The sequence below is a fragment of the Haliotis rufescens genome, unplaced genomic scaffold (genome assembly GCF_023055435.1).
Source record: "Haliotis rufescens isolate VD_foot unplaced genomic scaffold, xgHalRufe1.0.p SCAF_39, whole genome shotgun sequence".
Classification (NCBI taxonomy): Eukaryota; Metazoa; Mollusca; class Gastropoda; order Lepetellida; family Haliotidae; genus Haliotis; species Haliotis rufescens.
Genome location: NW_025964101.1, coordinates 1,458,912 through 1,747,269, shown reverse-complemented (window position 1 = coordinate 1,747,269; position 288,358 = coordinate 1,458,912). Strand labels below are relative to the sequence as shown.

Here is a 288,358-nt window from a genome sequence, read left to right as displayed (position 1 = left end):
AATTTTCGTAGAAAGACCATGTTCGATTGTACCTCAAAGGTTGTGAAAAAACCAAAGGCTGGCGCTTCTGGAATATTGCTCTAAAAAAGGACTGTTAACTTTTGGAAAACTGAAGTCTTCTCCCATGTGAGACATCCTTGTGTAGAGTTGTTTGTGATTTTTTCTGAGATTGCAAAATGTATGTGTCTCTGGTTTGATATCAGTTTGACCATTTGTACAATGTAAAGATCAATTGAATGTCTTTTTCATTGAATAAATGTACTTTACTTGACTCAGTTCGTGTTAACACGACACAGTATAACGCTAATTATCACAATATAAACTGTGGCCCAATATAAGTAATGATACATGGTTGTGCATCGTGAACCATTTCGTAAGGTCCATAATTGTAGTGTAAAGAAACATTTTCTATTTATTATTCAACGAGAGACTGGTATACCATCACTAACAGGGTTTGCCTCTGTTGTCTGTCTAAAGGACAGATAGAGTAACTGATTCTCCCATCAACTGCTGTCTCTATTCCTGTTCAATACTATTTGTCCCACATCACCTTTATTAAAAAGCATGATATAACGGGTACTGATAAACGAAAAATTGAGTAGTCTAGATTAAACAGACATCTGATATTAGCCTCAGGCAGACGGTGTTCACAATAGTTGGCACAACATCGTTGTACTGTCTCATACTCTTCAGTCATATTCGGTCTATTTTCGTTCAGGTGATACTATTATTTTCGTGTTGTGTTTTGCCTTCATTTGGTTTTTGTATGTAAATATATAATTACGGGATATATAAAGGTGAATAGAAATCTTAGCATTTATTGTGAGACACAGCTGTCCACTCTCACCAATTCAGATCCATGTAGAAAAAACGTATCCTGTATCTCCAGCGAATGAACATGGGTTTCTGAACAGCAGAACAGAAATTTCTTAAAGAGCCTACCATGATGATTTGCTTCATCGCCCTAGAGATTCTATCAAAGAAGATGCTGGAGTTCTACTACTTCATGACATTCATTCTTTTCACACCTCTCGACTTTCAAAGGCTGCTGTGCGACAATGTGGGTTCGAAGAGCTTCCTCGCCCTCCATACTTGCCAGACCTGGCACCAAGTGATTTTCCAACTGTTTCCTAAACTGAAAGAACACCTTTATGGAAAGTGCTTTGACAACGATGACCTCAAAGCTGCCGTGAATGAGTTTTTCAGGGTGGTTTCAGAAAACGTCTTCGTGACCTAAATTGAAAAGCTTCACTATCGATATGAGACGTGTATTGAAAAGCGGGGAGATAATGTTGAAAATATATATTAAAAACACTTTCACAATTGTTGGTTTTGCTTGTTAGGCTAAGAATGTTTTTATTAGCCCCCGTAAACAAACCTGATGAGACAGTGGTTTGCTGTAAGGGATTCATTGTCTCTTAAGAATAAGTGCACTATAAAACGTCATATGTGAATCAATACATAAATAAGGAAGTAGATACAAATATATCAAACATCTATAATAACATATTATGTGTATATTAAGTAATTTGCACATAAATGACACTGTCATTAAAGACTGAACAGAACTGAAACATGTTATTTTTCAAAGTAACAATATTCCCCTGCTCTTTTAGACTCACAAGACTAAACTGAACAAAAATCCGTGGAGGTGAAATGCATAAAATTGCTTCTTTTGCGTCACATGTGTTGGTTAGTTTAAATTCGCTGGAATTACTCTTTATACTGTTTTGTGCCAGTTATAATCGCAGTTTTTATATATATTTCTTCAATGTATTTAATTAATGCATGACAACCAACAGTGTCAAATATTACTTACGCCCCCGCAGCCCAAGATAGACGTCATGAATTTGAATGTGCTACACGGCGTATTTACATCAGTCAGAGGTGGCAGTACGAATGAATCAATACATGGTTGAATGATTAAATGTGATCTATGGATAATGTTTGAATTGTGCAATGGTCAATTTTTTGTGTGATGTAAAAACATGGTGATTTTGTCAATAAGCGATTGTTTTCCCTATATGTTTTTGCTTGTGTATATCCTAACATATATACATGTACATGGTGTCAAATCGGGGGAACGGGTGGCCCAGTCGTCTAAGGCGCCGCGATTCGCTGTGCAGAGTTGCGTCCCTTGGGCACGCCAGAAACCTATGATTGTGGGTTCGAATCCCGGTTCGCCCCGATTATGTTTCTAGGTTTGTCAGCACCATACCCGTGCTCGTGGGTTTCACCGAAGTGGTAAACGTCTGAGACCTGCATCACTTCGGGCTTTCCTCCCACATTAAGCTGACACGCCGTGATATAACTGGAATACTGTTAAAAGCGGCGTTAAACCCAACTCACTCACTCACTGGTGTCAAATCCGACAACGATTTCTTGGGTCAATCAAATTTGGTGCCGATTGGATGCGATGCCGTTTTAGCCTGACATTGTGCATACACTTTGGAAGAATTTATCTTCAATACAAGGAAATTAAAACTCATCCAAAATGTTGTATTTTCTGAAAGCCGTTTTATTGTTGTTTTATTCATGTTAAACTACGGCATGGTATCTCAGTGGGCTAGCACTATTAATCGGCATCAATCAAGACTAGTACAAGCAATCGTGGACGCAACGTTAAACCCCATTTCACCTCACTCACTAATGACACAAATTAAACATGCACATTATTCCCCCCCCCCCCCCCCCCCCCAAGGCGATGGCATTGTTCTTGTATTTGAATTTTTCACGCCAGACTCCATGAACAGTTGTTTAGTCCAATACATATGTACTGACCGAGTAGATTACTTGATGAGAGTGGGGTCCAAAACCCGTTTTGTAACATTACATAGCCTACTAACAGCTTTCCCCAGTAGACGTTTGTTAGTACCCTTTTTAATAAAGGTGATGTGGGACAAAAAGTATTGAACAACAACAGAGACAGCAGTTGTTTAGTGAATCAGTCACTCTATCTGACCTTCTGCCAGACAATAGAGGCAAACCGTGTTAGTGCTGGGATACCAGTCTATCAATACCCGTTAACATGAACTAAGTCTTATGTAGTGAATAAAAAAGCAATTCTATTAACCTTGCTACCAAATACAAATGGCTCATCTGATATTAAACCAGAGACAAATGTAGTCACCTATCTTATAGCTCTTTTATAGTTCTTCTTGTAAATCAGTTCTACATACACATTTAAAACCATTGTTATCTACAGTCTGCATATAATCACATCAGGCCTTGGGCATCTTAATTGTTATCTTTCGAATACGTTGGTTGTGTTGTCAACTTTTGAGAGCATGGTCTTTCTACGAAGATTTGAGGGAGCGTCATTGGACTCTTTCTCAAAGTTGTTTTATCAAGGTTACAATACAAGCTCAGTGAAGACTGCAAAACGATTGATGGAAGACATGTGGAGGACATTTCCAAATTTGATGCATCAGTGACCAAAATGATGTCCCGTGCAATTCCCTTTTTTAAAATCTGTTTATCCAAGTGAATAATTAACTTGCGCTTCCATGTATATCTGACGGGTGTGCGCCAACGGTGGGGAGGATATGCGCACGTTTTTTGCGATCTTAGCGCTACGCATATTGTAAGTCTATGTTAAAGTATCTGAGTTACGATCATCTTAGCAATAAGATCCTTTTGTGCAAGTGGGCCCTGGTATCATCACTGGTGGAGAAATCTTATGATTATGGAAATGTTTTTGTTGCTTTTACATTTGACGAAAGCAACCAGACAAATGTACCTATTTCAGTCACATACATCAGATCATATTACGAGTTACACTTGTGAACATAATTGAAACTAAATTGTCATGCAACAATCATTGGGAATGTTATTATTTTTCAATAAAATCTGGTTATTCAATACAGCGCTAAACTAGACATGTAATACAAAGTCTAGACATAGTTTCAGATCTCCTGAGATTGATAATAATTATTGTCAATTGTTATTCTTGACTGCCATTGTCAGAAGGACGAACATGAATCGATAAGGAACCCTTTTACTGTCAGATATTAGTAAAGTTTCCTTTGTTTTCAATCCTTTGAAGTTATAAGATGCTTCTACTCAGGTGAATTGTTACCAGCACAGATTTGCAAAACAAGCCATAAGGTGATATTGTCAGTCTCGAGAATCAATTATTGAACGAAATTAATACACGTGTGTCATATTTGTACGTGAGATCGTTGACGCGTCAAATAAGCTATTACCGTGGGAAATTTGTTTGCCATTTCAAATATACATAATACGAACGTCAAACATGCTGACCAGTATTCATGCAAACAATCTGTAGCAGGTCACATACGTTTTTAAAAGCAGGGAATTCGAAAACATGATGGATAACTACTCTCTACTCATTCAAAAATGACTTTGTTGCCTGCGGTTCAGGATATGATTTTGTAGATCCAGTTCCTCCCGGTATGATATACCGATCTTGCTGATAAGTTGAATAACAGACAGACAGAAATCCTAATCATTAGACACCGGGGTCCAACACGGCATTTTCGAGAGGGACTTATACGTTACTGATGTATGTGTGGCTGGCCCTCTCTGAATAGCGACTTAAAATCAGACCCGCTTGTAGGGGTTTGGTTATCTGAAAGGTAACAGACAACACAATTAATAGCTTGTATCGTAGACGGACGCTCTAGAAAGGAAAACAATTAAACGATTTAGAGATTAGCAAAGATAGTCACACGTGCATATTCAATACGTAAGTGAATTACAGTAAACTACGGTTATAACGAACTCAAAAGGACAACAAGTTTTAGTTCGTTATAACCGTAGTTTGTTGTAAAGAAATCTACAGCATATATACAGCAAATGGACGGGACCAAAAAACAACCCTTTACATTGGTCAGTTCTTTATAAGCGTGACCTTACATGTGGACGTTAATCAATTCCTGTCAAACTAAGGTTTTCATAATAGTAGCACTGAATAAGACGAGTCAAGACATAACGGTTCAACAGCTCTATCTGTACTCTGACAGACAAGAGAGGCAATCTTTGTTAGGGTTGACCTGAAGGCGACTCGTTGAATAATGAAAAGTACATATGTCTTAAATCAACTGCTATAGACTTTCCGAAGCATGGTCCTGATCCTGATCTGAAACTATCAAATGTTTTGATAACTAGATGAAAAACAAACAATTTCATTCCTTAAGTTATATAACGCAAAGAACACAGTCATCTGACAAAGTATTAACTACGTGAAAGTTTACAGAAACTGTTAATTTTTAATGGTGATATTTTAACCTCGATGCTCAATGTTCCAAATAAACAAAAAAAAACCATAGACTAAAACGATTAATATATTCGTTTTGATTTGTTGAAAAACGAATGTAAATATTTCTTATTACTACTATTCTAATCCTGAATATGTGTGTAAAGATGTACGACAGTTTTCAAATAGATTAGCTCTATTTTGTTGAAAAGAACCTAAAGACGCCATTCATCTCGTTTACATAAACAATCTAACTGACATGAATTAAAGATGCATGTGTATATTTTATTGAACATAAAAACAAACATCCGTTCATCTGGTTTCCATATAAAGAAGGTCTAAAACAAAATCTACAAAAGCAGGACAAACAAATGGATTGTTAGAAAAAAATGTCACTATAACGGGACCCAGGGGACTTGCAATAAATTAACTCCACTCACCAATGTTCAATAGAGAAAAGAATGGAAATTAGGAAAGACACCAATGAATATGTGTGTGAAGATTGACGACAGATTTCAAATAGATTAGCTCTATTTTGTTGAAAAGAACCTAAAGACGCCATTCATCTCGTTTACATAAACAATCTAACTGACATGAAATAAAATGCATGTGTCTATTTTATTGAACATAAAAACAAACATCCGTTCATCTGGTTTCCATATAAAGAAGGTCTAAAACAAAATCTACAAAAGCAGGACAAAAAAATGGATTGTTAGAAAAAAATGTCACTATAACGGGACCCAGGGGACTTGCAATAGATTAACTCCACTCACCAATGTTCAATAGAGAAAAGAATGGAAATTAAGAAAGACACCAATTTATCATCCTATTATACATCTACAGCTGTTTTAAGTATTCCCTGTGGCCCCATGTGAGCGATTAGATCTTGACTGTTTCGTCATATAAAAAGTGTCAGTGAAATTCATGTTTCATTCTGAACAGCGGTACTAATCTTGTGCAGGCAAAATCGATCCAATAGACGAGAGTCTTCGTTCATGTGATGCAGACCCAACATATTGTGATTTCAATTCCATGGAGCCGAAGTTAGGTATAGATTTATTTAAAAAAAGAACCTCGATACATATCGCCAAGAGACAACTGAATTCAGCTAGCTCAGCGCAGAGACGGGAAAAACGCCACGGGATGCTGTTTTCTGCAGGATAGAAACATGGTGGAAATTGCCTACTAGAAATTGGTATACAAAAATGTCTTCCGTCTTGACAGTGACATCCTTTAGGCATTCTGTAAAAGATAATTTTAGTATTTGTAAGTTCTGACAAAATGGAATTATTACAAAAACGCTTGGCATAAATGAGACAAATTGAAGAAAAGGCTCCCCCATTTCGTTAACCCATTTGTTCAAAAGAATGTGTAAGATTGATAGATTCAAAAGAATGCTATTTTTCAACGCAGGGCCTCAGTTTAAAGCAACACACTATAAAATATTCGGGCAACAATAATATTGAAATACACCCGTGTCAATTCAATTAAAATCTCCGTTCTGCTATTGACATCGTAATCATTGATGGTATAGAAGACATGTAGGCATGTGTTACACTGCCGCGTTAAAACAGCGTTGCATTGAGGCTTTCACAATTACAAGTATTTAAACCATATTGGCACCTGTCGTTCAAATTTTACATAAAACCTCACAAGTAGCGAAAGTCGTTACTTGTGTATATTGATATAAACTGTGTGCTGTTTTGGTTGAGTACGTGTGTGTTTTTTTCACTTTTAATGATACATAAATATCATCTGCAAGAAAAGAAACGCAAAGTGATTTTAGATTATATTCTATATATCATAAAAATTATCAACAGATAGTTATTGATTGTTCAGAACTGGAACACATCATTGTCATTGACCCAGGTTCCATATGACACACATGGAACAGTAGTTATCAAGGTGGAGGTCATCTGTTCTCAATTTTTGTATGACTACCTATTGAGTCTAAACCTGACTGGCATCGTCGTTCCATGGAAGCAATCAGATCCAGAATTGTGGCCTGGGGAATGTTCACTTACTCTAACAGCAGTGCCAGTTGGATGTTCAGTGGTTGTTGCTGACGTGCTCGCACTCGTTGATCCATCTGGAGACAAGGAGGGTCATGGCAAGACCTGGATGTTGTGATGCCTGAGAAAGGCTGTTGTCAGTCTTGCTATGTGAGGTCAGGCGTTGTCTTGTTGCAAAATGACGTTCACCTATTGCATAATGGGAAGGATGTGTGGCCGAAGAATCTCACCCGTGTCATCCTTTATTCTACCAATGTTTGGGATGGCTGCCCACATCATTACACTACCACCACCAAACTTGTTGTCTCTCTGTATGCAGTTTCGTGCACATCGTTCCCCGCGTTGCCTGTGAAAACGACGTCTACCATCCGCGCGGCGGAGCATCTAACTCGTGACTCGTCACTAAATAAACTCGTTTCCATCGCAGGTGTGACCATACTAAGGTCCATCAAAATGACATCTCGAACTGGTCGTTAAGCGCCAATACCTCCAGCGTGTAAACGGTTTCTCACTGTGTGGGCTGATATCCTACGCAATCCTGGTATTCAAGTAGTTGTAGAGGTGGCCGTGGTGGTTCTTTCACGTAAGTGACGTAGCCGTATGAATCTGTCCTGTGCTCTGGTAGTCATACGTGGTCTACCGGATCTGGTCCCGTGTCCCCGGTGTCCCGTGTCCCGTGTTTCTGATAAGGGTTCCCAGTTTTGTAATAGTGCTTGATACTACATGAAAAAACCCTGGCTACAGCTGAAGATGATTCTCCTGTTTGCAGTCTGCTGATGGCTTTGTTGCGTTGGGCTTCCATCAGTGGTGGCATGTTTTTCCTGATCACTTGCTGCAAGCTTGTGATGGTATGCAAATGAAAACCCAACGTTTTTATAGCCAAACAAGTGACGTTGCAAGTGCATGTCACGTTGGTGTGTTTTGCGGTTTTTCCATCTTTTCAACAAATCTCTGCGGTACCTCATTCTATCACACAAAACAATCCTAATCCATGCAGACATGACAAATTCATTTTGGATATTACTTTTGCATAGATGTCGGCATCACTTATTAGGATAAGTCTACATTTGCGTTTCATTTTTTGCAGAGTATACTGTAAAAACAACAGAAAGTATACACATGAAAAGTGAATTTGACCAAACCATAACAAACGTTAATATCAAAACGTTACCAGGATGAAAACAGTCGCTGAAAAACTGCACAATTAAGGTCCAAAACACAGCTATGATAACCGTATCAAATACATCTCTTTCGAACACTCATTTCTTGTTTGTCTCATTTTTAGCCACCCATCCAACAGAGGCAGACAGACAGACTGAGAGAGGGAGGAGCGAAGAATACTGTCATATACATCAACAGAAATACATACAAAACTAAATGTGTCAAGTAAAAGCGCAGCACGGTAGAGCTACGGTGACCCCAGGAACACAATAAGATCATCTCCTTTCAGTTTCTTTTGATCTACGTGACCTTACCTCCTTCACCTACTTTACTTTATGTGTAGGATGTGCACCTTGTCATACTCCTCCAAGTTGTCTATTTGTATGTAGATTATGGAAAGGTCAACAAAGAGAAATGACCAGTGGAACATATCAAAATGAGATATACTTGAAGCATTATACAGACAGAATATGAGATCTGACATAACTTCAAGCCAAACCTATTCCTTCATCCTAGACATTGCATGGCTGAAAGAGCTAGGATCAAAGACGAGCAAAACCACAAACCCTCTTAGACATGTCTTGTCTACTTGCACAGATGGACATTGGCTTCTTCAGTGTCCAAATGTAGAGCTGACTCCAGATCCAGTCATGCACAACAAATGGTCCCTGTCTGTAGCCTGGCCTAACGTTACTCCATCCTCAGGGTCGCCGTGAATCGTTGTCTGTCAGTTCCCGGTTCTATTTGCCATGATGTAATGAAAAATAGAGTCAATAGCGTTAATATTTCATTACAAATCGTACTTCAAAGGTCACTTTTACATTGACCTTCATAGTACTCCCAGATCAATAGTGTTATCATGCATTGTCTAATGTTTCTTTTTTTCAAAGCAACGAATATGACTTCACAAAAAAAAAGAATTTTGTTGCTGCTTAAAAGCGGGGCCGTGATCTCTGGGCTATAATTATGTATATTGTTGCCTTCACCAACAACTAAGATGACAATGTCTTTACATGGTAAGGAGTTATCCCAGTACACACTAATAAAAACGGATCGTTTTGTAAATCATCACGGACTGTGCGTTTTGTGAGGGATAAATAGGATTAGTGAGACGTACGCAAGGCAAGTCGAGTTTATGGTGATACTTACCTCGAGGAATATGAAGTATGGTAAAACGGTTGGTGCATTAACGTGAACATCATATTCTGTCTGTACATACAAATATAAAACAAATAAACCCAGCAAGATATTTATGATGCCCCGTTCCCCTCCCGAGGAGTCCAAGTATATGACAGGTCCCAAGAATGCTTCTGGTAAGAGGGGTCCAAATGATTTAGGTGGTTACTTCATTGTTGTGTCATCGTACCCCGACGGCGTTGAAGGTTGCTCACATTATCAATCACTGGTTTGTAAGGCCCACACTCGAAAATTTCCAGGCCGCCGAACAACATCAAATAAACAAACATGAAAGTGTAAACATAAAATGTTATAGATGTTTCGTCAGTTATTGATTCGTGACTGTCAAGCCCCAGTACGTCAGTAGCAAGTCGAAACATCTGAGGTCAAATAAGATGAGGTTAGATTACAGCTTCCTGGCTGTGCCTTGACTTTTAATCGTTCAGTGCATCCTGTAGAAACATGGTGTGTATGTTCTCCTAATACATGGCTGAACTGTTTCTTTGTTGCAAGCGATTGTAAAAACTCAAGAGATTTGTCAAATAATTTCTACAACAGCTGACGATAACAACTAAACAACCACACAATTTCCGTTTCTCTTTCGTCGTCTCGAGCCGTATGATTACTGCGGATCCGCTCATGACATCAATACAAGCTTTCTCCTTACACATACGATGAGTTTCTGTTTTAATTACGTTAAATAAAAGTAGGTTTAGTTCGTATATTAAGGATCAGTTTGCTGGACTCTCGACGTTCGTTTGTGCACACATTTAACAATGACAGTATCTCTCCCGACCTGCCCTTTTAACAAATTCTCTGTAGCCATGGTTAACTGTGCTAGATTCCTGTGATCTTCCCTGTTCTGGGAGCTTTTTAATAAAGGTGATGTGGGACAAAGAGCATTGAACAGGAATAGAGACAGGAGTAGTTGTGTGAATCAGTCACTTTATGTGGCCGTCTGACAGACAATAGAGGCAAACCTTGTTAGGGCTGGTATACCAGTCTCTCGTTGAATAATGAATAGAAAATGTTTCTTTACACTGCAATTATATGTCTTAAAATATGCGTCACGATGCACGACCATGCATAATAATTTGATTTTCGAAGAACATTTTAAACAGAATCTCTCACTCCAAATTCTTTTGGGCCAAAGTTATTATTACAGCTACCAATATACTGTTTTATGTTAGCATGAACTTTATTGACTAAAATAAGCAATTTATTGCAATCTTTATACAGATGGCCTAACTGATATTAAGTCATACAGTCGCCTTTTTAAAAATCTTCACGAGTTCATGAGTTTGTGATGATGAGGTCTTGATACACATGTCCATTTGAAGTCCAAACGTAAACACCAGAGAATAATCAGTCTGCATTATCTGCCGAAACAGATACCATTGAGAGTAAAAGGCAATGAAGTGATGACAATTATTTGAATAGACCATTGAACATTAGTGATGACACAAGGTCAACATGGTAAACAAAAGAAATCTAGAATGTATAATTAAGACAATGTCATGAGCATGTGCCAATGAATCACTGTCAAATAGTTATGAAAAGGCCAACGTATTCTGTCGTACAGGTGGACACATGTCACAAACACATGCAAATGCAAGCCAAGTGTTTACCTGAAACAACACGGCAACGAATGGTACCAGTCAAAATAGGAATAGCTTCGAACATCATTTCTGTCACTGATGCGTCAGATTTGAGTCAGATTTTGTTTAGTCCTCCACATGTCCAAACGTTTTGGGCATGCTCGATTGGACCTCAAAGTTGTAAAATGTAGACACAAAAAAGTGGATTTGCTCGACATAAATGTATGCTCGGTAAAGTCGACAATTGGAAAGTATTTGAAAAAAAGGCGACATAACCTTTTCCATATTCATAAGAAATATCTGTCAAAAGCAGAGCCAATTGTATGATTTTTGTGTGTTAATGAATCACTATCAAATAGTGATGACACCAGGTAACCCCGCCCTACCGGTGGTATCAGTCACAAATACATGCAAGGCCAGTGAAAGAAAATGTAAGCACGTCCTGCTCTACCGCCACTACTTCTTCTGACACAGTTTTCATTGAAAAGGTAACTGAAAGTAGAAAGAAGTGACAACTAAAGAGCCATGAAACAATCATTGGAAATGAAATCGCTTTTCAATAATATCTGAGTAATTAATACAACGCCTAATACAAAGTCTAGACATAGTTTCACATCTCGAGCAATTCATCATATTTATTGTCAAAACACTTCTTGACTGCCATTGTCAGAAGGACGAACAAGAATCGATAAGGAACCCTTTTACTGCCAGAGAGTAGTAAAGTTTCCTTTGTATTCAATCCTTTGAAGTAATGCGATGCTTCTACTTAACTGAATTGTTACCAGCACAGATTTGCGATGCAAGCCTTGAGATGATATTGTCAATCTTGAGAATCAATTATTGAACCAAAGTGTTACAAATGGTGTATCAGATTTGTTCAGGAGATCGTTAAATAAGATTTTACGCATAATATTATTTTGAAGAATGCCACTCAGAAATGATACAAAATATGTTTGAGGGGATGAGTGAGTTGTGTCTGTAAACAGCATATATCAGTTGCATCAACTAGTCTCACTCGCTGTTTAGTTGTGGGACAAAAGCCACAGTGTTTGAGTGAGTGAGTTGGGTTTGACGTCACTATAGCATTATTCCAGTTACATCATGGCGTGTCAGCTTCATGTGGGAGGAAAGCCACAGGGAAAGTGATGCAGGTCTCAGACGTTTACCACTTCGGTGAAACCCACGAGCACGGGTATGGTGCTGACAAACCCAGGAAATATTGAACCGAACTCACGATCATACGGGGCAAAAGCCAGAAATGAAAGTGACGTTTAATCCATTTGGATTCGAAATAATCGTAAAATTACTTTCATTGTAAACATTCAAAATGACTTTGTTGCCAGGACTTTTTCTTGTTGAAATGAAAACTAGTGTTAAAAGTTACAAACAGGTTTGTCCCCCATCTACACGTCCTCCCAGTGCGATATACCAATCTTGCTGATCTGTAAAATAACAGACAGAAAGAAATTCTAAACTGAGATACTAGAGTCAGAAACGCCACTTAATGCATAGCATTTCGAGAGGGACATATACGTTACTGATGTATGTGTGGCTGGCCCGATCTGAATAGCGACTTAACATTACACCTATCCGTTGAGGTTTGGTAATCTGAAGGTTGCAGACAACAAATAGCTTGTAACACAGACTAACGCTATTAAACGGAATACTTATTGAAATAAAAGATTTTGAAGATGGGGACGAAGACAGCCACACTAGCAGCTTGAATAAAGTGCGTGAATGACTTAGGTTTAACATTGCCTTGGAACGTATTTCAGTCGTATCACAGAATGTCAGTTTCATGTGGGGGCAACTGTACAAAGTGATGCAGGTTGAAGATGCTTAGGGGAACCAGGAGCTCGGTCGACGGAGTTTAGATTCAAACACAAAATAGGTGGTACGGAAGTCGTTTAGAGTGAGTTGGGTTGCTCGCCGCTTTGAACGATATTGTATATATCACACTTTAATATGGGAGGAAAGCCCGAAGTGATGCTGGTCTTAGACGTTTAACACTTTGGTGAAACCCACCAGCACGGGTATGGTGCTGACAATCCTGGAGACGTAATTAGGGCGAACCGGGATTCGAAACCACGACCATAGAGGTCTCTGGCGTGGCCAACGGACGCACATCTGCAGCTCATATTGAGGCGCTCAGACGACTATTGCCACCAGTGCCCCCTCAGAGATAGACACGTGCAGGCAAACAAACATGTAGGCAGTGTTCAGACGTAGATGTGTAGTACAGGGATACGTCACAAATGGGCGACAAGACTCAGCCACGTTGGAAAAAAGGCAAAAAAGGAATAATACAATGTGTCCTAAGAAAACACTGTAGCATCAGGAACGTTTTTGGACTACTCCTAGCCCACCACTTTTCAAACAGTTCCTTGTGAAAAGAGCTGAGGTCAAATGTTTCGAGTAAAATCCAAAACTTTCACAAACATGTTTGCCTACAGTTTCCCAGCTGGATACTGGTTTCAAAGGTTGTCAAATGTAGAGTTGACCCCTAACCCTTTTACACAACAAATGGCCCCTGTCTAACAATTACCCTTACGTCAGAAAACGTCAATCAGCCCTTGCGTAATCGTACATTGTTGTTGTTTACAGAAACTGGGACTGACGACAAGGAAATTAGAATACATGAATCACTTTAGTTCGCTGATCGTAATATAGTTTGTACTTTTGCTTTGGCCTTAAGTTCTCCCTCAGAAGAAAATATTGATTACAACAAGTATCAAGTATGGTCGTATGTAAAAGTCCCAGCGACGAATGTGACTTGTGAAAATCACAAAACCGAACTTGAGATTCCTTGGGGGATTCCAGGTTGGCATAGGTCCACAGCAACCTACGTTTGTCGTTTAGGAGTTTTTATTGATCGGGTGGGTGGTCAGACTCAGTAACTCATAAACACGACGGTGTGGATCTTTGCGGATAACGGGTTTGCCGGTCCACACTCGATTTCTACGGGCCGCCCTCGAATACCTTGAATATCGCTGAGTGCGGCGTTAAACTACAAACAAACAAACAAACAAACATGATAATTCGATATTGTACTTTTGTACTATATGTTCACATGTTTTTTTCAGGTGGACAATTGACTTGCCTTTGAACGTGTTTGTAACTTGGGCCACCGGTAGGGCAGGATACGCTCATCTTTTGATAGTGATTCATAAACACATGCACATGATATCGTCGCAACCGTACACTCGATTCTGGTTTTAGCAAAGGTTTCTATTGAACATGGAAAGGGCCGGGTTTTGTCGCTTTCATTTAAGGTTGAGCCGTGGAATTTGTCTTTACTTTATTGCATATCTGTGAGATATCTGTGTCAGTGTTTCACTTATCACGAGCTTCAGACAAGAAGTCTTGTTTGTCTTACCACAGCAAGTCAAGCCACTAGCATCGAACTCAAATGTAATAAATACAATATCATAGTGCACTAATATACATCCGTGCACAGATACACATTAGTGGAAAGTGCTTTGTCACTTTATTTATGATATAAGACATAGTCCTACAGTCCTACATTGGTGTTCCTTCCTACTTTAGATGTATTGGTTGTAGTTGAGGACCAGATAAGCTGATACATTATACCATTTATGTCATTGATAGGGCTGTTCTTATTTTCTTGAACTATTCTTGCGTACTTTGCTATTGACGATAATTGTTATGTGAAAACAACACTAACCTCACTTAGTACATTACATTTCCTATTCATTTCTGACTTTTAATATCTGTTTTCGCTCTTAAAAATGTTCATTTTTTTCTGAAAGTCATATGCTGTTTTATAATGTAAATTTAAATAGTAATGTGCTTAATCTCTCGAAAACAAATCGTGTATTGTTTTTACGTTACGACAGAATTGATTCATAAATTTCATATTAGGAAGCGCTACACGGTGCTTTTGAACTTGATACATTTTGAAAAAATCTCATCATCTTTCATTGTTTAGTGCAGTGAACTTATTCACTACTTTCAGTTTCAGTAAAGATGGCGGTGCGCAGCAGCAGTTGTTATGGTTATTGCAAACGTGGTGCAAAATTATGGTTGAGGTTAATTCAGAAGAATCAAACACGAGAGTTCGGCTGTACCAACTATGTATTTTCTCACGAAGAAAATGTGGTTTGAGCATTCTAGCCTTATATGCAGAGTGGTTCATTTTAGTCTTCATTGCAACTTTATTGTCAGAGTTACCACAAAAGTAGCATCAGTGTGAATGAAAGTGTCATTCGTCTTCGAAATTAAGAATTGATCAGAAACCTTTCAGACAAGACCATCAAAATACACCCATTTGCTGACCACTTTATAGTTCCCTCATAATAATGTCTGTGTTTGGTGAATTTGCAGCCAATGTATGCTTTGGGTGACATATTGATGGATACTTTTTGTCTGGTTAGCAGTCATAATGAATATGAGGAATCGTGACTCATAAAGCATGCTGATTCATATGTCTACTCCTTGCAGGGTTATTACACAATTAGTAGGAAGGACATCGTTAGAGACGACCTACGGGATCGGTGGTCAGACAAGGTGACTTGATGCATGTCATCGTATCTAAATTGCGTCGATCGATGCTCATGATATCAATCACTAAATTGTCTGGTCGATACTTGATTATTTATTGACCGTCGTCATATAGCTGGAACATTGCTGATTTCAGCGTTAAATCACAAACAAACATAGAAACATGAGTAATTATAAAGCTTTTAAAGTCAGGAAGTCTTGTCGTTTGGAATGATTTCTCACAAAATAGTCGGTCATTGTTAGAAGGTATTATCTAAAATAAAGATAATACTTACTAACGATGATCGACACGCGTCAGCATGTTATTCAGGCTAATATTAGAGTTTGCATTTGTGAAATCAATTGTAAATTGTAGGTTGTCCGACAAGATAACAACTTTACTATCTTGTTTTTGGGGGCATTCGGATCCAAGAGCTCATCAACGATAAAGATCACAAAAGAAAAAAAGACATATTGAAACTTCCAGCTGATCCGATTTTGCTCATTTAAGTAACATATACACACTAACTTTTCAATATGCTGAACATTAAGTTCATACTGTATGTTCCATTTACAAAAAGTTATTCCTATCCGAGCCCATCAGTTGTAAATGAACAAAATTGCTTTAAATCACAGAGAAACAAAATACCGATACTATTTTCCTTTCGATGTATTTTCACATTCCTATTTCCTATTTCACATGTAAGGAAATGCGATGAAACCCCCCAAAAGTGATGACAGCATGAAGCATATTTAAACATTGTTTTGAAGGTGCCGATTTCCTGCTACTTTCGGAAAAGAAGTGCTAATCTTGTACTTGTACTTGGTCTTGGTTATGGAGCAAAAGTTAGATTTATATGGAGATAAAACAGAATCCAGGAATATATCGTTCTTGAGGCAACTAAACTTCAATTCCAGTTAGCTCAGTGCACAGACGCCACGCAATGCTGTTTTCTGCAGGAAAGAAACATGGTGGAATTTCCCACAAGAAATTGGTACGTTAAAAAATGTCTTCTGTTTTGAAAGTGACATCCGTGATGCATTCTATAAAAACAATAATTTTAGTTTTGTTGTAGTTAGAAAACATATACATTTACGGAAGAACGTAGCATGAGTAAAACAAATTGATAAAAATGCCCCGGCCAAATTGGTAACCCCAGTATGATGGAAAAAAAGACGCATTGTTTTTGTAAACCAATGAATTACTGTGTACGACTGATGGATGTGACAGGATGTGGTTCTTCTGGGTCAACAGGGCATTTAGTTTAGAGCGAAACATTCTGGATCATTTGGGGTTCCAATTATATCCTCATTCGTGACTGGCACAATTGAAATAGAACAGAGCCAATTTCAATACAAATCACCATTCAACGCAACTGACATCCCATCTCTGATAATGAAGTGACTGTATACACGTGTCTCGCGATGCTATGTTTATACGGTGTCAAACAGATGCTTTCACAACTTCAACGTGTCTTAACGCAAATCAGTAGTTTCTCCTAACCCCTACAAAACTACCATCATGTTTAAAATGCAAGTGATTCAAGTTGAAACATTTCTACCTTGCTGCAGGGTGACAGTAACAGTGAAACAATTATCCATGAAAGCATGTTATATGGTTCTGGATCTTATGCCTAATCGTTGCAGATCTCATGAACATGTAGTAACACTTTTTTATGCAGTTGCTGTTTTTATTCCTTATGTGCTTATTCGTTTCTGCAAACATGAAACTAACATACACACTTGAAATAATTTTCATTTACAGTCATTATCATACACTGTTGTCGTCACTGTCCCAACCACACACATACTTAATCAGGCTCAAAGAGAGAGTGAGTGAGTTGGGTTTAACGCCGCTTTTAACAGTATTCCAGTTATATCACGGCGTGTCAGGTTAATGGGGGAGGAAAGCCCGAAGTGATGCAGGTCTAAGACGTTTACAACTTCGGTGAAACCCAAGAGCACGGGTATGGTGCTGACAAACCTAGAAACATAATCGGGGCGAACCGGGATTCGAACCCACAATCATAGGTTTCTAGCGTGCCCAAGGGACGCAACTCTGCACAGCGAATCGCGGCGCCTTAGACGACTGGGCCACCCGTGCCCCCCAGGCTCAAAGAAAGACAAAGGCAGTCAAACTAACATACTGTCAACCCGACACTATAAATACCATGACATATTGATACATGATCTTGTAATAGACGACATGTAGTACAAAAGTACAATGTTCAACAAAATACGCACAACATAGAAAGAACAAAAATGTGTCCGAAGAGCGCCATGAAGTGTCAGCCATGAAGTGTCAGCCATTAAGCGTCAACTATTTCAAACTATGACACTAAGCACGCAACACGATTTTAATATTCAAGACTTTTATATTTCAACTGCCGGACTATAGAAACAATACGCATATGCAGACCCCCAAATTACAAATGTTATCAAGATGTTATTACGCTCAATAAACGTAGGGTCCAAAACACAACTGTGATGCCCGTATATCACCATCGAATAAACGTTCCTTATTTGTTTAATGTTTTGCCACAGCTGCTTTGTAAAAGCCCCTTTGAATTCCTCTGTAGGTTATGAAAAACCATCAAAAGGAAATTGCCAGGGCAATCATATCAAACTAGAAATAAGTGTAAAGAATTTTCAAGAGTGATTGAGACGTTAAACATTTTAGTGAGACCTACGAGCATGGGTATGGTGCAGACAAACACAGACGCTTAAACGGGGCGTACCAAGATTCGAACCCAATAATTCAAATATGACATACGAGACTAATACAGCCCACACCACACTAAAAGTTGCTTGATTATAAGAGCTAATATCATCGCAACCGGAACACTCGCTTAGACCTATGGTCTGCCCAGAGGGACACTGGATTCGAAAGAAGCCAAATGCAGAGTTGACCCCTGACCCAGCCACGCACAACAAATGGTCGCTGTCTGCAGTGTGCCTTAATGTTAGACAAAGTTCATCTAACCAAAGTTGCGTAATACATTACTGTGGTTCAGACTGCGTGATGATATTAAGGGGAAGCACAAGTTAAAAAATGAATGTATATTTAATTTTAGCCCTGCTGTCTTATCATACAGGCACTAGTCTCCCTTTGACTCTTGATCCCCTTCAAAAGAAACACTGATTATAAGACGTTCATTTATCAAATATTGTCTCTCCTTGAATTCCCCAGCGACGAACTTGACTTGTGAAAATCGCAAGACTCAACTTGAGGCGTGTTGGAATTTGACCTGACTACTTCAAGGTTGAGCCATGTAATTTGTCTGGGCTTCATTATTTATCAGTGGGATATTGAGCAGTTGAAAACATCTTCAAGATTCAGCCAGTGTTTTATGATCAACCCCGATGTCGCAGAAGAAATCGTTTTGAGATGCCAAAGCACGCTGTAAAGTAAAATAAAAGAAACAAGAAAGTTTGTTGAATGTTTATAGGTTGGAACTGATTATCACAATTGAGTATTGACAGACAGACACAGACACACACACATATGGCCACAGACAGACACAGACACACACATATAGCTACAGACAGACATAGACACACACACACACATATAGCTACAGACAGACACAGACACACACATATAGCTACAGACAGACATAGACACACACACACATATAGCCACAGACAGACACACTAACACACACATATAGCTACAAACAGACACAGACACACATATATAGCCACAGACAGACACAGACACACACATAGCCACAGACAGACACACACACATAGCCACAGACAGACACAGACACAAACACACTTATATAGCCACAGACCGACAAAACACACAGACACATATAGCTACAGCGAGACACAGACAGACACACATATAGCCACAGACAGGCACATACACATATAGCTACAGAGAGACACAGACACACACACATATAGCCACAGACACACACAGACACACATATAGCCACAGACAGACACATATACACACAGACCCATATAGCCACAGACACAGACACACATATAGCTACAGACAGACGCAGACAGACACACACATATAGCCACAGACAGACACAATTGCCAATGCAACAATGCAAGGGAATAAACAGTCTAGAGTATCCACCGAAACACATTAAAAAATTGACGTAAAGGGAAATATTACATGGATGGACCACTGAAAATCAGTGACGACGAAAGGTGTTAGCGATAATTCGTGCAGGTACATACGTGTGGCTGCTACTTTATCTAACAGAAACAAGAATTGGAGTTAATGTCATTGAAAAGGTAATGCTTGATTAGGAATAGGGATACAGTTAGCTACCTCCTAATGGAACACTGGACTGATGTGCATGCCGCTCGGTGATTCTCCTATAAATGCTCCTTGTGTGTACACACTCTGCTTGCCCTACATGATTTTATTGCGCAGCTTATGGAGCATATAGCTGACGACCATGCATTTGCAATCTGAAATTGCCGAGCTTAAGAGTACACGAACCCTGTAAACGGCAAAAATATTACCTTCCCTTATCAATTCTCAAACGATCATTAAAAAACAATGGAGTGATTTTACGCTTTATCTACTTCGCGTCACTGCCTTTTTATTGTAATAGATGTGACTTAATAACGTATGCTGATTGGAACATGTTCTTGATCCTTTTCACCAGACCTTAATAATCATACTCTAAGATATAAGTACATGTATATCCCTGAGGCTAACATCTACATGAAAACAAATGAGATTGTCATATAGTCCTGAAATGAATTGGTAAGATCTGTCGGCGTAAGCCTAGGGTAGATGGATTATATGAATTGTGCATGTGTCATTGATTTACTGTTTTTTTATTATTCTTTAAAGAAAGTATATATGACAACAACCTTTACATTATTCCAGTCCGACTACATTTGGTGTACCAATGGTTACGATAACCTGCACACCTAAATGTATTAAAACACATTTAATTTGTTTATAATTCAGTGAACTTGAGCAAATGTCAGCTGTTAAAATCATAGAAAGCTATGAAATTTGGTGTCTACCTTGAATTTCAACTGATTTATGATTAAGTTTGAGGCTATAATAGTTTCATCACTGTTTGTTTCGTCATTGCCAAGACAAAGGTATGACTTAACAAGATATGAGGTCAAATTGAGATGACTGGAGAAAACATATTCCTGTCAGTGCTGTCAGTTGTTAAATTTAAATGGTGTTGTCTGTGTAATGTAATCAGAAATATATGCGTTTTCCAAGGAATCGCCATAAAGAATAGACTTGAGGTTGTGTCCTATGGAGTGGAAGTATGTGTTTGTTCTTACGGGACTATAATTTGGACATACATGTGAAGAAATAATGAGTCGTGTCCTCGCATTTTGGAACCACAGGAACAAGAAGGGTCTTCAGGCATATGTACACGTAAAGGACATAGAGTGTTCAATATTACTATCCTCTGTTTTGAGAGATTTGACCCTGTTTAGAATACAAGCATACATCCCTCCAGAATTCTAACAAGAAATTGATGTTACAATTCAAAGGTCACATATACAGAGCATGTCATACACGCCTGGCTACTGTCTACAAATAATAATGTATGTCGACAATCACCTGCTACCTTTCCGGGAAAGATGTTCACATGAACACCTGAAAGCTTTAGAATCGTATGCCAAAACATAAGTAGTGGAATATTTAAAAATGTAGGGGACATATTTGAGCCTTTCGGGGAATATTCTGAGCCTTGCGTGGTTGTATGGGGCCATTTAGCTGATAGGGATCCAAGTGTAGGCTGCAAGCACCCGATAGTGTTTTGAACATAGTCTCAAATCACTCTAGGCTGATCTTTTTCGGGGATTTGAGCCTTTTATATCGGGACTTTTAATAGTCAAATGCATCATTTCAAGAACATGGTATGTGTGCTCCCATATCACATGGATGAATTGCATCTTGTGTTGCCAGTCATGAGATTTATTTTGCCATAGTGCACGTTTTGCTCTGAGGAGCAGTCCAGTCTGTTTGTCTTTCTTCAGCTTTAGTCGTATGTTTGCAGAAAAGGCCGTTTACAATATTTGCGGATCCGCGTATGCCATCGACTTGGGTTTAATCTTTTTACTGATAAGCAGTTCGTTTATTTAAAGCTCCTTAGAAAATCGAATATAATGTGTAGATATGAAAGTCCATATTTAATCGTACCTGCTCTTGACGAATACACCAACGAAGATAACGAAGATAAAACTCTGAATACATTGGTACGTTTTAGTCGCTTGAAAGGTATCAGCAATGTCAAACAGAGGTATCTTCACGCATAGGCTACATTGACGCTCTACATAATTGGAAATAAAAAGCCGTCAGTTTTGTTTTGTCTTAACTTTCATTTGTACTCCTCAACTTCATGTGTTATGGCCACCTAATCCATCACACTTTATTAACAGTGTTTCATATTTTTATAAAGGACGTTCAGTTTAGAAAGGTGAGTAGCTCTCAAAAAGGTTAAATGTACTAAAAGACATGAAAAGTGCTCAATTTATAGAGATTAAAAACTTGTTTATGACATTTATGTCATTATGTAATGACACATATGCTTCTCAAATTACAAATTTTATATTGAGAACAAATGGAGAAGAAAACTCTTTGCGCTGAAATCGATGTAGACTAACACTTAGTCTGTGAGAACACTTCATTAAAATGATTATTTTCTTCGAAAGAACCTTTCCTCTTTTGTTGTTTGTTGTGGAATTAAGGAAACTAGACTTGGTTTAGTCTGATCTGGACCTGCCTATGCTTTTAGTAAGAAAGATTACCCTTTAATATTTTGTGCACGGAGCGCTTATTTACTTTTAGATGCTGTGCAGTAGACGTTTTAACGTTGCTTTGTTTCAAATGTTGAACTATTTGCGTTGGAATTTAATTTCTGCTTTAAATGAATTTTAGCAACCTCCCGTTTCTCATGTCAGTCTCATCTCACTCAAAGGTTTGGTTTCCGCATTTTAGCCTCGTGTATCTATAAGAATGTCTCACGTTACTCAACATAGGTATCACCAACATCACTATGATAGTAGCATCCATGGAAAAGAAGCAGAAGGCAAGGTTGTTGATGTGGCGTTAGGCCACAACAAACACTTATGTTTAATGCAAAGTGGCGGGTGGCGGGTGGCGGGTGGCGGGTGTTACCGTTAGAGCAGGACATGCTTACCCCTTTCAGTGTCATCACTGATTTTCAGTGATCCACTCATATAATGTTCACCATTATTTTGCGTTTAACCCCCAATGGAATTTTCGGCAGATAATCGAGACTGATTATTCTCTGGCGTTGAAGTGTTACATGTTATATTATCACAGGGATTAAGAATAGAAATCTATCATACATCCTTGACTTTAACACTAGTTATTACTATGCCTCATCGTTTAATCTTTTTTGGCATGCTTAACGTTTAATTGACATATTGATGGATACTCGTTTGTCTGGACAGTAGTCATAAGGGACATCACATGTTTAATCTAAAGTAGAGTCTTCAGTTAAATAACATGTTGATTTATGTGTCTACTCCTTGCCCGGTTGTTATGTGTCTAGTAGAAGAAAGGATATCATTAGTCGAAAGTATCAGCATCTCTTACAAAAAGGATTAGAATGTTGTTCACGCGATGCTTCGAGTTTTCACTTCTGAAATCAATTATGAATTGACACGTCAGTGTAAGCTTCGGGAATTGCTCGAATTGCTTTTGTCTTAGTATCTTATCATACTATCGCCGTCTTAAAGATAACTCTTTGTTTGGTCATTTGCAAATATTACCTCTTGATATGTAAACAGTATAATCATTACACTCTTGCATGGAAACCTTTCTAGTCTTCTAGAATCTAAGTATGTTACTTTATTCTTTTTGACACAAACGTACCTTCATGAACTTCTAGGACTCACTCACTTCATCACCTTTCGTGGCACGCAAGGCCCAGTCGTCAAAGGCGTCGCAATGCGCTTCGCAGAGTAGCGTTCCTTAGGCAGAAACCTATGATTGTGGGTTCGAATTCCGGTTTGCCCTGATTATGCTTCTAGGTTTGTCAGCACAATACCCGTGATCATGGGTTTCACCAAAGTGGTAAAATTCTTAGACATGTATCACATCGGACTGAAACAGCTGGATTGTTAAATCACCCGGACCAATGCTGTCATTAATTATAAAACCTGTATTCCCATGCAGTAATTATATATTATCAGGTATTTCTGTCACATGGAGATTTGGTTCAACATGTGGTATTACCCATCCATGACATAGTTTTCTTGTCTAGGCTTTAAGTTGAACCGTTTTCAATTTCTTGAGAAATGCATGCTAAGTTTGAAAATAAAGAAAATGTAAGTCTTTTTTAAACTAAACTTCAATGTTATTTAGATGAAATATTTTTACTGTGTTTTCTACAGAAGATGTATTTGGTTGCTCGTGTTGGTTAATATCAATGTCCGTACAAAACTATCATCATGGCAGCATTGACAATACAGACCTTAGTTTACTTCCTCAGTTTAACAAACACAAATTGTCATCGTGTTTGAAGTTTACGAATCATCATTCATTTTATTTCTTGAAGTGGGTGTACTTGGTTCTTTGTCATTGAGTTGTTGACTTGAAAATGGAAAGCGGCGGGTGTATATCTTCTCGACCAAAAGCAAGTACACGTGATTACGTTTCAACTGTTGAACTGTTGTCCTTTTAGCACAGGTGACTAGTTTGGTAGATCAGAATAACGAAATACTACACTTTGTGAATCAGTAAAATGCATGTTAACACGTGTATGCGATTCAGTGCATATTGAAATTATTGTTATTTTGAAAATAGAGACAACTTTTTATTCTATTACACATCTACAACTGATTAAAATCTTCGTGTTGCTCCCAAGAGAGAGGTTAGATTTTAATTTTATTATTTTGCCATTATAAAGTGGTTAAATTTCCAGTTTTAATTGTGAACGGCGGTACGAATCTTGTAAAGGTTGTTTTACACAGTTGGTCCAAAAGAGAAACGGCTTTGTTACTAATGTGATGCAAAAGCAACAGATTGTGATTCCAATTCCATGGAACAGAAGTTAGATGTATAAAAGCGAAAAATTAGTATCCAGAAATATATCCCCCCCCCCCCCAGAGACAACTTACATGTAACTTCAATTCCAGCTAGCACAATGCAGAGAGCGGAATAATGTCACGGGATGGTGTGTTATAAAGAAATGAAACTTGACACCTGGTAGAAACTGGTACATGTAAAAAGCGTGGCATAAGTGAGATAACGCTTGAACCCTCGGTATCACAAGTTTGACAAAAGAAACCCATTCATTAGGTAAGACAATGTGTGCAAGACTGATTGATGTAAAAAAATCTTTCTTCTGGGTCAACTGGGCATTCAGTTTGAAGGTATTCAAATAACTGTTCAATCAACACTCCTGGTCTCAATACTAAGGAACAATGTATTATTGTGATGCAAAATGCATTTTTAAAAAATTTAGTATCTAATATCATGAATAGAATTATTCTTTTTTAGTATGTATTATACACAGTCGAACCTCGTTGTGAAGAACTTGGATGTGCTGTATTCCACATGTCTTCTCGGACTCCTTCAAAAGCAACCATCATTTTTACTCGGATCTGCCGAACTGGATGTATCGAATTCCCGGTTGTCACGAAGTCATTTGGGGGTCCCAAGTATCGAAATTAAGCATAAAATTGCCCTGGTGACGCGAGCAGTTCAAAGTAGAATAATTTCATGCTAAGTAGTGAATGCAGGCATACAGGTATACATGTATGTAACTGATCTCTGTTAACCTGTAAAATTTGACGTTGACGCTCCAGGGATGATTACTGACAATCAAAATACAATTTATAACCCCTGTAGGGGGTAAACTCTTGTGCCGTCTTAATGGTGCCGCGTTAAATTGGTATCGAAACGTTTTGTAGGATTCAAAGTTACAGGAAGGAGTCAAGAACATCAAAGTGTCACAGTTCTAAAGGAACATTTCTGATTTATTAGCATTTGGACATTTGGATTTAACATGACACTGATCTGTAGGTACAACGGTAATGTGGAGGTTGCAAACACAAATGACTTGTTACCAGTTTCGTGGTGAACTTCTCAGCAGATCTTGACACGGATCTCTCCACACAGACAAAGATACAATCAGCCTCATAGATAAACAAAGACAAACAACAAACAGACACAGGATGTGAGACGAACATGCAAACCATATCCATGTGTACACACACACACACACACATATATATATATGGATAGATATGGGGGTGAAATTGACGATGGTGGATGGAGAGGAGGAGAGAAGGACAACAAACGCACAGCAGAATGTACCCCAAAAATATCAGTATGTAGCGAGCTGTGGGGTCTTAATTTCAAAATGCAACGTTATTACTTGAGCAAAATCATGTAAATAACTTGCGTTTTTCCATTGAAGACACACCGACCGAGGAATACATGCATAACATAATAGAAAAGATATTGTGAAGGAGAAACATATTACAATTATGGAATATTGACTTATATGTAATTTGCCAGCGACAAATGGGATTTGTGAAAATTACAAATCCTACTTGAGACATGTTCAATTTTGCCGTCTTTATTCGTATGTATTATATTAAGTTCCGGTCCCTTATTTCAGGAGGATTTCATGTCATGTCAGTGTTTTATGTCCAACCCCGAGAATCCAGATGAAAATGTGTTAGTTTGTATAATCTAAGTAAATTCAGAGGCATGTCAAGTAGAGCGGAAGTCTTAGTGATTCATAAACACATGCCCATGATGCAGTGGGAATGGTGCAATGGACTCGGCTTTAGCTGGTATTTCTTGTGATTATGGAAAGGGTTCTGTCGCTTCTATTTCAAGATGTTTAGATAATGTACAGCATGGGTTATTAGTATTACAAACTAAGACATTTTGAAGATTTATTCATAGTGCTTTATCGGGTATAGTCATATAGTTCAGATAATTCCTGGAGCAATGTTCCTACGGACAGTTGCCCAAAGATAACTGGCATACCACATTTAACCCATATATGTAGAGGAGACAGATTCAACTGTTTATAATGTGTTATTGAACCTTTTAAAAAAGGTCCTTTTGTACCACAAGTATACTGAACAGATGAAGAAACATCGCAAGAATACAGAAAAAAGTGAACTGTTTATTCAAATGTCAATAATGCAATAAGTCATTGTCAGAAAAAAACCACCTTTGGCACAAGGATTGTTTGAGTGTCAGTCATGTTATTGCAATGTCATATCGAGGGTCTGATCACGTGATCCTCACAGATGGAGGCTGAAAGTCAGTACCTGGTGTGTCCACCTTGTGCGTTGATAACGGCCCGGCATCTTCTGTACATGGAGTGGCACAAACGGTTTACAGACGCCAGTGGAATCTGCGCCCAGACCCTGAGGAAAGCTGCACTGAGTTCTGCTGCATTTCTTGGACGCGGTTGGATCTGGTTTAGTCGTCTTTGGATGTCATCCCACAAGTGTTCAATTGGGTTTAAGTCCGGGCTGAGTGAAGTACTAAATGCAGTACCGACTCTCATCTGAGAACACGTGGGTCCTCCACTGCTGATGCCGCCAATGTTGTCGTTGGGTGGCCCACGCAAGACGTTGCTGACGATGATGAGGAGTGAGCACTGGACCCCTGTGTGGACGGCGACAAGACGTTCTGGGAGGCGAGCCGATTTCGATCAGTGTCATCACAGATGGGTCGCTGATGGTTGCCAATGGTCTGACGAGCTGTCTGTGCCGCTGTGGTGAATCTGTCCTGCAGATGTTGCCGCAGACTGAAGCGATCTTGTCTTGGTGTTGTGACTCGGCGACGACCACTGCATGGACGGTCATTAGTGCTGTTGGTTGTGTTGTAATCCGAAGTCTTTCAATGGTTCGTACACTGCAGTTAAAAGCATTGGCAATGACTTGGGTACGTTGTCCGGCTTGTCCGATGGCTTGTTCACGTTGTTGGGAGGATAGTCGTGGCATGGTCGCTGTCTTCACAAAGCAACTGAATTCTCAGTAGGTGTCAGGTGGTTCTTATACAGAACCCTGGCACATGTTTCACGTGCATTCCACTTTCCCTGTGCATCACTCGCAACTTGCTCCCACGGGCATCTCACAGTTCCAAAGGTTCACAACTGTTACACCGAACGCAACCGGTATTATCAGTTGAATGTCATAAACTGGCTTTTTTAAAGTCTAAAAAACATATTCATGAAGAAAAATAACAATTTTGATCATGCACAATTATGTCCTAATAATCCAAAAATACGACGTTTCTTTATCTGTTCAGTATATATAGAGTAAGGGAGACATTTCTGATTTCACTCAATGATCAATATCCTCACAATGTTCAGTTTACTAAATGGGATTTTATTTTAATCCATCGAGTATTACCAGGTTTTATTCTATCGCTAACTTAATAAAATACTATAATTGTATTCCTTCAAGTTTTTCATCTAATGCTATCTTTTCATATTGAATTTATTTTTCTGTATGAAAATATTAACATTATAACGCCAATATCAAATTCCATAAAATGTTTATTATATTGAAAACAAAGTAGTTTCTGCAACAACATTGATTTGTTTTTTTGCAGATTTAAAATGTCAACGCTAGAGACTAATCAGTGTTGAAAATCTGTCGAAACAGATTTCATGAAGGCCGTAAAAGCCAAAATAGTGACGAAAACAATATGAATGGATTACTGAAAATCAATTATGACGCCAGATGTTAGCGAAAATGGCAAGCCAACCTTGCTTAGCCGGTAGCACCTGCCATTTCAAATGTTCGTTAGAAATATAAGTGATAAGTAGTGTAATGTGAGTAGGGAGTTGTGGAACGTTTGTGTAAAGTTCATTTGGTGAATAACATCTCGAATGATGTTGACAAAAGACAGGTCAAATTTGGTTAATTCTAGGGTAAAAGTCATGATATGCAGAAGACTTATGTTATGAAAGCAAGTATTTCAGCACATATGATTCGAGAACGATGCTCTATGTATATGTGCCACCAACATCAATATGAACTTTACTATTTTTCTTAAACTCATGCTCAAATGTACAAGATAGTGATATTAAATACTTTTAAGAAAAGACCTACAATTTGTTAGAGTTCATTGAAGTATAAGCCTTCATCGAGTGAGGCAAGCAAGCTACGACGTTCATCCAGTTTGGTCCCCACTCCATGAAGGATCATACCCCAATGAACTCAACGAAAATGTCATTCCTTAAAATATAAGCGCATGGCTTCTCTAAAATAAATGTTATTCAAAGTCAATGTAAAATGCAAATCAATTCTATATTCAGTATTTTTCCATCAAGGTTCATTTCTGTCACGGACCTGATTAAAATTCCTTTCAGCATATTGGCCTGTATTGTTAGCATGGACACAGCAATGTAAAGTATTCATAAGAATGACCAACCTATCTATCTGTATTCCGTTATTTTCACAGCTAATCTGTATAATGTTGATAATAAACTCTTGGAATACATTTATTCATTATTATCCTATAATCCAACAATAGTACACACACTGAAAAAGGGCTGTTTTATATTGTATCGCCAAATGTATGTTATTCCGCGTTTGACATTCGTATTGGACAAATTTTATACAGTCTTTTTAAAATGTATGAGTGTAATGGCCCCAAATGACATTTTAAAAAGACTGTCGTGACTTTGTGGTTGTCGAAATGTTAAAGTTAAGGATGGACGGACAAACGACGGATTCAATTTCAACGGACCCGGAATTAGTTCATGAAAAAGACAAAAAGATCACAATATGATATCGCCCTAGAGACGACTAGAATCGAATTTCAGCTACGACAATGCATTGCCCGGAATGAAGTCACGGAATTCTGTTTTCTGCAGGATAAAAACAAGACTTTGTTATACTTAAATTTTCTTCTGTTTCAGCAGTGGCTGAATATATTCTGAGAAGGATAATGTTTGTTAGATTATAATCAGTAAGATTATCTTTGACAACATGTAATTATTACAAAAAGCGTGGCATACATATAATACAATAAAAGATTAGGGAAAAAATATTGACTATTATATTAAACCTTCGATGATAAAAAAGGCATTCATTTAATGACACGCTCAATAGATGTGTAAGCTGAGATGGATTTAAAGGAATTCAATTATCATACTCTCAGGTCGAGAAGGTTTTCAGTTTGAAGAATTACGTTGTTAAGTATCTGGGTCTCAATTATATTGTCGTTCGTGACTGCCAGAGTTGAAATACAAAAGTGTCAATTTAAATTAATGGTCCCTTCAACGCATTTGAGATCATCATCACTCATAATGAAGAGGTCCATGCGTGTGTGTCCGTTGTGTTTATACAGCATCGCTTCGATACTTTCACTTTAATTATCACTACCAAATATTTGGCAGAGGGGGTAAAAGCATAAACACATAACGACAGCCAATAGTGTTATATGGCAGTGTAATTTATTGGTAAACAATGAATGTACCTGTATTACATTGTTTCTGTTAAGATTCAGTAGAAGTTCATTGCATTGTATTTGGACAATTATTAGTTGTCAGGAATGTTGTACGATTTAATGTAAGCAGTTGGGAGGAAGTTGTTATAGTTATATGCTCGAATTATATGTCAACTTCCGGAATAGCACGGATTGATGCTAAGCGTTATAGATGTCTTGCTCAGAAGTTGTTTGATGACGGTTACAACATTAAAGGCGTCAGCTTTCAAAACTGAAACTTGGCCAATTACCTTAAAAGCTTCTTTTGACTTTGCTAATCCGAGCAGAAATTCTGATTCATATGCACAAAGAAGACTGGTAGCGCAATTAGTCCCCAAGGGGTTGCCTACTTCTTACCTTAATGTCATATCCCCAAATATTACAAAGATGGTATCAATGAGGAAATCCAGCATTTCACATATTGTTTTCTCAGTAAACTTCTGATAACACTTGCTTTCATCTTGTACAAATTGACATTAACCGCTGGAGATAGATATGTACCTATCTGTGGTCACCACTTTTTGTGTAAATCGATGCTCATGATATCAATCACTGGATTGTCTGGTCCAGACTCGATTATTTACAGACCGCCGTCATATAGCTGGAATATTGCTGAGTGCGGCGTTGAACAAAAAACAACCAAAGCTGAAAAACCAACTGTTTTGCCAGAATTGAACCTGTTTCTTTTCTGAAATAGTGAAAATTCAAGCAAATCTTTTGAGTTTTTGAGAATCCATATGGTATGAATTCTGCTTATCTCAAATATTTTCTGGGAAATGTAGAGAATATCTGAGAATTTGTCTTAAACTTCGAATATTTAAAAAAGGCATAATGTGATTAAGACTAATATTACTTTCGTGTGTTTCTGTATATTTGGATTACAAATATGTGGTACATTCGCGAAGGGATCAAACTGCAACCCCCTCTCCTTACCAGCACACACACTTTTAAAAACCCTGGATCCGCCCCCGTAATAGTTTCGTCAATTTAGACTAGCTCAGTGGCCAGTACATCAACTGTATGCCCTCCAGAAATCCATCACGCCTCTGCTAAATGTAACCTTCACTGATATGGTATGTACATTCTCTTGCGAAACTGATATTTACAGCAAACAATCGGTAATACTTATGAGCTTTGTCAATTCACCTTGCAATAGCGGTCGCTTGTCTGTGTAAGTTATACAACACATGTGTCCTACAATTACGACAAATTGCGTTTCTGAGCATGTCATAAAAAGATCTCTCTTTAAAATGTGAGACGTTTCGGTTTTAATTTAGTTACAGAAAAGTACGTCGTGTGTTTAGAAACACTTTTCCCACCCTCGACGTCCATGCAGTTGTAACAATAACCATTTGTATCCCGTCCTGTGTTCTTTCCGTTGGCTTTATATTAGCTAATGGTTATTGGAGGGAAGGTAGTTTAACACGTAACCCTTATACTCTAATCCTTTGAACTTCCTTCTGCCCGTGAAGATCCGGGGTAGGATAGGTCTTTAGTAACCCTTGCTTGTCGTAAAAGGCGACTACGCTTGTCGTAAAAGGCGACTATGCTTGTCGTAAAAGGCGACTATGCTTGTCGTAAAAGGCGACTAACGGGATCAAAGGATCATAAACACTTTCTCATGAAATTGTCGGATTCGTATAGTCGACTCTGCTTTTAACAGACATTTCTTATGAATATGGAAAGGGTTTTGTTACATAAACACTTAGACCCTGAATCGCACAATGGACCTTTAGCTAGATACTTCATGGTTATGCAAAGGGTTTTGTCGCTTATATTTTTGTGTGACTAGTGTGATTTGAAATTTTCATTTGCATCTAATCCTTGACATTTCAGGTGCATTTAAAACTTTAAATATAAAGCATAAAGTTTATATAACGTCTGTTGAAGGGCATTCTTTCTCCAATCAGCAAGTTTACAGTCACGAAAGGCTTTGGGATGTTATATATGATCTTTACAAAATGTAGAGAGGAATATTTTAATTTCTTGAGACACGAAAACAAGGCTATCTTTCAAATTTAAGAGTAGGTTCAAAGAGAAGAAAACAATTCTTAGATTAGACATTGCTCTTTTCTTTTTAATTTCAGTTTGGTAGTTTCTCTATTCACAGCTTGACATATTTCGTAAATTTCCGTTCGTTGTATTTGTGCAGTGGAAGTGAGTATTGTTGTGTGTTGTTGTTATCAAAAATTCATAGGGAGCATCAAAGTTTGAATGTGAAGTCATGGTGAATTCTGACTAGCATTCGAAACGTCTTCAATGATATTGTAGTATTCTTCCTCTTTAGGAACGAGGTACTAAGGACATTTAGTCCTCATTTCCAACTTATTTCCGAATTTCGAACAAGTCATGGATTTTCTGGTTCATCGATCACTTGATTGTCTGGTTTGTTTACAGGCTGACGTCGCATGGCAGGAGTACTGCTGTGCTGCGTCAGACAATAAATACTTACTTTGTCATGCAGACTGTGCAAATTGTATGAATGGCTGGAGGTACAGGGAGGGCAGGACATGCTTACCCTTTTCGCGAACACCTGGTGTCTTCACTGATTTTCAGTGGTCCATCCATATAATTTCCACAGCGCCTTGCCCTTTACGCCTAGTGGAATCTGTTTCGGTAGAAAATCTAGGCTGGTTATTCCCTTGCATTCGAAATTTATATTTGTATACTGGTATATGAGATTTCAGGAGAGTGGGAGCTATGTGTGAGTACGTTTTGTAACAGAGAGAATGAGAACCCAACACAGTTGCGAGTGTGTCGATACAATGGCTATTCAAGTGAGTCGCCGCCATAGAATGTCTTTAAGACAGTAGATGAGAAACTTGCCGACACAAATGGATCAGACTATTTAACAGTCAACAACTTATTGAAGTAAGTAGCCGTTGATGTTTCATCTGCAATGGATGACGCTATTTGACTGTTGGTATCAATTAGGTAATATTAAAACAGACGCTCATATTTCAGTCATTTCATAAGATGTCTGAAAGGTTGTCATTTCACGAAACCACTGTTGTCACAGTCTGACTATTACAATATACGATCACAATCATTTTGTTTTACTTATTGCAGAAATACACTTTTAGATTCTCAAGTCGATATTTTTTATTGTCACTAGAAAAATGAGTTTAAAAGTTATATGTTGCTTTCTCTTTTCATAACTGATTTTCAGTGGTCCATTCATATAATTTTAATATTAGGCATACATTCATCTGTATGGAAAACATAAATATTAATATGAGGCATACATGTATTTGTATGGACAACATTAATATTAATATGAGGCATACATGTATCTGTATGGACAACATTGATATTAATATGAGGCATACATGTATCTGTATGGACAACATTAATATTAGTCATACATGTATATGTTTTGAAAACATGACTATTTGGTTTCAGCATGTTGTATGCATGCGTATGATGATATAGAGGAACGTGTGCTTGCGGCTTACAACGCGTGCGAACATAAACAATAAAGGGGTTTCCAGTGTTATCCCACGAATCGTTTAGGAAGACAATATCGCCGACAGACGCTGACTCTGCTTGACCTCCCCTGCGTTTGCAAGGAGGATCTGAATGTATCAGAACGGGTGACGCTGTTAATAACGCCAGGACCTTGTCATTGAATTGAGATCCTGGCATATGTAGACGGTCGTGTTTCTCCTTGAATCAGATTTACTAGATACAAGTAATGCTTAAACAAGGAGTAGTGAGTGAGTGAGTATGGTGTTATGCCGCTGTTAGTAATATTCCAACATTATAATTATATATATATATTGTGTGTGTGTGTGTGTGTGTGTGGGGGGGGGGTCTGGGGATCTTGAAAAGTACCCAACTCATGAAAATTCAAATTTTCTTCAGTAATCATTACGCCTCCTACTGATTAGTGAAACACTTGTTACTAAAATTATATTATAATTTCTTTTTAACCTTCATCAGTACGTTTTTAGTGATGAAGTGTTTCAAGATGCATTTGAGCGGAGTGAAAAGAGTTTAACGTCTCGTTCAACATTACTGCACTATAAGTGTGGCTGCTTAATAATACCGGTTGATAGTGCTAGCCCACTGAGATATCATGCCACAGTGTGGCTTATATATTCAACCCAGAAACAGTATACTGACTCCTAACCCGACCAGTCCATCTTTTATCCCCTTAATGACGAGCACAATACAGGGTAACAACAAGTAGCATAGTTTAACGTCTTTTGATATGACGCGGCTGAGGATCGAACCACTGACCTTCCGCTCTCTGGACAGACTCTCTACCCACAAGACCACGGAGTCGGTCAAGTAAACTAAGTATATTCCGTTAGATGTGTTACTTTTGATATCAGTGTCCAGAGTGACTGTTGTTTTGATTAACGGTTCGCAAAGTGTCCACAGCCATGGGTCCACTCAGCTGTGTAATTCCCTATTTGCCGACACCGATTTCCGCTGCCGGCAGTTGGTTGGCCGACACTCTGGCCATGAACCCATTCAACAACCACTTGGTTTGACATATTGATCAATATGCTTTGGTCAGGCGAACAGTCGTTAGACTGATACATAACAAATAAACATGTTAATTCAACTTTCAACCCTTGCCTGATTGTCCTATGTTTAGTTTGAAGAAGGAGATAGAAGTGATTCATAATGACATGCTTATCATACAGTCGGAATCATCCAACGGACTTATTGATTATAGAAATGGCTTTTCCGTTTTTATTTTCATAAGCATTTACAATGATATTTGTGCTTTGAGAAGTAGGATGTCTTTAGGTGCGATAACACAGAAGACAGTTGGCCATCGATGTATTTCTTACCGATAACACTGAAATGTTGTTTACGCGATTTGATCATGACGAGTTCTCACTCGCGAATTCAATTGTAAATTGACCCTCATTGTAGTGTGATGACAGAACCACTGAACGGCTTTACTATCTTGTCTTGGCTGATCGTTCAGGATTAGAGCCGTTTTATCACACCACTATCGTCTTGATGGCTTTTTGATTGATTAATCCCCTTTACAAATATCCTCTCTACAGGCACACTAGCATGATCGTGACGTGCATAAAAAATTTGGTTATGGATATATGTGTTTCAGAATAAAAAAATATTACAAAAATGTTTTTTTTTGATACACGACTGTAGCAGTAAGGGAGATTTACAATAAAGGATGTTCTCTACACTGGAGGAGTGTCAGTTTGCAAATGTGCGGATCTGATCTTGCCATGCCATGTATATAAGGGGAGTACGCCTGGTGCAGCTGACTTGGTCGCCGGAATTCGCTGTGCTGTCCAGAAACCTGTGTGCGAATCCCAGATTCGCCGTGGTCATATTCTTTGTTCGTCAGCATCATACAGATCGTGGGTCTCACCAAAGTGGCAAACGTCTACCACCTGCTTCACTTTGGGCTTTTCTCCCACATCAAGCAGACACGCCTCGGTAATCCTTCAATGTTGCTTAAATCGGTGCTCAACCAAATTCACTCACACACTCCAACTTGTGTTCAAGTTTAAATATGATAACCACCATATGTCATACCTCATGATGTATATAGAAATATAGCATTCTTTCAACAAAAAAGAATGAGGCGGAAGCGCCCCCTTCACATTCAATATGCTCGCAACCGATGTTTTAAACCTTTCCAATTTATTCAAGTTCTTGTATTTCAAACTCAACCAATCAAATATAACGTTTTTTATGCCTAGAATCAAGTGTGAATTGCTTCAATGTTGTTTTCTGTAATTGGCACTATTTTCTTATTCATGTATTCATTTACCAATAATGGTATTATCTTGCACGGGTTCCTTCGAAGTTTGCACTTAAATGCATTTTATTTGAAATTCCAACCATTTACCGTTTTTTTTTCCACGAATATGTTTACAATCTGTAGAGTCCTTTATGAAATGTGTACCAGTTTTACAAACCTAGCAGTTCTTATAAAGTAAGATGTGATTTGTTATTTTGTGATATATAATATTTTGCTCTTGAATTTCAACTTGTGCTATGGCGATTTTTGTTATAAAGGTTACAGGTAATTTCTTCACCTTAATACTGATGGGGGCACAGGTGGCCCAATCGTCTAAGGCGCCGCAATTCGCTGTGCAGCGTTGCGTGCCTTGGGCACGCCAGAAACCTATGATTGTGAGTTTGAATCCCGGTTCGACCCGATTATGTTTCTCGTGCCCGTAATGGTAAACGTCTGAGACCTGCATCACTTCGGGGTTTCCCCCCACATTAAGCTGACACGCCGCGATATAACCGGAATACTGTTAAAATCAGCGTTAAACCCAACTCACTCACCTTATCACTGATACACTCGATTAAGGAAAATGTTCAACTAGAGATTCCAAAAAAAATGTTTATGTTGTTTTTAAAACAATTCTTCACTTGCATCTCCTTTTTGTTGTGTTTTTCGTGTTTCGAAAAACCACATCTATGATTAAATTAATTACTATTCCTGACTATATTGCAATTTGAATTAATGAATCTGAACAGGTCGGTTGTTCAGTTGTCAGGGTGGCCAAATGAAAACTAGATTCAAAAGCAGTAATTAATAATTTCTAACTCTACGTATTACATGATAGTATAGTTCAAATAGTGTTGGTATAATTACTTTCACATGACAGATTTGAGAATGAGGATTTTTAGTTGAAACCACATTCCTTTTCTGTAAATACAATACATTCACCACCCCCGTCATCCACACTGGGTCAATTAAGTAACCTTTCACAGGAAATGGCGTCTGTTTTAGACGTCAGAATCGAACTTTGTAATAGATGATGGCGGGAAGATGACGCAGGCAAGTAGAAAATCAGGTGAAGAATAGACGTGTTTTCCTTGTGTTTGAGTTTCAGGCGTTACATCAGAGGATTACCCACGTCCACTTCTGTCTGACCTTGGATCAAGGTCACGGCGTCTCAGACTCCCCGCTGAATAGTCGGTATCGAGGCGGTAACCATGTGCTGTGATCTCTGCAAGCCTACAAGAAAAAAATGTTTTGATGTTTTCAAGGAGGATGCACACTGTATAGATGCTCCATCTATGACCGGATGATGTGTTTGTAAGAGCACAGACATGGAGCCAGTGCGTGAAGAAAGGGTATGTTTGCATTTGGTGTATTTCGTGAAATGCAAGATTGTATTCATTGCTGAACATAAAAGACCACAACTGCTTTTTCCCTTTCACCGACAGCCTATACAATCTGAAATCGTTGTGTTTGAAAATCGAATCGAACCCGTCCCTCCCAACACTTCCATCTTCATAATACCACTACCGCCCTAGGTTACACACAACCAAATGTTTTCCCATAGACTTCTATAGTAACGTTATATTTTTTTTAAAAACAACTAAGCATTCAACAGCTATTACCTGTACGTGTGTGCACAGTTTGGCCTTAGAGCAGCAATAAAAAATAAAAAATAACTAGCTTAGTCAGCTCCTTTTCCGAGTACAGGAAGCTAAACACAACACCCCCAGTTTCGCACCAAATGTCACCTACTTGAAAATAGCTGTGGTCACATTACAGAATATCCTCCAATCACAGCCTGCAGATATCTCTCGATCTGTACTGAAACCGCACTCTCCAAACTGGTACTGATTTGGTGTAGTAGAACCCCTAAGGATTATTGCAACCATAAACCAGAACCTGGAATCACAATACATACATGTGGACATACAGGTCTAATGAAGATCATGTATATGTCCTCGTATCTTCTTGTACACTCTGCTACGTTTTCATCTGAGTCTGAATGAATATATTTATTTATAATATTTATTTCATATAAGGGAACAACAAAAGTATATACCATTCTTGAACTTTAATCTGTTAGCCCAGTGGAACTGATAAGTACATGGTACACGTTTCAAGACTGATTTAGGTATTTGGCATTCTTCTGTTCACTGGTTTTTTACCAAAATCCATGTATACAAGTACCAATGAGAATGATTACAAGCGTGTTACGTTTACGTAACAACATCAACAAATCTATTTAGTTTTCAACACATTCCAATATGTCTTAAGGTAAACCAGTTTTTGACCTCTTGAACATGAAGTGTTTTCTGTCATTAGTATTTAATTGCCAAATATAGACAAAACAGTTTTAATTAACAGATGGGTTTTTCAGGAGATGATACTGGTGTTCAAGGTAGAGGTAGGTTTCCCCTTGCTAAACGGAATTTTGAGAACGCGTTCTGTTCTGTGTACCTAAAACCTTTCACAAGCCTTACTAAGGCCTTGTATGTTGTAACCCTTATGAAAGAACCTTAATGCCAGAGTCGTATAAAGCTCTTTGCATTTTCATTGAAAGAGCATGCTCGTTTGTGCTCAAGTTGTAACATGTAGTTATCACATTTTATAACTCTTGTTTGTTGTTTAACGCAGTATTCAGCAATATTCCAGCTATATGACGGCGGTCTGTAAATAATCGAGTCTGGACCAGATAATCCAGTGATTGATATCATGAGTATTGATCCACGCAATTGGGATACAATGATATGTATCCCAAGGTCAGCGAGCCTGACCACCCGATCCCGATAGTCGCCTCTTACGACAAGCACATATGTCTTCATTTTATAACAAATCAAGTTAACAAATGACATGTTTTCAAACATTATTATCGTAGATAATACAACATAAACAACGGAGCTATACGGAAAAAACAAGACGTGATGGCTCTACGTTAATGTCACTTGGACTTTCCTTGGGGCCTGAATCCATGTTTATCATGTTGGAATCTGAAGGTCAGCCAGAGGTTGAGTTAAGGCGTTAAGAGAGTAATTAATCAGACACTGATTGACCAATAAGGCAATTGCAGCTGAGTGATGGAATGGCTTTGAGGAGGATTAGTGTTTGGTGTGATCTGACCGTCTTGGAGTAATGACTATTTATTTCAGCAATGATGCGAGCCGATCACGGTCACCTCGGGAGTAACCTCACATGATACCTTGTTTGTGAGGCCGTACAGTTTTATTTACGAACCCCATGTTATTCGAGTATTTATGCATACAACCGTTGCTAAGAGAATATGTCTTTAAACACTTGTTCTTGTAGACTTGCGTGTTTGTGTGTTTGTTGAGTGAACAAACAGATTGGTTGTCTTTGAATAAAAACAACAAAGCCCTGCACATAATCATTGGAAATCCCTGCTCAAAGCAGAGTCCATTGCTCGACTTTATTCTAAGCATATGTTTATGAATGACTATCAAATAGTCATATTCTGTTCGCGAAAACACATAATCGGTATCGAAATGAAAAGCCAAACATTCCGAAATCACTTACCCTTTCAAAAAAATACCCAGGTTGACCATGCTGCGACATTCGTGGTGACGTCCTCCTGATCAGCGTGACCAGAATCCAGCAGACAGTCCCACTTTGTATGTCAGTTTCTGTTTGTTATCGCCGTTGTGTTAGATGAAGCAGTGGTATTCCGTTCACGCTGATGTCAAACGTTCGGTAAATAGTAGCGTTAATCGATGACGCATATCATATTAGACGACATGTTGGGGAAACAACAGTTGGAGGTCAGAGGCATCCTCTTTGGTGACAGAGACCTTAAATAAAAGCGACTACAACTCCGACTATATCGGGAGCATGTGTTTATGAATCACGATTAAGTAGAGATGATATCTGGTGTTCGCGAAAAGACGAGTGTACCCTACCTCACCTGTGGCACCCGTCACACACACACACACACACACACACACACACACACACACGAACACACACACACACACACACGCACGCACGCACGCACGCACACATACACACACACACGCACGCACGCACACACACACACACACACGCAAACACACGCACACGCACGCACACACACACACATACACACACGCACACACACACACACATACACACACGCACACATGCAAAAGCAAGTTAATTGTTCACCAGAAAAAACACGGGCACATATGGTACAAGTCAAAATAGGGACTCGGACATACCTCTTGTCTCTGATTCGTCAAGTTTGGAAATGTCCTTCACATGTCTGCCATAAAACGTTTTGAAAGCTTTACAGATGCCTTGAATCTTGAAACTTCTGAGCAGGACGCTTCATGAAATATTTTTGGAAAGATCTTGCTCGATTGTTCCTCAAAAGTTGTGAAATGTGGACACCGAGGGCTGGACCTGCTGGGAATATTATTGCTCGACATGAAGGGACAGTTGAGAACTGGAAAGATGAAGTTATCCCTCTTGTCATACAGCCTTGTGGAGAATTCTATTTTAAAATAATTCTTATTCCTGGTTCTTGTGAACATAGCTGATTATTCTAAAATAATATTATAAATCAGACTTACAAGCCAAGAAAAAAGCTGTTTCTAATTCTCTCTCACACACACACACTCTTCTACCACGTTCTTTCCTTCCTATCTTTCCCTCTTTCGTGTTCTCTCATCTCTGTCCTCCCTCTTACTCTCTCCTTCTTTGTCGCATGATCTCTCCATCACCCCCATGAACATCGTGTTACACGCGGTCTTAGATCTTTCGTGATCGAGATAATCAAACAAAAGCTTCGTCTTTCCTTATGCATGACCACCGCCACAGCGTCTACGATACTGTTTTCAGGACCGTAATTTACAGTTATTATCGTGAATAAATGTGATAACAGGTTTCCACGAGAATTTGACGAGAGTAATTTTGAAAGATGCAACTGTGATCTGAGGCGTTCACACATTCTCCTTTAAAAGTCGTCATATGTTTTCGTCACTAGATGGCGTCAGTGTTCTTGGTCGGGATGTTGATACAGATTTTGTATGTTGATTATCACATTTGTTCGATAATCAAATTGGGTCGTTTCTCCACTTGTGCAGAAAAGATGATGAAACGTACATTTTGCTTTGCTGTGTACTCGCCGCGTGGAAATGTGGAAATATGACAGTTGTCATCAGTCAAATGGAACCATACTTAAAAGCGGTAAGAATCTGAAGCAGTTTATTAATAAATATAAAGTGACACCCTAAAGAACAAGAAAATAATATTTATTTCAGAGGAGACGTCAACGCAGGCATTGACATCGACTGACACGTGCGCTAGAATCAGTATGAGTGAGTGTGCCACCGTCAACATCATTTCACTCATATTAGAGCCTCATGTATTTGCGTTATGTGAGAGGGTATTTTGATGTGCTGGAAATCAAATCAAAGCCCGTCACCACTTTGGCGCGGATATAAGCGACAAAAAACATGTCCATGATCATATGAAATGAAAGCAGAGTCCATTTTACGATTCCAGCTATATCGTCAGTATGTGTTTATGATTCATTGTCAATAAATGATGATATCAGTTTTTCGTAAAAAGATGAGCGTATCCTGTCCCACCGATGACACCTGTCACAAACTCGTTTACCTGAACGAACACGGGAACATACAAGGAATTGCATAGGCCCGAATTGTTTGTCACTTTTGCGCCAGGTTAAGAAATGTCCTCCACATGTCTACAAGAAAACGTTTTGAAATACTTACTTAGGAAACCCACGAGCACTGGTATGGTGCTGACACACCATAAAATCGAATCGGAACGAACGTGGGATTCGAACCAACGATCTAGGGTTCAATCCTGCCTGAGGGACGCAACCCTGAACAGGAATCGCGGCGCCATGGACGACAGGACCAGAAGTTTCAGAAAGTATTCACAAACATCTGTGCTCTTATTATCAATAAAAAAGCTCTCAGACACTTTGTCTCTCTCAATCCAATTCGCACTTGTTTTATATATTTTTCGTACAAATGTTTTTAGACCGAAAGAGAAATGCTACTCGAAAAAAACAATTCTGTTAGATATTTATATTTTTTAACAAACACATTTTTCTGATGCGCAAGACTCTACCCTTTTTGCTTGTTAAGTTTCCACACAAAAAACCCGTTTTCTTCAGGAAAGCAACATAGATGTCTTACATGATTAAGGAATAAAAACACTGGCTGTACTCGTCTCATTGTTATTTGTCTACCTTTACCAGCAAAGTACAAACTATATAAGTTATTTACACTGGCATTCTTATGGTCTTTTTTTTTCACTTGGATTCCGTAAATGTACGTTGCGAATTGTTTTTGTAAAAGATAAAGAAAACCAGATATATAAGTGATGTAAAAACTTGACTTTTTCTATTTCAGTATTAAGTATAACATAAAGGTTAGACATTAAGTCAACCTTGTTCTGAAAAAAGAAACGAAGAATAAACTAATGTCCCTCTCGTTTGGTGATGTGAAAGTAATGATCGTTTGTTGGGGACAGTAGGTAGGCAATTGTGAACCAACCGTTAAAAAAGTTTCACTCCAACAGATCTGGCTGTTGATCTATTCCTCGTTTCTGGCTCCTGTCACGGAAACCTTTTTGTTAAAGTTTTTCAATCACCATTCTAGCTTCCCAATTTATATTTTTGTTTTCTAAAAGGTTAACATTGTGTTATCCAATGTTTTGAAGTTATGTATGATTTGAATGGTTCTGTTAAATACATGATCTCCTTAGAACGATCAATACGATTCGAAAATTATTCTGTCAAACATCTTTTCTTTGATTTAATTTTTCAGTTGAACGAGGGCGTAAAGGAGTCCAATAAATCATTCTCGTTTGTATTTTCGAATTCTCATTTGCCATGATTTAATAGAAAAAGGAAGAGAAATCTTCAAAAATGAACTAGAAAATAATCGAATAAGTACCATGCAATTAATGCGTTTATTTTTTCCTTGGTATTTGAAGACAGCTGTGATGAATCACATAACATTCCAATCCGTCATTCAAATACACATTGTTCTGGTGAAATCTGGAAGTAATGGGACACTGTTTATACAAAGAATTACGAAGCTTGTTGCAACAAACTGCCACGTTGGAATACAGTATATTTATCAAACATGTCTAGTTCGAAGTGGTATCTCGAACTTCACGCTCGAAAACAGCCCAAATCACATATTTCGTAAATCTCGCAAATGCGCTCATTCCTTTAAATACAAAACATTAATCTTAACACTGTAAATGTGAGTTTGGCTTAACGCCACTTTGAACAACATTTGAGGTGCTAGTGTTCCGCTGTATGTCAACTTGGCGTGAGTCAAAAGTTATGTTTTGAACGACTTAACCATCCGTTCCCCCTTTAACACTGGGAATATGAAACGTCCAGATAACAATCAATCATGCCCCACCGGTGGCACCCGTCACAAACACATGCAAAGGCAAGTCAACTGTTCATCCTTGTTGACAACATGCACAAAATGAGACACAACGTAATAATTAAAAACGCTGAAAACGTTTTAGTAATCATAAGTATATTTCCATTGTATGATTTCGACTATCATAATCATGTGTTTATGAATCACTATCAAACAGTGATGATACCGGGTGTTCGCTAAAAGGTGAGCGTATCCTGTCCATCCGGTGGCACCTGTCAGAAACACATGCAAAGGCTAACAATTATTCAAATAAAAAACACGGGAACATATGGTACAAGTCAAATAGTGAATCATTTTTGTCACCGACACGAAAAGATTTTCAATTTTTGTGATTACACATTAACTTGAAAACATGCTTGGTTAGTACTTATACGAGTATCTAGTCATTGATACATATCAAGGTTATATAGATTTACAAATTGTGGCTGAAATATCTTGATATATATTTGACAGATTGACTGAACATTATCAGGAATTTCATAAGGGCCATTGACTTTCGGTTTCTTTTTGTCCTGTAATTTTCAGTCATTGGGTGATGAAATTCAACATAAAAGTGTTTGGAATTCGTTATCATTAGAAATAAACTTTGACTGAAATATTTAGGGAATTTGTAACTTGCGAAAGTGAAAATTTTAGTCATTTACGCTTTGACCGATTTTACACATTGACGGTTAAATGGTATGACATAACACCAAATATTAAGATTATATTATTAACATTGCTTCCTTCCTCTGTTAGCGCATATTACGTAAAACGGGAACAATGATCCATTACCTCAACTTCCATTCCGTCACTTGATGACGATTAACAACTTCAGGAAGGTCTTATCTATGGACTCTTCGTGCATGCAAAACTGGATACTGTGACAAAGGCTAGAGTTCAAGAAATTACTGGAAGGCCCTTATCGTATGTTCTGAATTCCTTCAATGCGACACCGGTATATGCGATTAAAACCGACAAGCACACATAAATAAGTGCTTAATTTCATGATCTGCAAGGAAAATGGTCGTAATTTAAGTCTGTGGTCGATATAACGCCCTTAATGTCATCGATTTGGCAGATTTCAACATTGTTAAAAAATCCGCAGGCGAATCCTTATCTATATGTCAATACCTCACAGCGACGTCTGGATTGTATCAAACATCATAAAAAGACCTCTTCAGCGGCATATTATAGAGTTTGCCAATTACCGATCTCTCCCCCGGCAATACAAATGACACGGCGTTATTACTTGGGACCGTATGCCACCAAATCGTGGCATTTTCTGGCCCAATCAACACTTGTGGTGCCGGTTAAGGAGGATGCCAGACCCTCCATTCAGCTGCTGTAATTCGAGGATAGAATTGATACCTAAGTTACGATTACCACGCGCCGCTGCAAATAGTCTAGCAAACAACAACAAAAAACAACAATTTGTAAAATGGCAGTTTTACAATGCGAGATGAAACCCGCGTTTGTGTTACAAACTGGGAACTTTGTAAAGTATGAGTCAAATGTCTTGATGTTCTTACTAAGGTTTCAATACAGCCACGAAACTAAACTTCTGTTTGTTGGTTTGTTCATTTTGGGATTAACTTCAAATTCTATCCATTCTAGCTGTAACAACGGTAACGTATTTTGCAGGGCATTATCTGTCTCTATCTAGCCCTGGGTCTGTTCAACTCACTTCTTTCGTCGGGCGGTTAATGACAGACCTCAGGCTTCTGCAAATGATAATGACCTGCAAAATAACGTTTTCCTCATATAATAAAGGATGTGGAGTCCCTTTATAGCTGGAGTGCGACGTTAAGCAACAAACAAACAAAACAATAGACTTGGTATGAGATTGTACATTAACAATTATTCGGTTCACGTACACCCATGTAAGTATGTCCTCGCGAGGCGTATACTAATATAAAAGGACCCTACTGAATAATGATATAATAAACCCAACTCAGCATCGAAAATTCAGATGCCTCTTTCCATTCAGACAAGAAATACGGTAGTTCCATCCTTAATGTGATTTGACCAATGTCAGCAATCGCGTGCCCTGCCATCGAGGCCTGGAGACAGAAATAAATCCGCCGGTCAAGTGATACTCAGGACTGTCCTGGCGGTACGCTTGACCACTTCATTCCAATAAGTAACAACTCCTCTCTGTCACGCTCTGAGCTGCCCCATCCCAAGTGTCCAATGACTCGGACTGGGCAGAGCAGCGTCCCTGCGGCCACAGGAAATGAACTGGTATATTGCACTTCAGTACGTCGTATCCTGGATCTCGTGGCTAGGTGGACAACCATACTTGCTGAACCGTTTCCCTGTTGGAGCTACATTTATGTGCAGGAAAAGTTGGTTATTGGTTTCCCTTTTGGAGATTGACAGAGATAACAGGTTGAGCAATACTAGCCGCTGAAATGTATCCTAGAGACAGTATATAGTGGTTAGATCCGCCTTTAATCTTCATGTGTGTGAGGCCAATGTGTGTGAGGCCAATGTGTGTGCGCGTGGTACTTGTCTGTATTTGATGAAGGCGTTTGTGAGTGTGTACTTGGTAGAAGGATGTGTGAGTGTTAGTGTGGTTTTATGTGTGAATGTGTCGGTGTGTGCGTGAAAGAGTTTAGAACTTTGTGAGCGTTGGGTGCATCGATCAGTGTTAAATGAGGAACAAAACCATACCTCACAGTTGATTTTATTATATGTTTGATTTTCAATTGAAAATATCGCAAGTTAGCGATATTAGATAAAACAAAGGAACTGCACTTAGTCGAACGAATAGGTCTACATTGTTTTATTTAAGACTTTGAAACTTAAAAAGAACAAAATCGCGCAATACAGAACTGCTGATAGGTATCTTAGACATCTTATCTTTGAAAATTAATACATTTGATTTTGTTCGGCACATGGTAGTGTATGTATCCCTATTGCATAGATCGATACCCATATGTCAAGCACTGGATTTTCTGGTTCGATTATTCACAGACCGCCGTCATATAGCTGGAATATTGTTGAGTGCGGCGTTAAACTACAAACAAACAAACAAACATCACGTGCGGACGGGGCTATATTTGGTCATCACCTGTTCGGACTACTCGAATGGGGGCGTCGGTAGCGCTGTGCAGCTGTACGCCACGTTTACGTATCAACTACTTCCAATAGACAGTTCCAAGTTACACCAAACACGAGTGTTGAATCCACACAGTGTGCTTGCATTCAAAACTCAAAATTACTTTACATGAATTTGTCAAGCCCGTGCTTTTTTGCAGAAGCGCTTGATCTATCGCGGGACATATATGTTTGAACAGAGAGGGTGTACGGACTATCACTTTAGTATTGTAGTGTGTAAACACCGCGATATTATAAAGGTTCAAAGTATCCATCATAAATAACACAATTTATTCGAAGCACAATCAGTTACGTGTTCACATTACTATTTACCTTGAACTTGGTGTTGCAGATGGAGTCAACAAAACATGAATCAATCAGCCGGTTGACTTCTAAGGTTGTACCTTCAGAAAACAGCCTGTGCTCTAATCATCTTCTACGAATGTTGTATAACAATATTCATACGCCACACTTATACCCGCGACGTCAGTTTTCAACGTTGTATTTAGAGAATGTGCGAAGTTTAAGTAAGTAATGAAACAATTACTACACTCGTCCCCGTTAGATACCCTTTTTCTTGCAAATCATGAATTTCAAAGCGAATTCAACTCGATTTTGAAAAACAGTCGTTGCAATACAGTTCGTATCGGGCACGTTAAGTAATCTATATGATTGAGAAATTGCGGAAAAATAAGGATTTCCTGATCTCAAATGGAGACATTCGCTCTATTGTTGGAACGTCACACAAACACGTCATGGATGACGTCATATTTAATTGTTTGCGATAATGCGATCATATCATGCCAAGTTGCTCTAGGCCTCTTCGCAAACACAAACACCTAGTCGAACAATAATTAAAATGCACAATGTGAATAGTCGAAAATAATATCACCTATATCAGTGCCCTTATATGGTCCTATTAATTAATTTAGATGTGCGCTTCTGGGTGAAGTTAGGGACCGGCCATTGACTATTCTTGAACTTCTAGAATGTCAAGCGAGCACAAGCGAGTACACCTACTACTGTGTACAATTCTAAATTTACACATTCATCCAGACGCATATGAGTTTGGATACATGCTGTTGTAATGTCATTGTGTGCCAGTGTCATGTAGACGAAAACGCTACTGAGTGAGACCGAGGTTTGGAGACGTCTACCACTCTTGTGGAACGAAGGACTACGGAGATGGTGCAACAGCCAGGGCAGGACATGCTTACCCTTTTTGCGAATGCCTGGTGTCATCACTGATTTTCAGTGGTCCATTCATATAATTTTCCCTTCACGCAAGATGGAATCTGTTTCGGCGGATAATCTTCAGTTATTCTCTTGCATTGATATATATATACTCTTCAAAAAAAGAAACGTGACACTGACTTTCAAAATGTAATATAATGCCATTGTTTCAAAATAGGACACAGAAACCATAATTGAAACACTGTTTGAAGATCAATGTACACAATGTTCAAAACATTAATCGTGTCACCTAGACAGACACACGTACACAATACAGTTAATGTCACTGGGGTACAGAAAATGTCAGTATCGGTTGTGCCCACCACGTGCATCAATCACCGCTTGACACCGACGACCCATGGATGCAATCAAGTTGTCAATAACACGCTGTTTGATGTGCTGCCATTCATGCTGAAGTGCATCAAGAAGCGCCGGAAGTGTTTGGGGCGGTGGATTCCTTCTGCGAACGCGTCGATCCAACTCGTCCCACAGATGCTTAATCGGGGACAAATCTGGTGACCGGGCTGGCCAAGGTAATGTCTGGATGTTGTTGTTCTGTAAGCAGTCCTGACAAACACGTGCAATATGCGGTCGAGCGTTGTCCTGCTGGAACTGTCCGCCATGAACGTTGACGTGAGGAAGAACGTAAGGCTGTAGGATCAAGTCTCTGTAACGCACACCTGTCAATGCACCTGCCACATGCACGAGAGGCGTCCTACCACTGTGATGAATTCCGGCCCATACCATGACACACCCGCCGCCAAATGGGACAATCTGCTGCACACATTTGGGGGCGTAACGTTCACGACGTCTGTAGACACGTGCGCGCCTATCAGCACGTGTGAGTAGGAAACGGGACTCGTCAGTAAACAGTACATTTCTCCACCTTGCCCGTGCCAATCTAACCCTCTGTTGGCACCAAAGCAGACGGTCCGCCAGATGACGTGGGGTCAATACATGACGTCGAACAGGTCTTCGTGCAAAAAGTCCAGCCTCCCTGAGTCTGTTGCGTACCGTTTGATCTGATATTCTGCGTACCCCAGGGATCTGTGTGGTTGTAGACGTGGCTGTGGTAGTGCGGTCTCAGAGGTGTCGCAGCCGGATGTATCGATCTTGTGCTTGGGTTGTCACCCTTGGTCTTCCTGACCTTGGTCTGTCGTCAACTCTGTTGGTGTTGTTGTATCGGGTCCACAGTGCGGAGATTGTCTGTCTGGATACGCCAAAGTGTCTGGCCACTTCATGCTGAGTTGCTCCAGCTTGTAATCTCCCAATGGCGTTGTTCCGTTGAGCTGCATTCAGTCTTCGCATTCTGTCACCGCCTCTTCTGCCGTTATAAGGACTGTATGAACAGCCGTTGATGTGGATTTTTATATCCATTCAGCAGGGGGGCCTGCATGCCTAAATGCAGGATCCTGTGCTGCACGTTTTTTACAGGCGGTTGCGTTTGGATGAAGCTGTATAATTGATCCCCAAACGCTACGTTTATGTGTTTTGCATGTGTTTTCGCGAATTATAGACACATCATCTTTTGTTTGACTTATTTGGTTCTCATTTAATGTAATTATTTTAGATATTTTTGGCAAAAAGTGGTTTTACGTCCAAGTCAAGTTTCTTTTTTTTAAGAGTATATTTACAAACAATGAGTCACAGTTTGAGAGATTGTACCCACGACCATCGTATAGCTGTATGCGCCGTATGTAAGAACGTATATCATGATGCACGAGTCTGATTATATGCAGCAGATTTTTAAGGTTCATATACTCAGTATTTGAATACTTGGCATCTGTGATGATGAAAAGAATGCCAAGGTGGTTCTCAAAATTCGGGTGTAAAATGCCCAAGTATTGTGAAATGTGAAAATTTGCCTGAAATTCAAATGAATTTTGTGTCTCTAAGTTGTTGTAAAGCCGCTTAATTTTCCACATGAAAGACGTTAGAACACCAACATCAGCACGTCTCATGACGAGCTCCTGACGCTTCATTCAAAATACAATAGCTCTTTTTCCTGCTAAGCACGACAATATAATCTGTATTATTTGCTACCATCATGTACTTCAAACCGGTTGTTATCAAAGGCAATTGATGTCTGTAAATGTATTTATTCATTCAGATACTTTGAACTGGCAGCAAGAATATTTTCATTCAAGAAGACATCTCACTTTGCTGTTAATAACTTCGCTTAGTGCCAGGCTCCGAGCTTACAGGCAGCGTCAAACTGTAAATGGATGTGCTAAAGTGATACCTTTTAATTTTATGCCACCGTGAGCATTTAGCTTGTCAAGACATCGCGCAAAGGACGATGTTACATTTGTATGCTTTCTTCGTCACTGATCAACGTTCCATCACAATGGCTATTGTTTTACCACACTCTTTGATCTAAACTGCTCTGCATGAACATAACAAGGGAGGTGGTCGTTTACAGCACCTAGGGGAATTTGTACCAGTAATGGACATCTGACGGAAAAAGGCTATTGGGGAAATTCAACCCTTGTCGATGTTTAATTTTAAGTGAAGACTTCTTCAGGTTGGAAAAATATCAAGGAACTTGCCCAAGATGTAATTGAAACACTCCAAATACCCAACGAAAGTGTCCATTTTAAACAGATTCATTTGTGAAATCTTGAAGACAAACACATTTTTTATGTCTTTACTGAACTTAAGCATATTTGGCGTCAACATATCAAATTGTGTGATTGCATTTGCAGATTCACAGATCTTCAGAAAATGTTACTGATGCCAGAGTGGTCCTACTGGACATATTTATTACTTTTTAAAGAGAAAAGATAAACGCAACTCAGAGGCTGTATGTGTAATGAAGAAGGTTCCTGTTTTTGGTAAATAACCTTTCGAATTTTGTGTTCATCGGAGCAATCTTGTTTTCTCATTTTCCCGCATTAATATATGACGTCTATAATATCTAGAGAAACTTAAGCTTGTCATTTGTGATTACTATGTACTTCAAATGATACAAATTGGTATGTAGGTTGACAAGATGCTGTCCAAGCATTGTTGGCTGCAGTCCATGCAGTCCATGTGTCGTGTCGACGTGGGGAGATTGACGATTACCCTTAGAGCATGAACTCTACGCGCACCGCGTCACACTCCACCGCTCTCCCATACAAGGGAAATGGATTATCCCATTGCACACGGGACACCTTCAGTCCAAAACGCAGCGTTTACACAGACCGTGTTTTTAGCAGAAAGGGACATTCATTCGCCTATCTCTGTCACGTGAAACAATACAAGAGTTTAACCATAATCTCAGCGACAAGTTCATAGAAACGTTCAGCCACACAGCTTCTCAAGCTTGCATTTGTGTAGCTGTCACGAAACGGGACGGATTTTTGTCTATCGGAAGAGAAACCTGAAAATAGCTGTGTCTCAAGTTTGAAGTACAAGACGTCTCAATGGAAAGAGATAAAGTTACTATATACATGCACTGAAGGGACATTTATAGCATCAGATGTTTGTAAAATTATCATTCCATCATACGTTACTCATAATATCAACCTCTGGTTTATCTGACCCATATGTTTTTCAATGAAATATCCTGTTCCCGAAAATGCTTGAAAATAATTTGTTGCAAGTTTCAACGCAGGAAGAAAATAATGTGTTGTGTTAAAACATAAACATGTTTGGTTTCTCTTACCAGAGAAATAATCAGTCTCCATGGCGCATCTCTATGAATCCGATCTAATGGTAATCATCCATTGTTAGTACATGGTGAAAGAATCAGTTGTTAGGAAAGAGAGACTTTGATGGAAAGTACATTTCGTTGTCTCAATAAACTGGTACGACCATCTCCGTGGTCTAGTGGTCTAGCGTCCGCCCGGAGAGCGGAAGGTCCGGGGTTCGATCGCCGGCCGCGTCATTCCAAAAGAGGTTGAAAGATGGTACTTGTTGTTACCCTGTCTGGTGCTCGGCATAAAGGAGCTAAAACAAGGACTGGTCGGCTCGGAGTCAGTATACTGTGTCTGAGTGGGGTTTTCATCTTAAAGTCTCTCTGGTGTCCCCCGCCGTGATATTGCTGGAATATTGCTAAAAGCAGTGTAAAACCATACTCCCTCACTAACTCATCTTAAACTGCGGCATGGTATCTCAGTGAGCTAGCTATAAATTGGCATCAGTCCGGACTAGTACAAGCAGCCACACAAACACACACACACATCCATGTAAGTCGCTATATAAGTGCAGTAATCGTGGGCGCGACGTTAAACCCCATTTCATCTCACCAATAAACTGGTGTGATGACAAGGCTGATGAAGATGGCCAAGTGGGATGGTTCAACTAATGGTATCAGTTTGCTGGATTGGAGAGCCGGGTCAACGCCTCGTAACTAGGAAATCGACAGTAGTTTAGGCAAAGTTGGTATCACTTTCACCTTGATGGAAAAGGTCACTTTTGAGACTTGATGAAATTCAGTGGTTCCTTAACACATACGTATTAGCTTATGTTTTCGACATATGATCAAAGGAACATGCAGTAAGGGCAAACCTGTCGAGAGGATTTGAAAAGTGATTTGCTGTTTAGAGTAAATGGTGCGGCATTAATTATTCAGTCCTGGCCATCAGCATATCTTTGGTTTTGATGCTTTTTGTGACAGTACGATATGAGCAGTACGCCTCTGAACTTTCCCATGGAGAAACATGGCGCCACATAATCACAGGACATCTGTTTTTCTGTTTACTGATTAAACTCTTTTTGTATGGAATAAACACTGAGAAGATATTTGAACACGAAGGACTTCTCACGGTGTTGAAGGAGATTCTGTATCTACCTCCAAGTGAAATAATGATTATAGGTTGTGAGAACACCAAGAAAGTTTCATCACTTGATGAGGTAATGAGATCCAACCCACACGTGACCAGGAACCATATGATTACAGGTACAAACAATAGTTGGCGTTTCTATTTACACACAATTAGCTTTTACACAATGACATAAGACTTACAGTACAATCAACACTTAGGTTAATATTAGTTTCAACATCATTAACGCGTCACAGACTTAGAAATAGAGGTATCAATGTTGGTAATTCATCCAAGAAAATGTATCCGACACAGGGGGCAGTTTGTCTGCAGATATAAATATGGTATTCTACGTTTAGGGTGTCTTGGTTCGAAAGGCATGGCCAATTATAGATGTAGGGTAAAACTAATTATCACATTCATCTAAATTTAAACATTTCCAATCTGTTAATCACGAACAAGTCTTTCAAAGGTACCCACTATTTACAAGACACATGCCAACACATTTCATTGGTTTGCAAAACGAGATCATGGTCTTTAACCATTCAAGTTTAGATTAATGTAATAAGACTGAAATTGTTGAGTGTCTAATCGAGGTTGTTTTCGAATCAGTTTTGTTTTGATGGTACACCTTTGTGACATACATGTATTTATATATCAATATATTTCACCCGGTTGCGTTCTTTTTACATTGTGTTATATCATGCAAGAAAAGGACTAAACATGGATTGTTTGTTTTGCTGTAATCTATATTACTGTGGTTTTATAGTTAAGAGTACATATTGTCATGAAATAGGGATGACATCGTCCCGATCGGCCATGCAATAATATATAATACGTGTGGATCCAAAACGTACATTGTCCAAATATAACCGTTTTAACATGCATGTACGACGTATTTCATATCAGCAAATTATTATATCACTTTTATATTTACTTATACTTAATACTAAACGTGTTCTGATGAATATTCCTGCATCTATACGATTAATGCTTTCGATGAAAAACGCCACATTAAAGTTGATGTACGGATGCACAAGATATAATGCAACAAACGGTAATATACGTTGGTGAATTGATGCTTAACTTCATTGAGATGCATTTTTAAGTTGGAGTGCTATGTAAGGATATATATACTTGTCAACCATACTCTGTACATCACTTGGGGCGGACGGGTAGCCTAGTGGTTAAAACATTCGCTTTTCCCGCCGAAGACCTGGGTTCGAATCCCTACATGGGGACAATGTGAGAAGTCCATTTATGATGTCCCCCGCAGTGACATTGCTGGAATATTGCTCAAAGCGACGTAAAACCATACTCACTCACTCACTGTACACCACTTGCTTGATAACGATGTTAGAACCTACACCGGAACGTCGCTCCTAATTGTAATATAGAAGTTGTTCATCCATATATCTTATCCTTACTTAGAATTGATGGTTTTAACAAATTTATGACACAGCGAACTGATTTCGCTGTTCTCTAAAATCGTTATGCTGGTATTCTCGACAATATATACAGAGCCGCATAATAAAGGTCGTTTTGTCCGATGTAGATGGCACTTCGTCACAAATATGTAATATGTAGCTGCCTTCGAAAATATGTCATGTGACATAATGTTGTACCATTGGAATGAGAACTCATCCAAATACCCGGATGATTACGTATTGACATGCGTTCAATAGCGGTGCGTCATGCTTTCATACTCAAAGTCTATAAGGAATTGTTTACCATCACTCACCTTGTTGTTAAAATCACAAGTCAGGGGTAACATTAATTCAGTTTAAATGAATATTGCTTCCTCGGGCATCGTGTTGTATATCCCCTATGACTCGTTACACGTTTGCATGATGAAAAGGATTACCCGACAACGGATAATAGGGTTTCAGCTTCCAAATTCTAACTATATAACGTCAACAGTGATAGTTTTCAAATTATATTAAGCACATTGTTTTACTTACGTACGTCGGTGTTTGATATTTTCCTCAACAAGGAAAAGTGTTTTTCTACAAGCTTATGGCTACAGAGGAAATACGATTTAGAATCCGCAAATATGACATTTGAGGATTGATTTAGACGTATATTTATAAATGGTTTTACAGTGTTTCCCGAAATGGATTTTTTTATTATTCTTTTACTGTCAAGGAATGGAAAATTTAATGTCCCAGTAGAAAGGTCGACCAAAGAACATGAGAAACACAATCATTTGAAACCCTCTTGATATTTTGCTTTATATTTTAATGACTATTTGGTAAACGTTTGATGACCATGTATGGCATTTATGTTTCAAAACTAAAGTACGTTTTGGCTTTCTCTCAATATCCTCAAATTACGTGAATAAGAACAATATTGTTTTATACAGATACAGTTACGTAGCATATATTCAGAGGTTCGGGACAATTGGTGCAAAATGAAAGCAAATACCATTTAAAGTTTTCTGAGAAAACAATATATGAAATGCTGGACATCCTCATTGATATAACCAACGTAAAATCTGGGGGCAAGACAAAAAGGCAAGAAGTATGCACTCTCATGGACACCGATTGAGCTCCCTTCTTGTGGATCTGTTTCTTTATGCATATGAATCGGAATTTCTGATCGGATTGGCAAGGTCAAAAAAGGTAATTTGGCAAGGAAGTTTAATTTGAGCTTCAGGTATATCGATGATCTGATATCGTTCAACAACAATCAAATAGCCAATTCCCTTCAACTAATTTACCTACCTGAACTAGAAATATAGGAGACCAGTGAGACCGCCTCATATGTTTCATATTTACGTCTATGCATAAAGATTCAGCGTGACAAAACACTCTCCACAAGACTGTATGACAAAAGGGGTGCTTCATGTCGAGCAATATTCCAGCGGCTCCAGCCTTTGGTGTTTACATGTCACAACTTTTGAATACAACCGAGCATACTCTTTCTACCGAGAGCGTCATACAACTCTTGTCCAGTAGTTGTTTGATCAAGGTTACAACATTCAAGGCCTTGGTAAAGCTTTCATAAAAGTTTATGGTAGACATGTTGACGACATTTCCAAATTTGACACATCAATTTGACAGAAATAATGTCCCATGCTTTTCTCTATTTTTCAGGTGAACGATTGACTTGTCTACGCATGTGTTTGTGACGGGTGCCACCGGTGGGGCAGGATACGCTCACATTTTTTGTTGCGACCACCTAGTATCGTTACTATTTGATGGTGATTCATAAACACATGCTCGTGATAAAGTCGGAATCGTACAGTCGATTCTTCTTAATGCAGAGATTTCCACTGGATATAGAAAAGGGTTTTGTTGCTTTAATAACTAACCACAGGAAACATCTTATATCTTTGATGTCTTAGTATATAAGAGACAGAAGGCTCGAAACTTCTACTTTTCTATATATCAACATGTCCCTCAAAGTTGTGCAAATCTTGATGAAGTACTGATAAAAAATAGCAACAAAGCCATTTCCATAACCATGAAAGGAAAGAAAGATGAAATGTTCGTAGACACAAACGGCTGGGGCTACTGGGATATTTACTGGGGAAGATGACACTTGACTTATAGTTGATGTATTGACTGTACTTACTCAGTTGTTGAGTGAACTAATGATTGCCAGTATTTAACAAAGTAAAGGCACACATAGTTCCTCATGAAAGACATGTTAATCTCAACACATTTGAAGACTCTTCATTCATAATACAATAGCCCTCATTTTCATGCTATAAAAGATAACATAATATGTATGATGTGATCCTATCATGTACTCCAAACCAGTTGTTATCAAAGGCAATATACGACTGTAATATGTATGTATTCATTGAGGTACTTTGAACTGGCAGCAAGAATATTTATATTCAAGACGACAGCTCTCTCTGTTGTTAATGATAACAAGGCTTGGAGTCTCCGGGCAACTTCAAACTGAAAATGAATGTGCTAATGTGATACCCTTTAATTTAATGCTTTGGAGCAGTTTGCTTGTCAAGACGTCGTACAAAAGGCGACATGACACTTGTATGCCTTCCTCGTCATTGATCAACGTTCCATCACAGTGGCAATTGTTTTACCACACTCTTTGATCTATATGGACATAACAAGGGTGGTGGTGGTCGTTTGTTGCAAGGGCAGTACCTAAGGGCATGTGTACCAGTAATGGTATCCATTTATCCACACCGCTGGCGTTCTGACAGAACAGGCGATTGAGAAAATCGAACCTTTGACAATATTTAGTTTCAAGTGAAGTCTTGTTCAAGTTGCAAAAATAACAACTAACCTGATTGTAATTTACCTAAGATGTAATTGAAAAAACTCTGAATATGAAACGTAAGGCCAGCATGAAACGGCTTCATTTGTGAACATTTGAGAAGAAATACATGGTCTTATGTATGCCTTTACTTCAGTTGATCATATTCAATTTCTCAATTTTTGCATCTCAAAAATTTGGATTCGATTTTCAGATTTTGTAAATTTTAACGATGACAAAGTTGTCTTCTGGTCATATTCGTACTTCTTAAAAAGAAACCCTTAAAGCAACTCAGAGGCCAACTTCACGGGTGTGTAATGAAGAAGGTTTCTGTTCTTAGTAATTAGGGGGCACGGGTGGCCCAGTCTTCTAAGGTGCTGCGATTCGCTGTGCAGAGTTGCGTCCCTTGGGCACACCAGTAACCGAAGGTTGTGGGTTCGAATCCCGGTTCGCCCCGATTATGTTTCTAGGTTTGTCAGCACCATACGCGTGTTCGTGGGTTTCACCTAAGACCTGCATCACTTCGGGCTTTCCTCCCACATTAAGCTATCACGCCGTGATATAACTGGAATACTGTTAAAAGCGGCGTTAAACCCAACTCACTCACTCTTGGTAATTAACCTTTCAGAGTTTGTTTTCATCATTTTCCCACTCTAATGTATAACGTAGACTATATCTAGAGAAACTAATGCTTGTCAGTTGTGACTGGTTTACTCGTCGAGGTGGCGCCTGGCCAATGCACGTGGATCTGGCTCCACTTGCAGCGCTTTACACTCCACCACAATTCCCCTTTCACTCGAAATAGATTCTTCTTTTGCAGGCGGAAAACACCTACTGTTCCAAAACACAGTGTTCATGCAGAAAGGTTCACACCTAGCAGTAGGGGGAATTCCTTTTGGTATCTCTGTCATCTGAAACAGAAGAAGAGTTTCAAGATAATGGAAGAAAAAAATTCATAGGAGCATGCAGCCACCAAATACTGGACGCGTTAACTAAAACATATCCCGTCTCATTCAATACTACCAACCCTCCCGAATAATATTAAATAACCTGACCCTAATCAGTGGGTTTGAGCAGACTCCATACTGTGTATCTCTACCATAATGATATAATGATAATCCCCCATAGTTAGTACATGGCAAAGGAACTAAATTATAGGAAAGCAGAGACTTTGATGGAACGTATATACAATTTTTGTCTTAGTAAACTGGTGTGATGACAAGGCTGATGAAGATGGCCAAGTGGGATGGTTCATCTAATGGTATCAGTTTGCTGGATAGGTGATTTGGGTCAACGCCTCGTAGCTAGGAAATCGACAGTGAGTCATGCAAACGTGGTGCTACTTCCACCTTAAGGGAAAAAATCACATTTGAGATTGACGAGATTCTATCTGTTGCACCACTGGTCGTGTAATTGGGACTTCCCACAGCAACACGTGGGGAATCTGACATCTTGTGCGTGTTTGGTGATAGATTCGCCATTTTGAGTTTGACGTTTGACCTCTTCCGCTGACCAGAACAGTTCATGGTAATGGTAATGAGCGGCCTTGATTGATGGACATGCTGCGGGAATAGATATTACCCCGGATTAAGTGATTAGGACTGCATGATTGAAATAATTGCCTAAGTTAGCATGTAGCGATACCATTGTTCTAAAACAGTGCGGTACAACCTATTTGTACATTAGTTGATTAATTTGTTAATAGTTTGTTAGTTTGTTAATATATAAAGGGCTGTCGATATCATTAACACGGATCGAATACACGTATCAATCGTTCAGTTGTACATTAAAAACCTTACTACATTTATGACCTTTGTAAGATGGTAATCCCCAACAACAGAAGCAACACAATTGGGACATGTCATCATACAGGATGATGCTGTAATCATACCAGATTCGTACAAAACACAGCAGCCACCATCTACGCAGGTCTGTGTAACGTTCACAGGCAGTTCAGGACATTTTTAAGATCACGACAAAATAGTCATCGTACAGACGCTAGTGTGCCTGAATGGTGTCAAAGAGAGAGAATAGAAAATATTAACTATAGTCTCGATATTTAATTTTCTCATTTCTAAAGAGAAGCTATGTAACATAAAGGGCGGGGATATTATGATTATAATCTAAAACGAGTATTTTAAAGTACCAGTGTAGAAATAAATGGACCATATTCCTAATTGAACAAGTACTTATATTCTTATTTCTTCTAAATTCAAAGCGTCAACGACAGACTAATCAGTAGATATATAGATATATATATATATATCATATTGCGAAAAGGCGACACAGTTAGGAAAATTACATGCATGGTCACTGAAAGTCTGTGATGACGTCAGTGTTTGCGAAATGGGTAAATAACATCAACAAATGCCTTTCAGAAGAATTCAGTCTATTATATGATTCCGACTACGCATGCCCGACACCGACTTGAACACAGAGTTTTAATCGAAACAGTTAGTGTTCATGAGGAGGTTTGAGTAGTTATGTATGTAAAGTGAATATAATTTGATACTTGGCATCGAGTATCATGATTGTTGACAAGCGACGTGTCATATTTAGTAAATTTCTCTGAATGTCACCATAAAATGATATAGAGTCACTTAATGGCGAAACGTTGTTGAAATAGATTAGTTGTAATCAATATGTGGCTTTCTGTGGAATTTGAATAAAGTGTACATGTTTTAAAATGCCTTAGCTAATGAGAAGCTGTGACAGGGGCACATATAGTACCCATGGGGATACCTAAGTCCATTCCTATGTGAAATAAATATCGTTTTACATTTTAATGCTAAAATATGCTCCATTCTGGGGTGTTTGTTCTTTACGGTAGACAGATATCCAAATAATAAGAGCGTTAAACCTCATTCCATAATCCTAAGCTGCGTCCAGTGTACGTTTCTGACTGGATCCATACATGTGTTGATGGATCACTATCTAAGTGGGAAGATACCAGGTGTTGAGTGAAAAGGTAGGCGTAACCTGCCCCAACTGTGGCACCCGTCACAAACACATGCAAAGACAAATGCAGTTTTCACCTGAATGCAACTCAGTGGAACATATGGTACAAGTCAACTTGAGGAATTGCACAAAACATCACTTTTATAACTGATACGTCAAATTTGGAAATGTCCTCCACTTACATGTATATATTACCATAAACCTTTTTGAAAGCCTTACTAAGGCCTTGTATGGTTTAACCCTGATGAAACAGCTTTTCAGTAAGATTTGTATGACGCTCTTTGAAATATCCTCCTTCTCGAGTGTACCTAGCAAGTTGTGAAATGTAGACACACTGGTGGAATATTGCTCGACATAAAGGGAAAGCTGATTGTTGGACAGTTGAATAGGGTTGGGGATAGTTTATGTTCACTGTATCTTTATGCATAGACCTAACCATGCAACAAATGTGTCTGTTTCACCGGACTCTTTTATTTGTGGGTAAATCAGTGGCAGGGAGTTGGTCATTTGACCATTATTGAACGATATCTAACCATTAATATACCCAAAGCTTAAGTTAAACTTCCCTTTTATTGGACAGAATATATGTAGAGACCCCGGTCCTTGTGCATAACGAAACACTTCAACAAGGTGGGCGATAATACACCAATTGTTCCCTGTTCAAAAGTATTTTCAATTATCGATGTAAACTGAGAAATGTTCTTTTTTGCGTTGGCGCAGCAGTCGATAAAAAAGTCCCTCCGGGATTCAATATGGCGTCGGGTGCAGACCTAAGCTCGCTGCTCTCCGATTCAAATCTTGTGTTGAATGGCGATATGGATGAAGGAAGTTCACAAAGTGTGCCTAAAGGTCAGTTATATGACAAAGAAGTGCTTGATAATTCGTTGCAAACTTTTGACGCACACGTTTTTGAAGAAACTTACAATGTTGGGATTCCTCTCTCGGGCGACGGGACAGTCATTAGTGGTGAGTGTGAATATATTGTCACACCGGAGTTGCACAACCAGAGAGGATATTCAGAACTTATTGATTATCTCATGTCAGACCTGTCCTCGGTTCCAAAAGACGATTTTGTGTCAAAGCTGGTAGAAAGGGCGAACAATAGCACCATTGAGTTAGATGCTCTGCGCCATGTCTTACTGAATATGTGTAAACAGCGTGAAGATTTTCCTCACCCCACAGGCTCCTTGAAGAGAAGAATGGATAGAAGATCGAGATTTGGAGAAACTTTGTCGAGAAAACTAGCAAGAGATAACTTTGTATTATTCAGAGGCTACCTTGGAAATTACAATGACGATTTATTTGAAGTTTTATCTGGACACAAGAAGAAAGGTGTACGAGAGAGTGTTGGAGAAGCCCAGCAATCAGAGACAGTGGGACCAATTAAAGAGACAATGGCTAAGTTCGAGCGTGACCTGGCTGACTTGAGAGGCGAGTTCATTCAGGAAATTGATTGCCTTAACAGGAACGTTACACAACTACAAAAAGACAACACACACTTGGCAAGTGATCGTGATTATGCAAAGAACGAAATTGAGAAAACGCGAGAACATATGGAGAAATTAAGACAAAACACCGTGAAGGCCATAGAGCGCATGCGCAAGGAAAATACAGATAGACGGTCAGAAGTACAGGAATGCATATCACAATTACAATCAGTTCAAATTGAAGTCTCATCGCTTAAGGCAGAAAGAGAGAAATGCGCTACATTACAAGAGAGAATTGTCTTAGATATATCTGACTGTAAGAAGTGTATGGAAAAACTATCACACGCAAACACAAAAATTGACAAGCGATTAACTGATCTGCGAAAGACAGTGAGTGATGCAAACATGAAACTTGAAGAGAAAAGTTTGGAAATAACGCGGTTCTCCGACGACAGAAGTCTAGGTATTGCGAACTTAAAGTCCAAAGTTACCTTGCTGACAAATGGAATGAACTCACTGGAGAACGATTTATCTGAAGTCGACAAGTCTCACAGATCAACAAAACACAGTATGGACGAGTTTAAGAAGAAACTCGTGGCCCTTGAAAAGCAGTTGAAGCAAACTTCAAACTATAAGTATATGACTAAAAAGGAATGGGTTGACAAAGCCGTACAATCTAACCAGGATATTGCTGCGAAGAAGACAGGCGACGTCACTCTGATTGAAACCACAGAACAGCCACCTGTGTCACCCACATCTGGAATGAACAATCAAGAATGCAACAATATACAGACACAGCCTGTGACTCAACCGTCGCTCATACCTGTGGTAGTCTCAGGACCTGCACATATCCCAACATACAGTGAGCGCCTACAATCAATACCAGGGAGAACCAAGACGCCAACTGGACCTGTTCCGTCCCTACCTGCACAAGCTGGACCTTTATTAACAGAGACAAAGGAGACATCATCGCTCATCAAAACCATCGTAGGCAGAGACCAATGTGCAGCAACACGTGATGTTCCACAGGAATTATGTGCTGCTCCTCCAAGGGTAAGGACATCACGCTTCTATATAGGTGGCATTAACAAATCCAATACAGTGGACTCTTTGAAACAATATTTGGACCAAAGACAAGTTACTATAACCTTTTTGAGATTCTTCAACCGCCCAGAGAGAAGATTTGCATCAGCACAAGTAAATGTCCTGATGCGAGATAAAGAAAGACTTGAAGACTCTTCATTTTGGCCGGTGGACATTATCGTCAAGCCATGGCTCTCTAGAGAACAATTCTGGCAAAAGATCCACACCAGAGAAGGAACACATGAACATCAAACTTATGAACAGAAGCAATAGACTTAATATGATGTGCTGGAACGCAAGGGGAATCATGTCGAGCGTGCCTTACCTCAACAAGTGTTTATCTGAACATTGTATTGACATATGTGCCATTGCAGATCACCAACTTAGACAGTACAACTTGTCTTTTATGGATGTCCTTAATGAAAACTACTTTAATATTGCTAGCCCAGCTCCAGAACAGCAACACCACACTTACAGTGCGTGCTCAAGTGGAGGCACCGCCATACTGTGCCATAAAAGGCTCCATAAGTATATATCTGAACTGACACTGGACTGTGATAGTGGTCGGATAACAGGGATAGAGCTCATCAACCAAGATACTAGCTTTACTTACTTGTTCTCGGTATACTTACCTCCCTCAAACAGATCACTGGAAGTGTTCCGGCACTATCTCCAACAACTGCAGGACATTTATGAAGCATACGCTCTCAGGGGACAAGTTATCCTCCTTGGTGACTTCAATGCAGGACTATGTGGACCAAGATATTGCAAGAAACTTGACCAGAGAGGTAAAGCCCTCACCGATTTTATCAAACAACATAGTCTAGTACCTGTCAATATGCGGAATGATTGCAGAGGTCCAATCTTTACATTCCAAGCTTATGATGGTGGACCACAGTCGGCAATTGATTATATTCTGATTCCCGAGGAGTTATCTGAACTGACGACATCTGTGCAAGTGAAGGGAGATAATCCCTATAATATCTCTGATCATCACCCAGTAATATGCTCCTTGATTAACAGCATCATTGAAGAAGACAGTCAACCTCACTTCTCCAAGCCGTCCTGGGAAAAGGTCATAAGGGATGGCACCCTAAAGGATTACACCACTAGCGTCTCCAACCTGCTGTGGTCAGTCTCTCTTCCAAAGCAGGGATGTAGTTCAGAAACTGTTGAAACATTTTACGCCAATATAGTTCGCTGTATTATCACATCATCAGATCAATTTATTCCACAATCCAAATTCTCTAAGCACTTAAAGCCATATTGGAAAGGTGCAGTGAGAGAACATCACCATGCTATGATGATGCGCAGAGATATATGGATTAAGAATGGACGTCCAAGGGGAATGGATCATGAAGAGTTCAAACAATATAAGGAAACGAAAGACTCCTTTAGAAACGCACTCAAGACTGCTGCCCAGAAGTTTGAGGCTGAAGAGTTTAACAAGCTCGCCGAGATAAGTGACGTTGACCAGAAGCTCTTCTGGGCCCTGCTACGACGAGGAAAAAGGAAACAGCAGATCTCATGTTTGAATATTAAAAACAAACAGGTCCGACACCCCAAACAGATATGCAATGCCCTTGCAGACCATCTCAAAGATGTATTTATGGACAAATCTGAACCACATTATAATGATGAATTCAAAGGGGGCATTGACAAAGAAGTTGAGAAAATACGTCAAACAATTCAAGCAGAAGGTAACAAGGCTGAACTTCTATTTACTTCACAGGAGGAGGTATTTCGCTTGTGCCTCTCACTTAAAAACAACAAGGCAGCAGGTGCAGACAAAATCACCTATGAACACTTGAAGTATGGGGGAAAATATTTATCAAGATGTCTTGCTTTACTATTCAATCTCATATTACAATCAGGATATATCCCAAGAGATTGGAAGAATGGGGTTATAGTACCCATATTTAAAGGCGGAGATAAATCTAAAATGTCTCCAGACTCTTATAGAGGCGTGACACTCCTTCCAGTTATATTTAAAGTGTTTGAACTTGTGCTATCTAAAAGACTTCCACAGATCACAGATTCTGACTCCTTCCCATGCAATCAACAGTTTGGTTTCCAAAAAGGAATGTCATCAATCCACACATCATTTCTGGTACAAGAAACAGCTTACCATTACTCAGAGCGTTCTGATGTAGTTCATGTAGCATTCCTTGATAGCTCTAAGGCCTTCGACACTGTCTACCAGCCTGGCCTTCTCCTGAAACTCTACTATATGGAAGTGCCACATCCGCTCTGGACAATTTTTGATCATATTTACACGGATATGAGAAGTTGCGTTTTAGCAAACAACGAGAAGTCATACTGGTTTCAACTTCACAGAGGTGTTCGACAAGGGAGCATTTTATCTGCAAAACTATACCTACTGTATATAGATGAGCTCTTGCGAAACTTAGTTAGGAGTAAGAAGGGATCTGTTGTACTGGACGTCAGCATTACTGCTCCCACCCAAGCTGACGATATCACTTTGATCTCTCCAGTGCCAGCACATCTTCAAGAACTGGTGTCTATTTGTGAAACATACAGTGGGCAATGGAGGTTTACATTTTCTCCGTCAAAGAGCAAATTATTGACCTTTGGCCCATCAAGTGCCGCTAACATCAATATAACATTGTATGGTCAAGAAATCACTACTACAAGAGAAATTAAACATGTTGGAATTTTACTTGACTCGGAATACAGCTCCTGGGAACGGACATTAGATGCCTGCTCAAAGATGAGGTCTACCACAATGGCGTTGTTAAGAACAGGAGTCCACGTAAGAGGACTGAACCCTCTGGTGAGTTCCAACATCTTAAAGAGCGTCTGTGTACCAAGAGCCCTGTATGGATGTGAATTGTGGTGTGGCTTAAGCAAAGCTGAACTGTTATCTTTAGAGCGTGCCCAGAGAGCTGCATTAAAAATTGCACAAGGTCTCCCTCGAAGCACACGGACTGATATTTGTAATGCCCTAATTGGATGGACCCCCTTGGAATCTGAAATAGACAAGAGAAAACTTCTGTTTCTAGGGAACCTATGCAATAGTAGAATAACGTTCCTTCCGAGAAGAATTTTCAGTACTAGGCTTTCCCTCTCAAATTACTATTGCTCTACCACTTCCCTGGGTTATGTTCCTGACATTAAACGTATTATGTCTAAATATAATCTTGAGCAATTCTTGAGCAGCTTTAGTACCCATGGTACATTCCCCAGCTGTCATACCTGGAAGAAAATTGTGAAAGATGCCATTAAAGCGAATGATCTTGAAACCTGGAGAAAACGCATAAACTCTGATCCAGACCTAATGCATTTTAAACAAATTCATCCGGTTATCTCCCCTCACAAAGCATGGGAAATTGCTAGAAGAAACCCAGATCTGAAACAAGCTGCAACCTTCGTGATCCACTTGTGCGCAGTCTGGAGACCTGGGAAAGTCCAGGGAGTGTGTGACATGTGTAAGTTTGCCCACCAGGACTTGCTCGTTCATGTTGTGTGTATGTGTCCACAGACAGAGCAACTCAGAGACAATTTGTGGTGTAGCATAGTCGACACTTGTCCAGTGGAAGTCAGCGTGGCTCTCCATAACAAGCAGGAAATTGAGTTAGTTTGCTGTCTCCTAGCATGTACGCCCCCGATCCCAGCAAATCCAGAGATGGCAGAGAACTTTGCTAAAGCTTCAATCAAAGGTCTCTTCCAATTGAAGAAATATATAGACCTTGTGAAGAAACATTATATGTTCTGACATGTGAGCAGGGATAGACTTAACATAAAAATGCCTGTTTTCGTACACTTGTAAATACTGTACTTATATGTTTGTAACTCTCCTATGGAGGAATAAAGAATATATATATATGTAGAGACCCCGGTCCTTGTGCATAACGAAACACTTCAACAAGGTGGGCGATAATACACCAATTGTTCCCTGTTCAAAAGTATTTTCAATTATCGATGTAAACTGAGAAATGTTCTTTTTTGCGTTGGCGCAGCAGTCGATAAAAAAGTCCCTCCGGGAAATCTGCATTAATGTCTGAGCTGCCGACGACGTTCCAACAATGTTTTGCCCTCACTCTATGAAGATTCATACTCAAGTGGACAGCCACAGTGGAAGTAATGTCTTATGCTGTTTTATATCCCTATACTTTTCCTCGAAGGATGTATACACGATTTCATTTAGTAGGAGTGACTATCTGTTTATACTGACAACCACAGCTACGACCTGTATCGCAGAATAAAATTTGTTCCTTAATATGAGAAATGACTTGGGCTTATGTATGCTCATATTGTTCCATAGTAACATCTTTTGTTGTGTGTACAACATATAGACTGCAATAATATCACAATTAAGTGAAAAATATATTTTAAGAACCATCTCTAAGTCAGTCTTAATAACAGTGCGTCGTAATACATTTACTTCAAGAACACGTCGTTAATTGTCGACACGATCTACGTGACGGTGGAGATTTCCGAAATTGTCAATGAACCTGTGGCGATTAGGTGTTAGTCACCATCGATCAATTGAGCGATCATTCAAAGGTGATTGTAAAGATGTGTCAAATAGATAATGAAGTAAATTCATAGATTACTGCAGGATGTTAATGAATGCCAGTGTCTGGCACTGATCGAGACAATAGTGTGGGTGTTCATTTAGTTCACTAGGATGGGTCGTAGCTAGGATATTCGATGACAGGCATGCAGTCAAACGCTTTTTTCAATGTATGCCAAACACGGTTAAAGTGTCTATATGATCAGAATAAAAGCGACAAAACCATTACCTTATAAGAAAATTCAGCTAAAGCAAGGTCGATTGTACGACACCGACTATGTCATGAGCATGTGTATCGAATCACCATCAAACAGCAATGATACCAGGTGTTCGCGAAAAGGTCGGCGTATCCTGCCCCACCCGTCACAGACACATGCAAAGGCAAGTCAATTGAAAAAAAGACGGGAACGTATTATGGTACAAGTCAAACTAAGGAATTGCATCGGACATTTTTGTCGCTGATGTGTCAAATTTGGAAATGTCCTCCACATATCTACCATAAAATATTTTTTTTCGAAAGCTTTACTGAGGCCTTGAATGTTGTAATCTTGATCAAACAGCTTCTGATCAAGAGTCGTGTGCAGCACAAAAGTTGTGAAATGTTGCCACAAAGGGCTGGAGCTGCAGAAATATTTCTCGATTCAAAGGGAAAGGTGTTTTGTTATGCAACAACCCTTCTGTGTTTATACGTGGTCGGCTATACGGGCGAAGTAATCCGTGTTTACGTCATTACAAGAATGCAGTGTCGTGAAAAACGTGTCCTTCATACATGGGCGTCAGTCTCGGGGTCATGTGAACCGATTCTAGTCCAAAAGAAGAGCAGTATATACATGCACTGTAAACTTAAAAAAACGTGTTCCTAGCTTCATTGGAAATGGAAATCAATACATCTGCTGACATATTTTGTTTTTGAACTGGTGATGTTTGGCACACCTTAAATACGTTATCAAAAGAAAAAGGTTAATGTCCTGCAGAGTACTAGAGTACTAAATATGTTAATATCGGTCAAAGCAGTGTATGTAACAATTTCGTTTAAAAACAAAATTCTGGATACTTCTGCAATAAAAACATGATTTTCTCAAACAAGAAAGGGTTCAGTGAGGTACTATCACAAAGTTTTCAGCTGTCAACAATGTTTGTAGATACTACAAGGTAAGATATGCGATTGAGGTGACAGTTATCAATTCAGCACAATTAACGAACATTAAATTCGAAGAGACAAGAGATTATTTCGGACAATATATATTTCTTTTAAAAGGACAGTCTATTTTATTACCATGATCATTACCAAATTTGTACACATTATTTAGAAAATAAACTGCCAATGGCTTGGGATGTTTACCTTAAACACTTCGCTCACACTCATGCTTGGAAAAACAATTACTGATTGAGGGCAAATGAATAAATTTGAACAAGTACAGTTAATAAAACTTCGGGGAAACAAATATGGTAATGTTTTCCTCATGTCTCCTCTATAAAAACCTTTTGAAAACTTTACTAAAGCCCTGGTTCTTGCAATCCTCCTCAAACAACTTAAAAAACAAACACATTGTTCAAAGTTTTTCTGATGAAGATGTACAGTGTACAGATATTCAGTATCTAGTCAATATATGATTACATATGTAAACTGAAATATGCGACCTTCTAGTCAAGCCATGGATCCATTAAAAGTCAACTGTACCTAATAGACGATATACTGAAACCAGTGGTCATCTGCAAGGTGGGGCGATCGGGTAGCCTAGTGGTTAAAGCGTTCGCTAGCTACGCCGAAGACCCGGGTTCGATTCCCGACACGGGTACAATGTGTGAAACACATTTGTGGTGTCCCCTGCCGTGATATTGCTGGAATGTTGCTAAAAGTGGCGTAAAAACTTCACTCACTCATCTGCAAGGTGTGGTAATGTACGTTACGTGTATGGTGGATAAAGCGAACTTATATTGATATAAAGATGTTATCCCATGTTATGATCTTTCCATGGAGTCTTCATACCTCCTTACTAACTTACACTTCCTGGTTTTACTGGGAATGTTTGAATGGCGGGTTCTTCCTGTAGAGCAGGAAATACTTGACGTTTTTGTTAACACATGGTATCACCACTGATGTTCAGTGACCCATCCATAAACGCTGTATCAGTATGTTACCTTTTACGGTCTACTGCATCTGTTTCGGCCGACATGCGTCTGGAACTTTGGACACATCTACTGATTTTGCTGTTCTTCGTAACGTTATACCGGTGACTTAATACCTATTGATAACCAAACATCTATCGATAACTCTGACCCTTCGACAATACTTCTTAGTTAGCCCAAGGGCTAATTATTTGTCATAAAAGGAACAGTTACGTAGTATTTGTCAGTGAATATTGAATACAAACAAGTCGAAAACCCGATACTCGGATTATCCTTAAAATACATTTGAGGAGTATAATCGACAAGGACCTATTTATACTTAGATGATCAATATGCAGTGTGGTGTGAGGCATAGTGTTATGCTCTCTTCAATAAATCACAGTCAGAGAAAAAAGGAAACTGAAGCAACTTAACCTGTTTTAACTGGCAGTCATTCCTACTCCAAGTCAATAAAGAATTGTTAAACTTCACTCGCCTTGTCACTAATATCACAGCTCAGGGAAAAATTCCATAACTTTAATTCAGTTTAAATGAATAATTGCTTTCTCAGGCATCGTGTTGTATTTTCCCCATGACAAGTTACACGATTGCATGATCTTTAGCACCAGATGGAAAGGATTACCCGACAACTGATAATAGGGTTTCAGCTTCCATGAACTTCAAACTGTCATGTCAACAGGGATGTACAAAATCACACATGATCGACTATCGTACAATCTCTGCTTTTTTTATTTCAATCTCATTTACGATGGCAATATGGTGAAGCTCGCTGGCCAAATTGGACACTTTAGTGGGGAAACACTTTAAAGTTCATTTTCTTTACTAATTGTGTTTTTGACGCAATGACTTGCATTGGAATGATCCTAAAAAGACATTAGTATTGAAAGCATGTTAAATATTTGATCAAATAATGGTAGGATAGTGTAAGATCACCTCAGTGAGGGACCCTGAAATGGGTAGAATAGGTTCACTGAGTCTTGACATCGCATTCAGTGGGATGACGAATTAACATTTAAATGAGCCTGTTTTGAAAATACAACGTATCATCTTACCTTACCTTACATGGTATGATGTTTACCTCAAGAAGGTAACACCCAATCTACTAGCAAATGTCAACAGAAGAAATTCGATCGTGCAACTGTGATATCTAAGCATTGGTTCAGATGTATAGTTCGAAATCATGGTATAAATGTTTCCGACCGCCTCCGTGGTCTGGTGGTAGAGCGTCCGGCCGGAGAGCGGAAGGTCCGGGGTTCGATTCCCGACCGCGTCATACCAAAAGACGTTAAAAGAACGTACTTGTTGTTACCCTGTCTGGCGCTCGGCATTAAGGGGCTGAAACAAGGACTGGTCGGCTCAGAGTCAGTTTACTGTGTCTGAGTGGAGTATTCATGGTATATCAGTGGGCTAGCACTAAAAATCGGCATCAGTCCGGACTAGGACAAGATGACACACACACACACACACACACACACACACACACACACGTCGCTATATAAGTACAATACTTTTAGACGCGACGTTAAATCCAATTTCACCTCACCTCACCTATAAATGTTTATAAATTTCGAAAAGTTTGAAAATTATACCCAATAGAACGGTCAACCAAAGAAAATTGAGAAATATCTTAGTATTTGATTAAACACAGAAACAAAACATTTCCATAATCATAAGAAATCTAAAAGTCCGTTTTACAATTCCGCTGAAATCATATGCACGTAAACACCCCAAAATACGATATATGTAAATATTAGCTCTGACTCAAGCTACATGTACATGGACAAGTCCGCCTGTGGTACTGGTAACTAAGCTTGTAAGTGAATTAATGATTGATTACATTTTAATATGCAGGACGTGTGAACATCAACACGGGTTTCAAGACGAGTTCATTCAGCATATAATAGCCCTTTCCCCCTTCAATCTCGACATTATAATCTATATCAGTTGCTCCCATTTTGTACCTCAAACTAGATGTTATCAAAGGCAAATATACAAATGTAAAATGTATGTATTCATTCAGATACTTTGAACTGGCAGCCGGAATATTTTTGTTCAAATCACGTGTTTTTAATGATATTAACTTGATCCACGCTGCGGGCATTTTGACAGAATAGGCTTTTGGAAAAATCGAACCCTTGTCAATGTTTAGTTTCAAGTGAAGACTTGTTCAGGTTGCAAAAATAACAAGGAACGTGATTGTGTTTTGCCAAAGATGTAATTGAAAGACTCCACATTTCAAACGAAAAGGTCAACTTTAAACGGATTCATTTGTGAACACTTGAGAAGAAACACGGAGTTTTTATGCCATTACTCGAGTTCAGCATATTAGCTTCAACATCACAAAGTGTGGGATTAGATTTTCAGATTTTCAGATTTTCAGATCTGTAAATTTGACTGATGACAAGCTTGTCCTGCCGGACATATTTAGTACTTGTTAAAGAGAAAATATAAAAGCAACTCAGATTCGAACTCGATATGTGTGTTACGAAGAATCTCTCAGTTCTTGGTGATTAACCTTTCGGATTTTTGTTTTCATCAAATTAATTTTTTCTCATTTATCCTGCTTGAATGTATAACGCCTAATATATCTAAGCTTCTTGTGTTAAGCTTCTGTGTTGTCATAACTGTGTATGAACACGGGAAAAACTTGGTTGGCAATTTGTTGTCCAGGCTTTGTCCTGAAAGACACCATAACACTTTTGAAAGACGTAACTTAAAACGTCAAAGCATACTGCTTAACAGATGTAATAATACTCTCGACCTGACAATTGAACTCGCGGCGGATCTGCATAAGCTGTGCAGTCGATAACAACACCAAGGAGGATAGGTGGGGTGTAGGAGTTTCCTTGTGTGCTAACAGCACAGAGTCGACATGATGCAGTGACTAATATATGTAGAGCATGAGCTTCACGGGCACAGCGTTACATTCCACTGTTGTCCCCCGTTTGATGGAAACAGCTTCTTCCGTGTCACGTGGAACACACACTGTCCCAACACACGGCGTTCACGCCGACAGCTTGTTTAACATTCAGATTGTGATCTCTAACTCTTGAAACATCAGAGGAAGGGTTATCGTGTCAAAGACGTCGAAAGTAGGTTTACAAGCTTGTTCCTTATACTCACTTAGCGTTGTTATTGTAACAGGTCTGAGGACATGGCGTGCAAGCACCGTTATGCTTACGATGCAAAATTTCACAGTAGAGCGATTGACTAGATTTTCAATGTGTTCAGAACTTGGAATGTTGTTACAAAAAGAAATGTTTTTGGTCACTGCTTCAAGACTAAAATAATATATAGTGGTTAGTAAATTAGAATATTTGACACCTCATTTCAGAAAATATTTTTTGAACGTTTGGAAACCATAACTGAAAACAGTCTGTCTTAAACAAAACAAACAGGCCTCAACCAGAATATTAAATGGTCACCAAATCAGTGATTTCGTCAGTCTCTATGCGGTGTATCTCTACTAATTCAATCTAATAATAATCCTCCATTGTTTGCATATGGTAGAGGAATCAGTTTATAGGAAAGCAGAGACTTTGATCGAAAGTACATGTCATGGTCTAAGTAAACTGGTGTGATGACAAGGCTGCTGAAGATGGCTAAGTGGGATGGTTAATGTAATGGTATCACTTTACTGGATTGGAGAGCTAGGTCAACGCTTCGTAACTAGAAAATCGACAGTAATTTAGGCAAAAGTGGTGTTACTTTCACCTTAAGCAAAAAAGTCACATTTGAGACTCGACGAGATTGAATGTGTTCCAGTACTGGTCGTGTAGTTGGGACTTCCCACAGAAACACGTAGGGAATCTGACATCTTGTGCGTGTTTGGCCATTTTGAGTTTAGACATTTGATCTCTTCCTCTGACCAGAACAGTTCTTGGTATTGGTAATGAGCGGCCTTGATTGATGGACATGCTGCGGGTAATTAATATCAGACCGGATTAAATGATTAGGGACTGATTGTTTGAAATAATTGCCCAAGTTAGTGTGTAGGGCTATCAGTGTTCCAAAACAACTTTTTTGTACCTTTTTGTGAACTTATAAACAAACTTTCCTGACAGCTGATAATAGTGTTTCAGCTGCAAGCTGACATGTCAAAGGGGAAATACAGAATCCCACTTGGTCGACTGTCGTACAATCTCCGATTTTGTTGCGTTGAAACTCATTTACGAAGGCAATATGGTAAGGCTCGCTGGTCAAATTGGACACTTTGGTGCAGAGACACTATAAAGTTCATTTTCCCCACTAATTGTATTTTCAACGCTATGACTTGCATTGAAATGATCCTAAAAAGACATTAGTTTTGAAAGCATGTTCAATATTTGATCAAATAATGGTTGGATAGTGTAAGGTCACGTCAGTGAGGGAGACCAATGTGGACAGGATGAGCTCACCGGGTCGTGGTATCGCATTCAGGGAGAGGACAAATTATCATTTAAATGAGACTATTTTGAAATCACTTGACATATTCCGCCACAAGGAAACACTCAAGTCTGCAAGCATATTTCAACTGTGACATTAGTTACCTGCCCTGCGACCTATTGCTGCTGCCACATATTTGGCCCTGTGTTTCAGTATCATGTATTGATTGTTCATCATTTATTTGTGATCATTTACTGATTTCACAATTTAGTTCTGTACGTATCGATTTCCGGGTTAACCTTTACGTTTCAATGGGGAAATCACCTTGTGACATGGCTGTATCCTGCGCCCGATCACAATCAGATGTAAATGCCAGTTAAATGTTCACCTCAACAAAGACGGGAAAAATGGTACAAGTCAAAAAAGGGAATTGCATCGGACATACTTTTCGTCTCTGATGCGGCAAATTGAAAATATCCTCAGCATGTCTACCATAAAAGGTTTGGAAAGCTTAACTTTTGCATGCTGAAATATTGAAAGCTGTGTAGACACCAAGAGCAACTGGAATATTGCTCGAAATAAAGTAGACAATTGGAAAGTTGAGTATCAAAACGTCAACGCCAGAGAATAACCAGCCTCGATTATCTGCCGAAAAAGATTCCAGTGGGCGTAAAAGGCAAACTTGCGTTGAAAATTGTATGAAAGGATAACTGAAAACCAGTGATGCTACCAGCTGTTCCCGAACATGGTAAACATGTCCTGCTCTACCGGTATCACCCGCCACTCGCGCAATTTGTATCGAAAAGTATGCGTTTGTTGCCCGACACAGCACAGAAGAACTCCTGCCTTGCAAGGACGGCATGTAAACAAACCAGAGAATCAAGTGATGGACCAGAAATCCAGATCACATCGCATTTAATGATTTTGTAGAAACGAAAAACGATATGTTAATTTTGTCTTATGTCTGCTGCGTACAGGTGCAGAGATTCTGCTGCTTATAAGTAAACAAGAAACGTTTGAGAAATATGTTCGTTTTGCAAGTCTTTACTCTTGCCATACAGTATCGGGGACAGTAATGTTCACTCTGAGTCTTTATGAACATATCTAAACATGACACAACTGTGGTTGTTTTACTGTTCTCTTTAGCGCATGTTGTAAATCAGTAGAAGGGAATTGTCGGATTTTAACCATTACTGAGCTTCGCTATTGGACACATTTTCGTGGCCTATATCATTTTGCCATTTTGTGTAGACAGTCCCGATCATACACATAAAGAATCAGATCAGCAAGACAGGAAGCAGACAAATTCCCCACAGAGGATATTACACTGATTGTGCTTTAGTACATAATAAAAACATTTTCAATTATCGAACTTAAGTCAAAAAATATGTTGCGTTGGCGGAGCAGTAGATGGAGAAAGTCCGTTCGGGAAACTAATCATACTTTACATGTGAACTAATGTGTGACTAAGGCAAAAACTACATTGTGATAAATAAGACATTAGAGATAAGAGGTTAGACTTGGCAAATAATTTATAATTTGATTTGCAATTTATGGTTAATGGTGCTTCATAAAATATTCAGTCCTGACCACAAGCATATCGTTGGTTTTGAGACTTTTTGCCACAGTATGACATCAACAGAGCTCCTCTGAACTTTCCCGTGAAGAAGTGTGGCGCCACATCATCATAGGGCATCTGTTTTTCTCTTTGGGGCTACTGTGGACTGATTAAACTCTTTTTGTATGGCATAAACACTATGAACATATTTGATCATGAAGGACCTCTCACGGTGTTGAATAACAGGTTCCAGAAGGACTGCACTGAACATGCTGCAGGCGATTCTGTATCACCCTCCAGGGCAAATAATGATTGTGTTTGGAGAGAACACAAACAGCTCCTCTCCATAATGAGGTAATGACATCCAAACTACACATGAATCATATGATTACAGGTTTCAAAAGATCTCACTTTTGAATTAAATAGTAAATAGCTTTAATACAAAGAATTACTGCTTGCAGTGCAATCAATGAGAGAGTTGATATTTGTTTCATCAGCATTAACATGTCACAAACAGAACTATGAGTGTTAGCAATTCATATAAGCAAATATCTACGAAAGCAGGGGGAAGATATAAGTATGGTTATTGTCGTTTAGAGTGACTGGATAGGCATGGTCAATAATGACACTCTGAATATGAAAGAGGCAGATGGAACACATTCATCTGAGTTAAAATGTCCGAACTTAATTCTGTTCAGTATGAACACGTCTTTGTACGGTACTCACTGATACTAAAAGTCAAGATAACCGATTCACGGGTTTGTGAAACAAGATCATGTTCTTTAACCAATCAAGTTTAAATCAATTATATAAATCAGTTGCGTTTTTTACATTGTGATATTTAATGCAGAAAGTCTAAACATTTTGTTTTGTTGTTGTTGTTGTACATTATGTCGGTTTTACAGTTACCCGTATGATGTTTTTAAATGTTACGAAACTTGATAATATAGTTTTGAAAAGAAATGCACAAACATATTTGTGTTTGGAGGTAAGGTGTGGATCCAAAGAGTGCATTTTCCCAATTAAACCCTTTTGATATACATAGTACGTTAACCAGTGAGCTCGCGTACATGCACGTGCGTCGTATGTCATTAATAAACCTGTATCTATACAATATAAATTTTCCACGTAAAAATGACGCAACAAATCCATGGATCCACCAAATGTAACGAATAAACGATATGGCGAAGCCAGTTCGTGTCCCCATTGAGTGGTAAAGTACGTTAGTACTAAGTTAAATGAATTCTATAGCAAACTTTGCACACAGCAAACTGATTTTGTTCTTCAAAATCCTTATACTGGTTTTGTTTGTTCAGTTGTTATTTTACGCCGTGCAAATCAATATTTCGACTACATGACGACGGTCTCCCAATAATCAACTCTGGACCAGACAATCCAATTGGGATACGATGACATGCTATGAATCAACTCACCGAGTCTGACCACTAGATCCATTCAGGGGCCTCTCATGACAAGCAAAGGTTCCTGCGGACGTCTATCCCTGTCCGGAATCCCCACGGGGACCAATCTGCTTGGTATTTATCCTAGATCTCACTCTAACATCCATCAAAAATACTGCTTACTAAGTATAGGATAGGACTAATAAATTGTCGTTATTAAAAGAGCAGTCATGTAGTGTTAGAAAGTGACGATTAAAAGATAAACATAAGTTACGAAAAGGATACTCCGATTATCTTGAAGTTGATGCTCTCATAAGAAATCCCTGATAAAAGTAGAGCCAATTGTATGATTCTGACCATATCGTGAACATCTATGTGTTTATGAACGACTATCAAAGATTGTTGACACCCACTCTTCACAAAAGGATGAGCGTATCCGGGCGCACCGGCAGCACACATCACAAAGCACTGCAAAGGCAAGTCAATTGTTCACGTGAAAAAAAATTGGTAAAATCTGGTCAAACTTTCCGAAAATAGGAAAGTTGTATCGGACATAATTGTTGTCACTGATGAGTCAAATTTGATCCTCCGCATGTCTACCGTATTTTTTAAAAAGCTTTACTAAGGCCTGGGATGTTGTAATCTTGATCAAACAACTTTGGAGCAAGAGTCGTATGACTCTCTTTGAAGTTTTCGTAGAAAGAGCTTGTTCTATTGTATCACAAAAGTTCTGAAGGCTGTATCTGGAGGCTTGAACTGCTGGATTATTGCTCGATATAAAGGCAAAGATGACAATTTGAAAGTTGAAGTCATCCATCTTGTCATCCAGTCTTTGGGAGATGTATTAGTGTTTATGTAAAGCTCTAAATATGAAAAAAACGAGGATGTCTCACTGGTTTACTTTAAGGCTAGTTCAGTTGGGTACATCGGTAAAAGGAACTTTGTCTATTTGACCATTACAGAACTATATCAGATCACCAATACACCTGAAGCTGACGTCAAACGTCTTGTCAAAACTGTTTTATTTCAATCCGAACAGAAACAGAACAGATCAGCAAGAAAGGAAGCGCAATTCGTTGACATTGGATGGCCTTCTTAGTCATTGAATGTTTAACTTCAAAATTTACATTGATATCATCAATGAGGAATACCAGCATTGATTTTCATTTTCATTCAGGACAAAAATCTACAAGGACACATATACACTGAGATGACCAAAATACAGTGTGGCGTGGGTTATAGTGTTATACATTCAATAAACCAGTCACAAAAAAGCAAATAACCGCAACATAACAAGTTTTAACTAGCATTCATTCCTACTCCAAATCAATAAAGAACTGTTTAACTTCACACCCTTGTAACTAATATCACGGCTCAGGGATAACCTCCATAACTTTAAATAATTCATATGAATAATTGCTTTCTCAGGCATCGTGTTGTATTTTCCCCATGACAAGTTACACAACTGCATGATCTTCATGGAAAGGATTATCCGACAACTGATAATAGGGTTTCAGCTTCCCATGAACTTCAAACTGTCACGTCAACATGAAAGTACAGAATCTCATATGATCGACTATCTTACAATATCTGTTTGTGTTAAATCTCATTTACGATGGCAATATGGTGAAGTTCGCTGGCTAAATTGGACACTTTAGTGTGACACTCTATAAAGTTTATTTCTCCACTAATTGTATTTTCAGCGCTATGGCTTGCATTGAAATGATCCTACAGACATTACTTTTGAAAGCATGTTCAATATTTGATCAAATAATGGTAGGATAGTGAAAGATCACGTCAGTGATGGATGCTAAATCGGACACCGGGTCGTGACATCGCTTTCAGTGGGAGAACACATTATCATTTAAAAGAGTTTATTTTTACATAAAAGCGAAAAATCCTTACCGTTATCATAAGGAACCTATACCACAAGCAAGCAGAGTCCATTGTACAACTCCGATTAAACCATGAGCATGTGTTTATAAACCATTATCAAATAGTGATGATACCGGGTGTTTGCGAAAGGTGCGAAAGGTGAGCGAAAGGTGAGCGAATCCTGCCCCACTGATAGCATCACAAGCACATGGACGTCACTTGTTCACCCAAAGACGCACCTTAGCATATCTTACATATCTCTTATCATACTTGAATGTAACGTTTATAAACTTTTGATCAATATGTTTATTCTGAAATGTGAAATATATGTGTGCTTAAATTCAAATTCGTCAAACTTCAAGAAACGTAAACAATCGAAACTATATGCTACATATCAATACCAGCTCTTCTTCCACCTACATGTACACAGAAGTGGCACGAATTTATTCTATGGTACTGGTAACTCAGTTTACAAGTGACCGCTTCTAACATAAAATCATAGTGTGACATTTCTTTCAAGACAAACATTTAAAAGTTCAACTATTCCAGACCTCAGAAAATCAAATAGTCGGCCCTTAAACATATATGGATAAAAATCAATACGAGCGGTGAGAAAAATTTAAACAAAATACAAAGCCTCAGGTATATTCCTATTTGTTTTAATGTCACAGAGAACCATTTACAAAATCTAATCTAAAATATATCACTAAAACCATCACACTCTTCCTTGAGCTGCATTGCACGATTTCTGTGACCAAACGCTGAGACAAGGTTTCTTACATGAGTTTGCCTCAGTCAGTGTGTCATTGCATCAATCAAAGTAAAGTGTCCAATATTTAGTAGACTGATTCATATCTCGAGCAAATCTTGAGCAGTGTAATGTCTGTTGGTTTTTATAATGTGACGAGCATTCGTAAATCTGACAATGTGATATAATTATTTCCCCCCTAAGGTTTGTTTTATGTTTGCACTAAGCGAGGACAACTCTCCGGGGCTACGGAGCATTCTTAGTAATATTCTGTTTCATTGGACAAGTGAAAAATGAGATCAAATCATGCGAAAATTGACATTCTCAAAATACAAATAATGAAAGTTCAAAAATAGAACTGCTGTGTCCTAAGGCTTGATACCATGCCAAACAGATTCCTCACGAAGGCGACGTGCAAAAAAACTGAGATAAATGATAAATGTCTCAATTGGACCAGACTTAAATACCTTTAAATTCAAACTCTGCCTTTAGCGAAAACACAAGCTTATGACTGCCTTTTAGCGAGAATAAAATGAGGTTAGAATCGTGATCTTTAAAACAGCCACAGGGAACTGTTCGACTCATATGAGCAAAAATTTGGCATTGAATGAAAAGTTAATTTCCTGTCCTAAATCAAATATGGTATTGTATTGATTTTAAACCCGCTCTTTCTTAAAAGGCCAATCTCTCTAATCGACTGAGAACGATGCTGTGGAATTTGACGTTGGCATTTTGGCCCGAAATACTATCATGTCTTGTCACGTTCTTTTCGAGTTGTCTCCAAGATAGATGCTGTGTTTAGATTTTCGTGAAATGCAATCTATCATTTGGAGAAAATACTTACGTGTCTGTGTACCCAAAATGTGATAAATAAGTTTGTTTTTTAATCTTTAATCATAACTTTCCCCGTGCCAAATGGTTTTGTTTTCCAAATTGAAAACAAAAGTTTATCGTCTTCATCTTGAATCGATAGTATCTGGGTTCTGGGCCTCATTGTAACGGTGTCATAGATGGTTATTTGATAATGTTTAACCTATAAATTGAATATCTATTTACTGGCCGGGTAGGAAAATGCTTTGACGCTTGAGTTACATTTCGTTCAAGGCGCTAACATATTTTTTCAGCGAAGTGATGACTTCGATAATAATATCTGATTTTAACCTTCTTTCGATGTAATTTGACCGGTCTCTTGCGAATGCATAAGCTATTATATGTAGTTTTTCCAGTAAAACCTTTCAGAAAAGATCTGTTTTAAAGATAAATTGTTGAGCATTTCATTCCGATCGACATTTAGCAAAATGATGAATGCTTTCTGCCTGTTGGCAATTTGAATTTTTGCATCAATGCTTACTTGTGCAAGGTTGCTTCGGAAAATTGTTTTGATTGATGGTTGTTTGCATTGGAAAATTAGTAAAATACATAAATATCAGTTTCCACTGGTATCCTCGCTTATGGTAGTACTTTTCTCGATATTGAAAATAGTAACGACAAATAATATGTCCATATTGAAGAGAAATGCTATCTAAAAGCATTGTACGATTCCGACTCTATCATGATCACCATCAAATGGTGATGACACCAGGTGTCGCCCAAAAAGGACATGCCCAACCGGTGGCACCTATCACATACACATGTGAACTCCGTTCTGGCAGGCTTTCGCTTGATTCGAATCTTTCAACATCTTTTGGTATGAGACGACCGGGGATCCAACTCGGACCTTCTGCTCTCCGGCTGGTCTCGCTTGCACTAGACCACGGGGTCCCAAATCTTATGATGTATACCAACCTAGCAGTAACCAATGATCCCAATGTCACATATACAATTTTACAATGGAACTAATAACACCGCCTAGACATACGATATTGGCACCAGGCTGCGGAACATTGTCCACTATAATGTTAATATCTTAATGTGCAGTACGGCATTTAATCTAAATATAAGTGATAAAAGTATTTCCATAATCATATGTAATATCTGCTTAAACCTTAGAGGCCGTTGTACGATTCTGGCTTAAAGCATGTGTTTCTGAATGTGATGATACCAAGTATTCGCGAAAACTCCAACAATTTCTGTTGTCTTATCAACGTGTCAAATATAAACATGTGGGATAAAACTCTGTAGTTATGAAACAGTTGGTGATTTTGAACGATGCAAACGGTAATCAGCTTTCAGTTTTGAGGATATCTGGTTGACACAAATTACACAGGATGAAAAATTCCGGACACCAAATGGGAAAGTATCCGGAAGGTTTCAGGAAAATGGAAGCCTGACATTTCATGCTGTGTTACCTCTCTGGAAAATGTACACTAACAATCAGTTACAGACTGTTAATCAGCCTGTAAATAACATTATTAAGTCAACGAAATTACCTAAAACTGTGTCTATTTCTCAAGTCAAGGTGCTGATGTAAGCCGTCGGTAACAGTGATTACACTGACGCATAATGAATTACAACATAAGTGTGAAATTGTCAGGGACACCATGTGTTCTTTTTCGATGGGGTGTCAGTTATTTGGGTGGACTATAGATAATCTGGACGACCTCTACCTCGGTAACGCTATTTGTCCATGCACTTCTCCATTGGGTTTCCTCAAAGTGATGAATGCCTAAGACCTTCATCTCTTTCTTCCCATGTTATGCTGACATACTGTGATGTAGCCAGAATGGTAATATATCTTGTTAAAGGTTTTGTTGTTTCAGTTCACGATTTAACAACAGGAGTTAAAGCATTAATTTTATTTTGTATTATTCGTGATATAGCAGTGTAATGTGTAGTAACCGTATTGTATAGAGTGATATATCCCGTTGTAGTCATATCCATCTTTGAAAAACACTATTTTGTGATCATTAGTTCCTTGTATTCGTGTGAAGGTTTGCGTTTAGAGTGCAATTTATACTGCAGTGAATATTGCATGTGCAATAATGATAAACTGACAGGCAAAAGAAGGTTTACACTTTAAAATTGGGTTTGACCTATAGTTTACAAACGTTATCAAAGTTTAGTTGGCTGAAAACAATCGCCTAAGCACTGCAAACTTGAGGCACAAATCACAATTGTATCAAATAAATTCATATCAAATACATTACCATGGTATAACCATTTCTTGTTTGTTTCATTTCTAGCCACCATCAAACATGAGTGTATACTTTCTGACATATCTCGCATTGCATCTTTGAAAATGTCTTGTAATTGCTAGTTCCTTGTTTCGCGAGGAGGATTTGTCAGATTCATACCTCTTCCTTTAGTCTTCTATGACAACAGCAATATTCCAACTATATTCCAGCTGCTTGTAACAAATCGAGTCTGGACCAGACAATCCAGGGACTGATATTGTGTGCAGAGATCCATGTTGTAGGGGTACGATGACACGCAATTAACCAAGTCGCCAACGCGATGGATTACGACGCCTCTTACGACCAGCATCGGTTGCTGGGGAACAATTCTAACTCGGCATGTCAACGGGGTACTGTTTAGTGATGCAACGGTGGACATTAACTTATTACATTCACTAAAAAACATTTTGGAATGAGTAATAGTTATAACAACTTAAAAATCCCGCTCCTAAATATTTACAAGAATATTGATCACAAGAAAGGGTAGCGGGGGTGTTGTCAGAATACTACACGAAAAGTCGATATTTCAGAAATTAACTTTGGATTATAATATACCAGAGGTAGTCCCTTGGGTTTCCTTACATCCATGTTTTGTAGGTTGTAGATCCTTAAGTTCATGTGAAGGTTGTGTGTTATTTATGTCCCTGTGTTACCAAGTTTTATTCACATATGAGAAGAATGACAAAAGGATATTGAATGCTGTTGCCTGATAAAGATGTTTCATGATCAAAGTGGTAACATTTTCAGGGTGATGGATTGTGTTGTGCACTGACCCTGTAGCATTTTCAAGCAGCATTTCCAATTTGATAATGGACGCCCACCTCGTTCCCTATCAGTAATGCCAGTTGGCTGGATTCTATAGTTATCCACCATATATGTATTACCGTCCACAGTCTAGAATAGAATAGAATTTTCGGGTTTTCTTGTTGACCATTTCTTGTTTATTGAGCACATCATCGTAAATAATAATAATTAATTCAATACAATAAAAGTGCAAGTAATGGCATTTCTAAACATGTATGACTTGTCAGAGTGTTACATTACAAAATATTCAGTCAGCGAGCCACGGGAAAATTAAACTTCGGACCCCTAAACATCAAACTCTATCATGCCTTGAAAACGTGCTGTAACTCGGAACAGGCACCGACAAATTTAACAAAACAAAACAACAAGCATGGGTTGCTGAAGACCTGTTCTTAACAGAAGTCCGTTTTACTGTTCCTGAGGGAGGGTACATGATGCGTGACATTCAAATTATCATCTGTGTGTAGCATTGTATCATAAATCGAGATTATACCACCATGTGTGTGTTCATGGCATTGATTGTACGAAACCACTGTTACATTTAAAAAGTCTACGAGTCAGGACAAAGGAGCTGTATCCATTCTGATTATTGGTTTTCGTATATAGCATACAAACATCAAATGTAACACTGCTTGTACCCCTACACTTAATTTAGTAGCAGTGTCTTCGTTATTGGTAACTTTCAGGGTCAACATGACGTCTGCAATAATGCGCTGTGATGCCATTACAAGTTTACGAGAACGCCATTCAACATTGGACATTGGTGTTTGTGTTCCGTAAACAATTGTGTTGCATTACGTCAAAAGCGCGTTATTACTACACCTGTATATCTTTGTTTTATCAATATCTCTTATCTTGAATCATATGGGTTAAAAAATAACATTGCCATCTCAACGTCCGTAGCGAATGACTGTATTCACATGTGTGTTACCTCTATACATCGGTCTTGACAAATGTACACATTTCAGTGACCACCGTAACATATTTTGTAGTTTGGGTACAAAAAATACATTACAGTCAGTTCGACCTAAAGAGAAGAAGGCAGGTCGATACAGTGACGGTGTTGCAGTATATGTTAGTGATAAACTTTCATCGTATTTTTCAAGGATACATGACGAATGGGTTGACTGTGTTTTTGTTGTATCCAATGATGTATCCATTGTAGAAGGCTAATAGTTGGATGTGTGTACTTGAAACCTGAAACATTGGGCTATAATGAGGGTATTGAAGTTTTAGAAAGTTTTCTTGCAGTGCTCATGGACGAAATTCCGGAAACTGACTACATCTTGTGTTGTGATTTTAATAGTAGAACTGGAACCGAATTAGATTATATTGAATTTGATGCAGTTGATCATCTACCAATGGATGATATTGTGTACGATCAGTATGACAGCCCTGCAGAGCGAAAGAACAAGGACCAAGTCGTTAACAATTATGGGAAAGATTTCTTAGACGTTTGCAAGACGTTTGGTTTATATTTACTAAATGGCAGGTTTTCTGATGAAGGGGATTATACCTATGTTGGAGCAACAGGTGTTAGCTCACCAGATTATATTTGTGTGTCAGCATCCATTTACAAGTATGTAGAGGACGTTAAAGTTAAAAGTCGCACTGAGTCAGACCATCTTCCCATATTTGCTTCTCTCTCATCGTTGTCGTAGACACTCTAGAACAGGATTACAGCCTAGGTGAGGACAGGTGTAGATATATATGGAACGCAAATAAGAGTGAAGACTATATGAATAATTTTGAAAGTGAATTAGTGCAAGAAATGTTCAATGAATTTATAACCTGTGTGGAAATTGATATTGATAAAGCCGCAGAGAAGTTACAGTACATAATACAATAATGTGGAAGGAATATGAAAGTAAAGAGGTCCAAATATATAGGCTTTAAGAAACAACCAGAATGGTTTAATAGAGTGTGAACACCTGAAGAGAGAAAAGTATAAACTCTTAAATACATTCTTCTTCGGTGTCTTCTTCGGAAAACTATAACTTATACAAGAACATTAGAAACAAATTTAAATCTTTATGTAAACAAAAACAGACTCATTTTAAGCAGGGCATTACAAAGGCATTAGTTAATGCTGCGAATGATAGCAACTGTACGACATTTTGGAGACTTGTTAAACGTTACATCACCTCGCGCTCGCAGGACTCTAGCATCGCACCCGCAGCTTGGGTAGATTATTTTAAGGAATTACTTAATCCAGTGTCAAAAGGGGATGAAGTTAGTGAGTTTCTTCAACATCATAATGATAGCTTATGACCAGACTGTCAAAATCAAGATGATATTTTATCGTGTGATTTTATCGAACAAGATGTTGTAAACGCTCTTCACCATTTATAGTGTGGAAAATCTACTGGTGATGATGGACTCCCACCAGAATTTTACAAATCTGTTGAAAATGTATTAACTCCATATCTTGTCATTTTGTTTAATGCAGAGTTGACCGGTGGACACTACCTAAAATTATGGTCAAAGGGAATAATAATGCCACTGCATAAACAAGGTAGTAAAGGTGATCCTAAAAACTTTCGTGGTATATCACTTCTCAATATAATGGGTAAAATGTTTTCTTATGTTCTGAATAAAAGACTACAATGTTTCTTAGACTACCAAGGCATAATTGGTGAATATCAAGGGGGTGGGGTGGGGGTTTGGGTAGGGTGGGGTAAGAAAGATCATTCAACTATTGATAACATTTTCATTCTGCAAGCTATTATACAAAAGTATATCACTCGCAAAAAAGTAAAAGTAAATTGCATTTTTTTATTGATTTTCGAAAAGCATTTCATATGGTTGATAGGAGTAAGTTAATGTATATTTTATTGCAAAATGGTATTCATGGCAAGTTTTTATGCATTATCCAGAGTATGTATAATCATGTAAATGCAACTGTAACATACGATTATTGCAAGACAATTACTGAGTATTTTGATAGTTCATGTGGGGTAAGATAAGGTTGTACTCTTAGTCCAGTACTGTTTGTTTTGTTTATCAACGAATTAGTTATATGTTTAGGAAGTAAATTCCAGGATGGTGTTTTTATCTCAACGGAAATGTGAAATATACTTTGACCTGTTTTTTGCCGACGATTTAATACTTGTTGCAGACAGTGTATTAAAAGTACAAAAACGGCTTGATGAATTATCTTTATACTCTGATAAATGGGGTATGGATAATAATACTGAAAAGAGTAAAATTATTGTGTTTTAAGTGTGAGGACCCTTGTCAATAAATGAGAAATGGTATTACAGCGGTGAACGTATGAATAAGGTTAACGCCTATAAATATTTGGGACTTGTTTTCACTCCCAAATTAATTTGGACTAAGGCCTGTAAAAGCACTTTGGTCAGTTAAATCGTTAATAAGACGATATGACATTTCGGTTACTGAAGCGGTCTTTATATTTGATAAAAAAAATGTTCCGATATTAATGTATGGTGCTGAGATTTGGGGATACCAAAAATGGAATACGATTGAAATTGTTCACCGCAAATGTTGTAAATTTTTACTTCACACTGGCTACAGAACTGCGAATGCAGTAGCCTATGGTGAATGTGGCAGGTATCCACTCCATACTATTTATAATGTAAAATGCATTAAATATTGGTTTAAGATTTTGTAAATGAGTCCAAACAGATACCCATACCAGTGTTATAAAATGTTATTATCCATTGCTGATAGAAAACGTCCTAACTGGGCATCGCATATCAGACTTTTGCTAAGTCATTATGGTTTTGGGGATGTATGGGCTGCACAAGGCGTTGGCAATGCAGAATTAATTGTACATATGTTCAGCGAAAGAGTTAAAGATTGTTCGTTTCAAGATTGGCATGCATCTCTAGGCAGCAAGACCCTCTCATTCTATAAACTGCATAAATCTTATATCGTTTGTGAAAAATATTTATCAAATATTAAGCATTGTGAATATAGAAGGCTAATAACCAAATTTAGATGTGGACTGAATACTCTTGGTATTCAACTTATACGTAGGGGTGTTGCTAATATTGAGGATGATGCCCTCTTATGTAAACACTGAGGATGTTATATACAACTGTCCTCTTTATGCAAGTCGGCGGGAAATGTATATCCCAAAGACAGTTAATCATAATTATTTTTGTTTAGAAAAACTCTATCAACTATACAACAACGATACAAGGATAAATTTTGCAAAATTTCTAATGTACGTGTTCTCAACACACACAAAAAAGTATCATGTAACTCTTAGATAAATATAATGTAAATGCATTTTGTACAATGGGTCAAATGGCCTTATACAAATAAATCTGTCTGTCTGTCTGTCATATCATCTATGATGGGAAAGGTCTGTTAAGGGCCACCATAAAATAAATCAGTCAGCGCATCATGATATATTTACATCGAGTTCAGGACGTCAAAATGGTCGACACGATAAACGTGACGGAAGAGATTGCCGATGTTTCTAAAGAAATTGTGGCGATTAGTTGACATTGATCCATTGGCCGATCATTGAAAGGTGATTATAAAGATGTGATTATAAAGATGTATGAAATAGATACTGAGGTAAATTGATAGATTGCTGCAGACTCACTGTCAGTCTGGACACGGATCAAGTCGATACCACTATAATTTGGATGTGCATTTCTTTGTTTTGTTTACCACGATTGATCGAAGTCACACTCTCAAACCTTTCCCAATGTATGCTAACACGTTGTCTAAAAAACAACGCTCCTATACTTATTTGTGCAAGTGGATTGCTTGGGGTTTCCGTGGGAATGGGGAAATAGTCCGTCAGTGTTTACGTCATCTCGAGAATGTAGTCTCATAAAAAAACGTAACACTTCACTTTAAAGATATATTATCTAAAATAGGTTTAGAACACCAGAAAAAAAATTCAAACGTTCAACTACCGTGTGAAGTTTTATTAAAGGAATCCCTTGATTGCTATAATGTATTTTCAAAAAGACGTTAAATTGTAAATATTGGTAAACTGTGATGATCACTTCGTGATATATATTTGAGCCATGCTATACTCAGGATATGCTTCCTTATATGATCTTATACAGATATCGTTAGCATGAAAGTCCAGTTGGATAATAGGGATGCAAAAACAACCAATTTGAAAACAAATATATTTCATTAAAAGATAATTTCTGCATGCATGTTGCGATATTTGGACGCTATGAATTTCGCGGAGTTCAATTTCTTGGTTTGGTTTCCCCTAATCGATGCAGTCCACCCATCTGCTGTTTCCCTATCGCTATGCCCGAGTTACGTTAAAGTCTGTGGTGGTTTAAGTCACGGCACGCAGAGGTGTCACTGTTACAAATGTTATTAACACCTCATCACTGAAGAACACACTGAATCCATTTAAACCTATCTTATCATTAATTTTTATCTGGAAACAATTTCAAAATAATTCACAGTTTCAGCCTTAATGTTTCGTGAGAAACTCCGAATGACCCAAACCTTTCTCCAGAACACATGAAAGCACCTCTAGGGACTTTGGTTCATGGACTTCCCCATCTATTTAGCGCACAGTAACGTGAAAATAGGGACCAAGTTCTCAAACCCATTTAGCTCGACGCATCAGCTAATCAAGGAAATTTGTTCCAATCTATCTGTTGTGAAAACATTTCCGTTTTTGTTAAAATCTCGTTAAGGGCTTTTCTTCAGCTACATGTGAATACAAAAAAATACCAGAACCTTTTCATCCAAAATCGATCAGGAGTTGAGGTTGTTAGTATTCGCCATGTTACCGATCTCGTGCTCCGGTAGATTGAATATCACTTCAATTTTTCTGTCACTTCGTTAATCCTATTTCGTTTTTGTTATGATTCTTCCGTCTGATATATTTGAGAATCTAGTAAACGAATGTTGTGTAACTTGGTGCGTGCATTGATTTATACAAGCGGTGAAGGAATCTGACTCTGAAGACCATAATATGTCAACAATTACTTCCTATTCATTTATAAATCCTCGCCCTTTACTCCCTGTATGCTGTGTTTGAAACTTTAACTTTCCTAAACCACTTGGTGTCATGCAACTATCCACTTTAAAAAGAAAGTACACCATGACTTTGAAGAAAACTTGATTTTGAGAGGTGAATTATCTTCTTCAAATAACAGTGACACGATGTCTGTGATTAAAACGTTTGGTTGGATAGCATGGTGGTTAAAGCGTTGGCTTTACATGCTGAAGACCCAGGTTCCATTCCGAAGAGGGATACTATGTGAAACCCGTTTACTGCGTTGACCAATGTATGAAAACAATTTTGTCTGTACATTTTTCAGTAACGAACGCATTAGATATATGCCAGCATATTTCATTCATCATCTCAACGTACTAAAGTTTCGTTCTCTATTCTTAAGCCAAAACAATTGAAGTCCTCCCACTACGTATAGTATCTCTGCATTTCTTTAACTGTTGTACACAATTTCTACTAATTATATTGTAACCCTCGTATACTGTGTCTCTCGGCCAGAGTGTAAATAAAGTTCTGTCCTGTTCTGACGCTTTATATTGTGTACCATGGCCTGGTTTAACTTCATTATATCTTAAACTCAGCAAGGGATAAACTGTCACACAAACTCAGCGTGGGGTAAATTGTCACATAAACGCAGAATCGGTAAACTGTAACTCTCTCTCTCTCTCATACACACACACACACACACACACACACACACACACGCACGCACGCACGCACGCACGCACGCACGCACGCACGCACGCACGCACGCACACACACACACACACACACACACACACATCTTTGATATTCTGCCACACAAACACACCCGAGGCAAACTATCACACAAACACACCTGAGGTCAACTGTCACACAAACACCCCTGGGGTCAACTGTCACACCAACACCCCTGGGGTCAGCTGTCACACAAACACAACTGGGGTCAACTGTCACACAAACACCCCTGGGGTCAACTGTCACACAAACACACTCCCGGAATAACACGAGTTGGTCACAATCATTGGTTCACAAGAGTAACACCTGGTTACGTCGTTGGAATATAACTGAACCACTGCTCGAATGGGAGTACAGAAGTATTAGAATTTCATTTCACAAACTATGGTTATTGTATTATCATGTTATGTTGATGTAAACATTGGATACTTATATACCAGGTGGGGACAGGGGTGGTCCCCTCGTTAGAGGCGCCACGACTTGCTGTGCAGAAACCTATGAACTTGGGTTCGTCCTGATTGTCTTTCTGGGTTTGTTAGCACCATCGTAGATTTCACAAAAGTGGTAAACGTCAAAGACTTGCATCACTTCGCGCTTCCTCCCACGCCAAACTGAAACGCCGCGACATAACTGAAATAACGTTCGCAGCGGCGTTCAAACCAATTAAAACACCAACTACATGTCATGTTATTACATATGTTTGAGACATTACCATTGTACATATGATGAATGTAAGCACTGCGCACGAATAATTAAGAATTAGGCCATAAAAGCACTGTAAAGTAATTAAGCGACCCTGAGTTCGAGGCATTCTATTACTTCCATACAATTACGTTTCAAAATATGTTTACCCCCCTTGACATTCTTTCTTACAAACACAATTCAAGTAGGTTGATGCTGTCCAGAAAAGCCAGAAGCAGGAAAGTCGAGAAAAATATTCATCGCACGTCTAAGTTTGCATATTTTCCTGATTAAGTGTTGAGTGATGAAGTTTTATCAGTAGACAAGAACATTTTCCTATTGATTGTCACTTCTTAATGACCATTTGAAGAGAGGGTTTTTATACACAAATCGAAACCTAATTGAGAGAGTATTTGCATGCCTTTCAGGTTAAAATGACCCTCACGTTTCAATGAGTTGTTGTCGGAGTGGATTTATATTTAATGACATATTTCGTCTCCTGGTAAATCTGGAATCTGTGACACAGAGCCTTTATTGTATATTTTATGTGCAAAATGTGACGCCTAAGTTGCTTTTAATCAATTCACTCATTGGTAGATGATCAGAAACGCGTGCGAGTTAGGGTAGGGGAATGAGGGTGTTAGGGTTTGAATGTGTGAAGGTTTGAGGGTGTGAATGTGTGAAGATGTGAGGTGTGAGGGAATGAGGGTATGGGGTGAGGAGTGAGTGAAGGGGTGATAGTATGAAGGATTGGGTGAATGAAGTTATGAAGGTGAGAGAGTGAGTGAGTGTGTGTGAAGGAGTGAGGAATGAAGGAGTGAGGAGTGAGGGAGACAGGATGTGCAGGTAAGAGGGAGTCAGGGAGTGGAAGGTTTGAAAGGTGTCACGGTGTAAGGGATGGAGGGTGTCACGGTGTAAAGGATGGAGTGTGAAAGGTGTCACGGTGTAAGGGATAAAGGGTGTCACGGTGTAAGGGATGGAGTGTGAAAGGTGTCACGGTGTAAGGGATGGAGGGTGTAACGGTTTAAGGGGCGGAGGGTGTAACGGTGTAAGGGATGGAGGGTGTCACGGTGTAAAGGATGGAGGGTGTCACGGTGTAAGGGATGGAGGGTGTTACGGTGTAAAGGAAGGAGGGTGTCACGGTGTTAGGGATGGAAGGTGTCACGGTGTAAAGGATGGAGGGTGTCACAGTGTAAGGGGTGGAGGGTGTAACGGTGTAATGACGGAGGGTGTAACGGTGTAATGATGGAGGGTGTCACGGTGTAATGATGGAGGGTGTAACGGTGTAATGATGGAGGGTGTCACGGTGTAATGATGGAGGGTGTAACGGTGTAACGGATGGAGGATGTAACGGTGTAAGGGATGGAGAGTGTCACGGTGTAAGTGATGGAGTGTGAAAGGTGTCACGGTGTAAGGGATGGAGGTTGTAACGGTGTAACGGATGGAGGGTGTAACGGTGTAAAAGATGGAGGGTGTCACGGTGTTAGGAATGGAGGGTGTAACGGTGTAACGGATGGAGGGTGTCACGGTGTAAGGAATGGAGGGTGAAAGGTGTGAGGGATGGAGGGTGTGACAGTGTGAGGGCTGGAGGGTGTCACGGTGCCACGGATTGAGGGTGAAGGTGTGAGTGATGGAGGGTGTAACGGTGTAAGGGTGGAGGGTGAAAGGTGCCGCAGTGTAAGGGATGGAGGGTGTAACGGTGTAAGGGATGGAGGGTGTAACGGTGTGAGGGATGGAGGGTGTAACGGTGTGAGGGATGGAGGGTGTAACGGTGTGAGGGATGGAGGGTGTAACGGTGTGAGGGATGGAGGGTGTAACGGTGTGAGGGATGGAGGGTGTAACGGTGTGAGGGATGGAGGGTGTAACGGTGTGAGGGGTGGAGGATGTAACGGTGTGAGGGATGGAGGGTGTAACGGTGTGAGGGATGGAGGGTGTAACGGTGTGAGGGATGGAGGGTGTAACGGTGTGAGGGATGGAGGGTGTCACGGTGTAAGGGATGGAGGGTGTAACGGTGTGAGGGTCTGAGGGTGTAACGGTCTAAGGGATGGAGGGTGTAACGGTGTAAGGGATGGAGGGTGTCACGGTGTAAGGGATGGAGGGTGTAACGGTGTGAGGGGTGGAGGATGTAATGGTGTAAGGGGTGGAGGGTGTAACGGTGTAAGGGATGGAGGGTATAACGGTGTTAGGGGTGGAGGGTGTAACGGTGTAAGGGATGGAGGGTATAACGGTGTAAGGGGTGGAGGGTATAACGGTGTAAGGGATGGAGGGTGTCACGGTGTAAGGGATGGAGGGTGTAACGGTGTGAGGGATGGAGGGTGTAACAGTGTGAGGGGTGATGGATGTAACGGTGTAAGGGGTGGAGGGTGTAACGGTGTAAGGGGTGGAGGGTATAACGGTGTAAGGGATGGAGGGTGTAACGGTGTAAGGGGTGGAGGGTGTAACGGTGTAAGGGATGGAGGATGTCACGGTGTAAAGGATGGAGTGTGAAAGGTGTCACGGTGTAAGGGATCAAGGATGTCACGGTGTAAGGGATGGAGTGTGAAAGGTGTCACGGTGTAAGGGATGGAGGGTGTAACGGTTTAAGGGGCGGAGGGTGTAACGGTGTAAGGGATGGAGGGTGTCACGGTGTAAAGGATGGAGGGTGTCACGGTGTAAGGGATGGAGGGTGTTACGGTGTAAAGGATGGAGGGTGTCACGGTGTTAGGGATGGAAGGTGTCACGGTGTAAAGGATGGAGGGTGTCACAGTGTAAGGGGTGGAGGGTGTAACGGTGTAATGATGGAGGGTGTAACGGTGTAATGATGGAGGGTGTCACGGTGTAATGATGGAGGGTGTAACGGTGTAATGATGGAGGGTGTCACGGTGTAATGGTGGAGGGTGTAACGGTGTATCGGATGGAGGATGTAACGGTGTAAGGGATGGAGAGTGTCACGGTGTAAGGGATGGAGTGTGAAAGGTGTCACGGTGTAAGGGATGGAGGGTGTATCGGTGTTAGGGATGGAGGGTGTAACGGTGTAAAAGATGGAGGGTGTCACGGTGTTAGGAATGGAGGGTGTAACGGTGTAACGGAAGGAGGGTGTCACGGTGTAAGGGATGGAGGGTGAAAGGTGTGAGGGATGGAGGGTGTGACGGTGTGAGGGATGGAGGGTGTAACGGTGTGAGGGATGGAGGGTGTAACGGTGTAAGGGATGGAGGGTATAACGGTGTGAGGGGTGGAGGAAGTAACGGTGTGAGGGGTGGAGGGTGTAACGGTGTGAGGGATGGAGGATGTAATGGTGTAAGGGGTGGAGGGTGTAACGGTGTGAGGGGTGGAGGATGTAATGGTGTAAGTGGTGGAGGGTGTAACGGTGTAAGGGGTGGAGGGTATAACGGTGTAAGGGGTGAAGGGTATAACGGTGTAAGGGATGGAGGGTGTCACGGTGTAAGGGGTGGAGGGTGTAACGGTGTAAGGGGTGGAGGGTGTAACGGTGTAAAGGATGGAGGATGTAATGGTGTAAGGGGTGGAGGGTGTAACGGTGTGAGGGGTGGAGGATGTAATGGTGTAAGTGGTGGAGGGTGTAACGGTGTAAGGGGTGAAGGGTATAACGGTGTAAGGGGTGAAGGGTATAACGGTGTAAGGGATGGAGGGTGTCACGGTGTAAGGGGTGGAGGGTGTAACGGTGTAAGGGGTGGAGGGTGTAACGGTGTAAGGGGTGGAGGGTGTAACGGTGTAAGGGGTGGAGGGTGTAACGGTGTAAGGGGTGGAGGGTGTAACGGTGTAAAGGATGGAGGGTGTAACGCTGTAAGGGGTGGAGGGTGTAACGGTGTAACGGGTGGAGGGTATAACGGTGTAAGGGATGGAGGGTGTCACGGTGTAAGGGATGGAGGGTGTAACGGTGTGAGGGATGGAGGGTGTAACAGTGTGAGGGGTGGAGATGTAACGGTGTAAGGGGTGGAGGGTGTAACGTTGTCAGGGGTGGATGATGTAATGGTGTAAGGGGTGGAGGGTGTAACGGTGTAAGGGGTGGAGGGTATAACGGTGTAAGGGGGTGGAGGGTGTAACGGTGTGCGGGATGGAGGATGTAACGGTGTAAGGGTTGAAGGGTGTAACGGTGTGAGGGTCTGAGGGTGTAACGGTGTAAGGGATGGAGGGTGTAACGGTCTAAGGGGTGGAGGGTTTCACGGTGTGAGGGATGGAGGGTGTAACGGTGTGAGGGATGGAGGGTATAACGGTGTGAGGGGTTGAGGATGTAACGGTGTGAGGGATGGAGGGTGTAACGGTGTGAGGGATGGAGGGTATAACGGTGTAAGGGATGGAGGATGTAACGGTGTAAGGGATGGAGGGTGTAACGGTGTTAGGGGTGGAGGATGTAACGGTGTGAGGGATGGAGGGTGTAACGGTGTAAGGGATGGAGGGTATAACGGTGTTAGGGGTGGAGGGTGTAACGGTGTTAGGGGTGGAGGATGTAACGGTGTAAGGGGTGAAGGGTGTAATGGTGTTAGGGTTGGAGGGTGTATCGGTGTAAAGGATGGAGGGTGTAACGGTGTAAGGGGTGGAGGGTGTAACGGTGTAAGGGGTCGAGGGTGTAACGGTGTAAGGGGTGGAGGGTGTAACGGTGTAAAGGATGGAGGGTGTAACGGTGTAAGGGATGGAGGGTGTCACGGTGTAAGGGATGGAGGGTGTAACGGTGTGAGGGATGGAGGGTGTAACAGTGTGAGGGGTGATGGATGTAACGGTGTCAGGGGTGGAGGATGTAATGGTGTAAGGGGTGGAGGGTGTAACGGTGTGAGGGGTGGAGGATGTAATGGTGTAAGTGGTGGAGGGTGTAACGGTGTAAGGGGTGGAGGGTATAGCGGTGTAAGGGGTGAAGGGTATAACGGTGTAAGGGATGGAGGGTGTCACGGTGTAAGGGGTGGAGGGTGTAACGGTGTAAGGAGTGGAGGGTGTAACGGTGTAAGGGGTGGAGGGTGTAAGGGTGTAAGGGGTGGATGGTGTAACGGTGTAAGGGGTGGAGGGTGTAACGGTGTAAAGGATGGAGGGTGTAACGCTGTAAGGGGTGGAGGGTGTAACGGTGTAACGGGTGGAGGGTATAACGGTGTAAGGGATGGAGGGTGTAACGGTGTGAGGGATGGAGGGTGTAACAGTGTGAGGGTGGAGGATGTAACGGTGTAAGGGTTGAAGGGTGTAACGGTGTGAGGGTCTGAGGGTGTAACGGTGTAAAGGATGGAGGGTGTAACGGTCTAAGGGGTGGAGGGTTTCACGGTGTAAGGGATGGAGGGTGTAACGGTGTGAGGGGTGGAGGATGTAACGGTGTGAGGGATGGAGGGTGTAACGGTGTAAGGGATGGAGGGTATAACGGTGTAAGGGATGGAGGGTGTAACGGTGTGAGGGGTGGAGGATGTAACGGTGTAAGGGTTGGAGGGTGTAACGGTGTAAAGGATGCAGGGTGTAACGGTGTAAGGGGTGGAGGGTGTAACGGTGTAAGGGGTCGAGGGTGTAACGGTGTAAGGGGTGGAGGGTGTAACGGTGTAAAGGATGGAGGGTGTAACGGTGTAAGGGATGGAGGGTGTCGTGGTGTGAGGGATGGAGGGTATAACGATGTGAGGGGTGGAGGGTGTAACGGTGTGAGGGATGGAGGATGTAACGGTGTAAGGGATGGAGGGTGTCACGGTCTAAGGGGTGGAGGGTGTAACGGTGTGAGGGTCTGAGGGTGTAACGGTGTAAAGGATGGAGGGTGTAACGGTGTAAGGGTTGAAGGGTGTAACGGTGTGAGGGTCTGAGGGTGTAACGGTGTAAAGGATGGAGGGTGTAACGGTCTAAGGGGTGGAGGGTTTCACGGTGTAAGGGATGGAGGGTGTAACGGTGTGAGGGATGGAGGGTGTAACGGTGTGAGGGGTGGAGGGTGTAACGGTGTGAGGGATGGAGGGTGTAACGGTGTAAGGGATGGAGGGTATAATGGTGTTAGGGGTGGAGGGTGTAACGGTGTGAGGGATGGAGGGTGTAACGGTGTAAGGGATGGAGGGTGTAACGGTGTGAGGGATGGAGGGTGTAACGGTGTGAGGGATGGAGGGTGTAACGGTGTGAGGGATTGAGGGTGTAACGGTGTGAGGGATGGAGGGAGTAACAGTGTAAGGGGTGGAGGGTGAAAGGTGTGAGGGGTGGAGGGTGTGACGGTGTGAGGGGTGGAGGGTGTCACGGTGTCACGGATAGAGGGTGAAGGTGTGAGGGATGGAGGGTGTAACGGTGTGAGGGGTGGAGGGTGTCACGGTGTAAGGGATGGAGGGTGTAACGTTGTGAGGGGTGGAGGGTGTCACGGTGTGAGGGATTGGGGGTGTAATGGTGTTATGTATAAGGATGGAGGGTGTAACGGTGTATATGATGGAGGATGGCACGATGTGTGGGGTGGAGGGTGTAACGGTGTGAGGGGTTGAGGGTGAAAGGTCAGAAGGTGTGAGAGAGTGGAGGTGAAAGGGATTGAGGTATGAAGTTGTATGAGTTTGAGGGGGAGTGAGGGTGTGAGGGTGTGAGGGTGTGAAGGAAAAACGGTGCACAGCGTCTGTTGGTAGGTGTTCCAGTGCATAAGGTTTGGGTGATTATTTATAGAACTGCCACACATGGAACTTTGTCATTGAATTATATAGAAGTCTTCTTTCTAAAGATGAGCAATATATTACTACTATATATATGCTCTTGATCACTTCTGTAAGGCATGGGAAAATTAAACGTTGGACCCCAAAACATCAAAATCAAATATTTATCTGAAAATGATGCTTTCCCCCATTTTACTTTTCAATTTCCTACTTGTTGTTCCTAATAATCAAAGATTAAAGTATCATGCATGGAGAACGTGCTGTAGCTCGGAACAGGCACCGACAAGTTTAACAAAACAACTCAAATAGCAACCTCGTTACCTTCACCACACTTTCTTTCCCCAACCCCTCGTGCTCACAGCTGATACATCCGGATGCGTTGAGAAAGAAGTTTATAAGTAAATTCGCAAAAACATATACTTTAATTCCAAGAATATTCCCAGAAGGCTTCACAAAATGTCACGAGATTGTCCTAGTGGTCGTGAATAGTAAGGACCCCTAAGGACCAATTAGCAAGACCTGTTCTCAAAGGCTGGCGAGAACCGTCTGCACGTTTTTCCCTTTGACAATAGGAACTTCTTAAGTTTTGCATTACGAGCTATATTAGGCCATTGCTGTCGGCTATGTCGCTGGACTGAAAAAAATGACTGTAATTATTTACAAGATCACTGTATTATGACATAAAAGGCGGAAATATTTCCTCTTTCAGAGCACCATAATGCATATTTGATGACAGTGCTTGAGCTGCACTCGGATTTATCAATGCCGTTGGGTATTGGAAGAATTGGACATTGTATTGAAATCTCCAAGTTTCTGTGTTTCTTGAATGTCAACTGTCGGCGCTTGTAACAATACTGGAGTCATGAGACCACACATGCCAATCTATTACGTACTGTGGTACTATTATACTGGCAACGATTTTTTGTTGTTGAGATTATATACATCTGGAGGGTCTGTTTTTTGTGGCTGAGAAAATGCACTAATGAAAATAATAATGATAATTAGGTATACACACTCATTAAAAACATATTTTGTGGACGTTATTGGTAAGGCAGATTCATAGTGTGTATAGGGAAACACCATCTAGCATATTCGTTATTATGAAGTATTAATACCCGTGAATGCATGGTTTCCAGTAGACTTGGAACATTAAATACAGTTGCCACATTGGCTGGCGACATTTTCCAATATGTTGTGTTATTATATAGGAGAAAACTGCTAAAACATTTAATTAGTTTAGTATTAGTATTATATGTTATTTACTTCGGAATAACCAAACAACATTCAATAAAGTTAATACAATACATATTGTTTGTGTGGCTCATTTCATTTTCACACTATGCTAGAAACTTACATTGCTTATTTAGGTTTTAATAAGATATATATTGTTTGTCTAGCTAAGCTCTGGTATTATCATAAACTTCGATATATAGAACTGCATTTAATGAAAAAAAGTTTCTGATTATTAGCGATATTCCAGCAATATTGCCTTAGGGTATACCAACAATATATTCTTAGGTACCTACAGTGATTCTGATTTGCATATCCACATATGTATATGGTTGTAGCGACCACATCAGTTCGGTAGCTTGAACTATAATATTGGTTTTATTAAATGCAAGTTTTTATTTACAAGAAGAACATCTTGAAACACTTTCTTGTAAGGTAGTGGTGCAACACCGAATCAAACTAAAAATAAGACATCACTCTGGGATTCCATGGCGGCATGATACTATGAATATAAAAACACCAAGACTTGATATAATTGTTAGGCTTCTGATTGTGTGCTTCTTCCTTGACAATTTGTAATCATTGCACTAAAAGCTGAAGTCCATTGCATGACTCCCTTCCCACAAGAAGTCATAGCTGGAACATTGTTAAAGGTGGCTTAACTCACTCACTCCAACGTGCAGCAATATAATTTCCGTTGTATACTATGATTAAGAAGGACCAAATTCCATGTTGTTGGTAGATTGTTTTTTGTTGATTGACTTGCCTTTGCTCGTGTTTGTGACGATACGCTCAACGTTTCCGCCAACACCTCGTTACATCACTATTTGATAATGAATCATAAACACATGCTCATGATATAGTCGGAATCGTAGAATCGAATCCGTTTTTGACAGAGATTTGTTCTGAATAAGGAAAGGGTTTTGACGCTTTTATTTTGTGTCCGTCGATACACTTAAACCATGTTTAATAAATGCCTATATACACTTTCCGCAGGTTAATCATATTCAGCTGTTCAAGGACACGCTTATCAAAGAGAAATGACAGATTGAGATATGTCGAAAACAGTTACATATCTATCAACACACTTGTCACAAATGTCCCCGAATGTGCCACAAGATTGCCTCCTCTTGCTGCTCTTACCGATGCTATTTTTGTGACTAATTCACGTTTAATACTTTTGTCCCATTCATAGAGACAATCACAAAACGGACTAACATTAGTACGATTGACCAGCAGTGCCATATTCACCAATTTCTATCGCCAATTGTGCAGTTGATAATATACTTCCACGCATCACTGAACCAGTTCCCATGAACACGTCCTAAAATACGTCATTAAGTAAGGCTAACCTTTGTCTAAGTCCTCTCTCGATCAAAATCACCTGCCATATTTTCTCTCAAGATGAGCCTGAAATGTTACCATACATTGATTTCGATACGAGCCAGACAGTGTAAGTAGGGACATGCTTAGAACCAGTCATCATTTAGTGTGTATTGTGAACTGCATTAGGGCTTAATTTGCTCAACTGTTGAGGTTTATTCACTTAAACTTGATTTTAGTAGTCCTCAGAGCGTCTACCGGGTTTGTGAAAGCTCTAATGGGGATTTTCAAGGATTTCTATTCAAACGTATCGCCCTTAAGGGGTTGGGCCAACACCCCAGGCCTCTTAAAGCCCACTAATGTCTAGAAAAGTTTCCTCAAGTATGTTATTGGCTGCTTGTTGCTTGCTGTTGGGACTAAGCAGACACGAGGATAATATTTTGGGATTATGTGCTGTTACTTTGATACGCCACGTTTGAACCCTCGCTGGAACTGCGTCATCATAGGAGTACAAATGTCTTAAAACTTTTATCAAATCTTTTTATTACCTTTAGTGTGATTAAAATACATCTAGTAGATTATTTCATTACCTTCTCGGGGACATGGGTGGCCCAGTCGTCTTAGGCGCCGCAAATCGCTGTGCAGAGTTGCGTCCCTTGGGCTCGCCAGAAAGCTATTGTCGCTGGTTCGAATCCCGATTCGCCCCGAATATGTTTCCGGGTTTATCAATGCCATACCCGTGCTCGTCAGTTTACGTGGTCAGATTCGGTGTCTTGGGTGATGCATGTCATCGCATGCCAATTGCGGAGACTGATGCTAATGATAGCTGGAATATTGCTGAGAGCGGCTTTAAACAACAAACAATAGGTACTGGCGACGATGTATTTAACTACGTTATCTATTGCATGTTTGTATTTTATAAACAAATTAGAATTGTATAGATCGGTATTTGACTGTTATTCATATGGTTTGCAAACATTCCTGATAGCCATTGCAGTGGCGGGTGTATTTTGAAACACAGATGGAGGACATGTCAATCCTGTCATACCGAATTCCTTAAATAAAATTAATGCACGATACTGTTTCGATTTTCATGCAAACCATTTTGAACATAATTAAAAAGGACATTTTCTAAGGAAGCAGTTTAAAAGGTCGATGTCGGATAAAAAAATATACTTTTAGTTGTGATACTCTCAGAACCGTGACTGCGACAAAGCCTTTGAGAACATAGGGTAGCATTGTGGTTAAAGCGTTCGCTCGTCACGCCGAAAGACCGGGTTTGATCCCCGGTACAATATGTGAAGCCCATTTCCGTTGTTCCACGTCGTGATATTGCTGGAATATTGCTAAGCGGGGTAAAACCTTGTCACTCACTCATTCTGAAAGGTAGCACAACTGACGTTATGGAGCAACAAGAACCCACATAGAAACGCGGTTGAACTGACACGATCTTGTATTTCACATTGTTTTACCTATGCTAGTAACACTAATTATTTCCAGAGTTGGATGTGAAATGACTGGGATGACTTCAACGGTAACTTGTTACTTGTAAGGGGGTAACGGATGGCCCAGTCGTCTAAGGCACCGCGATTCGCTGTGCAGAGTTTGCATTTAAATGCATTTTATTTGAAATTCCAACCATTTACGTATTTTTCGAAATAGACACTCTTCAGAAAAAAACACATTCAATGCATATAATATCCTGACGGGTTTTTTTTTCAAAAAGATGTTTACAATTTGTAGAGTCCTTTGTGTTTTATGAAATGTGTACCAGTTTTACAAACCTTGCAGTTCTTATAAAGTAAGATGTGATTTGTTATTATGTGATATATAATATTTTGATCTTGAATTTCAACTTGTGCTATGACGATTTTTGTTATAAAGGTTACAGGGAGTTTCTTCACCTTAATACTGATGGGGGCACATGTGGCCCAATCGTCTAAGGCGCCGCGATTCGCTGTGCAGCGTTGCGTCCCTTTGGCACGCAAGAAACCTATGATTATGGGTTCGAATCCCGGTTCGCCCCGATTATGTTTCTAGGTTTGTCAGCACTATACCCGTGCTCTTGGGTTTCACTAAGGTGGTAAATATCTAAGACCTGCATCACTTCGGGCTTTTCTCCCACATTAAGCTGACACGCCTTGATATAACTGGTATACTGTTAAAAGTGGCGTTAAATCCAACTCACTCACTCTTACTTGTAAAGATCCGTGAGAAAATAGGTCTTCAGCAACACATGCTTGCCGTAACAGGCGACTATGCTTGTCGTAAGACTTGGTTGATGCAAGTTATCGTATACCAATTCCGTGGATCGATGCTCAGCATGTAAATCACTGGATTGTCTGGTCCAGACTCGATTATTTACAGATTGCCGTCATAAAGCTGGAATATTGCGGCGTTAAACAACACACTTTTATGTGCATAATGTAGTGATGAGCAGACTGTGTGTTGTTTTCGCGATTTACTTCAACTAACTAAATATATATTCAAATATAACCACATCTTCTATTCCCTCAACCCTTCCTCTCTAGAGATTACATTTCAAAAATAAAGAGTCAAGTATTTACTTCAGTGTATATTTGACATTTCTAATATCATTATTAGAAGCCACAATGTCATGTCGTTATCAGACACTTTTTCATTATCCACAGACCCGAGGGTTTACCGTTCACAGAAAAAACAGAATACGCGACAGCTCTGACTTAATCATTTCCTCGGGGAATACATCCTTGAAATCTGATTCCAAATATTTCCAACTGATTTCCGGTGGGCGGTTTGATACAAAAGTTGGAATATTTGACCGGTATTTGACGAATTTCAATATGGGCGGTATTTCGCTCCGCGGATGGAATTCATCTCAGACGGTAGATTTGAAAAAAGTCATAAAAAGTAATAATCTGGGTTATGAAATTTATATCGATGTTTAAATACACGTTTTTGATTTTCCCGAACCTAACACGTTTGGCGGGACATAAACAAACTCCCTCGGGAAAATACCAGCCAAGTGCCATTGATTCTTAGGCGCTGGGATTTAGAAAAGGCCCAATTTAGTGATTCCAGTTTTGGCTATAATCTATCCAAATTTCTCTAAATTTGATTAAATGCCGTTGGGAGGTGTAAAAACAGAAACGGAATAATATTTTTAAACCAGCCCACTCTGCGCTATTGCAAATTGGCTTAGCTTTCCCGAGTAATGTCTGATACGATTACCACAGCTGCAAACTTCAGGTGACATATCGTTTTAAAATGCCTGTAAAATGTCAAACAGATCCTGTTTTTAACATATCACGTCATATAAAAGTATTACAAAATCTCAAAATCCCCCCTCACTTTGCTTAGGGATTGACGGAACAACGTTTGTCTGGAGAAGTTAAAAAATACCCTTTAACGTTGATATATCACCCGAACCATGTACATTATGTCTGTTTGGGAAGATGGAACGAAACTTGATCACCGCTTTCGACTACAAAACATATCATGTCAAAATAAATTGCTTTTAATTCATTTAAGGTTCCTTGAATATATCGTTGGCGATTGAGCACTTAGACGAATGAAACATTCCCTTTCATGATTATTTGGCATGCCTTGAGGTCCATGTTTTAAAGGGACAGCTGTTCAATTATTTCTTTCAACTAGGAAATGATGCTACTTGGAAATAGAGAAGAATCGTTCGCGTTTAGAAAAAAAACTCAATATCATTAACAAATGTAATTATTTATAATAGTTGAAGTTTATAAAACCTTCTGCGCTGATTTTTAAAAGTGCACATAGCTTTCTAAAAGTTACGGAAGTGAAGACTTTTATGATTGCCTGCCAACGCACCATGACGGCGTTTGACGTTGTTCAATGGACATAAAACTGCCTGGCAAAAGAAAGTATTCACTCATGCTTGATGGTGCTAATAGTGAAACAAGAAATGGTTGTTCGATGGCGATGTGTTTCAAATGGGTATCACTGCGAACCTAAGGCCCACACAGCGACCATTTTCAGCCAATTTCATTTTGATAACGTTTGTACTTTTCTGGTTAAATCCAATTTGCAATTGTGTACTTTCTTTTGCAGTTTATTGTCAAGCAACATGTTTGCGTGGACGACACACTGCAGCCATATAGCTTGAATATTGCTGACTGCCGCGAGAGATAAAATACACACCAGGTTCAAAGTATCATAAATTCAACTAATGTTTCTGCTATTATCCATGATTCTTTTATCGAAGGTTATCTGGATTGATGATCATATATTCAAGTCTTTTTAGCAAGTCACCAAAGGTGCACTAATAATTGGCTGCCTTTTCCAATCCCTGACTATCAGTAAAGAGTTTAAGAAAGAATGAGGCTATGATTTATTCTAACCGTTCTCAGAGACCTTAAGAACATTTATCGCAAACAAGAAGTCGTAAATATTGATGAAGAAACAAAGCCGGTAGTCAAACCTGAATTTCAGTCGCTTCATTAAAGAAGCATATGCCATTAAAAGAAAATCATAGATTGTAAGGGATTACCTCCCCTGGATCACTAAAACTAAATGGAATGGCGGTAACGCTGTAAAACCTCTCTCGTTGATGTCAGCGTGTCATATTACCCTGAATACTTGATTTACCAATATTATCTAGCACAGGAGTTTAAGGTACAAGGGGAAATAACGAGGACATTCGGAATTACTGCTTTATAAATATACAATAAACAATGAGGAAAAACATTTTCAGAATGCAGTGATCATTGATGAATATATTGATCGACTTTGGTCTGAAGTTTCAAAGAATTTCCATCACCATATACTCCACACCACGTGGTATTGATTGTATTTTGAATACCATATTTGCCTCAGTCTACAGAACACACGTTTTCATATTCTACATGCCAAATGACCAATGAGTGAGTGAGTTGCCTTGGTTGATCAATAGTTCAGACATATCACGGCTTGTTAACTGGCCAAAGGGGAAAGTTAACTCAGTGTTACGTCTTCCGACGCTCAATTTTTTTTATGGTAGTTATGTGGACTTTTTCAAATTTGCAATTCCCTATGTTGACTTGGACAATAGGTTTACGTGTTTATTTCAGGTGAACAATTGACTTGCCTTTGCATGCGTTTGTTGCAGGTGCACCAGTGGGGCAGGATACGCTCACGAACATACGGTAGCATAACTATTGGATAGTGATTCATAAACACATGCTTCTGGTATAGTAGGAATCGCACAATGAATTTTGTCGTGTTTATTACCATAATGGTGAACCAAAGATCATGGGTAAGGTGAGCTAACAGACGAGGGTCATAGTCAGAGCGACAATAGGAGTCGAACCTTCGGCCAACGTGTCCTGGCTCACAACTCTGAACATCTAAACGTCAAAGACCACAGGGTCATAGGTGCCCCCAACATACAAATACAAACATACAAATAAACCACAGATGACACATCCTTGCATGATCCTTGTTGGCGTGCATCAGACAATGATAACGTTCTTAACATGTGTACATGTATAACATGGATCATCGAGTGTCATGCCATTGGCGCAGGTCCCTGCATGTCATGGACAACAAGCGCATAAAGAAATTGTATTTCTCGCTTGTGATTCCAAAATGGTGTCCAAAGCGATTTTCTATTTTGACTTGCACCATGAAAAAATATGTTCCCGTTTTTTTTTCACGTGAATAATTGACTTGCCTTTGATGTGTTTTTCAAGACCTCAGTAAAGCTTTCAAAACGTTCCGATGTTTTTCAGGTGAACAACTGACTTGCCTTTGCGCGTGTTTGTGACGGGTGCCACCGGTGGGGCAGGATTCGCTCACCTTTTCGGGAACATCTGGTATCATCACTCGTTGATAGTGATTCATAAACACATGCTTATGATATCGTCGGAATCCTACAATATGCTTTAGTAAGATTTCTTATGATTATGGAAATGTTTTGTCGCATTTATGTTATATATCATTGGCAGCTTATTGACAACCAGAAACATTTACAGTGATACAATATCCACGGGCTTGGTGATTGGTGATTGGTTGGTGATTGTGTCCAGTCATATATTAGTCCTGTAAGTGAAGTGCTAATAAGGAAATTTGGAAACGATCTCACAGTCAGTTGGTTGTTTTATATGGTATGATTGACGCCGGAATATGTGTGCGATGACATTAATTAACAGTCAAAGGAACTGCAAAGACAAATTCGACGGTAAGGAACATACATCGAATGATTTATCACATTTGCTGCATCACTTTTTGTATGTAATATTTTGAAGCACAGTCTACAATGTCCATGCACGAATGCCGATTACGATGTCTCAAAGAAACATGAAACGTTTTATGGCTATCGTCATTTACATACCGTTTCATCTCCCTTTGCCTTCTTAGAAGATTTTTAAACCAGTTTTTAGAATTGGAATTGGTTTTGTTTCAAACTGTCAGTTCCATTGTGAAATTCCATCTTAATAATTCTTCAGGTTTCAAGGTCATCTATTTTCTTATAAGATCGTTCCCATTGAACAGTTTTTCCTACTTTCAAGCCCAGTTGTAATCTTATATTTGAAAAATAACCCAACGGCCAATATAGTGCTGGACATTTTCCAAAGTTTCATTCAAAGTGCCGTTTTTGTAGAAGAAGACAAATAGCCATTCGGTGGACAATTACGTTTCCTCCAGTGTGTGAGTGAGTGACTTGTGTTTTACACCACTTAAACATTGTCTGATATGGACCAAACATTTACAGGTTGCCGTCATACAGCTGGAATACTGTTGATTGCGGCGTTAAAAAAACCCAGCCCAAACCGTTTCTAACTAAATTCAAGTATATTACGCCCTGAGCTATAAATACCAAAAGAAAATATTAAACTGATAAAGGGAAATGTGTTTAGGAACTGAAGGCTGATAACATATCAGATTTACAAATGACCCATTGCCTCTGTTGTTCACCCGGATCAGTAAAAGGTTAATGGAATAAACAATACACATGCACTGTTAAAACTGTATAAATAGTGGAAAAAACATGCAACGGATCAAGACGTTACCAGGTGTTCGAAAAATGTGAGCATATCATCCCCATCCTTCGGCACCCGTCACAAACACATGCAAAAGCAAGTCAATTGTTCACCTGAAAAAAACAAAGTAACATATAGGTGAAATAAGGAATTGCATTGGACGTCATTTTTGTCACGGATGCAACAAATTTAGAAATGTCCTCCACATGTCTACCATAAAATATTTGAAAGCTTCACTGAGGCCCCGAATGTTCTAACCTTGATCAAACAAATTCTGAGCAAGAGTCATATGACGCTCTTGGAAATGTTGGTAGAAAAAGCATGCTCGAATTGTACCTCAAAAGTTGTGAAATGCAGACATCATGGGCTAGAGCTGCAGAAATACTGCTCTACATAAAGGGGAAGTTTTGACAAATAAAACTGAAGTCGTCCCTCTTGTCATACAGTCTTGTTGAGTGCGTTTTGTGACCCTGAATCTTTATGCATAGATCTAAATATGAAACAGATCTTGCTCATGTTTAGTAAATCACAACATCCCAATATTCTAAACATTGTTTAAACATGTTTAGAATTTCAACACCGAGCCTTACCACTTGATCATTTAGTCTGCACGAGGAGCATAGTTTACAAGGGAACTTGTCTGCGGATCACAACGACTCAAACAAACTTCCCACACTTAAAACACACCCGATAAAAGTAGCTCAGTTCCTCAAACAGTTCTGATGACGATGACATAAATGAGTTTCATGACGCCGACAACGGCAACATACGACTTCAAGCACAAAGAAAGATCGAATGACACTTTTGGCCAGGTGAGCTAAATACACATTCTAAACATACAATTGATTATGTTGTCCTTGTAGGATCGATTTTGTAACAATTTACACTTACATCGTTATATTTCTATTTTCAACAAACATTACATAACGCTGGGGTATGTATCAGGAACTGGATAATGTAAGATATTTAAGTCCACAAGAACAATCTCTGGAGGCAGTACCGGACGATCAAACAGAATTACCAGTACTCTGGTTGTGATACATTTGCCTTGCCTAGATACGCTGTAAACTCAGATTCAGAAATGCAGTGAACCAGTCTGGCACTAATATACTACCAGAATCGACCCTTTTTACAGCCTAAATTGATTTTCAGCCTCGTGAACATGCCAACCTTCCTAATACGGTGTGAAAAAAGTATGATAGATATGTGTAAGTAATAGGCATCGATGAAGAGGGGCTTGTTGTACAATCCATACAAGCTTTGCAACGGAGTCCTCCTCTTAGAGTCTATACGACAGTTGATTTAAGAGTGTGTGCAAACCTGCACTATCTCAATACATTAGAACTGCTTTGTGAATCGATAAATAACCGGATTTCTACGTTTACAAATACAAACCAAAGCATTGCAGATATTTTTACTCACAGGCACCAAATTAGATACAATATATGAATATTACCCGTTGTTCGTTGAGTTGTATTACTTGTGTAAAACCAATATTGACACTTTACCGCATCGCCTGGAAGGAATTAGGTTTGATTTGATATTAAATGTGTAACTGTTCAGTCTGAATTAAAATTACACCCCAGGCACAATTCCTCTATGTGACAAACACGTTCAAGCAATATCAATACCAATAACGGGATTTACACGTAACCAAAGTTGGGCATCGAACCGGGATCGTTGGCTACCGAACCAGAGCTTCAACCACGAGGATTTTATATCATCTCCGGTTATTATATCTCCACTCAATTATGATACATACAATATATTCGCCATGCATCACACTTTTGAATACGGTTCGAGGTATACGATGTTAAAATTAGCCGTCAAATGAAATTAAACCGTTCTGCCATGACTGAAACAAGCAACGACATCACCAGTACTCGACTCGTTGATTGAGACTTATAACTAGGGTCTCCTTGTAGCATATGGACTTTGCTAATCTCAGTTAAATCTCATGAAAGCAACTTCTCTTAAAAAACATTTATAACATATCGAGGTCTCGCTCGTGGCCACGATTTTAAGGTACATACATGCCGAACACGCATTGGGCTTATTGACTAGTTGTTGATTTCAAGCTCATGAGCGAAATTTTCTGTGCTGAGTTAGTAACGGGAGAGATGCAGATGGTGACGTCACTTCCAAAACGAGGCTGCGATGGAGAATAGGTCTATGCAACTTTCCAACAGTCAACTTTCCTGTTATGTCAAACAATATTCCAGAAGCTTCAGTACTACGGGGTTAATAATACACTTGGATGAAGATATCATACCCTGGATAACGGAGGATGCGTATACGTGTCCTCTCGATACTTCATGCTGGACTGGTTTTCTTTAATATGCAAAACAAGCTATATATTCGTTTAACCATGACTTGTTCCACAAAACAATCTCAGCGCTAGGACTCCCTTATCTGATACAGACTTAAGTACTAATATGGCTTTGCGGACAGGTCCCCATAAATTGTTTGGTCAAATAGACAATTCCCTTCCAGGGATTAACATCCCTTAACTACCGAAAAAGGAGTTAAACAGCGTCATCTGTTTTAAATTCAGATCCATGCCTAAAGAATCAGAGTGGCAACAAACCATTCACAAGACTGTATGACAAGAGGGAGGACTTCCATTGTCAATTGTCAACTTTCCCATAATGTCAAGCAATGTTCCAGCCTTAGGAGGTACATTCGAGCATGCACTGTCTACGAAGAGTTCAAAGAGCGTCATACGACTTTTGCTAAAACAATTGTAAATCGGGTTACATCATTCAAGGCTTAAGTAAAGTTTTCAGTTCTGTTTATAGTAGGCATGTGGAGTACATTTCCAAATTTGACTCATCAGTGACAAAATGATGCATTTCCCTTTATTCATTTGTACGGGTTGGCCCTGTGTTTGTTTAATGAACACTTGACTTACCTTTGCTTGTGTTTGTCACGAGTGCCACCAGTGGTGAAGGATACGCTCACCGTTTGGCGAAAACCTGGTGTCATCACTATTTAATAGTGATTAATATCCTTCTGGCTTGGTCGGAAACAGACAATGGACTCGGCTTATAGTAGTGATCTCTTATTATGTGAAGGGGTTTATCCCTTTAACTGACAGTTAATTTGTTCGAAAAAGGATACTGCCTTGTCGATATTGCTAGATTCAACACAGATGATATCACCAACAGGGGAAGGACGCCATGATTACTTTGTGCAGCTTGTAGGAATAGGTGAAACATACATCAATAGGAGACATCATAAGAATGAGCTTAAAGTATTGCACCCACGTGTAGAATCGAACCCGAGAATGCCATGATGGATAAATGCGTTAATACACGTAGTACGACTGCCCTACCACCCCTGTTGTGAGGGCATGTATGACTTCTCCTTTGTTGTAACTGCTGGGACTCCTGGGTAGGCTTCGATTCTCGATTTAGATTCGAAAATGAACATCGGTAGGTCAGGCTTGCCCATATGTGATGCTCCTGATTTCAACCACTGGTTTACAAGGCCCTGGCTCCAATTTTTACAAGACGCCGTGATATGGAGCATGAAGGATTATTGCAGCTGTGGCGTTAAACAACATTCATACAGTCATGCACAACATGAAGAGATCCTCAAGAAAGATTACAAAACCAAAGAATATTTTGGAATGTAAATGAATGTAATTGAAAAAACATGAAGTTTGGGTATTGAGAAGTGATGAAGCGGCGTTTCTCACCGAGACGTTACACTATCCGTCTTTGATCTCCCCTCCTTTACACAGATCAACAGAAAGGCAGCACTGGAGGAGTACAGTTGACTGTCAGTGAAGATGGTCGCGAAATACATACAAAGAAGATGATCGATGGATGGATTTTGATTTCATGGATTTTTTATCAAGGGAAAGCTAATCTTTGTGTGTGTGTATGTGCTTGAGTCACGCCTTCAGGCACGTCAAACAGCGTCTTCTCCTTCAACACGACACGGCCTTTATTTCAGAATGTAATCTGTATATGTTCGGGAAAGACAGGAAAACGTCTTTCTTCTGTACTACATTAAAAGAGTTATTTAGAACATGATACATGTTAACCGCGTTTATCCAGTACAATTCGCAATATAATCACTTGGTAGCAGTATTCGAGACATATCACAACTCCATACAGTGTAGCCATGTTGGATTCGAAGAGAGTCATTGGAGTTTGGTATGAGTGAGTGAGTGTTTTGTTTAACGCCACTTGAACGGAATTGAACACAATGCCATCTGGAAAGTGGCCAAATGTAACAAATGTTATATTTGGGATAACTCTTTCTTAGTAAAATACAGATTCTCGTACTTTTGGGGGGTTAAGTCCCATCCGGGATTAAGTCCCATCCGGGATTTGATCCCACACTGCCAGAGTGAGCACCTAATCGCCAGCAGAGAAAGTCAGCGATCTAACCCACTCGGCCACCGAGGCTTCCTTCAAATGAAAGTCCCATAACTGGTAGTCTAGTTCACGTACTTTGTGTACCCCTCTGACAAGTGTAAACTGGCACGGCTCCCATCGCCGAAAGCTATAAACACGCATTGCCATTTAGAAAGTTGTCAAATGTTATATCTGGGATAACACTTTCTTAGTAAAGAACAGATTCTAGTACTTATTGGACAATATTTCCGTTATTTCACGTCGAGTCAGTTTGATGTTGGAGGAATGCGAATAGTGATGCAGTGATCCACGAGTACGGGAATGGCGCTATCAAACCTAGAAAATATAATCAGGGCGAATCTGAGAATCGAACCCACAATCATACGTTTCTAGCACACCTGAGGTATACAACTATGCACGGCGAAGAGGTGCCTCTTTGAACCCTGGGCCACTCATGACCCTTGTACACAACATGTATGACAACATAGTATGGATGATGAACATATTTATCACAATTGTATCGATGTTGAAATCAACATCGAAACGTCGTTCAAATACAGAAGTTGATCATGCCAACTTGCCACTGATTTACATGATATACATAAGCCGAATAGCCAATCATTAGTACATAGCAGTAGCGCCTGATTAAATACAGTCGTCACAAGCTGCAATAAGCATGGTTTCAGCAGGGGGGGCTGGGTGTTCGGCGACTTTTCAACCTACCAGTGTTTATGAATCTATAAGTAAACACAATACAAGGGGTGAAAGGCGTTTACTATGTACAAAACAATCATTTGTGATTCGTTGTGAATGATGCCAAAATAAAATACAACAGTGCAGTCATGTGGAGTTAGTCAATGAGTCGAGCCATGAGAAGCACATTTATCATCACATCATTCAAGTAAATTGTTCTTTGGGCGCATGATGTTAATTTTGATCATGATATCAAATATAACGCCAAAGTTATAATATCAAATATTATAGTTACCAAGTTAAAGAAATGTGATTTAAAATATATATTAATTTGTATATCATAACATCGTTAGCGTCATAATATCAAGGTTAACAAGAAGTCCAAATAACAGTTTTAATGTAACAGATAATTGGAAACTTTTTTTCCGAAATGAAAAGTAATGACACTGATGGGCTATACTTAATACGTATCCCAGTATCGCCAACACAGTGCGAGTAGCACAAGCATGTCTCCATTGTTGCACAGACAACATATCCTTCTTTCCATTTAAAATCTCTGTATTCCAGTAATTGCTACACAATCCTACCACAAGGTACCCTCGCAGGGGTCTTTACGGGGTGTCTTGTGGGCTTCAATCTTCTTCAAAGGGTACTTGGAATATCCCTACGCGGATGAAGTATTGCTTATACGAAGAAAATAAAGCACTAATTGAATGTCGAGAGTATTCTAACCGTTTTACAATCTCAAATATATCGTTGAATTCCAACCTATTCCTAAATCAGCATAACAAATATTCTGCTTGTAACTCTTGTTTAAGAATTTATTTTTTTTAAATGCAATATCGAAATCAAATTATCTTTCGCAAACTGGTTTTGATATTATGGTTACCAGGTTTTATTTCAAGCACCCTCTTCTATTGTCCAAGAGCAGGGTACAGAGCATGGAGAGATCAAATGGAAAGGATTGTCTGTTTTGTCCGACATGGCGGTCAACGAGAGGTCGCTGAACAGTGTATTAGCTGCCGTATATTTTGTTTTCTAAAACTAAAACAACGGCACGATATAATACATGATGATGGAAACATTATATAAACCGACTGACTTTTTTTGTACAAAATATACGGCAGAATTAACAAAGTTCACTGGATTAGATCTATCCTCTTCGTGCCCAACGCCTCCCAAAGATAATTTTTCCGAAAGCTTTCCTAAAGTCTCTATTGAATACGGTATAGATAATGGGATTTAAGGCGGAGTTACAGTATCCAATCCAGAAAAACACGGTGAACACCACTCTTGGAATACAATTCACACAGAAGGCAGACACTACATACAGTATAAAGAATGGCAGCCAACATAAGATGAATGCCGCCATCACAAGTCCAAGTACGACGGTTGCCCTCCTCTCGCGGGCTTTGGCAAGTTTTCGCTTGTGCTTCTCTGCGGAGAAATATTCTGTCGGTTTTTCCTTCAGTTCGTCTGTCTTTTTGGGAGTTTTTTTCTCACGGTTAGCATTGAAAAGATGGCGTGTAATATTACCAAGAAAACGGTTCCGATCCCTCTTTTGTCTGTTCGGGGCTATGACAGAAGGGGTTCCGTTTTGTTTGGGCTCAATTATTGTGAACTGGTGAACTTGGCCGTTCCCTGGCTCCGGGCCAGAGTCAGTGTTCGCATCCCTCTCTTTTCCATTGGAACTTAGCAGGCTTCGGTGTTGTTCCGACGAAGACTCGGTGTCACTTGTCAGGAGAGTACTTGTCCCAAGCCTGCTAGAATTGTCTCCCCTGTTAAGGGTCCGTAACGAAATATCACATGTCGAATCAGAATCTGTGGATATTAACTTCGCCATTTCATCACTCGGCAAAGGCTGGGAGATCGTGTTGGTGTCAGATGTCTGCACGTGCGTTGCTGTCTCGTCATCCGTTGTAAATGCTTCGTGGCATTGTTTTTCCGGTGCCGCCTCGTCAAAGTCATCCTCGTTCTCATCGTGATCTTTGGCCTCGTTGCCATGACCTTGTTCTGTGACGCTCGATTCCGTTGAGTTCTTGTGCTCTCCTTTTGCACCGAGGGCTGCTTTAGGCGTTTTGGCGACAGTTTTACGTGCTCGCATTTTCGCAGCTTGGTAGATTTTATAATACACAAACACCATAATTATAGCCGGGATGTAGAATGAACCCATCGATGAATACAAGACATACCCGATATCTTCACTGAGGTTGCACATGGGGTATGTTGTATCTTTTTGACGAGGAGCTTTCCAGCCAATCAACGGAGGGATACAAACAGCAGCGGACACTACCCACACGATTGCAATCATGATAGTCGCTCTCTTGGGTGTCCGTTGACGGGAGTAGTGAATAGCACGAGTGATCGACCAGTACCTATCTAAACTTATTAAACAAAGACTTGAGATGGATGCTGTGCATAGCAGGACATCAATAGCTTTCCATAACTCACACCAGATTGTGCCAAAGAACCAATAGCCCATCAGCTCATTCGAAAGTGAGAATGGGATGATAATCAGACCAATGAGGAAGTCCGCCAGAGCTAGAGAAGCAATGAACAGGTTCTGTGTGGCCTTAAGGTTTCTGTCAGTTATGATGGCCCAGATCACAAGGAAGTTACCAATCACGATCATCAGCATAACAATCGTCACCATGATGGAGGCGAAGATGATATGGGCCCAGGTGTATCCGCTAGGGTACCCAGCAGGAAAATACCGTTCTGGCTCATCCGTTGTGTTGGCATCTGCGTCAGTGGTGTTGCGGTCAACTGTCGGCCAGGTTGTCCAGTCAGCGGTGGCGTTGTAATCACCTGCGCTGGCCACCATTTCCGTGACCAGCATGCTCGAACGATTCAGCATTGCGGGGCCTTGTTTTCAATGCTGATTGGTTCTGGTCTTGTCAGTCCACGGCTGTCCGTTCTTCCCAGGCCGAGGCTGTCATCGTGCTTGACCTGCAGAATAAGAAACACAAACATTAGCAATGGGAAGAAAATTACTGTCAATTTAACTGTCTTGAAAATCTTATTTGGCCCCAACTCGTATTTGTAACCCTCATAAGTAGCTTTCCTTTGTCTGTTATTCCTAATTCTGGAATTAAATTCGTTTTCAGGCGATCTAATTTGTTTACAGTAGATGGTCCTGCAACAGATCGATGCATGTTATAGGGGACCTAGTGTCCTGGGAGTATTGGGATGTGAATAGATCACTTCATCTCTGTTGCAGAGGGAATACCTGTTACACCCAACAATGGCTCTCATCCGGTCTAATTACATTGTAAGGGGAGGTGAAATAGCAAAGGAAGGAGACGCGACAACATGAGCTGGGATGTTCTGAGGAGGTGTCTATTGATGTAGGATCGTGTTTGTTTGAGGCCGCACTCAGCAGTATTCCAGCCATATGACGGGAGTCTGAAAATTATTGAATCTGAACCAGACAATCCAGTGATTGACAACACGAGCATCGATCTACGCATTTGGGATCCGATTACATGCATTGAGCAAGTGAGCGAGTCTGACCACCCGATCCCGACTACTGCAATCATGAATTGCTGAAAACCAATTTTAACCCGGATCTTCATGGGGTGCTGTTTTACCCAACCCAAAGTAGTTGTAGTCAACCCAAATCCCAACTACTGGGACACAGTATTAATCACAAACAAATCGTTTGCAGCTAAATATAACAACAAACAAACAAATCGTTTGCAGCTAAATATAACAACAAACAAACAAATAGTTTGCAGCTAAATATAACAACAAACAAACAAATTGTAAATTGTCTAACATCCCTAAATAAGTACCTGCATGATACTTGAACCATAGTTATGCCTTGTCCTGAATTGACTGAATGACATAATTAGATATAGTATTAACGTGTATAGTCGTCGCGACTTTCGGAAATCGTTTCATTTAGGTTCATGAAGTCATCAAATGTCATTATTATTGCCATTACATGATCCGCAAACCCTGTGGCCTTTGTGTACTGTGTCTTAAGGCTGTTAGGCCTCCCTAGCATACCAGACAGCTCCGGCAGATCAATTACCTTTTTATGAATTCTATTTGAAAAATGTTTAACTATGGACCTGTGTATATGTATGGATTTTCAGTTGAAATTTGAACCTGAAACAAAACACCCCTACCATCAAAGGGGCAATTTACTCCCAGAATAAACACAACCATAATGTATCAATTGATGCTGGAAATATTGATCGATGGTTTGAAAATATGCAGTGATGGTTTCCCTGATCACTTCTAATACGGTATTAAAAACATGGCGGTTTGACGAGAAACAGTTTCAGGAAATTACCTATTTTCTTACCGGCGCGTCCTGAGCTCATAATAAGATAACAGTGTTTTTCTCTCTGACAAATAACAGGAAATTAGAATGTCAGCCTTCATCAGGTTTAATAAATGTATCATGTCTCCATTGTTTATTTGAGTCTAAGGTCATGACATTTACGACAAAGAGTAATAGGTTGCACCACCAAATACAAGGATACCTTCTATAGTAAAACGGAGTCACAATTGAGCAGGCCGTAAGGTATAATACGAGCAGAACGGAATGTTAGGGTGACGTTCTTTGTTAAAAGGAAACATAATGATATGAAACATAAAATATCGATATATTTTCTGTTGTTGAAAACGGTTATATGTCCAAATTACTTGATACTTATGTAACCACATCCATCCTGGTGTAGCAAGCTGTCAGAAGACCACATGTACTCATGGGGAAATCAAGCATCGTACATCATCCCAATTGACAGAGCCAACGCCCTACCCGTTTGTGACAGAATCAACCCCACATCCGCCAATGACAGAATTAACCCCACATCTGCCCATGACGGAATCAACAATGCACCCGCCCATGACAGAATGAAAACTACATTCGCCCATGATCAAGTCAACCCCAGATTCGCCCATGACAGAGTCAACCCCACATTCGCCCATGGCAGAGTCAACCCCACACTCGCCCATGACAGAGTCAACCCCACACTCGCCCATGACAGAGTCAACCCCACACTCGCCCATGACAGAGTCAAACCCCCATCCGCCCATGACAGAGTCAACCCCACATCCGCACATGACAGAATGAAAACAACACTCGCCCATGACAGTCAACCCCACATTCGCCCATGACAGAGTCAAACCCACACTCGCCCATGACAGAGTCAACCCCACACTCGCCCATGACAGAGTCAAGCCAACACTCGCCCATGACAAAGTCAACCCCACATCCGCACATGACAGAGTCAACCCCACATCCGCCCATGACAGAGTCAACCCCACATCCGCAAATGACAGAATGAAAACAACACTCGCCCATGACAGTCAACCCCACATTCGCCCATGGCAGAGTCAAACCCACACTCGCCCATGACAGAGTCAACCCCACACTCGCCCATGACAGAGTCAACCCCACACTCGCCCGTGATAGAGTCAAGCCAACACTCGCCCATGACAAAGTCAACCCCACATCCGCACATGACAGAATGAAATACACATTCGCCCATGACAGAATCAATCCCCCATCTGCCCATGACAGAATTAACCCCAAATCCGCCCATGACGGAATCAACCCCACATTCCCACATGGCGGCTTCAATCCCACATGTACCCATGAGAAAATGATAAACGCATCAGCACATGACAGTATCAACCCCACATCCGCCCATGACGAAATCAACCCCACATCCGCCCATGACGAAATCAACCCCACATCCGCCCATGACGGAATCACCCCCGTCCCCGCCATTGACAAGGTCGACTGTCAAGCAGCAAGTATTTTATACATGTGACATGCGACCCCATCAACTAAACCACAAGTCGGAGAGACATATCATAAAGCAAAGAGCCAAACAGTCCGCTGCAAACAGATGACTCCCAAATGAAAAATGATCAAAACGTTGGATTGATCAAGAACAGGTATTCTGCACGTGACCGATCTTTCATCCAGCTCACCTGGTTCGATGTTGATTGAAGAAAGAACCGCCAAATGAACATTTGAATCTTATATAATACTAGGACAACGACGCCTGTTCTGTCATGACCAACGCAGCAAGAAATCAACAGTTAATTAAAACTAACAAATTACATGTTATCATTTCGAGACGTGTTCCTAAATCAACTTGACAACAGCCACACATCACCTGGTAAATCTTGGCATTAAGTACGCTTGATTTAGCGATGTCTAAAAGACAAGCAAGACGGACTATTTCTATAATTGTTACTTTGAACAAATTCTTCCATCCGCCTTGAGCACAGGGTACCATATATCCAACTGCAGAGCCCTCCAGGACACTCCAATGAAGTCTTCTTTCTGGCACAACTTATTACCTCTGAGTGAACAATAGCTCCCTTTGTCTCTGGTTCCGTTTTTCATTGACATTTATCGAAAGGCTTTCGGAACGAGCTGGCTATAGATCAGTCTTTGCCCCATCACAGCACGTCCCAGCATGGCGGTCCACTCCCCAGGGATGTGGCGTTCGCTGGCTACAGTGTAATGATAGAATAGTTTAGCCCCTGGGTCCTCCATGTATTAATTGGAGCCTCCAATGACCGGTTTAGAGCTCGAGTTAAAGCAATTATGACCAGTCATTTTGGTTGTCCAGGCCATTTTTTGCCTTACACCACAATCCACTGCAAAGTGTCCCGGGAAATTAGAGTGTTTTTGGCCCACAGACCAGGTGGCCTAAGGTATCCTTTGCTAATGGACTAATGTAAATGTGGCCTGATCACGCGCGGTCACGAATAGGCCTGACAATATTGCGAGAAAAGACGTGATTTGCGCCCCCCTCTGGATGACTTGAAGGCTGTGAATGACTTGTAACAGTCACCGAACTCTTCCCAGAAGTGATAGTGCAGGACCTGGCACGCCTCTTCTCGCTGCTTTATGTCAAACTACCCACTGAAAACTGTCTGGAGAGACTCGTGCTTGCCCACGTTTACAGTTCACGACAGTTCAGGGCGAAAATGTAATACATGACTAAAACGTTTTGGAAAAAAATATTCTGAAAACATACACTTCTTCCCCATGTTTAGACTCGGCTTATGGGGAATCGATAGCCTTGGAGTGATAGATCACGACCACGTTTTGTTGCCCCCTCAACGATAGTCACGCTCAGTTAGCATCTGAAGTTGTGTACTGCGAAGTATTCACAGAGGATAATGATCGCCAGTGGAATTCATGAGAAAGGCTACGCCTCAGAATCATTTGTTCCTACGCTTTACTTTAAACGATGGCACCTCTTCCTTTCACAGGCTAGACGATAATGAGTGACTTCAGAAGAAATTGCAGATAGTAGCAGATTGAGTTATGTCTGTTTCCCATTACGACACATCATGTTTTAGGTGTTCGCTCCGTGGTATTTTAATGCTGGTTCAATAAAGTTTTCAAGTTTTTTAAAACCGTATAAGTTGCGACCCCACTTCCCAAAAGAAAAAGAATTAAGAGAGAAAAAAGCGAAACGCATATGTTGTTTTCAAGAGTATCATCCTTTTCTACAAGGCTTTAAAACGTACATCACCTCACCAAGAGAAAGGATGTTTATAGTTTTTGTCGGAAGAACAGAACGGTTTTGTGGATACTTTCTGTTCAGTAGGCTCAAAACTGGATAGACTTACATGTAGGTAACAGCAGAGTGAATGAGTGAGTTGATTTTAACGCCGCTTTTTACAGTATTCCAGTTATATCACCGCGTGTCAGCTTAATGTGGGAGAAAGTCCGAAATGATGCAGGTCTTAGATATTTACTACCTTGGCGAGCACGGACATATATGGTGCTGAAAACATGAAACATAACCGGGGCGAACCGGGCTTCGAACCCACGAACATTGGTTCCTGGCGAACCCAAGGGACGCAAATCTGAAAAAAAAATTTGCAGCACCTTAGACGACTGGGCCACCCGTGGCTCAACAAGCTTTAAAAGCGATACGAGGGATACGTGTGTGATGGAGCAAGTTCTGTTCTACTGCAAAATGGCAATAGGACGTAAGATCTCCTCACGATAACACACACCTGTCATGGTGACCTGAACAAGATATGTTGTCTTCCCCATTGAGACACACACCTTGACACTACGTCACACTTTACGATGACGTAAAATAACGCCAACGCGTAAGTCTTCTTTCACACTTTACGCTGACGTAAAATAACGCCAACGCGTATGTCTTCTTTGACGGATTCCGACTGGTCGTAAACGGTGACAGATATGGGAATTTGTGTTGCAGTGTACGTTGTAACGAGTGTCCTGCTTCGAAGGTGTGGCGATTCTGGGCTACTGTGATGAGGCGGGGATTTCTGGTGCACGAGGTTGCCGATATCGGGAAATAGTGCTCTCGGCAAAATAAATAACCGGCCGCTGATGCTAATGAATTACCAGCCTTAAGTTTACCAATAGGTATTCCTTGCATACTATTTGAGTATTGGCTTGACGAGTTTTCAAAGTTAACTTGGTTAACGGAATGATTTGTGAAAACGCCATGTCACAAACGTGTCTTAGAAACCTGTGACAAAGACCATGACTTGCACGTGAAAACTACAAAAAAAAGAAACAAAAGAAACCAAATAAAACAAACAAAACAAATCTTGAGAATGTCAGCAGTCAACCATATTAACGCTATTAAAGATAGTAACATCGTTTTGAGACGCTATATGAGCAAACCAGACCCTGTAATCTTTACTTTCTGTGAAGCAGTGAAACATAGTGAGTGAGTATGGTTTTACGCCGCTTTTAGCAATATTCCAGCAATATCACGGCGGGGGACACCAGAAATGGGCTTCACACATTGTACCCATGTCGGGAATCGAACCCGGGTCTTCGGCGTGACGATCGAACGCTTTAACCACTAGGCTACCCGACCGCCCCCAGTGAAACATAGAACTGGTTCCATCCACGACTAGATGATATTGCTACCGTCTATGCGAGTAATAAGTTCATGTACAGTGTATCCGCTTCATCGATGCATCATTTAATGTCCTTACCTGCTTGGTTTCACAGAAGTGATAAACGTCTAAATAAAAGCGACAAACTCATTTTCAAAACCACAAGAAACATCTGCTAAAAGCAATGTAAAAGTCCGACTATCACGTAAAGAAGTGTTTATGAATCACTATCAAAAAAGTGATGACACCAGGTGTTCGCTAAAAGATGCACGTCACCTAAGCCTTATTTACTTCCACATTTACCTGGAACGTCATATCACTCCCCCCTCACTCACTCACATTCAAGATCTATTTATACCACACCAGGAAACCCAAGAATGGGCTTTACGTGGGCTCCTACTCAGTTAATCAAACCGGGGTCAACGCTTGGCTAAGCCGCCGTCTGGTATTATCCAGATGAATGAACAGGCCCGTATCACTACTAATCCTTCTTAAATGGTCAAGGGACACTGCAATGCATACTACAGGAAGTGGTTTTATAGGAATAGACGTTGGATCAGAACGTCAGTAAAGAGCATTGGTATGGCAGTGCGGCGGTGCGAGGGTATACTTTTACGCCGTTTTAACAAATTTAAGATATATTCCGATGGGGAACACAAATAATGAATGAATAATACCCATATCGGTATTTCATAAATACTCGTGAGAAAATCACCAAGTAAGATCTAATGTTAAGTTTCTGTGTTGTTGAACGGCGCACAATACATGTATTTCAGCTATACGAAGGCCTCATGTAAACAACACAGCTGACCAGACAAACCTGGGATTGATATTATGAGCATTGTACCACGCCGTCGAGGAACGCTGAGAGGCAATCACAAAACAACTGGACCTGACAATCCGACCCAGTGAACCCAGACCTCTGAACATACTCCAACCCGGAATACCATTGAGGATCCATCATAACAATGCTTTAATTAAATAAAAGATAATCATCACATACATTGTGCGTAATACGGGTCCGTTGTTACAAGCCTTGCGGTATCTTGAAAACCAATTATAAGTCATATCCGGCACCACCGATTCCAATATAATTCAATATCATTATAATTAAAAAGGCCGATCTTTCACACTCCTTTTTGTTAAGACGTTTCCCTGAATAGAAAGGTTTGTCGAATCTAATTCCAGTTCATTGTTACATTAGGGTATAGGTTGTGGCACAAGGGAAGATGAGTCAACTTGCTGTTCACAGCTGGGAACTGGCAGTCAATAAACATTAAGGTCCAGGGCTAAAGAATTAAGGTAGTGTCGAAAGCCTTCCCGCTTACAAGAGTCGAAGCGATCTTTCAAGCACTGATTTTCTTTCCTCTGAGATTTTTAATCGGCACGCAATATCTGACCTATGCCAGTGAAAGCTGAGCGTGTTGTATTGGTAGTGTATGTGATATGTGGTGTATCGTTGTTGTAAATGATCGGACACTTGAGTGAATCAGGGAATAATGTGTCTATAATGTAAATGATGCTATATTGTAGGCAGCAAATTTTGTTTTGTATGCATGTATTTTGTAGGTGTCCACACTGTAAAATATATATTTGAACGTTTAAACGTGGAAAAAATGCAATATGATTTCAAGCTACCCAGTCTTAAAATTGGTAATTTTTACAGAGCAAAATAACATCAATTTGTAAAGTTCTATTGTTCATGTGATAAATCCTGGAGTGAGTGAGTGAAATTTTATTAGCACCGCTTTGAACATTATTCCAGTTATTTCACGACGTGCCAGTTTGATGTGGGAGGAAAACCCGAAGAGATACAGGTGTTGGACGTTTAACGTGAAACCAATAAGCACGGGTATGGTGCGAACAAACAGAAACACAATAAGGGCGAATCAGGACACGAAGCCACATTCACAGGTTTGTGGCACATCCAATGGACGTAACTCTGCGACCTTACCAAACGTCAAACCCTTCTAACCAAGAATAGTCCACAAATCATCAATTTGGGTTGTGTGTAAACAGCATAAGATGCGATTTCCTAACCGAATAGCGACGACATTGCCTTGCGTTGCATGAAACCAAACAAGCATGAACTTATTGTCCAATTTACAATCAGTTCCGATCGATCATTTGAGATGCACATCAAACACTTGCAGTGAACGGCAGGGCATGGTGATGATCGGAGACTGCGAGAAATATCGGACGATCTCTCTGACATCTCGCGTGATGTTACGATTAATTTCAAAACCCTGCTGTCGTTAATTTTATAGTCATTTAACGACCAAGACGAGCGTTATTAATGCTTTGATTACTTGTATTATGAAAACGCAATTATAGACGCACACTCATTTATTTAAATGCAGTTTGGAAGAAAGCTTGGAGGCTTGTATAATGTATGGAAAGTTTGAATTAAAAATGTTATCGTGATTAACGGGTAATGTTCTTGCTTCTGTATTGGTACTATTGTGCTAACATACAGAAAGTCTCACCCGAGTGTTTTTGTATAACAAATATATCACAGGAGTCAATAAAAGTTTAAAACAAGGAGGCTCGCCGAGGACTAAACTTGTATCGACGAGTGTTGACTTATTTGATACCGAGAGACAGAGAGTGAGATTCTATTAATCATCCCAAATCATTCTTCCTACTTGTTTAGACTGTAAACAATAATAACCATTGTCTTGAGTGTAAATAGTTCATCTAAAAAGTTTCGGTGGCAGAGGGATTAGTGATGAGATGTAAACGTAACTACCATTACAACGCGTACAACGATACAATCTACTGACAGACCATGTCATCTTGCACCAGAACGTAACTACCATTACAACGCGTACAAAGATACAATCTCCTGACAGACCGTATCATCTTGCACCAGAACGTAACTACCATTACAACGCGTACAACGATACAATCTCCTGACAGACCGTATCATCTTGCACCAGAACGTAACTACCATTATAACGCGTACAACGATACAATCTCCTGACAGACCGTATCATCTTGCACCAGAACGTAACTACCATTACAACGCGTACTACGATACAATCTCCTGACAGTCCATATCATCTTGCACCAGAACGTAACTACCATTACAACGCGTACAACGATACAATCTCCTGACAGTCCATATCATCTTGCACCAGAACGTAACTACCATTATAACGCGTACAACGATACAATCTCCTGACAGTCCATATCATCTTGCACCAGAACGTAGCTACCATTACAACGCGTACAACGATACAATCTCCTGACAGACAATCTCATCTTGTACCAGAAAGTAACTTTCATTACAACGCGTACAACGATACAATCTCCTGACATACAATCTCATCTTGTTTCAGAATGAGACACGAGCAATCCTTTCAAGTCATGCCTATCTGTTGTTATTTTTTCTCCAGTAACAAACACAATAGCTGAGATGTTTTGCCAGATATTTGCTGCCAAGTCTTCGCCGGTGGATGCCATAAGCAGTCTGGCGCCGCAAGGATGCGGTCTCCTGCAACGGCGCCGTCCCCGACTGCAGGGTGTTTGGCAGGCGACTGACAGGCTTACTATCAGCACATCACGGCTCACTTGTGAAATTTCGTGACTGGCGGTGAATCTGTCGAATTTCCAACACCCTACGGCTTGATGCATTTCTTTCACGTCTAAAATTTTCTTTGAAATTCTGAACTTTATTTTCAATCTGACAAAAACGATCCAAATTCGCTCGGGTTGATTGCCACAGGGAAAGGTTCCCTTTTCATATCTATTTAGCACGTAGTTGGTTATCTCTGTGTGTCTAACTCTTCAAGCTATTTTTTATGCCACCGTTTTATTTTTTTATAGATATTTCCAAATTGCATTTGAAAGGAAACTGCAGGGGAACTCGGTAACATCAGGAAAAACAGATTTTTTAGAATACGACAAAGCATCTTTTATACTATGTCTGGTTCAAACTATAGGTTCGAAATCCTTGAAGGAATAAGTTAATTATCGCCAGTTTTTGTGTTGGGGGGCATTAAGAATACCTTCTTTGAGAGGCATTTAGAAGTTGGAGTACTAAGTAAGGATAAGATATATGGATGAACAACTTCTTTATTTCAAGTAGGGGCGACGTTTCGGTGTAAGACAGTGATGATGATAGTACAGCTATATATATATACAGTATATATACAGGTAGGGGGCAGGGTTTTGTCTGTTTTATCTGTTTTATCTGTTTTATCTGTTTTCTGTTCAAATCTATGCATAAAGATTCAGGGTGACAAAACACTCTCCACAAGACTGTATGATAAGAGGGAGGACAACTTTCCAATAGTCAACTTTCCCTTCACGTCGAGCAATATTCCAGCAGCCCCAGCCTATGGTGTTTACATTTCGCAAGCATGCTCTTTCTACTAAGATTTCAAAGAGCGTCATACGACTCTTGCTCAGAGGTTGTTTGATCAAGGTTACAACCTGAATAAGCTTTCAAAAAGTTCCCATGTTTTTCAGGTGAACAACTGACTTGCCTTTGCGTGTGTTTGTGACGGGTGCCATCGGTGGGGCAGGTTTCGCTCACCTTTTCGCGAACACCTGGTATCATTACTATTTGATAGTGACTCATAAAATCATGCTCATGATATAGTCGGAATAGTACAATCGACTGTGCGTTATGCAGAGATTTCTATTGGATATGGAAAGGGTTTTGTCGCTTTATTTATACAGTAGAGTAGATTAGGATGTAGTTACACTGGGGTAGAGAAGTCTGTTATTCACCCCAGCGTAACTACATTGTGGCTACAGCGTACATGGCTCCACATTCGGGTCTTCGGCATCGCAACTGTTCTTGTATGAACATCGTACCGGACCTTACAAGTTTAGGTTATATCAAATATTTACGGCGCCACGAATTCACTTGGATTGCAAGGACTAAAGCATGTTTGTTTATAGAAGCAGCTGAAGCTGACATAGAAAACACCTCCTAACGTGTGGCATCTTTCATGCTGTGTATATACACAACATGACTATACGTCTGTAAACACGTTGGTAACGCCATCCTGGTTCGGAGGCTACAGGCACATGGTACAGCGATCACAAAGTGAAATGTTGCTGGCAGTGGCCATTGTTTACGGAGCCTTGAATGCTTCCACTTTTGATGTTAACATGGTATCACGAGCATGTTTTCTGGAGTATTTGTTCGCCTCCTGTAATTAATTTAAGGAGCATACCCTATATTAAAAACAACTGGTCTGTAACATGTTAACTTGTTCCTAGATTTACCAATTACTTCTCTCTCAACGGCGTTATTGTTTACTGTGCTTCGAAAACACCTTGATGAATAGCGAAACGTTTTTATGATTTATGAGTTATTTTGTCCTTAATTTTCAGACGGCGTGTTTCTAATCAACTGAACATAATTGTTTCTGGTACAATCTACACCCCACTTAGCCCAATGGGTTTGGTTATTTTCATGTACGTACATTAAAAAGTCAGATTCTATTTTCGAAATATTTCATAATGAAATCTTTTTTAGTATCCCTTTAGGAAAGTATCAGCAAATGACGCATTTTTAAAATTTATTTTTCTCGGATGTGGTGGGTTTTTTAAAATAGTCACCTGCTATTAACACGCCACTATTCAATATTAACTACATATCTCGTCAAAGTTAACGATCTTATCATAAATGCCCTTTTCATAATGGAAAGCAAATTTGTTGAAAAGCACTGGGCATGCTTGTTGCTAGTTTCTATTCATTTTTTCTTAAAAGTAAAACATAAATTACAAAATAAATTTTCCTTTGAAATACCCAATATCTTCTCAGCCCCTAAACTGTATTTCATTATTTAATCATGATAAATATGTGAAGGCACAGTATACAGACTCCGAGCCTACAGGTCTTTGTTTTATCCCGTTAATGTCGAGCGCCAGTGAAGTTAACAACGACTACCGACTTTTAACGTCTTTTGGTATGACGCAGCCGGGTATTGAACCAAAACCTTCCGCTCTCAGAGCATCACTCTATCCACTAGACTACTAGCCTCAATATGGCATATCACTCAAATTACAACATTTAGACCTGGACTGATGATGATCACATTTCCCCTTTAAGGGACCCTGTACCTTGTTTTGGTGTCGAGGAGTGGGCGAGTGAGTGAGTAAGTGAGTGAGTGAGTTATACCACGGCGTGTCAGCTTGGTTCGGAAGGAAAGCCGAAATAATGCAGGTATTGGACGAATACCACTTTGGTTAAACCCATGGGCATGGGTATGGTGCTGACAAACCTTGAAACAAAATATGGGCGAACCGGGAAGCGAACCCATGACCACTGGTTTCTGGTGGTACGTCAATATGCAGAACGAATTGCGGAGCCTTGGTGGATATGATGCTGATAGACCTAGAACAGAATCTGGGAGAATCTGGGATTCGTACCAGGCTGAGATTCTGCAAAACGAATTGCGGCGCCTTAGACCAATGGGCCACCTGTGCCCACTGTTGGAAAAAACCCTCCTGTACCAACCTGTTGAGAACTACCTGCTACACAAATAAAACAATAATATTTTGTTATGCCAGCTGTTGATTATTCAGCTGCGATAACGTCTATGCATCACTGTATGTCATTTCCTCAAGTCGTCCTCAGGATCAATGTTACATTCCAACACTTGTTCCATCATGGTGTGAACGTACAGTACTGTCCTTGTCCCCGCTGTCCTCATAACCTACACGCACCGAACCGAAGCCTCATCTAATCATTTTGCTTTGTACTTGGTCGATCAATGATTTGGGGTTATTGAAACGGGAGGGGGTAAGTCGTTCATCATGTTGGCACCAACGGTGCAGGTCGTGTAGCGCCATAATCACTTCACAAGCTTCCACTGTCATCCGTGATGCTTTTGTAACACTTGTGATCGAGGTTGGGACCTGCTTGTCTGGCAGACAAAATCACAGCTAAACGGACCTTTGAGGTGTAATAGGCAGTGTTTAGAACCTTTTTTCTAACGCTGATTGGAATCAGTAGACGAACGTTTCAATTCGATAAAACCCAGAACCTGGGCTTTCATATATCCGTACTTAGTTTAGCGTCCCTGTGACCTGTCACCAGTTTTGCTGCAGTTGAAGAATTGCCTGCTGATTAAATTAAACAATTAATTACAAACTCAAACGTGAGGACTGCACTAGGGTATTTGTTCTTGCTTCTCAGATTGTTTTACTTAGAGCACAGATATTTACGTAACAGTACATGTCAATGTGACCTGATGTCATTCAATGTCACTGAAGCAGGTATACATGATCTACATGCAGATTTAACAGACCCGCTACTAAATCACTGTCATGCAAATATTGACATCAATGCTCTTTCACCTGTAATGGATTCCAGGATGGGAGTATTGTTAAAATCAAATACACGCCACAGTTGCATTGCGATGAAAGACATAATCAATAATGGTGCTTGACATTCATCGTGAGTGAGGATTGACGATGCAATTAAGACATATCTATGGACATTTTTGATACCGTCCATGATATTTATCCTAAACATTTACGCATTCTGACGCTGAATGCCATGTGTATTAACTTATTGGAATGATAGTTCCGCTTCAAAATGGTACCATCGTGACCATTTTCCATTCATCATTATGTTCTTGTTTGTTTTTGTCAGATTACATCTGGTTCGTGTCGGCGCCACCTCTTCAGAGTTCCTTTACAAGGAAATGTTATTGCATTGCATTAACGGTTACTTCCTCGTCTTACCGATGCTGGACACATTGTTCATTATTGCATCCAATGATCACGTTGAGTAGGCAGTATGACAATCCTTTTTAAGCGTTGTTTTTCAGTCCTTATAATTGTTGACAAATGTAAATTTTTCAACTATCGTCAGCAAATATGGGATAGTGTAAGTCCTGCTAAGGAACCATGCGGGTTTCAGAGATACTGAATTCCTCATGGCCTTAAAACGCGACCTCACTTGTGCTGCTGGCGATCTATAGCCCTAAAATTATGCTGCGCTGTTGTATGTGGTTAAAACCTTTTACTTATTTTTAACTAGTCTTCTGAACACCCTGTGTCATCACCGATTTTCAGCGATCCATTCATACAATTTCCACCGCTATTTTGCCTTTTTGCCCGATGGAGTAACTTTCGGCGGATATTCGAGACTGGTTATTGTCTGGCGTTGACGTTTTATATTAAATGAAAATATGTTTAATGCTGGTCAGTATGCTGTCCTTCATCCACAGTCTGTTGTATGATATACTACTCAATAGACGTTAAGGAACAGCAGATTCTTTCATGTCACTATTAACTGAGCAGCATTACAGATCATTCTATTTTAGTAATTTGAAAGAATCGGGCCTTCTCAACTTCTTTTGAGTAGTATATCTATTATACATTCTATTAACGATGTGACGAAAATCTTAACTCACTCACTCACTCAATACAACAAATAATCATCATCGTAACGGTAATATAAGTTGAGGGCCTCTGTCCAATTAAACAAGGAACAAAAACAAAACATGCGTGTATGTGGAAACTCTATCACATTCTTTACCCTTTTCGCGCAAACACCTTGTGTCAAAACTGATTTTCAGTGATCCATGCCTATAATTATTACTGCCATTTCACCTTTACTATGGAATCCGTTTCTGCGGATAAAACGAGACTGGTTGTCCTCTGTCGTTGACATTTAATATTTATATATACATGTACAATGTATACGTATTGGTAATTGCAATGTCTATTTAGACACGCGCTTGCTACTGTGACAAAAGCGAAATCAACAAGGATATCTCCCTTTAACATGCACCATGTTGGCGTTATGGCATTCTAACACGCAGCTACAAGCTAAAGCAGATGTATACCTCTGATGAACATGTACAAATGCTAATAATAACGAGATTAAAAGCCAAATAAGAAGAAGGGGCACAGCAACACAGGTACGCCAGACAGCACATAAAGCGATTGCACATGACTGGTTTAATATGTACGATATGAACGTCCGTAGAAGCCTCTCCCTTTGCTTCGGCTTGACTGGCATTTTGTATATCAAGTTTCCTCAGATGATTTAAGAACTTGTCACAGAAGCTAGATGTTGATTACAAAAATCTTACCTTTCTAAGACAATGTAATATATATGTGTGGTTCGCGATAATCACGGACACCTTCACAACTCTCATAAACACAGAAACAAAGCCATGACCATTAGGACGTTGAAGGTGCATGATCAATTTTTATTTTATTTCAGTTATAATTGAAAAAGAAATTCTGAAACAAAGCCTTTATTTTCTGCCCTGTGTTTTATTAAATTTAAAATCCCAACATTACATGATGAAGGTGATGCCATGGAAGAGGAGTAAGAAAAGAGCATTACTGATAACGCAACGGAAGTACAGCAAGAAACCAGTCTATATGGAGGCTGCATTTTAGCACCAGTTCGTAAATGTTCGGAAAGGGTTGGTTGGTTTGTTGGTTTGTTGTTAAACGCCACACTCAGCAATATTCCAGCTATAAAACGGCGGTCTGTTAATAATCGAGTCTGGACCAGACAATCCAGTGATTGAAATCATGAGCATCGATCCACGCAATTTGTCAGCGAGCCTGACCACCCGATCCCGTTAGTCGCCTCTTACGACAAGCACGCCGAGGACCCGGTTTCGAATCCCGACATGGGTACAATGGATGTTGCCCATTTCCGGTCGCTGGAATATTGCTAAAAGCGGCGTAAAACCATACTCATTCACTTACGACAAGCATAGTCGCATTTTACAGCGAGAATGTTTTTGCATAAGTAGGTGCAAGAATTGAACTGAAACTGATATATCTGATAATGGACCTTTACCTACACCCGCCGTTTCTACTACAGCTAGTGTTGCTGCTTCTGTTTCTCTTACAGTTTTCCTAAAGCTGTACTTTTTTCCAGGTCATCCCCTATTTACTGGCCCCGCACTATTCCTGATACACTGAATGTGAAGACGTTCTCAGACAAACATGTACATACAAGTGAGGCACGACAGGCCATTGTAACCTTCTCATCTCATCTCATCTAATTAAAGCGTTCAAACATTGGGTATTTTCACAAATGAAAACACAAACGACTGTTCCCTTGAGTGCCACGGGGGCTGTCTTTCCTACCACATTGGGAAAGTTTTCAATGGTGCACGAATTCAGACCCTGGAAAATATTGCCCATCCTCAAAACAATTTGCAGGGAAAATAGCCTCGTTGACATCCATTGATTTTACCCACATGTGTTACTAAACAGGAGAGCAATCAATCAAGCATGCACGATGAGAATGCAGAGGATGCGATAGAATACACGACTCGTTTTGAAGGTAACAACATAATCACTTATCTGTGCGTATTTATTAGAAACGATGATTGGCACATTTTAAGTTCAATTCACAAACTAGGCAGTGAGTAAGACATTGTCTCAACCTCCAACGGGAGGCAAATGAGGAATAAAAGGAAATTCAAACAAAATTTCAACTCAAACGTACCTTAAACTAGGACTTCCTGAAATGAGAGTGATGAAAAGTCTATATTCATTAAGAAACAGCTGACCCTTCCTGGTATCACAAGCACGTCTTCAACCAGCTTGTATACACAACTGACTCTCATCGACATAAAGTGCAACCTTGGTGTTCGAAAGAGCTATGCAGTCCATCTCTAGAGTGAAAGACAATACTGGCCATACACGCCACCGTTCGCTTATATGTACCAAAGGCAAACAATAACAGACAATCAGAGATTGATAATCAGCCACGACAAGCTTAGTTATATTAATAAGTGTATGATAGGCATCTAAAATACGTATCGCAACTGTGGAAAAAGCATCACAAGTATCCCCTCACTGACTTGAGTAATTTCGACCTAGATCATATCTCGGAGCTATTGATTCATATCTGCGGGGCCTAGCACCCCCTTTCAGCATCATGAATTACATGTAATCTGGCCACTGATCGCCCTATCTAGGTTTCCCTATTGCTTCAATATGCCCCGCATCTCTCCTGTAATCTACAGTCGGCGTTTACCACAAGGTGGCAAACGACGGGAAGGCTATCATCTGACGTGAACATCGTTACGCTTTCCATATTGGGGTAAAGGGGATACATTTTTTGTTTAACATTTCCTTTGAATGAATATGTTTGATTAATGAAATAGATATAATGAGGAATCGCTCACCGTGGCCTCTTTTCTTACACGATGGTTTACGAAATGTTGATTTAGATCAGCGTTCCATCATAAAGAACAGTTTTACAGTTTTGAAACGGTAAGCGTTCATGAAAACAATACTGTTTTATCGTTCCCTAAAATGAAATTGCACTTTATAAGATACCATGCAAAGAATGACACACACATATATGTTTCCCTGGGCTGTCGTTGAGTACATACTCCCAACTGAAGTCTAACTAAATGTCTGTATTATAAAATATGGAATGATATTCACTTTCCTCATGACATTCATAAATTCGGCATTCGTTCGATATATTCTTTATAATCAGTATTTGAAGCAATTGGAAAGGAAACAATTATAGTTTTATTATCTATCGCTGAAATACTTATTGTCTTTTTCTAAGGATAAGGATCATTTACATTAGTTTTACCGTTTATCGATATCCACTATCACAGCATTGGGAACACAGCAGACAACACTACATAATAAATTGTATCTTTTTATCATGATATCGTCAAATTGATTGTTTTTTTCTGAAGTTATGTCCATGATGTATTACTATTACGTCACTTCAACACTTTCAGATATATAAGATTGCTGTTCATGCTATCACGGGTTCATACTCTTGGTCTCATGTAAAATATTCATACTATTTCTTCGAATTGGACACGGAATTGTGTACGGTCTATTGAAGAGTAAGCATATTTCCACGCCCGACTCGTGATACGGTAGGATAGGGCATGTTATGAGAAGCACAGAACATGTTTCCCGTAGAATAGAATATGCTTTCATTGCGATAGGGCATGGTTTGCGAGCGTTGGGCCTGTTTATCTTAGGACAGGATATGCTTAAGCTAGAATAGGTCATCCCTACATTAGTATCCGACATACCTTGAATATGTTGGATATGACAGGGCTACAATCGCTTAGTACATGTTTACTGTGGGATATGACTTGACTACAATCGGTTAGTACATGTTTACTGTGGGATATGACATGACTACAATCGGTTAGGACATTTTTACTGTGGGATATGACATGACTACAATCGGTTAGGACATGTTTATTGTGGGATATGACATGAGTACAATCGTATCTGACATGTTTATTGTGGGATATGACATGACTACAATCGTATCGGACATGTTTACTGTGGGATATGACATGAGTACAATCGTATCGGACATGTTTATTGTGGGATATGACATGAGTACAATCGTATCGGACATGTTTACTGTGGGATATGACATGAGTACAATCGTATCGGACATGTTTACTGTGGGATATGACATGACTACAATCGGTTAGGACATGTTTATTGTGGGATATGATATGAGTACAATCGGTTAGGACATGTTTACTGTGAGATATGACATGAGTACAATCGTATCGGACATGTTTACTGTGGGATATGACATGACTACAATCGTATCGGACATGTTTACTGTGGGATATGACATGAGTACAATCGTATCGGACATGTTTATTGTGGGATATGACATGAGTACAATCGTATCGGACATGTTTACTGTGGGATATGACATGACTACAATCGTATCGGACATGTTTACTGTGGGATATGACATGAGTACAATCGTATCGGACATGTTTATTGTGGGATATGACATGAGTACAATCGTATCTGACATGTTTATTGTGGGATATGACATGAGTACAATCGGTTAGGACATGTTTGCTGTGAGATATGACATGACTACAATCGGTTAGGACATGTTTACTGTGGGATATGACATGAGTACAATCGGTCAGGACATGTTTACTGTGGGATATGACATGAGTACAATCGTATCGGACATGTTTACTGTGGGATATGACATGACTACAATCGGTTAGGACATGTTTACTGTGGGATATGACATGACTTCAATCGGTAAGTACATGTTTACTGTGGGATATGACATGAGTACAATCGTATCTGACATGTTTATTGTGGGATATGACATGACTACAATCGGTTAGGACATGTTCACTGTGGGATATGACATGACTACAATCGGTAAGTACATGTTTACTGTGGGATATAACATGACTTCAATCGGTAAGTACATGTTTACTGTGGGATATGATATGAGTACAATCGGTTAGGACATGTTTACTGTGAGATATGACATGAGTACAATCGGTCAGGACATGTTTACTGTGGGATATGACATGACTACAATCGTATCGGACATGTTTACTGTGGGATATGACATGAGTACAATCGTATCGGACATGTTTATTGTGGGATATGACATGAGTACAATCGTATCGGACATGTTTACTGTGGGATATGACATGACTACAATCGTATCGGACATGTTTACTGTGGGATATGACATGAGTACAATCGTATCTGACATGTTTAAGGTGGGATATGACATGAGTTCAATCGTATCTGACATGTTTATTGTGGGATATGACATGAGTACAATCGGTTAGGACATGTTTGCTGTGAGATATGACATGACTACAATCGGTTAGGACATGTTTACTGTGGGATATGACATGAGTACAATCGGTCAGGACATGTTTACTGTGGGATATGACATGAGTACAATCGTATCGGACATGTTTACTGTGGGATATGACATGACTACAATCGGTTAGGACATGTTTACTGTGGGATATGACATGACTTCAATCGGTAAGTACATGTTTACTGTGGGATATGACATGAGTACAATCGTATCTGACATGTTTATTGTGGGATATGACATGACTACAATCGGTTAGGACATGTTTACTGTGGGATATGACATGACTTCAATCGGTAAGTACATGTTTACTGTGGGATATGACATGAGTACAATCGTATCTGACATGTTTATTGTGGGATATGACATGACTACAATCGGTTAGGACATGTTCACTGTGGGATATGACATGACTACAATCGGTAAGTACATGTTTACTGTGGGATATAACATGACTTCAATCGGTAAGTACATGTTTACTGTGGGATATGATATGAGTACAATCGGTTAGGACATGTTTACTGTGAGATATGACATGAGTACAATCGGTCAGGACATGTTTACTGTGGGATATGACATGACTACAATCGTATCGGACATGTTTACTGTGGGATATGACATGAGTACAATCGTATCGGACATGTTTATTGTGGGATATGACATGAGTACAATCGTATCGGACATGTTTACTGTGGGATATGACATGACTACAATCGTATCGGACATGTTTACTGTGGGATATGACATGAGTACAATCGTATCTGACATGTTTATTGTGGGATATGACATGAGTTCAATCGTATCTGACATGTTTATTGTGGGATATGACATGAGTACAATCGGTTAGGACATGTTTGCTGTGAGATATGACATGACTACAATCGGTTAGGACATGTTTACTGTGGGATATGACATGAGTACAATCGGTCAGGACATGTTTACTGTGGGATATGACATGAGTACAATCGTATCGGACATGTTTACTGTGGGATATGACATGACTACAATCGGTTAGGACATGTTTACTGTGGGATATGACATGACTTCAATCGGTAAGTACATGTTTACTGTGGGATATGACATGAGTACAATCGTATCTGACATGTTTATTGTGGGATATGACATGACTACAATCGGTTAGGACATGTTCACTGTGGGATATGACATGACTACAATCGGTTAGGACATGTTTGCTGTGAGATATGACATGACTACAATCGGTTAGGACATGTTTACTGTGGGATATGACATGAGTACAATCGGTCAGGACATGTTTACTGTGGGATATGACATGAGTACAATCGTATCGGACATGTTTACTGTGGGATATGACATGACTACAATCGGTTAGGACATGTTTACTGTGGGATATGACATGACTTCAATCGGTAAGTACATGTTTACTGTGGGATATGACATGAGTACAATCGTATCTGACATGTTTATTGTGGGATATGACATGACTACAATCGGTTAGGACATGTTCACTGTGGGATATGACATGACTACAATCGGTAAGTACATGTTTACTGTGGGATATAACATGACTTCAATCGGTAAGTACATGTTTACTGTGGGATATGATATGAGTACAATCGGTTAGGACATGTTTACTGTGGGATATGACATGACTACAATCGTATCGGACATGTTTACTGTGGGATATAACATGACTTCAATCGGTAAGTACATGTTTACTGTGGGATATGATATGAGTACAATCGGTTAGGACATGTTTACTGTGGGATATGACATGACTACAATCGGTCAGGACATGTTTACTGTGGGATATGACATGACTACAATCGGTAAGGACATGTTTACTGTGGGATATGACATGACTAGAATCGGTCAGGACATGTTTACTGTGGGATATGACATGACTACAATCGGTTAGGACATGTTTACTGTGGGATATGACATGACTACAATCGGTAAGTACATGTTTACTGTGGGATATGACATGAGTACAATCAGTTAGGACATGTTTACTGTGGGATATGACATGACTACAATCGGTCAGGACATGTTTACTGTGGGATATGACATGACTACAATCGGTAAGGACATGTTTACTGTGGGATATGACATGACTAGAATCGGTTAGGACATGCCTACTGTGGGATATGACATGACTACAATCGGTTAGGACATGCCTACTGGCGCCGCCGGGATTCCGGATTATCAAAGGTCCGGAACAAGTTAAGCATGCTGGACGTAAGAGGCGATCTAATGGATTAGTTGATCACACTCGGTGACTTAGTGGATTGTGTATCATCGTCCCCGGCGGCGTGGGTCATTGCTCACAATATCGATCACTGGATTGTCTGGTCTAGAATAGATCATTTACAGGTCGCCGGCATATAGCTGGAGCACTCTTGAATGCGGCGTTAAACAACAAACAATCAAATCAACCTTGCAGCAACACGTGTCCATCCATGTGGTGAAGCAATTTGAATTACCATAATTTTAAGTTACCGTACTGTATAATATTTGAAGTCATCGAGCGAGTAAGGCGGTACTGCGAAACACCAAGAAACACGCTGAACAGCCATAATGAGAGTAGTTAACGCTCCACGAGGAATTACACGAATCTCAAGTGAGTTAGAGCACTGGACTGAAAATCCGCGTTATACGTATGTCATACTTTTGTTTTATTCTAGTAGTTCTAAAAGGAATATAAAGAGAAAATGTATTCGATGTACAACGCGAAGAACATGACCCAAAGAGTTATTGCATAGTCACGAACAATGGACGTGCAACATTTGGCCATGAGGGAACAGACATATTCGCGGCATAATGTCTCATACCGCTTGGCAAATAATCAAAACAATTGAATAATAGAAGTGACCCGATCCCTCTCCATGACCCTCCGAATTGAAAATATAATATCTTTGCCCGTAATGATGGATAGCTTCTGTTCCTTTTCATATTTCGTGATTTCGAGATTTTAAACAGTTTTGACTTCCGTGACTAGGATCATAATGCTCCATCACGTTTAAGCAAATAAAATGAAAAATTCATCTTCCCTCATGCCAGGTGGGATTATGAACAATATACATAAACTCAATCTTATTTCATTAGACGGTGTCCAGGAAGAGCATGTTGCCAAATTTCCAAATTGAAAATTTCAAATGGATTGAAAATGTTTAACACATCCGTGAACCGACACTTTATATTATTATCGCCCATCGCACAGCGTTGTAAACAATTCACGCCGTCATGTTGCCCTCGTGTGATAGAGCGTTCGCTACGCCCACTTCCGATAGCCATCTTGTGCCCACAGTAATCCTTCAATGATGAATAGCCGGTTCTCAACGTTCGTGCAGTGATTGAGGGAAAGATAATATGTATCATTTCATATTTATCTCCCCTTATTAGGTCGTCAATCACTTTGCTTATCCCCCCGAGAGAGGGCGTCAATGTGTGGTTGTGTGGTGTTTGGGAGACACAAGCCATTAACCGATGTGAGTAACGGCCAAGTCTTGATGTTTCAGCTGTGACATCAGGTTTTCTCGTTATTTACGTCTGTGAACAGGCGGTGGTGAAAAATATGTATACAAGATAGTGTTACTTCTAAAACCTGTTTGGAACAACAAATTAGACAGTCAATATCGGATCGCGCATCAGCGGTTACTTTATGCTCTTACTTAATGTAATCGATAGCAAACTTCTTTTAAAGTTTTTGATGTATGTAGTTTTAAAAAGTTTCCGGAAGGGTGTGATCTGAAGATAAATACACTTAGCACCATCGGTCGTTGGTTACAGAAACCGTTAACACAAAGAGAGGGGAAAGATTTATTAGGACTAAACATATTACGTTGGTGTCATACCCCTGGCGGGGGCACGGGTGGCCCAGTCGTCTAAGGCGCCGCGATTCGCTGTGCAGAGTTGCGTCCCTTGGACACGCCAGAAACCTATGATTGTGGGTTCGAATCCCGGTTCGCCCCGATTATGTTTCTAGGTTTGTCAGCATCATACCCGTGCTCGTGGATTACACCGGAGTGGTAAACGTCTGAGACCTGCATCACTTCGGGCTTTCCTCCCACATTAAGCTGACACGCCGTGATATAACTGGAATATTGTTAAAAGCGGCGGGTCGAAATAGAATATATAATAAAATAAGACCTTCATATTTGATGTTGTACAAAAATAGGTCGGTAGGATGAGGAGCAAATAAGCATCAAATTCTCTAATTTTGATTTGGCATTTCGGCGAAGCAGTCTTTTTTACGGGGCCAACGCCTCACACTGCATGGAGCATCAGTGAAACTATCAATAATATTCGCTACCCCGCATAAGCATCTATCGTTTGTCTCCGTAAGACAGACCAGAAAATTTGAATTTTCCCCATATTCCTGAATGTTTGGATCTGCGGATTTTTAAACCAAGTACAGTCAAACACCGTTGTGTCGAAGATGAAGGGACCTACGTAAATACTTCGAGTTCCCCGATGTTCGACTCATCCGAATAAGAAGGAATACGCAGGGACCATGCTTTTACTTCGAGACAACCGTAAGTTCGACACACCGGTGTTTGACTGAAATCAAATTTCGTGGCAGTCTTGATCCCCTCTTTCCATGTTTGTCGTAATCTGAGATTAAAAGGATTGGGTGGTTGCACTGTGTGAATTGTCTTATCATGTCTCGATTGGTTGCTCATGTTGTCAACCACTGGTTGGATTGTTTTAACTCGATTAATTACAGTTCGCCGTAACATAGCTGGATTATTGCTGCGGCGTTCACAACATTCACCCACTCCTACATGATGTAAAGCAAATCGAACCTTTGTTCAGAACAAAAAATAGATATTCACGAGTCTCGCTGAAACTTGACGCATCTACGCAGGGACTCGTTGGATAGATATACGAGGTTTTGTCATATAACGTTGAACATTATAAACGAATAAAATTCTCTTTAATCTCACACAGCATACTACTGATCTGTGAAATATTAAATTGGATCTTTTTGTCGCTATTTATGAGACTGAAACATATACCTATAAATATCATTATTTGCAACACATGCCTTTTACCCAATCTCTATGACAATTACAAGGGAATATGATGTTTCTGGAACTATAAATCGAGTATTTAGGTATCCCAGGAAACTAATAACGGTTCTACGTATTTCCCTGATGAGGACTTCTATTACTGGTAAGGAGAGTTATGGTAATAGTCCGTTAGATAGGGGATCATAAGCGCCGACCGAATTGCCTCAGTAGTGAGGGTATCCAGATAATGTTCAAATAGGATTATGAAAGATGGGGTTGTTAATTAATTTCTTTCATATCGGATGATATCGTGTGTGATTGGATGTGTACAGGAGCCACGTACGACAGAGCAAGTATATGTTGTTGTAATGTGATGACTATGATGTTAAGGTTGAAGCCAAGTGATGAAGAGGTTAAACATGAGGTTAAGGTGAAATGGGGTTTAACGTCGCGTCCAAGATAAGTGCACTTTTATAGCGACGTGCATGCACGTGTGTGTGTGGCTGCTTGTTCTAGTCTTGATTGATGCCGATATTGATTTATAGTGGCAGAACACTGAGATACCATGCCGCAGTTTAACATGAATACCCCACTCAGACACAGTATACTGACTCCAAGCCGACCAGTCCCTGTTTTAGCCCTTTGTTGTCGAGCGCCAGACAGGGCAAAATAACTACCATCTGTTAACGTCTTTTGGTATGAACCCCGGACCTTCCGCTCTTCGGGCGGACGCTCTACCACTAGACCACGGAGGCGGTCAGTTGAACATGAAATATCTTGAGATGAATATATACAAGTGCCTGCTGCTGACAGTAGTATACGTTTTACGCTACAATTTGTATCAAAGGCACAGTAGGTTGACACCATACGTTAGACCATCACGTGGGAATCGAACCTGGTCTTTGACGTGACGTGCGAACACTTTAAACATTAGACTACCTACAAGCTCTAGTCTGTGTAGAAACTGGTAATATGCTTGACGTTATAGAAACAAACGCATACTATTCAAACACTACTGGATACACTTAATTACTGTATATAATTTTACAATGTATATTAAACAGTGTTTCATCTTAATGCATAATTTGTATATCGTAACGTATATATTCACTAAAGTTAGATCCATTGAACCCAACCCCAAACGTCCAAAAAGGTCAATTAAAAACTTCAAATTATTTCGAATTGCACTTGTAAGGAGGTTTTAAAACATGTTTCGGCAATTACAAAGTGAGTGAAGATCTGTCTCCCCCTAACGCGTGGAAGTGCAACTCCATTGTATGTCGAGGTGGGGTTATTGAAAGGGCTAAATGAACCCAATAAACGGGACCACATTCTCGAGTATACTTTGTCGAGGTGAAGTGACACTGGATTGAAGAATGTCCTAATTTGAGATGTATCGACTTCCGTCAAGTGGTCATTCTATTAAGCACAAGACATTTTAATAGTAATATTCAAGAACACATTCAAGTGTCACTGGGTCATTGGTGTTGACTATCTGCAATCAACCCTGTGATGGCGCCCACATACGCATCATATGCCTCTTCCACGGCACCATCGACCCATCCCTTATGACCAGCTTCTACAAAACGTAATTATGTCTTTGTCGACCCATGCCTGCCTCCAGCTCCTTGGCTCCATTGTCAATCAGTACCAATCACCCCGCAAGTGGCTTGAGACAATTGGACCTACGGCACTATGTCGCCAAGGCAGCCATTTCAGGGCATGCTCCAACGGCTTTGATGGACGGACACATACAAGATGACCCTTCTCACCAAACGCCTATCATGGTTTACAAGCATACCAAAGTCTTGTTTATACTGCTCTGTTGACAAACATTAATTATGACTGGACCAGCAAGGAATTTTAGAGTATCAGACTACCTCAGAACAGGATCAGAATAGAGAACATGAAATAATTCTCACCATTTCCAACTGTTCCGGCAATCAATATCATTAATGCGTTCATGTGCCTCTTGAAATTGTTTTGCATTATTCGACAAGGGCTTGTGTTGCGTCATTTGCAGTTCAATTGTACCTGTTAGCGTTTGTTATTGCCTCAAGGTCCCGCCAGGAAGCATGGGAATGATTCTCAATGTGTTACAAACTTCCTGGTGTTGTCCGCTGACACGGAGCAGAATATTGCCCACAGACAAATTTCTCCGCTGCTCTAAATAACACATTAGAAAACACGATGTTTAAGCTAAGATAAGGGAGGCGATGAGTTACCAGCCACCGTGAACGCTGTGCGGATGTTTGACAGATAATATCGACTGTTCTCCCTACGTCCTCCATGGAATCCTTTGTTGCTAGTCAGTCCAGCATTTAGAGAAAGTGTTGTCAGTCCTAACAAGGAATAGTAAATGTATTTGGTTCCATTGATCGCTCTGGTGGCCCGTGTAACTGCTGGACGAACAGATTGTGGCTCTGATTGAAACATGGACTAAACGAAAAGGCCTTTTAAATACTGGCAGGAAGTAAGCACTAATCTTGGCCTTGGACAACGACTCCAGTGAATGGCCACCTCTGACACCAGTACGATGGATGGAACAAATATTTCCCTTTGTAGAAACTTGTTGTTCATCACACACCTTCATTTGCATGAGCTATTTCCAGGTTGGTTTCAAAGGACCTCACTTGTTTTTATTAAATCAAACCTCATGTAAAAATGTTTGCTTGCCAGTGACATTTTGCAGATATTGGTCAAGACAAAATATGATTAAAGCTTGCTGGAGCACGTTTCTTCTATCCACCAATGCTGCGGCAGTGTTTAGCTATTGTCCCTTGCATGGAAAGCTTATTACCAAGGGCTATCTAATAGCTTTAGAGGAAATATAAAGGATTGGGGAACATATCAAAAGCGAATTAGACTATCAGTGCCTTGTATTTATATGCCCTTTGCCTCGTTCTTTTAGATATGATTCATCGCAATATATGAAACGTATACACAATGTGCAGCTTTGTGTACAAAGGAAAAGAACACAACAGACAAAGCAGGTAACATACTTTTTAAAGGTGTTTTTAGAGTGTAGTAAGATCTAAAATTGCATTTTCCTATGACTATGGCATCTTGTAATAACAGTGAATATTTTTAACGGAAATGTACTTTCATGATATGAATATTATCGCGTAATATTACATTAACCTTCACACAAAATGCATCTGTCTTACTCTTATTCATATCCAATGCTTATCCATGCATATTCATGTCCACTTTACACATAGATAAGACTTCTCACAATGACATTATATGACGTGCGTCATATCTATCAATCAGATTGCGTTAACGTTGCACAAACTGCTTAATAATCACCGTTGCTACACTGAGACTTCCCCCATCCAGCTAGTACTGTTTACGCTCTGTGTTCAACATACTTTGCACAGACTGCCGTCGAGATAACAATAGAACCAAGGACAATAGTTCGACAAGCTGACTACTATTACTGAGCAGCAATCACTCAGTCCCTTGGTAATACATTGATACGACATTGCCTTTATAGTAACATCATAGTCTCTGAATGGGACTTTTACTGGTGCAGGGAGGTAGAAACCTGTTTGGCTTAATGTCGCATCATACCCCGACGGCGGTAATTGATTATACCAAGTTGAAGGACAATTCTTGCTTGTTCAAAACCCGGTTTCAAACTAATTAGACTTATAGAAGAAGAGAAACGAACGTGACAATGTGTACATATTTAGGCGTTAAGCATTGCAATTATGTCCTTATGATCTTGCAAATGCACTTAGTATACATATCATGTCTATTATGTAACGAACCAGTGGTTCCCATCCCATATTGAGTGTCTAGGGAGTGTTCATTAACTATCGATGGTTTGGACACTATCATCAACTTCAGTACACTTAGCTATGTAATTTCAGTTCTAGGAGATTTCCGTAAATGATACAACGAAAAGCCAAGGAAAGAGGCTTTCTACTGACTTACATGACAGCTGAAGAGTGATTTTATGCAAATTTGGTATTGATTGACCTTTGCCAAGGTTCTGGTCGATCTTGTAAATTACACCTTAGTTCACTTTGCTTGTCAAGATCTTGAGTGTCTTCTTTGATCTGTTTTTGCCACTATGTTTATACATAACGGCACATTGGACTGATAAAAGGACTGTTTTGGAATATGAAATACCGGTTTGAATCGAAAATTCGGGGAACTTGTCTTCCTTGATATATAGTATGTGATGGCTGAAATGACTAATGGGTATCCACGGGGCACTATGGATTGCGCTCACTAGTTTGAGGCCAATCTAAAATAACAGTACATCGGCTCAAATGTAAGTGCAAACTGTCCTTATTTTGAAATTGTGTAGGGTACAAACCAACCCATGAATTTTGCGTATTAAAATTGAGTAATTTTTGGTAGCACTGTGTCTGGCACATTTCCAAGAGCTAATGTGAGGCGTAAAGTGCTCTTACTGTTTCTCCTGAAGAACGTCACCTTTAATGCCGATACTGTTACGCTTAACGTATGTTATTTTCATTGTCGATACTGTTACTCTTAACGTATGTTATTTTCATTGTCGATGCTGTTACTCTCAACGTATGTTATTTTCATTGTCGATACTGTTACTCTTAACGTATGTTATTTTCATTGTCGATACTGTTACTCTTAACGTATGTTATTTTCATTGTCGCTACTATTTCTCCTGACGTATGTCACCTTTAATGCCAATAGTGTTACTCTTAACGTATGTTATCTTAATTACCGAAATGTTAATCTGGATTGTATTTTACCGTTGAGGGGGCACGGGTGGCCAAGTCGTCAAAGGCGCCGCGATTCGCTGTGCAGAGTTGCGTCCCTTGGGCACGCCAGAAACCTATGATTGTGGGTTCGAATCCCGGTTTGTCCCGGTTATGTTTCTATAGGTTTGTCAGCACCATACCCGTGCTCCTAGGTTTCACCGAAGTGGTAAACTTCGGGCTTTCCTACCACATTAAGCTGACACGCCGCGATAAAACTGGAATACTGTTAAAAGCGGCGTTAAACCCAACTCACTCACTTTACCGTTGATGCCGCTTATCTTGACTTACGTTATCATAACTGCTGATTCTGTTAATTTTGACTGTATCTTACCTACTTTCTTGATATGTATGCCCTAAAATTGTTGAAAAGGCTGACTGTCTTTTACTGAGACACCTGTTTTCATATTTATCTCGAGATGAAAGGATTGATAGATACATTTTGAATGAAAACTGGATACCAGGTCTGAAATGAGGTAGTATTGTTACAATGTCGGTCGTGATCGGGATGGGATAGGTGGCTCCGGCTGTTCCCGGTAGTGGATAAATACAAATATGTCATGGATCTCATACATGTTTATCCACTTATTGTTGGCAATGATGTCATAACGGTGGGAATCAAACAGACGACACAGCCTGGGGTACAGGGTATCGTGTGAATCCAGTAGTGATCCCATAGAGAAATCGTGCAAACATTTACCGTGATGAGTGACGTCGAGAGACGTTTATGATCTCTCGTAACGTCAAATAATTCGCGCCGTGTTGTAGAGAAATGTGTTAAAATTCATTAGATTATTCCAAGACAAATCATTATCGTGTTTGTTGTAAGCAGGATAAATAGCAGTGAAATATGATAATATTTATCTAGCAATTTTCACCAGTCGTTTCCAGCAGTCTATATTGATAGCATTGCTCAAATCACGGGGTCTTGTTTGCCATTGCTGAAAATGCTCAGTCGATTGCCCATTTGAACCACTCACAGTATCAAACGACGTACTTCGAGACTAAAAATGACATTCGTAACCTTTCTTACAAAGGATTATACAGAAGATTTCACATTTCCCACGAAATGAAAGGTGTGATGGCACGCAATGTCCATTGTCATTGGTGTCATGCAAGGAGAATAATTCCATCATTATATTTAAACGTTACCATCGAGAGGATTTCCCATCTATCCCCTTGATGAAAAGAGAGCCCAAGGTCGGGATTTCCATTAGCAAAACATGTTTGGGTTTTGTATCATGAGGTACGACTGTATTTAAGGGTAGTGTTTTGGAACTTAATTCAAGATTACAAAGGAAAACGGAGTTATGATGAGAATTGATTGAATGTTTTACCTCGATAACAGGCTTTTAGAGATAAACGACAATAATGACTGACAGGAAACAGTTACCCCTCTACTTGTGGGACAATACAAATACTATCCACAATCATAATGATCATCTGTTACAAAGTCATTGGTTAATCTTCTCATTGACAAGAATAAACATCAAAGGAAAGTTAACCATTGAGACTTCTTTATTCATTATTTCATACGATAAAAATATACATTTATCCCTACTTGAAATGCTAGCATGAAAGGATTTGTGATCCATAAATGCAATGATCTGCTTATTAAACATTCCTACCACAGATTATTCCCAAGACCTTAACCTACTGGACCTCATGGTAAATAGCTACGACCTCCGTCACAGGGGATTTTCCTCCCATATAAACAATACCCCTCACTGAAATAGAGATAAAAGCTGCGTTAAATTGTTGAATTCAAATCCTCAAACACACACACGTATAATCAGTACAGCAGTTCCCAATGGACAAAGCATGAAAATGATTAAATACAGTTTGTTCCTGTAGTGTGTAGAGAATAAGTCTCATAATGTTCAAGCATCAACGGCACTGATCATAAAAGCCAGTTCTAAGTCTATAAATACCAAACATAATTACCGTTTAGTACCACGCTCACAAACTATAGAAACAAGTTGTCTGACAGCAGCTAGAAGCTACAGGGTCTTACAATGATCGTATTTTCCTGACAGCTGTTTATGACGCGTCTAGACTATCGGAGTTTGGGGCTATTTACCTATTTCATGAACTGATCATGACTTTTGATAGCCTTTTCCTGGTATGAATGCCAGACTGGCTATTGCTTTAATTGAGTTGGCCTTGTGTGAGGGAACATTATCTAATCAGACGCTTGACCAGGGGTCAGAAAGAACCTGGGATGTACTTCACGCTGACCACAACCTCCTTCTCCAAAATCTTAGGCTCTAAGAGATGATGATTTTTTCCACTTATTTAATAACAGGCTGTCAAGGGTAATAAGGAACACATGGGTTGACGTCAACAGTGTCTAGGTTTCGATTTTTTGAGGATGCTTGTGATTCCTTGTCTGATGAGGTATTGCCTCTAAATTCAATCTTTGCATTACCATAGAGACGTGATAATTAGAATTATGTGTTTGAGGATATAACGAAATGGCGAGAATCAAGAATTCTAGAAAATAAGTTAATAAGGATATTTCTCCATGTCACAAGGTGCAGAAAAGTAATGTTCCGAGTTTTTAGCTTCCATTTAATAGGATTTGATATAGGGTTCGTATATGCCCTGTATATGATCCCTTCCTCACACACACGCGCACGCACGCACGCACACACACACGCACGCACACACACACGTATACACATATACACACACAGATACACGCACACTCTCCACCATCAACCAAGGCACACATGGAGTAAATATGGAATTAATGTTATGGTGGACGGGGATGGCATGTCTTGAGGCGTACACATATTATTGTATTATATAGTCAGTGTTTGGTGCTGCATCTGATTTGGCAAATGTTATTCAGCAGATGTTATTTCATACCTTAAGATTTGTTAATATTCACTTAATTCTTCACTAAACGATGACTATAAACAGGTTTACCATGCTCTTTTTGACGAAGGTAAGGCATGCTTTCATATAACCAAGTTATTTCATTAGACGAGTATTGACATACCAATCCACATGCCACCAACAATGTGGGTAACACACAGCGAACTATATACTTCTTTCCACCGTAATATCTGCCTTTGTGACAAAAATACAAACAGGCTTCACTATTCTGAATAAATTGTCTGCAGGTTTTCTGAGAAAAGAATCTAGTTATTTCCGATGTGCAGAAAATCTTCAATGTCTGGACAAAGAAAATATGTATTAAAACAAGCAGCTGGCTTAACAACTACAGAGGTTTGAAACTTTGGAAAGGGGAAAAGTAATTGAAAAGAGTGAGCGAGTACTGTTTTACGCAGCTTCTATCATTGCCCCAGCAATATAATGGTTGTTGGACCACAGAAATGGGATTCATATATTGTACTCAGTTGGGGAATCGAACTCGGGTTGAACTCAGCCCCCCCCCCACCCCCCCCACCCCCCCCCACCCCCCCCACCCCCCACCCCACACACACACCCCACCCCACTCCCCCCTCATCGTTATGATACTGACATTCCAGATATGAATGCCAGATGTTTCACAATGCCCAAGTTCCTGCTCATTGAAAAATATTTGCACTGGGAGCCAAACTCAAGGGTTTAATGACCTCCCTACCAAGACAACATCCAACTGTTTGACTTGTCTGAGATAGTATGAGTGATGTGTCTATTAAAGCTGAATTATATACCACTAAAACTTGAAAAGAGGATATTTCTAATTTGGAAATACTGCAAATCTAGGTAAATATAGACCGGGCTGCTTCGGAATTTAAACTTTTTTGTTCACAGAAATATTTTGCATTCGTCAGATTGAACGATTTGTCTGATGCATTATATCCTTTACCAGTTCATCCGTTAAATTCTTCCCTGACCTCTTCTGTACTTTTGTATATTACAGTACACTATTCATGTACATCTGTAATGTCTACTGGCATAGATGTACGTAGGCCTTCATTGTACAGATTTCCATTATCTATAGTCCTGATGAAAAGAAACTGACCAGTCTGACCTATGCATTACTCCTCTATTTCCGTCAGAGCACACTCCTCGGAGACGAATCAAAGAAACAGGAATTATCTGCATCTCCTAAGAGTTAGTATCATGTAAACATATACTTCCTAATTGTCGGGGCCAAAACGGAAACCCTTACGTCACGCTAAATAGAGCTTTCCTGAACGCTAGATATACACGCTTCTTCAACGACTCCGAGAGGTACTGGCATACGTGTACGTACACTACTGTTGAAAACACACATCCATTTCAAAGCGAACGCGACGCGAACATTTCGCTGAACGGATGCGATCGTTGAGTTGTTAGTTCACTACTTGCTAAAACAAACGTCTCGAACGAAAACGCCTTACGAATATTTCGTGGGCAATTTCGAGACCGTCTGGAAGTTTGTACAATACTGCCAAAACAAACATCCCTTCGATCGCGAACGTAACGCGAAATTTCACGCCATGATTTCGATCGTTGGGAAGTCAGCGCGTTATCAAATGTTAAGTGTGCAGAAGATGATAGGGCCATTCTCCATTTCGTTTGCAAAAAAATATTCGTATCGTTAAATCCACAGATATTTTCCTTAGCACAAATCTTAACTCACACTATGTTAACCGTTTCCTCAAATGAAGTAAGGTCATTGCGAAGAACATGGTTTATGGACTGACAATGACCACCTATCAGGAGAATCAACATCGTCTGTCTTATTTGAAGACCCATGTTGATCCTGGTGTAATTATTGCCACTGCATTGATTCTTGTCTCATTCTTGCCAGCTATTTATTCACCTTACAGATCCGCTCTTAAATCATGTACTCAGGTAGACCAACGTGTGGTGATTTCGTCTATCTATTGACGTCAATATTACGCTTGCTCAGTCTACAAGTGTAATAGTATAGGAAGGCTTGTGATTAACTGAGCAATTATGATGAAAGATATCGTATATATAGGACATAAGGAGTTATGATTGATACGTCTGACATTTTTGGGGCATCGCCCTGGTTCCATGGCCCAGACTGGCTTCAGAGGCCGCAGTCGGCGCCAATCATACAGCCATATATTCATGACAATGAAATAAATCAACATAGTTACAAACATCTGATTTTTTCTGGACAAAATTGATTGATTGAACCAACACATGTGGTTGGACTCAGTTTAAAACAATCAAACATCTTAATCATGTGTGTTCACACAATACGAAGTGTCCCTTGATAAAAACAAATAAGAAAAATATAACATTATCTGAAGAATTGCTTTAAATTAACAGTGATGACACTATGTGTAAGTGAAATGGATGAGCCCCTTACGTCCAAACGGTAGTTTAAGAAATAGTTCTCTCCAGTAACTGGAGTACAGTGACATTTTCAATACGTTCCAAGGATCTAAGCAAAATTGGCAGGTGTAACCATGAGCCCAGTGCAGAAGACGTAGCTCTTAACACCTGCAGGAGCTCGGAAATAACATTAAGGTTAGCAATAAAGCAAATGATATATGAGTTGACTAGCTGAGACTGGAAAGATAAAAGGTTTTGTTCTTATTAGTCCCATTATGAAGTAGGCAGTGATATCTTCGGACACATAGACCAAATTGCTTTTGCGCATGTCGTTTATATTGCGCTTTCGGGGGATCCCGAATATTGATCCCAAAGGCCTGAATCAGATGTTGACATACGATCACCCATTGTCGTACACCTGAGGTTTATATAAATAACTACGCTTATATCGAGGTTGTGGGAATCCGTGATGGTGATGGTGATGGTGATGGTGATGGGGATGGTGATGGTTTGTTGCCTAGCAAACGATATGACCCCGGAGGAACATACAGTGTTCTTGTAACCAAAGCTATTAGTGGTATCGTGGAAACAATGCCAAGAGATGCATGGGTGTTCGAGATATATAAAAAGGGTTGGTGTTTGGCGTATTTTCCAGGTGTATATATATCTCCATGTAAGGAGTGAGTGATTTCGGTTTAACGCCACTCTCATGACATGTCAGAATAAGGTGGGAGAAAGGCCCAAGGAGCGTGTCGTAGAATTTACCACAGGTAGGTTACTGACAGGCGAACCAGGAATCATTCTCGAATCAACATCTGCTACGTAAACGTTTTCAATAGGTGTCTTCGAAATCATTGGATTACGGTTCACAAAAGTGGCATTTATAATGATTCCCACAAAATACAATATTAGGTATACAATCAGACAAAATGACGGCCAGGTGGGCAGACAGAGAAATATATTCCTTAAATGAACTATGAACTATCAACTTAACGTTTTAATGCAGTTTAAGTTCTACGATAATGCAAAATGGGTTTATCAATAAGAATCGTTACCAGACGTTTGTAAAGGCTATACTTCCCGGTTGCGAGAAAAAACATGAACGTCGCTCAGATTTCTAGTCAATTACGTTATTTATGCTTTTGAACTGACACGAGTTCCTGTATATCGACACTTGATCAGGGCTTGGCTTGAAAAAGCTGTGAGCAAGTTATTTGAGCTAAAGTGTGTTTCAAACGAAATACAAAAAAAATAAATATTTGTAATAACATCGGATGAAGAAATATTTATATAACATGTCAGCAACACTCTCTTGTTTGAGGAGGGAAAAATCAATCATACCAATGTAAAATCAATTTTCTCACGGGATTGATTTTTTTGCAGTTATATTAAGAAAGATGTAAACGATGTTGCAATGCTGTACTAAAAAAACGACTGTTTTCTCCAAAGAGAAGAATAACAATATTCTTTATGCATATTGCATTTACATCGTGATAATATGAATTACACGAAACCACAATATACATTCTTTTAAAAGCTCCAGGCGAAGGCATGGCAGGATCATTTAACGAAACTCATTTTACTTTCAATATAGGCAATTTTACAAATGGATATGTTTTCGTTTGGTTAAAGCGGGCAGAGGTAATGTGCTATGGATAGGAGTTAAAGCTATAGTCGAGCACTCAGACTAAGTATTGAGTGTGGCCTGATCAGTCACAGGATACGTCTCAGAGCCATCTTAACCATGATGTTCTGTTGTATGTCTGCTCAATAACATAATTTGTCCTACTTTTGCCCTTGACGATTATTCATGCTCATACGATTATTCATACTATTGACTTTCTTAGAATATAGAAAGGGTTTTGTCGCTCTTATTTAATTGACATATGATATGGATTAGGTCAAGGTTCTTTTCTGTATAGGTTAATGAATGGTAAGAAAATAGAAACGACAATCATTTTTCCGATAATCATTAGAAATAGGCAGAGTCAATTGTGCTATTCCGACTATATCATGAACATGTTTTTTTAATCACTCTCAAATAGTGCTGAAACCCGGTGTTCACAAAGAGGTGAGCGTATTCTGCCCTGCCGGTGGCCCCTGTCACAGACACATGCACAGATAAATCAGTTCACTTGATAAACCACGGAAACATATGGTAAGTCAAAATGGGGAATTGCAAAGGACATCATTTTTGTCACCAATGCGTCAAATTTAAAAATATCCTCCACATGTCTGGCACAACATTTTTTAAAGCTTTACTTAGATAGAGATAGATAAATACCATTCCAGCTACCTAAATGATTTGTCATACACCTATGTTTAGGCAGTAATTATTGCTCTAAAAGTAATGATTATCTCATAATTATCGTAGTCGTCATTAACATCGCCAACATTCACTCATCATCCCAACTAATGCTCTATAGGCACGTCTTCGATTTTCCATGTGATTGCCACGTAATTACCAGCAATTAAATCCCATTATAAACTCCCGCGTGTATATGCAAAATCACGAATTGACAAAGCATATGAAAATCATTGATTATAGATTAAACGATGTAAAGTGTATGTCTACATATGCTACCAGGGCATCACGTGCACCGTCACCTCATAGAAAGTGCATTCAAACATTGTGTTACAGCAGGGACATAGACAAAACAATTTCAATATTCATCATAAGTCTCCGCCAAAAGCAGAGTTGATTGTATGATTCCGTCTACTTCTTGAGCATGTGTTTATGGATCCCTTTGAAATAGTGATGACACCAGGTGTTCGCGAAAAGGTGAGCGTATCGTCCCCCACAGGTGTCACCCGTCACAAACACATGGAAAGGCAAGTCAATTCTCACCTGAAAAAAACGCTCTGGAACGTATGGTACAAGTCAAAATGAGGAATCGCATCGGACATCATTTTTGTCACTGATGCGTCAAAGTTGGAAATGTCCTCCACATGTGTGTCGAAAGACGTTCGTCCACCACAATTCTAAAACGCCGAAATTACATCTTTGGACATCAATTGGTTTCGATAATAGGTATCACCTAAATATCTCCCAAACATAATTGTTACAGTATAATAGCGGTATCCATTTACCGCAATACCAGGTTTCCTTTGAATCTATTAAATGAAAATGATTGTGCTCTGCAATAGGCATGTGCTCTAACATCGGAAAAGACTTTCATTAAAAACAGCGTAAATAGACTGTCGTGATCACGTTAATACTGTGTAACCTGGCCAAATGGCATAGAACATGAACTAAATATGGCACTCCGTAAAAATACATTTTCTTGTGAGACTATTAGCACAAAAACGCCACGGGGGAATTTGCTGTTGCTGGTCGAATATTGATATTACAAATCCTTCTTGCACTGGCAGAGTTGCAAGAAGGTCACATATCGAATCAGAATAAGCTGAGGAAAAAGGGTCTATCTAAAAAAAGATAATGTCAGGACCAAGAACAAGAACGTTTTCAGGAATTTACGGAAAAGCATTTGCATAAATATTGCTTTGGGTTTAAGTTTTTAGAGACATACAACACGTCAATGCTAGAGAATAACCAGTCTCGATTTTCCAACGAAAAGAATGCCATTACACAAAAGGCAAAATAGGAGGGAAAATTATATAAATGGATCACTGAAAATCAGTTCGCGAAAAGAGTAAGCTGCCCACTGGTAACACCGTCGTTTACACAATTTGCATTAAAAAAGTATTTATTTGTTGCGAGAAACACACATTGCGTTAGTCGGTTTGATTTGTTAAGGTAACATAAAAGGAAAAGGGACAACCCCTTTTCCCATCAAGTTATTCTTGCTCTTTTGTAAACTACATTTAGCTTTTGATTTGCAATTATGCTGCGCATTTTAAGAGATGTTGATGATGGTGATACGTGAAGAAGGACAATGTATGTAGGTTTGGAGGTGGAAAAAATGACATGCATTGTACTCAAAAGAGAGACATCAGACTTATTTCCAAAATAATCTCACTCTTAAACAGGGCACAATGCCTACTTCAAAATCACGAAGTACTTCCTTGAAATTAAATTAAAAAACTTTTTCCTTTTAAAATTTCAAATCATAAACATGTAAATGCTCTGAAAACAATTGCATATATATTTGATTTGGTACCATTTCAATCTGAAACCAATAACTATAAAGAATACACATAAAAGATTTCTATTCAGTTAGATGTAGATATTATTGAAAATAAAAGTAATGAAATTTTATCGAAACCATTTCAATCTCAAAATCGATAGCTTCCCCGGGGACATGGTTTTGTTGGCAACGTGTGGGTCTGTTATGAGCCTAGCTGCGGAGAAATATGGCGTCTAAAGCTATTAAAAGTGTCATGCCTGCTTTATGATTCTTCAAATTAAGCGTAAAAATCGTCTTTTCGTGAACACAGAAAAATATTAGTGTCCCCTAAAATAGCAATTCAGCGTCGTTCCATGTCACGGGATCACTTGAAGCGAAAATAATATACTCCCCATCTATTTGTCAGTCTTTATAGGCTTAGATCGCTCATAGACCTCTTGAGATATATCCTTAAACCGCCACATAGCAATATAGAATGTAATTAAAAATCCCCAAGGGGACCCTTGAATTCCAATTAATGCGTCCACGCGATATACTTGGGGCTATGTCCTACGGGATATGAGGACTAGAGAAAGGGGATTCGTCAAATGTATGGAAGCGCGGTGGTGCAAACATCGGTTCATAAGAACACTTTTTATGCTGTGTTTTAGGGTTCTAGAATAGTTCAAAAGCGTCCGAAACACTGTACCGTATCTCGGGGTTAATTCACGACCCATATAGACACGTAAGGATAATTTTCGCTCGAAAGAAGAAATGTTTTTAACAACTTATGACCTGAACGGGACGTCGTATTTTTTAAAATAGAGTTTTGTCGCGCGACTATTTCAAGCAAAAAATGAATGTGAAGAGTACATGAATCCGGCTAAATTAAACCTAGCGTAAAACCATTATCGATCCGACACCATAAAACGCCCTTCCACTAAATTCACCCGCGATTTTATTAGAGCGGACTTAGTCGTACTCTACTTCATAGTGTTGCGCTCGTGGTGCTAAAACTGATTCCCATTAGTGGGCATGAGAAGGCGCGATGACATGCCAACGTTTACAATTCAGCCAAAAAACCTAACCAATTTCACGTTTGAATTTACGGCTACCAATGTAGTGACCCTCAGCAGCATTTATAATCAACTTTATTGGCTCGGTCCATTATGCGTCTTTTGTGTTTTGGGTCGGATATGAACACGATTCGTAACTCAAATGTGCACCATAGATATATTTTTCTACAAGTAGTGCTTGTGTTTTTGTTATCTCATATATGGATATATTGTCTCGTTAATGATATATAGTCTGTAGGTCTATCTGGAATCCGGGTTTAACGCACTGAAAGTTGGAGTCGTACCAAAGGCACATACTTAAATCTTGAAATTAATGCGTCTTCAAATCAATGCGACTGCTGACCCTAGCCAAAATGCGACTCAATATCAATGCGACTCCCTCCCCCACCCATCCCCAGTGGAAGGGCACCTATCCTTACCTTAATCCAGCCTTACCTTAATCAAATAACAAACAGCACCGCTTACTAGCGCTGAGTAGAGCACTTCCTTAAAAACAATAAACAATGTTTTCCTGAAAACAACACACAGTTTATCTGTTTATTCTGTTGAATGACATCAAGGACATTCAAAAGCTTGGTTGGTTTGTTGGTTTGTTGTTTAACGCCGCACTCAGCAATATCACAGCTATATGACGGCGGCCTGTAAATAATGGAGTCTGGACCAGACAACCCAGTGATTGATATCATGAGCATCAATCCACGCAATTGGGACCGATGACATGCATCAACCAAGTCAGCGAGCTTGACCACCGATCCCGTTCGTCGCCTCTTACGACAAGCTTAGTCACCTGTTACGGCAAACATTGGTTGCTGAAGACATATTCTACCCCGAATCTTCAAAGGCAATAAAATAAAGTAATACTAGTTTCTATCACAGATTTTGCAGGATCAATATTTGAAAGTACAGCACAACATTTATAAATTGATACATAAACTGCATGGCATTTGTATACATGAAAATTGGATTTGACCAAAAAACGTTACTAAGCTGAAACAGTCGTGGAAACACTGCTAACTCGAGGCTCCATACTTGTCATGTGAACGCGTTTACTGATGTGTGCATATTTACACCAGGAGCAAATTTGCATCATGTCTGGAGCAGGTGCAAATGTCAATGTAAATTTGCACTGTGTGTATATGTTGCAATGTGAACGTTTATGTTAACGTAAGAGGATGATGTGATAAATATCTGTTCTTTTGCCAACATCAAACAAATTGTCAACAGTTGCCAACTTCTATGCGTATATACAGAGTTGAGCGGACGGTTGTCTTTTGGTTTCAAGGAGTCAAAACTTTGTGTACAAATTAACACATGTTACTTTTACGCGAAAATATTCGGTGAAGTAAGTCTCTTCTCATTCAACTTTGATTGGAAAACAACCTGTTTTGTGTTAAAAGTCGTCAACGGACTCTGGAATATGTGTGCCTTACACAATTTACATACTTTGTTTACACACCTAAGTTGATAGTTAATGTGCATATACACACGTATGTATAGTTACACCTGTGCAAAAGTACTTACGTTGTTAAATGTTGTGCATGTGAACGGGGTATAGGCCCGCATCAAATACATCCCTGTCGAATAATCAGTCCTTGTTTGTTTCATTCTAAGCCACCATAAAACATGGGCGCAGTTTATGTACACAAATATAGATTGGAGCATATAAACTCATTTTTTTGCATTTGAGATAAAATTGTACACTTCAACCGACTAATACAAGCGTGCAGAAGAGTGTCATTATAAGCCATGTTTGAGATATTGATATAAAAACAACAATTGAGGATAACTCGATCACCTTGCCCATCCGCCTCTGGGGGGAGACCCCAGCATAGGTACATCAAAAGGCAGCTGAATCGATAGCTATAATCAAGTAACGTAGACTCACTGCACTTAATTAATCAAACGTGCACAATAGGCCCACTGATGTGCGACGAAGGGCATACATAAAGATTCCTTGCTACAACAGGACACAACACGCGTCCTTTGACAGAAAGCATGGGCGTTTCAACCATCCTATTAAGCATTTTACTCTTAAAGAAACTCCGCACACACACCACACTGCGTGCACTGGTCGAACCTCTCGGAGCGATATGTCCGTATAAGAAATCTATGGTACTTGGTTTACTCATTATAATTGAAGCATGCCCCTTTCAAAGTCTTTCTTTAAGTTTTGTTTCTTCTCGGTACGATCACAATATTGGTTTGTAAGCTGTTAACCCTTGGGGCTTTCCCTAGACCCCACAATTAAACCTGTCCTTGATAAGGAGAACTAGAACAAGCCAATATAAGGGCGTCATATCTTTAAAACTGAAGCAAGGCAAGAATCGGATGGCGTATAGAGTTGGAGCGTCGTACGCGAATGACATAAAAAAATAGTTAGAGATGGATTCAGGAATCCAGGTTATATTACACTACTCTCGACTTTTATCCTCGCTTTCAGGAAAGCAACTTTTACCAAAATACATTGTAACTGAGGATTTCTCAAATTATCAAAGTTAATTTAGACTGACGGTTAAAAAAGATGTTCCGTAATGGTTTTGAACAAACGCCCATCCCAGACATACAATCGAAACCAAGAATATTACCCTCAGAAACAAGAGATTGTTTCTGACACAACGAGGAAATGAAGGATATCGAGACTGTTTATGAGTATTTTTCCCCCTTTTTTCGATAGGCTCCCAGCTTTGGCGAATTATTTGGTATCTGATCGATTCGGTCGGATTTAATCGAGGATGTTCTTTGTACGTGAGCCGAACTAGACCTTGGCAGGAACCAGGACAATTACGATCTTCAGGAAATAAAACATCACAGTGACAACGATAGCCACTATTGTTTATAGCTTTTAGTATTCAAACAGCGAGTCGTGTAACACATCCAACTTGAAATGTCTTGCGCTGGTTTTTTAGAACCAGTTTTATATCTAAAGTATCTAATCTGGTATTTATGACGTGGTTTGCTTTGGGCAACGTGTTATTGAGGACAATCACGACAGACTGAATTGCCAACGAAATGATAACGAGCTACGTTAAAGTATGAATTTCACCCCCAGTTTCGGTTGGGGAGATGAGCGGATAAACACATTACCTCATAACTGTTTAATTTTATATATTAACGTTTCCGATTAAAGCGATGGACCTGTGAGTGGGTGGTGTGGGTTTGACGTTGTCTGTTGTGTGGATTTGACGGTATCTGTTTCAAAACTTCAATGATTCGAACTTTTCGTTTGTTGAAGCTACGTTAAAATATGAATTTCACCACAAGTTTCGGATTTGGGAGATAAGAAGATGAACACATTACCTCATAACTATTTTATTCTAAATATTAACGTTTCCGGTTAAAGCGATTGACCTGTGAGTGGGTGGTGTGGGTTTGACGTTGTCTGTTGTGTGGGTTTGACGTTGTCTGTTTCAACACTTTAATCGTGTCAGGATGATCAGGGTGATCTAAAATAAAATAGTCCGACTATTGTTTTTTATATTATGCAGTTGACGCGACGAATCCGTGTGTGAGTGGTGTGGTTTGACGCTGTCAGAATCAATACTTCAGTGGTATCAGGGTGAGCAGGAAGTTCTAAAATGAGCTTATCTTGGACCTCTTAACACCCACGAGGATGTATTGTGTGATGAATGTTACATCTAGGCTCTGATCCTATAATCAGTAAATCCTGCCATACACCTCCCATAACACTCATCACTGCATCAAATTTGGAACAAATGAATTTTCCAAACGATTTTCAAGGCATGCATATGTCAGAGTTTGTTTCCACCCACCCAAGTGTTTGTTCATTCACAGTGTCTTTGATTTTGTTTGAAATAAAGCATGAACACTCATTTAATGACACGGGAGCAAATTACCCTCTGAGGTGGTCTCGTAAAAACTGAAGCTGTGTTCGTCTTCTGCTTCCCTGCGTGTAATCATGTGTACGGAGTTTTATTAATCACCTTCTTTGGAGTCCACGTCCTGCCAATTCACTCCTGAAACTTTGATCCGGTAAGTGATAAGTAATGTCTTGTATTGTTCCGAAAGTACACATTTATTGACGGTTTAGTAACCAACGGGTAAGGGTCTATTTCTTTTCACATCAATAATTCTCGCCCAGTTAACAGTTTAAATTTAACAAAACGAGTTTCTCCCTCGTGACATTGGACAGCTGATGGATAAAACCGCACCTTTGCTACATCAACGAAAATCTTTCGAAGGCCCTTCTGCCAAACAGGCTTGGAACTCTCTTTTTTATCATCATCAATCATCATTGTCTTTGGGTGGCTGATTGGATTATGCCTGTCAATATGACGATAGACAGGCGGTTTCTTTATTACATTGGAATGCAATTGTTATGAAATACTCACGGTTGCATGTCGAGAAACGTCAAGCCTTCTGTCCCGTTACAGAGATTATTTCATCAAAGCATTCATGAATATATGCTAGAGAAAAGCTAGTACACTTACGGACAGAAATCGTATCATATGTTCTGAATTTAATTGATTTGCCATGCAGTTGAAGTTCTAGCAATGCAAGCAAGTTATTGTATGTTCCGCAGTGCGGGAGTTGCGTATCACGGATTTGTTCGATGATGGTCCGAGGTTTGTCAGCACTATACCTGTGCTCGTCTGTTTCAGTGAGGTGTTAAACATCTACTCCCTGCATATGCATCACTTCGAGCTTTCTCGACATTCAAACTGACACGCCGGGATATCATTGAAATACTGAATATGAAATTGCAATGATTCGGATAATGGGTATATGCATTTTTCGCTTCCATTTATCCCTTTAACTCACCGTCTTCACTACGCTCCTCCATCACCTGCCGATATGCAGCGAAGTGCTGATGTCAGTTTATATTTCACCAGCTAATGAAACGATGCCGTGAATAAGTCACGGAAGTCAAATGAGCCCTACTCCGTGAACGCTACTATTGCCTGACACTGAAGCATTGAGTAGAGCAGAAAGCACGAGGCTATGACACACATTGCACTCGATGTCAAGAGATAACTGCCGTTTCTTTATGTAAACTGGGCGCTCATTGGTCTATTCATATGTGATGAAGGATCTTGACTTGTACGAAATGTTCCTGTGTTTCTTCGGGTGAAAATTGACTTTCATTTGCATGTGTTTGTGACGAGTGTCACCGATGGAGCAGGACGCCGGCACTTTTTTGGGAACACCTTGTATCATAACCATTTAATAGTGATTCATAGGCACATGGTCATGATGCAGTCGGAATCGTATAATAGTCTCTGGCAGGGATTTCTTATGAATATGGAATAACGGATTTTGTCGATTCTCTCTCTCTATATTTATATTTGGTGACTTCTTGGCGATGTCATAAATAGGCATGAATGTTTGTTTCCATACCATTGTGTTGTTCATTGGACATTCATGACAACAAAACAACCTGCGCCAGAACTGGAATACAATGCTCTTCAGTATATGAGGAAACTTGACAACATGTAAATGCCGTCACAGTTTGAATAGCAGTGCTAGAAATTTCATGACAAGCAATTTAAATAGAAAGTGGCCGCAATGAACAAACTGTGATATTCTACGCGTGTGACTGAGCGTTATATAAAATCTTTATCGTTGGAATTCGTTTTACTGCATATGTACTGAAAAACTTTGAAAACCCATATTCGAAATTATATATATTTCGACAAAGTAGCCAAAAAATCTAATTATCTGGTTCTGTTTATGAAGGCATGGGGTTATCCAAAACAACAATATCATTATGTGACACAGTCATCATTCGTTGTCATGCGAGTTAATATTTACTGTTGAAATTGTTTTCTTGTTTTCCCTCGAGTTAATGTTGATTATGCGTTCACATTGTGTGTCAGCATATATATTTCATAGATAATCCTTGTTTCTTCAAGAATGAACCAAACCACGTCCATGTCATTCATCAGTAACAGTTTCGAGTTGGAGTTGTTCCAATTGTCCCCTCCTCCCCCACAATTAGACGGAAACGTAACGTATTCACTCGTCATGGAGATGCTGCCATCATGCAATCCTCCCCCCTCTCTCTCCCCCTCTCACCCTCTCTCTCTCTCTCTCTCTCCATTCCATTGCAAAATAGTGATAATACTTATATGAGTTGATAATCATGGAGATGCTGCCATCATGCAATCCTCCCCCCCCCCCCCCCCCCCTCTCTCTTTACCTTGCTCTATATCTTGAATAGATCCATCGTCGCATTTTGCATTACATTTTAGACTAGTTTATTATTTGCTTACAGTGATACCCATACATACGAAAATCGATGGTGATATCAGGCTGAACCCTATGAACACATCACAGGGCAGTGAGTGTTGTGAACACGAACTACTCCACCAGATTTCTAACTAGAGCTTTTCATTACTTCTAAAAGAAGGTTTTCTATCGTTTTCAAGGAACTCTTTTAAATCACTCCGCGACTGCGTACCTCGGCCAAATTGGAAGTCGTGATATTGTGCCCTTTGAAACTTCTGCTTTGAGCAAACGCTACGAGTACTTCATATCACATGAGCTGTGATTCAATTGCATTCAAAAAGTTTATCCTTTTATCTTATTTTCTCTTCCTTTTCCTCATGTTATTTTTTCTCACACGTTCCAATCGCATACCAGGCATTAAGAACTGATCAGAAATTGTTATCGATATGAAAGGGCTTAATTTATCGCATTTCACCAGAACTGTCGACAACACTTCAGAAGCATATTGTAATTGTATCTTGGCCCTAACTATCCAAACTACGGGATTCTATCGAAAAGAGTAATATTTGATAAGGAGAGCCACATGCCAAGGCTACAAAGAGCTAACTAGAGTTTAGAATAAATTTGATAATTTGATCGAACATCTGTTTTCTGTTGTATTTTCGTCAGTTATTCAAACTGTCTCAAAATAGCATCTTAGATCGATATTATTTATACATCAAAGTATCGTCAATCCTTCAACAACGACTTGATGACAGTATATTTACACCAATCTGACAAAACAAGCACATTATGTTAATTAATGAATTTAAAATCATTCATATAAAACATAAACTGAAGAGCAAAAGGAAGTATACTGCTTAGGTCATTTTGTCATATGTTTGATTTTCAATTAAAAATATATGAAGCTAGCGATATAGAATAGTATGAACTGTACTTGGGCTTAGTTAGCACTCAGAGAATACTTCTACACGGTTTTAGTTGGGAAGATTTTGACAGTTAAAAGAAAATAATACACAACTGCCAATGGGTATCCTTTCTCTGAAAATCAATGCTTTTTTTCGGCCCAAATTTACAACATTTCAAACATGGTAGGGGTCATGTGGTTGCAAATTAATTTTTTACACCAGTCTCCATTGAACTAATATATTTTTACATAAGATTACACAGTCACAGGTTACATTTTACAAACAAGTGCAGGAATGAGTGATGGTTAAATAGACATAATCCAATTAATTTCTTAAAATTGTTTCACAAGAATCCAATGTTTGTTTGTGCCCTAGGGATTTGTTGCACGAAAATATCTAATGATATTTCTGTGTAGTAGTATGATGTTTCTCACTTTTCCAAGATCAGAAAGTGTTAAAAAAACGTAATTACCCCAACAGGTTTTACCTGGATTACTGGGCGAGGGAGTAAGGGTGAGGCAAAAAACTAGCACTTACTTTTTATGCAAGTTGTGTGTGGCGGGTGCTACATGTAAAGAAGGATGTGCTTACCCTTTTGGAGAAGAACTGATGTAATCACTGTTTTTCAGAGAGTCATTTTTTAATATAAATTTCACCATTTTGCCTCTAACGTCCACAGGAATCTGTTTGGGCTGATAAGAGAGACCGATTATTCTCTGTCGTGGACGTTTTATAATAGTATGTCATAAACGGATCCACACGTAGGAGGCAACAATCTTAACAGTTATATATCCCACACTCATATGTAATAGGATACCTGTATTAACGTGTCTAGACAAATTGATCCATATTTCAGGCGGATAAAGTGTGGTCTAAACTACAAAAAAGTCTTTAGCCATGACAATCCTTACAATACTCATCGTCTCCAATGTAGACCATAATAGTCTCGGAGAATCGATTATTGGTAAACCACAGTCGTATATCGTTCCATTAGGCTGTTTTTCTGTAACTTTTATATAGCCGTCTTCCTATGCGAACGAAACAACATTTTTATACAGGTCTTATGTATGAGATGCGGCGACGACCGTATGTTCGAGCTGAAATTGTGACCCCTTAGACAGCAAGTGCGCAGAAAGAGACTATAATCGACATGTTGTTTCGTCTGGGAAAGCAAGTTCGAGGTCTATTTGGTTTCACCATTGCACAAAGGCATCAGTGATGACCTATACTGGGTCTTAAAACGTCGCAATTCTAAACGAGATCGTGAGCTGGAATAAAACGAGCGTTAAGCCAACATGGGTTGCTTATTCAAGCCCTCTTAGCTGTCTGCTTTAGTCAAATGACACCATCACACCATTGTGGGTCGCCAAGTCAGACTCTGAAGGAGAGGTGATTTAACAAACTACAACTAATGCTCTTTGGGTCTGTATAAGGAAACTGTATATGTTTTAAAAGCACAGAAACGTTAATGCATGCACGGTACAATTTGAAGCCAAGTTCAGGGCTGGTCACAATACATCTTATCCCTAGCAAGGCTTTCGCATATTACCTGCTGCCTTGAAAATACTGTGTTTAGGATAAGTGTGTCGGCGACCTTATCCCGACATATGATTTCCACTAACTAATTCAAGCTACGTGGCATCCTTGTTACAGACAACAGGACCAACGGTCATGTTTTTGGTAGTGTAGCATATTATTTTCCATATGAATGTTGGTAATATCACAGGTCTTAATAGCATGGTACGGTCACAAATGAAAAAAATACCTTTCTTCGATCGCCTCCTGATATTATAAGGAAATGGTCATTATGGAGAAACAATGCACATCCCAGACCTATCCATGCGGAAAGGGGGATTTAAACAGGTCTCTGCTATGCGTAAAGTCACCCCTCCTCCGTGTTGTTATCGCCGAGGGGTAATGTGAATTTAATGACGCGATTAGTACATCTTCATTTTCTATCGAAAGCCGAAAACAACGCGACCAACCTTCAGTACTGATATCGTCTCGAATATGAAACGTCAGTCAACACAGCTGATGACCTAGTTCTGCTCCTCTGGTCAAATGAAGCTGTTCAAGCAAACGGCTTTCTTCCATTTTCAGAAGACGAGAGCTGAGGAATAAGCTGTAGCAGACGACACCTTTAGGAATCAGCTGATCTGCCTCTTTCATCAGCGTCTAATGACCCTCTATGTTGAAGATAAATGAAACTTGGAGCAGAGGTGATTGTTAAAATCTCCTTAGCAGTGTGGGCAATGTTTGAGAAATGAAAAGGAATGACCTTGTAATTACAGAGTACTTTGCTACGGTGATGAGATCGCTACTCAATTTAGATTTAACTGCCTCATCATAAATTTCCACAGAGGCTATATGATTGAAGACGAGAATAATGTAAAATGTCAGCCTTCATCATCTTTTAATATCCTGTTTCAACGTGTAAACATAATGATTACCCGAAAAACATCATCTCTGCACATCGGGATAATAATTTAAATAATCTGACATTTTTTTATGATCGACTGTCAGAATGCATAATCAACAAATCATTAACCAAAGGCTAAGTATGATAGAACATGTAAGGCGGGCGAACCAACTGTCACTACATGAAGCTGTTGGCATTTAGGAAATCTATGATATATTCACTGAAAGGTTATTGCATATTTAACAGGTAATATACCACTGCTGAATGCAATTCTGTTGTATATACTAGAAGACGTTGTCTATACAGTAAACTACGGTTATAACGATATCAAAGGGACCACTTAGTTTACTTCGTTATAATCGTAGTTCGTTATAGGCATACATACAGCATAAATACAGCAAATGGCCGGGACCAAAAGTGCAGTTCGTTATATATGTCAGTTCGTTATAAGCATGTTCGTTATAAACGTAGTTTACTGTATAAGAATACCTTGTATTTTCGACGATGTATATATTATAAGACGTATATATAAGAACACGTATATACTAGTACGCCTTGTACAGAAAAGAAAACGTTGTACATATAAGGCGTTGTATATATACTAGAATACGTTGTATAAATATAACAATACCATGTATTTTCGAAGATGTATATATTATAAGACGTATATATAAGAAGACGTATATACTAGAATGTCATTTACATATAAGAAAACGTTGTATACATAAGAAGACGTATATATACTAGAATACGTTGTATAACTATAAGAATACTTTGTTTTTATTTTTTATGTTTTATTTTTTCGAAGATGTATATATACTCAACAACAAAAGTTTCTGTGACACCAATATTTAGCGTATTTCTCAAACAAGTAAAGTTTGGTTTTCAATATTGTAGTACATGTATGGAATCAAGTCACAAAAAACGCAACTGCTATAGAAAAGCATGAATTCCATGACTTTTATGCAAGCCACATGCATTTCACTACCCAAGAATAGGTATAAAAACATGTGCGTTAACGGGATTCCAAATGCATTGTTTAGCATCGTGCTGACAACAACCACTCGGAAAAACAACAAAATTACGCAATTATTTAACATTACAAAATGCCACGCCTGTCCTAAAATGAGCGTCTGCGAGCCATTGGTATGCTTGAAGTCAAGGATCAAGCCAACGTGATGTTGCAAGACAATTTAACGTCTACAGAAATACCATTTGGTGTTTATGGCAACGTTGGCAACAGACGAATGCAGTCAGAGACCATAACTGGATTCGAACGACACACCTACGAAATCGATTCCAGCCAGCAACAGTGACTGCAAGAAGCACCCTGGCCTTCGACGAACATCTTCACAAACCGTACGTCGTCGCCTCAGATGTGCAGGGATTGTCGCCAGAAGACCCGCCAGACGTCCCATTTTGACAGGAAACCACCGTCAAGCACGTCTACAGTGGTGCACACAGCGTCTACGCTGGACGGCCATGCAGTGGGGACAAGTTCTATTCACTGACGAGTCTCGTTTTCACCTTCAGACGAAGATGTGTTGCTTGCATCGCAACCAGAAGTGGACACACACGCTATTGATTTGTAAATTGACATTTTGGCATGTTCATGGTTTTTTTTATGTAATCACGCATTTTCTGAAGTCAGTATGGCAAATTAAACCATTTGAACACTTATAGGAGTCTTTCATCTGTTAAATTGTTTCAGATTTGGTAAAAAACATTACTCTGCATTAAATCTTATTCAATGTCACAGGAACGTTTGTTGTTCAGTATATCATAAGACGTATATATAAGAAGACGTATATACTAAAATACCTTGTACATATAAGAAAACGTTGTTTTTATAAGACATTGTATATTTTCTAGATTACGTTGTAGAAATATAAGAATACGTTGTACATGCATGTATACGTAAGAAGACGTTGTATATACATGTACCAGGATACGTTGTTTGTGTGGAAGAAGTGGTATATTCTAGAAGACGTTGTATAAACATGAAGACGTTGTATAAACATGTACCAGGATACGTTGTTTGTGTGGAAGAAGTGGTATATTCTAAAAGACGTTGTATAAACATGAAGACGTTGTATATACATGTACTAGAATACGTTGTTTGTGTGGAAGAAGTGGTATATTCTAAAAGACGTTGTATAAACATGAAGACGTTGTATATACATGTACCAGGATACGTTGTTTGTGTGGAAGAAGTGGTATATTCTAAAAGACGTTGTATAAACATGAAGACGTTGTATATACATGTACCAGGATACGTTGTTTGTGTGGAAGAAGTGGTATATTCTAAAAGACGTTGTATAAACATGAAGACGTTGTATATACATGTACTAGAATACGTTGTTTGTGTGGAAGAAGTGGTATATTCTAAAAGACGTTGTATAAACATGAAGACATTGTATATACATGTACCAGGATACGTTGTTTGTGTGGAAGAAGTGGTATATTCTAGAAGACGTTGTATAAACATGAAGACGTTGTATAAACATGTACCAGGATACGTTGTTTGTGTGGAAGAAGTGGTATATTCTAAAAGACGTTGTATAAACATGAAGACGTTGTATATACATGTACTAGAATACGTTGTTTGTGTGGAAGAAGTGGTATATTCTAAAAGACGTTGTATAAACATGAAGACGTTGTATATACATGTACCAGGATACGTTGTTTGTGTGGAAGAAGTGGTATATTCTAAAAGACGTTGTATAAACATGAAGACGTTGTATATACATGTACCAGGATACGTTGTTTGTGTGGAAGAAGTGGTATATTCTAAAAGACGTTGTATAAACATGAAGACGTTGTATATACATGTACCAGGATACGTTGTTTGTGTGGAAGAAGTGGTATATTCTAAAAGACGTTGTATAAACATGAAGACGTTGTATATACATGTACCAGGATACGTTGTTTGTGTGGAAGAAGTGGTATATTCTAAAAGACGTTGTATAAACATGAAGACGTTGTATATACATGTACCAGGATACGTTGTTTGTGTGGAAGAAGTGGTATATTCTAAAAGACGTTGTATAAACATGAAGACGTTGTATATACATGTACCAGGATACGTTGTTTGTGTGGAAGAAGTGGTATATTCTAAAAGACGTTGTATAAACATGAAGACGTTGTATATACATGTACCAGGATACGTTGTTTGTGTGGAAGAAGTGGTATATTCTAAAAGACGTTGTATAAACATGAAGACGTTGTATATACATGTACCAGGATACGTTGTTTGTGTGGAAGAAGTGGTATATTCTAAAAGACGTTGTATAAACATGAAGACGTTGTATATACATGTACCAGGATACGTTGTTTGTGTGGAAGAAGTGGTATATTCTAAAAGACGTTGTATAAACATGAAGACGTTGTATATACATGTACCAGGATACGTTGTTTGTGTGGAAGAAGTGGTATATTCTAAAAGACGTTGTATAAACATGAAGACGTTGTATATACATGTACCAGGATACGTTGTTTGTGTGGAAGAAGTGGTATATTCTAAAAGACGTTGTATAAACATGAAGACGTTGTATATACATGTACCAGGATACGTTGTTTGTGTGGAAGAAGTGGTATATTCTAAAAGACGTTGTATAAACATGAAGACGTTGTATATACATGTACCAGGATACGTTGTTTGTGTGGAAGAAGTGGTATATTCTAAAAGACGTTGTATAAACATGAAGACGTTGTATATACATGTACCAGGATACGTTGTTTGTGTGGAAGAAGTGGTATATTCTAAAAGACGTTGTATAAACATGAAGACGTTGTATATACATGTACCAGGATACGTTGTTTGTGTGGAAGAAGTGGTATATTCTAAAAGACGTTGTATAAACATGAAGACGTTGTATAAACATGTACCAGGATACGTTGTTTGTGTGGAAGAAGTGGTATATTCTAAAAGACGTTGGATAAACATGAAGACGTTGTATATACATGTACTAGAATACGTTGTTTGTGTGGAAGTAGTTGTATATTCTAAAAGACGTTGTATAAACATGAAGACGTTGTATATACATGTACCAGGATACGTTGTTTGTGTGGAAGAAGTGGTATATTCTAAAAGACGTTGTATAAACATGAAGACGTTGTATATACATGTACTACAATACGTTGTTTGTGTGGAAGAAGTGGTATATTCTAAAAGACGTTGTATAAACATGAAGACATTGTATATACATGTACCAGGATACGTTGTTTGTGTGGAAGAAGTGGTATATTCTAAAAGACGTTGTATAAACATGAAGACGTTGTATATACATGTACCAGGATACGTTGTTTGTGTGGAAGAAGTGGTATATTTTTAAAAGGCGTTGTATAAACATGAAGACGTTGAATATACATGTTCTAGAATACGTTGTTTGTGTGGAAGAAGTTGTATATTCTAAAAGACGTTGTATAAACATGAGGACGTTGTATAAAATATTTCCAATGGCTAAATCCAAATGGTTCACCTTTGATTCTTTGTTTCACAGGTGTCTCTCACGTTAACATTGCGGGGTGGTGTAATCATGACATCGATTATGTGTGAATATCGAATGAGAGACCCACCTCTGTAACCTACTTCCCTATATCCAGATCCATAGGAACATTTATCCAATTGCTCCCGCGCACGCATGTCAATACAATATTTAACACTGTTGTGTCAGGTGCAAGCTGGTACATTGTATCAAGACGTGGTAGAGCTTGGATTACCGCCATCGGTTTTGTGGATTACATCAATAATCTGCATGTAAGAAAATGTTTGTGACCACATAGAGTCTACATTAAGTGTTTTCTTAATCTACTGATTGATCTCGTTTTATTTCATGCGCGTTCCTCTGTCAACCTATTTTGCTGACAAAAACACTGAAGAGTGGGTATGGTTCAATGCCTGGGTGAAGCTTTCAAACAGTTTTAGACATGTGGAGATCATTTCCAAGTATGACGCATAAGTGACAGCAATTCCCTATTTAAATTTGTGCCATGTTTTTTTTCAGTTGAACAATTGCTTTGCCTTTGCATGGGTTTGTCACGGGTGCCACCGGTGGGGCAGGATACGCTAACTTTTTCGCGAACATCTGGTATCATCGCTATCAGTGATTCAGAGACACATGCTGATGAGAGAGTCGAAATAGTACAATCGACTCTGCTTGTACTGTTATGAAAGAGGTTTACAATATTGGGATAACAAAGAATGCATAAGTCTTGCCGTCTACCGCAGAATATTTACAAATGGAATCCTACACTGTAGATGATGATCATATCACAAGGAACGTCACAAATAACATGAAATGCCAGGATCGAGAACGTACCAGTAAGTAGGCGATATAATGGTAATAAAGCCTTATGTCTGACATATTAACGTTCTTGTTGCATTACTTGAATCTCTTATGACACGTACAATTCTTTAAAGGGGTCTAAATTCGGGACAATTAGCAACCATAGGAATTTTTATTGAAGTTTCACCAACATAATTTTCTTTGTCTGGTAGTTCAAATTTTAAAATACATACCAATCTAGCAGCTGCTGAATCCATAATTACACAATGTCTGTTTCACACAGGGCACACACTACATAGTCTAGGCAGGGACTGGGTTTTAAACCGTAGAGCACAGCCCCACCCGTTTTAAGTACCTTCGTTGACTACGAATTCAGTAAAGTACATGGCCAGAGCCATACTCTCCAGTCAAACGAGCCTGCGTGTCTTGATCATTGCCTCCCTTATATGTAATCCCATAAAACCGTTAATGCGTTGGAATTGCAACCCATGCCTTTTGAATCAGGTCATGGTGACTTTTTAAACTAATTTACATTAATTATCTCACTTCGCATGTAGCTTGGTTGCCATTATGTAACAAGTACGTGTGATCCCGACTTGTTATTGGGTTATAACGCTCCACTGATCATAACTGCTCAATAAGCATTGACACTTGGGATTGGACGCATAATTGGGACACATCACATCCAATCAGCATCACAATCGTTAATATCTGCAAATACAGCTGAAGTACAAATTCATTTTTCGCTCCGTTAAACGTTGAGAATCCATGAACTATTGACACTATTTTATTTCTCAAATCTAAGATGGTCTTTTTAAATCGGGACTGAAGTTTGAATGGTTAAACTGGAATATTTTCTAATCCAGAAGACCTGTACCTTTAGATGAGACGGAAACTAACGAGACACGAACAAAGACCTATTGAGGACTCAGTCGAGTGTCCAAGAGGAGACACCAACATTAATGATAACATAAGTTAGATTAACCTTTGAAAAGAGTGTCCAAAATTTGATTAACTTCGGCTCTAATTTCTTCTCAAACATTATAGGATGCATAAGAGGATTGGTGCTATATTTGTGACATTGTCTGTCATTAGATTGTTCAGCCTTGCAAACATTGCACCATTGACGGGAAGCAACCCAAGCGACTAGATTTGATTTATCCCAGAAATATAACCAAATTAATGGCATTAAGCCCTGCCCTACCCCGGGCGGTTCTTGGGAACAATCAAATAATAGTTTACACACTCGATTACATATATCACTCACAATTTTTTTTTTAAGGGACGAAAAGATTGCAGACGATGTAAGACACAGCGTCAACAGGACAAAGATTAAGACCGATATCCTAACACATCCGTGAAATTACAAATTACTACGATGGCAGAGTAATTGCTGTTGCAATAATTGAGAATGTGGTAATCTTCTTTTCGCTCTCATGCCGTCTTCCAGGTGATAATTCTAATGATTTGCCGATAACGACAGTCTTTATAACACGGGCATGATGGAAGGCATCTTTGGAGCTCTTTCGCTCGAGGAGACAGCATTTTTCGTTGGAGACGTGATTCTGACCATCAGAATGGTTGACTTAACAACAGCTTGCGCTGGAATATTTAGCTTTTTGCCAATGGGCAATTTCAATATTCATTGTAGGACTCTATGTTTTACCCTGGTATTTTTTATTGTCAACATGCTGCTTTGGTCGATCACAATCTCATGAGTAATCAGACATGTAAATTATTTACTTCAGATACAATGGTGCAAGAAGCAGGGATAAAGAAGGCACAATTTGTTTGAGCTGGGATCTGAACTTTTCATCTTTTCCGAAGGGGTGGAATCGTGTCAGAGACAGTGATATTTAAAATTCCATCCGGACTATTTTAGGCAGAAGGAACATTCCAGTGGCCACTGCAATACGTCCTGATGACGAAGGTACGTAACGTAATCATCAGCTATATGGAATCTGTCAAAACCAAACACTGACCAATCCCGATTTCTGTCAATAACGAACCACATTGACGAACCCTACTTACATAAATCATAATATTTCTTTCAACTTCGTCTTTATTTGTTATTTATTCAGATCTAATATAACCTCGAAAATGCGGACCACTGTCTAATTCGAACTGCTGTGCTTGCCACTGTAGTTGTCGTTTGTATAGCCGCACTGTACAATATGAAATCGAAGTCTGTATAAAAATTGAATTTTTAATATGATTTGATTATCATTTCAATGAATAATCAAAATTTTATCCGCCGAAACAAGATTCCATTAGCCGCAAAAGGCATAATAGCGGCGAAAATTACCATTCTTAATCATTTTGATTTTTGTATCAACAATTTCTGGTGTTTTGAAGTTTAAAGAACACTTGATCCAGATAAATGAGTCTCTTTGATAACTTGATAAAAATATGAGGGTGATATATTGGCTAGGGCACTTCATCGACAGTGATGATTCGCTGATGAAGTATTCAATACAAGCCACAAAGGCAGGGAAGGCTTAATCAAAGGAAACATTAGAAGAGAGTCTCTTACAACGATTAAAGTAGTCTGATATTTAAGCACACATTTTCCTCTCTTTTACAACAGTATTGTCCGCCTCAATGAAATTGGTATAAAATCATTACTGCAAAAGGCAATTCCCATCGATAAACATTTTTCTCAAGGTAAAGAAATTACTTTGGGGATTTATTCCTCATAAGATTCTATCTGCTTTCACTGATTCGACTTTGCAATGTCGTATTGAAATCAATCCACAAGTTTTCTGATAATCCCTTCTCCACCTTATTCAACAATCTCATCTTGTTCATTGAGCAGCAAGCACACGAAATTTGATTTTCGTTCGTTAAAAGATTTGTTGCTAGGAGGCTCAGAATGCGATGAGTTCAATTAAAATACGAGACCTGTCAAAGTCTCTGCTACATCTAAGTACCTAATTAAGCGTCTGCCAATGCCCTTTCTAAACATGACACGTGCCCACAAGGAGCAGACTCTCAAATTAAAGTAAAAGTACCCAGCAAATTCAGTTTCATAATTTGATAAAAAGCAGAATTGTACTCACGGTCCCTGAAAATCCAATATTTCCTCAAATAACAAAGTCCGGTTGATCAAAGGGAACGATCTTCTGTCCTAATTGACTTGGTTTCTGGTGTTTCTCGGGCGAGTTGGAGAAAGGGGTCACCTCCTTTATGTACAAGACCTGAAAATGCACAAACACAGCACCGGTTAAATAATGCATGTACCACAATCTCTGTTGGTTGTGAGGCAGCAGAAAAGAATAAATCAAATTTGCAGTAAGATCATTCAGACTTTGGTGAAATGGGAAATGAAAGCGTTAGGAATCAGAGAAGCATCACAAATACTTTGATCACACTTCGTGGATCCCTTCGATCTATTTAATATGCAGGTCTAAAAGGTCAGTCTTCTCAGCTCGAACTCAGACCTGCAAATTGACTTGCGCCACGCACAACTGACCCCGTTACACGCAAAATAGTCGGTCCGAAAAGAATACTCTAATTGTTTCAAATCAAGTCGATAAGAAATCGATAAATGATGGATGCGAAAAAAGGAAAGTAGGACATCTAGCATACTCCCTTTTACTCTAATTCATATCAATGAAAAAAGCGTTCATTGGAGAGTTCTATTTTCATAGAATATGTCAGAGGAACGGTGCCGCTGTAGATAATGAATGAGCCGAATGTCAAAAGTCAGCCGACGCCCTTGTATATTCATTTTCTCAATGGTACTAAAACGAGGGTAGTTCCGAATTACAACAACATCACTCAAACGAATTCTCCCATTCTGGAAACGCTTCACACATTCGATGCTGGTGAACTAAGCATTGAACCAGTTTCGGTAACAATGTCACGAAAAACCTTCATCCTTCTCCTTGAGGGCCTTCAACCGTCTGACATAAAGGATTACGAAGTTTGTAAAAACTGTCCAGAATATTTTTGGTTTGTAAATAGAACTTGACATTGATTACCGTACGTCGGTTGTCTTAGCAACATAACGCCATCATCGAGAAAATCACGATTCAGCCTTGTTCGTCACAACTTTCACCAGCCAAGGCTTTCAACGTTAACAAGCGTTAAGAAAGCTCTAAAAGTACGAAAAGTATCCAACTGACATCGAGAGCTCTAAAACCAAATGATTTCTTTCCCAATGATGATTAAAGAAATCTAAGTCAGTATTAACTGACACTCTACGCTCAATGATGGCTCTTGCTTCTATCAGCCCTAGAACCATGTACGTACGTTTATTGGTTTTTCTGTTTTAGTCACATTGTTTTATACAATGGAGCAATGCAACAAAATACAACTTATGCCAATAATTAGTATGCCATCACGATCATGGAGACGTACACTGACAGGCTTCGGTTAGTTACCTACTCTTGGAATCTAACCTGCGTCAGCGTGACGAACACACCCGTTTACCACGAAGCCAAGTATTAAAGACAGCTGGTAAAACGGATCAGGCAATGTCGATTTCTAGAAACTAAGTGCACCTCAGAAAGGACAGTTAAATATGAAAAGTATAAAATAACAGTCTTCGATATCCACCGGAACATATTCAATTGAGATGAAAGGCAAAATAGCGGTGGAAATTATTATATGAATAGAACACTGAAAATCAGTGATGACACCAGGTGTTCGCGAAAAAGGTAAGTACGCCCTGCCCTAACGGTAGCACCGCCACTCACACAATTTGCATCAGAAATGATTGAGTGAGCTGTGTGTGCAGTCTTTCGACTCTCAAAAACCAAATATTTTGTACCGTTTTTTCAATATATTCATCTGCCGTTTTAAACATTCACATGCAACTTTAAGATTCGAAGTATAAATCAATTAATCTTTTACAAGCATTTCCTCTGCAAGGTAATTAATTCAGAGACAAAACCATTACGAATGTTATCAAGATCTCGCAGGCAATCCATACATATGTAAATTGCACATCAGAAAATAGAAGCTATGAACACGCTGAACTTTGGGACCCGAACACAAACACGCCAATTAATATCAATAAATCTTCTACAGCAGGTATTTTCCTTGTCTTGTCCGTCAGAGGCTGCTTGAGGAACACCAGCCGACCACTTTCATTAATTCCGCCCTGAGAGTGCTGAAATTGCGCATCAACCGATTTTCCGCCAATGTACCACTCATCAGTGACTCATTGCATGATAATAGGAGAGCTTTTGCAATGTCTTGGTATGTATGAAGTTCACAAGCAACATCACATGCATACTTTTGATAGTCTGGTGAACTTTGTGGGCAGACACGGAGGCAGGGTGCTGTAGGGGCATTCAAACCGGTTCTTGTCAGATGTCAACGTATTGCTGGACAGCACATTGCCTACATTGTCTAGTAAAATCCAAGTACAGTGTGGGCATATGTTGTCGTGACAATGTGAATGTGGGTATGTTGGGGTTTCGTAATAAAGTAAACTGCCGGGCAAAAGAAAGTATACCCACATGTTTGATGGTGGCTAAGAATGACACCAGCAAGAAATTGTTATTCGATGGTAATGTATTTCATACGGGCATTACGTGCATTATATGTTACACGAGGTGAAGTGGAATGACGTCTCAATGAACATGGGGGTCGCAATTTCACAGTACACAGTACTGACCAGTGTGAGGTGCTTTAACTTCAATGATTATATTGATCTTGATATTTCAATGTCCATTATACCATTATCTTACATTTACCTTATTTACGACTATAACGGCTACAATGTCCAACCTTGTAAACCTGTCAAGTTGTGTGTCCTTTTCAAACATGAGGTAAATTTATTTGCCAAAATCTAATTACAACACAGAAAGCATTTGTTATATGGCTGAGTAGTTTTATCTGTATATCATTTAGTTTTGTTGCTCATAACTTAGAATGATGGCGTTGTATTACTGCTTATGTATCAACTCCTTTTTTATGAATGTGTATTACGTTCAGAGGTGAGACGAAACTAAAATATATCTCTGTCTGATATATTGTCATACTTTCGTAATTGTCAATCCTCGCATTACCTTTGCACTTGGTATTGTACACGGCGGGACGTAACTAACTATATTTTTCTTTGGGATAAAACCATTTTTCTTGAGCATTGTCATTGCAAAGACTTGAAGCTGAAAGCGTTGAATCTACCTGCTTTGATCAATGTGTTTGGTTGTCAAGTAAAAGGATGGCAGAAATAGTCAAATCTCCCTAGAGTGTCACGCTTGGGTTTGGTGTCTTGATAGCACTCAGATGGCTTACTGATATGACAGTGATATTATATAATCTTTTATAATTTCATATAATTTTCCTTTTAGTGGTAATAACACTGGTTCTTCTGAAGTCAGCTCAGGACATTTCAACAGCGATATGGATTAAAGTGTTCGCCGTTCCATGAGCAGTGCCATGGAATCCTGCATGACAAGGCATGGGGTTTAGATGTCTTAATGTACATATCGTCTGGATTTAAGTGATGCACCACAAGCATATACTGGCTCTATGGAAATGGTCTGTTTTTTTCGCGACTTCAAAGTAAAGCATGGAGGAGTGTTTTGTATGAGCGACTCTCCCCGAAATGGTTCTCTTTCTAGGCAGCCTTCCTCGAACAAAACCGGCCATTGATCCCTGAAAGCCAGACTCGAGCTGAGCTGTTTACCGAAACGTAGAGGGCAAATCAAAACTCGTCAGTTGATCGAAAACATCACCGCAAGCCTTGTTCCCCATCAGTAAAGAACATAAACGAAATCATTTGGATTGTTATTGGAAAACAAGGATTGAGCGCCATGTCTATTATGATTTTGAAGAATACATCTTTAGCTGCTGCAACACTACTGGATATTTATGTAATCTGGTTTGCAGAGTGTCACAATAGAAGGATGGTCAGCTACTCCAACGTCCGCGTGGTCTGTTTCATTCATTAACCAAAATTTGAACAGGATTTAAATTCGCTGTTTCGGCCTTTCCATGAACCATGCGTAAACATATTCAATGCAAATCATCTTCTTGGTTGCAAGAAAGCTGTGCTTAAGCAAAGACTGCCTTGGCACGTAGAAGGTAGAGATCATACAACAAAACCCTCCATCATTCTAAGAATCCTACATATTTTAAATCAGAATTTGTAATTCTTACACCATCAAGCTGACATTCGATCATCGATAAAATTTTATACAATAATAATTCAATATGCCGTTTTCAGTCACCACACAGCAGGGGTTGCCGGGAATAGCATTAGCAAATGGGACAAAGAACATGTCCTTCCAATACACTTTATGTAATGTTGCCTTCGCCATACTGAGTACTACAGCAGAGACCTCTGCTGCTGGTTTGCAAGTAATGAGGACTTGATTCATTCATAAAATCTAAAAATATTTTCAGCGCGACCCTCAGTAGATCTATGCAAACCCGAGAATTGCACGTTCGCCCTGACCACGCCATGAGCTGCACGCGAGTCCGTCATCATTTTCTACAAAGACTGCTCAATACCAACCCTGCTCCCTCGATCACTTTGGGCTATTTACTACGTCGACGGTGAAATCTGAGCTTAACCAAACGCTGATAGATCTGTTAGTGTTGTGGCGGGACCAAGTGCGATTGCTCGCAAATGCAACGTAAAACCAATGCAAACAGCAATTTGTTGAATGTGTAATTCACATATGAACACTTTCGTCTCTCAGTGTTTATTCTCTTCTCGCCTAACGCGGTAAAAATGACCACTTTAGTTACAAATCGTCAATTGGCGCTTGTACTGAAAATAGTGGTCCGATCGAATGCTGATGCCTCCTGAAACACCATTTGCGCATGTGTACCATTGTGACACAGTGCTTCCGCTTAAATCCAGAAATAAGCAGACGACGCCAAAAGGATCCCAGGCAAGAGAATAAGTTGTCAGATATTAACCAGACATTTATCTGAGGATAGACAATAACAAGAACAAGGAAGCAAAAGATAAACATGTGCTTACGGAAGGACACTATAGGGTCCGAACAACCAAGGTTGTGGTTGGTTAGTAATCAGTGATACCAGAGGAGATGACTGGGTTAGTAAAACCCGATCGTAGGCAAGCATAAGACAAGATAACAACTGACTGTAATGCACCAGTGCGCCAACAATGCACCATAGCGTATTAAGGGAAACGTAATTGGATAAAAGTCAAGAAGTGGAGCAGGGCTGGTCACAAGTTGATGTACTTCAGCCAGATATCATAAACGTGTAATGCAGCACATCAACTTAGTAATTATCCCTTAAGAAGGGATACAAGTGTCATAAGTGTTATAGTGTCTTGACAAAGTAATCTTCAGGTCTGCACAGAATTATCTATTTATGTGGTCATCTCGTGAGAGCTGGACGCTGTAATCCCCATAGCGTGTGTGACCTAGTGCCCAATTTACACACAACCAAAGTCTCAGTGACAACATGTGTCAATGAAAAGGGTTCATTCGCACATATTCCTGCTTACTGTTCTCGTGGTGTGTATATGTTTGTTTAAAGGTCATGGCTGTGCAACATTTTATTACATTCTTTTTTCAAATTACCGTTGCCTTGACTAGCAGCATCTCATAGGACTGCTGAACTTTGAAAATGACCAACCCTTATTACTCTCTTTGTTATGCCAACTATCATATTTCTTCAGTGTGCTATTGTGAGACTATTGGATCAAATACATTTTTACAGAACTAATTATCTTGATAAAGCATTCCATTCCTTTTAAGATGTCAGTGTCGGTAGTAATTCAAAGTGACCCATGGTAACCCAATAAACCTTACTCCAGGGCCAGGTTAAGTCTGTATACACTCAACGCGTCTCTAAGGGCACCAATATGTGCCAGTGTGTGACAACGGCCTTGTAACTGTTGGAAGCCATTAAGGTTATATACATTTTCACAAAATAAGTGTCGGTCATACATTTAACCTGGTCATATATGTAGTATAAAGCTGTGCAGTTAGTCAATATGAAAGAAATAGGTGACTATTATAGGTTAATCTTTGAGGGCTTTAAGGAATGTCGCGAAGAAGCTATGATACACATACATGTAATTTACAAAAATGTTTCATGTAGAAAAATCTACTGAAGTCCTCGAGTTTCATTATAAGCTCGGTAGTATTTATGCGTCAGCTACAAAAGAAATGTTTGGGCCGAGACATTAAAACTGCCCCCTACCGTTCTACAAAACGAGCGTATCTCGTGAACGTTTTTAAGCAGCAGAATCTCTGCATGTGCACACAGCTGATGTAATTCAAAATTATCATGTCATTTTAACTTTAAACAAATTCAGTGAATGCGTTATCGTGTTTTTGGATTTATTGGGCTATCACTAACTTGATTGTCTGGCTTGTTTACAGGCCACCTTAAAACTGCAAGAGTACCGCTACACGACGTCAGACAACAAATACTTACTTTTTAAGCAGATTGTGTGGGTGGCGGTGCTACTGGTAGGTCAGACATGCTTACCCTTTTCGCCAACACCTTCAGTCATTAATGACTTTCAGTGGTCCATTTTTAAAATTATTTTCACCGATGTTTCGCACTTTACGCCCAATGGAATCTGTTTCGGTGGATAATCGAGGCTGGTTATTTTCTGACTTTGACATTTTATTTTAACAAGTGACCACACGTGTCACGGTACTACCATTTAGCATCTCGATTGTATTTAAAATCTTTAGGTGTTATACGTTCAGTTTATCAAGGATCAACATGTCAAAGACTCGATAGTTGTGTCCTAGTTATCACTGTTTCTGGCAAGAGTATATCCAGGCTTCCATCTGCCTGGGGATATTTTATGGAGTAATGTTTCCAGTATTGCGTGAATCTAATGTCAGTTGATGCACAAAAGTCGTTTCTCTTGCAACATATATCATTCTTCTGACGTTTGTTACGTTCTATGGAGAACATGATCAGAACCTCGAAAAGATATATACATATAAAAAGCAATTACCTATCTGCTTTTACCCTGCTGCCTTACTTATCGTGGTGTGTGATTTCACGTTTCCTGCAGAAAATAGTTGATCACCTGACGTATCTTCCGGATGATATAACATTTATGAGTCTTTTTGGAAATTCTGTAATGTGATACTGTCAAATTACAGAAAAACACTTACTTGAATAAAGCGATTTAATATGTCTCACAGAGAACTAATGGATTCTCGGGAATAAACGAAGCATCTCAAAGATATCATTTTCCTTCTTATGAAGCCCCTTAGCCTCCAGGAAATAGGATAGAAATCAGTATTTCTGCAGGTTTTGACCACATTTAAGCCAAATGCAAAAATGATCGATTTCCGTCTCTAAAATGCCTACCGAGCGATTCCACTGCAGCTTGCACGGGTCCTTCAAAGGCTTGGAATATCATCCTTCATAGGCAGCAATCCCAAGACGTAAATGGGGTTTCAGTTCGAGTTAAAACATGGGAAGTAGATCTACACTGCTTCATGCTGGAAGTGTAAGCTTCCTATTCCAGTGAGACGTTTTGACAGGCGATGACAGTTCTTCTGGTGAAAGCAAGAACGATCCTGGCTTATAATATGGAGGGTTGTAGTGTTCAAAGGACGCCGAGTGGCGAGTGTCAGCGCTTGTTGGAAAGTGATATTCTTGAGTGAAATATTGCGAAATTGAAATAGTTTCGTAAAAATATTACCATTAAGGGTTCCTTGGTCTCTGTCTGTACTTCATCTGTTGTGATATTTGCAAGTTCTCTTTTTCGTAGCAGCTTTTTCATATCAATGTCTTTGTAACACTGTGTTTTAAATTGAATCGGTTCTACCCGATGTATTTTCAACTGTTCTGTAATGACGTTCAAGAGTATGATTCATTTTCAAACTGCAGGTATATTCACATTGAACTGCGTTTTTCATTGACGGAGAAGATATAAAAATACATGTACAAAAAGACAATCTATCTATTATACAAGAAGAATTATCAATAATGTCTGAATCCGTAAAGTAGTCTCAACCAATATGACAATATCAAGAGACCACAGGTCCGACTTAAGACAAATTAAATCTTTTCTTTGTGCTTTGAGTGGTTACTTGTGAAACTGTCTATAACAGACAGATCTTGGACTAATGTGCACTATGCTATTAGACGCCCAGACAAGACGTGAAGGGGGGTGGGGTGTCTCGTTCTTTTCGTCAATATATTCCTGGAGGGCATTCTTAAACAAGAGCATCATTAACTAAGGTTCGATTAAAGCGTTTCTCAAACCTCTGTTAGTATTCAATGACACCTTGGATTTTTTAATGTTTCAGAACAACATGGTTCGCGAGGGAACATGTTTCCGTCTATGTCATGATCACTGTATTAAATGTATAAAATGTCAGACTGGCAATAATTACATATACTGACTCAAATAATTTGGGCAAAAGATTTCATAGATTGGTAAATACTGGCATAAGTGGTAGATGGTGACAGAGACAGACATTAAATTGCAATTACAGGCGATCACAATGGCATCCTGGCGCTATCTGGTATTTATCATACAGCGGAAGCTTAATGAGCAATTATCTGGAGTAAAGGACATATAATGCTATGTAAGTCTCATATGAAAAATAGTTTAAAAATGAACTGACGTAGAAATCGATTGGTATCGGGTTACCGTCTGATATGGTTCAGCCAGATTTGACTATTTACAGGCCTCCTGGCGTTTCAGACTGTAACGACAAACAGCATTTATTGCCTGGGAGGAAATTATTCTTGTTATTCTCGTCTCAAGGGTGTGATTTGAACTTTGATCTATGACGCTGACATTTAAATTATGCCTGGATTTTAAATATGAACCTTGGCAATAAGACTGTGACTCTCTCACTAATGTATGATAATGAACATAACTAACACGCTTCGATTTATACGAATCCAAAATCAAGCCGATTTGGACCCATCATGGAAAAATGCCTGTTCAAAGCATACACAGGGGGTATTTAAAAACACATTATCCTCTTATGATTGGATAAGATACGATAACGACATGAATAATATCAAAATTAGCAAGTCAATCGCATCCAAGGGTATATTTTCAACTGGCGTATAGCACCGACATCCAATACGTTGCAAAATGTCAGTGTATACCGCTCACTAACTACGCAATCAGTCAATGATTGATCCTTCAATGTCTTCAAAATAAATATTCATTGTTTTGTGTTTCAATTGACTGTTTTGTGTCCATAGATGTTTGTTTTCGAAAAATGCCCAACCGTGATTATGTTTTTATCCACAGGTTTGAATTATTGAATACTTAAATAGCCAATAGAGAATATTCGTAGATATGTTTATACCTATAATTTTATTGAACCCATTTACTTACTATTGCCAATGTGATAATACATAGAACCATTTATCCAATGCCAGTGTGATAATACATAGAAGTATTTATCCAATGCGTCCCATAGAGGATGCTGAATAGACAAGACTATGGCGAAACCCTTCTATATTTCTTGCTCCTGTCTTCCATGGAAAATTATATTTTTTGTTGGGAAAGTTTTTACATTTACATGTGCAGAAAGACAATGATACGATGGATCTAAGTAACTGCCCGATGACTTATGACGTGTAACATTACTTACCAAAAGACCATCGAATCCTATCATATAAATGTTTATTACACAACAAGGGCAACGACGACAGAATTAATATCGAGAGGTTCACCACAACTACCTTAATACTATTTTTGCAGCAGAGGCGGATTCTGTGTTGCTTTTTGTGTCTGTTCTCTGACCAAGCGAGGAAACACGCGTGACAACTCAATACTTCATCAAATGAATCCTTTTGATGCGGACAAGAGGGAAATTGATGATGTAGCTAATATGGTCAGGAACAAGGTTTCGATTGGAGGGACGATATTGATTTAACAACTTTGTATTTTCATTAAGAACATCTATGTGTCGGAGATATATAAATATTGACGATCGGAATGTATTTGAACATTCATTTCAAGCCCTGATGGCTTGACGTTATACATTTACCAGTCCTGATGGCATAATACAGCCTTAGAGACTTTTCATTGGTCAAAGGTCTCAATTAGTCCATATTTACTTTTTGGGTGCATTCTGTTGACGTCCATTGAGTGCTTCGTCTGATGCGTTGCCTCTATTGCTAATATTGTTCTGAGGGCCTTTGAAAATGTTCAGCCCTTAATAATGAGTATCACTTGATATTAGGTAATATTTCTTCACGCACCTGCTAGTGTGAACATACAAGAAGGATTCTAATACCGCTGACAAATGTGTTTTCTCAAAACAGAAAGTGTTATAATTTTAAAGCGTATGCTGATATTAGTCAAATGCACTAATGATCGCAGTCGTTATTGCTTCATTTAACGTCCTTTAAGTGACATGTCACTTTCGTTTTTCTTTTGCATTCTACAACCTTTACACTTAAGCATCTATCACATTGTCGTTTAAATTCACTATCACGATCGCAAGGCACCCTTGCAGGAACATTTTAATTTAGTGTAGGGCCCATTAAGTCTCTCTATCACACAGAAGTTTATTTCAGTACAATACGATTACGAATAGAATGATTCAAGTAAAAAAATATTCACATTGCTGATGATTAATGTATAGGGAGCACGGTATATGATTACTTCAACATGTAACCGACTTCGTTTCTTCATGTTTTAGTACTTGAGAAACAATAATTGTTATTGTACCCAGGAGAGAACAAATATCGTTAGCTTTGACAGCATGGCCTTGTTCCCAATGGATGCATTAAGCTAATAAGTCTTCCCTTGTGTTGAAGCACTCCACGAAGCGGTATTTGCGTAAGAGATATATGATGCATCACCAGTGGTTCCTGCAAGGGGCAAAACGAAGAACCAAGGCCACTAGGGAGTTCTTTCAGAAACCGTGTCACTCCAATGGACTAGGATATTACAAGGCGAAACAATATTAATACTCTTTGCAGCGTACCTAGGCATCAATCAAACATAAAATGCCATTCAACAAATCCTGGAACAACACTCCTGAGAGTACAGATCAGTTAGAGCTATTGACTGCATTCTATAATTATGTTTAAGTCTACCCTCTGGGTTTATTAGGGCTCGGGAAAGCACCATAAATATACATTGTGTAAACGGTCCTCTTGCAATTGTGTCTCTAACAACTAATGTCAGGCGGCACCAATGAAATGGGTCGTATTAACTGTATTTACATATCACTCAAAGAGAAAGATAGTTTGTCAAAAACTAATTTGGACATTATGCCAGATGCCCTGGTCACCGGCTTCCTCTTTCAGAGGCAAGAATTGTATGTCTATGTGAAGATCCAACCCCAGAACCACCGAGCGACGATTCCACCCTTGTACAGAGATCATGTTCAGATTTAACACTAAGCATGTATATTTCATCACTAATATAAGAACGTGCGTGATCGCTAAGTGTGCGCATGTGAGCACTAAGCGTGTATATTTCATCACTAAAGGAAACATTCCTCACATAGCAGGTGTACTTGCATGGCAATAGTAGGATGACCCTTCATCAGTGTCCATGACGTGTCCAAGATGCATCTATAACCCTAGATGGAACTCTCACAGAACAACACGCTGCCAGTGGGAATTGGAAATAGGAATAGTAGTTCCTCTTGTGCATCTGATAAATCAATTAACAACCATCCTTTTAATAGCCCATTAACCTATCTTCTATATGTGCCCATTTATTACTTCCAGTAAATACAGTCATGATTCGGCTTGCCTCACCCATACGTATATCGACTGATTAATACTGATTACAAAACTGTATGGTTTGTAACATGTATAGAAGAAGTTGTACAAGGCTGGAAATGGAATAAACGTGACAACAGGTGTCTGAGGGAGGATTTCGATTAATGTCTCCACACTTATTGCCTGTCCTTTCACGAAGATATCTGTACAGAAATAACTACTTACAATCTTCAAAGAAAGACACATTCCATATCATACAGAATAGAACAAAACACAGGCCATCAAGACAAATGTACATGAACATTCATATATTTTATCTGTTGCTCATCGATAAATCCCATTTAGTTTGCAAGACCGATTCTTAAATGCAATAAAACAGATGGCCTTCCGTTTCTCGATTCGCCAAACAACAGAATGTACCAAGTCTGGCATGGAGTGGCAATAATTTTGGATTACAAAACAGAATGGCTTTCGATTCAGGTTTCAGGCAAATGTTCTAACCGTATTGCTGATATGCAGTTTCATGAATTTGAGTCCGTCCTTGAAATATTAAACGCTCTGCATTGCTGCAAAGAAAACATTTAGTAAAAGTAATTTCAAACTAAATTAACCATCGCCATGGCTAGGGATTTCAACTTAGAAATGTGGTGCCTCCCAATAATGAGTATTTCTTACGAAATACGTTGTAGTGTTTTAATCAGTGTATCAGTGTATTCTCGAGAACCATAGCGAAGACAATCGACTACAATGCAAGAAAATTCGCTTTCCATATCTCCTAGTTGGACATGATTTCTTATACCAATAACAACAATATTACAGTGGGTGTAATCAGAAACCCCAAAAGTGGAAAAACATTTGGTCTAGATACTTTTCCTTTGTCCCCAGAGACATGTTACATAGTATATTTGACTTGATATAAGTAGAATAGCAGTCAGTGTGGCTGTAACCGCATTAATCTCTAAACCGACTCGACTCAATTGAGTAATTAACAGACAATGTCAAGTGATAATCCCCACCCGACACAAATTGCCCTGTTTATCCCTAATCCACAATGAGTTGAAATTGAGTTCATCTCGCTAATGATGTGGAGGTGTTAGGGTAGCAAGATTATAAACATCGAAGGTGTGTTCAGAAATGTGTCGTTAAGAACGTCAGGTAGATGATTCAATAATGGTAGTTGGTTAACTAGAAAACCTGTTTAGGAGTGATTTCCCCCCGTCCCTTCAGGTTCTACTTGCAGGGTTTCAGTGTACATACATAAGGACGTAATGGTATCTGAATAACTCTGACGTATTTATGAGAATGAGACTCTTATCTCATGCACATGACAAATGTACCTCAAATTGAAGTGACCAACCTCAATACCATAATGGCCGATCGCTGTATTTATCCTTTGTCGACAGGTATTAGTTTTGTTTGGGTGTCCCTTGTTAACACACGATGTAATATATGTAATACATATGTGTGTGACATAACAGATGTATCAACGCTTGGAAATTACTTTGCGCAAAACATATTACAGGATCATCATCGTCGTCGTCGTCATCATCATCAGTTGAGTTGAATTTAACGCCACTTTGAACAGTATTTCAGTGAACTGATGCATAGTTTGACGAAAAGCTAGGGATCAGACAAACCATGATTCATAATCAGTGTGAATCTTGGATTTGAACCCACTGTCATACAAACAACAAATGGGTGTGTCTTTGAAGACTGAGTCACACTTGTCCCTGTATATGTCCAATTTGAAACGATAAGGTAAATGCTTACATTTTTATAAGTAGATAGATTATCCTTGTCAATATTTAAAATAATAGCATGCATACAATATCACAAGTGGCAGCACGTGGACCTGTGCTCAGCGCACAGGTCACATATCAGGTGAAGTTAAGCAACGTTGGTAGTGCAGAGTCGACAGCTATGCTCCAGAGCATGTCTTTGGCGTTGGTCCTGAAGCACACTGAAGCACATGCAACACATGTGGTGACTCCTTTGGGAAGTGACTGTGTTCAACATGTGCTTCTGTTCACCCAGCAGTGAATGGTACCCTGTAGGATAGTTGTATACCCTCTAGGGAGATGAGACTGATGATTGAGTATAATCAGATTAAAATAGAAAATGCAGCAAAGAGGGTTTGGATGATCATGGCACAGTCAGGCTGGTTAGGCTCATCATCAGCTCAGGGCCCTTGCCCCTCTACATGCTGCCCAGACAGCGAATGGGACTTCTCCCAGGAAGCGCTGCCTTGTCAAACCCACCCAAAACTTTTCGAAGAATGTGAAGACTCCCCAACACTGCAGCCTTCTGCACTACCCAGATTGTCAGAGGGGCTGTATTCCTGGTAGCAAACCCGGGTACTCTCCTAATGTCTGTCAACAGATTGGGAAGTACCAAACCTAAGGCACCGAGAACAATTGGGAGTCGGACAACTTGGTACTTGGACTGCAAGCGTGACATTTCGAAAGCGAGGTCTGCATATGTGCCATTTTTTCCTCAATCTTGTCAATTACTGTCAAAAGGGACAGAAAATTTAATGCTATAAATGATTTCATTGGATTTATCAAAAAGGAGGAGATCAGGTTTGTTGGCCTCGATATGTCTGAGGCTGTATGCGGACCTATTCCAAAGATTTTGTATTTATCATTTTTCATGACGCCCTCTACATATTCCGGGTCGTACCATGGATGGACCTCTGTGTCAAAACCACAAGCATGGCGAAGACGGTATTAAAATGATCGATCCGCCCCATCTTGTCGCTAAAGATACTGTGTCTGTGCCAAAGCTTGGCATCCACTCACAGTGTGTTGGACAGTCCCATTAAATTCATTGCATAATCTACATTTCATATTCACATTTGATGCAAAATCACACATTGACGGTTTCGAATGGGAAGTGACTGGTGCATTATTACATATGGTATCATGTAAAAAGCATGTCATTGCATATACTGACAGCAACTTCTATTTTGGTGTAATGGGCCGCCAAGGTGGCTCTCCAGTTCGTTCTTTGTCTAGACTAGAATCTCGTTAGTGGCCTGCGAGAGCCTACAGAGAAATCATAACCCATGACAGGTGTCCCAGTCCCCGAGTGACGACACTGGAAGTCCATTATGCTTAGCGGAAGGTTTCCACCTACAACGACCACACTTAACGACAGCACAGAGGACCTCGAAATACCATTAGACTAAGAGTGTTTGGGTCAGTTTGACGCACCACCTCCTATTTGTCTAGAGACGCCGAATTCACTTTGTCGTCTTCCTCAGAACTTTGGACAACTTTTAGGTAGACAGCTACGAATCTTTCATAAAGCTTACCATTTATCTCCAGAAGCGTACACATCTTTAAAGATGTTCCACCATCAACAGGCTCTTTGATGCATATGATTGACAGGTCAGTTATGTGATAGACAGTTTCATGTAGATGGATAAGAAAATACAAAATAGTGCTCAACACAAGTTGCAATATTGTGTGAAAAAATTCCACGTCGTTGCCCGAAACCGCTTGGTGACAGTGATTTTTCATTCAAATCTTACCATGCGAAAAAACTCACATTTAGATCGTACAGAATGGAACAAAACAAATTTATTCCCCCAAGGGCATCTCACCGGACAGGGTGAATGGTTTTAAAACCACAACATGCATTGCCTTTCGTTATTTGTCTGAAAACTTGTACATATCACAAATAAAGTGCCAATCTCAGAGAGCGGAAACTCAATAAGTATTGAGGAATGTTAGAAAAAATCGAATGGAATTCCACTGGCAGCGCAGTTATCATGAACCTTTGTACAACCCGCGGGACATAGAGAGCACATGAGGACTCTCAGGGTCTTTGTGAGACTTCTGATTTAGTGCTGCTAGCATTCAGACTTACAGAGAGCTGCTTCGAGTGTGTTGTAAAACAGTACTTGCGAAATTGTATCATTTCCTTGGCAGAAATGTCTTTGTCCACCAGGTCAATACAACTCAATTTTATCATGTCTGTTCGGAATTCATTGAGTTAGGATGTTATATAGAGTCCACGCCTGTGGGTATAATAGATTTTGTTTCTACTTTGCTTTACCGCAGAGCATATTACAATATCTTTATTCCAAGGTTTATTGAAAAGGTACATTGACTTTTCTTTCGTTATATCACCACAACAACCTGTTGTCGGTGAGGAATGGATTTCTTTTCTATTTGTGCAACTGTTGTGTCAAAAATAGTTTTTGAAGAACAAAATACAATTGCTATTGATTGTATCACGCCTGAATTATTTGAAAGATGTCGTTTTGCAACAATGATGAAACGGTTATTGATTGTAATACGCCCTGTTCGTTGTCCATTCCATTAATTACAACGTGATGAGGAACAATGTCACATCTGGTCACCATGACCCTCGTGACATGTGGGTATGAGATTACGGTCACCCGCGGTACCAAACATAATTGCACGGTCAAAAACGTGCCGGTTGCAGTTTTACATTTTAACATGTCAAATCACCTAAACGATATGCAACTTCCCATGCCTGTTAATTTTTAATATCTTGCCCTGTCATCTATGGCATTGCTGTGTAGAGATGAGTAACGTAGGCGTGCCATAATTCAATGGTTGTGGGTTTCAAATCCCGGATTTGATCTTGTATTGGTTTATCAGGTCCATGCCCGTGCTCGCGGGTTTCACAAAAGTGGCAAACATCCCCATCACTTTGAGCTTTCCTGGGCCATTAAGCTGACACTGAACAGAAATAATGTTAAGTAGCGTAAAACAAAATTCACTCATATACTGATGATGATAATGATGATGATGATGATGATGATGATGACACTCAACTGAAATAATGTTAAGTAGCGTAAAACAAAATTCACTCATATACTGATGATGATGATGATGATGATGATGATGTTGATGTAAGATGGCAATGTAAGAAACGTATTCTTGGTGTTATTTGCTAAACGCGGCCATACACAATAGCAAGCAATGATACCGGTACTACAATCTTGGAGTAATTCGGCGACGTGTTTTGCCATGACGTCTCAATAAAGTTACTGTAACCATTTCTATCCTCATCGACACTTGTGAAGTAGAACTGGTTCATAAACAGGAAATAATTAAGGATTTGACCGCTTGTGTTTCTTTCTTGTCCATTAAAGCTATCTCCTATCAGTAATTCGCCCTACTGTTAGATTACCTGATTAAAGACAATTTATAGTGAAGCTACTTGACATTTTTCTTCACCTTGGTTGATGATAATCAATTTCGGACCAGATCGACCCAATAAAACATTTTGCTGATATGTATTTGTCAATTTCAGCGCGAACGTGGAGACTTGCGTCTTGTCATATGTCATCCCTAATCTTGATATGTAGCGGAGGATAATCTGATTTTCTTATCAACTTTATATACACAACACAATGTAGTCAGGAAATGTGCAATGGATATTGTTCGAACACCAAATGGGATTCGTTAAGAAAGAGGGATGGGTAACAAAAGCTATTAAGGTGATGAAATAGTTTTTGCTGTTGTGTCAAAGTAGGTCTCAAATAGCACAGATGAGAATCAAGTGGTTATATTGTGTGACGTGGCTGATTGTGTTGAAAAATGCTAATGCAATATACATGATTACACGACTCTGACACGGTACCGGACTCCAGGGCGAACAGTTTTAGTTTTCCCCTTGATGCCGAGCTCCTAGAGGGTAACATCAAGTACCATCTGCTGTGACATAGGTGACTATAGCCGACTGTGTGGTAGACAATGCACCATCCAAACCCACTCTTAGCGGTTACAACTTATGTTAACAATTACTATCTACACACTCATTGTGTATTTTGTCCACAAGGAAATATATATAGAAAGTATTCATGGCACTGCAATAAGAACAGTATGCACTTCATATATTTTGTCGTCACGTCGAAGACCCCTGTTTGATCCCCCACATGGGTACAATGTGTGTAACCCATTTCTGGTGTTCCCCGCCATGATGTTGCTGGAGTGTTGCTAAAAGCGGCGTAAAACAATACTGATTCATGTATTTGGACCAATGACCTTTCATGCAACAAACATTTGAAACCAAAGCGAAATTAACCCGTTTCAATTTGAGCAATAATTAGTCAAAGGATCCAAATCCATTTGCTACTATGTTACTTTCAACATGGGGACACTATGTTGATTGATACAAAGTGAGTTGAAGACCAATAGCCCAACTGACAATCAGCTTCGCCGATGAGAGCATACGTCACTGTGGTGGCACTATCAACTCGCTTAGCCATAGGAAAGGAATGTAAATCTCCATTTTAAGTGATTGAGTGACCATCTGAGTTAATTTTCTTAGCGAATCTCGGTGCGTCTGATCTCTGGAACCGAGGCTTTCCTTCTAATCCTATAATTCACTTGAAGAATTAAGGGTCCAAGTTATTTCCTCAGGTGCTCCTGACACGCAATGTTTATAGAGTCGAATGCCAGAACACCCCAACCTGATGAAATCAACTCAGTTAGCACGTCAGCAGACCTTCCGTATTTGTTTGGTGTTTTGTAGCGGTTTGGTTCATAGTGTTCACTATGACCCCTTTCAGTGCATTGCCTCGTTCTCAACTTGTATTTAGGACACAACAATAGAACTCTATGAAATTGAATTTAGAAACTGTTGACGAATGTTATGTGTCGGTAATTTATTACTCCTGAGATGATTTAAAGGAAGCCATCGAACGATACCCAAAGGCAGGCCTAAAGTAACACATGACCTAATTACGTCACAAAGGTATTCTCTTTCTGCACAATGCACTGGTGTTCCACAGCGTGTGGCATGTGCAAAAAGGAATAATTGATGATGACACATCACTTGGGGTTTATTCGAGATGTAGTGCAACGATTCAAATTAATCTCAACAGAAAATAGCTTTATTAAATGAATAGGCCATAAAACGGAAGCTGTTATGTTGTCACTTAAGGAAGATTTAGATATGATTAAATTGCTGTTTTATGAAATGAACATTAATACACTTGACAGCCACAAACATTTAGGCATTTTGTATACGCATGTGAGCTTTGTGATGGATGTACAATAGACCAGAGAGATAGACTAAAGATTGCAATTGGAAGCAGCTAGAATAATAAATTGTCTACCAAAATATACATCGCGAGCATCATTATATTTCGAAACTGGTTGGGAACCTCTGCAAGCACGCGAAAGGCAACGAAAACGCTCTTTTATGTAAAATACATTTCACCTTAGCCCCGCCTTACTTTAAAGGTAATTTGGTTGCTTCCAAAAAACATGTACATACGCCCTTAGCAGTTCGGAAAATATCTCAATCCCTGTACGAGACTGAAACTTTCACATGATTCTTTTTTCACATCTACTATCAAACTGTGAATTAATGTACCGTTAAATGAAAAGAAACTTGTAATTCAACACATTTTAAAACACTCTTATAAATCAAAATCATACCTAGAACTCACCGTCCTTCTCGTTTGTATAAACAAAATATTATACATACTACGTTAAGACATAAGATTAGTCAGTTAAATTATGATTTACAAAGTCAAGGAATTACAAACACAGCAGAAAGTTTGTGTGGTGGTAAATGTTAAAATGAATATAATTTATTCTTTGAATGTGACTTGTTAAATGAAAAAGGAGACGCGACACTTAGAAATATAAGTAGTATAGCCAAACATAAACCAACTGATGTCAATTTCACGATCATATTCCAGCCCAATCACATCGAGGCGACACCGGAAATGGGCTTCACATATTGAACCCATGTGGGAATAGAACTCTGGTGTCCGACGTGACGAGCCACCGCTTTAACCACGAGGCTACCCACCGCCCACGATGAGGTCCAGATTCTAAAACTGTACATGCCATGTAGTTGTTCCGCACTCAGAAGAACAGTTTGACCTACCCCAGTATACTGCGACCTAACGCTTTTATGACCGAAATTGGCCATCGGTAGACCACGTAATTAAGTAGCAGACTGCTCAGTGGCCAAGCTGCAATCCTTTCTAACACAAAACCGTGGACGTGAGGCTTTGGTAATCTTTTTAGGACATTACTCTCGACCAGAGTATGTCTGTGGTAAAACATATCCGCCATGATGTGAAGAAATAGCAGGGGACCAGGTGGATTGGCAGAGAACATCTGATTCTTTGACCATTTTATGGACACTATCAGACTGTACCGTCGTTGTACGGTTTGTCCAGAAATCCAAAATTCATCTTCTTGAATTCCACGCCGATCACCCTTCACGCACAACGCGTAATCACAAAGGAGCGTCAGCATCAGCATCAGCAACTCGAATATTTGTTTCTATGTTCACAAAATCTGCTTCATAGTCGAAAGAACCTTCTTGTGCTCATTGCTTTGATTTTCTGGAATGATTTACGAGCTATATGTTAGTAATAGGTCATCTTTCAGTTAGACAATGGACAAGGTTATTTTTACCCTGCAGAAAACTGTAGGAGATGTGTTCCTAAAAAGTGTCCATAATTATATTTCAATCTATTGAGAGAGTGCAAGAACGTTAACGATCAGAGGTTTTCATGTAGTTGTAACCATAAACTGCATTGCTGGTTCGTTTCAGCGTGACATAATGAGCTCGCGGTTCTCTGGATGTCACTCCAATTCGTTAATGAGTCTAAGAAAGCAAAAATATATTGTTGCAAAGCATGCATAGTCCAGTATCGTCTATAAAACACACACTTTAAAAGGCGATTAATGTAAATTCAGCTCTGTTGAAATCCAATGAGATTTTGAGCACATGGTCTTTCTTTCTTTTAGCTAATAAACTTCATACATCTTCGACAGTGTAACAATAAAACTTCATACATCTTGTAACATACTGTTCTATTTCGGGTTCCATTTCAGTTATGTGAAGGAAAACACTCGCAATAGAATGAGTAAATCTCAACCTTGTAACATATATAATATGAGCTTGTGAGTTTGTTTTAAAGCAATATTTCAGTTGACAGCTTCCGTGGTGTAGTTGACAGAGCGTCTGCCCGGGATAAAACGGTGGTTCGATTTTCAAGCTGTCATACCATTGGCAAAAGACGTTAAAAAATGGGACGCAATACCGAACAGCGAATTTCGGCACCCTTGTCTACTGGGCCACCCGCTACCAAAACAGAGTATGTACACGAACATTTAATGGCAACTTTGTTGAATGATTATCAGTATTTAGACATTAGATACCAAGGCAAATGATGTTATAGATACCGAAATGAACTCATATTTACACTGTCTAAAACCATATCCATAAAACCTTCATCATATTTCCAGTAATACAAATAACTGATCAGAATTTGGAAAAAAGTTTAAAAGCTTTTCCCCGAAATGAAATAAGCCCCTGCAGAAGTATTACTGTTGCAGAAAGGCGACACCTTCGATCAAGTTGCACAGAATAATCATTTCATCTTCTGTAGAAACTCGAGTCTGTCAAGCTTACAGCCCCACAAGCGTTTTAAACTTCAGTTATACGTATTTCTTCTGCATGGAACGTGTGCTTAATTTCATCACGGAGATGTCAGGTGTGAACCTATTGAAACTACAGTGTACGAGTGTCGATTTAAAACTGACTTCCTGTGAGCTAACATGTCTACATTGCTTGAGTGAATGTTGTTTGGCGCCGCAGTCAACCATAGCCAAGCTTTATCACGGCCACCTGGACATAATCGGTGCTGGATCAGGCAAACCAGAGTTCGATAATATGATCAACAGTCCACGGCGTTGGGGTACGATGACACTCAGCTAGGTCACACGTCGTAATTACTGGGTTCTCATTAATGAACATTTTAAGGTATATTATAAATTTACACAAGTTTGGGAGTTGTGAAGGATGGGGGTCAACTTTTGGTAGACACGTTGAGGACAGTGACAGACAATGTATGTTCCAGTTATTTTTAGGTGAACAGTTGACTTGACTTTGCGTGTGTTTGACGACAGCCTCCGGTTGGGCAGGCTGTGCTAACCTTTTCGCGAATGCCTGATGACTTCACTATTTGACAGTGATTCAGAGACACGTGGTGGGGTCCTACATTCGGCTATGCTTATAGTGTAGAGTTCTTATTGTTATAATAAGGGTGTTGTCGCGTTCATTTTATCATGGATAAACAAGATGAAACACAAAAAGATCATATTTGGACATGTTAACATCTCCAAGATTAAGTTTTAGGTGAGTATATGGATATGTCTCAAAACTTCAGAAAATAATTTGTTTTCATCCGACATCGAACTTTTGAACTCAGTCGACTCAAACGATAAGCATGGGATACCGGAGACATCTATGGTACAAAATCCATACGACTGCTTTGTTGCTGGAAACTCTACGTCTGATTTTAGTGCATTTTATGCTGCGTCATTACAGTTTTTCCTATGGTACTGTGAAAGCACGTTGCCTTTTCATTGTGGAACCAATTCCCTGTGAAGTTTCCCCTCTGTGAAAATATTATTTTTGAAAACGAATGCTCATGCGTTTGAACTCGGAAACTCATTTACAGAACGAGCTTGTTTCAAAGCCTTTCTGAGAATCTTTGCTTTAACACACTCTGATGTACGTAAGTAACTGTATACGTTGTCGAGAAATAGAGTAATTACCATTTTATTTACATGTATATTACTCAGCAAATCTCTTATTTGCCAATGCACATAAAAAAGAATCCCGTCCCATTTGCTTGTCGTTATGTCCGTCTAAACGACGATAAGGCGTTCGATGTGTGACCTTACATGTACATATGTTTTCATTGCAAGCCGACGGCGTGACCTATTAGATAATTATGCTTGAAAAAACTGCTTTGCTTGACTAACCTTTTTCTTTTTACAGGCCATTGTGATAAAGTTGGATTATTAGTAAAGGCAGTGTTAAAAAATTCACCCACTCTTTATCACACATAATAAGAAAAAGTATTTCGCTTATGTGCTTGGGTGGAATGGTCGCTTTGCAGAGTTGCGTCCCTTAGGCATACCAGAAATCCTTGATCTTCGGTTCAAATCCCAGATTCGCGTAGACTGATGAGAGGAAATACCGAACTGATCTTAGGCAGGTGAGTGAGAGAGTTAGTGAGATGTTTACACTGTGTTGAACCAAGAAGCATTGTTATGGTGCTGATACAGAGCACGTGCCATCTCCGACGATGAAATTAAGCGTTAGTGGGACAGATTTATGGCTGTCGCAAGAACACTGAGAAACACACGGCAAGAATTCTTGAAGGATAAAACAAATCCACCTCTAGATGAAACAAAGGTTCGGTTAACCATCGCTCACTCATTAAGTCACTTTTGAGTACACGCTTTCATCAGCATTGATTTTTGATTATCCGATCTATATAACTCGGTTTAGTAATCAAACTACCGATTCCGTTCACATGACCACGGCACAATACCAATTATTAGGTTTATAGAATGTTATAGAAATATGTCGGGGTGTATCAAAACGGTTATCACACAAATCACGTTAAAACGTTCTCTGAGTCGGTAAGTGATTTCACAAGTGTCTTTTCTGTTCAGGCTAATACTATGACGGACAGATTGATTACGACCGCGGGCTGTTATAAAGTCAGCATGTGATCCTATATATCGCTTATTATGGGATACAAATGCGATCATATTAATATAATCCGAACAGTTTCAGAAAAAGAATTTGCCAGAGGTAGGTTTCTTGCATTGCAATGGCTCATGTTCCACATTTTAAATTCCTCTTCAGCAGTGAGACATTCAGATTCAGAGGTAGGAATATGCCCAGGGTGCCGTCTTTATGAATCAGAAGCATTGTTCCGGCATGGAATGTCCACGCTTTATTTGTAGCGGCAGTTATGGGTATGTACTGGTAGTGGCACGGGGTCCATATTGCAAGAACTAGTTGTATGTCAACTATTGTGATTTTCGAAATAGGACAATCATCTTTAGCTTTGTGCACATTCGGGCACATTATGCAGATTACTGGACCTCTTAACCAGCTGATATCCACCTTATATATACGTCTCTAAACAAGCATATATGCACTTTAGATACAAGTATCTAAACAAACTTATGTGCACCTTATATATATACGTCTCAAAACCAGTATAAATACACCTTATATGCAGGTCTATAAAACTGTATATAGGCACCTAACATCTCAACAGTATATATGCATCTTATATGAAGGCCTCTGAACTAGGAAATATGCATCTAATATACTAGTCCCTAAACCAGCATATATACACGTGATATTACCGCACAACGTCATCAAAAAGGATTTCCTGAAATATATATGATAATGTGGTTTATAGTTATATTGGAACACGCTTACCCCACTGCCATACACTGTACTTGTATTATGTATGCACTACATACAAACGTGTATTTAATATCCTCTTTGGGAAAAGATACCATTCATACATGCATTCCAGAAACTGCCAATTTTTAAACATACTCATTTATCAGTCACCTATGAAAGCCTCTTGGATAACGTGTCCATAAAAAATTCATTGTTCTCTGTCTGCCTGGTAATCGGCTCATCAGTTCTGCCACTTTACTCAGATTAATGAGGAAGTTCCCGAATACCGTCGTAGCTTCACACATAGCATATGACTTATTGTTGTATTTGGAGAATCCTGCCCAAACCCAAAAATGAAAAGAAAAAAGAGAAAAAGAAAAAAACAACAATAAAAAACACACACTAAAAACACCGAACAACAAAACAACAACAATATACAACAAAAGAGAAACACACAACAAAACAAACCAAAAACACTTGGATCTTGCAGAAGTCAGCCATTGTTCTGAATGTACTTTACAAGTTTCAAGTGAAGAGAGTGACGAGAAAAAAAGGCTTCTTTGAGATGTATGTTCGTTTTATCAGTTGAAATGAGCTCAACAATGGAGAATTATTCCTACCAGATAACACAATTTCTGACAATGACACCATACTAACAGGCATACTTAATTGCATATTGTCATTCCGTTTTCATATTTTCATAATAACACCTTTACACATAAGATATGAAAGAATTAACCTTTCATGGTTTCAAGTAATCGCCTTGCTTAAGTCGTCGCGAAATGGTCAATGTCGGGGTAAATCCTTCCACATATGACTGCACTCTTTCTACATACCACTTATAATCATCTAGAGCAGTACAATTCTTCCAGAGTTTTAAAAGCCATGCCTCCGGCACTTAATTTTCAACTCCATTGGCCCCAACGCCGGACTCTCTGTTCAGTAATGGTCTGCAGGATTCCTAAGGAAACCAAACGTACGATCTTGGATAATGACAATGTAGAACGGCCTTGTTCATTTGCCGGCGGTTTGCCCTTTGATCCTTCCTATTACCCAATGAAATTGATCGTCTGCTCCTGTAGCCCTCACTGCCGTCTGGTGGCATTTTGGTGAACTGCGTATAAAGGTCGAGGTCGTTTGCAAGCGTCTGGTGGACCAATATCTGGTGGTTTATTTGGTCAATATACATGCAGTCAAATGGGTACAACTGTAGGCTTGACGAAAGCTCAAGGGACAGGATTTGCATTTTTATGTGTATTAGATCTCCATCAGATATAATAGGAACTGCCAAAACCACAAAGCTGATTTTAGATAACCATAGAGATAGCGAGGCAGAGTGTTTCAACTTCTGAAATGCTATGTTATGCTGTGTATAACATGAAGTGACCTAAATTCTTAGAACGTTGAAAATGGTTGCTGCATTTTCATATACGTAGTTTGAATAAATCCCGGGAGGGTTAGAAATTGTGTAATCTGGTAGTGATAGTTCTCTCTCTTTGAGCACATTTCAACCGGTAAAACAAACGTACATTGCAAAGAAACCGCCATGTTCTTCACGATCCTCACTTTGAAACCACATGTAAAACAATGGGCGACTTCTGAAAGATCCAAGTTATTGGGGGGTTGCGCCGCAGTCAAATGAATGCCACCTTATCGTGGACTCACAAAAGGCAATCGGAAAACCTATTGAATTCAGTTATGGCAGGCGTTAGCATGGGCAAGACCCATACACTTGATTTGTCATCACCAAACTCTCCACAGCAACGGGTCCACTGGGAAATGACATCTCAAATGCCTTTCTACATCCAATTTCTAAAGGATAGACTGTCAACGCTGTTTCTTAGCTGATATAAATGACCCTAGCCCGTCAATCCAGCCACGATTAACAATTTTGGGCTGCTCTCAGGGTGTGGGAATCGGAGATAAGAGTCTTACATCAGTCATATTCATGCAGACAAATATGTCTGTTCCATTCCCAATTTGCTACTTGTCCCTCTGATTGTGCGGAATGGTACTAGGACAGACTGAAAAAAAGTATGTGTTGTGTACACAGTACCTTTCACATAGTGTGAACAATCAAACCTACTCTCAAGCTTCATATTTCCCTTAGTATGTTCCCCTTGGGAATAAAAGGAAAGGACAGGATTTTGTTTGGCGCATGTATTGTGGTAACATTATTGGTCGCTATTGTATGACACCATTATCTGGAGTTCAAGGTCGATATTGCATTACTCCTTATTCTGAGTTCAAGGTCGCCCTGACAGGCATATTAGGTGTTTCAATTACATCTGGATTGACAATTAATGAGCCAGGGTTCTCATGTTGACTTTGGTTAGTGCCGGAAACACAACAGGACTGATGCAGGTTTTAGATACAATCTTCATTGTTTGTATTGAATTATCCGCATAAGAGTATCCACATGAAATCACGTTAGACATGTCTAACGATGCATTTCTGTTTTCTTTATGGAACAATAACTCGTCCATTCCACCTTCCTTTATAGTCTTCAATTGTCCAATAAATCAACATTCCTGTCTTAATGCTAGCCCTTGCAGTAGACGTTATGTTCTGCACGCATGAACGCTATGGTATTAAAGGTAAAGAGAATGCTTGAAATACCTCCTTTGTTTCAGACTTCTCCAGGGTGTAATAGAACCTGTTATTGTCACTTATTGCATACAATGGTCAGCAAAACGACCAACTGTTGATAAATAATTGACGGTTCCGATTTCGGTTTGTGACAATGATTGACGTAGAATGCTTGCTGATCAACGGGGTAGCATTATTTATGATTATGAATAGCAGACTACCGCTGGGGAAAGGCGACGTTTATCGGTCAATGGTGATTATATCGAAATATTCCATGATCAGAAATGTCGAGGTCTGATGATTAGGAAATCTATACCAGTTGACAGCCAGGTTCTGGAGCTTGCTTTTCATAGCTACACTGGGCACATGCCATAAAGCCCTCGTTGTGGCTTAAAGGAATAACATGAATACTATGCAGAAGTTATATATGATGACGACACTCTTGATGTGAAACTGACTTGACTTCAAATACATGCACCTATTATAGATACTTCAGGGCACCAGGCCTATTCAACATGCCTAGTGTACATTATATCCAAGAATAAGATCAATCACTACGGCGTACGTGTACAATGTACAATGCACTAGGGGTCATTAATCTACCGAAGGAAGCGAGCGTGTAACGGTTGCCTTCCATCATTTGAAAATAGGTTGTAAAAGGTTATTTTAGTCAAAGAACAATCTGATTTTATAAAAGATCAGGTTCTAATGTAATGGGTCCTTACCAGTGGTGATCTATGGGGATTTGTTTCTCCGGGAAGGGCTTTTTGTATTCCAATAGCTGTGAACAGTGTAGTCTTTAAGATGTTATCTATCTTTTGTGTCCCCTAGGAATTTCCTTAACGGCACACTATAATCTCCCCTGATTTCCCAGAGGGGGTGTAAGATTAATTGAGGAGGCCCATAAATGTAAGTCAATATTCATTAGAGGGTTGGCCACGTTTGCATTACATATGTTTTGGATTAATATTTCAAATTTGGCAATAAATCTGCTTTTTGACTAACATCGTTGAGCGTTCGTTACCATATTGAACATATCAGGTACAAGAAAAACAACTTAGATCCTTGTTTATCCAAATGTCAACAATTTCTTTGAATACACAATAAAACAAGGAGAATATTGTAAAAACTGAAGCCATTGTGTACCATTATAATGAAATTTGTGTCTATTGGGTATATGTCTATATATACTCAAATTGAAAAAAACTATGAGTGTGCCGTTTTTGCCTATTGTGATTGTATAAGGTGCACATTTCTTAAAACTCTCTTTCTGTGAAAATATACCGTTGCTCGAGATAGGTTCAAAATGCTTTATTAAGATTTCTTGCTTATGTAACTTTAATTTAAACAAATGATTTTAACTCCAATTTTGCCTGGAACTTTTACACATTTTTTGTGAAATATTTCTATTGACGAACATAAAATTTGTGGTGGCACCCCAATATATTTATCTTTGACAAACTGATCACAGAGTTTGTCCTATTAATTAATTTAAAAGTTACAACTGGAGTAGAAATGTGGACGGAAGGCAAGGGAGAAATAGTCGCTGAGAGGAATGTATATGTAATCTTTCCAGATGACACCCCCGCTGGACAGTATGACAGGAGGGAGAAAGCTGTTTTACCCCCACAATAGCATTCGGTGACTTACAAAACAGACTCGAGATCAGAAATTCCCAACACACCAAGTCTCTAAATGTCCCTCGGTGAGGAGTGAACAGACCACTTACTAATTGGATATCACCCACTTCCAACTACCACGCTGTTATTCCTCCTGGCCTGACGTAACGTATTTCTAATTTTCGACCAAGTCACACGTTTCTGTCCAGACAATACCAGCACTGAATTAAATGACCGCATGGAGCTGTGAACACGTGTACATTATTGTTGGCATCGGATCAAGGTCACCATGCGCAACCTTAATACATGTGTATTCGCGCTAGGGGGATAGTAATTAGCCCTGGGTACACATCGTGCTGGGCCCATCTTGGTAAGAAACGGAATTATCTTGAGAAATAAGGAAATTGCCTCGGTAGGGGATATTGACAGCGTTCGCGAAAAAACAAGCTTATCATAATAACCTATAGGGTAAAAGGTTATCCAACAGCTTATCATCAGTTATGAATCAATAGGCTCATGAGGATAATAAGCAGGATGCTGAGGCCCTGTCTTCCTGTAGGATGTTGAGTTCATGATGTGCCGTATTGCGAACATAAATTGCCTTTTGACTTTATATTGATATCATCAATACGTAATGAGGAAGGTTGACCTGGTGAGGTATATATACATATATAGTGTGTGTGCGCAAGCTCGCTGACTTGATTGATGCATGTCATCGCAGCACAATTGCGTAGATCGATGGTCAGGATGTCAGTCACTGGATTGTCTGGCTCAGACTCGACTGTTTTCGGACCGCCACCATTTAACTTTGAGCACTGCACCGAGTGTATGGAGGCTAGCGGAATATAAGTGCCCTATATTATCAGTAGTATTAGTATATAGCTGGAATATTGCTGAGTGCGGCATTTAACAACAAACAAACAAACTAACTAACAAACATAGAAGCTCCTGAGATACCATTCCGCAGTTTAACATGGTTATCCCCCCCAGACGCATTATATTGACGAGCCGACGAGTACGCATTTTACGACAGGTCGCGAAACCCATGAGCACGGGTGTTAGACTGACTAACCAGTGATATTATCGAGGCAATTCAGGGATCTGAATAAAAAATATAAACTAGTATAGTATCGTTTAACCGGCATTTCACCCTCATAGATAAACAATGCAACAATAACAAACATCTGTTGATATCTTTCATCAAAGGTTCTCATGTACGTCACGCACATTTTCTGTACGTTTATGTTTACAAAGTCCAACGCTTTCACAATTACAACCTGGTGGGATACAATAGTCAACTTCTCTCTCCCCTTGGTATAATTGTGAACTCACACCCACCGAAATGCGCTGTAATGATGGGGTAAGTTTGCCTCTTCCTTGTTGACATGCCTTGAGACTGAATCTCCTAAACATTTAATGAGGTAGCAAATTAGTTCCTGTAAAAATCTATTTTGCAATATAAGGTGAATGTTTCCTTCGCATTTTGAACTACATGTGTGAATTCGCCTTCTCATGGAATTACAGCAAACTAGAACTGTACAGTTTTCACATTAAGAGGCGATTTACAGAGAGACGGCTTTAATCCGGGTTAACATATGTCAGTATGAGCAATCCAGGGATTCTTATTAATATCCATTAAATGTATGATTTGGGTATTAATAAAAGTATGTATACGTGGCCCAGTGGTCTGAAGCAACGGAGCTCGCTGTTGCGCCCCTAAGACGTGCAAGAAACCTATGGTCGTGGGTTCGAATCCCGGATGGTCCTGATCATGTTTCTAGGTTTGTCAGCACCATGAACGTTCCCGTGGGTTTCACCAAAGCGGTAATCGCAGTAGACATACATGTATTTCACCCCAGGTCTCCCAGACATATAAAGCTGACACGCCGCATAACATATTGTACATCAAGACGTCTCACTCACTCACTCACTCACTCACACACTCGCGGGTTGCGGGATAGCAAATTTCCGGGGTCCGCATAAACGGGGTTTTACCTTACCGTACTGTATCCAATGAAATCGTCCGTATTTAAATGAAATCCCGAATAACAAATAATGGTATTGCTAACGGAGAAACAGATTCGAGTTATTTCTTATACTTAAACCATATTATGGTTAATATAAAATGTCTCTATAAGTGCATATTGACCTATAGTTTCGGCTGTTTACCTGTTGATATAAAAGCGACAATTTCCATAATCATAAGAAATGTCCACTATAAAAATAATCCATCTTACGATTCCGACTGCATCATAAGCAATATGAATATCAAATAGTGATGACACCAGGTGTTCGCGAAAACGTGACACCTATCACGCTCACGTTCAAAATGACCACTGAATTCCTGGCTCAGAATCAACTGCAACAATAACGTGACGTCATCACGAGGGTTGAACTTTGGATCTATACGTGCGTTGCAAACAGACTGGTCCGTATTGTGGGGTGTCCGGACAATCGAAGTTTCACTGTATATTTTGGGATATGGTGATTGAATATAAATAACCATGTCTGTGAAGATTTACCACGAGGTTGCATGCATAAGGAAGGGCAAACATCCTAAACCGAGTTGACGAAATGTACTTCTTGTATAAGTCTAGACCTATTGGATGCACAATTTATTTAGTGAGTATTTCATTCAAAGAGCTATACAGTTATAAAGCCGAACTTCGACGCGACCGACTGGGGTTCCACTATACCTATTTATCGAAGACCCGCCGTCAGGAGCATCTCATCTAGTCAACGAAGGTTCCTTGATGGGGAGTAGCTTCTGTTATGACAGCCCAAGACGTAAATCTGGCAGAACCAGCTTTGCTAATGACAAACTGCCATGTCTCTCTGCACACGACACCGCTTTCTCGTCTAATCTCGCGGAGAATGGCGAAGCTTCAGTGTACAGGCCACGGCAGACGCGAAAGCAATATAAAAACGGAAATATAAATCTACGTACGTTTTGTAAGGACTATCCATTTTATTTTATGGGGTTGGGGCCTGTGAATTTACCGACAAAATGGTAAAAAGGATAGCCGTCATTCTTTGATGGTGAATACACGTGAATACATTTGTTGAAAGTAACAGGTTGACATTTTGCAATTTACCATGGTGTTGATACATCTTGCACAGGACTGGTTTAAATTTCTGATTTATGATTCAGTCAGCTGACAGATGTCTCCCTGATCTATTACTTCCACAGGACATTAACGTAAATAATATACTACCGACAACTTCTTCAAATCCTACACAAGGCAGGTAAGCTACTTAACGCCACTTTCACCAGTTTCAGGAGAGACGAAAACACTTCAAAACAAAAGCATTAAGATGAAAGGATATGTACTAAGACTCCTAAGTTGGATAATTGAAATCTATACTACCTATCACTGTCATACTGTTACTCTTGCTGAATCAAACAGTGAATGTAAACCACCTCTGGAAGTTCTTAAACGTTCTTGTTTTCAATGAAACCGCCACACTTTTCATCTGTTATATTATAATCTAGTTCGATCCGATAGCCCTTTTCGACGAGTACTAAGCTGGGAATCTCTCCATCGACCATTAGCTTGTGTTTTATGGTAGTTTTATGACTAGATCTTTGTCTTAAATCAGCTTAAACAAGCCATCACTGCTGGGCTGTCTTTTTATCTTGTGAACGCGGACTCCGAGTCTGCGGGATTAGGTCTCTCTTGGTCATCGACAATATCTCATTGTCTCAAGAAGGCGCTTTATGGTTTTCTATACACAGCTTTAAGAGGTTGCTAACCAGTTGGTGTATGGTCATCGATTGGCAGTGAAAGTACATGTATATGTGTGTGAGGGAGAGGGCAATCTGGGGGCATCTCCGCATCATATATCCTGTACATCTTGCTCCATCATCAACTTCATGGGATGTCCAGCTATAGTAATTCTCAGTAATGTCTTCAGGGAGGTAGAAGGAACGCTGAAATTTTCCAATACCACACCAATTAAATAACTATAGATAAGGGGACGTGGTTATGAGATAGAAATAAATATAAAAATCAAAGTCGCCAGCAAAGCATACATAACAATGTGTCACGTACAGATTGTTTTATTATGAGATGATACGAAATACAAAGGATGCAATTTCTGCTATATTACCTTGATGGAAAATAAGTGTCTATTTTCACCGAGATTTTGCGGTACGTTGTCAGGTGGTGGCAGCAAATATATGAATACATCATGTTGTATACATCAAAGTAAGTAATGTGACATCTTATAACGGGGATGCACGTCCGTATTACTAACTCCAGGGGTCATCAGAAGTGCGAAGACAATAAATACAGATGTACTACCGGATTTGAAATAGGATCCATTATCAACTAGATCGTGGACTGCACTGTAAATGATTCACACAGAGAGTCACCACGTAGGTCTTGCCTGGATTTAATTCCCCAAACAGGAACCCAGGGGGATTCTGGGTATGAATATGGGTTTCCTGTAACGTATACTGGTCATAGGAGGCAACTATATGTACTGAGGGTCAGGCTCTGTAACACGGCAATGGAATGTCATCGCATCCCCACTGAGTCTATCAATGTGCACGATAACAATCACTGGTTTCGTTGACACACAGATCACCGATATATAGGTGGAACATTGATGAATGCGGAATTAAACGACAAACAAACAAACAAAATATCAAATATTAAAACCATAACATTACAACGCCATTGTAAATAAAAGTGTTTTACGTTTTAAGGTAGACACAATATTATGGATAACAACTTCTTTAATACTGTAAAAAGCGACGCATACAGTATTAAAGAAGTTATTATCCATTAAATTGTGTCTACCTTGTCAACTTCTAAGTAATGCCTGTCAAACAATTTGTTTTACGTTTCATTCAAATAAATGGTTGACACTAAGCTAGACATGTTCCTGTTATTATCAGAATGAGCGAGTAATTATTGCGCCGTATTAGCCCGACTGGGGTTCAATGAATGGACAGATTATATAGCACCAATTCAGATAACAGACCACATGTTCCAGCAGACTACATGTATGTCTTCGCCTGAATCGATTGTTGGGAACAGAAGAATATCAACAAATCAGTCTGTGGCCGACAGTCGGTCTTCCAGGGTGGTCAGCTAGTCAAGCACTTAAAAGCATGCCTTGAATGTTTGCCAGCCCGATATTTATTTCCAAAGCCGCCTCCTTCACCGTATTTTACAGGGGATATCAGTCAGAACCGTTTCTCAAGAACGCGTTGGTCAAACGCGTATCTTCTATACCAACATTCAGTCTTTCCACAAAAGTGCTTCAAATACTATATATATACATCCTCTTTAATAACACTTGCTTTAAACCTTACTAAAATATATCTTGTTCTTTTCAGCTCTCAAGACTCATTGCCATCATCCATTAGCACATCGTTAAACCACCTATGCGTTCTATTCATATACTGGTATCCAAGATAGTTTTATTACTTCATAAGATGTTTACACCTTCTTAAGCCAGCCACCACCTTCGGTCTACCCCGTCCTGCACTCAGAGACTTGGTTTCTTCCCAGAAGAATCGCCACCAGCCTAACATGGCGATAAAATATGGTGGCCTACGATCAAGCACGTATTACGAACTTCTCAACAACATCTAGACACCACTTCATCATGACCAGGCCCTTTGGAATTAGTCGCTATTGCCCTGGCCAGGACATGGACCCTCTGCCGCGATATTAATGGTCATTTCTACTTGAAAAGTGGCATTCGCACTCCGGGCACTTAAGGGTGATGAAAACCCTAAGATCAATATGTCGATTCTCGCTTGCAAAAATCTGACTGGTAATGTTATCTGATCAAATTTGCTTGTTTGTGCAGATAGGTTTTGGAATCAATGTTACCATGTTGGCTTACGTGATAGGTGTAGGAAGTCCTGGGTGTTCTCCAAGAGATATTATCGAACGGAATTTGCTGTGTGTCAGACATGGACATCGTAATATCATTTGGCGAATAACAAAATTACATTTTGAACGATTATATGAGATATGAATACATCAGGAGATCGTCTTCATGCGTAAACTGGCGCACAGACATACCTTCATCCAAATAGATTTATAAACAGTAAAATACCCATAAATCACTCCAGTGACACTGTGATATATTTGATATTAGAAGAACTGTAAAAGGGTCACGTCTTGTTACTGAATAATACGTGCCTCTGGGTACTTTAGTGCAAATCAATAAAATGGGGGACTGGTGGTCAAGTTGTCTGACGTACAGGAAATCATTTAAATCACGTCATCAAGTCACACCAGGATCCGAGGATAGTGGCACCAATCCCAGATAGAGCAGATTATGATCCTTGATTTGACAGCTTGTACCTTTGTGATTAACGACCTGATTTACTTTGATCTGTCCTCCCAAAACGTGGTGTTTGTAACTAATACGAGTTTTTGCCAGACAAACCAGTGGTTATGAGTATGAGCAATGTTCCACGCCATCGGGGTACGACGACATGCATCAACTAATTCACCGAACCTTGCTACCCGATCCAATATATCCCGACGACAAGGAGTTTGATGGGGCCTGTTCTAAGCTTGTCCCGACGTGCCCCCAAATACTCAAATATACTAAACGCAAAAAGGTGTTTGGCACGATGTGACCACAAACAATAATCGCCCTTCACCACCATAATCTTCTTTCTCCTCGAGAGACCTACACCACTGAACATAGCTTCCCACTGTTTCTTTCTACGGACAAACATAATAAATAACATATCGGATTCTGAAGCGTAAGTTAGGCACCATCTGTTCCCTTGGTCAGATTAGATTTACACGTGCCAGTGCTATACATTATTTAATGTTTTAGCTTCCGTCTGTCAACAACGTGTCATGTTGCAGTAACCGCACTCTACAGGTGTAGTAGAAACATCACTGACTGAGAACAGGACCCTTTTGAACTTGTGTGCTACAGAATCCAGTGCTTTGATGAAACCGCCAGTCAAACCTTTTCATAACCATAAGAACTCTCTGCTCAAAGCGGAGTTCATGTACGATTTCGACCAAATCATAAGCATGTGTTTTTGAATGGCTATCAAATGGTGATCATACAGGTGTCAGCGAAATGGTGAGCGTATCCCGGCCCTACGGTGGCACCCGTTACAAACACATGCAAAGGCAAGAAATGTGTTCACCTAAAAAAATGAAATAAGAACACGGGAAGGCATGGAAGAGATCAAAATAGACAATTTCATCAGACATTTTTTTGTCACTGATGTGTCTATTTGGAAATGTCCTCCACACTAAACCCCTTGAAAGCGGTACTGAGGCCTTGGATGGTGTAACCCTGGTTAAACAACAACGCAATGGATCTTACGTGTGAACTGAAATATGACAGCTGTCATACTATGATTCAATACGACATATTTGTTGTTATGTTTGGTATATATGTAGATAGGTATGTTTTTGTATTCGCTTTTATAACAATCAGGTGACTGGTGCCTGTTTTTGCTGTTGTGGCATAGTCACACTCTGGGCAGGTCAGGGTAAAGTATGGTTAACATGTAGGAAATCATCTCATGTTACTTTCCGTATAAAATGTTGGCGAGGAAAAACATTTTGTGACACTGAGTTTGTAAGCAAAAGTCTTTTGGTCTACACATTAAACAAAAAGAGTCTTCGTATGCATTCTCAAAGCGGAAAAAAACCCGTTCGTCAACAACATCGTGTGTTTTACAGCCGATACAACGCCTAACCAGACATATAATAAACACAAATAGAAAAGAAAAGCCGAACTGGACAGTAAGTCATCGAAAACATTTAGCAATTTATCTAATCTTAATCAAACCCAAAAGCAAATGCAGTATCTTCTTCACCTCAAAGTGAAATAAAGACTCCAAGCTTACAATCAACCTGACAAGGACACTCCGTAGCAGCAAAGACCCTACACTCAACAGAGACCAAGATAAGACTCCTGCATCTGTTGTTTTCCACGCCTCAAGGATTTCGGAAGGACGTGGTCAATAGTCTGAAGCACCAGTGGTCAAACGTCTTGTCCGAAGCATAGTTGCCACCTAGCCTATCCACAACGATCCATTTGCAGCTCTGATGAATGATTCTTGATTTCCTCTCTTCAATTTTCAGTTGCTTTCATGGGTTTAACTTGCTTCTCTTCCTCCGCTGGCATCACAGAAGCATTAGTCCAAGTAACCGCCTTCACTGTGATCGGGTATTGAAATGTGCCTATCCAGTGATTCCTGTACTAACAGTTGTCTCCTACGCCATCCTCAATTAACGTATGTAGAGAGGGTTTGCTTGCCGAGGTAATTGGAGTGTCCACAGGACATGAAACGTCTGCCAAGCTGATACTGAAGACACGGCTTAACATGTAACATCAAAAGCATATTTTGTGTATGGACTTGGGGTTGCGTGCCCTTTTCTAATTGGAAGAGCTCATATTTGGCGAGGATGTCATGCTTTTGAAGGGTTAGCTCAGGCAAAGTGGATTACTTATAGCTTTTTGTTTGGATGTCTGATCGTTGGGATTCGCTCAAGTGAATATAGGAAACTAGATCAACTAAAAGGCGAGACTTATCTGATAATCATACGTCCCAAGGACACAAATGAACGCATGTGATATCAGAAACCTATATTTGTCTTCTAATATTATATCACATAATTGACAGGAACAAAACTTGTCATTCTATTGAGTACATGTCAATTAATATGGGAGGAAAGTGGCGAATGACGTTAACCCCATATGTGACACCAACTAGCACTGACAAACAAAGGATCCTGGTACGGCTTAGGAACAGAACTCTACAAAACGATTGCCGTGGGACAGACGGTCTCCACTAGACCACGGAGGCGGTCTGATTGCATGGACATGCTGCGTACATTAGAAAAGAAATCAACCCGGTAGCTCAAAGATTTAAACCATAGTGGCATCTCAGTTACAACAAATGAAAACTTTCCTTTTATTTATTTACTCCATCAAAGTATACCCCTTGAATTAAGAAAGATTTACGATACTAAATCAATCTCTGAGTGATGTGTTTTAAGCTTACACTATACACAAAAACCGAGGCCTTTTTGATCAAATATTAACGAGCAGACTTCAGGGTTGTTATAATTGGCAATCTATGCATTTATAGCTATACATATACATAAAACCTGTACCTGGTACATTTGCTTTCATGAAATATATCCATCCTCATGAAATGTTTTTAATGTGCAAAGCGGATCGAATTACGAGATTAATAATGGCGTCCTGAAAGTGGGCAATTACGGTTTTCCGTTGAGGTCGCCTCCTACAAAATCTAATCATGATGGAGATTTCAGTCCAGGACAAGACAAACATATGCGCACACGTGTAAATACGTTTAGTTTGCGCTTAATAATACTATGATAATTAGCAAGGTATTCTATGTTTCCTGGACATGAATCCAATAAAAAATAATCTCGTATGACCCTATTCTATATGGCTGACGAATTTAACAACGTATGATCTGATTTTGTCATGGCATAAAAAGGGTTAAATGTCAGAGGCAATGCCGATTTGCGAAGACAATATTGATCAAGTATAGGTTGTTCTGATTAGCAACTCAGGATGAAATGACAGACAAGAGAATAATTGCCTTTCTTGCTAACTATCAGATTAAAATGCAGATGGTGGCGAGGCAATCCATGTTTCACAAAACGCGGTGCCATGTTTGACAGGCTTGATGGAAATAATCCATAGGCCGGTGTTTATCGGCACCGAAGAATTGCCCGTTTTTGTACCTTTGATTGAAATTGGTCCGAGCTTTTGTACCTTCATGCACTAAATTTAGATCATAAGACAGAACAAATGCTTATCGAGGTGGAGACTAGCAATCTTTGTTCAGTTTAGTATTCCAGTCCAGACTATGGGAACTAATATGGCAAATTTATAAGCTGAGTTATGTCCCGACCTTGTTCGGAAACGGAACGGGAATATTTTTGCCTATTTTTATATTTTCACATTTTAACAAGACCTCGTTGAAAGGTGATGCTGTATAACGATATTCGCTCATAAATATGCTCTTCGATTAACAACTGAATTAGGACCCTCATAATGGGAGTAACGAAATGGAAAGAGAATTTCCAGCTGATTCCGATTTTCATTTTCTACTAGTACATGTAGTTAGCACTTTCGATGTTTCGATGTACACTGGGGACGTCAGAAGATCAGTATGTTTTGTCATATCTTCTAATGGAGGTGCATGTAACGTAATGCTTTACAAGCATCGTGAACCAGGCCCAGATAACGTACCTGCGTATCGTGCAGTCTATTACATTCAAACTAACGACTGTCCTCTGAAGAAAGTCTATTACAGGTTTGATATATTTTTATAAGTAAAATACATTGGTTTTGGTAATAAGCCCATTTCTGAAGTATAGTCAAGTACAGGTGATCTCGGGAGAAATATACAAAATACACTGTGATGGGTTTCAATTACGATTTATTCTGAAAATGCCGCCTACGTTAAATTGGAGACACTGTTTACTTTGCCGGTTAAAATTGCACTATTAAAAATGTAACAACGTTTTAAAAGGTGGTGATGGCGTTGGAACAAATACATATACGTATTGAGCGTACGCTGAACCACCTGTGCCTTACATGTGTTTGTGACGGGTGCAGGATCCGCTCACCTTATCGCGAACATCTGGTATCATCACTTTTTTATAGTGATTCATAAACACATGCTCATGACGAGGCCGGAATCGTTCAATCTACACTACTTTTTTATATTTCCTATGGATATGGAAAGGTTTTTGTTCCTTTTATTACAACTAGACATGACACTAGGATGAATGATACACAAATTGTTTTCCTGTTCTTTCGTTAGTTAAAAGATTTGTTAGATTGATACCCGGTAAAACGGGCTAGATTCCACAACACATAATACCTGGTATTAATGACGAAACATAATCTGACAATATTTCAAAGGTAGAAAGGCATGAACTTATTAAATCGAGGATGTAATGGCTGGAGGTGGGACTAAATAGAACCAAACTTGACACAGTGTAGGAACAAACACATGCACGCACATATGAACACGCGCACACTTGTACCAGATGGTTCACGATCAATGCTGAATCCCATGTGTTTATTGAATGTTGTTTCTGCATCTATATGCCGAGGAAAATCTATTAAACCAACAGAGCGAAAGATTGAGAGTTGAGTCAACTCTCTACACTTTGAGTACTGAACCCATGGTAAAATTTATATATGCAGCTGATTATTTTACTAATCAAGGAAATATCTATAAAATGACACAGTCAAAAGTATAAATTCTTAAGACACGTTCTTTAAAAAAATATTTATGGCATTAGTTGTGGCGAAATATGTCTAAACGTTCAACGGGTTAGGAAGAGTTAAATCAGGAATTGAAGGTTGTAGGAATGTTTGTTTGTGGCCACGGTTCGTCTAAGGCGATTTGTTGTGCATAGTCGCGTCCATTGGGCACGCCAGAAACTATGATTGTGGGTTGGAATCCCGGTTCGCCCAGATTATGTTTCTAGGTTTGTCAGCACCATACCCGTGCTCGTGGGTTCCAGCGTAATGGTAAATGTCTGAGACCTGCATCACTTCGGGCTGTCCTCCCACATTAAGCTGACACGCAGCGATATAACTTGAATACTTTTAAAAGCGGCGTTAAACCCAACTTACTCATTCACTCAGCAATATTCCAGCTATATGACGGTGGTCTAGATAAGATTACAAACTGATAAATGCATAGTTTATTATTTCCATCCCTACAAAAGTGAAGCTCAAACACAGATTTTCTTCTCCGGTGTTGCCTTAAAGAAATTGCCACACAGATATCGAAATTTCAGGCCATACATTTCTATATACTATATCCCCCAGTGGTAAGAATTTGCTGGGATCTAAGCAGAGATTGTGGAGTTTCAAGTTACAAAATGACATTCCATTAACAGGCACAGTGCTGGTCCTTATGCAGAGTGCTGTGGATAGTTTATCTTGGAGACATGACGGAGATAATATTACTGAGCAAAAACCACTGTGTAACAAAGTATTCAGAGAACAACCATTGGATACGTAAACCCTTATGGCTCTCAATACATTAATATTGTGATTGTGTGCAATTTAAAGAGTATCTCATATCATACGTTTATGACCAAAGAAAGTTACACATCGGTCATGCTCAACATCAGTTACGTCTCAATTCACGAGGCACTCATCAACGTAATCGCTGGACAGCCATGGCCGACATCAACGACATCGACGCCATTCTGCGTAGATAAATACCAAACCATCACACACGATCGTGAACGCCACACGGGATGTCCATAGAAAGTCTATTGGTGCTAATTTGCCTCAATCCATCAGTTTTGACCAAAAATCCCATACCTTCTGCCTGTCACTCCCAGACTCTACACTCTATTTGTAGTATATCTGATCGCATATTTCTTAGCCAGCTTTCGCCGTTTCCTGCAACAAGACAGATCGGCCGACGAAGTTAGCAGTACTGTCTAAATCAAATGATAGACTTTCAGCTCGTGTTGAAAACGGTATCCGGACGAGTGGTCTTTGCGACGGTCGATGAAAATGAATTGATGGATAGTGTTTCGTAGAGTTTGTTTAGTGTGAAGAGATGGTTTGAAGGCATATTCGGTGTTCCCGCACTGGTACATGTACCAACGTGTAAAGTTTGAAAGGAACTTAAGTATTTGAATTATCATGTTACGTAGAAATCTTTGTATAACGAGCATGCTAAATTCTACCTCCAAAGTTGTGAAATGTAGACACCGAAGGCTGGAGCTGCTGGAATATTTGACTATTGGAAAGTTGAAGCCACTCGTTTCATAGAGCCTGGTGGTGAGTCTTGGTCACTGTGAACCTTTAGGCATAGATCTTAATGTGAAACAGATACGGGGGTTTCACTGGTCTCTTTCATTACTCAGATGGGTTAATCAGTGAAAGCGAATTGGCTCTTATTGGCCATTGTTGAACGGAAGCTTCTGGGTACAATTCCCTTGGTTTTTTTATTTTGCGAACCGCTTGCATAAAGAAACATATCAGCAAGACGGGTTTGGTACCCTTGGGGATGCCTACTTCTTGCCCTATCATTTCACATTTGGTATTCTCAGTAACCGTCAGATGACATTTGCTTTCATTATTGACAAATTGTCATCAACCTTTGATAATAGAGATGTAACTACATCTTTGGTCACCCCGTTTAGTGACAGAAGCCCCATGGATCACGGAATGAGTGTTTCCCTAATTTTGCCGTGTTGGATCGCGGTGTACAAAAGTGAAACATAAACTGTTTTGACATAATTGATCTTTCTACAATTCCGAGAATGCGAAAATTGAAGCTGACCATAGAGTTATCATGCTATTAATTCTACTTGTCTCAACTACTTTCTGTGAATTTAATGAAAAATCGCCCCCCTCTCCATCTCTCTCTCTCTCTCTCTCTCTCTCTCTCTGGACTTTAGGTTCTTTAAGCTTTAAGTTGGTTGGTTGGTTTGTTGTTTTACGCCGAACTCAGCAATTTTCATGCTATATGACGGCGGTCTCAGTGACTGACATCATGAACATCGATCCACGCAATTGGGATCTATGATGCATCCACGCAATTGGGATCTATGACATGCATCAACCAAGTCAGCGAGCCTGACTCAACAGCTCCAGAAGGAGGGGCAAAAAATCAGTGGTATCATTTGGCTGTCATCCTTTCTTGTGACCATAGCTACGGGGGCTTATTTTGGAAAGTCGGAAACAGGTTCAATAAAATTGACGTTCGTTGGTTAAAAAGACTGCTGACGTCTCTTATTTTGGCATTACATCCATATGGCACAATAGTCGAATCCACAGGTTTTCTCTGGACATCCTATTTGATCAATTGCATTATAGGCTGTGGTAGATGTTTGTTATCTCTAATAGCCTCAAAGGATTTGCTTGACGGTTTGCTATTTTAGAAAAGAACCAAGTTCAATTCTGTCAAAACATTTTATTGTTCAACTTTGTTCACCACTATCCCACATGACAAACTTAAGGGAAAACTTCATTCTTTGATCCATGGGACTTTGGTTAAAAAACGTGATGACCCCAGATACAGTTACGTATCTATATTCAGAGGTTAGGGACAACTTGTCTAAAATGAAAGCAAATGCCATCTAAGTTTACTGAGAAAACTGTATGTGAAATGATGGACTTCCTCACTGATAACATCTATATTAAATTTGGGGGTAAGATATTTAGACAACAAGTGGGCATCTCCATGGACACCAACTGTGCACCCCTTATTGTGGATCAGATTCTTTATTCATATGAATCGGAATTTCTGTTTGGATTAGGCAAGGTCAAAACAAGGTTGTTTGGCCAAGAAGCTTAACTTAAGCTTCCGGTGTATCGATGATCCTGATATCCTTCAATAACAAGCTATTTCCCTGCCACTGATTTACCCACCTGAACCAGAAATAAATGAGACCAGTGCGACCGCCTCATCTGTTTCATATTTAGATAATGAGATAAATGCACAAAGATTCAGGGTGATAAAACACTACCAACAAGAGCGATGACTTCAATTTTCAATTTGTCAACCATCCCTTCATGCTGTACTATATTCCAGCACGTCCAGCCTTTGGTGTTGACATTTCACTTTTGAGATACAATCGAGCATGCTCTTTCTACCAAGAGTTCAAAGGGCGTCACACGACTCTTGCTCATAAGTTGTTTGATCAAGGTTACAGCATTCAAGGCCCCAGTAAAGATTTCAAAAACTTTGATGGTAGACATGTGGAGGACATTTACAAATTTGACGAATCAGTGACACAGATGATGTCCGATGCAATTCCTTATTTTGCCACCGGAGGGCAGGATACGCTCAAATGTTTGCGGACACCTGGTATCTTCACCATTTGATGGTGATTCATAAACACATGCTCATCATATAGTCGGAATCGCACAACCGACTCTGGTTTTACCACAGACTTCTTATGAAAATGGAAAGGGTTTTGTCGCTTTTAATCTAGAATTGAAGACCAAATTGGAAACATCTTTGTTGATGGAAAACCCCACGGTTAATGGGTAGGAATGCTACGGTGATTGGCCTACAGTCTTTGTACCTACTACATGTATTCTTCCACATTGGGTATTGGCGAATATCAATGTGTATGTTTGATTTCTTTAGAAATAATACTAATGTGTTTGCATACGCATATTCGCAGACAGAAAAAGGGTTAAGTCATCGAAGAAAGTCTTCATTGTCAAAAAGGTTTAACGATTTACTTGAATTAGTCCAACTGTTTACACGATGTTGACATAAGTGTTTGATAAATAAGTCTAATGTAAAGAGCACATGCATTATTTATTATCTCCTTTAGATATTTACAGCTTCAGTTTGAGGTAACTTGTCAAATATGTTTTATTCTTACGGCACCATTGTTGACATGACCATAAATATTGGAACTAAATAAGCGAACAAACATCATACAACACTGTAATTGAAAGGCAAATGAGTCCGCGAATGTGTTACTGCTTGCAGATAGGTTTTTTTATCTTGCTTTACTTTTATATTTGAATTTGAACTTAAGGGAAAACTTAGGCATTCACTGATCTTTTTGTGGAACCTGGTGACCATAGATATAGTAACATATCTATCTTCGCAGATTTAGGACACTTTGTCTAAAATGAAAGTAAATGCCATCTGAAGTTTACTAAGAAAACAGTATGTGCAATGTTTGATTTCCTCATTGATAACTCTGAGTAAACTTTGAGTGTAAGACGTTTAGGCACGTAAGTAGGCACCCCCCTTGGACCTATTGTGCCCCCTTCTTGTTGATCTGTTTCTTTGTGCATATGAATCGGAATTTCTGCGCGAATTTGCAAAATCAAAACAAAGCAATTTGGTCAAGAAGTTTAACTTCAGCTTCAGGTATGCCGATGATCTGATATCGTTAAATAACCATCAAATAGCCAACTCCTCTCCTATGATTTACAAACCTGAACTAGAAATATAGGAGACCAGTGAGACCGCCTCATCTGTTTTATATTTTGATCGATGCATAAAGATTCAGAGTGACAAAACACTTTCTACTTTATGACAAGAGAGATGGCTTCAGCTTTCCTACAGTCATTTTTCCCCTTATGTCAATATATATTCCAGCAGCACCATCCTTTGGTATCTGCTTTTCACAACTGTTGAGGTACAATTGAATATGCTCTTCAAAACGTTTAATCGTAGGCATATTGATGACATTTCAAATTTGATGAATCAGTGACAAAACTGATATCCGATAGAAGTTTGACTTGAGGCACCTGTTCCCGTGTTAATTCAGGTGAACAATTCACTTGCTTTTGCATGTGTTTGTGATGGATAACACTTGCGGGGCTGGTTACGCTTACCTGCTCGCGAACACCTGGTAGCTGGGTACGCTTACCTGCTCGCGAACACCTGGTAGCTGGGTACGCTTACCTGCTCGCGAACACCTGGTAGCTGGGTACGCTTACCTGCTCGCGAACACCTGGTAGCTGGGTACGCTTACCTGCTCGCGAACACCTGGTAGCTGGGTACGCTTACCTGCTCGCGAACACCTGGTAGCATCACTATTTGATTATGATTTATGGACGCATGCTTAAGATATGGTCGGTAATGTACAATCGATTCTGCTTTTGGCAGAGATTTGTTAAGAATATGAAAAGGGTTTTGTCGCTTTTATTTCATTTCATGTGTTAAAAACATGTTAAATAATTCACTGTAATTTACTATTCAGGCGAGAACAAACATTTGTCATTCACTTTACATAACATGTTAATAATTCATAAACAGGCCTATTCGTAACGTACACCGGCGCAACATTCGCAAATGAATCAATCCGACCCATGAATTCGCGAACAAATAGACGGAGAGAAAAACATGTTGTTATGTTTAGCAACAAATTCAGTCAATGAAGACACATGGTGTTTTAGCAATGCTCCCTTAAGGAGCAAAGTCTTATATTACAGTACAAGGCAAAACCATTAGTAATCAATTTATTTCTCTTTTATATCAATAGCAGGTATGATTCCTGGAGAGTGACTGCAGAAAGTATTTTTCTCGATTTGTCACAGGCGTAAATACATTAACCGAATACAAAAGCGTAAATTGGTTTCACTGTGGAATGTTGTATATGGCAATGGTGTATGTATTGCGTATAATGAGTAGATTTATATTTTGCGACTTAAGAGCTACCCATCGCATTTAAAACAAATTTAACATCAAATAGTGCGGTAGATATGTTAGAAATGATACTGATTAATGACTACCTATCTCTACAGACTACAGTATAATACAATCAGTAAAGAGAAAACAAGACCATTACGAAGAAAGAACATCGAGTATGAACAACACCGTATGAATTACCTAAATATTACAGTACTCGATTCAACAGTTTTGTTGAGCTTGATCGTTGCGGAAAGCTACTTCCAGTTTTACAATTCCGGGGTAAGGTCACTTTAGCCACAACATATTAATCATTATTTATTTGTCCATTTCACAGGCCAAATACACATGTAACAACAATGTAATAATTGTGTTTACACAATCGAAGCAATTCGACCATTTTAAACAAATAACAATGGTGAGGAGACAATATCATCGTGGTTCCGAATCCTAGAGTCTTGGCTTCCATGTGTGTCAGCGACCAGTCAGTGATAAACGTCTGAGACTACCACATTAAACTGTGTTTTAACTGAAATATTGTTCAAACCCAATGTTTACCCAATCTAACTCACTCACTCACCCACAATGTCATTATACATGAGTCTATGGGCATCTTTAAACAAACCGATCATAGCGTTACGGCTATCGTAAATCTATATTACACTGTGGGAGCTACGACGTTCGTAGTGCTAAGGTACATTTGGGGAACAGGCTAGGTCGTAGCAACACCACCCCTGGTGGTTTCAAATGTTAACATTGCGTTTTCGATTCTGGATTGATTTAGCAAGACGAAACTGTACCACTTCTGTTTTATTGATCGTTTCACGTCATTTCCAGTAAGATATAGCTGGTAGTCAGATTATTGCGCCATTCAATTAACATCTGAGCATGCCTTCTGAATAATTCACGATGTTATATTAAGAAGATGAAAAACACCGACAGATTGTCTCAGCAGTGTGCTTTTTATTTTACAAGTTGAGTAACCTGACTGACAATATTTGGGTCACGTTCTTCATCTAGCCAGTGGTTTGATTATGATGGATGTGACCGTTTCGACGTATGTAGATTAGAATGACAACACGTAGCTCTTGAAGACCCAAGTTTCAGAAAACAAGGAGCCATATAAACGTCCTTGTTACAAGAATCATGGAGCCATTAATGGGGGAATCTTCACAACCTTCAAAAATTGCATCTCCATTTTCACCAAATAGAAACCCAAACCAAAATGAGGATATTTTTAAAGATTTTTTTTTATCGATCCTGCTAAGACTTGATTCCATAGCAAAACAAACTCATTAACCATGTCCTTTCAGTTCCCTCCTAAACCAGTGACAACATTGACAGTCTTCGCCACCTTCATTACAATGCTAGAACGATTCTTTACAATACACCACTATTCCCATACATTGTATTCTGATCATGGCAGATATATAATCATTTTGTCTGTAAGTGCCAAAATTATGTATGTGACAGCTCTAAGACAGCTCTATTGGAATTGTCACAGTCATTACCAGGAGGAAACTTCTTCTTATTCCAATCTTTACACTTAATGGATTGAGCTACTTGCATAAATCCTCCACACGAGGAACACGTTAACGAATGACAATCACGTACACGGAGAGACATATATGGGTAGTTAAGAACTGTCCAATCAAGAATAATCATATGACATTATACGTTGAGAACGACGCGTTGCCCTGATTGAAACCCTAGATGCACATTTGCTCGTAACTCCAGAAAGTGTGACAAAGATACTCGTCGTTGTTCTTCGCTCAACTAGTTTCTCACAAATTAGGTTAAAGGTCCCTAATTTTATTTTCAAGTGGTAGTGGTATAATCTCACACACCCAATTTGGCAATTTCCTTTTCGGTCAGTGTAGTCTCTTCAACACACACTGGGTTGCTACAGTACGAACTGAGACTCCAAGTCTCGCGCCTTCACTTTGTCTTTTTGGAAAGAGTACATCAAATATTTTTTTCAGATTTCCCAGGAGAAATTCGCCGTTGTTGGGACTATCTCTTGGGTTGTGGTGTAATGACAATTGTCTCGTCCTGTCACACTGTGTTATAAGAAGGGATAAGAAGGACATCAGTCGTTGGAAAATATGGTTGGCACCAATGGTAAAAGTGTCAATTTGGAACATTGTGACATTGAACAGATGGCAGTGTAACCAGCGATCTACTCTTTATTCGTTAGCACAGAATCACTACGATTTACTGGTAGACACACATTTAAATGAATATTCAAAGGAAATTCACCATAATTTGGTATTTCCTAGCATTAGGGACAATTCACGCATTCGTTGAGCACCATAGGGACTCAGGGGCAGACTATTTCTCCAGTAACACATTCTTGTCGCCAGCTACAATGATGATTGACTTGTCATAATATCATACAACAGCCCTGTTACACAAAATGATCTTGGCACTACGACCTGGGGCAAATGCTAAGAATTTCCACACAAAGTGGCGTAAAACAAAACTCACAAAATCGATGTATTGCCATCGGACCTTGTGCACTTACAATACATCGATAATTCGATCAAACGTTACACTTTGTTTCATCAGAGTTACTGCAAAAGGAAGAAGTACAACTGGTCGACAGCTGCATCCTCGTGAACAAAACGAAAGAAAGCTGACTCCGAACGACCAGCACCATATTTTGACTCACAAAGTAGCTATACAGCATTCAAGGTCAATGAAATTAGTTTAGCATCTATTTGCCGCTTCCGTTTTTAAAAGAACGACCAATTCAGCATAGCTCATGAGCTGCTAATAAAACCACTTTACAACAGAGAACCTCTATGGTCGGCCATTTTGACGCGTGTCCTTCAATATATGATACCATGATGAATGACATAATACATATCTGAAAGTACTTATGCATGCTCTTAGTTGATATATGCATATACAGTAAACTACGGCTATAACGAACACGCTTATAACGAACTGACAGATATAACGAACTTACTTTTTGGGTCCCGACTATTTGCTGAGGTTATACAGTAACTGTATATATGCTTATAACGAACTACGGTTATAACGAACTAAAATTAGTAGTCCCTTTGAGTTCGTTATAACCGTACTTTACTGAATTCTGAAATAGGTGGGAGATTTATTACTTCCATGCGTATCTTGTCGATAAAGTAAAGAGCATGTATGAGTCCCTACGTGGTATCAAAATGATAAAATGACTTTCACTTTGTGTGAGTTCCTTGGAGTATGATATGAACCTTATCGAGGTAGAGCCAAATTGTATTAACATCGGTAGGTTGTAGGTTGAGAACTCCCACAAGAACTAAAGTCAACTGGTAATCAAATTGACCTCACGGTCTCACAATAACACACCAAAACATGGTGAGGTTTGAAAACCAATTACAGCATTCCAGAAGTGTTTTTTCACCTTGTAACATGGCGATAAAAAGTACAGTTTCACCTCATGAAATTGAATAGACACACTATGCGAAGACAATCTGATCGAATTTCCAATTATGTAATGTTAATGTCCAATGAACATTAACACGGAAAGGGATTGTTCCCTTCTTTCTAAGGCGGGCGTTTAACGCAAGGTTGCAAGTTTAGCAAATCAAACTGAAAACCATTAATCTTCAGTAATGTCAAGGAAAGATCTAGTTTCACGGTCAATTATTATATTTTAGATCTTTTTGCGTTGGAATAAAATGCAGGAATAATAATTGTTTGTTTGTTGTTTAACGCCGTACTTAGCAATATTCAAGCTATATGACGAAGGTCTGTAAATAATCGACCCAGGACCCCACAATCCATAGATTGACACGATGAGCACCGATCTAAGCAACTGGGATACGATGACATGAACCAAGTCAGCGAGCCTGACCACCCGATGCTGTTAGTCGCCGGTTACGACAAACATGGGTTGGTGAAGACCAATTCCAACCCGGATTTTCACGGTTGAGTCCTATCCAGATTCAGGAAACGCTTGCCATTTGTGTAAAGTTTGATAGGCATTTTAAGCTAAGATATACGAGAACAACTTATTTGCTTGTTTAAATCAAGCTCCAATCAAGTACTCATTGTCATGATGTACGCCTTCTTCATACCTCAATATTGACGAAGTCTCCCATTTTCAATTGTTCCATATGTTTCCTTGTGTTCTTGAGAAGTGAACAGTTGATTTGCCTTTGCATGTGTTTGTTTGTAACGGGTTCCACCTGTAGGGAAGAGGAATACGCTCACCTTTTCGCTAACATGTGCTGCCATCACTGTTTGATAGGGATTCATGCTTATCATATAGTCGGAAGAGAACAATCGAACCTTATCATTGTGGAAAATGTTTGGTCGCATTTATTTATTTACACTGAACCTGTTCGTCAAGGTATATCTTCAATCATTGTCAAAACAAAGTACTCGAAAGAGCGTATTTGTAAAATAAGTGTATTGCACCTCATTACTTAACAGCAAGTGTTAGACACACTGTTTGAGATATCTCCTAATGGCTTCTGGGCACGACAACATAACACTCATCTGAAATGGTGGGAAGAGTTTTGCTACATTAAAACTACCATCAGAGCGTTAACCAAAAAATAATTCTTTAAAAATATGTTGAAAAATGCACATACTTAACTTAGTGTGAATAGATATATCATCAGCGCGTTAGAAAAACCATTGTTATAAAAAGATGATAAAAATGCGCATAGTTAAACTATTCTCAGTAGATATGTTATCGCTCTTAGTAACATCAAGAATGTGTCGAATGCACGGAACAAGACCAAATCATCCCAAGATCACTTCGTTTATACCTACTATTTAAATCTTGGGCTTAACCAAATGACAATCACCGGCAACTTCAACATGTAGAGGAATTGTGTAAATCCTGCTGGGGTACCATACAGGTAGGAGAAGTACCATAAGTCCCATGGCTCTGAGCATGGTGGTCTAGCTTTGGTAACTGGTAACCTTAGTCCGTTTTTGATAATGTAATGTTATGTGTATTGATATATGTTATGGTTTCATACTAGTTTAAAGTACACATTTGTGATAGTCTAGTTGTTAACAGCCCTTTTACAGAGGCTATTATTAATGTATAACTTCTTGTCACTACGTCGCCGAGACCTGTTACGATCCGGGTAGAAAACAGGTCTCCAGCAACCCATGCTTGCCGTAACAGGCAACTATGCTTGTCGTAATAGGTGACTAACGGGATCGGGTGGTCAGGCTCGATGACTTTGGTTGATGCATGTCATCGTATCCCAAATGCGTTGTAAGATGTTCATGATATCAAACACTGGATCGTCGGTCCAGACTCGATTTGTTGCAGACCGCCGTCATATAGCTGGAATACTGCTAAGTGCGGCGTTAAACAACAACAAACAAACAAACAAACAAAAAAACCATATCGCTGAAATAACTCCGAAGTGACTATATTTTTATTCATTCACTCAACGGTTGTTTCGCAGAAATGGAAACAACGAGGCACACATCAGCTGTCCACGCGACCAACGTTTTTTCCTGCGTTTCATACAACGCCAATTATAATCGACAAATTCAATTGATAATGTAACACTATCACTGAACTCTTTCTGTCGAACAAATAACCAGACACATTATATTCACCGGGACTCTATTATAGAAAGAGCGGACGAAATAAAATCTTCATAAATCGTCAGGAGAAGTCGTAAACTACGGCTCCGGAACGATTGCTCAAATAACGTTATAAGCTATCGCCTGTGGACTACCACTGAGAACTGTAAAATACAGATTACCCAGCAATCCAAAGTCGACTGGCATTGCTGGTGACATTGGAAGGAAAATTCGAAGTAATAACTAAAACAAGTCAATGAAGCGGGAAGAAAGAAGAATCCCCAGCAGTAGGAGGAGGTGTTTGGCGATTAACAAGATGGAAGATAGTTTTGGGAAAGAGGCAATCAAAAGCACTTTTCGCAAGAACCATTAAAAGGGTAATTTCAACATACTTCAATAGCCATTGGCGTCCATTGCATTTCTGTCAGGTTTGGTATTGGGGGAGATCAGGCATCTTGGACCTTAATTAGGAGCTAATATGAAACTCACTCAGCGGCTGTCAGGATAGACTTTCAGTATTAAAGTCTAGACGCTCTCCTGTTTGAACTAGGATTTAAAGATCAAAGTTGCTTTGTAGCTCAATGTAGATGTGAAAGGTATCTAATTCGTGTCATCAATTAGAAAGAACAGACACAATGTATTGTCGCTTTCGTGCGTGAATTCCACTAATATCTCTCATTTTGTTGCTGAGGCGTTTTTGTTGCAGACTAGGAATCGGCATCATGATGTCCGTGCTCCATCACTCGTTACCGTGTGTAGGACAGTGAATAGGAGATTCCATAGTATTTCATTGGCTAACCATTTTCAGGAAGCGAAAAACTACTAGACCACGTGCACTACCGGTCGATTGTTTCCTGATAATAGTAAGTGAGTAGGGTTTTACGCGGCTCAGCGAGATTTCTGATAATAAACTAGGCGGGACTTATGTTTCATTATTGCGCTGATTCGCAATTTTGTAAACATTTTTGTTGTGTGAAAGATTTAAAAAACAATCTTATTTATAAAAATTGACTTCAATATGTGTTTGGGACGGTCGGGTGGCCTAGTGGTTAAAGCGTTCGCTCGTCACGCAGAAGAACCGGTTTCGATTTCCGACATGGGTACAATGTGTGAAGCCCATTTCTGGTGTCCCCCGCCGTGATATTGCTGGAATATTGCTAAAAGCGGCGTAAAACCATACTCACTCACTCACTCAATGTGTGTCTGCGTGAATGGTCTTCAAAGTGGACACATGCTACGCGGATGTACACAGTGTGCACTCCATAAACACAAACAATATTGAAGTCAGTATTACATAAAGGTTCCTTTTACCTATGTCGGCCTTCTTGAACAAACGATAGCATGTCTCGGTCTGATTAAGAAGACCCGACTATGCTTGTCGTAAGAGGCGACTATGCTTGTCGTAAGAGGCGACTATGCTTGTCGTAAGAGGCGACTATACTTGTGGTAAGAGGCGACTATGCTTGTCGTAAGAGGCGACTATGCTTGTCGTAAGAGGCGACTATGCTTGTCGTAAGAGGCGACTATACTTGTGGTAAGAGGCGACTATGCATGTCGTTAGAGGCGACTATGCATGTCGTTAGAGGCGACTATGCTTGTCGTAAGAGGCGACTATGCTTGTCGTTAGAGGCGACTATGCTTGTCGTAAGAGGCGACTATGCTTGTCGTTAGAGGCGACTATGCTTGTCGTAAAAGGCGACTATGCTTGTCGTTAGAGGCGACTATGCTTGTCGTAAGAGGCGACTATGCTTGTCGTAAGAGGCGACTATGCTTGTCGTAAGGGCGACTATGCTTGTCGTAAGAGGCGACTATGCTTGTCGTAAAAGGCGACTATGCTTGTCGTAAGAGGCGACTAACAGGATCGGGTGGTCAAGCTCGCTGACTAGGTTGATGCATGTCATCAATCCCAATTACGTAAATCGATACTCACGATGTCAATCACTGGATTGTCTGGTCCAGACTCACTTATTTACAGACCGCCGTCATATAGCTTGAATATTGCTAAATGTGGCGTTAAACAACAAACAAACAAACAAAATCTGATTAAGAAATGAATCAGTTTGTTATTGTTATGATGGCGTCGTAAAGATTATGTTTCAAATGACTGAACTGTAACGATGTCAGACAATATAATATGTCTAAAAGAGACAGCTTTTATCCTTTCTAACACTTGCTTGTGGTTCAACAATGTAAGTATACGGAAATGCATCGGCTACTCTTACACAAAGGGCTTCTTCATGGCAACTTGTCAGCCAGTATCGACTTGTTAAGGCATCAACTATCACCGACCACCAGACAGGTCGTAAACAGCCGATTCTGATTTAACAAGCATGGTCTGCCAGAGACCTGGTCAGTCTTTCATATCCATGGAATGTTATATATGTAAGTACATGGACCAACTAAACTAATTGTTCCTTTCCTTCCAATCCGGGCATTGGCGTAAAGGGTGCATATTTAGTTAATCAAACTGAAAACCATCAATCTTCCATTCTGTCTGGGAAAGATGTAGGGTGACTGGCAACGGTTTTACTGTAGGATCTAATAAAGCAATAACATTTGTTTGTTTGATGTTTAACGCCGCACTCCGCAATATTCCAACTATATGAAGACGGTCTGTAAATAATCCAATCGGGACCGGATAATCCAGCATCGATCCACGCATTTGGGATACGATGACATGCATCAACCAAGTCAGCTAACCTGCCCACCCGATCCCGTCAGTCACCTCTTACGACAAGCATAGTTGACTCGTACGACAAGCATAGTTGACTCGTACGACAAGCATAGTTGACTCGTACGACAAGCATAGTTGACTCGTACGACAAACATAGTTGACTCGTACGACAAGCATAGTTGACTTGACTCGTACGACAAGCATAGTTGACTCGTACGACAAGCATAGTTGACTCGTACGACAAGCATAGTTGACTCGTACGACAAGCATAGTTGACTCGTACGACAAGCATGGGTTGGTAAAGACCAAGTGCAACCCGGATTTTCACGGGGTTATAACACCTAGTTTACATATTTTATTAGGAAAAACAAGTTGGCAGTTTCCGACACGTGCGTATTAAATAAGATGTCAATAGCTTGGGATCATATCGGAACAGTCACTCCATGTTTTCGAGCTAAATCGTGTCCACGTGACAATTAATTACAGCATTCGCTGTTCACTGTCAAGCGTTCACGCCTTTACGATCTTGTAGTTTCATTGTGTTTTAAAGTCACACGAAACAATAAGTGACATTTTCGATTATATTTCCCCGGAGACTGAAAAATGTAATAATACGTCCATCAGATGGCATAAGCAACGAAGGGCACGAAGCACCGTGAGCACGAACAAAACCAGGAACAGTCATTACTCTGAATTCATTCCGCCTCAGTCCCGGAATAAACATCCACCAGGCGTAAAACATTGCCAACATGAAAATGTCAACAAAAACAGAAAACGGCAGAGGTTGTCTTTCTGATGTTTAATTTTTGCACTCAAGTGAATGTGTCGATGCTAGTGATGCGTTTTATGTTGGGCCACTGGGAAGGGAATATGTCATGGCTACTGCCTTCAGTGTTAATTAATAAACACAGGTGTCGTTAAGTGCAGAATTGTTGGAAAGAAACATGTAGTCCCGACTACCTGTCCTCGAAAAAACAACAATTAAGGACACACAAACTGTCCGACACACGAGTAGGCTAGGTGAAGCACGTTGTACAACCTAGCGGTAAGTAACGCCGGCTGATGTGTATGGTGTCGCCAGGCTAACGCCGGCTGATGTGTATGGTATAGTCAGGGTAACGCCGGCAGATGTGTATGGTGTCGCCAGGCTAACGCCGGCTGATGTGTGTGGTGTAGTCAGGCTAACGCCGGCTGATGTGTGTGGTGTCGCCAGGCTAACGCCGGCTGATGTGTGTGGTGTCGCCAGGCAAACGCCGGCTGATGTGTGTGGTGTAGTCAGGCTAACGCCGGCTGATGTGTGTGGTGTCGCCAGGCTAACGCCGGCTGATGTGTGTGGTGACGCCAGGCTAACGCCGGCTGATGTGTGTGGTGTCGCCAGGCTAACGCCGGCTGATGTGTGTGGTGACGCCAGGCTAACGCCGGCTGATGTGTGTGGTGTCGCCAGGCTAACGCCGGCTGATGTGTGTGGTGTCGTCACGCACAGGGCGGCTAATGTGTGTGGTGACGCCAGGCAAACATCGGCTAATGTGTGTGGTGACGCCAGGCAAACACCGGCTGATGTGTGTGGTGACGCCAGACAAACACCGGCTGATGTGTGTGGTGACGCCAGGCAAACATCGGCTCATGTGTGTGGTGACGCCAGACAAACACCGGCTGATGTATATGGCGACGCCAGGCAAACGCCGGCTAATGTGTGTGGTGTCGCCAGGCAAACATCGGCTAATGTGTGTAGTGTCGCCAGGCAAACACCGGCTGATGTGTGTGGTGTCGCCAGGCTAACGCCGGCTGATGCGTATGGTATAGTCAGGCTAACGCCGGCTGATGTGTATGGTGTCGCCTGGCAAACGCCAGCTAAATTAATGTCTATGGTGTCGCCACGCAAAGGGCGGCTTATGTGTGTGATACCGCTGGGCAAAAGCCGGCTAATGCGTATTGTGAAGCCAGGTTAAGGACTGCTAATGTATGTGGTGTCGCCAGGTAAACGCTTGCTAATGTGTGTGGTGACGCAAGACAAACACCGGCTGATGTATATGTTGACGCCAGGCAAACACCGGCTGATGTGTGTGGTGTCGCCAGGCTAACGCCGGCTGATGTGTGTGGTGTCGTCACGCACAGGGCGGCTAATGTGTGTGGTGTCGCCAGACAAACACCGGCTAATGTGTGTGGTGTCGCCAGACAAACATCGGCTAATGTGTGTGGTGACGCCAGGCAAACATCGGCTAATGTGTGTGGTGACGCCAGACAAACATCGGCTAATGTGTGTGGTGTCGCCAGGCAAACATCGGCTAATGTGTGTGGTGTCGTCAGGCAAACATCGGCTAATGTGTGTGGTGTCGCCAGGCAAACATCGGCTAATGTGTGTGGTGTCGCCAGGCAAACATCGGCTAATGTGTGTGGTGTTGCCAGGCAAATGCTGACTAATGTGAGTGAAGTGTCGCCAGGCAAACGCCGGCAGTAGATAAATGTGGATGGTACTCTTTTTTGGCAAACACAAGTTCGATAAGATTCTCTCTCTTTCCTGATCAAGGTTTTGATCGAGATATCTGCACCTTAACAACTAATTTACAGGTTCTCTTCAAAACTGTTTCTATCAACAATCCATTGTCTGACATTCAAAAAGGTTGTTTACTTGCCAATAATCATCATATTTCTATAAGCTTGGAATATCGATACATAATGATGTATGACTAATCGCTGCTCATATTTAACACAAAATCATTTTTTGAAACTGACAAAGTTCGCCATCGTCAAATATTTACGTTGAATCTCGGTGTTTAATGAACGTATGCCGAATTGATTGCGGCTTGCTGCCTAGGGCAACATGCAACATTGACAATAACGCTTTGACATCGTATATGAATTTTACAAACGCACCTGGATAAATGTTCTCTGGAGCAGTAAGGGACAACCCATTGATGCCATCTAAAGGATTGTCTCATGAAGCATTCGTGATTTAATAACCTATCAATCGTGATCGATCTGGAATCTATAATGGAAATCACTCCCCATTAATATGCATTGCGTATATGTTCGTGAATATCTGATTAAACCGTGGGCATTAGAATCGTGCAATAAACGCATCGGCGATGATGCCAGGCATCTATAAACATTACTTAACATTTCGTGACGGGAATATTAGTAAATCCATACTCGCATCGATATCAAATAATCTTAGAGCTCTATGTGTTGTTTTGTTGGTCATTATTAGGGGTCTGTATTTGCTTTCTAGACACGTTCCCAGGAAGCATTGTGGAGAATACAGAACACACCTGATCGATGGAGCATTGATTACAGGTATTCAGAGTTACCTCAGGTAGAATTGTCCCCAATAACAGTACATGCCAGGTACTGATGTTCCAGCAGCTGTTGATACACATGCCAAGCAGTTAACAGGGGAAGTTTACCTGGTTCAGATTCCACTACGTTCCTGACGCCGCGACGAAATATTGCAAATTGTGGTATTAACAGTGAGTGAGTTTAGGTAAACGCAGGTTTGAACTGTACTTAAGCTAAACTGTGGCGTGAACCCGTGAAGATCCGGGTTAGAATAGATCATCATCAACCCATGCTTGCCGTAAAAGGCGACTATGCTTATCCTAAGAGGCGACTAACGAGATCGGATGGTCAAGCTCGATGACTTGGTTGAAGCATGTCATCGTATCCCAATTGTGTAGATCGATGCTCGTGATGTCAATCACTGGAATGTCTGGTCCAGGGCCCCGTTCCCCAAAGCGCTCTTAGCGCTACGATGATCGTAAACCTATGTTAGAGTATGGGACTTACGATCACCTTAGTGCTAAGATCGTTTTGAGGAACGGGGCCCAGACTCGATTATTTACAGACCGGCGTCATATAGCTGCACTATTGCTGAGTGCGGCGTTAAACAACAAACAAACCGTATCTTGGCGTGTCAGAACGATCATGAAAATCCTAGGTGAAAACACAATCAGGAGGAAAAGGAATTCGAACTGTATCTGGCTTTACTAACTCCCCACAATGAATTGCGACACCGATACGATGCTGACAAACCAAAAAACCTGGATTCGACCATACGATCATACGTTTCTGGCTCGCCTAAGAGACACAACTCTGCTCAGCGAATTGCGGCGCCTCAGACGACTTGGCCACACCGGCGTAAAACAACATACACTCTATCCTGCAGAAGGAACAATGGTCTTCTGCAAAATTCCAATTAGTGCCATGCGTTAAACTGAAACATAAACATTGTCGTTGTATAATAAGGATATCCTTTACCTATCTGTTCGACAGACATAATAAATATGAAAAGGCAACAGACACACTGGTGTGTAAACGTTTTCAATCAAATTTACAAGGATTGGCAAAAGGTGTAGCTCTGTTTCCCCGACGGATATAATAAAATATTTACATGGACGTGTAGCAGTCATAAATATATTTGATTACTTTTTGCGACATCAGGTACTTAAGGAACATAGGTCCACTTTTTAGTTATGATCATTTATTATCGGTATCCCTTTGATTTATGTGTTCGTTAGATATGAGATGTGTCAAAATCCTGGAGGCGTAATATCACGCCAACATCACAGCAAAGTGAGTTTATACACATTGCATGATGACAATCTGAAATAAATTGTAGGCGATAATAGGAAAGACGTGACGACAGCTACCATTTATTTGCACATACATTATTTAAAGTGCTGACGATGTTGACATATCATATTTCAAGAGCGTTGTTTATTTTAATTTTACATTCAGATTAACACGATTCTTGCTGTAAACACAAGAAAGCCGCGTTCCTTAAATTAAATTCATTTACTTTTCCTTCCTCCTTGGAAATTAATGAGATAAGAATACTTGTCAATTTTGTGTGTGCGTTTTTGATTAAAGTGTTTGATTTGAGTAAAACTATTCAAAACAACCAATCCCAAAATTGTGATGTTATTCGTTTATCAAAGACGTCCCCTCACTACATGTTCTGAAGACAGTGGTCAATACGGGTTCGAAATATTGTGAAGCATTCCTGATGGTTTGGCATTATTAACTACACGCAAATGATCAAATGATATTGAAATATTCCCAGCGTTCCTTTTCTCCACATGCCGGAAATGCGTGTCCTAGTGAATATGAAGTGTACAGGCCGGAATCAAATAGCATTATCTTAATAATAAGCACATCGCTGTTCCTTACGTAAATATACATAATTGTTGATTTCAGTTTTTATGTCTATTGCACGTGATATACACAAAGATGACTTGTCCATGCTGACGCAAGACTGTTTTCTAATTATTGAACATGTGTGTTTTGGGCAACAAAGTTACAAAGATTATGCATATTGGAGAGCAAGCATCTGGTCGATTCTCAAGACTGTTGAAGCAGTTTTTTTCCATTTCCCATACACTTCTTATTGCTTTAGCACGAGTCGGTTCCAGTAAAGGGTGTCCGTAGGTTATCAGTTGCGCTTATTGCACATGTTTGAACTGATCAAATTGCAAACTTAAAGGTAACAAGGTCCGATCAATACAGATGCTTAAGAAACTTACACAAGCCACGTCTAATTACAGACAGACAAGGTAGGCGTCTTCGTGTGCTTCTTAGCCATCATAGCAAAACATCAATATATCCAAGTGTTCAATTGCATCTTACTTTGGTTGCTGGTGATCTAGTGCTCATTTTTATTATGTATTGTAATGAATAGTCATATTTTAAGAATAAATGCGAGTTTTTAATACAAATCTGTAATACTCTAGTTGTTTTACTGTCCATTGTCGACATATTTTTATGACCTCTAACTGTCTTTCCTCTTGTAAATTGGTCTCGTCACAATATGGCTGAAATATTGTCGATGGACGTTAATAATTAACTCACTCACTCTCTCAATTGCCTCGACAGTACTGGTACAGTCAACTACGGTAATAACGAACTCAAGGGGACCACAAATTTTAGTTCGTTATATCCGTAGTTCGTTATAAACATATATACAGCATATATACAGCAAATGGCCGGGACCAAAAAAACAGTTCGTTATATCCGCCAGTTCGTTATAAGCGTGTTCGTTATAAACGTAGTTTATGAGTGAACATGGTTAAATGCCACGATTAGCAGTATTCATATTTCAGTCATGTCAAAGCGGGGGACACAAAGAAGGGACTTCACACATTGTACACGTGGGGATTCAAACCCACGCATTCGGCGTATGCAGACTAACTAACGCTTCAGTCATTCAATCTTTAGGGGCGGTCGGGTAACCTCGTGGTTAAAGCGTTCGCTCGTCACGCCGAAGACCCGTGGATTCCCGACATGGATACAATGTGTGAAGCCCATTTCCTGTGTTCCCCGCCGTGATATTGCTGGAATATTGCTACAGGAGGCGCAAAACCAAACTCACTCACTCACTCACGTACACATTCAATCTTAAAACCACATACATATTTCACTAAATATTTCTTCTTATTAAGAAAACAGATGTTAACTTTTTTGTGCACTTACTCGGGACAATTCTACCTATCAATTTGAATATCTGTAATCAATGCCACATTTGATATTATATGAAGTATGAATCAATCCATTTGCGAGAAATAACTCTGTGGTACGTTTTAGAGGCAAAGGAAAACGTTATCGACAATAATGGAAATGATTTCGGCTACTTTTCAACTATTTTCAAAACATTTCATGATGGAATATGATTTGGAACGTAGAAGACAAACTCTATATTTCTATCGATGGGGCAACCACACGTGAACCTTTCACGGACGTTGTATGACACGTGTTGTGTACATCAGGTGTACAAGCAGCAGGCGAACCCACACGTGGTGAGGAGGAGTGTGTATATCGACCTGCAAGCACGTGTGTTTTGTGTCTGTGTGTGTGTGTGTGGGGGGGGGGGGGGGGGGGGGGGGGGGCTGCTGCTTGTACTAGTCCGGAATAATGCTGGTTTTATAGTGATAGACTACTGACATACCATACTGCGCTGTCTAATTAATGTCTTTTGGTAGGACACAGCCAGGGGATCTGGCCACTGACCTTCCTCTCTCCTGACAGACGCTGTTTCCACTAGACCACGGAGGCGGTCAAACCACATCTGGAATATGAGACCTTGTAGAAACGACAAAAGTGGGCGTCAGCTAGATGGCGCCCACTGCAACCAATGTAACACAAGAAACGTCAGAGGATGAAATCTAGTTACGTCGCTGGAACGACAAGCGAGCTAATCTATAAACAGTCCTCGTCTGTTGGGGTCATCTTACTCTAATAACAATATCATAGCCATGCTACTTGATGTTGACAAACTCCACTTTTGTTGCTCTCGGAACAGCAGTCAGAGATATGTTCTCGCGAGACTCGGAAAACCCGCCATTCTCGCTGTAGCCATGAATTAACGCCATGAAAACGATACATTGGATTGTCCAAATGAGATTGTCCGTCCCTGGTGAAAACTTACATTGCAGCCTTTGTAGTGTTTTACTCAAGGGTACATAAGGCTTGTAATGACATTACTCCTGCACTGATATGCAAACAGGCTTTAAAGTTCTGGGAAATGTACATGGCTTCTTCATTCGCATCATTGTATTCTATCTACCATTTAGAGAAAAATCAGTCAGGAAAAACACAGAACCTGAAAGGCACTGTATGTGATGTATAGAAATCTATCCCCTTAGTACCCTTAATCAGTTTAAGTTGATATTGTCGTAAAATTGCATCCATGGCGAATGTTAGCTCAACAAATAATATCATTCTAAAGTCAATGAAGTTATGACCCGACCAAACACTTATAGGATATTTTAAGGATGAAGAATGTTCTAATAATTCTGTTTTATCGATTTTTCCTAAAAACGAACTTACTAATTATCTAAGTGCAACTACATATCCACTTGTGAAATCAGTGTATGGCACTCTTTTTCCGAAGGACAAACGGTTAGTTGTAAGAAATCGAATAATAATTAGAAAACGCTTACGAGTAGAAATTAAAATCTGAAGAAATCAATGCATTACAAGATTAAAACGGTATAAACATCTCTACTGTTTAATCAGGCTGAAAGTAACTTTACCGACAACACATTGTCGTTATCAGCGGTTAACAGATTCCTGCACAGGCCCCGTACTGCCTCGTCACTTAACGTTGCAAGCCAAAACATTAAGACAAAGATCACTGCGCTAAATAATACATTGTGCATCTCTAACAGGCTCTCACTCACAGCCAGCTTTGTTTAAACCGGTGGCCATCCCTTAATTAACAGCTCACCTGAGGTTTCGATAATTACAGTAGCTACAAGTTGGGTTCTCTTTTGCAGCTATGTTCAAAGTCTTCAAAGGGTTGGGAAATGATTTATTCAACACCTTGTGGAAAGATAATCATGGTTTATTGAAGCACTTCTACACAAAACATCTATTTTCTTTTCTCCACGGAATATTTGAAGCAATAGTGTCATCTTCTTGTGAGACAAGGAAAAACATACACACTACATATGTTTGTACATATACATGCAAAAATCAGAGTAGTGTATAGGACTGGGATATCAGGAACTCATTAAACAGGTGTATGCACTCCATGTACATGTATTACGACAACTGTCTCTTAACAGATACTCGTGTGTGTATATGTATATATGTTATTGCTACTGACACGATCAGAGGCGAGTAATAGTCTGACTTGGTCACCAATCCATGTTAAAAGCCCATGGTCGACGTTCTGGGTCGTGGCAGTGAAAATGCTATAGGCGTCGACCCTTCTCACATTCCTCTCCTTTCTCGTGTATCTGGGTGCAAAGTCTATCAAATACGTTGATACATTTGTCACCTCAAATACGTTTTAAAAAGGATTTCCAACATGTTAAGACTGCAGAAAATGAATGCTGTTCTATTTTCGCCTTCCACAGAGGTATCATTAACATCCTAATATGTAGATGGTCAGGTAATACCTTATGTGCTGATATTCCAGTTTGGTTTGTAATGTAAAATTGATTTTAGGCAAAGCTACAAGAAAACCAGACAGAGATATTTTTTATAGTCGGATCCACTTTCAAACCAATCTAAAAACGTTTAGTCTAAAGAAACCTCTTCTTAATGAAGAACGTTTCATCCGACTGCCTCATGGTGTACAACGACAAATTGACATTTAATTACAGATGCCTGTTTTCAGACACAGAACCTCTTCAGAATCCAACATTGGAAGACTTGACACAAGTCCGGATACCGGTGAGTGGAACCTAAGTAGTATCGTATATGCTGGGGCAGATGATACTTACGCTCCCAATTATCTTTACTCGGGCCAACTACTGATGTCGCTTCCAGTATTACCACGTGATTAAACGCTTCATCAAACTAACTACTGGTGGTTAAGGATATATCAACAAGTCGACATGACGCTTGCAAACGGGGTACATTTGGTACAATGACATTAAGGGAAACAGTAGTTATATACAATCCTCGTCGAGGGAGGCTCTTCATAATTATATCAATTGTTTCCCAAACAGCTAAAAATGCAGTAAACACGGAAATTCACACTCCAGGATACCATTCAACCCAGGGACTAATGTCAGAGGTTCTAGGTTATTGTTAAGTAGCAGAGAGCAACGTTTGGAATTCCCATTGTCCTTCAGAATGTATGTACCATATAACTCCTCGTATTGGTTGGAAATCTATTGTCAATACATGTTCCTTTTATCCATTACGATTTGAGCTTGTGCCACATCAATATCATTGTTTAGAATCTAATGAATCCACTAAAATATTTAAGATATGCATTATTATACCATTATGATACGCGAGCAACTTGACATATTCATAATTTAAGTCACCTTGCGGCTTAAGAATTAGTGAAAACTGTACAATAGCAACAGCAACTACCAAGACTGTCATGAATATAATCTTCAGAGATCACCTATCATATATTCCTTACAATTCAATTACATAAAATCAATAAGAGTCCTGACAAGTTAGATTGGATTCAATCTTACGGAAAATCTATGATACTGAACAAAAAGATTGTTACTATTCATAAGGGAGGCATTTCTTTCATTCTTTTCAAAAGCTGTAACATTTGAAATGAAATCAACCGTATATCTCTTGCCAATAGATGCCACACGTACAAGGTGCAATTGTTTAGGATTTTAGTTTATGTTATACCTTTTCTTAAATTCCCATTTTATTGACACGTAGATTCGTCTGAGAACACATGCAGCTGATCGTGTTCGTATGTTTTGTACACCTGGTTCAGTCATTCCAGAAAATGAATGGCAGACATTCGTAAGATTTACTGAGTATGACAACGTGGGTCCTATCCCATAGAGTCACTTTTCCATTTCAGACCTCCTTCCTCAGTAGTAGAGCAGGACGTGTTTACACTTTCGCGAACACCTGGTGTCAAGACGGATTCTCAGTGATCCATTCCTATACTCTGCATCACTTTACAGCCCCATTGAAATCTCTTTGGGCACATTGTGACACTGGTGTTGACGTTTGGAATTTTCACCAGTGAAAACCGAAGTTATTGCCAACGATACACATAAGAACAGATATATCTGGAGACATTAATAACGACACACAATCACCAGGCAAGCCAAATAAATCCAAGAACGCTACACATGGCAGCTGAGACTACACGTATCTCTGTCCTCGATTTTCTGGTTACAAATAGAACCGATTACCATTCATATCTCGAATGCTGAACACTTTTAATGATTAGATTAAGAACATCACAGAGTTTATTTACCGATGTTTCATGACCAAATACAAGTTCTTTCAACGTCGTATCGACACTTAACAAATAGTTTTGTATCAAAATATTCTTGTACTATTAAACATAACACAAATTCTACGTATTGTATGAAGAACCTTTCCGAAAACACACGCTCAAGATGACATCTTATCAATCATGCATGTGTTCCTTTCTTGAATTTACGATCCCGAAAAGTTAATGACAAATATAAACATGCAATTTTGTCATCAAAGTCAGATGTGTTTGTACACAAAATAAGGTGATCTCACTGCATGTCCCCCTGTTTAAATCAAAAACACAATTTTAGATCTAAACAAAACACTTACCTTCCGTTGAATATCCCTTGACACCAAGTCGCTTGTGGTCTGTCACTTATCCCCGTGAAAGTAGTCCAGTATGGCTACGACTTATCGCTCCGCTGTCCGAGGCGCGACTGAAGCTGTGAGCGTCCGCTTGGCCATATGGTTTGGAGAGCGATGGGGCTACAGGATGGATTGGGGCTCGGCGAACGCTGTGGTTTAGGGGGAGAAACTGACCCGTGATAGCAGCGCATGGATGGGAAAAGGGAGGAGGGATCGATATCTATTCCAATCACGGGCTGTGTTCGATTAGAGGAAAGCCATTTGCGACACGACTCGTGAAAATAGCATAGTCCATTCATGAATCTAGCAGGTTTAGAAATAAGAGTAGGTTAATGAGCGTATAGGTACACCGGTGTTTGTAGGGAGAGTGTTCTTTAGTATTGAAAACCTTTGAACAAAGTGCTTCTTGTAACGATTTGGAATCTTTCATCAAAACATGTTACCTTTTCGATAGCCGTTTTGTTTTCTAACAACATTGTCAATACTCTTGTCAACGAAAGTCCTGTTGTTTACTGTAATCCCACCAGATACAATTTGTACACGACACTTCATCTAGACTGTTAGATTTGTTTTGGATAACATTTCTGAAATTATTTACATAAAGTACGACGCAGAACATAAATCGTGCACAGCTATAGTTTCACCGACTGTGAAAGTATCCACACGCTATACAAATAGAAAATGTAGTAAACATGTTAAAACTATAGAGTGTGCTGTACATGTATATGTAACACTGTATTATAGCACTTAGTGGTCACCCGACCATAGTACAACAGAATCAATCAAATTTCAGTAAACGTTGATGTATGATCAGACTTACCATAGCTGTCAGCCAAACCAAAGCATGAAAGGTTAAACTCGGTACATATCCGTAGTTTTATTTCCAATGGCATTACTTATTTTAACTATTCTTCTTTCGTTTCGCATGTCATATTAGATCTATATGATTCTACTTATGAGAAACGTTAACTGTTTACTGCCAGTAGGTCTGAAAACGTTTTATCTTCGGAAACGACACATGAGACATTTTTACAGGCCTGAAATGACCTTATCGTCGAAAACGGCTATGATAGTACAGATGTTATCTAATATTTAAAGCGGTGTTTATTCGTTCTATTCCCACAAATAGATAATCAAAACTATTCCTATCTCTATTAATTTAACTGTCACGCCACATATCGGGAAATGATATTTGTTTCAAAGTAATCCCATCTTTCAAACTATACCTATATTTATTTATTTATCTCTCGCTCCGCAGGCCGACTATTAAAATGATTTTCCATCGTCAAAACAAAACCGATGTGTTTCATAAGTTTCGTCCCTCGATCTCGAAAGGTCATGACAAAGAAACCCATTGTTCAAATGATACCTGCCTTAATCTATCTCATTCTCACTATGTCGAAATAACGGTTATCTAAAATATTCCCTTTGTTTCAACTATACCTCTATCTGTTAATGCCAACCACGCTATTTAAAAATATAAACGGGAAACGCAAAGTTATCTTATCGTCAAAGCTGTATAAGCGTCTTTTTGTATTAGTCCCCAGTGTTAAAAGATCAACACAAAGTATACTCAATGTCCAAACTGTACCTATGTCTACCTAATTTACTCTCACTGTGTTCCCGATAAGAACCGGGTTAGAATTGGGTTTCGGCAACCCATGCCTGCCGTAAAAGCGGGATTGGGTGGTCAGGCTCGTTGACTTGGTTGATGGATGTCATCGTATCAGAACTGCGTAGATCGATGCGGATGATGTTAATCACTGGATTGTCTGGTCAAGACCCGAGTATTTACAGACCTCCGTCATACAGCTTGAATATTGCTGAGAGCGGGATTAAACAACAAACAAACAATAAACATTCTCACCGTGTCTCACTCTCATCGCCAGGCATCCAATCCTTCTAACTACATCTTTGTCTTTTTATCACATCCCTGACAGTTCAGCAACCCATGCTTGCCGTAAAAAGTGACTATGCTTGTCGTAAAAGGCGACTAACGGGATAGGGTGGTCGGGCTCGCTGACTTGTCAATCACTGGATTGTCTGGTCAAGACTCGAGTACTTACAGACCGCCGTCATACAGCTGGGATATTGCTGAGTGCGGCGTTAAACAACAAACAAAACAAATAAAAAATCAATCTCGCTTGCGTGCATGCGTGTATATATTGGGATGCTATGCCGTCGTTAAACGTGGATGCCCCACTCAGACACATTATTCTGACTCCCAGCTGACCAGTCCTTGCTATATTCCCGTACTGCCGAGCGCCAGGCAGGGTAACAATAAGTACCATCTTTTAACGTCTTTTAATATGACGCGGCCAGGGGATCGGACCACCGACTTTTTGTTCTCCGAGCAGAAGCTCTATCAACTACACCACAGAGGCGGTTGTGAACAGATAAACAGTTGGAAAGATATATAAATGGTTGAATGGCGAATGGATGGTGATATGGATGGTTAAATAGGCGGATAAATATGGATGGATTTGACGCTTCAATACAATCTGAATCGACACAAGAAAGCAATAGCAATTGCTTCGACAATAAAAGGTTCGAATTGTAAGGATGAAAATAGAACCAGATGCTTCATTCTGGTGCCTGTTTCTTTTCTTTACTGGACACCAACTAGCTCGCGCCAGACAACCAATGGACGGTCATGAGTACGTGACTATAACACGTGAGAGTGATGACCAAGATTCAATATCGACGTAAGCACTGCACACACGAAAGACGCGCACTGGTATGGGGCGAGATAGATTAACCCCGCTTGATCCTTGACTTTGCAGATACTTGCATAAGAAGTGATCCCAGAGCGTTTAGCTGTAGAGGTGGACGGTTTGCAGATGGCCACTACAGCGTTCTGTGTTGTGTAGGCGTGGAGCGTAGGGGTAAGATAGAGCGCCTTGGTTGTGTCAATAAAGGGATATCGTTCTTCCTCGCAACGTTCTGTTTCATAATGTCTTCGCTGCACAAACTAAAATCTACTTTCGTCATTTGCCTTATATTACACCAGGGATATGCATGTATTATAGATGATAATGAAGAAAACAAACATCACCATGGTCGCCACTGTGGACCAAGATTTTAGATCGTCGCGATCATTTCTGATTTGCACTACTGTTCTAAAACCTTCCATGATCGCGACAGGGACGCGAACAATTCGCGCCACGTTCGAGATATGGGTGACGTTTGTTTTAAACAGTGGTTTAGGTTTGCGTATTGTTAAAGTGGCCAGGTAACACACATCAAGCGGCCAAACATATGACATTATCCAAAAAGTGTTGATGAGCAATCATGAGTATTCAAAAACATTATGTTTATATATATACACCCTAGCGATGTTGTCACAGACGCGATAAATCCTTTCTGTACAACTGACTGTTGTTCTTCTACAGCCTGGGAACAGACATCATATGCATTCTGCCACACATGAGATGTACGGAGGGACGGACGGACGTATGTACGTCAATGTATGTGTTCGTACGTGTGTGTGTATGTATGTGTGTGTGTGTGTGTGTGTGTGTGTGTGTGTGTGTGTGTGTGTGTGTGTGTGTGTGTGTACGTGTGTGTGTGTGTGTGTGTGTGTGTGTGTACGTACGAGTGTGTAAGAGTGTAGGTGTACATATGTACATATTTTAAATCTTCCATGAAACCTCCTTTCAAATATGTTCCTAGAAACATCACATAATGAAATATAAAAGTCCTTATTGTTGGCGTTGAATATCGTCAGCTGTTTTGCAATAGTTCAAGTTGTTAAATTAAATGTAAAGTCTCTCCCATGTAATCTCGCGCACTTAATGTTGTTCGAAGACATGAGTACGACACATTAATTAAGATGTATGATGCTGTTCTTTTGTATGGTCGACAACAAATATTGAGTGTAAACACTCAAACATATTACTTTGAAGACGAAACAGTTAGATTCGTTTAAAACATACAAGCCATACATGACATAGCATTTTAGAAATGCAATGAGTGTTTGACATTTTCCACAATCATACTTTGACATCGGAACATAATTGCGAAATAGAACATGGAGGGATGACAATGTGTGATAATAATCAATAATTGTTTGCTGTATTTTTATTATTTGTAAATGGTTTATTTGACTAAACCATATAGCGCCTGTCAAATCGTTACCACCGCTCAAGTGAAAACACGCTTGTGTTTTGAAAGGACAACTGAGTGTCACAATGTCAGTTAAAACGTTTCCAAGAAAATATATACAAGTGCTACTTCCTCGAACAGGACTGACATGATGAAATGTATAGACGCCCAGTTTGATTATGCTCTGCCAATTTGCATACAATACATACCTTTAAAACATCTCACAATAGAGGTCATGCGATCAAACCCATTTGTACCACTTCGCTTCCACCAGCGCTGTTGGATGAAATTGGTACATTCGGCTCGGGGGGAAATTCTGAATTATGCGTTTATTTATTTATTTCTTGTTTTGCGGACCCATAGACAGACAAATTCAGGAATGTGCAAAATACCTCATTTTAAAATATTTTTTATTGACGCCAAACCTGATAATCATGCTTGTGAATAATGACCGTAGAATTATTTGCCAGCCTATTGAGACACATGGTAAATGCTCAATGACTCAATGCCAGTGTTGGCTCCGATACTATTTACACCTTCACCAGTATCCCAGCAGTGTGTGGATACTATTCATACCTTCACCAGTATCCCAGCAGTGTGTGGATACTATTCATACCTTCGCCAGTATCCCAGCAGTGTGTGGATACTATTCATACCTTCGCCAGTATCCCAGCAGTATGTGGACACTATTCATACCTTCACCAGTGTATATCCCAGCAGTATGTGGACACTATTCATACCTTTGCCAGTATCCCAGCAGTGTGTGGACACTATTCACACCTTCGCCAGTGTATATCCCAGCAGTATGTGGACACTATTCATACCTTCGCCAGTACTCCAAACAGTGTGTGGATTTGTTCCCACGTGAACGCTTTAAAGAAGTGACACTCCTGTCACATTTGACAAAAATGTAAAAAAGAAATATGGAACATTTGAATATGTTTCTTCTTCTCATTCTTACATTCTTGCAAACATAATTGAAGAGCATATTTTATCTTCGAACACCTACTAAAGGTTTAGCGAGAAAAAATCAATGATAAGAATCATAAAAAGAGAGATAATATGTAAAAGATTATAGAAACACTATCAAAGAAAAAGCATGCTCATATTTGAGAAACGTAGACACACAAATCCGGAGCTACTGTAATATTGTTCGAGTGAGTGAGTGAGTATGGTTTTACGCCGCTTTTAGCAATATTCCAGCAATATCACGGCGGGGGACACCAGAAATGGGCTTCACACATTGTACCCATGTCGGGAATCGAACCCGGGTCTTCGGCGTGACGAGCAAACGCTTTAACCACTAGGCTACCCGACCGCCCTAATATTGTTCGACGCTTGATATGTAATTATATGATATGCAAGATAAGCTCACCTTTTCGCGAACACCTGGTATCATCCTTATTTTACAGTGATGTTTATGATATAGTCGGAATCATGCAACGGTCTTTTAGCAGAGATTTCTTATAGTAATGTGAATGGTTTTGTCGCTTTAGTTACAAGTTATTACTAGAGAAGTAGCAAAGTTGTATATCAAAAATCATTAACCTCTAAGCGTTGCCTCTTATTTGTTCATTTTCATTGTAATGTTTTACGATTCATAACATACTACTCAAAAGAAGTTAAGGATCACCTGATTCTTTCATATTACTATAGTTAATCTGTCATGTCATGAAAGATTAACTTTACCATTATTAAAGAATCGGGTGATCCTTAACTTCTTTTGAGTAGTATATCATAATTATGTACAATATACCTCAAATACGTGATTCAGAAAATAACATGTGACCTCTAATCTAACCATTTTCGTTTTCTTTCAAAATGAACTTTCCTACACCCTCAACACCTTTATCAAGCTGTGAAGCGTTTTCTGACAGAGCTTAATCAAAACTAGTGTAAAAAGTAGATGAAGGTTAATCATATTCCTGACTTCATTTGTAATAAAGTCCACTACTCAGATACAATGTACGTGAATCGTATCTCGCACCACTTTATATTTTTGAAGACGACAGGGGTTATTACAAAAACAATAACATCCTGGCTCAATATATATTGCATTTCTAAGCAAAAAGGTCGAACAGCAGTGAAAGGACACATGGTTCAAGTTATTGAAAACCGCCTGGTCGTTTCTTGAAGTTTCCGATATGTTTACTTCAATATTGGACCAGGCGGAATTGGTCAAGGTTGTGAAGGTACACAATCACAGAAGATTATGTTCAAGTCCACGCACAGACTGTTATTATATTTTACATAATTCCTGTTGGTTCATGTCAGATGAAGTATTTCGACCTACTGTTGATCTGAATGGTACTGTTGCTGTCAAGTTCATATTGGCGATCCCTGATGTTCCCAGCAAGCTCCATATGTGAAGGTCGGAAAAGGCGATCAAATTGATCTTTGGTTACGTTTGGGGCTAGAAACCTAATACCCTCCGCCATATTGGTGAATACAAGAGACAAAAACCTTTCCCTAGCTACAAGAAGTGAGTGAGTGAGTTGGGTTTAACGCCAGTTTTAAAAGTATTCCAGTTATATCACGGCGTGACAGCTTAATGTGGGAGGTAAGCCCGAAGTGATGCAGGTCTCAGACGTTTACCACTTCGGTGAAACCCACGAGCACGGGTATGGTGCTGACAAACCTAGAAACATAATCGGGGCAAACCGGGATTCGAACCCACAATCATAGGTTTCTGGCGTGCCCAAGGGACGCAACTCTGCAAAGCGAACGCGGCGCCTTAGACGACTGGGCCACCCGTGCCCCCATAGCTACAAGAAATCTCTGCCAGAAGCATAGTCGATTTACGATTCCGACAGTATCATGTGTTGATGAATAACTATCAAATAGTGTTGATATCAATTGCTCGCGAAAAGTGAGCGTATCCTGCAGCACCGTTGGCATCTATCACAAACACACGCAAAGGCAAGCCAATTGTCCATCTGAAAACATATGGTATGGTGAGACAAAATAAGGAATTGCATCGGACATCATTTTTGTCACTGATGCTCCAAATTCCCTGGGAACGGTTTTGTAGCCGCTATTTTAGCCGCCCCACCACACAGCGACCTAAAACAATTTCTATCGTAAGTAAATGGTATATTTAGTTTCAAAAGCTATTATGGAACTTGTAATTTCGAGTAATAATTCTTTGTTGATGTGCCAATTTGGGATGTTTATGACTTGCTTTGATATTCATTTTAATGTTTAATCATATCAAACCATACGGTTGCAATCGGGGTAATTTGTCCTGTTATGTTGATCGCACTTTGTTTTTTATAGAAATAGTGACCCGTGAAGACCGGGGGTAGAATAGATCTTCAGCAGCCCATGCTTGCCAGAGGCGACTAACGGGATCGGGTGGTCAGGCACGCTGACTTGGTTGATGATGTATGTCATCGTAACCCAAATGCGTGGATCGATGCTAATAATGTCAATCACTGGATTGTCTGGTCCAGACTAGATTATTCATATAGCTAGAATTTTGCTGACAAACAATAGAAATAGTCATGCTATTGCGCGCTTCTGTTTTAGTAACAAACTGACAAACCGGTATTCTGTAGGTGCACCAAGGTCGTGACTTGGTTCAGTGCGAATCATCGTACCCCACCGATGGGAATCGTTGCTCATTATATCAATCACTGGATTGTCTGGTCCAGACGTGATTATTTACAGGCCGTCGTCAAATAGTGGGAATATTCCTGAATACGGCGTTAAACAACGCATTCACCAACGTTCGCCAATGTGTGCTTTCTGATTTAAAGATTAAGAAAGAAACTCTCTTTAAATGTTCACTGAACTAATATTTGAACAAATTCCTCAAACCTCTTCAGATCCATAATTGAATATTTACTTTGCAAAATAGTATGATCAATTTTAACATAAGACATAGCTATTTTCAGACCTTTACTGTTGTTGAACAACACTCTGTATTTATTTTATGTCTGAGGTTAGAGTACGAATGTGTTCTAACACAACACAGATTACAACAAGGATGAAGCCGACAATCACGGACAAAATGGTAGATATTGCAGATTCAAAGGACTGTTTGAAGAAGGGAAATATTTCACTGCATTCTGCGATCGACGTAACATGTATCACAGACTGCATGGTGTCAGTTGCTATGGAAATACCGTGGACCCTATGTAGTCTCTGTACCAAGTACGGACAAATGACACACGAGCAGTGTTCTGGATCATGTCAGTCATATTGGTTTGATGCCAGTTGTCTGTCGTGTTTTCAGTACCATAAAAAACTTGTAGAAGTTATTATCTCAGGATAAATTCAAATACACAACGGAAAAAAGTATTGCATGTTTCCAATTCGCTGACATCTTCACTGCAATTAAACTATGCATTGCAAAATGCATACTTGGCTGAGCAAATAACTAGAATTTACATTTAAACTATCAGCAAAGATGCTACATTTGAGGCGGAATCGCATAGTTGATCTGTGTATACCTGTAGGCAATATTTAATTTGTCCCTGCCAAGTCTGTAGTATGATCGAGGTTTATAAACACATTAGTTTATGCTGCTGTCTGAAATATAATAGGAATCCTACTGTATTTAAACACACTGTATTTAGTTATAAAAGTGGTTGTGCATGTCTGTCAATTCAGAATGTGTACACGTGCGAGTGCTATCCTGTTGGAAGAAAATGAAAATGGGGGAACAGCGGTTTTCAACAACTCACACTGCCCACATACCTTCAACAAACAGCAAATGTTTGTGAGTGACGTCCAAGAGTGACGTCGCTATTTTGTGAACCCAGATTGTGGTTATAACTGATTGATAAAATAATCTATTTATGTACCTTCAAACTTCTCACGCTTATTTGTTCCTCCGAAATTATTGCCCATTAGAATAATTAACTCAAAGTGCAAGAAAATAAGTTTTGAATACGTGTTGATCTGCTCAACGTCAAGAACGTGCAGATATAGATGTTCTTAATTGAGCCTGTAGTAAATGTGCTTAACAGCATGAGATGTCGACATCGTCAAACAAACCCTTTACATATGGTTTCACAAAGGGGACAAAAGGAACCAACAGAAAACTACCACATTAAACCACAACAGTTGAAAGTCACATTATAGTTCTGTTTCTATAATGGAAGATAGACATTTACAGAATGAAACAAACTGCCTCAGAACAATGTTGATGTGATTGACATATACAGAAGGCTAGGCACCTACACAACTTGCTCATGATACGGAGGGGTGAGAAGCATTCTTTCAGCATCCACATTCTCGAATAATCCATTGCAATGAGCACGTGTTCTTGGCGATACGTTTAAGTGGCAGGAGCGTGGCATGTTATTTGTAATTATTAAGGATGTTTACGCATAATGATAATAGCAGGTACCAATCTTCCTCAAGCATTAAATGAATGGCTTGGCCATTTCCACAACGGTTTGTGCTGGCAAGGTTTATCCCCGCTGAGATAATCACTTTTGCTCACGCTAAACGGATGTTAGGATTAGCATTCCAAAGTCGACACTGACATGGGCTGAATACAATAAACACGAATGCATGTACCATAAAACTGGTGATTGACCAAATAAAACGATATTCAAGGGAATTATTTACTTCACAGAAGTAATTGTGACATTACTACTTTAAAACTTCAGGAATATTATATTACAACATTTCTAGACTGTCGAGTTGTGCAGACATTCAAAAGTAACCTAAACTACGGGCATGGTGCTGTTGGGCAAACACAAGCGGTGACATCGTCATTCAAAACAAATGTTTCACCGCGGACGAAAATATTTTTGAAAATATATTTGAATGGCTTCCACATAACTTCAGTAAGGTGAACGTTTTCAACTGAATATTAAAACGTGACAGATTTGGTATGTACACAGGTAGCAGAACTTCTCAAATTGTTATGATTCTAATAAGGTTATTACTGCTTGTTATAAATACATCATATTTTCTTTCTTCGTATTTTCACTCTGTTATATGAAATAATTTCAGGTTATGAAATTTAACTAAACTTTAAGGAGACGAATGAGGTTAGCATGGGTCATTTTTCTCTAATTGGTTATTTTCAGGAACTATTCTAATTTGAAAACTATGTGAACTTTTTACCTCGTGCGTTCACCGTTCTTCTATGTGTTACTCTGAATCATAATGATGCCAACTATTTATGGTTCAAAATCGCAACCAAACTATCCCTAGATGAGAAACTGACGTGTTAATTGTTTCATGTTCTCATGGTTTTCATGTCATCATGTTATTTGCTGCCATGATGAAGTCAGTGCTAGTTTGGTGGTTCAATAGAAGAAATGTCAGTTGCGTATTCAAATGCAGAGCCGGGGCTGTTTTCAGCGTCTTTTTCACCATCCTGTACCGAACGATTCGTATTTTTTTCACCAGATAAATCATTATGATCATAAACCTCTGTTCAATAACATTGTTCATTTCCATAAACCTCGATTACTGGACCCTTTGAAGTTTGAGCATGTAAACCGACAGTTGCCCATCCCGAACAGCATAAAGACCCACATCCGGCGAAAATGAACTGAAAATCTGTTTAGTTACCCTAAAACATCGCATCTTAAGCATATTCAGCATTAATCAAAACCGATCACCGAACATGGATACGAAACTAATCACCGTTGAACAAAGTATTTCCTAAATACGGAACCAATTTGGCGACTCCACTTGGCATTCCGACCACGTAGCGATTCCCATTTGATGGTATCGTTTCATGTCTCCATACTTCTTCTAATTCAATATCCAGAGGGAATTAAATCAAGTGTACACTCGTCCCAATATTTATTCCTCAGATTTTCGGTTTGTCATCAAAACCCAGGAGCACTTGACTAGGATTTGTGGCGGCTACACATAAGAATTCGGAATCTCTCTTTGCCGCGAAGATGGTGTTTTTCTAGCAATCGCGTAAAGGTCGCTATAGGGTTATTACCAGTTGTCAAGGAGGCAGTATGTGTTGAAGCATAATCGTCACGCTTAGTAGATCAAACTCAAAGACCCACTTGGACTGAATAAACACTACTTAGAATTTAGGTGTGAAAAATCGACCCAACAATAATGAATTTGAATGTTTCCCAAAATTTATTCCATTTCATCTTAGGTGAATGAGGACTAACGGATCTATTTGAAGTATTTGAAGTTTCGATTGCCAGCGTTTAGTTGATATTGGAAGTTCAACGACAGACTTAAGGGTGGAAAGAGGTATTGATAAACCATTCCCCAATGTATTTGTATTCGTGAACAGCAATCTACTTAGCCAGCCTTTTGTATTCGCATGACATGTTTTCATACATGGATTATAACTAATTGATGTTTTGAATATTTTATTACTTAAAATGAATAATATTGCTGTTGCTACTAACACTAATTTTTACACATATTTTGGCAGGTTAACTCGCCCCATAATTCACACAGGAATCCTTACGGACGCCTGTGACACCGAACGAGACGCTTTTCCAGCTGCGGCGTTTAGCAACAACGCTTGGTGTGTGTGAATGGCGGGTACTGTTGGCAGAGAAGGACACCTGCTGTCATCACTGATTTCCGGTGATCCTTCATACAATCGTCATCTCTATTTTGCCTTTTTACGCTCCATGGAATCTGTTTTCGTAGATATACAAGATTGGTTTTTTCTCTGTCGTTGACGTTTTGCATTCCCGTGGTGTACGGCAATGAAAATAGAATTATGAAGTGTAATTATTTGTATCAACAAAACATAATAATAACAAATTTGTTTAAGAATTATACAAATTGTGTTTCGAAATATGAATGCTGAACCTTCTGACTCTGGTTTTAGCAGAGACTTCTTGAGATTATGGAAATTGTCGCTTTTTATCAAGATTACCATTCTGGTACGTCAAAAAGTAATTGGAACCAACTTGTGTCACAACCACGTGCCATTAATAGGTGACACAAACCATTATACATGTAGATATGCTGTCACATTTTGTGTGTCACAAGTCCGAACTTCACTTTCCTGACCACTATGTCGCACGGTTCTAATTTACCTGTCTCTCAAATATTGCATTGACGTCAAAAGATGTCTCTGCAATATCAAAATCCTCACACAATGTACGTAATATTGAAAGTACTGTTGGCTAAGACGGGTGAAAATAACATGGATTATGTATGCAGAACGAAGCATATAGCATACAGCTCCTATGACGTGATGCAAACACTTCATTTAAAAGATACAAAGCAAAACTTAGATGAAAGGTGGTGAAGGTCAACAAGAGTTCTTGGATCTGGTTTTGACAACTAAACACACACAACATATTGCCTATGTTTTTATCTCTTCAAACGTATTTTTTGTTGACATAGTTTCGAAGAAAATGATGAAATATGCAATTTGAAAAAAATGTCTGAATTTCAAACCATTTCGTAAGCAAATATTATGTTTTAATTTTCAGTTTAAATAACTGCGAGTTGGACTCAAACATGTGACACTCATCTGAGTTGACAAAATGTTGTCATGACATCTGACAATCTTTTTAGCTACAACGCGTTTTTAAGCACATTCAGTTGGGATCTTGGGGAGGTTTAATTGAACGGAGTGATTAATGTTTGTTAATGGCCTACAAGTGCATTGGGATCATTATTTCCAGTCGAACTTCACCACGCCAATAACATGTGCTGGACCATAATCAGTTTTAATTGACACGGATCGATAATTACTGCGAATATTTGAAATATTGTTGATAGAAATGATTAATAAGGCGAATAAACATGGAAATGAATGATTCTTTTCAAACACGTTTAATTAAATGCAGGACGACTGGTAAAATACTGTTTGTGATGAATATGACATGCGTGTATATACTGAGCTTGTTCGAGACCATGGCACACTGCGTCATATAAGAAGATAAGTTAACCAATGGTTTGTGATGAATATGACATACGTGTATATACTGAGCTTGTTCGAGACCATGGCACACTGCGTCATATAAGAAGATAAGTTAACCAATGGTTTGTGATGAATATGACATGCGTGTATACACTGAGCTTGATCGAGACCATAGCACACTGCGTCATATAAGAAGATAAGTTAACCAATGGTTTGTGATGAATATGACATGCGTGTATACACTGAGCTTGATCGAGACCATGGCACACTGCGTCATATAAGAAGAGAAGTTAACCAATGGTTTGGGATGAATATGACATGCGTGTATATACTGAGCTTGTTCGAGACCATGGCACACTGCGTCATATAAGAAGATAAGTTAACCAATGGTTTGTGATAAATATGACATGCGTGTATATACTGAGCTTGTTCCAGACCATGGCACACTGCGTCATATAAGAAGATAAGTAAAAACATCAGTGACAGCATTTTGAAAAAAGTAAAAAACTTGTCGAATATAAATTATATGTTCATTGGGGTTGATTGTCAGTTTGGCAAAAAGTGTTTGTTTTTTGTGAATGAATTAATATAGTCATACTATTAGGGCCCTAATGTCAGGTATCACTTTACTTTTGTTCGAAGTGACAGTAAAGCTGTTTCGCTGGATCTGTGTCCTACTTCTTCGTAACCGTTTAGCTAATTGTGCATCAGTCATGTAGTCCCCCCTCCCCCTTATTTCAAATAGGAAGATCCTTGCAAATGAATTATCACTACAAATGTATGTATCTTACTGTTCAACACAAAGTCACCAAGTCGCGTCGTTTTCGCGTCCCGTTTGCGTTCGATGGTACGTTTGAGAGTACACCGTACTGATATTGTGTTCGCACAGAAAGTATTATGAAATAGATGTTCGATAAATATATAGAAAAGCGGTCATATTTTCATTCCTCAAATAGGTCTTGAAAACAGAAACGAACAACGAAATGGGTCTGTACTGGTACAGCATGCGAACATTTCTCGATCATTTAGAAACATTTGAAATGACGTTCTCAATTAGAATCTGGTTGTGATGGAGATAATATTCCTGAGCCCAGGCCGCGATATCGAGGAAGTAGAGTTTGAACCGTGGTATTTGTTTGTTGTTTAATGCCGCTGTCAGCAAAATGAAAATAATTCCGCTAATAAAAACAACAAAACCCTTTCCATGTTCATAACAAATCTCTGCCACATGCAGAGCTGATCGCTCGATTCCGACGATATCATGAGAATGACTGGGAACACCAGGTGTTCGCGAAAGGTGGGCGTATCCTTCCCCACATGTGACACCCGTAATAAACACTGGCACATAATGGAGCCTGGACCAGACAAACCAGTGGTTCATACCGTCAGCAATATCTTGAACAATAGTGTACAAAGACGTCCAAGTTATTGAAGACTAAATGGATTTAGCAGCATAAAGAGTTCCATATGTTAAGGCCTACGATAACTTAAATTTAGTCTTCAGTAGCTACGTGATCAAAGGTTCCTGTAAAGCCGCATGCATTTCGAGAATCGTCATGTTTGTCGTTCTTGAGAAAATTCCATCTAATCTGATCTCCGTGACAAAGAGCTCTATGTCTTAGCTCAAAGATGTGCTGTAAACAAGCCTACATTGCTACACTTTGGACATGCTTGCAGTTTTATCATTTTCTCAGTGTACTTTATTTTCTTCCTGAACAGTCACAGATATTCCTTATCGGTTGGTATGATTGGCATCTATGCTCCTAATGTCGTAACCTAGTTGTTTCCAGAACGTTTTCATTTGTGAAATATATTCAATCCCAAAAGTTACCATCATCAACCTTCTAAATGTGTTTGCAACAAACCACATAACAAGAAAGATCAGTGGAGTTTTGTGCAGATTCCATGAGTATTTCAATAGATTCCATGACATGTTAACCCAGCGTGGAAGGAGCTAGACATTTTGCCAAACCATTTTAACAACGAAACATTGGACCATCCAATGATCTCGAGTCCTCGACCATCAGATCCTCGCAGATAAGGGACGTAACGCTGTGCGACGTTTGACGCTTTGGAGGAAGCCATCGAGCAATACTCAAAGGCTGGAAGCACTGAAGTAGCATGTGACAACTGACCCCTTTCTGCACAGAACACAAATGGTTATACATGTAACGTCCATTTAGGGTTCATAGTGGAAAAACACACGGTAATGAAAGTCGTTTTGGAATTAAGCAGCGATTGGACAGAGCGCTTAAAGATTACCTATAAACCACTGGCCTGCACGGGCACGTAACTCGAGGAGCTTCAATTCATCTAAGATATGCCGTGCATGGGCATTCAGGATCATGAATTCTATTATACCAACAGGTTTTCATACTGTGATAAGAACTCGGTTGGACGAGTTGTATCACGAAACACTGGTATTGTCTATCCAGCCAGGTGTTTACTATGTATATATTCATGAACAATTTACACTTACTTTGATGTATTACCATCCAGAATAGATTTGTAGGAAAGAAACCACTTACCATACAGGAATTCCACTCAGTAGAAATCACTTTTAATATACATTTTGAAATATGAGTAACATTATGATCTGTTAAGAAATATATTCCCAATAAGGTAATTTGCATTTCAATAGAGTGTATTTTTTCTATATTTCTCTTGATGCAAACAAGCAAAAAGAACAATTATATGTTCCAGTAACCGTTCTGATGTATTTAAATCAAAATAGATTCTGACAACAGGCAGCAGACAAAGAAAAAAGTCAATCATTTAAGATACAGATTATGCCACAGCAAGCTTTGATGTTGCATGTAGTCAAACAGTGTTTTGACCTAGTGTCTGTTCAAAGGATCGGTGTCCATTGTAGTGTTATCATCTCTATAGGGATGAAATCATCTAAACCACGGTATTTGGAAGTTAAACAGGCGTGTATATTTGTAATTATACCAAGAAGTGAGAAAATTAAAAATCTCGATTTCCTTCTGCTTCGCCAAAGAGGGTTGTGCACAAACCTACGTACGAATAATATAATTTTTTGGTTGAGAAGTCTTTTGGTTATAGATTTTCGACAGTAGTGTTGGTTCTTTGACTAAGTTCTGCAAAATCAATGAAAGAATGTATGCAAAACATGACCAGGATTAATGTGTTTAATGAATGCTGGTTTGGGGACCTCCAACATACTGTAGCGTGACACAATCAATCATAACACAATTCAGAATTAATAGGCAGATTTTAATGAAATAATTAGTATATCCACTGGGATAGAAATGGATTCCTTGGGGACATGGATGTGTATGGCGAGTGACGAGTGGCAAATTGAGGCAAAACTAGTAGAACTATTATGTTAGTCACACTACCATAGTACCTTTATCTCATGCAAATAGCAATAGGGATTATGAAATCATTTAATCGGACACATCAAACATGACGTCACAATATGACTTTATATTGGCTGTTATGGTGATACATGTACGTGTAGATTATCAGCTTTCATCGTTATTATTTCCATATCATGGCCATTTGTTCTGGAGGGCAACACCCTACACAGCCTAGAAAACGAATCCAAGGGTTGTTATCGTGTGCCATCATGTACAATAAATCCTTTCAAACACTCCCCTGTTGGACCAGACTGTAGAAATCTGTCACTGATTATGGCACTTATGTATCAAACAGTTATTTCAGATGATCATTTATGGTCGAAGATAACACAGAAAGGAATTTATAATATCTATATGAGTGAAATCTAGAATCATAAGAACATTCTTAGTAATATGTCATCCTTTGCCATTGTAGTTCTGATGTTTATTGGACATTGACGTTTATTAATCAGAAGAAATGCAGTAAATCTTCTTTGTATCCAACCCAAAACTCATGATAATAAAATATAATGTATTGCATATACAATTACGGTATGAAATATAGGTTCCAATGATAAAAAGCTTCACGAGTGAGAATTACAAGACATTTACAATCTAACCTAAATTTATTACATCCGTCCCGGTCTATCGGTTGCAGAAACTGAATAAAGATCAACGCCCTGTTTATTCATGGCCTGATTAACTATGAATGATGTGACATTTCGATATAACGGCATAATCATCTCTTATAATTTCCCGTAACTTAATCAGGTAAATTGTAATTTTTAAGAGCAAACTAACTGCATCGATTAAGAAAGTGAATGACCAGTATTGACTTCGAAACTGTAAGGAGGGCTCCCTCTTATACAGCTATAACGAATACATCAAAGACCCTCATTAACCGAACAAAGGAGCGATAGAAAGAAACATTATGGATTTAACAAGCTCATTTTATGATTTTATTTCGGTGAGGTTTTCTTATATGGCCGTGTATAAAGGACATTTTCTTTTATGAAATTGTAGAACGTATCAGAAGTTACTTCACCTCAGTTAGTTCACATCATGAACTTTTTGTCATGCTTTACCCACAACAGAGATAGTGTTGCAAGCATGATTGAATCCAGGATCTTTACAGAACAAAGAGTGGGTTAAGTGAATTTCTCGATCTACAAATTCATATTACAAGTAAACGAAACACCCGAAACCATCATAACTAGCTCACTACATTATTATTCCCACAACAAGAACATATCAAAGATACAGTTACTATTTTCTGAAGAAAAAACTTTTTCAGAAAAAAACAACATTTGTGTCATTTTATGTTGTTCAGATAAGTACAAAAATCAGTTACATCTGTCGCGTGAGTGATGCAAGCCTAAGACACTTACTAGTTTGGCGAAACCCACGAGCATGGGTATGGTGTTGACAAAGTAATAAATTTGTCAATATTCCATCACACGAAAAACAGGTTTGTGGTACAAGTACGCCAAAGAGACATAACTCTGTACGGCGACCTGTGGCGCCTTGAACGGCTTGGCCATCCGTGGCCCTGTTGTTATTGATATTTATGCAACATCATCGTATCTATTAAAACTGCTGTCCCGTAACTTCATCAGTTTCATTATGGTACATATACACCCGACACGTTCTGGACTTTTGTGATCCATTAGTGATCAAGGCTAGCTAAATACAATGTTTATTCTGTCAATACAGGATATTTACCATCCCAAAACACACTCGCGTGATAACCTCTATATATCTTCCGTGCGTTCACGTGTCTCAAAACAACTACCACACGATAACTTCTTTTTAAGTGAATTTATTGTCGTGGTCGGTGATTAAAAGAAGCCTCATGCTGAATTGAAAATTGCCAAAAAGAATTCCTTGCTGAAAACGCATTACCGAAACGGTGGCCTATTATCTTAACAAAACAATCTGGAGACATTGTGTCATCTTCATTGTATCAACTTCTTTAAAGGAAGTTGGTTCCATAATGGAATTTGGTAACTTCTTTAAAATAAGGAAGAGAATTTATGGATGTATCACTTCTAATTGCCTTTCAAAGACTTGCTTTAAAACAGTCAAATACAACTAATGGGCGCAGTCAGGGATCTTTAATTCACGTTTGTTTTAACTATGGAAAACATGTTTTTGCAATCAAAGAGGAATGTTTTGCAAGTAGTGAATACACCAAGTGACTGACTTATTCCCTGTCTTTGAAAGCAGATTCAGTTTGCAATGGTGTTTGTGTACACCCTACGCCCCCAGTTTCTCCTAACCCATTCTCCTGAAACAGCGGATTGAATGTACGAGGAAATGAACGGAAATACAGTGGAACCTATTAAGCCTTGGGAAAGAATTCTGTCTTGTTTCAGGTAGACATACCCTTTATTTGATTTATCGACCACACCATATTATCCTTCGTATAGAAATAGTGTTCATTTTCCCTTACCGGCATTTTTGTGTTGTGTTTGATAAACATTGTCCTGATTGTGTCTCCCGACAGCATGGTGTCCTTTGCATAGAAACATAGTTGCGTATTTCCTTCGTCGACGTTTTGTGTTGTGACTGATAAACGAATATAAAAGTCTTCCAAATCTTGTAGCGAAGGCTTTCATTATAATACATTATACGTTCTGTCCCAGCGAAGTAGGCATAGATTTATATAGCATGGAGGTCTTGGCGTATATATTTACCAACAATATGAAAATATTGTTTTATAAAATATAATTGCATTCAATGTGTAAGATAACATTGTACAGTTCTGATACACGCTAAGAATGGTGGATGTCGTGCAAGGGCCAGGTTTTCTCGACCATGTATTCTCTGGACAGTTGGTTTTTCTCTTACTCTCCTCAAGCCTCTTCCACCAGATAACGGGGACATTTTTCAACGAAACGCTTCACACGGTGGGTTTAGATGAGGTGAATTCGGGTTTGACGTGGCGTCCAAGATTATTGCACGTATATAGCGACGTGCATGTATGTGTATGGCTGCTTATACTAGTCCGGACTAATGCCGATTTTATAGTTGGGGATCGAACTCTGGATCTTCCGCTCTCCGGGCGGACGCTCTACCACTAGACCACGGAGGGGGTCCGCTTCACACGGACAAATTGAGGTGAAACACATCAATTTCGTCTCAAATGAAGACTGACGGGGTTTTTTCTGTACAATATGTAATGATTGCCTATATCAAGCAGCATGGTCCCTGGACAATGTGATAGAATATTCATATTTCATGGCATGAAAAAAAAATTCATAGCCATATGTACGACCGCCTATATCTAGATAGTGAAATATATTTCCAAAAAGCATATTACCTGATTTTACCAGTATTATTTGAAGACAAGTTCTATCATATAGTTGAATAATGTATTACAAGTATGGATAACCTTTTAGGAATGTTGAATAAGTGCTTCACAGCACCAAAGGCCTTAGTAAGGCTTTCAGGGAGTTTAATGGTGGACATTTGGAGGACTTTTCAATGTCCGATGCAATTCCAATTTTAACTTGTACCATATGTTCCCTTGTTTGTTCAGGTGACCTACGTTCGTGAAGGATGCCACCGGTGGGGCAGGATACGCCCAATGTTTCGCGAACAACTGGTATTATGACTAATTGATAGTGATTCATAAACACATAGTTATGATATAGTACGATTCGGACTCGGCTTTTAATAAGATGTTTTAAGATTTGGGGAATGGCTTTGTCGCTTGTATTAAAGTGATTCACAACAGCTTCGAACAGCTTTTCATTTTCATCCTATTTATATAGGAGGACGCACGTTATGCACGTTAGTAGACGGTTTAATCTAGGAAACTCCCTCGTTTTAACTTCAGCTATTATCTAAGGACACTGAGGTAAAAACAAAACACACTTATCACATAACATGTAGATACCATATATACAAGAATATCCAAATTATTATTAATATTTTGTTTCTTAAAACTGTCTTCAAAAAACCTACTCGTTAAAATGTGATTTATTACACACGAAAGCGTTTTTACCCTGTTTTGATCTAATGCTATCGATACCCTAAGTGGAGATTAGATGTCTCGCTGTAGTAAATCTATACATCAAACTGATGGACGTATAGTTAAATATGAATTGCACGCAATGCTATCAAAATCGATCTTTTAAGAAGAAACCTCTACAGGGTTTCAATAATACAAAATCTGCACATAAACCTATGATTTTCCTGTCCCAAATAACGGATGGTTTGCATGTTCCCCAAAGATGAAGTCGAGAACAATACCCTATGAGAAACATCCACCGACATTGCTATTAAATACCAGTAATTTCCTCGAGGTAAAAAAGAGATCATTTAGACGGAATTAATTGACGATGGAATGTTTGCGCGAAACGGATGAGGGTTCGCCATAAATCAAAATGGCTGTTTGCGCACAGGGCTCAGAACGAGGATACTTCTTGCCAGGGGTTTCCGATTCGGCGAATTGTATGAATTATGCGATTTTAAGTCCAGCATTTGTAGATTTTCTTATCACTGTGTCAACACCTAGATGACACTGTCAATAGAACGAGACTCAAAAAGCCGTAATTTCTTCCCCACAAGTCAGAAACTGGTCTCTACTTGACCGTTCCTTGCTTTCTGGCCTAGTGATGAGTGTCCGGCGCTAGAAGCCTCGAGACTAGTCGAGACCAAGCGAGATCTCGCGATTGTGCCCGTAACGTTAAATTACGCTTCTCCATCGAAGATTAATTAAAGCATTCTCAGCCTTAAGCATAAATTGGCGAAAAATATGCGATTATGGTGTGAAATCAAACCCTTCTGGTGACGATATTCGATCGGCTATTCATCACGAAGCCGAGGCAGGCAGATGATTGGCATCATATTCAACATGCCACTGGGTCTATCGACCTTGAGGTGTGTCGCCGGATCTCAACAACTAGGGTAAGACATGTGTCGCAGGTTTGAATACGAAACGAGACATTACCAGTTGTATTGTAAATGACTCTGACATTGATCTGCATGTACCTCTTGTTGATGAGCAGAGCAAATCACGATTTCAATGTTGCAACAGGGGAACACACTTTCGTCTTGATATGTAAAACCATTTTATCAAAAGAGATGTTATGCTTTTAATATGTTGAGGGAGATGTTTGACCCTATATTAAGCCGTTATAATCAGAGCAAGTGTATCATAAAGTAATGTTAAACCCATACATGTACTTTGCTATTGAAAGCATTAGCCCTTCACTAAATGGCTAACCTGACTGAGTGAATGAACAATGTTCGAGTTTTTGTTAAAATGGGATCAATCTTGGAGAACGTTTGCCGAACCGTTTTGCCTACTTTAATTCGGTGACTAATTATTGTATCCAGTTATTGTCGGTTGTTCTGAAGCTTTATTCTGTTCTTTTAGGCGATAAACATACATTACATTTAGAAGTTTCTGGTGTAGATTGGAGAGTGTGTGATATATACGTGACAGAGTTCGAAACTTCGGATTTTTTCCTAAAATACACTGATGAATTTTTTCAAACTGTATATCCATCGTGACTAGAAAGACAAGAAGATATTTCAAATGTTGCTTTTGTGATAATGAAAAAAGCAAAAAGACAGCAATGATACAGAATTATAATACACTGTCAGCGAAACACAGGCCTCACGAGGATACAGGGGCATATTGGCGATTGCAATCTCTGTGATTATAGTTTGGTTGAAATTAAAGTCACTCAGCATGGATGGATGTGTAGTGATCACTTCCGCGTGTGCCCTACACCGACTTCAAGACAAGCCCGAATACGACATCTTCGTTTGAAATCTGATTACGTCCTTTGGAATTCGGCTCCATGTGTAAGGCCAGGTCTGTTCGTAGGAGGGCCAGATCGTGTTCTAACCTGACGATTAAGTCCCAGAGATGTTCAGTTAGTTGGAGAGCCAGCAGACTAAGGCAAAGGTCATTGACCTGCAGAAGGTGAAGGACGATTCTTGGTGTTGCGTTGTCATGTTGAAACAAGATCCTCTTGTGAGTATAAGTAGCACAACTGGAAGCAATACCTCATCGATGTAACATGTGCTGAGGGGATAGTGTTCAACACAACAACACACAATCATGTCGCTCCCAGAGCTGTTCAGGTGGTGATATGTCTGGTGAGCTAGCTGGCCAAGGCAAAACGTTAACCTGTAGAAGGTGACGGACGATTGTGCTGGAATGGTCTTGTGATGTCAAGATCTACTTGTGGATAGACGCACTACCTCATCGATGTAACGTATGCTGTGGGATACGTGTTCAAGAAATTAATGTCCGTCTTTTCCTGACAACAAATCCTGTCTAAAACCATCTCCAACAAACCTTTCCTGGATATAAGTGGACCCGGGCGGTCATCCAGACGAGGATAAACACATATGTACTCTCCACCTGCTCAGAATTGATGGAACGAGCTTTCATCGGACAATATCACTCTCTATGATATCCTGTTTTGTCATCGTTGACGTCGATGTTGACATGGCAATGTGATCTTCTGGAAAGGACTATGGGCCCGAATATCATGGTAATACAGACGTCCGGATACAGTGAAGCGGATGACATGTCCCGGGGCAGCTGATGCTGATGCCATCACGGTAAACAAGCAGTTTCTCAAATGAGTGAGTGAGTTGAGTTTACCGCCGCTTTTAACAGTATTCCAGTTATATCACGGCGTGTCAGCTTAATGTGGGAGGAAAGCCAGAAGTGATGCAGGTCTCAGACGTTTACCACTTCGTTGAAACCCACGAACACGGGTATGGTGCTGACAAACCTAGAAACATAATCGGGGCGAAGTGGGATTCGAACCCACAATTATAGGTTTCTAGCGTGCCCAAGGAACGCAACTCTGCACAGCGAATCGCGGCGCCTTAGACGACTGGGCCACCCGTGTCCCCCAGTTTCTCAAAGGGACATCTTCAGTGGGTGTGGTGCTATGTGGTCTAACTGTCCTTGGTCTGTCCACTGTGTACCAGTACCACCCACCATGTGATTGTTGTACGAGTACAACCAAAAGTCTAGCGACGGTGTCATGCCTGACTCCCAACTTTCGAGACTATATATTTTTACAGCTACAGCTACAAGACTTTCAGCTAAAATGTTTTTCTAATCTAAAACTATGAGCCTGAATGTTTTTAAGAAAAATACCTTGCAGCAATGTCAATTTAACAGTCTGAAGCATTGTTTGTTCACTTCACGTCATGTTGCACGGAATCAATGAACTAAAACATTCTACTATTGATTTTAAATGCATTGGGAGCAATGCATCGTGTTCTAATAAAGTGAAGTTCCGGGGTAGAATAGGTCTTCAGTTAGCCATTCTTGTCGTAAAAGGTGACTATGCTTGTCTTAAGAGGCGACTAACGGGATCGGGTGGTCAGGCTCGCTTACTTGGTTGATGCATGTCATCATATCCCAATTGCGTGGATTGATGCTCATGATGTCAATCACTGGATTGTCTAGTCAAGACTCGATAATTTACAGACCGCCGTCATAAAGCTGGAATATTGCTGCGTGCGGCGTTAAACAACAAACAAACAAACTAGTCCAATAAATTTGAGTTCTGTATAGTTTCTGTTGCTCCCCAGTCTACATTTTCACATTTACTTGAATAAGTTAACAGCCACGATGTTTTTGTTTCAACTATTACGAACTATGTCTTTGAAGTTAAATTTAATTAGTTTAATTCCTGATTAAATATTTGATATTGTTGAAGTTGTCTTGTCAGTCCTAATGTTCACAAGACGGCGATTGGTATTAATGTGTGTGAGTGATTGTGATTTAACAGTATTTGGGTTACATCATGGTGTGTCAGCTTTATGTAATCTGGCGACAGCTGCAGTCGAACGAGACAATAACAGACTGATGTTTGTGCTTTGTGCCCCGTTACAATATCACAAAATATTGATCAAAAACTTGATGAAAGTCCATTTTGACCATGTGTTTGATAGTGTAACATGCTGTCAAAAACTTTGACAAAGTTTTGACGGACTTTGATGGAATAGAAACAGATCCTATTTCTCGTCAAACTTTGGTCAAACTTTGATCACGTAGATTTGATTTGACCAATCAGAATGCAAGGAAAATTTACCCCTTGTCAATCGGAAGTGCATAGAGTCAAGTCAAAATGAGCAAATTATTTTGGACTGACGAGATGTTGGAAGAATAAATCAATTTGGTTCAACAACGAGCAGCCATTCTCGGGACCAAACATGTCCTTGTCTTGCCCGACTGACAACAGCAAAACATTCTTCGTCAGTAGCATCCATCTTGGCAAGATAATTCCCGCCAAAAAATTGACTGCCTGTCAAAAACTTGTGTAAATAAGTGTAAACAGCCTAATCGGACCACGAAAACAAAGGGGCTTTAGATTAGACATTACGCAATACCACATAGCATTGTCAAGATAGTTGCTGCAATAGGCCATCTGACCGATTTCCATGCAAAGGGGTGATATCATACATTGACCTTTATCACAAACGATCCGCAAGGGCATCAGGTGTTACGAAAGAATCGTTTTGTGTGGAGATAGTTATATACGCACTGCTTCATCAGAAAAATCAATTGGCAATGCGAACTACATATTATCTATAGCTCGTGATGTATATTAATTTGATTTTTAAAACCCTACATTGCCCCCAGCTGCAGGAAGCGCTGACACTAACCACTATCTTGTTTTATTAAAATCCGTTCTCATTACTTCAATTGATGTATAGACATCAAAGATATTAAATATAGACATGAGACGTCAGCGCCAGAGAATAACCGACGAAATATTCCGTAAAAGGCAAAATAGCGGTGAAAATATATTAATGGATCACTAAAAATTAGTGATGACGCTAGGTGTTCGCGAAAAGGGCAGGTAGGTAGGACACGTTAGTAACACAACTTGAATAATAAAGTGTTCGTTGTCTGATGCAGCATAACAGTACTCCTGACAAGGACGGCGGTGTAAACAAACCAAGCAATCAAGTGATGGAAAAGAGTGAGTGAGTGAGTATGGTTTTACGCCGCCTTTAGCAATATTCCAGCAATATCACGGCGGGGGACACCAGAAATGGGCTTCACACATTGTACCAATGTCGGGAATCGAACCCGGGTCTTTGGCGTGACACGCGAACGCTTTAAGCACTAGGCTACCCGACCGCCCCTTAATGGAAAAGAAACTCCACTAACATCACTTAACATTTATAAAACTTACACAGTGTATTCTAAAAACAAATGAGTAAAATTATTTATTTTCATTTTTGAAGGAAGTGTCCACGTGCTATTATTTCGCGTCTCAAATACCAGACTCTTAATGTGGCAGATTGTAACAGGAAGCCTAAGAAGGTTTTCTCACTTTTGTCTCATCCTACCAGGTACTTATATTGATCGGTGAACAGATGCAGAGTTTCAGCAAGGTCACTTGCATGAGGAGACAACACGTGCTGTATAACCTTAGTTTCAGTGTAGAACAAGATCGCAGCCCCAACATTCTCAAGAAACATGCTTGCACGCTCGCTCATCCGTCCTCCAACTCCCGGGGGTTACTTCCGGGAGTTCCGTGACCTGTGCTCCATGCGCAGGACCACCTGACATTGTGGAAACATCATGATAAGAGACAAACGTAAATACCTTTTTAGAAGAGATATGGGAAAAAAGAATATCAATTCCACGTTGATGAAATATACACGAGCAGAAACGGGAATAAACCATGGTGAGTTGCTTCGCCTTCGGTTATTTAACAGGTCAATCACTCGTATATTACGCCATATGATAGCGCCAAGGATCTTGGCACGACCCCACCATGGGAATAGTGAGTGAGAACCATTCCGTCTATTGCGTCTGGCATACTATTAGTAATATAAATAAAAGCGACGGAACCCTTTCCATACTTTTAGAGTTGATTCTACGATTCCGGTGAGCGTATCCTGCTCCACCGGTGGCACCCATCACAAACACATGCAAAGGCAAATCAAATGTTCACCTGAAAAAATAACAAAGAGAAAAAAAAGAGAAGAACCTGGTTACGGGTTGTCAAATTGTTTAAAACGCTGCAAATGCGTGCCCCTTAGATCCCAGATCTCAGATCTCAGCGCACACGCACACGCACACGCACACGCACACGCACACACACACGCACACGCACACGCACAGCAAAACCGAATTGTTCGCCGGTCATGCTCGTTGACCACAATATAACGTGTTGTGAACAAACAATGTTCGGCTCTCCTTTTCAGAGACGAAATAGCATCTCTTAAAGCATTGACCGAAAACATATTCCCACAAAAATCTCAGCCGCCCACGCCCGCAGAATATTAAACGGTCGATCCCTTACGCAATGTCACCCATACTTAAATGGAAGGAAATAAATACCAATTAACGAAGCTGGTAAACTGTCTAGTGGCCATTGTCGTTTCCAGTCGTCTACGGCGCTGCAATTCGCTGTGCAGAGTTGCGTCCCTTGGGCACGCCTGAAACCTATTATTGTGGGTTCGAATCGCCCCAATTACGTTTCAAGGTTTGTCAGCACCATACCCGTGCTCGTGGGTTTCACCGAAGTGATAAACGTCTAAGACCTGCATCTGCATCACTTTGGGCTTATCCTGACACGCCGTGATATAACTGGAATACTGTTAAAAGCAGCGCTAAACCTAACTCACTCACTCTGCCCTGAGTAAACCCAGTGGCTATCAATGATCATCCAAGGGGAACATGTTCGATGTGTTTCGCTCTATGCAGGTGTTTTGTAATTAAACTGTGGGAGGAAAGTATACACGCATGGTCGGTGCTGGCTAAAGGTGAAACAAATACGTAATGCTCATTCTATTGTTATGTATTTGAAACGGGTATCAAAAACGATAGAATATACATTATATCAATGACTATTTCACAACATGGGTCAATCGTTTTGATAACGTTTAGTATTATTTTGGTCAAATCCACTTTGAAGTCTACACATTCTTTTGTCCGGCAGTTTAGATGAAACTAGGCACATTGACCTGACAAACAAAGCATGCACAATTACTCAAACAACAGATTCCCTCGCCTTTTAAATAGTAGCATTAAAATATCCCAATTTGTACGCTATAATACGCCGAGCTGGACTGCTTGTCGTAAAAAGCGACTAACGGGATCGGGTGATCAGGCTCACTGACTTGGTTGATGCATGTCATCGATCGCAATTGCGTGGATCGATGCTCATGATATCAATCACTGGATTGTCTGGTCCAGACTCGATTATTTACAGACCGCCGTCATATAGCTGGAATATTGCTGAGTGCGGCGTTAAACCAACAAGCCAACCAACCGAGCTGGATATTGTGAGTGAGTATGGCTTTACGCCGCTTTTAGCAATACTCCAGTAATATCATGGCGGGTTTCATCAGAAATGGGCTTCACACATTGTATCCATGTGGGAAATCAAACACGGGTCCTCGACGTTACGAGCGAACGCTTTAATCACTAAGATACCCCTAGGATACCGAGAATACACCTAATGAAGTTTAACACTACTGGAATATTTACCCCGATCTGATGGTTGATGAATGTTGGTACATATTCTTTGCATCCGTGAAGAGCCGGGTCGAGAATATGTCTTCAGGAACCCATGCTTGTCACAAGAGGTGACTATGCTTGTCGTTAGCGGCGGCTGACGGGTTCGGGTGGTCAGGCGCGCTTGACTTGGTTGAAGCATGTCAACGTATCCCAAGTAAGTGGATCGATGCTCATGATATCAGTCACTGGATTGTCTGTTCCAGACTGGATTATTTACAGACCGTCGTCAATGTTGCTGAGTGCAGCTTTAAACAACAAACAAACAAAGCAAAAAATCATTATTATTTGAATGACGAAGCAAACAGCTGTCGTTGTTTGCTAGAGTGTATCGTCTATTCATATATTCATACGAATAATTCCTAATAAATTAAAAATTCTATGCCTCACCCTGGGGTCACGGGTGCCAATTCCAGACAAATATCGTTCTCCGTACAGACAAAATCTAATTAGTTTCTTATAATATGCATTTTCACAAGTTCATGTACATGATGTTGTCATGAATGACAACAATTTAACAACTTATTCGAGGTATGTCAGATATGGTAATAATACCTTCAAGGTCACCAAATGGGCTTCGGCCGTTCAATTAAATTCGTCCGTTGAATTCGTGTATTATTATTTCAGGCATGTCATATCAGGTATGTCATATCAGTTTTCATAAGATGACACATGTGTATTTATCTGTATAAATCATTTCAACTTAATATTGATTATTTAGAGTCTTTCAACTCTTGACCTGTTGAGTGTACTGCACTGCAATCAAATCTCAACTATTCTGTGTTCCTCTATTTTATGAAATGTAACAGTTAAATCTTACATAATGCTGCAACGTTTTTGTAGTTCAGTGAATTTAAACCTTTAACTGAGATACAATATAGTCTAATTGTGCTGGCCTGAGAGAACTGTTTTTTATCATATATTTATACATTCATAATGGATAGTTATCACTTAAACAAATTTAATCAGGTAGTATTTCCTACTGCTTAAAAATGGTTAAAATGTTCCTATATTCTCAAACACTTAAATCCTTAAGTAAATACTCATTATTCACTTTAAGTTTCAGGGTATGTGGGCGAATTTCTACAGATTAGCACATACGTCTGTTCCCCTGTGTCGGCCATAGTAAAAATGGCAGCCATATTGGATTTGCTTGGTCGGTCCATATCTAAAACAAATCTGCATAACAAGAACGGCTAGACTGTTCGGGGAGAGTTTCATTGAACTTTAAAGCTGTTATTTGTCAGAGGTAACTGAATTGACCATGAGCACTTGCCTTTTTTGTTTTCACGGCCATGACTACCAAACAAGACGGGTTTACATATGCGGTCGTTTATTCAATTGATCGGTGATGAGTCTGTGTCATCATCTCCACGAAAAGTATAAAATTATAAAAAAAGGTGATGCTGTTAAAAAAGAAAATTGTCAGCAACGCGAGACGATTATAACAGCATAACAAAATGACAGAGATACAAGTTTTGAGGAAGATGAATTGTTGATGCTGAGTTGGTTCTGGATCGAACTTTCTGCTCGAATTCAAAACAAGTGAACTTGGACAAGATGTTGAACTTTAGCTTTAGGTATATCGATGACCTGATACCGTTCAATCATGGCCAGACAGCCAATTCCCATTTACTGATATACCCATCTCAACTAGAAGAGATCAGTGAATCCACTTCATCTGTTTCATATTCAGATATATGCATGACGATTCAGAGTGATAAACAACTATCCACAAGACTGCATGACAAGAGAAATGACAGCAACTTTACAACAGTCAACATTCCCTGTATGTCGGGAAATATTTCAACTTTTTCAATTTTTGGTGTCTACAACTTGTGAGGTACAATCGATTCTTGCTCAAAAGTTGTTTGAGCAGGTTTACAGCATTCAATTCCTCAGTAAAGCTTTCAAAACGTGTTAGGGGGCACGGGTGGCCCAGTCGTCTAAGGCGCCGCGATTCGCTGTGCAGAGTTGCGTCCCTTGGGCACGCCAGAAACCTATGATTGTGGGTTCGAATCCCGGTTCGCCCCAATTATGTTTCTAGGTTTGTCAGCACCATACCGGTGTTCGTGGGTTTCACCGAAGTGATAAACGTCTGGGACCTGCATCACTTCGGGCTTTCCTCCCACATTAAGCTGACACGCCGCGATATAACTGGAATAATGTTAAAAGCGGCGTTAAACCCAACTCACTCACTCACTCACTCAAAACGTGTTATGGTAGACACGAGGAAGACTTTGGCATAGTTTAATCACTATTCTGTAGTGATTCAAGCCTATCGTATGGTCGGAATCGTGCAGTGGACGTTTAGCAGAGATCTTTTATGCTTATGGAAATACCTTTGTAACTTTCATTTACTGTACATGAAATGTACACAGAGAGCTGAACACAGGCATCCTGTCGCGTTGATAACCAACACATTAACGAACAATTACAGCCAAATAATCCACAACGTAAATGAGAAGGCACTTGATGGATGACTTCAATGGCTTTTTGCGTTTATGGGGTAGATATCTAAAAACGTTATGCATGTAAATATACGAAGTCACTTTTTAGTATTACGTCAACAATAATAAATCACAGACTGCTCATTGAATCATTAACACATAAAATGTAGACAACAAGAAGAAATCAATGATATCGTTCAGCGCCATAACACAAGCCCGGCCAAACCTGTTGTCAGCGACCAGGAAATAGTAGTCCGTTAGTGATTGTGGCCTACTTTTTTCGGGTTTACGTTTCAAGCAAGTTGCTTGGTTAGCTGGTTCAATTTAATTATTAGTCAATAAACAATACTCGGCCTGTAATATGAATAGCCTAACCTATCTGATAAATTGGTCGAAACGACTAGTTCGAATGAGTGAATATTCTGTACGCCACAGTCAACAATATTCAGGCCATCCACTGTGGCTTGTAAACAATTAAACCTTGGCCGTGAGGGTACGATGCCATACAATCAGCCAGATCGCACAATGTGACCCCAGCTTCTCGCGTAAGTCGACAAGCATGAATACCTGGGGCCTACTGCAACCTACTCGGACTGTCTCCTTTAAGAGGCTAGTTACTAAAAAGGGAATTTAACTGTACATGTAGCAACCAAGGCATGTTTTAGTTTCATGGCTGGTTAGCCTTTTACGCCCAGTTGAATCTGTTTCAGCGGATAATGGAGACTGCTTATTCTCTGGAGTTGACGTTTCCTATCTTTTCCATTTCAAGTACACTAAAGCTGACAGTGAATAGACAATGCCTTTTGGAATGTGTTCAATTGTAACATATGTTATATTTTGAATCACATTTTCTCAGTAAAGTACAAATACTAGTACTTTTTGTGGGAGGCGTACCAACCGGGATTCGAACTTCTCAGAGTGAAACACTTTAATAGTAACCCACTCGGCTTTATGTGTTTGTGATCAGGTGCCTCACTCTGATAGTGTTAGGTCGAATCCCGGATGGGACTCCACCCAAACCAAGTACTGGAAATTGTACTTTTAACAAAGTGTTCTCCCAAGTATGATATATGTTACATAAAGCTAACCAAACTCCTCATGCTCGTCGAGCCGACTAAAAGAAGAATCATCTCCCGGACTGAAGTAAGACATCATATAATGCCAGGTCTGAAGTCTCTACGTTGGCTGCAAGTTCGTGAGAGAATTGATTTCAAGCTCCTATCTTTGGCATATCAAGCAGTGCACGGAACAGCCCCTCCATACCTGCAAGATCTCACAAGGCACAATGTCGCTCCAAGAACTCTAAGGTCAAATCAACAAATACAGCTGCAAGTACCAGCATCCTAGTTACCAACGTTGCTGTCGCTTGTTTGAGGAATTCTCTCCCTCTAACACTGACCAACTCTTCAGTCTTTCAAATCCGGACTTAAAACTTATATTTTACTCCCAGTGACATTCTTACATCTTGTATATATCTATATATGCTGCTAGCGCTCTGATCATGTCTCTTGGTGAGATGGATTTCAGCGCTATATAAATTATTATTATTAGAGCTCCGACACGAAAAGCTTGAAGCCCTAGTATAATCGGCCGATTTATTTATTAATTTAATTCAACCGATTTTGTACCAAAGCTAGCAAAGTTTGCATTTGTATGAAGACAGTTAAGTTCTAGATACGAAAAAGAATTCTAAGGCCGTAGGCCCAACGACCAAGGGCAGATAACTAAAGTTTTGAAAATACATTCTGCCCTATTGCTCCACAACCGCTTTTCCGATTACTTTCAAACTTTGCATGTGTCTGCTGCTTTAGGTGATTGACGTTTCATATTCTTGCATTTTGGTCCTTGATTTGGTGGTTTGGCAGCCATATTGGATTCAATGTTTTCACAGTGAGTATTGGGTACATGTCTTCAAATTCATACTCCACTAAATCTACTGTGTGAAATGCTTTCAAACTCTCTGAGAATTGTCTCCATAAGTAACACATAAAACTCTTATAGTCGTTTGTGGATATCTTTTTTAGATGCGGCAATATTGGATTTTGATTTTGGCCTTTTTCTTCCACCGAAACTTTACTGTAAAGATCTTATCTTGTAAGGCTGTTGACTATGCATCTCATTTTTTGTTCTTGGTTGCATGCTAAAAGAAACACCGCTTGGTGTTAATATTTGATTAATATTTGGGACATCCCTGGAACACGCCAATTTCGTAGCGGCTTTTTTGACGGAGTTGATACACACAAACCCTTTGAGGATTCGAAAATGTTCCAGGTCGGAAATGGGTTCAGAACAGACTTGGACCCCCCGGCACACGCAATTTCGTAGCGGCGATACCCTGCAAGTGGTGCCTACATTTGAATGATTTGGTACAAGCAAACCCTTTGAGGATTCGAACATGGACGTTTGTGCGCAGTGTTACTTGGAGCCCTCCATTGCTTCTTTGCAGCTATATTTATTATTAATATTAATATTATTAATATTTACAGATACAAATATAAAAATGCAGCAAAGAGGGCTCGGGTGATCCTTGCACAGTCGGGCTCGTTAGGCTCATCATCAGCTCAGGGCCCTTACCCCCCCCCCCCCCCCCCCCCCCCCCTAAACGCAGGCCAGACAGCGAACGGGACTTCTCCCAGGAAGTGCTGCCCAGTCGAACCCACCCAGAATCAGCTCAGGGCCCTTTACCCCTCTACACACAGTCTAGACAGCGAATGGGACTTCTCCGTGGAGGCGCTGCCAAGTCAAACCCACCCGGAACTTATTATTATTATGTTGATAATGATGTATATTATTGATGTTATTGTGTTCCGGCGACATGAAACGTTGAGCATGCCGTCCTCAACTCGTTTGTATTGCCCAGACTCGATTATTTACAGGCAGACGAAAACGGCGGAAATCAACACATAAACAATATGGCCGACATAATAAGAATATTTAGACAAGTTTGGGATGACCTACACAAAGCTGTTCACTCCGGCACCCCTACGTTCTCACTTCCAGGAGTAACAAACATTAATAGTAGTCACTGTGCATGCAGGATCAGGACCACGCTCGGATAATATGATACATTACTGTCTGTAACAAGGGATTTAAAACAAATATTTTTCAGTCAGCGCTTCAATACACATAGCATGTCCAGTGTAATTTAAATTTGGCGAGGAAAACATGAAATTATTCTTTTATCTTTTTCAGGGACACTATATTTTTTTTAAAGGGCGCCCCCTGCAAATAGCAAATAGTTGGCCTCCAAATCGTGAAAGTTACCCTTAATATCCTGGAGGGTGTCCCCTTAATGTTTGCCTTCGAACGTCATGGACAACTTATTTTGAAACAATCAAATATCAAAACTTTCGATCTCAAACAGTTCATATTTTTGAAAACGTAACTTGATAATACGAGACACGCGATACTGTTCAGTTTCTGATGAGTTTGCAATGACGCTTGCATCTAGGCACCAGGAACCACGATCTGACGCAATTCTCTATGCTTAGATTATGTTCCGTTTGGATACACCGGTTTGCACAAGCCGGGAACACACAGTGAGGGCTATCCCTGCGCGAAACACTGGATGGGTTTTATATCATTCCACATTTCTTTGATCAGGCGAACATGGGGACCCTGCCTCTATCAAAGGGCGAAACAGTTGCCTTGACGACATCATAGCGCTTCATTTATGACGTAATTAAAGGAATATCATTCTTTGATTTTCGATATGGGTTTCATTTGTAATTATAGAACATGGTGTGATCTGCCAAGTGAACTTTGACCCTAGAGAAATACGTGGCACACGATCAAAGAACATATTTTTATAGACACAATATAGTGGTCCATCGTCGCCAGTAAAAACATTTTCCTTCCCATTGCTGGGGTATAAATTTCCCAATGCTGGACTTGATTAATCAAACTACAATCAGGATGGTTTTAACTCCTTTATCACACCTGTTTAAAATGTGATTACGTGAATCTCGACGGCTTCACAGCCAGTGTATGTATCCAACACCAGTGTTACTCCACGAGTTACAAAATCCCAATATCATCAATGATATTTGTGGTCCATTTGATTCTACAGAAGATCCGGTACAGCCACATATTATCACGAATTTACAGATCTTGCATTTGTTCAAATTTGATGCCTTCCAGTCCATCATAAAGATTTATTTTATTTACAAAATTCAAATTGATTACAAATACCTAGAAAATGTGTCTGGTAGTTCAAACGGCAGGGAACATCAATTCAGTTAATGTAATGAAAGAATAATATGTTCCCATGATGTTTGATCGTTCCTGTGTGTACGTTATTAGGTATATCGATCAACATGTCGGCACAATGTTCTTCCCTGGACAGAATATATGAAGAAAACGTCTTTTGAAGTTTGAACAAAATAAGGAAATTATTACATTTGAGCACATTTTTAATACATAAAGAGTACATCAGAGCGCTTAATACCAAGGTCATGCGGCTGCAAACATTATTAAAGAACACTTTTTTATGGCTATCGTAAAGAATTTTCAAATAACCTCAAAATTTAATTTGTTCAAAACGAAACCAATTAAGCATCACATTGGTAAGGCTTCTTCGAAAGGCTTTAACTCAAATTGTTGACGTTAGTGTGGTCGTATACTAAAAAGCTTCAGCATTACTTGACCGGAAACGAGAGATTTTCTTGTGGTCACTTGAAGGTCAAACATCTACTTTGAAAACAAAATTACCAAGTGATGCATTCCTAACGACTCAACATATATATCATAAAAGAAACAAGCCGCTTTGAGAATGTCTCGTTTGTGTAGCCGCACGCACTTCGCGGGCTGTCAGTTCAGATGTTTTGACTGGGGAAGTGATTGGCGAAACATGTTTAACGATTTGCACGTGTCATAACAATTTATAGTCTTGGCGCACGTTCATCACGTGCTGGGTAGTCACATTTGCGATCTTCGGTTCCTTTGCTCTCGAACATTTTTGTTTACGAATACGGTTGGTATGAGAAAACAGGCCAAAGAATGGTCTGTGTAGTGTGCATGTAGTTCACAAAGAATTCACTTGTGTTTTTTGGTTATAATAATAATTTTTCGGCGTGGCGTTTATTGTGTTTGGATATTTTTCTTCTGTGTTACGAGACAATACAGTCCAGGAACTTGTCAGAATTTGCTGCAGAACATTCATTAAAATGAAGTAATAAAAGAACAATTCTGTCTGCCTCTATCTCTGATAATTATTACAATAATTCTTTAGTAAATAAAGTCTTTTAGCATATGTGTAAGAAGATATCGATGACGTTAACTTACATGCACAATGTATAAAAGTATAATAAATTTAAACAAATGACGCTTGTCTGTATTACATTTTGAAAGTTTTATTTCGTCTTAAAGTTGCATAAGTCATTATCACCTATCTTCACAAGAAACTGATTATTTGGTAAATTATTGTTGACTTTAGTGTCATTTGAAACCGAACACCAAGTAAAGTGTTGTGAATAATAATTACAGATGGCATCAGTGTTTCTGGAATTAAAGTGTTTGCTGAAAATAGCAGTAACGGTCATTGTTGGTATGGGACTACAAGGCAAGTTGCCAGTATAGATGGATGGAACAGAGTATTCTCGACATAAATTTGAATTTAAATTTAATTTGTAACATAAATTTTGATTTTGGTACAGCGCGGTGGGGAAAGAGCTGGGGAAAAATCTGGAATCTGCCACAGTAATTGTGAATGTTTGATGAGAAAATATATGTATGCATATATACTACTCTATTTTTGAAAGGGATATTTCAATCGATCTCTCCATCATACACAGAACTGATTCTCATTACATGTCAAGTGAAAATATATATAGAATTACATATCGTATTATCCCTTTCAAACGTTGAGTAGTATAATATAGTTTGTATCACATGATGTTATATGCGTTTCAACCCTATTTTGTCTTTTATGCCCAATGGACTAAGTCTCGACAGGTATTGGAGACTAATTATTCTCTGGCGTTGACGTTATAATATGTTACAGAGAGAAGAGTTTATTTATGTGTCACGCGTTACATAAGCTGTGTATATATAAAAATAGACATATGATTAAAAAGTAACGCCCAGACATAAGACTTATGAGACATAATAAACAATAAATACATGTGTGTATAAAACCTTAGAAGGATACTGTTCGTATCCTGTACAAAACATCATTATACATGGTGATATTCATAGTTAACATGTTCATGAATCAAATAACTGTTTACGTTAATACATTTTATACAGTGTGCTTCCTAATCGGGTTTGTACATTTTCAACTTCAATATAAATATAAATTTGTTTAAATCGGTCACATTTGTAAAGGTAGGATTTAATAACATGCAATATTTAAAAAAAGTGTTTGTCTTAAATCTTCATTAAAAGAACACGTTATTAAAAAATGTAATTCATCTTCAATAAGTTTCTTATTAAACTGTTTAAAACATTGTGGGCAAATTGTATCTAGAAGAGGGGTTGGTGGATTGTTACCCTAACAAGTACTCGGCGTGTAAGACAAGTTTAAGGAAGTGTCTTAAAAATATTTAATTTAACGATCAGTCATATGATTGTCCACTGAGACGAGATTATTAACTTTTCTGTATTGATTCTCTCTCACTTGGATAACAATTATAGTGGAAAGATAAGTCAACTCTGCATATATATTATAACATATGGCCCAATTTAACCGTGTAGTAGAACAGGTATGTGTACTTTGCAGTGACGTAACACAAAACTAAGCTTACATTTGAACATTGCATTTGACCAAACAAGTACAGTAAAGTACGGTTATAACGAACACGCTTATAACGAACTGACGGATATAACGAACTACTTTTTTGGTCCCGACTATTTGCTGTAGTTATGCTGTATATATGCTTATAACGAACTACGGTTAAAACGAACTAAAATAAATAGTCCCTTTGAGTTCGTTATAACCGTACTTTACTGTATAACGTTATCAAAAAGTTACTCGACTAAAACAGTCACCGAAACACTGCCATCTTCAGGCCCAAAACAACAACTATGATAGCTGTATCAAATACATAATCATCGAATGACCTTTTTTGTTTCTTCATTTAAGCCTCCCTCTAACATGGGTGTATACTTTGCAGGTTAGTTGCAGTTGTATGATTTGGTACCCAGACGGTCTGGAGCTACATAAACATATATCACAGTATATAGAAGTTGGAAATTTTACTGCTATGAAAATAAGATAACACTTTTTGTTACATTGGAGTGATGCAACACAAGATATTATCTGTCTTTGTCCATTTTGTCGAGATGTAGTTAATGTAGTTAGTCTTGATCTACCTTCACTATGGGGGCGGTGGGGTTGCCTAGTGGTTAAAGCGTTCGCTTGTCACGCTGAATTCCCGGGTTCGGTGTCCCATATTGGTACAATGTGTGAAGCCATTTCTGGTATCCCACGCCGTGATATTACTGGAATATTGCTAAAAGCGGCGTAAAACGATACTCACTCACTAGCTACATTGTGTAGTGATCAATAAAATCTGATCACAGCCTAGAACGCGACCCTATTACTATTATATAGTAATGTCACTTTGGACTAGTCTTCTAGATCTCGAGGCTGATAAGCACGATCACGTCCCTCATCACATAAAGGTCAAACGGGTGATGAGCTGTTGAGAGATGTCAGTTTCCAAGCGCATTATGAAAACGCATCTCAGAGAGGATAATAACGTCACTTTGTGCGCTGAAGCGTAATAGTATATTTCCTGTAGACAAGGTAATACCAGGAATCTACAAGTATAATAGATTACTTGATACTTGTTACATGTCATGTTATATGCTTCGGGTATGACAGTCTCATTGATTTATCGTCAATCATTTAAATATATATGATAACAGTCCTGGTTGAGGTACAGAAAATTAAATAAAGTCTAAAAACCTATCTTGGGACCCGATATATGTACGTATTCTTCACATCATTGGAGTAAACTCATGAATATTATCCCGGAAATTGATTCACATTCAAACACCCACAGTTTTAATAAACTACATTAAATTCAAACTTTGTTAAATGCTCGACAGAAGGGATAACTTATTTATGAAAAGGATATAAATCATGAATGTTTGAAATCTTAATTAGATAACTCACGTTGACAAGCGTTGCGACCTTTTACCAAAAGCATCTCATTCGCAGACAAGCTGTGACATTGTCCGGAAATTTCCCGTTTCCAATTTGAAGGTTGACAACAGGAAGCCGGTTCTTTCGATCCGGCTTGGCCGTACAATGTAAAACCACACGTGACACCTTGTTCGCATATAAAACATAAGATCAATATACAATTTCTCGTCACAGGTGTTTTACTTTTGATTTCCACGTTAATTCAACTGACAGTTTGTGAATAAACCGTTAGTTTTGTTTGTTGCTGACGTAGGAGAATCTAGTTTTATTTAAGTATAATTTGGTTCAGTAGCTGCAACATTAAACTATCCAAACTCAACTCTGGTATATGACAATTCTATTGCGTCTATTGTGTTTTATCAACCCAATCTGGCTCCCACAGGAGATATCGCTTGGGTGATATCAAGCGATATCTACTTTGTAGATATCGCTGTAGTGAAATTGCATCACAATGTTTCGCAGACCATTTGTGACGTCATTGGTTACCATGTCGTCACAATCAAATGACATCACTAATGGCTCTGTTACTGAAGATATTAGTTGTACCTTTTACACTTAAGACACTGCTTATTACTCTCTACAAAATGCAAGCCTCGGAGTTTTTCTACTTTTATCAACTCGTGTTGATATATTTGATATCAAAAGAAATCCGGGTGAGGTTCTCTATTTATCATGCAAAACTGGCTCCCACAGGAGATATCGCTTGGGTGATATCCCACTTTATTACTTGCCCGTGAAGAGATCACCCATTTAATAAACATACAGCTTTATTACACATTGTGTAATACCAAAACGCGTGCTTATGTACTCTCGGAACATGTTACACGAACAAATATTGAAAGCTCTCAACATCCCTTGGCTTATTCAACGACATTGCGAGCGGAGATGATAGATCACTGAGAGGAGCTTATGCACACACGATGACCCCAGCAACCTTGTTGCTAGGTTGACGTCACATGGCATTGTTTCGCCGAAGGATCTTGCAACAAAATTCCACAAATTACGTCATCGGTATTGTGACGTGAATGTAAACTTTGAGGTGCAAGGCCCCGTTCCACAAGGCGATCGTACGGTTGCGCAATGACAGTCGTTGGTCTAAGTTAAAGTATATGAGTTGCGATAACCTTACGCTACGATATTTTTTGTTGAACGGACGCCTGAAGTCTAAAGGTGGACCGTTTGATGGTATTAAATTCATACGTTTCATCTTTTGACGTATTTAAAGTATTACTGTGTTAAACTCAGTTGGATTATGCCGTGGATCGTGTAGGTGTCAGCCCATTCACACTCAACAGTATAATTCTAAAAACGTTATAAATGGCCAGTAATAAATAAAATACTATACTCGCTCCCGTGTAAAACCAATTTTATGAAACTCGTGAATAGTTGTGGTATCTGACGAGCGAAAGCGAGTCAGATACCACAACTATTCACTCGTTTCATAAAATTGGTATTACACGGGAGCTCGTTTAGTATTCTATATGTAGATGTCGCTGCAATGAAATTGCATCACAATGCTTTGCAGACCATTGTGACGTCATTGGTTACCATGACGTCACAATCAAATGACATCAATAATGGCTCTGCTACTGAAGCTGTTAGCAGTACTTTTACACTTAAGACACTGCTTATTACTGTCTACAAACTAAAAAAGTTGGAAGAATGATGTTGGATGATAAATAAAGGTTTAAAAATCGGCAAGCCTCGGAGTTTTCCCACTTTTATCAACTCGTGTTGATATATTTGATATCAAAAGACACTCGGGTGAGATTCTCTATATGTTTCATATTCCATATGGTGAGCTTAAATTCAGTATCACTGGGGTAGCCGTGGATATTCCGCGTGAAAATAAAGTGGGGATTCCGGATAACAGTCCCAGCATCCTACGTTGCATTGGTGACTTAATGGATCGGTTGTTCTGACTCGGTGACTTGACTGATAGCATATTAACGCACTCGACGGCGGGGAGCGTTTCTCATGATATCAATCACTGGTTTGATTGGTCTATACAGGATTATTTACAGGTCCCTATTATATAACTGGAATATTTGCGGGGTGCGGCGTTAAACATAAAACAAACTGGGGCCGCCGAGTGGTTAAAACTTTCGCTTGTCACGCCGAGTTCCTGGGTTCAAGTCTATATCTGGTATGCCCTGCTGTGCAATTACTAGAAAATGCTAAACGCTGCGTGAAATAATATCCACTCCAGTGTATTCAAGTCAGTGTTTCTTGTTTCAAGGCCACCTGCCTCATAATTCAATACAACCATATAATTCAATCATTTGCATCACTAATGCAATCATTTGCAGCACGTGCGAATTTATAATTCACAACGAACTTTGAACACTGTATATGCCTATTTTCCTTACATGAATAGCGTTTCCTTGTCTTCTGTTACAAATAGTAATTTCAAAAAATGGATCTTCTTGCTATCTAAATTATTTATGTTCGGAGTACGAAATTCTCGATAATATGGACAAAGAAAGATAATATATCGTGTTGCATCACTCCAATGTAACAAATAGTGTTATCTTATTTTCATAGCAGTAAAATTTCCAACTTCTATATACCGTGAACCAATTGACAAATGTTACCTATGTTTGGCGCGTGGTTATTTGATTTTAATGCTTCAGGCAAAAGTACCGAGAGAATGGCTTACAATAGCTACGTGACAATAACCCATTCCAATATGGTTCCAATTTATAGACTTAATACCATATATGAATTCTAATAAAAATGTTAATTGTTTTTATTTTGTATTACACATTGTTAAAAAGGGATATCACTCATTTTCCGTGGTACTTCGAGTTGTGAGACAGTGAGTGAGTGAGTGAGTGAGTATGGTTTTACGCCGCTTTTAGCAATATTCCAGCAATATCACGTCGGAAATGGGCTTCACACATAGTACCCTAAAGCAGGTCAAAGTTGCGTCCCTTTGGCATACCAAGATCCGCTGTTGATGGATTCGAGTCCCTGATTGTGGTGCTTGTGAGTTTCAGCAAAGTAGGCCGCAATACAACTAAATACTGTCTGAAGTGGCTTAAATCCAACTCAGTCACTGAAACACCCCCAACTAGGGACAACATTAGCCGGTTGACTTAATAGTGAGTGAGTGAGTGAGTGAGTGAGTGAGTGAGTGAGTGAGTGAGTGAGTGAGTATGGTTTTCCGCTGCTTTTAGCAACATTCCCATTTTTGGGGACACCAGAAAATTGACGTCACACTTTGTCCTCATGTAGGGAATCGAACCCGGGTCTTCGGCGTGACGAGCGAACGCTTTAACCACTAGGCTACCCGGTCGCCCTTAGTTGTGAGACAGACATGATGTGAACGCTATGAGGTCATATGACTCAGCTTCATCTGAACTGGACGTAGCGAAAATCAAAGTTCTGATAAATATTGATCACACTTAATGTATAACTAACTCGGGTTTCCATTTCGCCAAGCTGAATGCACAGGTTTCTGTCAAAGTTAGGATTGAAACCGAAACGATATTTATCAAGGAATGTACCCAGCGAAAATTCCGAAAGCTTTTTGTGATCCAATCTAATTGCACTGTCGTTTTCTCAATCGCATGGTTTTACTCCGCATTAAGCAATATTCCCACAGTATCACGCCAGGGCACGCATTAAATGGGTTTCACACATTGTACCCATGTCGGGAATCGAACCCTTGCCTCCAGCGTGACGAGCGATTGTTTCACACATTAAGGTTCCAAGCCGTCAATGTTTATAAAAAGGACATCGCAAAATCACAACGACGTCAACAATCTGTGAATTTTAGACGTGCCAAGATCTGGTTTCAAATCTACGGTTCCCAGAATCTCAGATAATAATTCGTGGTCTGTCAGAACCACAATATTGTGGTTTTCATCAGAATCGTAAACGTGAAAGACATGCTTTCTCCCACACCATGCTCACACGCCGTGATATAACTGGAGCACCATTTAATGCAGCGTAAAACCCAACTCTCAGAGCCAAAACTTAGTGATGCATTGACACCTCGTAAATTTCAACTTCACGCGAAAATCGTTTAAGTCGATGTAACAATTTGGTGCTGGCAGTATCCATATCGACACTATGATCTGATCTGACATTACGCGTGTCTCAAACAATGGCCAATTGCCGATGACCAACATGGCTGTCAGAGAACCTGAGAGTGAGTGCGGGGTCGACTAAGCTAGTGAATTTTGGTTGACGCCGATTTCAGCAATATTCCAGCAATACCACGTGGGCACACCGTGAATGGCCTTCACACATTGTACCCATGAGGGGAATCGAACCCTGGTCTTCGGTGTGACGAGAGCACGCTTTAAACACGAGGCTACCCCTGCCGCCCCTAGGGAACGGAGCTTGAGGGAGTTTGAATTAAAATCAGAGTTATGAATAAACACGCGTGTCACCGAGACACTGGTTTCTTCACATGAACCATAAACGCCAACTGGAACCGAAAGCTAATGCTTTAATATATATCTTATGGAGCGAGTAAGTTTTTGTTGCAAACTTTTTGAAATAAATGTTCACAGGTTCAACAAAACGAACATTGTTCATTGGGCATACTGGATGTTCTGGTGTGCTTTGAGTGAAAGCATTGTCTGGTTCCTCATTTCAGAAAAAAAATGTCTTGATCATAAGGCACTGGTTGATAGGATCCCCTTTCTCAAACAAACATCTCAATATCACAAATCTGACAACAAACAAATCATTTGAGATAGTTAAATCCCACATTTAAAGAAAATTAATAAATATGTTTTCATAATTCTAAAAATAATTGTATGATTATTACTGATTATAGTTAATTCACTCCATGCAGACCATCATTAATCCTCGTAGTTAATACGTTATTTCAAAATATTGCTAGCAGACATACATGTATATACCAAGAATGTAATATTTTACCTGATTGTTTCATTCCAACAAGTGTGCTATTTATATACCTATAAAAACTTACGAGCTTACGATAATGATCACATATACATAGAAAGTATGTAAACTAATACCAACCAGCTGTAATGTTCATGCCCAACCACGTGACATGATGATGATGGTGTTTATGAAGTTACCGTGCTGCAGACAGTCAAATATTATGATACCATCAATATGATGTGCAAACATTTATTTTCAATCTCAACGTGAATAAGAGGCAAGAAAAGTTATCGGTTAGCAACGTCTTATTCTTCTTTTCTGTAAATATTTTAAGTAGATATTGGCCTTAATGGCAGGGGCACGGGGTCCAGGCGTCAAAGGCGTCGGCTTTCGCTGTGCAGAGATGAACGAAACCCAGGATCGTGGGTTCGAACAATACGTACGGTAACAGTTCTACGTTGTCTGTCCCATGTTGGAGCTCGTGGGTTTCAAGGGGCACGGGTGGCCCAGTCGTCTAAGGCGCCGCGATTCGCTGTGCAGAGTTGCGTCCCTTGGGCACGCCAGAAACCTATGATTGTGGGTTTGAATCCCGGTTCGCCCCGATTATGTTTCTAGGTTTGTCAGCACCATACCCGTGCTCGTGGGTTTCAACGAAGTGGTAAACGTCTGAGACCTGCATCACTTCGGACTTTCCTCCCACATTAAGCTGACACGCCGTGATATAACTGGAATACTGTTAAAAGCGGCGTTAAACACAACTCACTCACTCACTCACTCACTCACTCACTCGTTCGTGGGTTTCACAAAAGGGGTAAATATCCTGCATCACCTTTAGCTTTTCTCCAACACCAAAATGACTCGCCGTCATAGTTATTATTTCATCATAAATACTGGATCATAGATCTTCAAATACAATTAATATATCAAATAGTATATCTTGGTTCACAATGGATTGAGATCAAGATAAAAAACCATGTACATATAGTGTCTCGGTGACGTGCGGTGGAATGCATTGTCCAGCAGCTTCAAAGAATATGCCATCATCTAGGTGCTCCATACCAATGGGTACAAAGAGTCATGATATAACGTGAGGATATTCTAGACTACTGTGTATTGCTTCACATTTAGTCAAGCTTCATATTAAGTCTCTAGTTTAATCGCAAAAACACATTGGATCGTTATCAACTGAGCATGCATGAACATTGAGATACATTAGGTATGATATGTAAGACAACTCACCTTGGATTTTCCAAAATGTCTTTAGGGCAAACTCCTCAACACTTCAAATCAATGGCCAATAATGAGATGAATAAGACAAGTTCACACGATGCACCTGGGCCCTGATGGCATCGTGATCATCGCGATGCTGTCAGTGTTTAAATATCATTTAAAAAACAAGGGAGAGGAGATCATTGAATCGGACAAAAGAATGCAATATCCAGGTCCAAGGTACGCTTGCAAGCTGTCAGCTGACGGAGAAACCTGTTACTGTTGCAATGATGGAGCTTGAGTGTTTTATTTCAGGCCGTTTTCAGCCATGTTCCAGACATACGTTCATGTATTTTGGGGACACCAAGAAAGAACCTTACATAATTCAATAAGACTGGCCAACTGTTCAACTACCAGGATACCGCTCCTTCTGCCACAGTGAAAAGACTCGAGCATATCAGTCCATTCGATCGGATCCCTTATTATTTCACCATAAATACTGGCTCATAGATCAACAAATACAATCAATATATCAAATCATGAGTTTTATCGATATAAAGAGTTATAGAGTTTCATAGAGATAGTTGGAGATCAGACATCACGTCCCTTTGACTTTCTCTATGTTGTTCGACAAGTTAGATGATAACACGTTTCAACATAAGTTGAATATATACATAAACTGCAGGGCAAATGAAAGTATACACTTAAATAATGGATTTAACATAAAGAATAAAGAATTACAAACGTTTTCAAAACGTTACTCGGATGAAAAAAGTTGCCTAAACACTGCGAACTTTAGGTCTAAACATGATACTCGTATCAGATACACCACTATCGAATTAATTTCAGTTTAGCTACTATCAACGTGGATGTATACTTTCTTTTGTCAAGCAGTTTACTTCTACATTTCTACATGCTGCAATCGTCCTAACCGCGCAATAGAAATGACCTTATGCCATTACACAGCTCAAGGGAATTTCATATAGTTTCAGTTTACTTTCTTATTCCCAGGTTTTGCCGACAATGGCCTTACTTCCCTTAGATGAGAAGCATGTTTGTAACAGATCTAAAGTTTTACTTAAGCTCATTTTGTAAATAGTCCTAGCTCTGAAGTCTTTGATATTAGGCATCTAGAAGTTAGAAGAACATGAATACATGACACTTATTGATGCACAGCAACTTCTTTTATTGAATAAGTTGTTATCCATAAACAAGTGTCACGCATTCATGGTCTTAGCTCTGTGTTATTACCCCGAATGCACGAACATAACATCAGCAAAAACATTCAGTGTTTGGCTTGCAGAAGGACGTGGTGGCAGATGATTGACTAGGTCTTATGGAATTTCAGTCTTTCGAAAGCTCCAAGTGAGGAAGATGGTGTTGGCGCCGGTGTTCGGTCTCCCAGCTTCATCTTTCACACCTGATAGTGAGATGAGCAGATGTACTGTATCTCAAAGGATGCGTTACGGTGGTTACTGGTAGTGATCGTTGGCACTGACCCCTGGTGTCAACGCTGTCACATTGCAGTCGTTATTCAGGTGGCATGGTGTCTAGTTCGCTGAATGTGGCATTTGTAGAAATATCCCAGATTCTCCTCGTTCATGATCTTTGTCCAGCATTACCCTTGCTCCAATGCTACTGAATGAGAAGTCTATAGTTGTATAGTGATATTATCCTTATAAGAGGTAAGTCTAGGTAAGCGGTAAGCGGAAAGTACATCTGCTTTCCATCTTCAATAAGCTGATACGCTGGGTTATATTAAAATTCTGTTCGACGCCCCATTTCCCCCAAGTCACACTCATCTGGCACAGGCAGTATTCCTCGCTTGCGTAGATTGGGGCTCATGATGCCAGTCACTGGATTGTCTGGTCCAGAATCGATTATTTATATACCGCTGTCAAGTAGCTCGAATGTTACTGAGTGCGGCGTTCGACACCAAACAAATTAATTACACGCATAAATCAAGTAATGCTCAAAGTTGCAATGGGGCGGCAGGTGGTTAAAGTATTCGTTTGTCTCGCCTAATGACCGGGTTCGATTCCCATCGTGAAGCTCATTTCTGGTGTCCCTTGTCGTAATATTTCTGGAATATTGCTAACAGCGGTGTAAAACCATACTCACTTCAAGTTGAGAAAACTCAACGTCACTTGTTAACTTTGTCTCTAATATTTCGACTCCTTAACATGTGGCAGACAACATTTACCAGGCAACTCTTTTAATTGATTGCGTGGCGGGGTAGTGAGTTTGATAAATGTCAAATCACGTTGCCATTACCTACTACATATCAAGCCAGTATCATTATTTGTGACGCTTTTTTGACGAATGTTTGCGTTATCTGACTTTATATACGACATCAAAGAGAATACTGCGTATTCAGATTTAAAATACAGCCTGAAATTGAAATTAATCAATAAATACAACACAAATATGCCACGCGGACATCTCATGCAGCGCACTCAAAATACACGATAATACGTCCTTTGATATCTGTGCAGCGTTTGAACTTCCTCGTATATTCGTACGTCACGTGATCTTTGTATTCACTACATTCGTAATGCACGTGCCTGGACATGAGCTCAAACCTGCATTGCTGAAAGTAGGTCAGTAAACTGTCCATTCGTGACAGATGATCTCCAGTGGAAACAATGGAGTGAAGTCATAGCTGTGTTTTAACAAAGGGGAGACAACTGACATCAGTGTACGACTACTTGTGACCTTCATGAATGTTTCAAAACCACACATCGCTGAGGGACGTAACCTGAAACAATAGGAACCTCTTGGAAATGAGAATTATATCTGTGTCACGGAGAATAATGGTTAATTGCCATATATTTTTAATTATCGGTCATAAGTCATCTTTTATGGCCCCAGGCGCTGTCGAAGGCAGACTCCAAGGAATTCATTCGAAATTAGGTTTTGACCTTATAATATCTGTGAAACCATAGCAAGTCAAGCGTATTGGGCACTTCTGTTCATCCGATGGCTTTGTTATTCCGGTTATTGACTAATGTCTGCTTATTTTGTGAGCAGTAGTTGATTATGTGGATTAATGTGATGGTTATCAAAGTGATTGAGCTCTCTGTGTACATTATGATGTACTTCAACTCAAACTAGAATTCCATATCTCCATATATGTCAGTGACGTGGCACAGGGAGAAGCCTCATTGGCATCTAGCTATTTTGACAATTTGCTTGTCTCGAAGTAAGCATAAAATATATTCGATAGTCCAGAAATAAGAAAGTGTTCTCTGCTTTTGTGGATATTTCCTTTATCGTTTAATGTGTAAAGGCAATTTTTGGCGTCTCCCACCATAATAATGCGAATACAATGCACAAAAATGCCTTCACCGGCTCCATTCAGAATACTAATGGATACATTTTGTATGAATGTAGTTTGTGTCTTGACAGTACAATGGTGTTTCGATCGAAGAAATCACTATTCCAAGACCTGATTGCGTGCTTTTTTCAAAGTAACTTTACTTTCGAGTCACGAATGACAGGTCCTTGTAACAGGTCGAAGACGTTCACTAATGAATTGAGATATCACACACGGACGTTCATGCCACAAGGGAAGCAACAGGGAGATGGTGGGATATCAATGATTCCTGGTAATTCCACTGTCGCCTCAACTCTTTTGATATTATTCTTCCGATGACCAGTGTTTAACACGGAGTTGGAGTTTCAAGAGTCAGCGAAGCACAGATCTCAGATCTCTAAATTATGTACAGAGAAGAGGACGCGATGAATACATTGATCAAAGGTGCATATGCTAAGCCTAAAGCTGATTGATGAATAAATTATTTATCTATTATCAGAACGTTTCGCAAATTGCATTTTTAAATATGAGCAGTGTGTCCAGAAAATGAATTATCGTCAACTGGAGCGTACTGAACATTTCATCGGTCAAACAATCATGATGAATAATGGATTCATTTGCAATGGTTTCCACTAGACATACAACGATAAAAGACGATTGTTATAATATGATCGACACAATCTACGTTCTGAGGTTTGTGTACGACATACTCAAATCAATTTGTCTCTTTGAGGCTTGTGTAATGATATTTCCTTGATGCAAATATTTGCTGTTACAATGAAAAGTACCCGCACAAGACGCTCTCGGGAAACACACAACTAGGTGGCGTCTGACAATTATGACACATGTTTTCTCAAGGGTTGAATATGTATTGTCAGTAATTGAATAATAAAGTGTTTTTCTGGAGGTAAGTAATGTTGAACAGTCAAAAGAGCAATTACGACAGATCTCGAGGGGCTGATCCTATCGTATGTCGACATGTTTTGTAGACAGTTAAGACAAATAGACGTAAGGTTTTCGGTCATGAATACAAAAATGAACTATACAGTTGTTTGAGGTTCTTTACTCAAAATATGTATTTCATAAGACGCAGAGGCCTAAGGGGCTGAAATTTCGTCAGTATAATTCTCTCTTACTCACTCACCCAAAAGGTGTAAATAGTGTTCAGTCTATGGCACAATATCTTAACCCCTATAGCAATCACAGACAGCAGTTGCCAGACACGGCTTTTTATTTCCCAATTTACTGGGCTCCTCTGACACAAGGATTTGCACAAAATTCGAATTTCAAATCTACCAAGCTGAAAAAAACAAAAGAAGCAATGGTGTTTATATGGAAACAGAAGGTCCAGAATTTACCATAGGACTAAAGTGGTGGTTTCGGCGGAGATCGGACGAGCGTAAAGCCAATGTTTTTTCTGTCATTTTCGAAATGCTGTATGGCTTTCCTTTTTAAGTGTTTGCTGAATCACATCAGGTTTCTGTAAGAACTGAGACTGTTTGAAAAAGGGCTTTGGGACACATTGGATACAGATAGAGGATTACTGATATTATTTTTTTGATCTTGGTGGAGTAAAATAAAAATGAATTACATGATAATCAATAAAAAAGCTGAGGTAGAGTATTTGATTTGAGATGTTAAGAAAGCTCGCCTCAAGCCATGCTATTGTACCTGAAATTAAGTTGAAGATTTGTGAGAACAGTTCGATGTAATGTTATGAAAGAGAATGTAATAATAAGACTGTTGCTTTCTTTTGTACGTTCACTTAGCTAAGAAAGTACTTTCCGGAAGATATATTATTACCTGCCATGTGTTTACATTTCCCATATTGCAATGACAATTACCTTCAAAAGAGCCATTTGAAAAAAAAACAGAAGCCGAGGACATTGTGGAGCATTATTCGAATAAGTGAGTGAGTTTGGTTTTACGCAGCTTTTAGCAATATCTAGCAATATAATGACACCAGAAGTGGGCTTCACACATTGTACCAATGTCGGGAATCGAATCCGGGTCCTCGGCGTGACGAGCGAACGCTTCAACCACTAGGCTACCCGGCCGCCCCTAGCACTGTTCGAGTGAGTTGAGTTTTCGACACCACAACAGTTTTTCTGTTATGGCACAGTGTGTTAGCTTGATGTTTGAAGGAAAAGAAGTCTCATATGATCAACACTTGGTTGAAACCCGCAAACTCCGCTTAATGCTAACAACTTTTATGTGTGTGTTTTTTTAACGCTGCACTCCGCAATACTCCAGCTACCTGTCGACGGCCTGTAAATAATCGAGTCTGGACCAGACAATCCGGTGGTTGAAATCATTAGCATCGATCTACGCATTTGGGATACGTTGACATGCATCAACCAAATCAGCGAGCCTGACCACCCGATCCCGTTAATGGCCTCTTTCGACAACCATAGTCGCATCTTACGGTAAGCATGAGTTACTAAAAAACCAATTCTCTTCTCGGATCTTCACGATCTTGAAGATAAGGGCAAATCTGGCAGTCGAACTCGCGATCATAACAATTTGGCATTCCTAAAGGACTCAACTCTACAAATTGAATGCGGCAGCAAAGTGTTCCTCCACGTACTAACGACAGCATAAACGTTCAAGCATACATTCAGCTTGTACACATGTTGTGATGCATATTTCCATTGTAATTACATTAAACTAGTGTGCGACAGCTGATGGATCAATCACATATGTCATATATTGATCTATTGAGCCAGCTGGCTGTTGTCCTCTGTGAGTTGGGGTTTACTTTCAGGGGTATCAAGCGTGCCTTAAAGTGATACATGTGACGATGTCTTTAACTTGCCCCCATCTAAAGAAGTTCTGCTGTTAAGATGTAGAACAATACAAACCAGCCAAATGTGATGGTTAATGAAGGAGAACACGAAGGCGTCATCTTGGATAAGAGGCGCTCATTGTTGTATTTTTGGAGACCATCTCAGAAAACATATGAGACACTATGTCACTCATCTAGGCTAGATGTTTGTACTGTAACAACCGTAGTTTGTTGCCCAAATCTTCTAATTATCTCTATCTCATTCCACTGTCCTAAACATTAGAAAATGCCCCCTGGTCATTGTAAGGATTAATTCTTTTTATTATGAAATACTTGAAGAATCCTGCGTAGGTATCGCCATGGTACTTTATGTTATAGAGATCATGGAATTCTGCCTTCCTCCTTTCACAACATACATGGTTCTTATCTATCACAGTTTCATGAACTGATTTGCTCGCGGTGACACAAACCAAATGGAAATTACGACAAACAAATGCGTACTCTACATTAAGCAATATAGATTGCTTTATGCATCAGACATGCTATGACTGCATATTCACCATAATCACATAAGCACACAAACGCAAGCACGCACGCATGCGAGAGAGGGAGGGAGAGAGAGAGAGAGGGATAGGGAGAGAGATATATTATTTAAACACAAAAATAAAGCCGCAAAACCATTTCCATTTTAATCAGAAACACACACTTTGATCCAAAGTTGTGAACCTGATAAAAGCATGCTTGTAATCAGCCTTGAAGTACATTTGCCATTATTGCTAAGCACTAAACATCATCCCATACCGAACAGAGAGATATTGAGATATGAAATTCGTCAGTAAACTCTCGAACTATCACCTCACCACGTTCCTACTGAAGCTATGCTGGTAATGTCAGTCTACGACAAACTGAGTGCATGCAAGAACCCTGGCGTTATTTAGCAGATTCGTCGTATCTAATGCAGTGCACTGGACACAATAGTACAAGGTGTATCATGCATCGGCGTTAATAGACACTCACATGTACAGTATTTTGTAGATCATCTATATTTAATGCAGTGTGTAAGACAATAGTACAAGGTGTATCATGCATCGGAATTAATAGACACTCACAGTATTTTGTATATCATCTATATTTAATGCAGCGTGTAAGACAATAGTACAAGGTGTATCATGCATCGGAATTAATAGACACTCACAGTACTTTGTATATCATCTATATTTAATGCAGCGTGTACGACAATAGTTCAAGGTGTATCATGCAGCTGAGGTTAAAGATAATCACACTATTTTGCAGATTCCTGTTTAGAGACAATATTTTTCTTTGGTCACTGCTTCCAAACATAACTTTTGTGACTCTTCAAACGCATCATTGTTGATATATCTCCCCTCCAGGCTTATTTAATTTATCAAAGGAACATAATAATACCAGTGTTATTTAATCAACTGGCTCGGTGACAGACTATCAGTGTAATCCAATGCATAATTACGTTTCTCATTTACTTTCTTTAAATTGAACTTAACGTCATTGATGTTATTACTACAAAGAGAGATCAGCAGATGTAGTGAAAGTAAATTAATTAATTCCAGTTCAACCGGATTGCCCTTTCTCTTCTTAAATACAATGTATACACATTTCAGATATTGGACAAGAGGGGGAGACGTACATGTATTCTGACATGCGGTGTATTGTACATCCAGACAATGAGGTACTGGATACCTGTCTGCAGAAGAGGTGGATGCTGCAGCACGAGTATGAAGGG

General features: G+C 39.6%; 2 protein-coding genes across 2 annotated transcripts; both read right to left on the bottom strand.

Annotated features, from left to right (window-relative positions):
• Nucleotides 1-94,080: 94,080 nt before the first annotated feature.
• LOC125372224 (mucin-2-like) lies at nucleotides 94,081-104,204 on the bottom strand. Its single transcript, XM_048381447.1, has 2 exons — nucleotides 104,140-104,204; nucleotides 94,081-95,119 (listed from the first exon to the last, which is right to left on the bottom strand). Exons 1-2 carry the CDS (start codon nucleotides 104,202-104,204, stop codon nucleotides 94,081-94,083), a joined length of 1,104 nt encoding a protein of 367 aa, XP_048237404.1.
• Nucleotides 104,205-110,833: 6,629 nt separating this feature from the next.
• On the bottom strand, nucleotides 110,834-236,148 carry LOC124147230 (alpha-2Da adrenergic receptor-like). The gene is made up of 3 exons (XM_046517882.2): nucleotides 235,966-236,148; nucleotides 171,563-171,700; nucleotides 110,834-114,042 (listed from the first exon to the last, which is right to left on the bottom strand). The coding sequence occupies exon 3, from the start codon at nucleotides 113,948-113,950 to the stop codon at nucleotides 112,247-112,249; it is 1,704 nt and encodes a 567-aa protein (XP_046373838.1). The 5' UTR covers nucleotides 113,951-114,042; nucleotides 171,563-171,700; nucleotides 235,966-236,148; the 3' UTR covers nucleotides 110,834-112,246.
• Between the last annotated feature and the right edge of the window lie 52,210 nt (nucleotides 236,149-288,358).

Bases quoted from the DNA above. Each gene is read 5' to 3' on its own strand.
- LOC125372224 (XM_048381447.1), bottom strand. From the start codon at position 104,204: ATGCTACCGTATGTTCGTGAGCGTATCCTGCCCCACTGGTGCACCTGC. The intron at 95,120-104,139 runs GCAAGTCAATTG...TTACACCCTCAG, and splicing joins TGCAACAAACGCATGCAAAG to ACCCTCACACCGTTACACCC.
- LOC124147230 (XM_046517882.2), bottom strand. From the start codon at position 113,950: ATGCTGAATCGTTCGAGCATGCTGGTCACGGAAATGGTGGCCAGCGCA.